Here is a 288,358-nt window from a genome sequence, read left to right on the forward strand (position 1 = left end):
AAGCTATATTATAACGGTGCCTTATACCACACAGTAGGTCCCCAATAAAGATGTGGCAAATGCCGTCGGTGCTCCACATCCTCTGCAGCACCCCACTTACTGTGCACCCCAACCCCAACACTTCCAACTGCCAGCACCTGCAGTTCTCACCTAAGGGTTTTTCTGGCAGCCTGAGCCTGAGCTGTCCACACCCGAGCATGCTGGAAATGCCAGGGAGCCAGTGGTCCCATAGTGACCATCAGGCAAGGCATCTGAGAGTTGGTGTGCACTGTCCCAGCCCTGTCCCCAGCAGCTGCAATGACACCTAGGAAGGCTCTACACTGTCTCTGAGCCCCAGGCCTCTGCAGGGTTAATCTGCTTAAGACCTTCTCCCTTTGTGTTTGTGCTTCCCTCCCTCCCCTGTTTCCATCTCCCCTTCCCTATGGGGCTTCTTGGTATCAGCCCCCAAGCTACTTGCACTGAAAAACAACAAAGAAAGGGGGCTAAAATAACCAGTAAGCACACAGAGAGTTTTCATCTTTTCCTTAGCAGTCTGGCATTTGGATGGTCCATAATGGGGCAGGAGCTGTCTCTGGCCTGAGAGGCTCTGGCTGTCTCTGAAGCTGGCTGGTGCTCATACATCGCCCTTGTGTGAACGTGAGTGTGGCATGTGCCCACGTCTGCATGCCATGGCTCTCTCTGGAGAAGTGGGTCTGTCATCCAGTAAAGAGCCCCACACGGCTTTGGCTGAAACCAGCATGCCTTCTTATAACGATGCCCAGAGAGTTATTTTAAACCCACACAAGCGAGCGCTAAGGCCCAGTGCGCCCTCCTCAAGCCCGTTGGCAGGTTAGGTCAGAGGACCCCTGCAGCAGCCACGGGAGCCCCTGCCAGCCTCACCCTGCGCTTTGTACTTTGCTTTTTGCAGTGACTGGAACAGGAGGCGGCTGAGAAATGGGACTTCATCACAGCCCCTCCCTGGGCAACCTCTCTCACCTGCCTTCCCTGGTTCTAGACAGCAGGGAGCGGATATGGCTTCATCAGGGACCCCCACCCTTTGTGAGGGGGCAGGGTGCAGCCCCTAGGCCTCGCCTGACTTCTGGGTGGGTGGTCCTTTGTCCCCCTCCTGCCTGGGTCCTTGGGTACAGCCGGGCATTTCGAGAAGACAAGCCTCAGCTCTGGGCTGCCCACATCTGAGAAGAGTTCAAGGGGACTCTCCTGGGACTCTCACTCCTTATTTTAGACGAACACGCACGTTTCCTGAGAGACAGATATGAAGCTGACCCTGCAGGGTCAGAAGGAGTTAGAATGGGCTGAGGGAACCAAGAGACCACACACGGGATGGCCATGCAGGAAGAAGTCTTTCTCACACTTAGAGTGCAGGGGGTCCCCGGCCACGGGGGACATTGCAGGCCATCAGTTGGTCACTCAAGGACCCGGTGACAGGTGGAGGCGCTGCCTCGTTGGTACGTGGCTTCCGAGCTCCCCTTCCCGTCAGCTAGAGGGGGCAGGGCGGGGCGAGGTGGACAGCCACCTGCCCGTGATGTCCTGAAGCGCCTCGGGCCTGGCCCTGCCCGCCCGCAGGGGGCACTGGAGTGGGCGCAGCCGCGGGCCCAGGGAAGCAGGGCGGCCTTGGGGAGAGCGTCCGGTCTCTGCCACAGACCCCAAAGCTGGGCACGAAGGCCTCAGGGTGCTGGGTCTCCTGTAGTCTCCCTGGCGTCCTGGGCAAAGGGGCTGGGGCGGTGACACCCCTGAGGGCTTCTGGATCAGGTGTGCACCCCTGTGTGAGCCGAGACCCCCCCCCCGAGGGAACGCGGGAAGAGCCTGGCAAGGGGAGGTGTGTGTGGTTAGGAAGGGCCAGGACGCGCACTCGGAAACAGGCCGAGAGGAGGGCGTTAGAACCTGCCCCAGGCAGAGATGTGGAGGTGGGAGGCGACGCCGCTGTCACCCCAGACCCACTGGAAGAGGCAGGAGTGGCTGAGACAGTGGCTCCCGTGACGGGGAAGTGCTGTTACGATGCTTCTGGGCCCTGGAGCTGCCGCTGTCAACCCCGCAGCCCCCGCGGGGAGGGGTGGAAGACAGCTGGAACAGGCTGCCTACAGCCAAGGTGAGCCCCGAGATGTTCCCACCCCACGCCCACTCCCTGGGGTGTCCCTGCCCGAGGTCTCTGCACACGGGGCAGCCCCAGCCCCAGCGAGAAGACGTGGCTCCTCTGCACCCCAGGTGCCCCCCACCTTCCAGGGTGAGAGCAGAAGCCCAGGCTCCCCCAAACGTGGGGCTGACGTCGCTGCTTTAGTGGAGCCCGGGGGACTTCAGCTCTTGTGACACACGCTGGGTGCCTGGCATGGGGGCTCGGTGTGTATTAGCCCGCCCTCCGTGCTGAACCCTGGTCTGCGGGTGGGGTGGGGATGTCATGCCAGAATCCCTGGGGAGCCTCACCGAGTGCACACGCCCTGAGTGTGAGCTCCCACCCCACCCTGGTGAGTGCCCGGCACTCAGGGGACCCCCACCCACCTTTGTGTGCTGACACCCTTTTGAGGGATCAACAAACCATGGGCCTGAGAATTGAAAGGCACTTGCCCAGGATCCCACATCTTTTCCCTGGGGGGACCAGGAGGCAAATGCAGACAAGCCGTGTTCAGAGGAGTACTGGGGGTCTCCAGGGAGGGTGGGGTAGGGGGTTGGGGGGTGGCGCCGGCCTCCACAGAGACCCGCAGCCTGGAGTCGTCCTTGCCCAGCACCTGCCAGGTCAGCACTGGCCACCAGGGGCGCCAGAGCCTGAAAGGAACCCACCCCTCCCCCAGCCTGGGGCCCGCTGATGGCTGGGAGACCCTGACCCTGGGCTGCTGGGGTCCTCCTAGGCTGGGGTGCTCAGCCCCTCCTGTCCCTCCACGGGGTCTCCAAGCCCTGGCTGACGCTTGTGCCTCTCGAAGGCAGGACCCTCCCTTGGAGCCCCGGGCAGCACGGCCTCCCGTGCACACACACGTGGACAAGCTCGCACACTTGCAAGCCCATGTAGGAGCGCGTGCACCTACAGATGCAGTGCCCCAGACTGCTCCCAGCCCCCTTGTCTGTGCGCCACGACCCCCAGGCCTAGCTCAGAAGGTGGACAGATCATGGATGAGAGATCGGGGGTAGGTGCAGGAAACTTCATTTTTCAAACCTGCCCGAGGACTTCTGCCTGGGCCGCACCAGGCAACCTGCACCCAGGTGAGGCGACCTCTGGAGATGCATCTTCAACCCTGCTCTCTCGGTTTCTATTTCCAGAGCCAGCAGGGAGCCAGGCCAGGTGTGCGCAGATGGGAAAGAGAAGGCTGGACATCAGCAGCCCTCTCATCGTGTGCAACGGCTGAAGCTCACCTCACAGGCAAAGCTGAGTCTCTGAATGAGGGTGGGGTCGACAGGGACAGGGGCAGAGCTCGGGGTCAGGGGTCAAGCATAAATGGGGCATCTGCTCATTGCTCAGGGACAGAACCCCAGGGAGGTGGGTGGACCAAAGGCCCAAGGAGGGCGGGCCCCTGTTAGGGACCTGGGCAGCTCCGAGGACTGAGAAGGGGCCTCACTGCCAGAGGCAGATTCAGGAGCCTGGAAGGCTGTGTTCTTAGATGTGAGAAATTCCATTGTTTAATAAGGAAGCTTTCCGGGAACTGCAAAATGTTTAAAACATTTCACAGCAAAGGATCTGTCCTTCCCTTCCTCTGTCAAATGGGGGATTTCCATGGAAACAGCCAAGCAGTCTTGGCTAAGGCTGCTCCCAGCAGGACACAGGTCTGACCAGCCTCAGGCTGTGCAGAGGCAGGTGCTAAGCTGTGGGGGACTGGGCCCTGGGGGGCTGGGCTGAGGGGGGCTGTGAAATGGGGCCCTGGGCCATGGGAGTGGGCCTGGGGTCTGGACTGAGGGGGGCTGGGGCGTGGGGTGCTGGCAGTGGTGGGAGGGTAACCAAGCCTCAGGGCCCCGGAAGCTGGACAGCCTGTGGGACCCAGCTGGCATTGCCTCCTTCAGGCTCCTGCCCTGGGGGCCTCTGGGCTGTGCCCTCCCCGCTCTGTGTCTGATGCCCACAGCCCATGGATTCCCAAGGAGCAAAGAGAGGACCATGGCAGGGGCGGGGGGAGGGTGGGGGCTCCCGGGCAGCTCCCCAGGCCCCTCCCTGGAGAGATGCTGAGTGGCCCTGCTCAGGTCGCTCCTGGCCGCCCCCCAGGGTCACATGACACCAATGGGGCTGCTGCCAGGGCCCAGCAGGGAGAGGGGCGGTGTTAGGAGGGCGTGATGGTGGGCTGTCAGGCGCCCCCAAAGCGACCTTTCACATGGTGGGGAGCCTGATCCCTGTGTCCTCTGTAGGGTACACTTGCCGCCCCACCCCCCTCTCCCCCCCGGGGCTGACCCTCTCATGCCCTCGGGGCACTGGGCCCTGGGTTCCAGCTGGGCTCCCGATGGCTCACCTGCCCAGAGATGACCCCTCCAGCAGACCCCAGCCCTGCCGCCCCCATTGTCCCCCTGGGCCGGAGCTGCCCGGAGGGGGCCCCCCGTCACTTATGTGCGGGAAGTGGGGGTCTGGCTGAGCTGAAACCTCAGGAGCCCTTCTTCAAGTGGGGGGTCCTGTGGGACAAGGTGGTCCCATGGAAAGACCCCCTGAGCTTTGGAGACCAAAAGGCCGCTGTCGTGCTTGAGCCCATGGTCCCGGCCCGTGGACGGCCATGGCCGAGTGGGAGGAGGGGAGTCCCGGTGGCCCTGAGGGTTGGATGAGACTCTGCCCGGTGCCCCCCACTCAGGGCAGCAGCTCAGGAAGCGGCGGCTCCCCTATGAGGGTGGGGGGCAGTGCTGGGCCGGGACCCAGTAGCTCCACTCAGGCTGCAGGGCCTGGGAGGGAACTTGGGACGCAACACCTCCTGTGACAGGTGGGAGCAGAGGAGCAGGTGGTTCCCCATTGGGCTGGGGTGGGGCTCCGTGCTCTGTGTTCTCGAGCTATTTGGGGGGTCCGGTGACATCCAGGGAGAAAAACCGACCAGCCTGTCAGTTCCTGAACCCAAATGTGACCTGGGATCCTCGAGCCCTAGAGACAGGGTGCGTGGTATCTGGGAACCCTGAGCCTTCATCCAGCCTGTCCCTCCTACTACCGTGCCCCCCCACCACTGGGCAGGGCCCCCTGGGAAGCAAATTCTGGCTCTGAGAACCCAGAGCGCTGGGAGGTGCTCCCTGGGCATCAGGAAACCGTGGACAGCAGGGGGGCCCTGGGGGAGGGTGGGGTGGGGAGGGGCCAAGGGCTGCCTCAGGGGTTGGCTGGGGAGCCCCACGGGGCGCACGGCCAGAAGACACGGGGTGGGGGCTGATGGACACCCGCTCCCCACTCCAGGGCCTTCCTGCCTCAGGCACTGGGTGTCCAGGTATCCACTGGGGACTGGGAAGATGGGAGGCCCAAGTGGCCTGAAGATGCCTCCAGGAGAGGGCGCTTGTGGCTCCCGTTTATCTCCCGGTCCAATTTTAAAAACTGATTTCAAAATGTGTTTGCAGAGTCATGGAACAAACAAGACTAGGCTTTCTGCCTTACCAGTTAGCAGATTTGACACCATCGTATTCCGTTTTTACCACTTTTCCATGGTGAAGCCGTTTGTCCCCTTTCTGCAGCCTTGGGTAATTCTATGGAGGTGGTGGGGAGAGTGTTTGGGGAGGGAGGGCGGCGGGGCAGGGCCCCAAGCCCACAGCCCCTTTCCCAGACCCACAGCCTCCTTTGGGGATGAGTAAACCCAGCCGCGTGGCCCTCGGTGGGCCGAGTCCCTCTGCAGGTCCCCCACGCCCAAGGTCAGAGCACCATGTGACTGGGGCACCCCAGGGCATCCCAGGGATCTGGAGGGAATCAGAAGCCTCAGGGCCCTCAGCTCCTGGAGGGAGAGGATGTGTGCAGGAAAGTAGAAACCCCTAACATAGAGTGGGGAGAGGGAGGTGTGAGGGGCTCCACCCAGGGGGAAAGGAGCCTGGGGAAGCTTCTGGAGGGTCAGGGGCTGCTGAACGCCAGCAGGGAGGGGAGCCAGGGGCTGGGGGGGGGGGGGTCTGAAAGAAGGGGAGTGCAGTCCAGACTAGCACCCATGAAATTCTACAACTGTGACCCCCATTCCACGGCTCACCCACCCCAGCTGGGCAGAGCCTAAGCCTGCACTGCCCAGGAATGGAAGTGCCTCAGGGCCCCGTGACACCATTCCCAGGTGAGACAGACATGGGAAGACTCGAAGTGATGAAGAAACACAGCCAAACATCTTCCCTAGCGCTTTTTTTTTTAAGATGGCGTTCGTTTTGGTAAAAACTGATGTCGATTCAGGATGCTTGCAGTTCAAAGCTGTTCCATGGGGGTGAGACTTCGTTTACCCACCCGGCCCTCTTTCTTATCCCAGGTCCCTTGGAGTCGATGCCGCCCTCACCCCAGCTTCCTCCCTGCCCTGCTGTGTGACTGAGAAGCACATTAGGTCACCGCACAGCACAGCCGAGTACTACCTGCCTCCTTCTCAGCACCTGGCAATGAGGAAATCAGGCCGGAACAGAGGTGGCGGGAGGTTAGGAGGCCTGTTTGTGGTGAGAGAGGGAGGGAGGCGGGAAGCCCTGATGCTAATATGCTCCCTGCCCCCCACAGGCCCGCTGGACTGGGGACCCCTAAGCTCACAGGGAACACCCGTTCCTCTGGGCACAGGAAGGGATCCCCGTGAGGGGTGAAACACCAGTCCAGGGGCCTGAACCTTCCTTTCATGGAACGACGGCGCCCCCTGTGGGCCTCCTCTGCAAGTCCTTTTGCCAGGGAGGGGATGGCGTACCCTTTCATTTGCATCATTTGTTTACTTTTAGAAGGCAAATTGGGAAGCCTAAAAACTAGGTAGGAAGGTGTGATTTCTCTCAAGGAAACCTTTCCCCCCACGTGATTTAGCTTGTGCCACTTTCTTGCAGAGAAGAATAGTTGGAGGCCTCTTTGCATGGAAGTGGGGCAGGGAGGCAGGGTGGGGGGCTACTTAGCTGAACTTATCTTGCAGGCTGTCTCCTGTTTCCAGGGCCAGGAGGCGAGAGGACAAGGGCTTCTGTCCCCTGCTGTCCTAAGCTGTCTGGGCTAGAAGCTATTCTCAGGGCGGTGGCCAGGAGGTCCCCAACTGATGGCAGGTAGTGAGGTGGGATGTGCAGGCAGGGGTGTGTGTGTGTGTGTCACGGGGGGGACCCGGAGTGTGCTGTGGTCTGCAGCCTCTCACCGTGAAATTGCATGGGGAACAGGGCCTCTCCTTACAGGCAACCCCCCGAGCCCAGGGCCCCAAGAGCCAGCATAAAGAAGACTGTTAGAAAAATAACCCCAGATTTCACCAGCTAGAAAAAATATTACTAAAATTTAGGCAATTGATAATCACAGAGCCGTGTATATAGGAGAGAGGCGGGCAGGAAGCCCCAGGACGGAGCCTGTGTGGAGCCGTCCCAGCGTGGCCTCCGTGCCTAGGGCAGGAGGGACAGTGAAGGAGACCCTGCGACCACAGGCTGTGTGCTGCTGCTGACCCACAGTGAACACATTCAACCTCACTGGATTTCACAGCAGTGGATGGAACGGAAGTGACATCTTCCCTCCTGTCTGGGCTTTCAGGACTGAACCAGGGTTTCCCACCTGGAAAATCCCCGAGGGATGGGCAAGGGGTTTGCTCTCTGGGGTCTGGGGAGGGCCTGGGGGAGTCAGGCGTCCAGGGCTCTGCCTGGCAGCCTTGTGGGAAGATGCTCGAGGAAGCTTCCCCGGTCCTGCTGGAAGCAGAGCACATGCCAAGTATGGCCAGACCAGTAGGTCAATGGACCAGTCCTGGGGCCCCGGGCACCCCCACACTGATGTCTGTGCTGGGCTCTTCCTCCTGCAGCCTTACCCCTCGGTGACCTTGGGCAGCGCCCAGGGAACTTTCAGTGTGGGTCCCTGGCCCACCAGCAGAAGCAGGACTGGGTGGCCCCCGGCACCAGCAGGGCGAGGAGGGTCCACGGGAACCTGGGGCCCCTCTTCCCGCTTCTGAGGGGCTTCCCTGGGGAGGAGGAAGCTGCCCCGCCTTCTGCTCGCCCATAGCCCAGGGACTCATTGAGCGTCCACCAGGTGCCGGGTGAGGGATCAGCGATGAGGGGGGTGCACGGGGGGGAGCAAAATCCCCCTGGACACGTGTAGGACGGGCGCCCCTGGGAGGATGGAGAAACAGGGCGGGCAGAGTGGGGACAGGATGTGGGGAAAGAGGCCTCTGGCCACCCCTGGCCAGTGCGGTCGCTCAGGGAGGCAAAGTGGCCGTGAAGAACTGAGAATGAGGCCAGTGCTCGCTGGATGTGTGGGTGCAAAACACAGGGTAGAATTCAAAGACCTCATATTGCAACGCTCATTAAAACTTTTTATATTGAATGTGGCTAAATGATACTATCGTGTGTCTAGCGGGTGGAATAAATACACTATTACTTGAATTTCACTTTTTTCTTTTTAATTAGAGAAGTTGTGGATTTACAGAAAATCACGAAGTGTTTTTTTTTTTTTTTTAAATGTAGCTACTGGGAAATTTAAAATGACTTTCCTGGCGCCCATGTGCAGCTCCCACTGCAGCTTCTCTGCAGTGCTCTGGGTGAGAACCTGAGGACCAGGACTGGGCTCTTAGGAAGAGTGGGGATGGGTGGTGACGTGAGCTCCCCCGGTGTCTACCATGTGAAGATGGAAGGGAGAGGTTTTGCAGGGGGTGAGCTCCCTGTCCCTGGCGTGTACAACCAGGGAGCTTGTTGCGCTGGTGACGAGAGGGTATAAATGAGCTCCAAGGATGCCTCCAGTCCAAGCCCCACGGGAGCTCCAGGCTGCCCCGTGCTGCCCGTCAGAGGTCTGGGGCAGGACCCCACACAGGAGGGCCCTTTGTGGGAGGCCGGGAGGTCCCGCCCGCCCTGGGGCGCGGCTCTGGGAGCCCCACCCTTTGGCTGTGCAGGCGCGAGCTGCGCCTCGCCCTCCGCAGGGTGCGCTGCAGCGTCTCCTTGGCTCGCGCGAGGGCGGTGTCTGCGGGGACCTCCACGTGGGGCGCCACGCCCACCCCTTCCCAGGAGCTGCCGTCTGCGGAGCCCACGGAGCGCGCCGAGGGGATGGTGATGTACAGGTGCGTGTCGTCCACGTGGTAGGTCTGTGGCGGCTGGCAGCCCCCGCTGGTCACCTCCCCGATGACCTGCGCCCGGCCCAGCCTCTTCATGATATAGGTAAACTCCTCCGCGGCACCTGCTGTCACACTGCTGGTCAGAATGACCACCGGCTTCTTGGAGCCATAGTGGTCGCCTGGAAGACACAAGGCACTTCAGAGTCGGGCATCGATTCACCACCCCAGGTCCTCCCTGCACATCGCTTCACCTTTCTGAGCCCCAGTTTCTGCATCTTTAAATTGAGGATAAGACCGTGCACCCCAACAACCAAAGCAGTAGGCTGAACCCCCAATCTTGGGGTTTGTTCATATGAAACTTAACCCCACAAAGGACAGGTCAAGCCTACTTAAAATTAGGCCTGGGCGGGCCGCGGTGGCTCAGCGGGCAAAGTGCTTGCCTGCTATGCCGGAGGACCTCGGTTCGATTCCCGGCCCCAGCCCATGTAACAAAAAACGGAAAAACAAAATACAATAAAAACAAGAAAATGTTTAAAAAGATGTTTCCCTTTCTTCCTTCCTTCCTTCCTTCTATCCTTCCTTCCTTCTCTCTGTCTTTCCTTTAAAAAAAAAAAAAATTAGGCCTAAGAGTCACCCCCAAGAGAGCCTCTTTTGTTGCTCAGATGTGGCCTCTCTCTTCAGCCAACACAACAAGCAAACTCTCCACCCTCCCCCTGTCTACATGGGACATGACTCCCAGGGTGCGGACATTCCTGGCAACGTGGGACAGAAATCCTAGAATGAGCTGAGACAGCATCAAGGGATTGAGAAAACCTTCTGGACCAAAAGGGGGAAGAGTAAAATGAGACAAAGTGTCAATGGCTGAGAGATTCCAAACAGAGGAGAGGTTATCCTGGAGGTTATTCTTACACATTAAGTAAGTATCACCTTGTTAGTCAAGATGTAATGGAGAGGCTGGAGGGAACTGCCTGAAAATGTAGAACTGTGTTCCTGTAGCCATGTTTCTTGATGATGATTGAATAATGATATAGCTTTCACAATGTTATTGTGTGATTGTGAAAACCTTGTGTCTGATGCTCCTTTTATCTACTTTGTCAACAGACGAGTAGAACATATGGAATAAAAATAAATAATAGAACAAATGTTAAAATAAATTTAGTTTGAAATGCTAGTGATCAATGAAAGCGAAGGGTAAGGGGTATGGCATGTATAATCTTTTTTTTTTTCTGTTTTCATTTTATTTCTTTTTCTGTTGTCTTTTTATTTTTATTTCTGAATTGAGGCAAATGTTCTAAGGAATGATGAATATGCAACTAGGTGATGATGTGAATTACTGATTATATATGTAGAACGGAATGATCATATGTTAATGTTTTTGTTCATTTGTTGTTAAATTTTTTTTAATTAATAAATAAATTTTTTTAAAAAAGATATAATGGAGGGGCTGGAGGGAAATGCCTGAAAATGTAGAGCTGTGTTCCAGCAGCCATGTTTCTTGAAGATGATTGTATAATGATGCAGCTTTCATAATGTGGTAGTTAGATTCAGTTGTCAACTTGGCCAGCAAGGTACCTAGTTCTGTTGCTGTGGACATGAGCCAATGATACGTGAACCTCATCTGTTGCTTATTACATCTGCAGGTGGCTAAGAGGCGTGCCTGCTGCAATGAATGATGTTTGATTTAATTGGCTGGTGCTTAAATGGGAGAGTTCAAGGTAGCACAGCCCAAGCAGCTCAGCATACCTCATCTCAGCACTCACAGCTCAACCCAGGCCTTTGGAGGTGCAGAAAGAAGTCACCCTGGGGAAAGTTGTTGGAACCCAGAGGTCTGGAGAGAAGGCCAGCAGAGACCATCCTGTGCCTTCCCATGTAAGAAAGAACCTCAGTCGAAAGTTAGCTGCCTTTCCTCTAAAGAACTAATGAAATAAATCCCCTTTTATTAAAAGCCAATCCATCTCTGGTGTGTTGCATTTGGGCAGCTAGCAAACTAGAACACACGATAGTGTGTGTGATTGTGAAAACCTTGTGTCTGATGCTCCTTTTATCTACCTTGTCAACAGACGAGTAGAATATAAGGAATAAAAATAGATAATATGGGGGACAAATGTTAAAATAAATTTAGATTGAAATGCTAATAATCAATGAAAGGGAGAGGTAAGGGGTATGGTATGTATGGTTTTTTTTCTGTTATCTTTTTCTTTTTCTGAATTGATGCAAATGTTCTAAGAAATGATCATGATGATGAATAAGCAACAATGTGATGATATTGTGAATTACTGATTATGTATGTAGAATGGAATGATCTTATTTTAAGAATGTTTGTGTTTGCTTGTTGTTATATCTTTAAAAAATTAAAAAATTAATTTAAAGAAGTCAAAAAACAAAAAAAGTATTTGCAAAGCCCCCTTGGGGGAATGGCCAGAAAGGGGGAGAATTTAACTTCCCCAAGTGAAGAATTCTTGATATTTTCACAAGCAGTGGAGACAACCAAAGCTATAGGCTGAGCCCCCAATCTTGGGATTTGATCATATGAAACTCAATCCCCAAAGGATAGGCTAAGCCTACTTAAAATTAGGCCTAAAAATTCTCACCCCCAAGAGAACCTCTTTTGTTGCTCAGATGTAGCCTCTCTCTCTCAGCCAACCTGACAAGCAAGCTCACTGCCCTCCCCCTCCCTATTTGCGGACATGACTCCCAGGGGAGTGGACTTTCCTGGCAAAATGGGACAGAAATCCTAGAATGAGCATGGACTCAGCACCAAGGGATTGAGAAGACCTTCTCGACCAAAAGAGAAGAGAGAAATGAGACAAAATAAAGTATCAATGGCTGAGTGATTCCAAACAGAGTCGAGAGGTTATCCTGGAGGTTATTCTTATGCATTAAATAGATATCATCTTTATAGTTAAGGTGGAACAGAGAGGCTGGAGGGAACTGCCTGAAATGTAGAGCTGTGTTCTAGTAGCCATGTTTCTTGAAGATGATTGTATAATGATATAGCTTTTACAATGTGACTGTGTGATTGTGAAAACCTTGTGTCTGATGCTCCTTTTATTTACCTTATGGACAGATGAGTAAAACATATGGATTAAAAATAAATAAATAACAGGGTGGACAAATGTTAAAATAAATTTAGTAGATTGAAATGCTAGTGATCAGTGGAAGGGAGGGATAAGGAGTTTGGTATGTATGAATTCTTTTCTGTTTTCTTTTTATTTCTTTTTTGAATTGATGCAAATGTTCTAAGAAATGATCATGATGGAATAAAAAAAATTGTAAATATATTTAAAAAGCCCTGAATTGTATACATTAAAATGATTAATTTCATGCTGTGTGAATTTTTAAAAATATTTTAATTGAGATATTGGCACACACCATACAGTCCATCCAAAGTATACAATCAGTGGCTCACAACCATCACATAGTTGTCTATTCATTACCATGATCATTTTTAGAACTTTTGCATCACTCCAGAAAAGGAAATAAAAAGACAAAAGAAAAAAACATACATCCCATATCCATTACCCCTCCCTCTCATTGACCACTATTATTACTATCTACCCACTTTTTTTACCCCTTACCTCCCACTATTATTCATTTATTTTTTGTCTTTATTTTTTTACTCATCTGTCCATACCCTAGATAAAGGGAGCATAAGCCACAAGGATATCATAATCACATGGTCACGTTTTGAAAGCTATATAGTTATGCAGTCATCTTCAAGTATCAAGGCTGCTGGAACACAGTTCAACAGCTTCAGGTACTTCCTTCTGGCACCCCAATATACTTTAAGCTAAAAAGGGAAATCTATACAATGCATACAAATAACTTCCAGGATAATCTCTCGACTCTGTTTGCAGACTCTCAGGCACTGAAACTTTATTTTGTCTCATTTCCCTCTTTCCCCTTTTGGTGAAGAAGGTTTTCTCAATACCATGTGTTCTAGTTTGCTAGCTGCCAGAATGCAACACACCAGAGATGGATTGGCTTTTAATAAAAGGGTATTTATTTCATTAGTTCTTCAGAGGAAAGGCAGCTAACTTTCAACTGAGGTTCTTTCTTACATGGGAAGGCTCAGGATGGTCTCTGCTGGCCTAGGTGACAACTGAATCTAACTACCACACCATGGTACCATGTCCTGGCTCATTCCTGGGAGTTATGTCCCATGTGGGGAGATGGGGGAAGGTAGTGAGTCCACCTGCTAAGTTGCCTGAGAGAGAGAGAGGCCACATCTGAGCAACAAAAGAGATTTTCTGGGGGTGAGTCTTAGGCACAATTATAAGGTTGCTTGCATGCTATGTGAATTTTATCTCAATAAAAATTTTCAAAACAACAAATGTATTGAGGGTGGACAACGGTGGCTCAGTGGCAGAATTCTCACCTGCCATGCCAGAGACCCAGGTTCAATTCCCGGAGCCTGCTCATGCCAAAAAACAAAATCAAATTTGTCACTTTGGAGTCATTAAAAAAAAAAAGCAAACAAACAAACAAAACCCAAACAAATTGAGATATTACTTCACATCCACTAGGATAGCTTAATAAAAAAGATGGATAACCTAGAGAACATTATGCTGAGTGAGTCTAGCCAAAAACTAAAGGACAAATACTGTATGGTCCCACTGATGTGAACCTACATTTGAGAATAAACTTGGAATATGTCATTGGTAACAGAGTCCAGCAGGAGTTAGAAACAGGGTACGATAATGGGTAATTGGAGCTGAAGGGATACGGACTGTGCAGCAGGACTAGATACAAAAACTCAAAAATGGACAGCACAATAATACCTAATTGTAAAGTAATCATGTTAAAACACTGAATGAAGCTACATCTGAGCTATAGGGTTTTTTTTGTTTTTTATTTTTACTATTATTATTACTTTTATTTTTTTCTCTATATTAACATTCTATATCTTTTTCTGTTGTGTTGCTAGTTCTTCTAAACCGATGCAAATGTACTAAGAAACAATGATCATGCATCTATGTGATGATGTTAAGAATTACTGATTGCATATGTAGAATGGTATGATTTCTAAATGTTGGGTTAATTTCTTTTTTTCCGTTAATTAATAAAAAAAAAAAGATGGATAATCTATGATATGGACAGATGAGTAAAACATGGATTAAAAATAAATAAATAATAGGGGGAACAAATGTTAATAATAGATGAATATATGGGGGAAAATGTACCTATTGCAAACTGGGCTATGATATATAATATTTTAATATTCTTTCATTAACAGTTAACAAATGTACTACACCAATACTATGGGTCAATGGGTGGGTGAGGGGTGAGGGATAAGGAGTATGGGAGGATTTGGCTTTTATTTTTTGTTTTTATTTCCTTTCTAGAGTAATGAAAATGTTTCAAAATTGGTCATGGGGATGTAGGCACAAGTATGTGATGATACTGTGAGCCAGTGCTTATATACTTCAGATGGGTTGTATGGTATGTGAGCATATCTTAATAAAACTATATTTAAAAAGATGGATAATAACAAGAGTTGGTGAAGGGTTGGAAAAAACTGAACAATCATACATTGTTGGTGGAAATGTAAAATGGTAGGAATGTAAAAGTCACCTGGTGACTTGGTGGAATGGCATAGCCATTCCAATTCTAGGTATTTTCCCAGTACAACTCAAAGCATATGACCACACTAAAATATATGTTCACACAAACATTAGCAGCCTTATTCCTAATAGCCAAAAATTAGGAACAATGCAAATGCCCATTGACAGATGAACAAGTAATCAAAACGGTATATTCATGCAACGGAATGTTATTCAGCAATAAAAAGCAATGAAGCATCAATACATGCTATAACAAGGATAAACACTGAAAACATTAGGCTACGTGAAGGAGGCCAATCATTAAAAGCTACATATGGTATGAATCCATTTACATGAAATGTCCGAATAGGTAAATCCAAAGAGAGAGAAAATAGACTAGTGATTGACAGGTGGTAGGGGGAAAGGGAATTGGAAGTGACTGGTAAAGAGCATACAGGATTTAGCTTGGGGATGATGAAAATGTAGTATATTCTATGAATACACTAAAAGCCATTGAACTGTATACTTTAAGCAAGTGAAATTTTATGGTATATGACATATCTCAGGAAAGCTATTGTAAAAAATGGATTATAGTAGATACAACTAAAATCTAGAGGAGAATATAGTATTTGCAAGCTTGGGGGTAGATATACATTTTTTAGGTAGGACATAAAAACAGCTATCACAAAAGAGGTGACAAATTGGACTTCATTAAAATTTAAAACTGCACTTCAATAGACAGCATTAAGAAAATGAAAAAAGATTCTACAGACTGAGAGAAAACATCTGCAGTACAAATATCTGACTAAGGACTTGTATCTAGCATGCATGTAGAACTCTGACATTCAAGATTAAGAGGAAAGCCCAATAAAATATGGATAAAAACGTAACTAGAGAAGATACTCTGTCAATGTACCCATGAAAAGATGTATACTATCTTCTCTCACAGGGAATTGCAAGTTAAAACCATAATCAGATACCACTGCACACCTAGTAGATCAGCTAGAGTAAAAAAGAAGCAAGCTGCGGTATATACATATGGTGGAATATTACACAGCTGTAAGGTGGAATCAAGTCATGATGCATGCAACATCATGAATGAATCTTGGGGACATTATGTTGAGTGAAATAAGCCAGAAACAAAAGGACAAATACTGTGTGGTCTCACTAATATGAGCTAACTATAATGAGCAAACTCTGAGAGTTAATTTGGAGAACACAGGTGATTAGGAGATAGAAAGAGGGCAGAGAATGGGCATTTGATGCTGAAGGAGTACAGTATATTCAATAGGATTGAGTGTAAAGATTCAGAAATGGACAGCACGATGCCATGTGATGGTAGCACAATTTTGTAAGTATAATGAACACAGCTGAGTCTGAGTACGGTTGGCAGTGGAAGGCTAGGGTTATGTACGACACCAGAGGAAAGATTGACGATAAAAACTGGTACTGTATAACTTAGTGAAACCTAGAGTAGACAGTGATGTTGATTATGTTTACAAATATAAGAAAGTATTTACATGAGAGAGAACAAATGAATGTCACCATTGCAAGGTGTTAAAAATAAGATGTTCGGGCAGGCCACGGTGGCTGAGCAGATAGAACTCTCACCTGCCATGCTGGAGACCCTGGTTCAATTACCAGTGCCTGCCCATGCAAAAAACAAACAAACAAACAAATAAGATGGTTGATTTCCAGCCCATGTGCCGCTCCACCCCCATAAAAAGGGGATGGTATATGGAAAAATACAATGAATGCAAACTAGAGTCTATAGTTAACAATAACATTGTAATATTCTTTCGTTACTTCTAACAAAGACAATATACCAAAGCTAAATGCCTATAAGAGAGAGAGATATAAAGGAGGGGTATGAAATTCTTGTTGTTATTGTTTCTTTTTGTTCCTCTTCTTTTTTCCTTGTGGAAGAAATGGAAATGTTCTCATGTAGATTGTGGTGGTGAATGCATAACTCTGTGGTTATACTGGGACCCATTCATAGTACCCTTAGGATGGATTGTATGATGTGTGAATAAAACTGTTTAAAAAATAAGCAGAAAGACACAAGTGCTGGAAGAGATGTGGATAGAGAGCTGTACCTATTCACTCTTGGTAGGGAAGTAGAACGGTGCAGACCATCAGGAGGGCAGTGTGGTGGTTCCACAGGAGGCTAAGTACAGGGTTACCATATGACCCTGCATCCCCATTATTAGGTGTACACTTGGAAGAACTGAAAGCAGGGATGCAAATGGTTATTTGCATACAGGTGTTTATGTTGGCATTATTCATGATTTGCAATTGATTAAAGTGGCTTACAAGTACATTGACGGATGAATGGAAGGGTTAACTGCGGTGTATACATACGATAGAATATTAAGTGGCTGCAGGAAGGAATGAAGTCGTAAGACATGCAACTAGGTGAGTGAAGTTTGAGGACATTATGTTGAGGAAAGAATCCAGAAACAAAAGGACAAACATTGCAAGGCCTCGTTAATATGTCTAACGATAATAAGCAAATTCTGAGAATTGAATTTGGGAGAGTAGGCTATCAGGGCACAGAAAGTGGGCAGAGATTGGGCAATTGATAATTAAGGAGTACAGATGTTCAATAAGGTTCATTGTAATTATTTCTAGACTGTAAGCCCTTACAGCAGTCACATCTTTTCCTGAGGTTATTTTTCTTTCTTTTTCTTCTCCCTCTCTCTCTCTCCCCCCTCTCTCTCCCTCTCCCTCTCTCTCCCTCTCTCTCCCTTCCCCCCTCCTTGTTTATCTTTTTAGGTGCATGATCTGGGAATCAAATCCAGGTCTCCAGCATGGAAGTTGACCATTCTACCACTGAACCACCCATGCACCATATTCCTGAGTTAGATTGTTATTTCTAAATTCAGAGATGTTGAGCTCTTTGTGTATATCTTGGTAGTTCCTTGGAACTTTAGGTATTTGTGTGACACCTGAGACTCAGACCTAGAGTTCTGCAACTCTGAAAGTCAGCATTACTCCATACAGCAACTGTTAAAGAAGCTGAAAAAGAGATCCATCTTCAATTAGAGATATGCATGAAATGGACCTCGTTAGGACTAAGGTAAATCAGAATACAGGGTAAATGATGATATTGTCTGTATTTCAAAATCTCAATTTCTGTGTGAGACCAAAGGAGGAGATGTTTATTTGGTCCAAAATTTAAATCTTCTGTAGCATACTATCTAATTTAACCTGTCTGGTCAGTTTATTTAAAAAACATAATTACATAGGACCTAGAATAGGAAATGACATCTTGTTATTCTGTTCAGGTTAATGTAATACCCCAATACATTCTGATGTATTTTGTTTAGAAAATAAAAAGTATTTCCAAAGTCCCCTTGTGGGACTGGTGAAAAATGTGAAACTATTAAACTTTCCCACCAGGGAATTCTTGATATTTTCTCAAACATTAGAGACTCCTAATTTAATAAGCCAAGCCCTCGATCTTGAGGGTTGCCTTTATAAAACTTATTTCTGCAATGACAAAGCTAGGCCTATTTATAATTATGCCAAAGAGTCACCCCCAGACAACCTCTTTTGTGGCTCAGAAATGGCATCTCTCTCTAAGTCAAATCTGTAAATAAATTCACTGCCTAAGTCTCTATGTGGGACATGACTCCCTGGGGTGTAAATCTTCATGGCAATGTGGGACATTGTTCTAGTTTGCAAGCTGCCAGAATGTGATATACCAGAACTGGAACTGCTTTTAAAAAGGAGTATTTAAGAAATTACAAGTTTATACTTCTAAGCCTATATATATGTTTAAACGAAGTCATCCTGGGAAAGATACCTTAATTCAAGGAGGGTCAATGAGTCAGGGACACCTCTGTCAGCTTGGTAGTCACGTGGCTGGAATCTGCTGGTCCCTTGCTCCTGAGCTTCATTGCTTTCAATTTCTGTTCCTGGGGGCGGGGGAGGGGGGGCTCACTTTGCATCTCTGGGGCTGGCTTTTACCTCTTGATTTCCCTTGGCTCTCTCCAAGTTCTGGCTTGCTTAACATCTCATGGCGACTTCTGCTGGGCTCAAAGCATCTGCGTCAGCTCTCTCTGTTGGCTCTGAGGCTTCTGTCATTTCTGGCTCTCTCCAAAATGTTTCCTCTTTTACAGCATTCCAGCAAACTAATCAAGACCCACCCTGAATGGGCAGAGTTACATCTCTAAGATGAGATGGGCGCGTCTCATCTTCATGGAGATAATTTAATCAAGGTTTCTGCCCCAGTGTTGAATTAGGATTAAAAAAAAAATGAGCGCTCCCACAAGCGTGGATCAGGATTAAAACATGGCTTTTCTCAGGTACACAGTACTTTCAAATCAGCACAGACATGTCTCCCAGGGATGATCCAGGTGCTGACATCATGGGATTAAGAATGCCTTCGTGACCAAAAAGGGAAAGAGAATTGAATTAGAATAAACTTTCAGTGGCTAAGAGATTTCACATAGAGTCAAGAGGTCGTTCTGGAGGTTCCTCTTACGCAAACTTCAGCCAGACATTACAAATTACCACAGTATGCCACACCCGAATCAACCGTATTCCTGAAAACCCTAAAGAACACCCAGGTCTCTATCTAAGACTCTATAAAAGTTTTTCTTAGTAAGTTTATTTTTTCAGAAACTTAAGGCCTCCAGATGATTCCTATGCCAGATAAGCCCTGAAACCCAGAGGTAGCAGTGCCTCCAAGAACCTCAACCAGTTTCATTCCTCCAGTCTGTAAGCTTGACACCCTTTCCAGTAGGAAGAAGTTAAAATGGTCATCACCCAGATATCCCTGAAGATTGAGAGAATGATCAAATGAGAGGGAGGATCTGCAACCGAGAAGTTGGGATTTAAAAACTGATTATGATTACTGACTTATCATGTAGATATTTCTTTTTAGTTTCTAGCATTCTAGAATAGCCAGAAGGAAATATCTGAAATTGTTTAACTGCAATCCAGTAGCCTTGATCTTAGATAATGATTGTATAGCTATACAACTTTTATCGTGTGACTGTGTGATTGTAAAAACCTTGTGTCCGATGCTCCTTTTATCTAGGGTATGGACAGGTTAAAACAAATTAGGTAGATGGAAATACCAGTGGTCAATGAGAGGGAGTGGTAAGGAGTATGGCATGTAGGAGTTTTTTCTTTGTTCTTTTTATTTCTTTTTCTGGAGTGATGCAAATGTTCTAAAAAAATGATCATGGTGATGAATATACAACTATGTGACAATATTGTGAGCCATTGATTGTACACCATGGATGGATTGTTTATATATTAAGATTCATCAATAAAAATATTTTTTTAAACCTTCTGACTGATACTTCCTTTATCTAGTGTAAGGGTAGATGAATAATAAAATAAATACAATAATAGTAATAATGAGGGCATAAGGGGTATGGAATGTTTTGGGTTTTCTTTTTTCTTTTTATTTCTTTTGTAGAGTAATGAAAATGTTTTAAATTTGATTGTGTAACGAATGCACAACTTTATGATGATACTATGAGCTACAGATTATATACTTTGGATGGATTATATGGTGTGTGAATATATCTCAATAAAATTGCATTAAAAAGAAAGCGGCAATACCTACTGTCTGTGATGATGCAGACAAACCAGAACTCTCATACATGTTTAGTAGAAATGTAAAATGCTAAAAAAAATTAGGAAAACAATTTGACAGTTTTTTAACGAACTTAAACATATACTTACAATAAGGCCCAGCAATTGCTCTTCCAAGAGAAAAAATATATCTCTACGCAAAACCTTGTATGTGACTATTCATAACAGCCCAAACTGGAAATCATGTAAATATCCATCCACAGATAATTGTTTATCCATACAATGGCATACTATGCAGCAATTTAAAGAAAGAGAATGAACTACTGATAAACCAAAGAAATGACTGAATCTCAGAAACATTATGCTGAGTGAAAGAAGCCAGACAGAAAAGAATACATATTGTATATTCCATTTATATGAAACTATACAGATCTAATCTATAGAGAAGGAAGAGATGTGTTTTCCTGGGGCTGAGACTAGTGGCTGGATGGCCTGGGAGCAGACAGAAAGGCCCTTCAAGGTTATGAGAACTCTAAACCTTCATTGTGATGCTGGTTACATGTGTATAAACATTTCTCAAAACTCGTCGAAGCAGTATAAATTGTCCTCAAACACGGAAAAAAAAATGTTCCACTTCTCTCATCATAAAAGAAATGCAAATATAAACCATGCAGACCACATTTCTCACCTATCAGATGGGCAACAATTCAAAAGGCTGACAACACACTCTCTGAGGCTGTGGGGAAACAGGGATGCCTGCACACAGCTGGGCTAGGTGCAAAATGTCACTTCCCCATAGAAGCCAATTTGGCAATATCCACCAAATTAACAAATGCACATACACTTTGACCCAGCAATCTCACTTCTGAGGATGAGTCTGACAGATATTCCTGCCTATGGACAAAATGATATTGTATAAGCATATGTGCTACATGACTGATTTTTTTTTTACATGGGCAGGTACCAGGAATCGAATCCGGATCCTCCAGCATGGCAGGCACGCGTTCTTGCCGCTGAGCCACCGTGGCCCACCCAACTGATTTGTTTTTAATAGCAAAATCTCCCAAGTGATTCTGCCTGCCTATGGGTGTCTAGTTAAATAAACCAGGATACCTCTCCATGGTGGATGCAGATTTAAAAAAAAAAAAGAGTAAGAAATCCCTGTATACAGTGATATGGAAATTTCTTTAGAAAACACTGTTAAATGAAAAGACAAGACACAGAATACTGTAAATAACATGCTGTTTTTGTACGAAAAGGTGAAATAAAAATATATATTTACTTCTATTTTCCTGTTTTGCATAAATGAACACTGGAAGGATTCCTAAACACTGGAAGGTTTCTCTACAGAGAAAAAGGTACATATTTATAAGTCTTTTCTATTGCTTTGATATTTGAACCAGGTGAACATATTACTTATTTGAAAAAATAAATAAATAAATAATCCAACAATAATGGAAACATCCAACCTGGTGAGGATGCAATAAAATGGTTTTATATACATGCACACCTGTGTGTGCACACACACCCACACAGACCCTGTCTCCATCCAAACAAGCATCGTTCATACCATTCACTGCCAGCATCAATTCTTCAGTAGATTTTTTCTTTAAGTCTTTCGGCACTCTGAAGAACAGGGTGATGTAACCTCTGAACAAGGGCTAGCACAGTAACACAGGAGGCTGGGCTAAATTTAGTTGAGGATGGATGGCAATGGAGCTTTGACATTTCTTTCAAGGCTGCAAGTATGTGAACCTACGAGTCTTGGTGGGAGGCAGATAAACTACCATGTTCCACTGTGGAATCCAGAAATGGCAGACACTCATTTTTCCAGATTCCCTTGCAGCTATGACACAGGCACGTAGCCCACAGGCTCAGCCAGCCAGCTGCGTCCACCCCAGAATATGAATTGGGTTGATGTTGCAAAGAATCCTTTCCAGAGGCAGCAGCAAGAGCATCCAGAATCCAGGAGCAGTGGAGATGACCTGGATCCAGTGTTAGTAGCAAGTCTACGGCTGACAGCGAGCCCAGAGGTGACTTCCACTGTCCAGTGTTGACAGACCAAGTAGATGCAACAGTGTCATCTTCACATAGATCATTTTATAGGATAATTTTTCCTTTAGTATTGGCTGCATGGTTCCCTGGGAACTGCCTAATTTCAAGGACCGAGTCTCCAAATCACCTTATCCTCATTCCATAAATGCTATGTCACTGGGATCGGTCCATTTCTTGCTGTTGCTTGCAACTAATAACCCTGATTCATGCAAATGGATAGATTTCCACCTAGAAATCAGAGCAGATAAGGGAACCCACAATCTAACTGTGATCTTAAGGCCTGTATTGCTGGGTGGAAAACGAAGAGAGCAGAGGATATAGAATTCCCACCAATCTTGCAATAGAGCATGAATGTGTGTGTATGTGTGTGAGTATGTCACAGGGCAGAGGGGCTTTGAGTTAGGCAGGAGAACACAAGATGACTTTTTTTTTTTTTTTTACATGGGCAGGCACCCGGAATCGAACCCCGGTCCTCTGGCATGTCAGGCAAGCATTTTGCTTGCTGAGCCACCATGGCCTGCCCAGACTTCTTGAGAAAAGGTCTGCTTTTGGAGAAAAAGGACCTAGCTTCTGGATCCATATAATATGTATATAACATGTATAAGCAAGGGATGGTTAAGCCGACTAGTGATTGGTGGTAAAAACTTATGCACGTTTCATAATGTGACTGTGTGATTGTGAAAACCTTGTGTCTGATGCTCCTTGTATATACCTTATCAACAGACAAGTAAAACATATGGAATAAAAATAAATAATAGGGGGAACAAATGTTAAAATAAACTTAGATTGAAATGCTAGTGATCAATGAAAGGGAGGGGTAAGGGCTATGATATATATGAATTTTTTTCTGTTGTCTTTTTCTTTTTCTGAATTGATGCAAATGTTCTAAGAAATGATTATGATGATGAATATGCCACTATGTGATGATATTGTGAATTACTGATTATATGTGTAGAACAGAATGATCATATGTTAAGGAAGTTTGTGTTTCTTTCTTGTCATATTTTTTTAAAAATTTAAAAATTAATAAAAAATTTTTAAAAAACTTATGCATGTAAATAGGACAGAGAAATTGAGAATATGTAAACATGTACTTTCTTTCACATAGTTACAATTTGAAAGCGTTTAGTCCTTTATAATGATCTTGAATTCATATACTGTTTTGGAAATTTAAATGAAATTTAAAAGACAAATGGGAAAAAAGCCTTGAGGAGTGATATGTGTGATTGCTTTTCTGTACCTATCCCAAAAGACTTCCATTGGGCCTGACTCATTCATTCATTTAATACATAATTACTGAGCAGATAAATATGTGAATTAAATATGTGCATCTAATTTCCCGCCCTCCAGAAACCTCAGGAAAACTACACTAAAGGGATTTATAATTATTTTTTAAAGCATAAACTCACAACGCTAGGGATGCACCCCCAAGCCTGTCTGACTCTGAGCTTCCCATTCCGTGTCCTAGCCTTTGGAGGCCCAGGCATATTTGGCTTTGCAAAGCAGAATATATCCCCAACATTGGAAGACCCACCTAGAGAGACAGCTTTTGGGGTAGACCCAGCCTTTGGGGTTGGGTACCACTACATCTAGTTTTCAGGATTTGCCTAATTGCATCTTCTCCTTTCAAACATAGAAAACACACCCTGCATATCTTTTACTCAGACAAGCACAGGGGACGAGAAAAATTCTGGAGCACACCCGCCTGATCAGTGCCAGGAGTGCCGCAAGAGAGACAGGCTAGGTGCCATTTGGCTCGGTCCTGAACTCAGCATCCATGTGTCTCAAAGCTTCTGGGGGATTCCTTTGTACAGTGATGTGGGGAACATCAAAACAAAAGGTCCCTTCCTGGGCAGCTCCTCCCAAACACAGCACCGAGTGCCGGGTCTGTAAGGAACCAGCTCTGGGTGCAAAACGGCTGAGGCCAGGGCCAGGACTCAGCCCGGGGAGTGAGGGGGAGGTAGGATTTGGGGGATGGGGTGGCCCCTGGATGGGCCTCCCGGAAAGCCCCTACTGAGGTGGGCCTATCACCTCGGCCTATGAACAAGCCCCTCAGCCCTTCTCGGGGGTGCACGAGACCCGGTTGTGGAGAGAGGTGTTGCTTACTTCTGATGCTATTTTCCTCTTTACAACCACCCCATCCCCAGCTCCTGCAGATGTCCACTCTGGTTGCCCCCCCCCCCCCCAGCTTTCACAGGTGCCCACTCTGGTAGACCCCCAGCTTCCCAAGATGTCCACTCTGGCTCTCAGCTGGAGCTGGGCCACGGTGTGGGACTCAGAGGGTCCAAGGCCTGACATCCAAGCCCCTGGGTTCCAGCCTCTCTAGGGGCTCTGACCAGAGACAGGGGCTGAAAATTCAGAAGGGAGTGAAATGCAGCTCAGCTTTCTTCCAGGAGGCTGAAGACCAACTGTGCAGGAAGCTCCAGGCCGGAGATTCTTTCTCCAAGGGAAATGTCGTGACCCTGCAGCCAGTCTACCTAGTAGTCCTGGAACCAGGACGCTGCAGGGAGGGGCTGGACCCTGCAGGGGAGAGGGCTGAGGCTCCAAGTTTACTTTTCAAGCAGTCCTGGCATTTCGGGGGATTTGAAAAGCTTCTTAGGTTTGGCTCCGGGTTATGTAAAATCAAATAATTTTTTGTTGTGAGTCCCTAGAGGAATAAAGGTTGTTCTAATGTGGGGTTTTGGGTTGGGTGCAGTCCAGGCTGCTGCTGAATGTGGGGGGTGCCGAGGGCCAGGGCCATCAGGCTGCACAGAGGAGAGGACGTTGAAGAGTGGGGATGGGGCAATGGGGAGTGGGGAGAGGGCTGGAGAGGGGAGGAAAGGGCTCTGGAGAGGGGTGGAGGGGTCCGACCCTGGAGGTAGGGTCCTAGGAGGTCCCAGGATCCTTCTTTAGGAGCTTTAGGGAAATGATCCCAAAGAAGGACCATTTTTGATGTATACAAATGCCCATTGCATGAGAAGCTACACTGGAGGTCACTCTTACGCAAAGCTTCAATTAGACATTGCTACCCATCATAAATTGCCAAACTTCAACCAAAACCATTCCAGCCAACCTTAAAGAACACCTAGGGCAATATATGAGTCTACAAAGGTTCCATACACTAGGATAACTCTCCAGAAACCTACAACCTCAGATGGGTCCCTGAACCAGATAAGTCCTGAAACCTAGAGGGCCCACAGTCTCTCCAGTACAGCAGCTAATTCCATCTTCTTTCCCCATATTATTGACAGCCCCTCCCAACACGAAAAAATTAGAATGGCCATATCCCAAATACCCCTAAAGAGTGGGATAGAAAGATCAAGGGTGATGATGGAGTGTCATGGTCAGGTTCACGTGTCCACTTGGCCAGGTGATGGCACCTGCTTGTCTGGTCAGGCAAGCACTGGGCTGTCTGTTGCTATGAGGACATTTCATGGACTTAAATCCTGAGCACGTTGGCTGGAGCCACAGCTGGTTGCATTTGTAATCAGCTAAGGGGAGTGTCTTCTGCAATGAGTGATGCTTAATATAATCACTGGCCGGCTTTAAGGAGGGTTCGGAAGAGACAGGCTCTCTTCCTGCTTCAGCCAGCAAGTCTCTCCTGAGAGTCCATTGAGGACCTTCTTTGGACCTGCCAGCTTGTGACCTGCCCTACAGACCTTGGACCCTATATCCTCCAGGTTACATGAGACACTTTTATGAATTTTATATTTATGGATCTCTCCTACTGATTCTGGTTTTCTAGAAAACCCTAGCGAGTACATGAAATTATACAGAGAAGCTAGGGTTTAACAAATGAGTTGATTGCTGAATCATTGTATTGGTATTTCCTTTAGTCTTCAGTATCTTAGAGCAGCTAGGAGCAAAAACCTAAAATTGTGGAATTGTAACCCATCCAAACTCTGAAATCTGTTCTGTGCTTTGAAATTTATTGTTTTTTTTTAAGTATATATGCTATTTTTCACAAAAAAGAAAATAAAGTGATGATAAAAAATATATGTATTCTAGGCAGTACAAGGGTAGTTCATTGGTAGAATTTTCGCCTGCGATGCGGGAGACCCAGGTTAAATTTCCAGAACCTGCATATGCCATATACATATATATATATATGTATTCCTTTTAGCCTCCAATGTTCCAGAGCAGCTAAAGGAAAAATCTGAGATGATGGAATGGTGGCTCATGACAAACTCTCGATCTGTCCTGTAACTCCTTGTTGAAGAGTGCTTTGAAAACTATTGCTTTTTTCTTTCTTTGCTTTGTATATAAGTTATATTATACAATTTAAAAAGTTTTTAAAAAGCGCCCATGACAATGAACCTTGAGGACATCATGTTGAATGAAATAAGTCAAGCCACAAAAGGACAGATATTGTATGAATGCACTTATAGGAAATAACGAGAATATGCAAATTCATAGAGACAAAAACTAGAATACAGTTGGGGGCAGGGAGGAAAAATGGGTGCAGGGTCTCTGTTTGGGGGTTATGGAAAGGTTTTTGTGAGGCATGGTGCTGATGGCTGTGATTATTCCCACTGAATGGTGTGCTTGGGTATGGTTCAGATGGGAAATGCCATGTCGTATACACTTGCCACAATTTTGAAAAAACAGAAGCTAACAAGATAATAACAATTAAATGCAATACATGATCCTGGGTTAGATCTAAGAATGAAAGAGAAAATGTCCAAAGAATATTATCGGGACATATGAAAAAAATTGGTCTATAATAGATTTCATGCTTTATATCAGTGTAAAATTTCTCAAACTTGGCAACCGAACTTAACATGATTGCATTAGTGAATATCCTTGTTTTACCAAAAATACATGTAAGTATTAAGTGTTCAAATAACATGATGTATCCAACCTCTCTCAAATGTTTAGAAAATAGGTAGTCAGGTGATAGATAAATAGATATGGGTTGGATAGATAGATGGTGTTCTAGTTTGCTAGCTGCCAGAATGCAATATACCCGAAACAAATGGTTTTTAAAAAGGAGAATTTAATAAGTTGCTAGTTTACAGTTCTAAGGCTGAGAAAATGTCCCAATTAAAGCAAGTCTAAAGAAATGTCCAATCAAAGGCATCCGGGGAAAGATACCTTGGTTCAAGAAGGCTGATGAAGTTCAGGGTTTCTCTCTCATGTGAGAAGGTACATGGAACACAGTCAGGGCTTCTCTCTTGGCTGGAAGGGCACGTGGTGAATATGGCATCACCTGCTAGCTTTCTCTCCTGGCTTCCTGCTTCATGAAGCTCCCTGGGAGGCATTTTCCTTCTTCATCTCCAGAGGGCACTGGCTGGTGAACTCTGCTTCTCGTGACTATGTCGTTCTTCTCTGCTCTCTCTGAATCTCTTATTCTCCAAAATGTTTCCTCTTTTATAGGACTCCAATAAACCAATCAAGACCCATCCAAATGGGTGGAGACATGTCATCACCTAATCCCATTTAACAACCACTTGACTAAATCACATCATCCAGGGAGACGATCCAATCACAGTTTCAAACACACAGTATTAAACAGGGATTATTCTACCTTTATGAAATGGGATTTATATTAAAACATGGCTTTTCTTAGGGGGCACACTTCCTTTCAAACCAGCACAGATGGACAGGTAGGTAGACAGAATGACAATACAAATGTGGCAAAATGTTTAACGGTTGTAAATTTGAGTGTCTAGGTAAGGGGTATATTGGAGTTCTCTGTGTTGTTTTTGTATTATATTTGCAACTGTCCTGTAAGTTTAAAATTATTTCAAAATGAAATTTTTTTCAAAAAAATGACAGCATTTAAAAATTTTTTTTTATTGTGAAAAATAACATATATTCAAAAAAGCAATCCATTTCAAAGCACACCACAACAATTAGTTATAGAACAAATTTCAGTGTTTGGTATGGGTTACAGTTCCACAATTTTAGGTTTTTCCTTCTGGCTGCTCCAAGACACTGGAGACTAAAAGAAATATCAATATAATTATTCAGGAGTCATATTCACTTGTTAAATCTTATCTTCTCTTTTATAACTCCACCTTTTCCTTTGATCTTTTTTAAAATTATTTTTTATCGATTTATATCATATAGTCACATACTGTGTAATCATCCGAAGTGTGCAATCAATGGTTCAGAATATCATCACATAGCTTCACATTTATCATCACAATTAACTTTTTTTCTTTTTTGTGAAAAATAACATATATACAAAAAAGCAATAAACTTCAAAGCACAGTACAACACTTGGTTGTAGAACAGATTTCAGAATTTGGTATGGGTTGCAATTCCACAGTTTTAGGTTTTTACTTCTAGTTGTTCTAAGATACTGAAAACTAAAAGAAATATCAATTTAATGATTCAGCAGTCATATTCATTTGTCAAACCCTACGTTCTCCATATAACTCCACCATCACCTTTGATCTTTCTATCCCTCTCTTTAGGGTTATTTGGGCTATGCCTATTCTAGCTTTTTTATGTTGGAAAGGACTGTCGATAATAAAGGGAAGAGGGATGGAACTAGTTGATGTTCTGGAGAGGCTGGGCCATCTAAATTTCAGAACTTAGATAAGTTCCAGACACTCATTTGAGATTGTACATTTCTGAAAAGTTACCCTAGTGCATGGAACCTTTGTAGAATCTTATATATTGCCCTAGGTGTTCTTTAGGATTGTCAGAAATGATTTTGGTTGGGGTTTGGCAAGTGATGATAGGTAGCAATGTCTAACTGAAACTTGAGTAAGAGTGACCTCCAGAGTAGCCTCTCGACTCTATTTGAACTCTCTCAGCCACTGATGCCTTATTTGTTACACTTTTGTCCCTTTTGGTCAGGGTGGCATTGTTGATCCCACTGTGCCAGGGCCAGGCTTATCACTGGGAGCATGACGGCATTTTTGTAACAGTAAAACAAAACTAGAATAGCAAAATGTAGAACAATGGGGGAATGCCTGGTCATATATAAATCACAGGCATTGATTTATATCCAATAAACCAATCAAGACCCATCCAAATAGGTGGAGACATGTCATCACCTAATCCCATTTAACAACCACTTGACTAAATCACATCATCCAGGGAGACGATCCAATCACAGTTTCAAACACACAGTATTAAACAGGGATTATTCTACCTTTATGAAATGGGATTTATATTAAAACATGGTTTTTCTTAGGGGGCACACTTCCTTTGCGTGTGCCCCCTATATTCTTTGACAGGGGTTTCAAAGAATATTCTACAGTGATTAAAGAATAACAATTATGTAGTCTTTGTTGAAATACTGAAAAACAGTTAGGTGAAAAAAGTGGTCTCTAGCTCTATAATAATATGAATTTCCATTATCAAAGACCAGAAAACACACTTTAAGAAAAAAATTGCTGGGTTAGGGTATGGGATTATAGGTGATTTTCATTTTTAAGAACTTTGCTCATAGGGCAGGCCACAGTGGTTCAGCAGGCAGAGTTCCTGCCCATCATGCCAGAGACCCGGGTTTGATTCCTGGTGCCTGCCCATGCAAACAAAAAAATTAATAAATAAGAGAATATTGCTCATGTCCTTATGTCCTATTTACAAGAAAGAAAAGGGGAGGACAAAGTCAAAGTAGACACTTCATTGAAGTTGGATGATGAGTGATGGCCCAATGTCAGTTTCCTTATCGTCAGCAACATGTCTTACCGTGATTTTTTTTTTAACTTTTTATTTTGAAATAATTTCTGACATGCTCACCATTGATTTTTGCAATTTATTCTGAACACTCTGCTGGAGCTTTTTGCCTGATTACATCCACAGATGGCTTTCAAGAAGCGGGGGATAAAAAAACGTGGTGTCCAAATTCTAGGAGGCTGTTTAGACCTGTCGAATCTGGATGGAAACCTTCACTTAGGGTTGTGCAATAGTTGGTTGGATGAGAATATTCAGAATCCCCATTTCTTGTGGGTTAAACAACCACTAGATGCTGCTGTGCGCTGTGATGTACCTTCCAAACAGACTGTTTGCCACTCCCCCAGCCTGTGAGGAAAGGACTCATTTATTTGAATGGGACACAAGTCTCTGCATTTTTATGCAAAATAAAGCTCAGTGAATGGGTAGCACCACTTTTTCTATGTCATTTATTCCAACTAAAATCTACCAAATATGATGAATATACAACTATGTGATGATATTGTGAGTCATTGATTATATACCAAGAATGGAATGTTCATATGTTAAGAATGTTCGTGTTTGAAATGTTAAAATAAATTTAGTAGATTGAAATGCTAGTGATCAATGAAAGGGAGAGGTAAGGGGTATGGTATGCATGAATTTTTTTCTGTTTTCTTTTTATTTCTTTTTCTGAATTGGTGCAAATGTTCCAAGAAATGATCATGATGATGAATATACAACGATGTTGTGAGCTATTGGTTATATATCAAGAATGGAATGATCATATGGTAAGAATGTTTGTGTTTTCATACTACTATGTTGAATTAAAAAAGGATGTTCGTGTTTGTATGTTGTTATATTTGGTCAACAAAAATAAATCTACCAAATATCTTCTCTGTTTTTGCTTGTTTTCATTAGATCTCAGCGCTGGCTGTTTTCTATTTGCCATTCTGGCTCAGTCCTGCCCTCCCAGAGGCTGAGCCGAAGACGCTGAATCGCGAGCTCCATCCTCTCCTCTGGCTTCCTTGGGGTTTGGCCAAAGGGGACTGCCAGCAGGAGGGGCAGCCGGGAGGAGAAGCAGCTGAGGTTCCCTCTGCAGCGCCTCCCTTGGCTGGCCTGGCCAGCCACCAAACGTCCCTCGTCCCAGAAGATGGGCCCTTACAGTCTCTCTGTCTCCAGGCTGTGGGCAAACATTCCCTTCCCAGGCCCCTTCAGGCCCAGTGGAGGTGAGAGCCCTGTGGTTTCCAGCTCCTAGTCCCAGAGTACAGCACTGTCCCTTAACTGTTACTCTACACTTGTAACCACCCCAGTGTAAATCTTCTCTCTATTCAATTCTTCTCAACTTACCCAGTCGAGTGTGTCATCTGTTCGCTGCCAGAACCCAGGCTGCCAGAATCCCTAAACAGATAGGGAGTAACCTGTCCAGGTTGAAGAGTTAGTAGGTGGCATAACCGGGCTGGGAAACAGGTCTGTCTGCATTCAAAGCTTATGCTCCTTCTGCCAGGACAGACCGCCCCCACCCAGGAGGCGCAGCCTGAGGAGGGTTGGGCCCCTGGGACATGCTCCGGCTCTGGACCTCGGAAATGGACTTTTCCTCTGCTCCATACTTAGACCGCTGACACCCAGGGTCCTTCCCCACTTGACCCTTTTCTAAAGTTGCTGTGCATCCTCGTCGTTGTTCAGCTGTCATTGCATTTGGCCAGGAGGCCTTGGCTTGCATGAGCCAGGAGTGGCCTCTTTAGTGGCTTCTATGTCAGTTTTAAAACATGTCCTTTGAAGTTCTTTGAGATGCTTCCCATCAGGAGTGGAGTCTAATTTCCCTTGAACATGGGCTGCCCTTATAAATTAACTTCTTGGGTGCAGTGGTAGAATGCTCACCTTCCATGTGGGAGACCTGGGCTCAATTCCTGGATCATGCACCCTCCCAACCCCAAAAGAAAGAAAGAAAGAAAGAAATTAGCTTCTAACAAATATAATCCAGAGGAAACATAATTTCCAAGGCTGGGTCATAAAAGTAGATTCGTTTCTTCCTGGCTCTCTCAAGACAATCATTCATGGAACCCGCTGCCATGCTATATGGTTACCTGAACCTCATGAGGAGACCACATACAGGGACAGGAGCCAATGGGACAACTGCTGCCCAGCCATATATTATTTGCCTATAATTTTGTCCCAGAAAGAACAGCCTAGAGCCCAGTTAACTACAAGAGCTGGAAGAAATAATAATAATGAAATCATTATCATAGTTCTAAGTCACTACATTTGAGATGATTTCTTATATAGAAATAGGAAACTGGTAAAGCCCTTTCTTCCTAGGAGTGGTGGAGCTACCCTAGTGATTGTTTTTGAAATGTCCAACATGTTCTGGAAGGCTGCTCTTCTCTAATTCTCTTAAGAGATCTCCAAATTGATAGTTTGGCATGGACCCACCATGACCTTGCCTGGATTTTACTCTTGGACGGTTGAATTAGATTTACTTGAATTTGTTTAAATGTTCCAGAATTTGTTTGTCTGTGTCATGCAATATATTGTTCCCACCACCCAAGTGAGTAAATATAGACAGATTGTTTTTTTAAACCAGCTTCGTAATGTGGAGCTTCAGTTTTTAAGTGTTTTCTCACTTAAAATGAACATGCCACCAGATAACATCCATCTCTGCTACTGGAGAATTTGTTAATTCAATTCTTTATACATTCAGTCTCTCACTTGCTCATTCAAAAAACCATGAACTGTTTGCTATGTGCCTACCAGTGATTTCTGAGAATATAAAACACTTTTTAGAACTGGAGCCCTGGAGACTGTATTTAACCAAGTTAAATAAGAGTTGGTTTTAAATTTTGCAACCAAGTACCCTGAATTGGACAAAATTTGTCTGAGGTGTGACACTTGGGGAAATGGAGAGAATCTGAGGCTCATTGCCTTCCCTAGATAGGGTGGAACATAAGGCAGCATAATTCCTGAGGCTCCTTGACTCTTGTGTAATCAGGACCTTGCTTCCAACAAGCAGAATATGGCAAAGATGATTTTTGTCAAGCTCTGTTATCATCTAGGCTTTCATGCTTAACTGAAGCAATATGACTTTTGGACAGTTTCATGTGACAAGACACTAAGGGTGGTCTCTGACCAACAGCTCATAAGAGGTGGAGTCTTGTCAACAAACACTGAGCTTGAGCATAGTTCCTTCCTCAGTCAAGCCTTTGGATGAGACTGCAGCCTCAACTGATATCCTGAGTGCAACACTGGAAGATACCCTGAAGCAGAGGACTCAGATAAACTGTGCCCAAATTCCTGACCCACAGAAACCATGAGATAAGTGTGTTGTTTTAAGTTGCTAAGTTTTGGGGTAACATGGCAATTGTTTAGGATGGGTCCTTGCAAGTTATGGCACGTGGTGACAAAACAAGTACTTTAACTATTACTTAGGATTATCCGTAATGAAGTTTCCATTGAAGTTCCAGGGAAAACAGTGGCTGCCACCAAGAAGAGCATAAAAAAGGAATGAAAAATTGGGATGATGGATATTGCTAATAGTAGCTTAACATTGTGGATATAATTAATGCTATTGAATTTTACACTTGAAAGTGGCTTCAAATGGGAAATTTTGAATTGTATACATATTACATTACTGCAGTAAAAATTTTAAAAATAATACAAAAAACTAAGTTATGTGATACAAATAAAAGAACAGCATAAAGGATATGAATTCAAGGACTATGGGTGGCTCTGTTGCTTTGAACTCTACTGGACAATTTAAGGAAAGAGATTGACAAGCACAGGGTCATTAGTTCTTGTTATTCTTCTATTTCCTTTAACTCTTACCCTCCTCATCTCTTCCTTCCTTTCATTTCCCTTCTTTTCCTGAAAAATTCCAACACCAAAGGCATTAGGTGGGATAAAGCATGGAAGGCATTTGTGCCTGAAGGAAGAGAACCATGGAGTGTGGGGTGTGGGAATCTGAGCGGGCTAAGGAGGGTGCTTGTGTTGGAGGGTTGCCTGGCTTGGACAGCCAGCACCTGACACTCAAAGGGGTACTCAGTTGGGGTGTCAGAGCTTAAGTTCAGTCATAAAAGTGTATAGGTTGTCTATTGCCGTGAAAGAAATTACCCTCAAACTTAGCGGATCAAAACAACAACAATCATTTACTATCTTACAATATCTGTGGATCAAGAGTGCAGACAGGACACACTAGAAATGACTTGCTTCTGCCCCATGAAGTCTGGGGCCTCAGCTGGCAGACTCAGAGGTTGCAGGGGGGTGGGTGTCTGACATCTTCTGAAGTCTTGACTGGGGCTGGAGATTCTGCTTCCAAGGTGGCTTAGAAATTGGTTTCTTTCCATGTGGGCCTCTTCACATTTGGCCTCTTCCACAAGACAGTTTGAGTGTTCTCACAACATGATAGATAACTGGCTTCCCCTAGAATGAGTGATGAGAACCAAGAAGCAGTCATCTTTTTTATGACCTAGCCTAGAAAGTCATATAGCATTGTTTCCATCATATTTCATTCATTAGAATTAGTCAGTAGGTCCTGTCTCCATTCAAGGGATAGACAGTGATGGTTAAATTCATATGTTACTTTGTCTAGGTGATGATGTCCAGTTGTTTAGTCAAGCAATCAATGGCCTGATTGTTATATTTACCAGATGGATTTGTATCCATAATCAGTCAATGGCATCTACAGCTGACTGCATCTACAATTAACAATGGAGCTTGCCCTTAGCAAGGAGAGATGTCTCATACACTCAGTTGAAGGCCTTAAAGAGAAAGTGATTATTTCAGAAGTCAGAAAGAATTTCAATCTCTTATCCAGCCAGCCATCTTCTGGGAAATTCACTGAAGTCTTCATTGGAAATCTCAATTTGTGGACTGCCCTACAGAATTCAGACTTGCCAATCCCCACGGCCGCATGAGTCAATTCCTATAATTCTCTTAAAATTTACGCACACACACCAGAATGGCCATTACATCATCTCATACCCACCAGAATGGCCATTATCAATAAAACAGAAAACGACAAGTGCTGGAGAGGATGTGGAGAAAGAGGCACAATTATCCATTGTTGGTGGGAATGTCAAATGGTACAACCACTGTGGAAGGGAGTTTGGCGGTTCCTTAGAAAACTAAATATAAAATCGCCATAAGACCCAGCAATACCATTGTTAGGTATCTACTCGGAGGACATGAGGGCAAGGACACAAGTGAACATTTGCACACCAGTGTTTATAGCAGCATTATTTACAATTGCAAAGAGATGGAAACAGCCAAAATGTCCATCAACAGACGAGTGGCTAAACAAACTGTGGTATATACATACGATGGAATATTATGCAGTGTAAGACAGAATAAAGTTATGAAGTATACAACAACATGGGTGGACCTTAAGGACATTATGCTGAGTGAGATTAGCCAGAAACAGAAGGACAAATACTGTATGGCCTCACTGATATGAACTGACATTAGTGAATAAACTTGGAGAACTTCATGGGCAACAGAGACCATCAGGAGACAGAAATAGGATAAGATATCGGGTAATTGGAGCTGAAGGGATACAGATTGTACAACAGGACTGATTGTAAAAACTCAGAAATGGACAGCACAATACTACCTAACTGTAATACAGTTATGTTAAAACACTGAATGAAGCTGAATGTGAGAATGATAGAGGGAGGAGGCCTGGGGGCACAATGAAATCAGAAATAAAGATAGACGATAAAGACTGAGATGGTATAATCTAGGAATGCCTAGAGTGTATTATGATAGTGACTAAATGTACAAATTTAAAAAAAGTTTTTGCATGAGGAAGAACAAAGGAATGTCATTACTGCATGGTGCTGAAAACATATGGTAATTAATATTTTAAAATTTTACCTTATGTGTGAGACTAAAGCAAAAAATGTTTATTTGGTACAAAATTTATATTTTGACTAGTGCATCTCCTGATATAACTTATGTAGACAGCTTAATTGAACACCATAAGTACATGGAACCTTGAGTAGGGCATGAGATTTTTGGTTTGTCCAGAGTGATGCCCTGATAAATCCCAGAGTGATTTGAACAGTGAATAAAAAAGTATTTGCAAAGCCCCCTTAAAGGAATGGTGAGAATGGGGGAAAATTCAACTTCCCCAAGTTGAATTCTTGGTATTCTCACAAGCAGTGTGGACAACCAAAGTGATAGGCCGAGCCTCCAGTCTTGGGGTTTGTTCATATGAAACTTAACTCCACGAAGGATAGGTCAAGTCTACTTAAAATTAGGCCTAAGAGTCACCCCCATGAGAACCTCTTTTGTTACTCAGATGTGGCCTCTCTCTCCAGCCAACACAATAAGCAAACTCACCACCTTCCCCCTGTCTATGTGGGACAGGACTCCCAGGGGTGTGGACCTTCCTGGCAACATGGGACAGAAATCCTGGAATGAGCTGAGACTCAGCATCAAGGGATTGAGAAAAACCCTAGAATGAGCTGAGACTCAGCATCAAGGGATTGAGAAAACCTTCTTGACCAAAGGGGGAAGAGTGAAATGAGACAAAGTGTCAATGGTTGAGAGATTCCAAACAGAGTTGAGAGGTTATCCTGTAGGTTATTCTTACGCATTAAATAGATATTACCTTGTTAGTCAAGATGTAATGGAGAGGCTGGAGGGAACTGCCTGAAAATGTAGAGCTGTGTTCCAGCAGCCATGTTTCTTGAAGATGATTGTATAATGATACAGCTTTCACAATGTGACTGTGCGATTGTGAAAACCTTGTGACTAATGCTTCTTTTATCTACCTTGTCAACAGACAATAGAATATATGGAATAAAAATAAATAATAGGGAGAACGAATGTTAAAATAAATTTAGTTTGAAATGCTAGTGACCAATGAAAGGGAGGGGTAAGGGGTATGAGGTGGCCAAAAATCAGACCTAAAGTTTGAACAATTGTTTGATAGTTACAGTATAATTTGAATTCATAACCTCACCAAGTTTCTTAGGTGAAAGTTAAGGCAATGATGAGAAAAGAGTAGGATCTTCAAAAATGCAAGAAGAGTTATAGTACCCCTAATCCAACTGACCCTGCATGTCTGTTGAGTCACCTTGCTTGAAGGCTTGGAGTTACCTGCAAAAAGCCAATTCTTCACATCTTCATCCAGCACTGGATCCAGATCTACTCCTAGGTCTGATTTAATTTAATCTGAGTCTCAGTAGCTGCCAAAGAAACTCTAATGTGCACCCAGGTGAGAACTACTAGACTAGAGTGAAGATCCAGCACGCTTGAAGGTCAGATTGCAAAGTCAAACCCAGGGGAAGCCTTACAGACAAAAAGAATCACAAAATTCAGCTGCATGAGCAACAATCTGGAATGCATGAGGGAAGAGATCCTGAGGGTGCCATTAGACCGAGGGGAGAAGAACATAGCTTCTACATTTAGCTGAATTTGCAACCAATCTCAGTGCCCTTACATAACAGATCAGTATGGCTCTCAGAATGGTCATGAGTTGCCCCAGAAGCAAAAGAGATGGATGTATGGGCATGCAACTAAGTGAATTAACCTTAAGGACATGATATGTCAGAAACAAAAAGACAAATATTATCATGTCTCATGAACTAACTATAATATACAATATTGGAGAATTGAAGTGGAAATTAAGGGTTATCAGATTGGGGCCTATTGTAAAGACTCCTAGATTGTAAGCTCTTACAATGCATATAGGGAATTGTAATTGCTATTTCTAAATTCTGAGATACTGAGCTATTTTTGTACAACCTGGTTGTTCCCTGAAACTTTGGGTATTTATGTGACACCTGAGACTCAGAGTTAGGGCACTGAAACTATGAAAGTCAGCATTACCTTACATAGCAACTGTTTAAAAAATTGAAAAAGTGATGAGGCTTCCAGTGGTAGAATTCTTGTCAGTCATGCGGGAGACCTGGGTTCAATTCCTGGTCCACTCACTTCCCAAACAAATGGCAAGCAAAGAAACAAAAACCAAACAAACAAAAAGTCAACAAATGGTGCTGCAATAAGGGGGTACTCATATGGAAAAAGAATGAAATGTGATCCCCACCATACAGCATACAAAAAAATAAATAAGTAAGTGATCAGACTGACTAGAGATATGAATGAAACTGATCTGGATAAGGTAAATAAGAATACAGGGTAAAGGACAATGTGGTCCATATTTTAAAACTTCAACTTCTGTGTGAGGCTAAAGGGAGAGAGATGTTGGTGCAAATTTATATTTTGGGTAGCACATTATCTAATTCAACTTGTATGGTCAGTTTATTTGAACACCATAATTACATGGAATCTTGAATAAGGCATGAGATCTTCTTGGTTTGTACAGGTTAGTGTGATGTGCCCCATTACATCCCAGAGTAATTTTGGGAGAAAATAAAAAAAATATTTGCAAAATCCCCTTGGAGCCTGGGGAGAAAGGAGGAGATATTAAACTTCCCCATCTGGGGAATTTCTGATATTCTTGTAAGCAATGGGGGAGATTAATTCAATTGGCTGAGCCCTCGATGTTGGGGTTTGCCCCTATGAAACGTATTCCTGCAAAGGATAGCCTAAGCCTACTTATAATTATGCCTAAGAGTCTCCCCCAGAGAACCTCTTTTGTTGCTCCAATGTGGCCTCTCCAAGCCAACTCAGCAGGTGAACTCACTGCCCTCCCTCCTATGTGGGACATGACTCCCAGGGGTGAAAATCTCCTTGGTAATGTGGGACAGAACTCCCAGGAGGAACTGGGACCCAGCATCATGGGATTGAGAAAGTCTTCTTGACCAAAAGGGGGAAGAGAAAAATGAGACAAAATAAAATTTCAACAGCTGAGAGATTTCACAGTCAAGAGGTAATCCTGGAGGTTATTCTTATGCATTGTATAGCTATCCCTTTTTAGGTTATGGTGTATTGGAGTGGCTAGAGGGAAGTACCTGAAACTGTTGAACTGTGTTCCAGTAGCCTTGATACTTGAAGACAAGTGTATAACTATATAGCTTTTACAATGTGATCATGTGATTGTGAAAACCTTGTGTCTATTGCTCCTTTTATCTAGGGTATGGACAGGTGAGTAAAAAAAAAAATTAGGATAAAAAAGAAATAAATAATAAGTGGGAGTAAGGGGTAAAAAAAATTGGGTAGATTGCAGTATTAGTAGTCAATGAGAGGGAGCGGTAAGGGGTGTGGGAAGTATGAGTGTTTTTTTTGTTGTTGTTTTTCTTTTATGGAGTGATACAAATGTTCTAAAAATGATTATGGTGTGATATTGTGAGTCACTGATTGTACTCTATGGATGGACTGTGTGTGAAGATTTTTCAATAAAAATATTTTTTTAAAAAAAGAGAGAGAGAGAGCGAGATGGCCTGCCAAGGACCTACGTGATCAGATTTTGCAGAAAAACTACGCCTGGTAAATGGAGGCTTGGCTCGAACCAGCATAATAGAGAGAAACCCCTCTTTTCCTGATTCCTAGACCAAATCAATTTTCAGGTCCAGAGGCCCTCAAATGGATACAACCTTGGGGAAGGAACTTACAATAACTTGCAGGTTATAAGTACACAGGGTACACAGTATGCAAAGTACACACGGTAGCTCTTTTTCAGATTGACAGTGCCATGTAGAAAGAAAATAATCTTTTCTGGGTTTATTGGACGTTGGCTCTGAGCCAACTCTATTCCCTGGAGACCCAGGAAATACCTCTAGATCCACTGGTAGGAAGCGGGTTTATAGTGTTCATGTGACATATGGTGTGCTGGCCTGAACCTGCCCCACTGAAGTCTCCATTGACATTAGGCCTGCAGAGGGGGTGGCCCAGATATCAGGGACCAGAAAGGCCAATACTGATACACTATTACTTTCCTGTAGAAAGAACACACATCCATTTTGAGAACATTCACAGTTTTGACAGCTGATCAAATGGTATCTAAGTTAATGTTTAATACTTAAAATTTAAGAACTTTGCTATCTGAATATGTAGATATTTTCCTTGTTGCCTTAATTTTAAATTGGTGTATGAAACTTACTGAGCAAATGCAGATTTTACAATAATTATATGGATACTTTATATTTAAATATGCCTATTGTTAAACTAACTAAGATATCCATTTTTGGTAGCCCTAAGCATATTGTTTGTTTTCTTAAATAAAAATATTCATTAAAAAAAAGAAAAGAAAAAGAAAGAACACACATTCCTCCTTTGTAGATGGCAGACCTACTTTACTTTGGCCAATGAAATTGTGAATATATGCCACATAAGTCACTTCTGAGCCAGTGTGTGCCTGACCATGTCTTTTTCCTCTGCCATCTGCCAACATCCTAGGTGGTGAATGCTGTCAGCCTAGGTACTTAAGAAAAACGACTTGGAGCAGAGTTAGGTTAACCCATGACAGACATATTAAGAGGAGAAAGAAAGAAGCTTTTAGTGTTGTAAGCCTCTGAGGCTTGGAGTTATTTGTTACTTCAATATAACTTAGTCTGAACTGACTGATACATTCTCTAAACCCATCCTGAGGTTATTTACCCAGTTCCTGAAGAGACATATTTAGCCAGTAGGAGAAAGAATCTCCACAACAGCTCCTTGACCCATGGAGTAAAGATTTCCAAGTGGAGACCCCTGGATCTTGCCCTCTGTAGCGGATTGAACTGTGTACCCAGTTTAAACAGGTTTTTGATCTTTGTCTGCATCTGGTGGATGTGGGTCCATTGCAAATAGGATCTCTTCAAGATGAGGCTTCAGTCAAGGTGTGACCCAACTGAGTCAGATTAAATTTTAATCTGTATTACTGAAGTCCTTTATAAAAACAAAATGAAATTCACACACCAAGAGAGAAACTATGGGGGCGGGGAGGGGCAGCCGGAAGCCAGTAGCCAGTGGAACCCAGAAGAGAAAAGAAGCCAGCACCGTGGCATTAATTGCTATATGATGGAAAAACCACACAAACTCTATGGATGTCATTTTGGTTTTAGGCTTTAAGTACCCCTCCCCACACACCTTGGTACCCACACACCCTCCAACTTCACTTGTCTGGTGCAGAGAGACCTCCAAGTGGGAACAATCTATAGGATGTCAGCAGAACCCACAATTTGGGAAGCCCAAAAGTAGTTCCAGCCTATTGCTGGTCCTGGGCGGAGGAATCCTGCGTGTTTTCAGAAGCCCAAGGATTGATTCTGTGTGCCTTCCAGGGCCCTGGGGACCTCTGAACCATCTTTGGTGGCATCGCCATTCACCTTAGCAGTGAAGTCATCAAAGGAAGGCTTGGGCATTGCCGGATCAGGAAGGCAATCTGCTCAGTACTGAGAATCTGCTGGACTAATGGGGAGAAGGGAAGGTAGAGGAGAGAAAGGCCTTGCCCCAGGAGTGTGTTACTCACAGGGACTGAGACAAATCCAATGAAGACAAAGGCTAGGAGGCAGTTGGACCCAAGTCAGAAGGTTCACCAAGTTGCTTCCTCAAGTCTAGAGGCGATGACCTTTGGCCACAGTGAAGGGAGAGAACTTCAAGGAGTGGTATTCCTGGAGACCAGCCCACAGCTAGCAAAAACCTTGAAACTGAACAGCTCAAATCCCTGCAGGGGAATAGTAAGGAAGCCGGTGTGTCCCGGGACTGCTCTGGAATTTTGGGAAGGCTCTGGAATGTGATTCTTTAAACCTGGACCTGGACAAACTTCATGGTCTGGGGGTCTGCAAAATCGTTAGGGCACGTGCATTTTTCAGGGTATGGAACGTTAACAGAGCATGTGCCTTTCTCGAAGGGTGGGAAGGGCTACTTTGGAGGCTTAGCAAAGTCAGGAAGCCCTCTGCGGCTTCTGGGCAGAAGGAGATACTTTACAGCTTATCAACGGCTTTCCCCGGCCTGAAGAGGCAGGGGCCCTTGACTCACTTAAGTCTCCTAAAACCCATGCGCGGTAGGGGACTGGCATGACTGTCCCCGTGGTACCGAACCTCACACCTCACTCCGTTTCCCCGGCCTCCCGGAGGCATCTTCGTGCTTCTGAAGGAGGTGGAATGCAACTGGGGTTGGGCACAGAAGTCCCGGCATTCACAATTCATTCAACCCGCATTTCTTGGAGGAGACCCGAGGTCCTGTCCCGTGGGAAGCCAAGGCTAGGGAAGCCAAGGGCGCGCACAGATAGTTATAAACGCCATTAAAGCTTTGTACTTGAACGCTACAGCGGGTCTTGAGAGGCGAGGGGTCGGAGGAGAGGCTGCCGGAACCCGCGCCTCGGGTTTTCTACGTGGAAGCAGGTTCGGTGGCACCGAGGTAGCGCGATTCGGGTGCGAACGCTGAAGAGGCTACCGCGGCGAGGCCGAGAGACCACTAGGTCCAAGTCCCCGCGGGGCTGGGTGGCACTGCAGCTCCGCGACGCGCGCCCTCCGGACGGCGGGCTCGTGCCCACACTTCCTTCCTCGGGCTCCCGGGTGGGGCTCCGGGCCGCGGCCCCCGCGCAGCTGCACAGGCCGTCCCCCGATGGGACGCGCGGGCGGGAGCTCAGGGAGGGGCCTCCAGGGAGCCGCCGAGCACCGTGCGCGCTGGCGCGGTGCCTGTCGCTGCTAAGCCCTTTTGGACTCAGCCTTAGAGGAGATCAAAGTTCGGATGGGGACGGGCGGGTTAATCCCACTGCCAACCGGCCAGTCCTCGGGCCCCGACGACTCCCGAGCACCGCCCGGGATCCGGGCGGAACCCAGAGCCCGGGCGCACTGCAGCCTGTGCAGACCTTTCGCGCCCGGGCCAGCCTCCGAAGGCGGGTTAAACCGCCCGGCAGTCCGTCTGCCAGGAAGTGCCCGCGAAAAAAGTCGTCAGCATAATAAAGGCGACCCGGGGCGGCGCCTACGGTTTTGCAAATGCGCGGGTCGGCTCCCCATCCCACCCCCGGGGGCAGTGGAGCCCCGGGGAGAAGCGGTTCCTGGCACCCCGCGGGCATCCAGCCGACGCCTGCAACTCCGAGGTGCGTTTGTTAGAAATGTTAATGTTTTCATGCTTAGCCCCAGGCCCAGAGCGGTCTCTTGGAAAGCGGGCAGCAGCCTCTGTGGATTAATAAACAAACCGGCCCTAGCTCGGGCGGAACCGGGTAAACATTTGTTCGTCTAAAGGAAAAAGGCGGGTGTAGACGAAAGCGAGTCAATTATTACACAGCCCCGGCCAGTCGTTTTAAAAAGACTCCTTTGGACACGGATTCCAGGGGTTGACTGTTTTCCCGACAAACCGACCCCTGTCTGCAGCGGATGGCCGGGGCCGCAGAGGCCACCTGGCGGCGGGCCTGGGCCGAGGACCCAAGGAAGGGAGGTCACGGGCGGAGGGCAGGGCTGGGTGCGCCTTTGGCAGGGCCGGGCCCGGGTGGAGCCAAGCTGCACGCCCCGCCCAGGTGGGTGGGGGAGGGGACCCGACCTAGTGAGACTGAGCCCGGCCCGCGACTCCATCCCCGAGGGTTCCCCAGGACTCCGGATGACCTCGGGTGGCCCTGACAGCCCGGGAGGGGGGAGCCACGGTGGGGTTGATTTCCCTTTCCGGGAGGTATGAGCCTGACTCGCGGGTCACCGCGCTCGTGGGGGGCACGCAGGAGTGTCGCAGAGGATACTTTTAAAGTCATGGCACGAGTTTCCCTGTCCATGTTCGCTAGTTTGTAGGGTTATTGCCAAACTGTTATCAAGTCGGAGTCCTTGCCCGGGCCCAGCTGTTGGCGATGATAACAGCACCCGCGAACACTTTGGGAGCACTGACTCCCAGCCGGGCGCTGTTTGAAGCCTTTCTTGGGGATTAACTCAATGATGAGGTGAAACAAGTCACTGTCTCCTTTCCTTCTAAAACAGGCTGTCATCTGCTCTCCACTTGCCTCGTGGGGTGAGAGTAAATAGCAGTACATGTCCTCCCCTACCCCCCACCATGGATGTGGGTCCCAACTGAGCAGGTATGACTGCCAGGGGCTGGGGATTCCTGCGTGCTGGGGAGGGTCTAGGAGAGGATCCACTGGGAACTACAGTAGACCTGGAAAGTTGACAACGTCAGGTAATTGCCTTCCCCACTCTAATATTCTCTCAGCCACTAAAATCCTCCAAACAGGGATTGCCTGCGCTTCCAAAAGCTTTTGCCTCAAGCTGGGAAAACCCAACAGAAGAATGATCGTTTTTCACCCAGAGGAACCAACACCCCATACATAATGAAATAAATCACACAAAGGAGAGATTTCTCCTCTCCTGGGAGAGGCCCCTCAACCCAGGGAAGGGTCAAGGCTGTCTAAACTGCCCACATGATGGGCCAGGCAGGGCGTGTGCCGAGAGGTGGCAGCATGCTAAGATGTTCTCCTACCCAACCAAAAGCTGGGGCTCATCTCACAAAGAACCCCCAGCCCAGGCTGTTCATAAGCATTTCTCAGAAATCCCAGCTTCTCCCTTCTCTCTGCCCCAAAGGCCAGACCCAATGAGGGAAGCTAGGAAGGAAGGGAAAACAGCTTATGGTGGAGGAGACCCCTCTCAGTTTCATCATAGCATCTGGATGCTGTCTTGTGGGCAGGGTAGGAAGGCACTGTACACCGCTGGGTTAAGACAAGGTGCTGTGGCCTGGATAAACTGACCTCAGAGACTTCTGTCTGTCTGCCAGCAAGAGGATGGAGTTCCTCCACCTTGCTTGGTATTTAAGGCTCAAGATAGCACATGCTTCATGTCTGTGAACTTTGGATAGAGACAAGACCTACTTTAAAATCCTGTATTTTTTTTTTTTGTATGCTGTATGGTGGGGGTCATATTTCATTCTTTTTCCATGTAACTTATCCTCTTATTGCAGTACCATTTGTTGAATTTTTTTTTGCATGGGGCCAGGAATTGAACCAGGTCTCCTGCATGGCATATGAGAATTCTACCACTGAACTACCCTTGCACCCCCAAAATCCTGTATTCCTTAAGTTTGTATTCAGTCAAGTGGTCGGGTAATATAATGTCCCTGAAAAGGAGGTGTGTAGTAAAAAGTCAATGAACAGAAACCTGCATGTTAGTAGGCAAAGAGTAGGGTCAATAAATGGTAGTCCTCTTCTCCCTTGGGGAAAACAACTCAGCCCTGGGCGGCAGGCTTACCTCTGTTCTCTCCAGCTCTCCTGAGTGTGATGGCAGAGAGGGGAATGTTCCATCCCTGCTGCCCATCCCACCTCCAAAGTCGTCCACCCTGGAAGTGAAATACCTGAAATTGCATTGCCCCAGCAGAGGTGAGCAGCAGCAGGAGATTGGCTTTCCTAGCAGGTGACACCCAGAGGCCCCTCAACAAATATTTACTGAGCTTCTATATCGGTGCTGTCTGATAGAAATGGAATGCAAGCCACAAAGGTAATTTTGATTTTTCTTGTGGTCATGGTGAAAAAGGTAAAAGGCAACAGGTGAAATTAACTGTAATAACATTTTCTCCCCCCTCAATAGACCCCAAATATTATCATTTCAGTATTTAATCAGTATAAAAATTATTAATGAGGTATTTGACATTCTTTGTTCGGTACTGAGTTTTCAAAACCCAGTGTGTGTTTTACATTTACAACACAGCTCAGTTTGAGGAGCCACACTTCTAGTGTTCAGTGGACACAAGTACCTTTTAGCTATCATGCTGGGGAGCCCGATACTGTGCTGAAAACGGAGGATACAGCAGTGTACAGAACAGACAAGGTCTCTGACCTCCCATAGCTGACATTCTCGTGTGGGAGAGATATTAAAGAAGTAAACAATTTCAGAGAGTGATGTCCTGTTAAGCAAATAGCACATGGCATTCTGGGAGAGACTGGGAAGCTGCCTTTGATGGTTTGGGTAGGCTGAGATCCAAATGAGGTATCAACCATGGGAAAACCACTACTTGTCTCAGTTGTCTATTGCCGCAATAATGCTGCAGAACACAACACCCTCAAATTCAGAGCCTTCACATAAATATATTATGGCTTATGAGTCTACAGGTCAGCTGGGCAGTTCTGGCCTCAGCCTGGCTCACTTCAGCATCTGTGGGCAGCTGCAGGTTAGGCTCGGTGATTCTGGCTAGGCTCTCACATGTTTGGGGGCTGCTGCCTGTTGACTACTTTAGGATGACCTCAGCTGTCTTCATGCAGCTTCTAAGGCTCTCTCAGGCTTGCTCTAATGGCAAACTTAGGGATCTGAGGGAATGTGGAAGAGTTCAATGTTTCTTGAGGCTGAGGCTCAGAACTACAGTATTTGTGCCACAATCTTTTGGCCAAAGCAAGTTTCAAGGCCAGTCCAGATTCAAAAAGTGGGGGAAATAAGAGTCTCCCTCCTGATGGGAGGAGCTGCAAAGTCACATTGTGAAAGGTATGGGTACAGGGAGGGTTCGGAAATCGAGGCTTTTTTGGGCAATCAATCTCTCATATTCCTTTCCATTAGGAAGCTCTAAAATAAAACAGCCTCAATATAAAAGCAAAAATGAAACTACAGGGATTAGTTGATAAAATTACCCTTTCAGTGGGAGGTGCCAATGTACCCCTTGCAATAGGTCAAGCAGACCAAAAAAAATTGGTAAAGATACAGAAAAGCAGAGCACAATTTACCAGCTTGACTTAATGCCAGTATCCAGTGAACACATATTTTTTTTGTGTGTGTGTGACACATACAGGTAGGCTGGACATACAGCAGTGAACACAAATTAGCAATCCCTCTCCTCATGGGTTGATATTCTGATGGAAGGAAACAAATAAACAATTTAATGTGTAAAATGAACATGATGACTACTACGGGGGAAACAGCAGGGAAAGGGGATAGGAGTGCTGGGGTGGCAGGGGTTGTGTTTTGACTAAAATAGCAACAGCAGGGAAGGTACCTCAGGGAAGGAGACATCTGAGCCAAGGCCTGAAAGAGGTGAGGGAGTGAGCCATCAGTCTATCTTGAGGACTTGGGGGTGGGTGTAGGTGCAGCAAGTAGAACGGCCCAGAGGCAGGAGCTGGCTTGGCAGGTTCTGGTAGCAGAGAGAAGACAGGCGTGGCAAGGTGGGAGGAGACCAGATCAGCGAAGCAGTCTGGCCAGGTCATGATAAGCAGGCCATGATAAGGACTGTGAATTTTAGTCTTGGTGATGGGAGCCCCTGGAGGGTTTTTTTTTTTTTTTTTTTTTTTTTTTACATGGGCAGGCACCGCAGAGAACCCGGGTCCTCTGGCATGGCAGGCAAGCGTCCTTGCCTGCTGAGCCACCGTGGCCCCCTGCAGGGTTTTTGATGAGGGGAGTGACACAAGCAAGCGTTAGGGGTGAGGACTCTGGGAAGAAGAGGGCTGTTTCCAGAGTATAATAGATAAGACTTGGCAAGACAGGGGTCAGGGAGCCAGATGTCTTAGAGGTTGCTGGGTACCTGCCCCCAAGGAAATGTTTTCCTTGCTCTCTTTCAACTACCCAGGCAGCAGTTTATTCCCCAAAGGAGTCACCATCTCTGGAGAACCTATTCCAATTATCCTGGAAAACAAAGTAATTGGGATTATAATAATATTCATCTTCTTAATTCTCAGAATGAAAGTCTATTCAAGGCAAGCGAAAAAGGTGACCCCAGAAAGCATGCCCCTCTCCATTGGGAAAACTCAGTTAACAATCATTGATAGAACCACTAGGTTATGTGAAACTATTGCTAGTGACTTTCAAGTCACTTTCCTTTCAGTACATAATCTTACACAAGAGAAGGAAATAAAGGAGTGGTGGTGGTACATTTATTCAACAAATATTTATTGAGTATTTACTATGTGCCAGGCACTGTTTTAGGAGCTGGGGGTAAAATGATAAACAAGACAAAGGTCTCTGTTCATAGAGAAGATAAACACATAAAATAAATATCCATAATGTGTTAGATCGGGAGATAAATGCCCTGGAATAGTGAGCATTTGGGTGGGGGATGTTGCAATTTAGAATAGGCTTGTCAGAGATTTGAAAAGTCCTATTTGAGTAAAAACTTAAAGTACGTGAGGAATGAAGCATGTGGATATCTGAGGGCATAGTGTTATAGGCAGAGGGGGTAGCAAATGCAAAGACCCTAAGGTAGGAACATGTCTGACATTTTTGAGGAAGCCAATGTGGACAGAGCAGAAAGAAGAAAGGCAGTTGGAGTTGGAGGTGGGTCAGAGAGGTGACAACAGGACTTGGCACACATCTTGTAGGGCCTTGTAACACAGACACTACATTGCCCAGTTGTACCATTTACAATTTTATCCCACATCCTATGACAGGGACAAAATATACTGTAGCCAATATGGTAATCTCTGACTTCTGGTTCCCTGAACTTTGCTGCAAGTTGTGATACATTTTACTATACGTTATCAGAAAGAGACTAAAAAATATCTTAAGGACTCCAGTTCTGAGAGTTCCTAGGCCTGGGTTAGAATTAGGAGCATGGCAATGGCAGAACAGACTCTTCCTATAGTTTTCCTTACAGGATTTTTTTAAAACACTCGGCTAAAGAAACGTATGAACTCACCTAAGCAGATGCAAGAATATCCACACGCATTAATGGGTAACTTTATGTTTAAGAAAATGGATCTGATGCCCTCATTAGTTGCAACCTCTCCATTTCCTCACCTGTAAGATAGGAATGACTAGCTGGGGTACAAAGGAGGTCCCTAAAGAATCTAGCCAGCATCATACCTGACCAGTCATAGGTTCTTAATGTTGGCCTGTTTTCCTCCCCCAGCCTAAAATATTCCATTACTCTCAAATGCCACTTTTGGGTATTCTTTATGCTTGCATGTTTGTTTGTCAAGATTTACAATACTTTTGGGCATACTTTAAATCGGTACTTAACCTTTACAAGGGAACCACTTGGAGAGAGGCCCTGCCAAAGTACAGACTGTAATTCAGTGGTGCTGCATTTCCAACCAGCTCTCAGGCTGGGCTGATGCCACCCACCACAATGTAACACTTTTTTTTGTGTGTGTGTGGTTTAGTGGTGCTTTTTTTTTTTTTTAACTTTTTTTATTAATAAAAAAATTAACAAACAAAACATTTAGATATCATTCCATTCTACATATGCAGTCAGTAATTCTTAATATCATCACATAGTTGCATAGTCATCATCAGAATGTAACACTTTAATAGAATTTAAGTTCTATTATTTAAGACAACCACCACACAAAAAGCTTTGATGGAGACCTGACTTGGTTTATAGGATAATCCTCAAGAGGGCTCCCCAGATGGCCTATTTCTTTAAAAAACGAACTCTTCCTCTTTAGTTTGAAGCAGACTCACAAACCCAGCCAAGGGCTCAGCCCCAGCGGTGAGGGCAGGATGATGTATCCTTTGGTCTCAGAGGGTTCACAGCATTCTCTTAAAGGAATACTTTCCAATTGTCTCTCTGGCCACTTTTGGCTTTTTGATCTTAGCTTTTGCCTCTGATGATAATTACCCCTTAATTAGCACCCACAACCATGTCATCTAAGTAATTATAGTAAGTGCAGCCTGCACCTCTGCCGGCAATCTTCACCTAACTGATAAAACAAGATCCTACGCATTTTTTTTAAAGACAAAACTGACCCAGATAAAAGTCATGCAGGTATCACCCACAGGGGACTGCCCAGGCCTATGGTAACTCCATTCACATAAGCTACAGCAGCATTGATTTACTCTGAAACAATTAGAAAATATTGATAGGGCATTTGGAAATATAAATGCCAGAATATAAACTTTGCGAGCAGTCACACCACCAAAGTCAAACAATTCGACCACCCTAAAAATCTACCTTAAATTTCTAGGGGAAAGGACTGCAGGATTTTCATTTTTTCTTTATTTGGATTTTCCTCTAATAGACTGGAGGGAGCCTGGTAACTTCTGGGCGCATCCAAAGCAAATTATCCATTGGCAGAAGGGGCGGGGCTTTTCACTAGAAGCAATTAGTAGCTTCCTAATTTCCCAGGTGGGTCTCTACTAACCGCCCTCCAAACATCAGGGCCGTGAGTCCAATGAATCATGCACCTCTATTAGGAGAAGCCCGTATGTGCTATTCTTTGGAACTCTGTTTTCCCACCGCAGCCTTAAAAACACACACACACACACACACACAACAAAACAAAACAAAAATACTTTCCAATATTCTAAATGGGTAAACACATCGACATGGGAAAAACCTCAGACAGCTCCAAAGGGTGTACAGAGGAAGATGTATCTTCCTTCCTGCCATCACCACCCCGATAGCTCCCCAGAGGCTGTGGTTCATTTCTTTAAGCTCTTTATTATGGAAAATTTCAGATACACAAGTAGAGAGACCGGTATGAGCCCAGGCGCAGGCATCACGCAGCATCAACAGTGAATGACATCCCGCCTCTTGTTTTATTTCCCCTCTTTCACGTTTCTGTAAGAGTACTTTAAAGTTATACCACAATCAAGATCATCTTCTCCCATCAAAGCTTTAGTATAATTCGAAGGGAGAGCAAGGACCGAGCGGTTGGAGGGGGCGCACTAGCCACGGCCGCCGGGTGCCCAGCGGCCCAGGCCTTCCCGTCCCTCGCCGCGCCGTCAATACCCGTGGGGGCCCGCACCAGCCAGGCCGGGTCGAGGGCAGCTCCGAGTCGCAAGCTCCCCGCCTCCCCGCTTCCCGGCCGCGGCCCCAGCAGGCCCCATGCAGCTGCACACCCACCGTCCCCAGACACCGGCGGGTCCCTGGAGGGGAAACGATTGACACAGCTGCCTGCACTGCGCCCCCGGCCTTCTCCCTGAGGCACCTGTCTCCCAGCGGGGCGGGGAGCTGGAAAAAGGTCCCGAGCCCGGGCCGCCCAAGCCTGCGGCGACCACCACGTCCGCCGCTCGCTCCCGCTCCCCGCGCTCGATACCGAGACCTCGCGGACCGGGACTACAAGTCCCGTCGGGCCCCGCGGGCGGGCCAATGGCGGGTCCCGGAGCATGCGGGGCGCGGCGCCTGCGCGGCGGTTTGAGTAAGGGGCCGCGCGATTGGCTGCAGGGTCAGGCGGTCGCGCGGGGCCTGTGGGAAGCGGAGTGACGGAGCGAGCGGCTGTTGGAGGAAGGAGGTGGGGGCCGGAGCGCAAATGGCGTTGAGATGGTTCAGGGCCCTGTTCAAACTCCAGCGCTGACCATTCACCGGCGGAAGCGGCGGCGCAGGAGGCGGCGGCGGCCCAGCGGGGACACGGAGCGGGCTCCGGTACTGGCTGCGGAGGCCTGGGAGGCCTAGGCCCGGCCCGGCCGGCGGCGGTCAAGGCGGGGAGGGAAGTTGCGGGGCCGCCGCTCCTCCCCCCTCCCGGTTTCCTATTTACCGAAAGCGGAGTCTCGGGTTTGGACGGTGGCGGAGGCCCCCCCACCCTTTCTCTCTTCGCGCTCCAGCCGGCCTCGTTGTCCCGCGCGGGGCTCCCGCGCCCGCCCGTGGGCCGTTGGGAGCGGGAGAGGCGGAGGCGGCCCGAGGCCAGAGCACCCGCCAGGCGCCGAGGGTAAGTGAGGTCTCCGGCGGCTGTCTAGGCCCGGGGTGAGCCAGCGACGGTGGGTGAGGCAGGGGGTGGGCAGAGGGGGGCTGTAAGTCTCGCCATCGCACCTTATCCTGTCTCTGAAGAAGTTGGGCAGGGGGACGACCCGGAGAACTCTTTTTTTCCTTTTTTATTTTCCTTTTTCGGAGTTCTCCCTGGGCGGCTGCTGATTTAACTTCCCTCCCAAAACCCGGTCAAGTAAGTGTGTTGATTTCACCCTCGGAAAATCTTCCTGCCTCCTTCTCTGCCTGTGGCTGCGACTGAGGCCTTACGCTGTCTTGGGGATTCGGTGGCAGAGGCTTCCGGGGCGTCGGAAGCGACATCCCTTTCCTGGGCGGTGGGGGTGGGGAGCCGAAAAGTTGCTTGAGCGACCAGCCGGAGGGGTGCCCCCTCCCACGCCCTTCTTCCTCCGGGTTTGCCCTCAGGTGAAGTTTTCTGGGTGGCTAGGTCTGCTCCTTCCGGCTTTCCTTCCTTCGTGGAAGTCCCAGAGCCCCTGGGGGCCGGGAAGAGCCTATTTTTGTACGGATTTTTAAGTGTGGGGACATTTTATATGTCAGCGCACTTCCCTGAAAAATTCGACCTGGCTTTAGGCAGAGCAAAGGCCCAACAACCGAGTCGACTGAGTTGTGAATATTTCTTTTCTTTTTTTTGTTAGGGTAGGCTTTGGAGTTTGAAGCCTGAACAAGATAGCTGTGTGTGACCTGAGGCCCCGTGTAAATTATAATGTCAAATATGCCTGCACGCTTCTTTTAAATTTATATGTCCTTTACTCTCTAAGATAATGCTGTAGCATTATCTAATGTCTAGCAACGTTTTTGTTTTTAAACATTTTATTGTGACATACCATCAAGGAAATCAAAAGTAAGGGAGTATTATATTAATAAACTCCCATCTACTCATCGCTCAGATTTCAGCCGTTATTAACTGTTAACCAAATTTGCCACATCTGCACAACTTCCCGTTCCACATCCCTTAATTTTAGGATAAAAACCTTCAACATTATTTCATCACCAAAGATATTTAAGTATATATTTGTAAAAGACGTCGACTCTTCAAAAACATAACCACCATATTGTCACACTTAAAGTAACAGTTCCTTAAGATCGAATATGCAGCTACATCTACAGAGTCTACAACTAGACTTTAAACCTTTAATAGTGAATGCACCGTGGTTCTGGGACCATTTGTACAATGAATTTTTCTGCTTTGGGCTTAAAGGAGATCAAGTCTAGGTTTTTGGTTTGGCCTTCAGTAAGCATTTTTTGATGGTTACAGGGTTAAATGCATCCAAACCCTTCCAGCTTTGTTGGTGTATGTGTAAATGTAGCTCTGCAGATCAAAGCTTTACAATTCTTGATTAGATGAAGAGAAATGCCTGTGTATTTGTCTGTGCTAGGTGCGTGGTGATCTTTTGTTTAGGCTGTATTTAGCAAGAAAGACAACAAGATTCTTCAGTGTAAACTAAATCCACAGTACGAGGAGAAATAGGTCTCCTTCAGGAAAAAGTTTGTGACGTTTTAAAAAGGTCTTCAGAGAACTTAAAATTTTCTCAACGCAGATGTGATTGATGACTAAGTTAACCATTATTTTGTTAAAATTGGCTTCTAACCAATCTTTGAGAGGAAGAAGGTCCTTGACTGAAAACGTGTAAAATATGTTGGACAGTGATTCACTATAAATTGGAAGAATTTGGTAATGAAGGAAAACCTTTGAAGCATAGATCAAAACATATGTAAAGTTAGGTCAAATATCATTGCAGTTGTATTATAAATTTCAAAGTAATGGAGATTTTCAAGCTCCTAGGTAATTGCTTAAAAACTTTTATTTATATTTAATATATTGGTATTTGAATTTCAGAAGGCCGAAGTGTAAGAAATATTGATAGTAAAAAGTGCTTAGAAGGTACCATAACTTGCTTTAGAAAATGTTTGACTTGGCTTAATGGCCAATTTTTTCAATTTTTTCTTTTGCCCTAGTACCTGTTATTATGTAGATAAATCAGATAAATGTATTTATCCTTTATAAAGCTAAGAGGAAAATAAAGGTTACATGTTTCTATTGGTTTGTTTAATAATCTGTGGAACTGTGTAGCATGCTGGAGTTCACTTGCTCCAAAAATGTAAATCAGCAAATGAGTACAGCACTATGGGGAAAAGGAGGATAGAATAAGGATGGTTTCTTGAGCTTAGGGAGATGACCATCTAAGGAATACTTTCCAAGTTACAGTCCAAATTACATTAAGACCCAGAATCAGACCCTTCAAGGTTGAGTTGAAAGGTCCAGATTACAGTACATGACAAAATAACACCATTTTTCCTACCTTCTTTCTTCGTATGAATAAGTGCTCCAAAAAAAAGAAAAGAACGTTTTGTGTTTTTCAGGATTTTATGTAACCCTATTCAGATTACTTTTTTAAGGTAAAAGTGATGTTCCTGAGAATAGTGAATTAATGAATTTGAAACTTTAAAAAGTAGATAGTTCACTATAAGTGATTTTTGTGGATGCTTTATTATAATATCGTTGGTCATTATGCTTTTTTATTAATTAAAAAAATTAACAACAAATGAATAAAGCATTAACATGATCATTCCGTTCTACATATATAATCAGTAATTCACAATATCATCACTTAGTTGCATATTCATCATTTCTTAGAACATTTGCATCAAATAAGAAAAAAAAGACAACAGAAAAAGAAATAAAACGAAAATAGAAAAAAAAATGATTATATATACCATATTCCTTAACCCTTGCTTTCATTGATCACTAGCATTTCAAACTAAATTTATTTTAACATTTGTTCCCCCATTATTTATTTTTATTCCGTATGTTCTACTTGTCTGTTGACAAGGTAGATAAAAGGAGCATCAGGCACAAGGGTTTCACAATCACACAGTCACATTGTGACAGCTATAGCATTATACAATCATCCTCAAGAAGCATGGCTACTGGAACACAGCTCTACATTTTCAGGCAGTTCCCTCCAGCCTCTCCACTACATCTTGAATCTCCTTAATGCGTAAGAGTAACCTCCAGGACAACCTCTCCGCTTTGTTTGGAATCTCTCAGCCATTGACACTTTGTCTCATTTCACTCTTCCCCCTTTTGGTCAAGAAGATTTTCTGGATCCCTTGATGCTGAGTCTCTGCTCATTCTAGGGTTTTTCTCAATCCCTTGATGCTGAGTCTCAGCTCATTCTAAGATTTCTGTCCCACGTTGCTAGGAAGGTCCACACCCCTGGGAGTCATGTCCCACATAGACAGGGGAAAGGTTCGTTATGCTTTTTTTACCTTGTGACTACTATATGAATATATGTACTCATTTTTTTAAAAATGGGCATAGAAGTATATAGAATAAAAAAATTAGTGCCTCTCTTTACACCCTCTTCATTTATTTATTTAATCATTTTAATGGTTTGTGTCTTGAATGTTTAAAAGTCAAATAGGGAGAATCTCCAGGTTCTTATTTTCATATGCAGAATTTAGCACTTGTTAAATACTTGGTGATTATATATTTTCTTAATTTTTTTTCTGCAGAGAATATGAAACAAGTATCAAAATGACATCCAGATTTGGAAAAACATACAGTAGGAAAGGAGGAAATGGCAGTTCGAAATTTGATGAAGTCTTTTCCAACAAACGGACCACCCTGAGTACAAAATGGGGAGAGACCACATTTATGGCTAAATTAGGGCAGAAGAGGCCCAATTTTAAACCAGATATCCAAGAAATTCCAAAGAAACCTAAGGTGGAAGAAGAAAATACTGGAGATCCTTTTGGATTTGATAGTGATGATGAATCTCTACCGGTTTCTTCAAAGAATTTAGCCCAGGGTAAGGGTTCTTCTTATTCAGAATCTAGTGAAGCTGCTCAGCTGGAAGATGTCACTTCTGTACTTGAAGCCAATAACAAAATTACTTATCCAGTGGGTGAAGACAGTGTTGTGTCTGATAAATGCTTACCTTTGGAGGATGCACTGGTTGGAAAAGAAAAGAGCACAAACCGTATCTTAGAAGATGATGCAAGCAGAAGTAGCTGTTCTAAATTAATGACTTCAGGTAAGTTTTGCTTTTCTATATCCTGATCCAAGAGAGCTTCATGCAAGCCATTTAATTAAGGGATTTAAATTCTAAAGTATACTTCTTGGGTTTTCTCCCTGTATTTATGATTAATGGGGACTATTGATGCTTTCATAAAGGAAATTTAATTAAGAAACCAGTAGTTCAGATTTTATTTAAACAACTTGGGTATTAATGTTTCTAGAGTATTACTCGAGATACGTTTTGGGAACAGTCTTTTATAAATCTCTAATGCAATGCCAATAAGAAACATCTCTGTTTTTGTTGGGTTAAGATTACACAGTATCTTTTTTCTTTTATTGTGGAGGATTTAGGTGATTACTCATAATGAAAATGAGATGCGCATTTACAGTGAGGATTAGGTTGAGGAGTTAGACTTGCCTCCAAAAAAGGTTCAGAAAAATTAAGGAGGTACTGAGTGGAAACACGGAAGAATCTAACTTTATTGCAAATTGAAATTGGTTTGGCGTTTGTTCGGGGCTAGTAGCAACTTGTATTAATAAGTTGTAATCCACAAAACTACAGTTGTGTTTTTAAAATATTAATTTGTAAATCTGAAATCTAGTACTCCCATAAAACAATAAATTTTATCAGTTATACCCCCACTCACAGGGTTTGAGACGGAAAAGTAAATGATAAAGATACAATTAACTGAAAGACTGAAGTGCTAAGAAAGGAGGTGGCAGGGAGGAGAGAGCCATATCAGCATTAGAAGGACAAGGACAGCCACTGTAGTTGAAAGTAAACCTTAGTTTTCGACTTCTTGGCAGCCAAAGTAAAGTGATAAGAAAGGTTACATAGATCTTGTATTTTGGAAGGAAGTAAAGACATTGAAACTTTCCTAGTACTGAATTCTTAAGAATTTGACCTTTGTAGGCTTAATATAAGGTATATCAAACAGTCTGATGGACTATGCCTTGCATAATTTTGCTAAAAATGTTGAACATATTTCTCTCCTTTTTTTTTTAATGTTTCACCCTTGGATGAGGATGAGCCAGCTGTTACTGTCATTCCCTTTATCCTCCCAGTTAATTCTGATTTGGCTGTGCTCACTGTTTTGCCCATATTTCTTCTTAAGCAATTGTTTATAAATTAGGATAGGTTAAATCTCCAGTTTTTAAAAAACAGAGAGCATAGAAACTGTTTCCAAGTCAGCTCCTAAAAATGTAATCATAGAATATAGAAAACTAAATTTTAACTCTGTTCTCCTCATTTTATGGATGAGGGTCAAAGATGTTAAGTGACTTGTCCAATTCTGCTGGTGACTGAATTGGAAATAGATTTAAATTTATTGATTGATTTACAACATATTGAGAACTGTGTGTCACCTGCTCTGCCAGGTTCTAGGACTGTTGTTCCACTTCAGTTAACCAGTCTTCTTCTTTTTTAAAAAAATATTTTTATTAATAAAACAATATACAAACACCCAAACTTTTTTAACATACAAACATGCCATACATGGTATACAGTCAGTGGCTCACAATATCATCCCATAGTTGTGTATTCATCGCTGTGATCATTTTTTTTTTTTACTTTTTTTAAATTAATTTTTTAATTTTTTTCTTAAAATACCAAAAAACACAAACATTCGTAGTTTTTAATAATTCCGTTCTACATAAATAATGTGATCTTTTTTTTGAAAAATTTGCATCACTCTGGGAAAATAAATAGAAAAGAAAAAATAAAAAATTCATACATCCCATACCCCTCACTCCTCCTCCTCATTGACCGATAGTATTTCCATCTACCCAATTTATTTTAATCTTTGTTCCCCCTATTATTTATTTTTTATCCATATTTTTTACTGATCTGCCCATATCCTAGTTAAAAGGAGCATCAGACACAGGTTTTCACAATTACATTGTAAATGCTATATCATTATACAGTTATCTTCAAGAAACAAGGCTATTGGGACACAGCTGTACAGTTAGGTATTTCCCTTCAGCCACTACAGTGCACTATAAACTAAAAAGAGGATAGCTGTTAATGCATAAGAATAACCTCCAGGATAACCTGTCAACTCTGTTGGGAATCTTAGCCACTGACACTTTGATTTTTTTTTAAATGTGTTTTTATTTCATATCATTTTAGGTTTACAGAAAAGTGGCAAATATTTTACAGACACTTTGTTTGTCTCATTTCTCTCTTCCCCCATTTGGTCAAGAAGGTTTTCTCAATCCCTTGATGCTGGGTCCCGTCTCATCCTGGGATAATAAGTCTTCTTAACTGCTGGATCTTGCTTTTCCCCAGTACTTAACGTGGGGCAGGTAGGCTGGAGGAAGGAAGGAAGGTGATACTGGGGAAGGGGTGAGATGGTCAGGAAAGCAAAACACAGGCTTCCTATGTGTTGGCTTTAGAGAATAGGGTATTATTGGCAGGAAGGGAGCTCTGGTAACAGGGTATCAGTGGTGATGAATTCTTAGATAAAGAGGAAACAGAAACTTGGTAGTTAAATATTTATTATAGGCAGCAATTGCTTATATAGTTTTGTTTGTTGATGGGTTTTATCTATCTGTCTATCTGTATATATATGTCCAAAGTGGCAATTGAAGTTTTCTGCTGGGAACTGAAAACATAGTTTTCTGTAGAAATGAGAGTCCCAGTCCATTGTAGCTAAATTATAGCTCCGATGGAGGACACAGTGGATTGACTGGAAATCCACAGTCCGTTAATGGGTCTGTGAGGAGAAAATGTATACTAAAATACAGATAGTTGTTTAAAGAACATTATGTCCCTCTTCCTTCCTCCTACAGAGGCACCCTTAAAGAGAAGGCATTGCTGTGTAGCTCTATGCTTCTTTTTCTTTTCTTTTCTTTAGCCATGCAGAGCAGCAGCCATCCTGGCAGCCCCCTCGAAGCTCTTTGTAGAATAAGAAGGGAGCTTTAAGGGAGTGCTTTTAATTCTCAGAGGGCTCTTTTCCTGGCCTGTGCAAGTTAGCAGTTCTAATAAACCATTGACAAGTTCATATGTTTATAAGTTGTTTATAGTTCTGGGAACGTTTACATGCTTTTTGACCTTTTTTTTTTTGCCTCTCCCTGCTAAAATTTGGACATTTCCTTTGTGTCTGAATTCTTCTTGGATTATGTTTGTCAGATTGTTGTTGCTTTATTCTCACTCAAAGCCTTTTAATTTTAGTTGAAGTTTAGAAATCCAAACCTAAATTTGAATAAGGGGTTTCTATAAATCTAAAGTGGTTCCTAACCTTTACTGAATTAGAACCCTTTTGAAAATGATGGAAGTTTTGGATCTTTTTTGTAGACAGAAGTGTTTGTGTACCTACTTAGATCCCAGAAATCTTAGAAATCCTGTACATATCATATGCAGATATTTTATTCAAGAACCTGTGATGATAAATTTTATCAACGAGGTTGTTCAAAGTGTGCAGTTTAAATTCCATAGTATCCTTCCAGTGGAGTGTCCCTGTTCATTCAGACCATTTTTCGTAGTAGAGTTATATATATCACAGCAGTGAAAAAGACTTATCCAAACTCAAACTTCTTATATCATCTCTCCAGGCATTTAGTTTTTACGTACATATCTTTCTCTGAAAGAGAGTATGTGGATAAGTTTGGACACTGTTAAAGTTCCTTATTTAAATATTTCACACTTAAAAAAAAAATTGTGGCCAATTTGAAGAGGGGCCTGTGGATGAGGTCATGATAATGGTTACCATTTTCCAGACAGTTTGATGGGTAAGAGAACTGAGAAACAGTTTAAAGCAACTGAATGAGAACTGCAGGGAAAGACTATATTGCTAAAATGTCCTAATCCTTCATTTTTAAAAACTTCCATTATGAAAATTTCTAACACAAAAATAGAGTAGTAAAAGAACTTCCATGTGCTCAGTTATCCTGCTGCAACAGTTGTCACTGTATGGCAAATCTTGTTTCACCTATTCCACATACTACTCTCCTCCACCTCCCATTCTCGAAACCCCGTTGGATTATTATTGTTACTGTTCTGAAATTTCCATCTTGATCTTTTTTTTTTAAACTGTATGTTACAACATGTACAAACCAAAGAAAGAAATAAGCAATAGTTTTCAAAGCACTCTCCAACAAGTAGTTACATGACAGATCCCAGAGTTTGTCATGGGTTGCCATACCATCATCTCAGATTTTTTCTTTTAACTGCTCCAGAATAGAAACAAGAGAGGTTTATTTAATTATTTTTTTGGAATTATTGCATCAGGGAATAGAATCGGGGTCTCCTGCCTGGTAGGCGAGAATTCTACCACTTGAGCTACCCTTGCACACACACACACAAACACACACACACACATACCTGGATTATGTTAAAGCAGATTCAGGATTTCTTATTTCATCTGCAGATCCTTTAATATTTTAAAAACATTTAAAAATTCTGATTGCGGTCATTGTTAGAGTCAGTAGGAGTTCTCATCCAGGTGTGCAATTTAAAAAGACTATTAGCAGATGTTAAAGATTAGCCCTTTTAAGAGATCTTGGGGTGTTCTTTAAAGTTTGGAATCCAGGGCTGTGTGATTAGGATTAAAAGAAGGCTTCTTTTGCCTTTTATGTGAGGCTACTTAATTTGCTTTCCATTTTTCATCTTTGTGCTATCTGCCACAGACAGGTTTTTAATCTGGATTCTAGAATAAAGTGTGCAGAGACTTGTATTTCTACTTGGCACACTTTCCTTGCCAGCCAGCTGGGATTCAGTCTACACAGCCTGCCAAATACTGTGAGATAACTAAAGCATAGGCTCTTAATTTGCATGACTGGTTTTGTAGCTAGTAAATTTTTTCCTTTTGCTTAAAGCTTCACAGAGTATTTGTATAAGTAAAAGGGATGGTATTGTCAAGAGATTATGAACTTTGATTTTGCACAGAAGGTGAGTTTTAGAAAGGGAAACTAGTTATTTATATTCCTGAAACTTTAAAGTAGGCCAGGAGCTTGTGATCTGATGTGAAGTTGTTAACTGTTTATTGGTTAAAGTACAGGTGATTACTGGGGATTATTAAAGAATACTGAAAGTATAGTATCAACAGCAGTTACTAGCCTTTATTTAGAAATTGAATGTATTTGTTGTATAGAATATAGTTGTCATACCTAAAATCAACTTCCTTTAAGAGAGAAGAATGAAACATTTATTATGTTCCTGCTTGTGCTGAGCCCTTTACATACTAATTTCTCCAAAATCACAACTGTGTAAGAAAGGTTTTATTCCCATTTTTTATAAGGGAAAGCACAGTTGGGAGAGGTTTAATACCTTAAACTGTTAAGTGGTGGACCTAAGAAACATTCAAAATATAAATTTTTTTCCTATAATGCTTCTGTCTTGATGTGAATGAATTTAATATTGTCATTTAAAGCCACATATTTAAAATAACAGTTTTGTTTTGACGAGAAGCAAATCATGGCTTCCTTCTCGCCTCTGTTTAAGAATTTTCTTTTTCTTTATTTATTTTTTGTGTTTTTAAAAAATTAAAAAATTTTTTTTAAATACCAAAAAACACTTAACAAATGCAAAATCCCTATTTTGATCATTCCGTTCTACGTATATAATCTGTAATTCACAATATCATCACATAGTTGCATATTCATCATCATGATCATTTTTTGGAACATTTGCATCTATTCAGAAAAAAAATTAACCAAAAACAGAAAAAATATATATATATACATACCATACCATTTACCCCTCCCTTTCATTGATCACTAGCATTTCAAACTAAATTTATTTTAACATTTGTTCCCCCTATAATTTATTTATTTATTTATTTTCCCCCCTGTTTATTTTTATTCCATATGATCTACTCGTCTGTTGACAAGGTAGATAAAAGGAGTGTCAGACACAAGGTTTTCACAATCACACAGTCACATTGTAAAAGCTATAGCATTATACAGTCATCATCAAGAAACATGGCTACTGGAACACAGCTCTACATTTTCAGGTGGTTCCCTCCTGCCTCTCCATTACATCTTGAATAGCAAGGTGATACCTACTTAATGGGTAAGAATAACCTCCAGGATAACCCCCCCACACACACACTCTGTTTGGAATCTCTCAGATATTGACGCTTTGTCTCGTTTCACTCTTCCCGGTTTTGGTCCAGAAGGTTTTCTCAATCCCTTGATGCTAAATCTCAGCTCATACTAGGGTTTTTCTCAGTCCCTTGATTCTGAGTCTCAGCTCATTCTAAGATTTGTGTCCCATGTTGTTAAGAAGGTCCACACTCCTGGGAGTCATGTCCCACATAGACGGGAAGGGTGGTGAATTTGCTTGTTGTATTGGCTGGAGAGAGAGGCCACATCTGAGCAACAAAAGAGGTTCTCTTGTGGGGGTGACTCTTAGGCCTATTTTTAAGTAGGCTTGACCTATCTTTTGTGGGGTTAAGTTTCATATGAACAACCCCCAAGACTGGGGGCTCAGCCTATAGCTTTGGTTGTCCACACTGCTTGTGAGAATATCAAGAATTCAACTTGGGGAGGTTGAATTTCCCCCCATTTTCACCATTCCCTGAAGGGGACTTTGCAAATACTTCTCCACTCATGGATCAAATCACTTTGGGATTCATTGGGGCATCACCCTGGACAGACCAACACAATCTCATGTCCTACCCAAGGTTCCATGTACTTATGGTGTTCAACCAAGCTATCTACATAAGTTATATTAGGAAATGCACTAGTTGAAATATAAATTTTGTACCAAATAAACATTTTTTGCTTTAGTCTCACACATAAGTTAAAATTTTAATGTATTAATTATCTATTTTCAACACCCTACAGTAATGACATTCTTTTGTTCTTCCTCATGCAAAAACATTTTTAAAATTTGTACATTTAGTCGCTATCATTATACGCTCTAGGCATTCCTAGGTTATACCATCTCCATCTTTGTTGTCTGTCTGTCTTTCTGATTTCTTTTGTGCCCCCAGGTTTCCTCCCTCTATCATTCTCACATTCAGCTTCATTCAGTGTTTTAACGTAATTTGTTATTACAGTTAGGTAATATTGCTCTATCCATTTCTGAGTTTTTACAATCAGACCTGTTGCACAGTCTGTATCCGTTCAGCTCCAGTTACCCAGTATCTTATCCTATTTCTGTCTCCTGATGGTCTCTGTTACCCATGAAGTTCTCCAAGTTTATTCACTAATGTCACTTCATATCAGTGAGACCATACAGTATTTGTCCTTTTGTTTCTGGCTAATCTCACTCACCATAATGTCCTTCAGGTCCATCCATGTTGTTACATACTTCATAACTTCATTCTGTCTTACAGCTGCATAATATTCCATCATATGTATATATCAGTTTGTTTAGCCACTCATCTGTCGATGGGCATTTTGGCTGTTTCCATCTCTTGGCAATTGTAAGTAATGCTGCTATAAACATTGGGTGCAAATGTCCATTTGTGTCCTTGCCCTCATGTCCTCTGAGTAGATAGATACCAACAGTGGTATTGCCGGGTCATATGGCAATTCTATATTTAGCTTCCTGAGGACCCGCCAAACTGCCTTCCACAGCGGTTGTACCATTTGACATTCCCACCAACAGTGAATAAGTGTGCCTTTCTCCACATCCTGTCCAGCACTTGTCGTTTTCTGTTTTAGGGTAATGGCCATTCTGGTGGGTGTGAGATGATATCTCATTGTGGTTTTAATTTGCATTTCCCTAATAGCCAGGGAAGTTGAACATCTTTTCATGTACCTTTTGGCCATTTGTAGTTCCTCTTCTGAGAAGTGTCTGTTCAAGTCTTTTGATTTTTGTAATTGGGTTGTCTTTTTGTTGTTGAGTTGTACAATCTCTTTATATATTCTGGATACTTAGACTTTTATCTGATATATCGTTTCCAAATATTGTCTCCCATTGTGTAGGCTGTCTTTTTACTTTCTTGATGAAGTTCTTTGATGCACAAAAGTGCTTAATTTTGAGGAGTTCCCATTTATTTATTTCCTTCTTCAGTGCTTGTGCTTTGGGTGTAAGGTTTAGGAAACCACCTCCTATTAATAATATTTATAAGATGTTTCCCTACAATTTCTTCTAACAGTTTTATGATCTTAGATCTAATGTTTAGTTCTTTGATCCATTTTGAGTTAATTTTTGTATAGCATGTGTGATATGGATCCTCTTTCATTCTTTGCATATGGATATCCAGTTCTCTAGGCACCATTTATTGAAGAGACTGTTCTGTCCCAGGTGAGTTTGCTCGACTACCTTATCGAAGATCAGTTGCCCATAGATGAGAGGGTCTATATCTGAACACTCTGTTCTATTCCATTGGTCAGTTTAAATTTAAATTTAAATTTTAAAATTTAAAGTAGAATTTTAATTTCTTGTAAAAGATTTTCTGAAATAAAAGGAGACTCATTCTCAAGATTTAACTGATGATGAAAATGCAGATGACCACTAACAAAATCACCTTAATTCAGGTGTTATCTGCCTTGGCATAGTACATGAAAATAGTAAACTTAGTCTCTACCCTTGAGGAATTGAGCTATAACCTTTCTGCAGGCCATACTGCTTTTAAAGTAATACACATTTGTATAATATTTTTTTAGAGCATTTTCCTCATACAGTCCATACTCTTAGAACATAGAGCAAGATGATTCTTCATGAGTATTTCTGGTCCAACCCCTGATCCTTTAGGAAGTGGGCCTTAAATTTTTCCAGATCCTCTTTATTAGAAGAGGATGAATTTGTCGAGTGATCTGGGGAAGGCTATCCTTCTGTCGCCCAGCTATTTAGTTATTTAGTGTTGCCTATAATATGCTGAGTGTTATGTTTGTATCTGTGAACAAATAAGACTCTGTTCTTGCATTTTTAAGTTTAGTAGAGAAGACATATTTAATCAAGGAAACGAATGTGCTGAAAATTAAAGAAAAATATATAGTGCTGTGGGAAGGCATAATAAATAGGCTTATTTCCTTGGTCTAGGTAGGGATTGGGGGCAAGGCTGACATTTAATCTGAGACCTGTTGGGTGCAGTGATAACAGATGAGTGTTAGACATGGTCATTATAGAAGGAGACATGACATCAAGAATAATTCTTGAGCAGCTGAGTAGATGATGGTGTCATTTCACTGAGGTAAGGGACATTTTGAGGGAAAGTTCAGGAGTTCAATTTTGACTGTATTCATTATGAGATGTGTTCAAGAGGCAGTTGGATCTGTTGGTATGGAGTTTAGAGATGATGAGTTTGAGATTCAGCTTGTAAACATGACTTTTATGTATAGGATTAGATGATGTCATTAAGGGTAGTGTGAGAAGAAAAAAGTATTAGGACTGTGCTTTGAAGAATCTCTAATATTGAGTGGATGGAGAGAAGTGGAAGAAAAAGTAGGAAAGAAAATTAAGTAGCAGCTGGAGCGGTTGAAGAAACATCAAGCCAGCAGAAGAATGTTTCATGAAAGAATCAGAATGCTGCTAGAGTCAACTAAAACGAGGGCTGGAAGGCAGGCATCAGACTTTTTTTTTTTTTTAACTTTTTTTTATTGTATAGTATAACATATATACAAAGCAAAGAAATAAAAAAGCAGTAGTTTTCAAAGCACTCTTCAGGTAGTTACAAGACAGATCCCCGAGTTTGTCATGGGCTACCATACGATCCTCTCATGTTTTTCCTTGCTGCTCCAGAATATAGGAGGCTGGAGAGTGTAAATATTTTTTTATCATCACAATCGACTTTCCTTTCCTTCTTTTTTTGTGAACAATAACATATATACAAAAAAAGCTATAAATTTCAAAGCACAGCACCACAATTAGTTGTAGAACATATTTCAGACTTTGACATGGGTTACAATTTCACAATTTTAGGTTTTGACTTCTAGCTGCTCTAAGATACTGGAGACTAAAAGAGATATCAATTTAATGATTCAGCATTCATGTTCATTTGTTAAGTCCTATCTTCTATGAATAATTCTACCATCACCTTTGATCTTTGCATGCTTCTCTTTGGGGTTGTTTGGGTTATGGCAGTTCTAAATTTTTGCTATTGAAAGGGTCTGTCCCTAATATGGGGCAGGGAGATGGAACTGTGATAGAGGCTGGGCTAGGTTTTAGGACTTACCTGGACCAGGGACTCATCTGGAGGTCGTAGGTTTCTGGAAAGTTACTCTAGTGCCTGGAACCCTTGTTGAATCATATATCTTGCCCTGGGTGTTCTTTGGGATTGCCTGGAATAGTCCTGGTTGTGGATTGGGAGGTTATGATAGGGAGCAAGGTCTAACTGAAGTTGCATAAGAATAACCTCGAGAGTAGCCTCTCGACTCTATTTGAACTCTCTCTGTCATTGATACTTTATTAGTTATGCTTCTTTTCCCCCTTTTGGTCAGGATGGAATTGTTGATTCCACAGTGCCAGGTCTGGATTCATCCCTGGGAGTCATCTCCCACGTCTCCAGGGAGACTTTCACCCCTGGATGTCATGTCCCAAAGAGGGGAGAGGGCAATGATTTCACTTGCAGAGCTGGGCTTAGAGAGCCTGAGGCCACATCTGAGCCACAACAGAGGTCCTCCAGAAGTAACTCTTATGCATACCTATAAGTAGTCTAAGCTTCTCCACTACCTACATAAACATCACAAGAGTAAGCCTCCTGATGGAGGGCAGGACCTAGTGATTTGGGTGTCCCTAAAGTTTGACACAATATCAGGATTACCTGATAGTAAAGTTTATAGTTCCATATTCTTTCTCCCATCCCTCAGGGGATTTAGGCATTAGATTTTATAGCTTGGATTGGAGTGGTCTGAGGAGTGAATGCGTTGGTGAGGAAATAAGAGTAGTGAGTGTACATAACGTTTTTAAAGATGTTCAAAGAGGAGAAGGAAAAGGGCAGCTAGAGGAGATAAGGGGCTTTGGTGGATTTAATACATGGGAAACCCTTAAAGCATGGGATTCAAAGTGCAGAGGGAGAGATTGGTCTTGGAAGAAGGGATACTACATCTCCTGGACAGAAGGGAAGCTGGATGAAATATGAGTTTAATGGGAGGATAGAAGATAAGGTCTATGGCTGAAGGATTCATTTTATAAGGTGACAGAAGAGATTATCTCTGAAAGGGTAAAAGAATGGCTAAATAATATGGGGCTCGAGGGAACAGGCAAGGGTCCGAACATATGTTGCAAAAAGTGGAGGAGCTAGCTGTCTAGAAAGAAAATAGAAATGCTAGATATTATTCAGGGTTGAAATTGGTATCACTAAAAACTCATGGCCACTAATTTACCCATTGTGTGCATGGGTGTATTTACCCCCTCCTTTAGTAGGCCCCATTAGCTAGAACCTGTACAGATTGCAGAATTAGAATTATCCTGGATTGGATTTGCATTTTGTCAGACAACATGTTGAATGATGAGGTAGAGAAGCAGTATCATTTAGAATAATGGCACAAGAGTGATTGAAATGATGGACTTTGGGCTTTGAATTGTTCAGGAACTAGATGGAAATGGTGGGTAGGAGAATAGAGGGAAGCAGAGGCTCAGTATGCTGGTGATTAATTAAAGTCGAGAATAGGAGTACTTGAAGAAGCAAGTTGGATGGTGGGTTGTGATGAAAAAATATGGGCTATCTGATTTTAACATATAAGAGGTAAAGCATTTTGGCATGATGACAGTTGCCTGAGTAAAGCTATGAGAACTGTTGCCTGAGATGGAATGTGAAAAAGACCATTGATGATGGGAGAAGGTTAAAGAGCTAGGAGGTCTGGGGTTGGGAATTTGAGGGACTTTATTCTTACAGGATTGTGCACAATCCTGAGAGATGATGGAGTATAATTATAAATCCGGTGCACAATCCTGTAAGAATAAAGAGATCGTTAGACGATAGATATTAGGAGGATTAGAGTGTAACTAGCCAGATCGCATAAGCTTCCAGAGAACAAGCTCTTTATAAGATGTTAGAAGAGTGATAGTTTTATAAAAGATGCTCTGGAGGGTCAGCATTTGTCCAACCTCAAACTGTCCTTCTCTGAAATACTCAAGAGGGCTGCTGGAAAAGCGGCATCCTAAGGTTTCAGCTAGGGCAAGGACGCAGTAGTTGAAAAGAACCCAGCTGCACGAGACTGTGCTGATTCCTGAGGCCCCAGTACCTGGATTAAAGGGAGTCTGTGGTGGTGGTGGATTAAATGAGGAGATTGGAAGTACAGATACATTATGAGTACTAGAGTACAGGAAGAGATACGTGGCAAGACATGCTTACATTTTGTATCATGACCCAGAGAAATGAATGAGAGGCATGGTGGCTTTAGCAGCACATTTTTTAGAGGACTGATTATCAAACTTTTTGTTTGCACATTGCCTAAAAGGTTTTGAGAAACTCTGTCCCCATTTCGTATATTTGCGCCCCTCCACCCCAGTCAAGGTCACAGCAGTATACGAATGGCATGCCCAAATTAGAGTACTGTAGAGAGGGTTTATTTCTAAAGGGGTTGTTTACAAAGGTGTGGGAAGAGTGTAGGGAAACCACAAGAGATGGTGCCCTATGTTTGGTTAGTTGTGCAAAGTGACAAGGTCTTGGTTACCTGAACTATGTGGAGGAGGCCACCTTGAGAGGAGCAGTGCCCTTCTGTTGAGGGGCCTCGAGGAGAGCACTGGAAAATATTTGAACCTACTCTCTTCCTTTCCTCCTTTGTCCTGCTGGGACTCCTCATTGGTAAACCCAGTGGAAGTCCGAGGGTAAGGAAGCCTCTTGATACTGGTGAGCTTATTGGGCTGGCATCAGAGTAGGGAGTGGATCTTGAAGAACAAATGAAAGATACCTGGCACAATATCTAAAAAAAATTGTCACGCATATTGAGTTCGTACAATTTATCCATAATGAAAAAATCTTTTAAGGTATAAAATTTTATTGGTATTGATAGTATATACAATTAATAACCAACCACCATACCACATCAAGGTACAGAATATTTCCATTACTTCAAAAACTTCCCCCATGCTCCTTTTTGGTCAGTGCCTTCTTTTTTTTTTTTTCTTTAAACAACATTTGGAAACCATTTATTTTGATGTGAACTGATTGATAGTTAACAAGTGTAAAATGTGCATGAAGTTTGAAATCTGATCAGTTTCTTCTTGACCTTCATCACCTGGCAATCACTGATTTAAGGCTTTTCTGAGAAGATTTAAGGCTTCTTTGAGTGAAGTGAATTCTCAGAAGTATTAAAAAAAAGATGCAAAAAAGTCCATACATAGTGAACAATCAGTGGCTCACAGTATCATCACATAGTTGTGTATTCATCACCATGATCGTTTTTGAACATTTGCATCACTCCAGATAAAGAAAATAGAAAAGGGCAGGCCACGGTGGCTCAGCAGGTAAGAGTGCTTGCCTGCCATGCCCGAGGACCCGGGTTCGATTCCCGGTGCCTACCCATGTTAAAAAAAAGAAAATAGAAAAAACTCATACATCCCATGCCCCTTACCCCTCCCTCTCATTGACCACTAGTATTTCAGTTTACCCAGTTTCTTTATTTTTTATTTATTTTTTGGCATGGGCAGGCTCAGGGAATCAAACCTGGGTCTCTGTCTTGGCAGGTGAGAATTCTACCTGCTGAGCCTCCGTTGCACCACCCCCAATATATTTTACCCCTTATCCCCCCTATTATTTGTTTCTTTTTGATCCTTTTTTTTTTTTATGAAACCTATCCACATACAAACACAAACATTCTTACCTTATGATCATTCCATTCTTGTTATATAATCAATAGGATCTTGTTATATAATCAAAAGGGAGGGATAAGGGGTATGGTATGTATGAAATTTTTTGTTTTCTTTTTCTGAATTGATGCAAATATTCTAAGAAATGATTATGATAATGAATATATAACTGTGATGATATTGTAAGTTATTAATACATATGTTTTTACTCATCTGTCCATACCCCTGGATAAAAGGAGGATCAAACATAAGGTTTTCACAATTACACTGTCCCATTGTACAAGTTATGTCATTACACAATTGTCTTCAATATCAAGGCTACTGGAACGCATATATGCTTCCTTTTAGTGGTCATCCTTTTCACAGTTCTGTGTTAAAAATATATGTGTATATGTGTGTAATGTGTAATCAGGCTAGTATGTACTTATACAGAGGTATGTATCTCTATGTATCTAGCTTCAGTAAACATCGCTTGTAGTCAGTCTTGTTTCATTTTTATCTCTACCTCTAGTTCCTGTCTGTGATGGATTATTTTGAAGCAAGTTCCAGATTTTTATTTCATACACACACACACACACAATTAAATTAAAAAAAATATTTGTGCCTGTAATGCTTTAAATATTCAAAAATTCTGGCTTAAGTTATGACCACAGTTATTCAAATTGATTAAAAAAATGAGTTTTATACTTTTAAAGGTAAAATTTACTGGAAATGTACCTCTTAAAGAGATGGTTGGGGATTTTTTTCAATTAGTTCATGTATATGTGAGCAAAAATTACTGCTAGAACAAGAAGAGGTTTGGGGATTAATTCTATTCCTATTTGTTAAATACATGTAAATAAATATTAAGAAACGTTTTGCCAAAAATTTTATAGGAATGGAAAGAGTTTAGTTATGGCAGCTTCTTTTAATTGTATTTTTCTGGTTATAGGCCACAAATCATGAGGTAACCATCAAAAATAATTTTAGCGATGAATCATTTTAATTAGATATTCAAATTTTGTTGTAAGCAATAATTGGAAATTACCTGACATAGAAAGGGTTTGTTACCCAGACATTTTACTCAGTTATTAAACACAGAAGTTAATAATCTACCACATTATTTCTCCATGGGTCATGCCAGAATTGAAACAACGTACGATAGTAAGTTTAGGGATAAGTGAGAGAGAAGCCATTTTTCATAATGTGGGAGAAGAGTGATTGATCCCTGATGAGTTTCTTTTCTTACTGAAAATTAATTTTTTCATTAAAAAATCTTTTTTAACATAGCATAAAAACGTGAACATTCTTACCATATGATCATTCCATTCTTGGTATATAAACAGTAACTCACAATATCATCACATAGTTGTATGTTCATCACCATGATCACTTTGCAGAATATTTGCATCAATCCAGAAATAGAAATACAAAGAAAAAAATTCTTACATACCATACCCTCACCTCTCCCTCTTACCAATCATCAGCATGTCAGTCTAGTAAATTTATTTTAACATTTGTTCCCCCTATTATTTATTTATTTTTTTATTTATTTTTATTTTATTTATTAAACATAAAACACAAACATTCTTACCGTATGATCATTCCATTCTACATATATAATTAGTAACTCACGATATCACATAGTTGTATATTCATCATCTTGATCATTTCTTAGGACATTGGCATCAATTCAGAAAAAGAAAACAAGAGAAAATTCTTATGTAACATACCCCTTGCCCCTCCCACTCATTGATCACTAGCATTTCAATCTACTAAATTTATTTTAACATTTGTTCCCCCTATTATTCATTTTTAATCCATATGTTTTACTCGTCTGTTGATAAGGTAGATAAAAGCATCAGACACAAGGTTTTCACAATCACACAGTTACATTGTAAAAGCTATGTCATTATACCGTCATCTTCAAGAAACATGGCTACTGGAGCACAGCTCTACATTTTCGGGCAGTTCCCTCCAGCCTCTCCATTACTTAACTAAAAAGGTGATATCTATATAATGCGTAAGAATAACCTCCAGGATAACCTCTCAATTCTGTTTGGAATCTCTCAGCCATTGGCACTTTATTTTGTCTCATTTCTCTCTTTCCCCTTTTGTTCTAGAAGGTTTTCTCAATCCCTTGATGCTGAGTCCCAGCTCATTCTGGGATTTCTGTACCACGTTGCTGTACCCCTGGGAATCATGTCCCACATAGAGAAGGGGAGGGCAGTGAGTTTGCTTGTCATGTTGGCTGAGAGAGAGAAGCCACATCTGAGCAACAAAAGTGGTTTTCTGGGGGTGACTCTTAGGCCTAATTTTAAGTAGACTTGACCTATCCTTTGTGGGGTTAAATTTCATATGAACGAACCCCAAGAGTGGGGGCTCAGCCTATTGCTTTGATTGCCCACACTGCTTGTGAGAATATCAGGAATTCTCCACATGGGGAAGTTGAGTTTCCCCCTTTCTCGCCATTCCCCCAAGGGGATTTTGCAAATACTTTTTTATTCACTGTTGAAATCACTCTGAAATTCATCGGGCCATCACTCTGGGCAAACCTACAAAATCTCATGCCCTACTCAAGGTTCCATGTAGTTGTGGTATTCAGTTAAGCAGTCCACATAAGTTATATTAGGAAATGCACTAGTCAAAATACAAATTTTGTACCAAATAAACATTTTTTGCTTTAGTCTTACACATACTTTTTATTGAAATTTTAAGAGTTCTTTTATATTCTGGATATAAGTCCTTATCAGATATACCTATTGCAGATATTTTCTCTGACCCTGTGACTAGTCTTTGCGTTAACTTGTGTCTTTTGCAGAACAGAAGTTATTAATTTTTCTATTATGGCAGGGAGCATAGCTTTTTTTGGTGGGTGGGTGTATGTTGTATGGTAGGGTCACATTTCACTATTTTTCCATGTGAGTATCTCGTTACTGCAGCACCATTTGTTGAATTTTTCTTTCTTGTTTGTTTTTTGGGAAGTGCATGGACAGGGAGTCTAACCCTGGTCTTCTATGTGGCAGGTGAGAGTTCTACCACTGAACTACCCTTGCACCCCCTTGTAATTGACCTTTAATGCTCTTCCTCATTAATCCTTATGATTTCAGTGAATTGAATGATTTCTATAGCCATCTCCCTCAGTTAAAACTTTCTAGTTACCTCATTTCTGTTGAATGGGTTATGATCCCCAAAGCCTTTTGTCTCCATCATTATATAGTCTCTTTAGAAGTCAAAAGTTTTGTTTAAATGTAACCCTCAGCATATTGATATACTTTTGCCATTTGACCAGCACATTAGATTTTTAACCTCTTCATCTGGATGCTATACTCTTGTAATGTGAGTTAAGATATGTTTATCTACATTTTTAGCAGCCCCATTAGAAGTAGTGTAATATAATAGAACTTGATAGTAGTCTTTTTTTTGTAGGTCTTTTTAGGCCAGTGGTTCAGTTGGCATCTGTTTCTGTAATTAGCTTCTTTGGGCCTCTGTCCTTATCCATGTAACGATGGATTTTGTGAGAAGTAAAAGGCAGTATTTTTACCTTTGCATAAGAAGGTTAAGGAAGTGTGTGTGTGTGTGTGTGTGTGTGTGTGTGTAATATGACTAATATGTACTTATACGGGTGTACCTAGGTTCAGTAAACATCACTTGTAGTCAGTCTTGTTTCATTTTTATCCCTACCTCTAATTCCTTTTCCATGATGGATTATTTTGAAGCAGGATCCAGAAATTGTATTCCATCCATGAATAATTACTTAACAGATATGGATTCTACAAAAGATGACTACAATACCATTGTTACATTTTAATGTACCTTTGCCATTAAAAAAAAATTTTTAGTATATGTAGGTAATATACTAAGAATAAAATTCAAGGGGCACAAAAGAAAGGCTGTTCTCCCCGTCCCTCAGCCATTTCCACCCCTAAGGGTGACCATATCTATATATAAGTAGAATTGACTCATTCTTTTTAACAGTTGCATAGTATTTAGCTATATGACTGTACAATAAGTTAATTCTTTTGTGGTTGGTATTAGATTGTAAAATTAAAAACAGCAAGTAATGGTGTGAGTTTTCTTGTTATGATATTTCATACTCATGGAAAGTTATTTGTAAATACTTTGACAGTGAACCTGCTTGGCTTTAAGAGTAAGTCCATTTCTTTGATATGTTTTTTACATTTTTAATTTTAAAAGATGTTACCAAATTGCTCTTTATAGAGGCTGTACTAAGATATGCTACCACAGAAACGTAATTTAATTTTTATTGCTCTGAGTATTTCTTTCTAAGAACAGACTACAATATATGTATTGGTTATACTGTTAATGATATTTAAGTTTCAGTTTTTTTGGAATGATGTTGCTTTGAGCATGCTTCTGTGTCAAACCATATGTATATGAATTGCTGATATTTGATCATTTAAAAAATGGAAGCATCATATGGTTCAGATTAATACATGGTTTTTGGTGCACATATGCTTGCATTTCTGTTAGGTAAGCACTTTTAAGTGGAATTTCTAGGTCATCGAATAAGTATTATGTTTAGCTTTTGTGTGTAACATCAAGTGTTCCATTTTCCACTTCCACCACTGAAAGTGTTTTATCTTCACAATATTTTGCATTGTGCGTTGTGGAGAGGTATCTCATGGCTTTAATTTGCATCCTCCTAATGACTAATAAATGTGAGCATCTTTTTCTATATTAATATGTTTATTGACTGCTTTTCTGTTGGGTAGTCTTTATTATTAAGTTTCAGGCCTTCTTTATATATTCTCAGGGACCCCCCCCCCCCCCCCACTCTAGATTGTCTTGTTCTCCTTCATGGTAATTTTTTATGGACAAAAATCTTAATTTTAATGAAGTTACATTTCTTTGTTATCATTAATGCTTTTTTGTATCCTCTGTCTTGAAGCCATGAAAATATTCTTTTTCTTTCTTTCTTTCTTTTTTTTTTGGCATGGGCAGGCGCTGGCAATCAAACCCAGATCTCTGGCATGGCAGGTGAGAACTCTGCCACTGAGCCACCATTGCCTGCCCACATTATATACTTTTAAAACTTTCTCTCTCTTTTTTTAATAATACATATTTAATTTCAGTTACCATGTTTAAGTAGACTAATCTAAATATGTTTTCATATTTGAGTTATAGAACCAACTTTATTTTTCACCAGATGTTCCAATACCCTTTATTGAATAATCTGTCTTTCCTATCGAGATTTGAAATTCCACCATCACCATACACTGAATTCCCACATATTATTTCCTCCTTCTCTTGTCCTTCAAACTATATATATATATATTTTAATTTTTTTAAGAGTGTTTGAAAACTTGGAAAAACTCTAATAACCCTGAAAAATATGTGCACAAACATTTTTTCATTCAGATTCTCCAGATTTTCAGAACCTGTGAAACCCATCCATAGATTCTCATCAAACCTCCTTTTCCACTTTTTAAATACTTCTGATAATTCACTTTACCCAGGGAAGCCTTAAATCTGTGCACCTGTTTATTTTATTTATTTATTTATTTATTTGTATGCTGTATAGTCTCGTTTCATTCTTTTTCCATGTGACTGTCCTGTTATCACAGCACCGTTTGTTGAATTTTTTGGAACCAAACCTGGGTTTCCTGAATGGCAGGCAAGAATTCTACCACTGAACTACCCTTGTACCCCCTACCTGTTTATTTTTACAGTCTGTTCCTTTATAAAACTATGAACTATTAAACTATTGCAAATACTGATATTGTTTGTATATTTGTTTTTAAAAGAATGTTCTATTTCCTTTTAAAATCAAGACTCCTTAAGGGAATGGTGGGCGTTTAATTAATCTTTTATGTGAGGTTACTTTGTTTTTCATTTGAGTAAAATCAGACTTTTTTTTTCCTTCAAATTTTTTATTGTAAAAAATAACATATACAAAAAGGCAATAAATTTCAACGCAAACCACAACAATTATTTGTAGAACAAGATTTCAAAATTTGTTATTGGTTACAGTTCACAGTTTTGGTTTTTCCTTCTAGCTGCTCCAAGGCACTGGAAACTAAAAGAAATACCAATATAATGATTCAGTAGTTATACTCATTTGTTGAATCCTATCTTTTCTTTTATAACTCTGTCTTCTCCTTTGATCTTTTTCCCAGTCCTTAGGGGTATTTGAGCTCCCCCAGTCCTTAGGGGTATTTGGATTATGCCCATTCTAACTTTTTCATGATGGAAAGGACTGTCGGTGATATGGGATGGGAGGATGAACCTAGTTAATTCTCTGGAGAGGCTTACCTCTCTGGGTTTCAGGACTCATCTGGCCTAAAACCCATCTGGAGGTTTTAGGTTTCTGGAAAGTAATCATAGTGCGTGGAACCTTTGTAGAATCCTAGAGCCCCAGGTGTTCTTCAGGGTTGGTAGGAATGGTCTTGGTTGGCGTTTGGCAAACCATGGTAAATAGCAGTATCTAGCTGAAGCTTGTGTAAGACTAGCCTCCAGAATAGCTTCTCAACTCTGTTTGAACTCTCTAAGCCACTGATACCTCATTTTGCCCTCTTTTCCCCCTTTTGGTCAAGAAGTCATTATTGATCCCATCGTGCCAGGGCCAGCCCCGAGAGTCATAACCCACGCTGCCAGGGAGCCTTTTACCTATGGATGTCATGTTCCATGTTGTGGGGAGGGTATTAATTTTACTTGCAGAGGTGGGCTGAGAGAGAGAGGGACCACATCTCAGCAACAAAAGAGGTCCTCTGAAGTAACTGTTAGTCATAACTATAGGTAGGCTTAGCTTCTCCACTACATAAATATGCTTCACAAGAGCAAGCCTCAAGATCAAGGGCTTATCCTATTGAGTTGAGAGTCCCTTGTGTTTGGGATAGTATCAGAGGTTTCCCCAGTGGTAGAGTTTTTAACAATTCCATATTTTTTCTTCTAACCCTTAAAGGATTTTGCCATAACTTTTTTTTGGGTGGTATCTGTATGGTGGGGGTCACATTTCATTCTTTTTCCATGTGAGTATCCCACTATTGCAGCACCATTTGTTGAATTCTTTTTTCTTTGGTGGGGGTAGGAATAGGGAGTACATGAGCCAGAAATTGAACCAGTATCTCCTGCATGGCAGGCAAGAATTCTACCAATGAACTTGCACCTCCATTTGCCATTACTTTTTGATTATATGCTCAATGTACTGTGGAAAAAATCAGGCTTTTGAGAGGTTATATGGCTTGCCAAATTTTCACACATTTTTTGTTTTCCTGAATTTGTTTTCTTAAGTATTACCTAATATACAAAAGATTGAGTACCAATATAGTGAGGCTAGAAACTAAAATGAGAAGGCTTATTAAGTGTCTGATGGCAGTGGTGTTGGGCTAAGTTTCTATGGAGAGTCTTCTACAGATCCAGTTTTCACCCTCTAGCTTGAGGAGGGACATAAGACTTTAGAATGGTTTTGGGTTCTTTGTATGAATTACACCTTGTATGCATGGGACATAAGGAGATTTTGATGAACTGATTGGATATTAAAAATATGTCTCATTGTGATGAGATTGTAATAACTTTGATAATTTGCATGTGTGTGATCTTTAACATGCAAAGTATCTTTAAATATGTTATCTTCTTTTATCTGTTCAGCTTGCTCTTTTTAAAATTTTTTTATTAAGCATAGCAACATATAAACACAAACATTCTTACCATATGATCATTCCATTCTACATGTAAAATCAGTAACTCACAATATCATCACATGGTTATATATTCATCATGATCATTTCTTAGAACATTTGCATCAATTCAGAAAAAGAAATGAAAACAGAAAAAAATTCATACATACCATACCCCTTACCCCTCCCTTTCATTGATCACTAGCATTTCAATCTACTAAATTTATTTTAACATTTGTTCCCCGTTTATAAATTTTTATTAATAAAACCAAACAACATACAATATGAACATTCTTTTTTATCACATAGTTGTATATTCATCATCATGATCATTTCTTAGAACATTTGTATCAATTTAGAAAAAGAAGTAAAAAGAAAACAGAAAAAAAATTCATACACACCATACCCCACACCCCTTACCTTTTATTGATCACTAGCATTTCAGTCTACTAAATTTATTTTAATATTTGTTCCCCCTGTTATTTATTTATTTTTAATCCATGTGTTTTACTCATAAGGTAGATAAAAGAAGCATCAGACACAAGGTTTTCACAATCACACAGTCACATTGTGAAAGCTATATCATACAGTCATCTTCAAGAAACATGGCTACTGGAACACAGCTCTACATTTTCAGGCAGTTCCCTCCAGCCTCTCTGTTATGCCTTAACTGAAAAGGTGCTATCTGTTTAATGTGTAAGAATAACCTCCAGGATAACCTCTCGACTCTGGAATCTCTCAGCCACTGATACTTTATTTTGTCTCATTTCTCTTTCCCCTTTCGGTCGAAGGTTTTCTGAATCCCTTGTTGCTGAGTCCCAACTCATTCTAGGATTTCTGTTCCACGTTGCCAGGAAGGTTTACACCCCTGGGAGTCATGTCCCATGTAGAGAGGGGAAATGGCAGTGAGTTTTGCTTGTCCTGTTGGCAAAGAGAGAGAGGCCACATCTGAGCAACAAAAGAGGTTTTCTTGGGGGTGACTCTTAGGCCTAATTTTAAGTAGGCGTAAACTGTCCTTTGTTGGGTTAAGTTTCATATGAACACACCCAAAGATTGGGTGCTCAGCCTATTGCTTTGGTTGTCCCCACTACTTGGAGAATATCAAGAATTCTCCACTTGGGGAGGTTGAATTTTCCTTCTTTCTCACTGTTCCCCCCAGGGGACTTTGCAAATACTTTTTTATTCACTGTTCAAATCATTCTGGGATTTATCGAGGCATCACTCTGGACAAACTTACAAAATCTCATGCCCTACTCAAGGTTCCGTGTAGTTATGGTGTTCAGTTAAGCTATCTACATGTTATATTTCTCCTAAATAATTTTTAATTTAAGCATCTTTATTTGAAAAAACCCAGTCCCCGAGGAGGTTTGGCATAGTCATTTACATGTCATTTTGAATTGATTCAGTTGATTTATTTACTTAACACTGCTGAACTTGCATCTGAGAAAATTGGGGCAAAAATTTTAAGGGAGAAAGATCACTAGGAGACCTGAGAGCAATATGCTGAAAAATTAAAGGGGGAAATGTCAGATTTCTTCACAGTTCAAAATTATGGGAGTTATTTCTAGGAGAACTGATTTTATACTATTAATTAGCCAAATAAATATTTCTGTAATTTGCCAACTTATATTGATTTCATTTATGTTTTAATCCTTTGACTTAAATACTTTTCATTTTTATAGATAAAGTGGAGAACTTTAATGAAGAACATGAAAAGAATAGTCATCATATTTATAAAAATGCCGATGACAGTAGTAAGAAACCCAATGCAGAAACTACAGTGGCTTCTGGATACAAGGCTGATGAAATCAAGGAAATATATGATTCTTGGAACTCCCAAGTTGGAAAAAGGTCAGAATCTCCATCAGAAATATCTCCAATTAAGGGATCTGTAAGAACTGGTTTGTATGAATGGGATAATGATTTTGAAGATATCAGATCAGAAGATTGTATATTAAGTTTGGAAAATGATCCTCTTTTGGAGATGAAGGATGAAGATTTTAAAAAGCAGTTGGAAAATCTAAATGAAGCTATCGAGGAAGACATTGTACAAAGTGTTCTTAGGCCAAGCAACTGTAGGACGTACTGTAGGGCCAATAAAGCGAAATCCTCACAAGGAGCATCTAATTTTGATAAGCTAATGGATGGCACCAGTCAGGCCTTAGCCAAAGCAAACAGTGAATCAAATAAAGATGGCCTGAATCAGGCAAAGAAAGGCAGTGTAAGTTGTGGGACCAGTTTTAGAGGGACGGTTGGACGGACTAGAGATTATACTGTTTTGCATCCATCTTGCTTGTCAGTTTGCAATGTTACCATACAGGATACTATGGAACGCAGTATGGATGAGTTCACTGCATCAACTCCTGCAGATTTGGGAGAAGCTGGCCGTCTAAGAAAAAAGGCAGATATTGCAACTTCTAAGACCACTACTAGATTTCGACCTAGTAATACTAAATCAAAAAAGGATGTTAAACTTGAATTTTTTGGTTTTGAAGATCATGATGAGACAGGAGGTGATGAAGGAAGTTCTGGAAGTTCTAATTATAAAATAAAATATTTTGGCTTTGATGATCTCAGTGAAAGTGAAGATGATGAGGATGAAGACTGTCAAGTGGAAAGAAAGACAAGCAAAAAAAGAACTAAAACGGCTCCATCACCCTCCTTTCAACCTCCCCCAGAAAGCAATGATAATTCCCAGGACAGTCAGTCTAGTACAAATAATGCAGGTATGGTTTTTTTATTTGTGTGTGTGTGTGTGTGTTTAACTATAGTAAGTAAATGTATTTTTCAGGCTTAAATCAACAGCCACCTACTTTCTTCTTAGAAACTCAATTATTCATTTTAATAGAATTAGCAATTTAAAACCACTAATTATCCAAAGCTATGGAATTTAAAATGTTAATGATTAGGTCCTGAGTTACATGGAACCAATTAGTAGATTGAGGAGTGTTTTCATATTTGTGTTTTAATTCTCCCATTAGCCAATAAGAATTTTAACGTGTGTATGGGTGCAGGGATATCACACATCTTGTTTCAACCTTGAAAATCCATATGCAATGGAGATGTAGTTTAGGTTTGATACATTTAGAACTATACTGATAATAGGTTGTTATAAATAAGGGAAATATTAGAAGATTAAAATGAATAAAAATCCTTTGTAGTTGGTTCAGAACTAATCAACTGGTAAACATTAAAAACATTCTCAAACTGTCTTAAATTGATTTAAAAGGCATGAAAAGTGGTAGTTAAGTATCTATGCACTCGGAACAGTGTCAATTTGATTTCTCTCTTAAGGTACTAGGACCAGTAATGATTAGAAGTCCTCAAAGAATTCATAGTCTCTACCTTGAGAGACAAAGGAAATAGGTTAGCTCTGCTGTAATTAAGTCATTACCTGGTGAGGGCTTTGTGAAATAGATTGTTGAGTGAACAATAATATGTGAAAGTCTCTGGGGTACAGGTTTTCTTAACCAACTCTAGTTTATCAGTTTACTTGTTAAATAAAGTTTTCTGTTCTGTTAGGATTGTAGAAGAAATGTCATCATGATGAATTACAATTATAATAATCTTAAATATAGATTCTCAATCTTATATTGGAGTATAGCTGCCATTTTGCTTTATTTGGCTTAAAAATAGTTGTCCTAGATTGGAATCATTTATTCTTACTTTCAAAAATAGAATTACACAGGAGTATCCCCTGAGCCTTCCTCCCTCTACCACCCCTTCCCTCATAACACACACCCACAAATCCCTTTTGGGGAACTGATTTATAGCATTGTTGCTAGTCCCCTGAGATCGATTTGGGCAGAACCACTTCACAATTTCTTAGGAAGATGAGAGGTAATGACCAGTACCTGAGCTCCTGTCCTGCTACAGTTTACCTAGTAGCTTTTAGGCTTATCTCGATAGCATATTAATTCTAATCTGCAATTGAAAATCTATGGATAAAATGTACATTTGGTGGTAGTACACCTTTTTAGGCTTTAAACTGTGAAATCCTTAGGCCCCCTTTCAAAAACTTGATGCTGATACCAAGTAACATTGGAAAATTAGAGGTCATTTAGTTGATATACCGAAATTGGAATTTGAGTCTTCATGTAACATGTGAATTTGCAAGCATTTCAGTAAGGGTTGGGATAGAGAAATAGCTTCACTTTTTTCTTAAGATTAGAAAGAAAACAAACCTTTATAACCATTTGGGGTGTAATCTAATCCTTTGGTTAGATTTTGGGTAAAGACCCACAAATTTACTGAACTGCATTATACTTGTTAATTTTATAACTTTTTGTCAAGGAAAGCCGTCCTCTTTTTTGTTTTTTTAAATGTATCCAGTTATTGGTCTTTTTAGATGCAAGCAGGTGTTCTTTGAAGGCTAATATAATTTGGTGAACGTGAATTCTAGAAAAATGTTAAAAGTGACTATCATTTGATGTTTTCAATCAGTGTGTGTTTCTGTTCAAATTGAACCAACCAGTGCCAGTGTCCACACATATCCAGCAGTTATATGAGCTATGAACAGAAATTATTTTGGAAAAGACTTGATTTTGCCATTTACACAAAATAAAGCTAGAACACATAATAACAGCCAGGTTTATGATTTTCGTTTAGAGGGAACAAACCAGAGGTGAGAGTGGGAGAATGAAGCTTAATGTCATTGGAAATATTTGATCAGCTATGTTTATTTTATTTCCTTTATCTTTTCTTTCCACAATAGTCCAAAAAAAAAAAAAAAAGCCTTCATAGGCTGTCTGGTAGATAATTTGAAATATGAGAAAGTTAGCTAGTTTTGATTACTTGGATTTCAGAAAACTTGGATTTTACAGAGGACTTGCCCGGTGTGCCTGAAAGTGTGAAGAAGCCTACGAATAAACAAGGAGATAAATCAAAGGAAAATACCAGAAAGATTTTCAGTGGTCCCAAACGAGTAAGTAAAGCACTATCTGTCATTTTTTATACTTATTATTGTAGAGTACAGCCTTTGCTAATTTTTTTAAATTTGAAAATTACTACCAAACATTGCAATTAAATGTCTGAAAAGATAACATGTTTCACTCATTATAATGTGGCCCAGCATAGATAATTCAGACTAATTTGCTTGAGTTTACCTTTTGGTAAAAAATTAATTCTTTACTTAAAATTGCTTGGAACAGTGTTAAATTTGTTTTTGAAAAATTGAAGTTGGAGGTAGGCAACCTCTTTTGTTCTTATAGGTTGAACTACTTCTATGCTGCTAGAGAATGAGTGTACCCACTGTTTTTGTGGCTGTATTTTTGCTTTTGCACTATGAGTTGTACCCCCCACCCCCCCAAGAGAAAACTTGCTGGATGTTGACAGAATAACAGAGCCTTAACTGCTCTGGGACAGGTTAGCGTGGTATAGGCTTCTGGTTTATATATAAAAGTTTCTGTCATATGTTGATTTCCAGAGCAGCACTTCTCAAAGTGTTCCAACTCAGGAATGCTTTACATTTACACTCTTAAACATTTATTGGTATTCCCATATAACTTTTGTTTATGTGGGATATATCAATACATAGCAGATTAGAAATTAAAGCATATTTTTAAGATATTAATAATTCACTACAAATAATGAACCCAATTCATGTTAATAATATTTTTATGAAAAATTATTTTCTAAAACATTTTGAGTGAGAAGAGTAACGTTGTTTTACATTTTTTGTAAATCTGTTTAATGCTAGGCTAAATAATACATAGCTGGAATCTCATATCTGCTTCTGCATTCAATATGCTTTATTATGTTTTTGTTGAAATATGTGAGGAAAATCCAGCCTCATACAGATGTGTAATTGTATACTAAATATCCTTTTCAGGAAATTGTGGATATTCTTCTTTGATGCTATACCAAAACTTAAATGGAAATTTCTTAAAGATTTACTGCAACTTGGATTTTTGAAACCATGCCAATGGATCGTTCATACTGTTCTGTTAAAATCTGTTGGTCTGTCTTATATTTTGAATGGATAATTTACCCATATATGTTTGGAAAATATTGGCTCATGAGTTGTGCAGATCTTTCACATGGTGACTCATTTCATTATACAGTATTAAAAAAATTACATTAATAACATCACCAAACTCATCAGGAAAGTCTTTAACTATTGATTCAGGGTGCTAGATACAAATTTTTAACTAGTGTCTGGCAGTGAAGAATAATTCTAGTTCTGTTTGGGATCCCTACCTTGATTTGTGCTAAGATGTCAGCAGTTTTGTCCACCATTGCTTTTGCACAATCCCTACTAACTAATCAACACAGTGACAAAGGCAAATAACCTCCTGTTGTTATTATGATGATGAAAATGCTTTTGATTTTGTAGAAACCCTGAAAGAATCTCCTGAGGATTCCCTTGAGCTTACTTTGAGAACTGCTCTTTTAACTCTCCTTTCCTTTCTTCCCTCCCAATTTATGAAAAGATTGAAATGAATGCAGTGAATACCTGTATCCCTCTACCTAGATTTATTGGTTAACACTTTGGTATAATTGCCAAAATTACACACTCTGTCAGTCTTTGTTCTCTCTTTCCATGTGTGTGTATGTTGATTTATGCTGTTTGGTTTGAAAGTAAGTTTTTTTTTTTAATAGCCTGTTTCTCTTATGAAAAATGACAATATTCTACCTGGTTATGTGATCCTATTAAGCATATTAGTAGTGATCCCTTGATGTAATAATGTCCAATTTATTTGTTTTTTTAAAGAGTGCACGGTATTTGTATTATAGAATGTTTCACATTTAGAATTTATCTGGTTGTTTCCTCAGTGTCAATTAACTTGTTACTCCAGCATATTAAAATAGTATTGTGTCATAGGACACTGGAAATTAAGTCTAGAAGCTTGATAAGGTTCAGGTTAACTATTTCGGTGGCAGGAATACTTCAAAGGTGTTATTGCATACTTCATGTTCTTCACATCAGAGCTATGTACCAGCTGGTTATTTCAGTAGTAATGTTGATTGACCACCTAGTTAAGATTATGATCATCAGGTCTTTTCAAAATAAGGATGTATTTTCCCCTCTCTAGTTGAATTAATAAATAAGTTCTCAGGTGCAACTTTGGCACGATGTGCATATCATGCTCCCCATTATTGTTTTACATCATTTCAGCATCCATTGTTGAGCTTTGCCTGTATCAGTTTATTAAACTGAGAGCTGTAGAACGGTGAATTTTCTAATTATGTTATTTTTTCCACATTTAATACGTGAAATTCTGTAAAGAGGCGTTTTCTTCTTCCCACCTCCCTCTTTTGCATGTTACTATAGACTCAGAACTTTTGTTTATTAAATGTATTACAATATTTTGGTCTTCTTAAAAATTATTTGTCTAAGTTATCTTAGATATAGCCATTGTGAACCATTTCGCACTGTTTTTTTCTTTTTTTTTGGCATAACCCTGTCATCTTTGACTACTTCCCCTTGCTTTTTTTTTAAATGCAATTTTATTGAGATATATTTACAAATCGTCCAAAGTGTACAATCAGTGGTTCATAGTATCATCATATAGTTGTCCATTCATCACCATAATGAATTTTTGAACATTTTCATTACTATCATCCACAGTACCAAAGATTTAAGATGTCAAATATTTGAATATGACAGTTCCAAATAGCCGAGGCATCTCTGGATAACCTTAAAATCGATGAAATTTGGTGGTGCTTTCATCTCTTTTCTCATTGTGGTAGTTTAGGGAGATGGGCTTTTGTAGCACTTCTCCTGGCTTCACTGGTGCGAGTCTCCCCTTGCTTTTCAAACAGTATGATGCCCCAGGCTCATCTTGTACTTTCCGTTTTGGATGTGGATGCATCCATTTCTCCAAGGAACCTTGTTTCTTTTTGTGCAAATTAGTACTAAGAAACCAAGATCTGAGTGCTGGGTATGTTCATTGCTACTCTAGGGTATCACTACTTCTAGGCCTTTTCAAATTGGACAGAGCTAGGAAATATGTACAAATGTAAACCATGATTTCAAATTGTTAGTTTCATTTCAGATTTATTATTACAAAATGTATTTTTTTTTACAAAATGTATTTTTTAATATATATATGTATATTTTATTGGAGAAGTTGTAGGTGTACAGAAAAAATCATGCAGAAAATATAGAGCCCATATACTCCGCCATTAATCACACTTTGAATTATTGTGGTACCTTTGTTAAAAATGATGAAAGAATATTATTATAATTTTACTGTAAACTATAGTCCATAGTTTACATTAAGGTTCACTATTTGTGTTGTATATTCCGATGGTTCTTTTTTTTGTAAGGTTTCTTTCACTCAGCACAATGTTTTTTTGTATTTTTTTTTATTAGAGAAGTTGTGGGTTTATAGAATAATCATGCATAAAATAATTTGCATATACCACCCTATTAACACTATATAGTGGATGTGGTATATTTGTTACAATTGGTTAACACATTTTTATAATTGTACTTTTAACTACAATCCTACGATCCATGGTTTAACTTAGAGCTAATTGTTTGTATTATACAGTTCTGTTTTTTTTTTAAATTTTTATTCTACTAATATATACAACCTAGAATTTCCCCTTTTAACCACATTCGAATATATAATGCAAAAAAATATTTTTATATTTATATAATCCAGTAGAGTTAATTACACTATTATGCTGCTGTCATCACCATTCCCTGACTGCAGTCCAGCCCTGGTAATCTGTATTCTAGTTTCTGTCTATGAATTTGCTTACTCTAACTTTTTTCGTAACAATGAGATCATGCTATATTTTTTCTTAGTGTTTGGTTTGTTTCACTCAACAAGCTGTCTTCAGGTTTCATCCATATAGTATCATGCATCAGAATTTCATTCCTTTTTTTTAAATGTTTTTAACTGCATAATATAACATATATACAAAGCAAAGAAAGAAAAAAGTAATGATTTCCAAGCACACTTCACCAAGTAATTAAAGAATAGATCCCAGAATTTGTCATGGGCTACCATTCCATCATCTCAGATTTTTCCTTCTAGCTTCTCCAAAACACTGGAAGCTAGAAGAAATATTAATATAGTGATTCAGCAGTGATACTTCTTTGTTAAATCTCATTTTCTTACATACTCTTCCTTTAATCCTTCTCTCAATCTATAGGGATCTTCAGACAGTACCTGTTCTGACTTTTTCATGTTGAGAAGAAGTGTTCACACTAAAGAATAAGGGGATGTAATTAATTGATAATCCTGGAGAGGCTCCTCCTTCTGAGTTTCAGGGTTTATCTGATCAAGGAACTTTTTGAGCTGTTTTATGACTGAGTAGTATTCCATTGTATAGATATACCACATTTGTTTATCGATTCAACTGTTGATGAACACAGATTCCTTCCACTTTTTGTTGCTTGTGAATAATGCCGCTGTGGACATTGGTGTACAAATATGTGTTTGAGTTCCTGCTTTCAGTTCTTTTGGGTATATACCCAGAAGTGGGAATTCCAGGTCATGGGGTTGGTAATTCCATAGTTAACTTTCTGAGGATCACTCAAGCTGTTTTGCACAGTGGCTGCACCATTTTACCTTCCCACCCATGATGAACTGGTGTTCTCTTTAACCACATTGACTCCAGCATACTTAGTTTTCCTTTTTTATTTTTTTAATTGTAGCCTTTCTAGTGAATGTGTAATGGTATTCATTGTGGTTTAAATTTGCATTTTCCTGGTAGCTAATGATTTTCAGCATCTTTTTGTGTGCTTTCTGGTCATGTGGATATCTTCTTTAGAGAGATGTCTGTTTTAGCCTTTTGGCTATTTTGTAATTGAATTGTTGGTGTCATTAAGTCGAAGGGTTTCTTTGTATATTCTCCTTATTAAACCTTTATGGGGTATGTGATTTCCAAATATTGTAGTTTTCAGTTATTTCTGTAGTGGCTAATGATGTTGAACATCTTCGCATGTCTTCTTTGGCTATTTGTGTATCTTCTTTGAGAAATGTATATTCAGGTTTTTTGCCCATTTTAAAATCTTTTTGTTCTTGAGTTGTAGGATTTCTTTTTCTTTCTTTCTTTTTTTTTTGGTAGCATTTCTTTATATATTCTGGATATTAAAACCTTGTCAAACATGTGGTTTCCAAATATTTTCTCCCATTCTTTAAGATGTTGTTCTACTTTCATGATAAAGTCCTTTGATGTACAAAAGTTTTAAATTTTGATGAGAGACCTATTTATCTAATTTTTCTTTTGTTGCTTGTGCTTTTGGCATACAGTCTAAGAAATCATTGCCTGATGCAAGGTCCTAAAGATGCTTCCCTGTGTCTTCTAAGAAATATATAATTTGGTGTCTTATATTTAGGCCTTCAATCCATTTTGAAGTAAGTTTTTTATATAAGGCAGGAGTCCACCTTTCTTCATTGCATATGGATATGCAATTTTCTAGCACCATTTGTTGAAGAGACTATTCTTTCCCAGTTGAGTGAATTTGGCACCCTTGTCAAAATCAGTTGACCATAGTTGTAAGTGTTTATTTCTGAACCCTCATTTTGATTCCGTGGTCTGCATATTTGTTCTTGTGCTAGTACCCTGCTGCTGTGATTACTGTAGCTTTGTAATGAGTTAATAAATTAGGAAGTTTGAGTCCCCCATATTTATTCTTCTTTTACAGGATGATTTTTACTATCCAGAACCTCTTACCCATTTAAGAGATTTTGTACTTTTATCTTTTATTTGTATTTTTTCACTGAAAATCTTGATGTTCCTAATAGTATATTGGCTTATTTGCTTTATCCTACTGTTGACATTAAGTAATTTTTAAGTTATAAAATCAATATTACCACGAACAATAAAAATACTGACTGAAGGTTAAGATTTCTTTGCAGTTCTTTTTCTCCTTACGTTATATCTCACTAAGAATGAGTAGTTATAATTGTGTTCAAAGGTTTCTTGAAGTAGTAATTGATTTATTATTAATTCAGTACTCATTTGAGTTCATTTGTATGTATTTGCATTGTTTTTAAATTCAGTTTTAAAGTTAACATTGGAGTCATTTTTTTCCCCAGCTATTAACATAGCTTAGAAGGCAGCAAAACACGTGTACTTGACCTGATTATGAAGGAATCTCTCTGGCCTACAGTAAATTAGGTCGTAGCAGACTGGTAGGCCTCAGACCTATTTATTGCTGATGGATGTAGCAGGATGATGCCATTAGTATTACGAGAGGAAAGTTTAGGGAACTTTTTCCAGTTTATAAAGTCGAAAGAAATATGAGATCAAACTCATGTGAAAGATGTGCTAGATAAAGCCCTGACTTAAAGTAGTAAGTAGTCTTAACATTTATTAACCTGAAGAGACTAAATCAGTAAATCTTTTAGTTTCCCTTTTTACCTCATTTCGCTCATTGTTTCAAATATTTTATTTGCCAAAACCTTTATTATAAGTGGGGTTGTGTCAGAAGTTCTTCACTTAGGTACTACTATTTAGTGGATTGGTAAGCTTCAAAAGTGAAAGTTTTTTTTTAGCTGAAAAATGCCTTTATTTCTCTCTCATTTTTAAATTTTCCCAGGATATTACATTCTGAATTTACAGCATTTGCTCTTTGAACATTTAAAAAAACGCCATCACTATTTTCTGTGACCTCTTGTGTCCAAAGACAGGTTGGTCTTCATCCGTTATCATTTTCCCTCTGTAGGGAAGATGTCTTTTTGCTCCGGTGGCTCTCATAATTTTCTTTTCCCTAACAGGGGAGATCATGAAAAAGTGAAACTCCTAAGTGTTATACTACTTTAATGCTTTTGATTCCTAACTCTTATGTGAAACAGACTCTGCGTTTTCCTTTAGAATACTAAAAGACTAAGAGTTGCTTGATAGATTTTGCATCCATAGAAAGGAGATTATTGGAAAGCAGATAGGCAAAGTTTTACCTGTTTTGATGAGCATAAAGGAATAGAGGAAACAAATAAATGGTATCAGCATTGTTGTCTGTTCAGTTTGGTATCAAATTGTGCTTTTGGCGTACAGTCTAAGAAATCGTTGTTTATCAGAGGAACAGAATCTTAAGAATAAGTTCTCTGAAATGCCTATCTGGGTTTTCTAGGATTAGTTCTGTATTCTGATAAGATTTAAATATTACTAATGACCCTGTTTCCACGTAGTATAGAAGGCACCAGTAGTCCATGACTTACTGTGGCAGAAGAGTTTCCCTCCCTCCCTGTCAGGGTTTCTCAACCTCACTACCATAGACAGTTTGAACGAAGTAATTCTTTGTTGTGGGAAGGTGTCTGTGTACATTGCAGATTGTTGAGCAGCATTTCTGGTTTCTGCCCACTGCATGCCAGTAGCACAGCCCTTTCCCTCCTACCCTCCTACCTTTAGTTGCAACAACCAAAGTTTCTCCAGACATTGCCAAATGACTGTTGGAGAGGAAACCCCTCCCCATATTCATGGTATGTCTGTATAACTGTGTGTACACACATGTACATACACACTCTGCTTGGAAGTAAGTTGTAGACCTGATGATCATTATCCCTAAAATTTGTATTTTCTGAAAACAAGAGAACCCATCTTTAGCCATCATAGCCTGCTCGTCACAATCAGGAAATTAACATTGATATGATAAAATCATAATGCACAGATCCCATTCAAATTTCATTAGTTGACTCAGTAATGTCTGTTACAGCAAAACAAATAACTCCCTGTTCTAATCTGCTAGATGCTGGAATGCGATATACCAGAAACAGAATGGCTTTTAAAAAGGGAAATTTAATAAGTTGCTAGTTTACAGTTCTAAGTTGGATAAAATGTCCCAATTAAAACAAGGCTAAAGAAATGTCTGATCTAAGGCATCCAGGGAAAGAAACCTTGGTTCAAGAAGGCCAGTGAAGTTCAGGGTTTCTCTCTCAAGTGAGAAGGCACTTGGCGAACATGGCCAGGGTTTCTCTCTCATCTGGAAAGGGTTTCTCTCTCATCTGCTAGCTTTCTCTCCTGGCTTCCTGTTTCATGCAGCTTCCCGGGAGGCATTTTCCTTCTTCATCTCCAAAGGTCGCGCTGCTGGTGAACTCTGCTTCTCATGGCTATGTCATCCTGCTCTCTCAGAATCTCTCTTTTATAGGATTCCAGTGAAGTAATCAAGACTCACCTAGAAATGTGTCCATCTAATCCACCCTAACAACTGCTTTTGATTGAGTCACATCTCCAGGGAGATGATCTAATTAAAGTTTCAAAGATATAATGCTCAATAGGGATACAGTACTGAATAGGGATTAGAAGAAACAGTTGCCTTTACAAAATGGGATTAGGATTAAAACATGGCTTTTCTGGGGGTAGATACATCCTTTCAAACTGGCACACCCCCCTTCTCCCACATCTCCCAGGCAGAAAGCCCTTGATACAGTCCAGAAATCACGTGTTGCATTTAGTCGTCTCAGGTTTCTCCCCTCCTTCAATCTGGAAGAATATCCTTGTCTTTCCTAGTTTTTCCATGGCTTTGATATTTTTGAAGAATTTGGGCCTGTTATTTTGTATATTATCCCTCAGTTTGTCTTCTCTGATGCTGCTTCTTCATGATTATGTTTAGATCACATATTTTTGGTAGAAATCCCACAGAAGTGATGCTGTGTTCTCACTATATCATATTTGATGGCACACAATATTTATTTGTACCACTGTCATTGCTGATGTTAACTTGGATCTTGGTAAAGATGGTATATGCCAGGTTCCTCAACCATAAAGCCAATTGATAACATTTGATGGGAAGATCGTTTGTGAGTATGTGAATATACTCTCCTTATCTATTGGTGATTGGTGCCCGAAACAATTTTTATTAAAATGATTGCTGACTATGATTTCTGATTACATCATTTCTTCTACAGTTATTAGTTGGCCTTCTGTGAGGTAGAACTTTCCCTTTCTCCACGTATATAAGAGTATATATTTATCTCTATCAATATGAGTATGTATTCCAGTCATTTATTACTGTTACTTATTTAAATGATATTACCATCATTTATTTTTATAGTTTGATTTGGCCAGCTTATGGATGTTTTTTTCTAGCTGCTTCCTTGACTTGTCCCCACAATTTTCTGAGCATTTCTTTGCTTTCTGACATACTAAGATATTCCAGGCTCATGATATATTACCCAGTCCTAGAATCAGCCATTTGTCCGAGGAGCCCTGTGTTTTGTTGTTGTTGTTTTTAGTGAAGAATGGTATTTAGAAATAAAGTTCTGGTTACTTTAGGTATGGTCATTACTTTTGGAATGTGATTGCTACTAGGCCCTCTCAGCAACCAAAGCTGGGAAATATGTACATGTATGTAGATACTAACCCTCTCAGATATATGCAGATCTACTCCAGGGCTTCTCTGACTTGACAGCTAGTTAACATGTAAATGTATGTATGCACACACACCCTATTTCTTGATCTACCTATGTGTATTCGGAATTCACACCGATAACTCCAGTTTCTATCCAGCACCACACGTTTATTCCAGCCTTCCAACTTCCCAGTTTTACTTCCCTTTGCCAACAGTGAGAATATCTGGTTCCCATTAACCTCAACATTATTTACTTATTTTCTCATTCCTCATGTTTGTAACTAATTTTCTGATCTCCCTTCTTCACTAGATTAGAAAGCATGACTTTAAAGCATGCCATCTGTGAGAATTTTCTGAGTCCCTCACCAGGGATATGGTGAAAGGTTGTTTATACCAGGATTGAAGGCTGGCTGGGAAACAAGATGAGGAGGGTGAAGGAAAAATGTGGTAAAAACATAGTTGAAATGATTACTCAGAAAGTTGTCTTTGCTAGGAGAAAAAAATGAAGATAGGGTTTGAGGAATTGTGTTGGAAAATCTGGGTTAAAGGTAATCCTTTTGTTTTTAAGTTGCCACTCTAGTTCTGATCGCAAGTTATAGTTTCTCTGCATCCCATTATTTGCAGTTGACATATATGGATTTTTTTCTACCTGTCCTGCTCATAATTTGCTCTGTAGCTCTTCTTTCACCTGCTGCCCCTCTGCCCTACTTGTAGGGCATTTTCTTCTTTGTAAGGCATTTTCTCCTTTATTCAACCTGAACCTAGGACACTGGCCATGTTGTTTTGCCAGTTAATATTGATCACTAATCATTGGTGAAACTAACCATAATATCAAGCTCAGCTTCAACTCTCAGATATTTAGACTTTCACTTTTATCATGTCCCTGTGGTTTAGGTTGGTCCATCTGGCACTAGCTTTTGTCTCATTCTCTAAGGAACATTTTGGACTTTATTTTTTTCTTCCCTTCTGTCACTCAATATGACACTGGATAGTGGGTTTTCAGGCAATTGAATTAAAATTTCATAAGTCATGGTTATATTTTTAATTGTATTAGAAAGTTATAAATGCCTGAAATAGCAGTTTAAAAATTGTTGTAGTTTTATAAACTCATTTTTTTCTCCATAAAATAAGTTTATATAGGTTGTCAATGTAAAACGAATCCTGCAATTGAAGAGACTTGAGAAAGAACAAGTAGTCCCACGTCCTACCTAAGAACAGATGTTCCTTCCACAGTATCCTGCTTTAGTAGTTAGAACTCACTCTCAAAAGGCAATTTATTTTTTGTCAAATGGTTTTACCTGTTATTACTCCTTTCTGTGTCTCAAAATTCACTGTCGATCTGGGATCAAGTCATCAAGATGGTAGTGTGAGATCTACTATATTCCCAATAAATGAATCCAAAGCCTGTAAGAAGAGAGCGTCTGGCCAAGTGTTCTGGTGATGAGGGGTACTGGAAGAAGTATAGTAAAGGTAGTAAAAGCCTCTACCGCCCCTTCACAGCTCATCAGTTGGAGATCTGGAGAGTTGTTGAAGCTGAGCAGTTTCAGTCTGAGCCTAGGTGTATAGGTCAGTTTGTGTTGAATTTTCTTCTTCATTGTTTTTAATTGGCACATACTGCATGCCTTTCACAGTGCGGGGTACTGCGGATGCAGAAAAAAGTGAGATGAGTGTCTTAAACAGGCATTATTTCTGTTTTGTGAGGCAGAATGCTTTTCCCTCGTTGATCTGTATTAACATAAAGACTTAGGGAAATGTAAATTATTTTCTGTGATCTAATTTGTGTGTGTTTTTTTCTTTAGTATTTTATTTGGGGAGGATTTTTATAAGGAATAAAAGTACTGTTAGTCTTTTTCTTTGTCCAGATCCTTTAAAAATAGAAAATATTTCCCTGTAACTTATTCTCAGAAAGCTGTGGTTTGAGATGAGAAAATGTGATTGGTTAATCTAGAGCCTGACAAATTTGATATACATTGGACACAGTCAGAGTGTGTATATATATGTGTGTGTGTTATAGGACATATTATAGTTTGGAATTTCATTTGTTTTTGCAATTGGTAATAAATTTTGAGTTCATCTAAGACTCAGACATTCAGAAAATCTTTGCTAGGTTTTTCTTAGTACTCTGATGACTTCATGCTAATGACCACAAGTTAATACAAGAAGTATATATAATATTGCATATTTTTTGAGAGTAGTACCACGATTTTTTTATTAATTAAAAAAATTAACAACAAACAAAACAATAAGATATCATTCCATTCTACATATATAATCAGTAATTCTTAATATCATCACATAGTTGCATATTCATCGTTTCTTAGAATGTTTGCATCGATTTAGAAAAAGAAAAAGACAACAGAAAAAGAAATAAAACGATAATAGAGAAAAAAAAGTTATACATACCATACCCCTTACCCCTTGCTTTCATTTACCACTAGCATTTCAAACTAAATTTACTTTAACATTTGTTCCCCCTATTATTTATTTTTATTCCATATGTTCTACTGTTTTGTTGATATGGTAGATAAAAGGAGCATCGGACACAAGGTTTTAACATTCACAGAGTCACATTGTGAAGGCTATGTCATTGTTCAGTCATCATCAGGAACCATGGCTACTGGGACACAGCTCTACATTTTCAGGCAGTTCCTTCCAGCCTCTCCACTACATCTTGAACAACAAGAGTACCACAATTTTTTTACTGTTTAAATTTCCATTTATGGAAATACATAATCTTTTACAATATTTGTGTGATTGTGAAGACCTTGTGTCTGATGCTCCTTTTATGTAGGGTATGAACAGATGAGTAAAAAATATGGATAAAAAATAAACAAATAATAAAGGGGACAAAAGTAAATTGGGTAGAGGAGGAGGCCAAGATGGTGGCTTAGTGAGGTGTGGATTTAGTTCGTCCTCCAGAGGAACAGTACAGAACATCTGCTGGGGCCATGTCAGTGACTGGATACACAGCATACCCCAGTCTGGACCAGCTGGACTGGCTGTGAGCCCCCCCCCCCAGAACCGTGAGTTCCCCAAGCCACAGTGGCTGGCACCCCTCCCCCATAGGCTGCTTCCCAGAGGGGAAAGGAGAGGGACTTTTACCAGCAGTCAGGGCTTAGCACAACCAAGCTCCAAATGTGGAATTAACAAATTCTGACTACTAAAAATAGGTCCTGCTCTGAAAAGGATTTTTTTTTTCTATTTTTGTGGCTGTGTTTCTATGGCTTGACTGCTTCTTGAATACAGCTGCAGGGCTTCTCAGGCTCCAGCTGCCCCAGGCATGGGCAGAATTAAGCTTGTTGGAAAGGTTGTCTTCCCCAGGAGAGGGGTGTGGTCCAGCTCAGGTGGAATCTCTTCCTCAAGGAATTCAGACACCAGGGTCTGGAAAAGTGAAGTGATTTAAGCCAGCCTACAACCTCTCCTCTGTCTCAACCATGCCCCCAGCAGGGAGAGTCTGCTGAAGTTAAAGGTACCACATCAGCTTTTGCCTGTGGGACCCACAGATCGAAAAGTGCCACATACCGGTCAAGATAGGAAAAACACGGAGTCCAGAGGCTTCATAGCAAAGTCTTTAAACCTGCTGGGTCTCACCCTCAGGGAAAACTGATGCAAGTGACTCTTCTCTCTTGAGAGGAAGCCAGTTTGGTCTGGGAAAATCTGACTGGGGTCTGTAATACCTAAGTAGACCCTCCTAATGGGGGGAAAAAGGTACCATACAGGCAGGGCAAGAAACAAGAAAACAAGAACTGAATTCTGACCTGTTAAACAAAACCTAAGCTAGAGGTCTAGAGTAGGGTGAACTGAATGTCAGAAAACAGAGAGACAACAAAGTCATCCAGCAAGAAAATCCTAGGTAAAAAATTGAAGACAATCTCCAGAATAAACTAATTAAGGAAATTGAATGCCTAGACGCCAGCAAAAAAATAAATCATGCTAGGAAAATTGAAGATATGGCCCAGTCAAAGGAACAAAGCAATTAATTCAAGTGAGATACAGGAGTTGAAACAATTGATTCAGAATGTTTGAACAGACATGGAAACTTGAGGGAGGATATAAAGAAGTCAAGGAACAAACAAAAAGAAGAAATTGAAAGTCTGAAAAAATAAATCACAGAACACATGGGAATGAAAGGCAAAGTAGAAGAGATGAAAAAAACAATGGAAACCTACAGTGTTAGATTTCAAGAGGCAGAAGATAGGATTAGTGAGCTGGAGGACAGGACATTTGAAATCCGACAAGCAGAAGAAAATAAAGGGAAAAGAATGGAAAAATATGAGCAGGGAATTGAATGACAACATGAAGCGCACGAATATATATGTTGTGGGTGTCCCAGTAGAAGAGAAGGGAAAAGAAGAAAAACTAATGGAGGAAATTATCACTGACAATGGCCCACCGCTTATGAAAGACTTAAAATTACAGATCCAAGAAGTGCAGTGTACCCCAAACAGAATAGATCCAAATAGATGTACTCCAAGACACTTACTAATCAGAATATCAGATGTCAAAGAAAAAGAGTCTTGAAAGCAGCAAGAGAAAAGCAATCCATCACAAACAAGGGAAGCCCAATAAGGCTATGTGTAGATTTCTCAGCAGAAACCATGGAGGCGAGAAAAGAGTGCTATGATGTATTTTAAGTTACTAAAAGAGAAAAACTGCTAACCAAGAATTCTGTATCCAGCAAAATTGTCCTTCAGAAATGAGAGAGTAATTAAAACATTTTCAGACCAAAAAAATAACTGAGAGAATTTGTGACCAAGAGATTGGCTCTGCAAGAAATACTAAAGGGAACATTAGAGACAGTTAGGAAAAGACAGGAGAGAGAGGTGTGGAGAAAAGTGTAGAAATGAAGACTATCAGTAAAGGTAAAAAGAAGAAAAATTAGATATGACATATAAAATCCAAAAAGCAAAATGGTAGATGAAAGTACTTCCTTGCAATAATAACGCTAAATGTTAGTGGATTAAACTCCTCAATCAAAAGACTGGCAGAATGGATTAAAAAATAAGACCCATCTATATGCTATCTACAGGGGGTGCATCTTAGACGCAAAGATAAACACAGGTTGAAAGTGAAAGGTTGGGAAAGATATTTTGTGCAAACGAGAATCAGAAAAGAGCAGGAGTAGTCATACTAATATCCAACAAATTAGGCTTCAAATGTAAAACAGTTAAAAGAGACAAAAAAGGACACTATGCATTAATAAGGTAGATTGGGTTGATAGAAATATTAGTTAGTGCTCAATGAGAGTGAGTGGTAAAGGTATGGTATGTATGAGTGTTTTCCTTTTTATTTCTTTTTCTGGAGTGATGCACATGTTCAAAAAAAATGATCATGGTGATGAATACTGAACTATGTGATGGTATTGTGAGCCATTTGACTATATACCGTGTATGAAATGTTTATATCTTAAGAATGTTTGTATGTTAAGTTTTTTTCCCCTATTATTTATTTATTTTTAAACCATATGTATTACTTGTCCATCAATAAGGTAGAGAAGAGGAGCATCAGACACAGGGCTCTCACAACCACACAGTCACACTGCGACAGCCATATCATCATGCAATTATCTTCAAGAAACATGGCCACTGGAGCACAGCTCCACATTTTCAGGCAGTTCCCTCCAGCCTCTCCATTACAGCTTAACTAAACAGGTGATATCTATTTAATATGTAAGAATAACCTCCAAGACAACCTCTGGACTCTGGAATCTTTCAGCCACTGATACTTTATTTTGTCTCATTTCGCTCTTCCCCCTTTCAGTTAAAAAGACTTTCTCAATCCCTTTTTGCTGAGTCTCAGCTCATTCTAGGATTTCTGTCCCACGTTGCCAGAAAGGTCCATACCCCTGGCAGTTATGTCTCACATAGACGGGGAGGGCAGTGAGTTTGCTTGCTGTGTTGACCGAGAGAGAGGCCACATCTGAGCAACAGAAGAGGTTCTCTTGGGGGTGACTCTTAGGCCTAGTTTTAAGTAGACTTAGCCTATCCTTTGTGGGATTAAGTTTCATATGAACAAACCCCAAGATTGGAAACTCGGCCTGTTGCTTTGGCTGTCCCCACTGCCTCTGAGAATATCAAGAATTCTCCACTTGGAGAAGTTGAATTTCCCCCCCTTTCTCACCATTCCCGCTAGGGGACTCTGCAAATACTTTCCTATTCACTGTTCAAATTGCTCTGGGATTTATCTGGGCATCACTCCGGACAAAGCTACAAAATCTTATGCCCTAAGCAAGATTCCAAGTACTGTGGTGTTCAGTTAAGCTGTCTCCATAAGTTATATTAGGAAATTCACTTGTCAAAGTATAAATTTTGTACCAAATACACATTTTTTGTTTGTCTCTCACATACATTAAGGTTTTAAAATATTAATTACCAACTATTTTCAACACCCTGCATTATTGACATTCCTTTGTTCTTCCTCATGCAGAAATGTTTTTATATTTGTACGTTTAATCACTATCATTATACACTCTAGGCATTCCTAGATTATACCATCTCAGTCTTTATTGTCTATCTTTCCTTCTGGTTTTATTTGAAAGTGATAGTTTTTAAAGCCCTCTTCAACAAGTAGTTACAAGAGAGATCCCAGAGTTTGTCATGGGCTGCCATGCAATCCTCTCATATTTTTCCTTCTAGCTGCTCCAGAATATAGGAAACTAGAGAGCTTAAATACTTTTTTATCATCACAATTGATTTTTTTCCTTCTTTTTTATTTTTGTGAAAAATAACATATATACAAAAAAAGCTATAGATTTCAAAGTACAGCCCCACAATTAGTTGTAGAACATATTTCAGACTTTGACGTGGGTTATGGTTTCATAATTTTAGGTTTTTACTTCTAGCTGCTCCAAGATACTGGAGACTAAGAGAGATAACATTTTAATGATTCAGCATTCATATTCATTTGTTAAATCCTGTCTTCTATGTATAATTCCACCATCACCGTTGATCTTTCCATACTTCTCTTTGGGGTTGTTTGGGCTATGGCAGTTCTAAATTTTTGCTTTTGGAAGGGTCTGTCACTAATATGGGGTAGGGAGATGGAACTATCTGATGTTCCGAAGAGGCTGGGCTAGGTTTCAGGATTTAGCTGGACCAGGGACCCTTCTGGAGGTTGTAGGTTTCTGGACATTAATAGTTACATTAGTGCCTGGAACCCTTGTGGAATCTTATATATTGCCCTTGATGTTCTTTAGGATTGGCTGGAATGGTCCTGGTTGGGGGTTGGCAGGTTGTGATAGGTAGCAATGTCTACCTGAAGCTTGTGTAAGAGCAACCTCCAGAGTAGCCTCTTGATCTCTATTTAAACTCTCTTTGCCACTGATACTTTGTTAATTACGCTTCTTTTCCCCCTTTTGGTCAGGATGTTGATCCCGCAGGACCAGGTCTGGATTCATCCCTGGGAGTCCTCTCCCACAGTGCTGGGGAGATTTTCACCCCTGGGTGTCATGTCCCACGTAGAGGAGAGGGCAGTGATTTCACTTGCAGAGTTGGGCTTAGAGAGCCTGAGGCCACATCTGAGCCAGAGCAGAGGTTCTCCAGAAGTAACTCTTAGGCATGCCATAGGTAGTCTAAGCCTCTCCACTACCTACAGAAGCTTCACAAGAGTAAGCCTCCTGATCAAGGACAGGGCCTATTGATTTGGGTGTCCCTAAAATTTGACACAGTATCTAGGAAATTCCCTCATGGTAAGGTTTAATAGTTCCATAGTCTTTCTCCCCTCCTTCAGGAAACTTTGCCAATACTTTTTGATTATCTGCTTAACATACTCTAGGATGTTTCCAGGTGTTACAATAATCTATGCAGGATTAAAGGATTTCTTTCTTATTCTGTGCTTCCTGTGTTTTAAACAAGAATAAAATTAATGAATTGAAGACAATTCTGGTGGTGCAATCAGAATGACCCAGGTAAAACGTAGGTCAGTTGCTAAATGGTTTAATAGTAAGTAATAAAATGTAATAAGTAATAAAATGTTTTTATTTTTCATGTAACATTGATTGTTAACGTGGTACTTTTACAGTACTGTACACATTCACTTTCACTGAGTGGAACTAGTAATATGTGTCATAGTAGTGTGTGGTTTCCATGTACAATGCATTTACGTGCATATGGAATTGTTGTACCATTTTGAAACGATTTAAGAAGCTCATTGTCAGTGTCTGCTGTCTCTCCTACCTTCCACCCCCCCTCTCCCATGTGTGTGTGTGTGTAACCATGTCCACGTGCTTTTTGTTTTTGTTTTTAATTTTTAGATAATAGGATGTATTTTCATGTCCTCTCTCCCCCTATGTAATCAATCCTATTAACCTTCTAAGGCTTTGAAACAGTAGTCAAGGAAAGTTCTTAATGGATCAACTTTTATTTGAAAATTCAAAGATAGAAAATTCTTTTCTAGAGTATATTAGTATAAATGAGTTTGGTAATATTGTAGACTATAACCACTAGTTTAGTGGTTTTGCCTCTAAGTGGAATATTTCACTTCATTTTAGTGCATGAGTGAGCATTTTAACATCCATCATTAAGAGCTATGTATGATTCATTTTTGTTTTTTCTCTTATTAAAAAATGTTTTCCATTTTACTAATTAGCATTAGGTTGTATAAAACATGAAAAATTTTAAGTAATTGTGTTACTAAATGCCATTCTTCAACTGTCAGTGAAGAATTGATTGTGATCTTTTAATAGACCTTATTCATTTATTCTGTATACTGTTATGTTTCAAGGGCTTCAAGGGTTTTGAATTGTGTGGCCACAGTTTATGTTTTGTAATAATATTTGTTGCATTGTTTTCATGTCAGTTATCCCATTTGTCATAGTCCGTCTTTTTAGTGGGCAGACCATGTATATATTGTAGTTTTATAAAGATGCTGAACTCAGTGTGGTAGATCGTCACATAACAATTATAGTAGTATCACTTAATACTTGTAGAGCACATATTGTTTCAGGCATTTATTTAATCCTTCAAACAGCCATTAGCTGTAGGTATTATTGTTAACCCATTTTACAGATGAGAAAATAGAAGCACAGAAAAAGGTTGAGTAGCAATCTAAATTTTAACCCAGACCATGTGGCATCTGAGTCTAGTTTCTTAACTGTTCTGTGTATTATCACTTACAGTGAGAAGGAAGAATATTTAAATTTGGAGTCAAGCTGCCCCCATATCCAAAAGATTGTTCATTATGTGAAGTTAGTGGAGGTTTTTTGCAAAGAAATTTAGTACTTGAGCTTTAAGACACCTACTCTTTGCAAAATACTGTTATCTTATTGGGTTTGTGACTAAGCTTTGGGTTCTAGAGGTTGCTCAAATCAGGGATCTGATAACTAGCAAGGATGCAGGTTATATTGCTGATGTTTAAGGGCAACAGTAAAAAATAGAGAGCTGGAATTTGAAATGTCTTGTTTTCAGATTGCTAATGCATCATCATTGTATGCTAATACGTAAGAACAATGAATTTGTATACACAGTACAAATTCTGTTTAATGAAAGTTTCACAATATCATTCCTTTTAACATTAAGATTTTCTAATGCATTTACTCTGTGAATCAATTTATGCTGTGTCTTTTAGTAAGCCAGTTCTTTTTGTGGCACTTATACCATTGACTTGAGGTTATAGCATGGTTGTTTTAAAGAGAATAGTTGTATTATAAGCTAAGTATTAGTATGTTGCTTATTTGTAACTACTATGGGTTAATTGTTTTAAATTTTTTTATTGTATAATATAACATATATACAAAGCATAGAAAGGAAAAAGCAGTTGTTTTCAAAGAGCCGTTACAGGAGAAATCCCAGGTTTTTTCCTGGGCTATTATACCACCATCTCAAATTTTTCCTTTTAGCTGCTCCAGAATATGGGAGGGTAGAAGAATAACTATTTTTTGTCATCACAATCGACTTTCTTTTTTGCTTAAAAAATAACATATAGATAAAGCAATAAATTTCAAAGAATAACACAATTAGTTGTAGAACAGATTTCAGAGTTTGGTATGGGTTACAATTCCAGCTATTTACTTCTAGTGGCTCTAAGATACTGGAATGGAAACTAGAAGAAGTATCAGTTTAATGATTCAGCTGTCATATGTGTTTGTTAAACTAGACATTCTCTGTATAACTACACCATCACCTTTGGTCTTTCTTGTCCCATTCTTTAGAGGTATTTGAGCTATGTCCATTGTGACTTTTTCATGTTGGAAGAGGCTGTTGATAATATAGGACAGGGGGATGGAACTAGTGGATGTTCTGGAGAGGCTGGCGTCTGCATTTCAGGACTTATCTGGTACAAGGATCCATCTGGATGATGTAGGTTTCTGGAAAGTTACCCTGTGTTCTACTTTGCTAGCTGCCGGAATGCAATATACCAGAAACAGGATGGCTTTTAAAAAGGGGAATTTAATAAGTTGCTAGTTTACAGTTCTAAGGCCCAGAAAATGTCCCAATTAAAATAAGCCTATAGAAATGTCCAATATAAGGCATCCAGGTAAAGATACCTTGGTTCAAGAAGACCGATGAAGTTCAGGGTTTCTTTCTCAAGTGGAAAGGCACACAGTGAACACAGCGTCATCTGCAGCTTTCTCTCCTGGCTTCCCTTCACAAAGCTCCCCAGGAGGCATTTTCCTTCTTCATTCCAAAGGTCGCGGGGTGATGGACTCTACTTCTCGTGGCTATGTTGTTCTGCTCTCAGAATCTATTGTTTTCTCCAAAATGTTTCCTCCTTTATAGTATTCCAGTAGACTAATTAAGACCCACCCAAATGGGCGGACATACCTCAACCTAACTCTGTTTAACAGCCACTCTTGATCAAATCACATTTCCTGGAAGATGTTCTGGGTACAGTTTCAAGCTTGCAATACTGAATAGGGATTAGAAAAACAGCTGCCTTTTCAAAATGGGATTAGGATTAAAACATGGCTTTTTAAAAAAATTTATTAATTAAAAAATAAAGAAACAAAATACAACAATATACATAATCAGTAATTCACAATATCATCACTTAGTTGCATATTCGTCATTTCTTAGAACATTTGCATTAATTCAGAAAAAGAAAAAGACAATAGAAAAAGAAATAAAATGAACACAGGAAAGAAAAAAAAAAAAGATTATACCTACCATACCCCTTACCCCTCGCTTTCATTGATCAGTAGCATTTCAAACTAAATTTATTTTAGCATTTGTCCCCCCTATTATTTATTTTTATTCCATATGTTCTACTCCTTTGTTGACAAGGTAGATAAAAGGGGCATCAGACACAAAAGGTTTTCACAATCACACAGTCACATTGTGACACCTGTACCATTATTCAGTCATTCTCAAGCAACATGGCTACTGGAACACAGCTCTACATTTTCAGGCAGTTCCCTCCAGCCTCTCCATTACATCTTGACTAACGGGATGATATCTACTTGATGCTTAAGAGTAACCTCCAGGATAACCTCTCAACTCTGTTTGGAATCTCTCAGTCATTGACACTTTGTCTCATTTCACTCTTCCCCCTTTTGGTCGAGAAGGTTTTCTCAATCCCTTGATGCTAAGTTTCAGCTCATTCTAGGGTTTTTCTCAATCCCTTGATTCTGAGTCTCCGCTCATTCCAAGATCTCTGTACCACGTTGCCAGGAAGGTCCACACCCCTGGGAGTCATGTCCCATGTAGAGAGGGGTAGGCTGGTGAGACTACTCGTTGTGTTGACTGGAGAGAGAGGCCACATCTGAGCAACAAAAGAGACTCTCTTGGGGGTGACTCTTAGACCTAAATTTTAAGTAGACTTGACCTATCCTTTGCGGGGTTAAGTTTCATATGAACAAACCCCAAGACTGTGGGATCAGCCTATAGCTTTGGTTGTCCACACTGCTTGTGGGAATATCAAGAATTCAACTTGGGGAAGTTGAATTTCTCCCCATTCTTATCACTCCCCGAAGGGGGGCTTTGCAGATACTTTTCCACTCACTGATCAAATCACTCTGGGATTCATCTTGGCGTCACTCTGGACAAACCAGCAAAATCTCATATCCTACCTGAGATTCCAAGTACTTATGGCGTTCAATCAAACTGTCTACATAAGTTATATTAGGAAATGCACTAGTCAAAATATAAATTTTGTAACAAACTTTTTTTTGCTTTAGTCTCACACAGAAGGTGACATTTTAAAATATTAATTACCATCTATTTTCAGCACCCTGCAATAATGACATTCCTTTGCTCTCCTCATGTAAAAACATTTTTAAAATTGTACCTTGTACATTTCACTATTATTATACCCTCTAAGCATTCCTTGATTATACCGTCTCAATCTTTAACATCTTTCTTTTTGATTTCATTTATGTCCCCAGCCCTCCTCTCTCTATCATTCTCACATGCAGCTTCATTCAGTGTTTTAACATAATTGTATTACAGTTAGGTAGTATTGTGCTGTCCATTTCTGAGTTTTTGTATCCAGTCCTGTTGCACAGGCTGTATCCCTTCAGCTCCAATTACCCAATATCTTACCCTATTTCTATCTCCTAATGGTCTCTGCTATCAACGAAATATTCCAAGTTTATTCACTAATGTCAGTTCATATCAATGAGACCATACAGTATTTCTCCTTTAGTTTTTGGCTAGTCTCACTCAGCATAATGTTCTCAAGGTCCATCCATGTTGTTACATACTTCTTAAGTTTATTCTGTCTTAAGCTGCATAATATTCCATCGTATGTATATACCACAGTTTGTTTAGCCACTCGTCTGTTGATGGAGATTTTGGCTGTTTCCATCTCTTTGCGATTGTAAATAACGCTGCTATAAACATTGGTGTGCAAATGTCCGTTTGTGTCTTTGCCCTTAAGTCCTTTGAGTAGATACCTAGCAATGGTATTCCTGGGTCGTATGTAAATATTTATGCATTCTGCTTTAGGAGTCATGTGTTTTATTACATGGTACTATACTAGAACCTATAAAAATGTAGTATATATGTAGTAAATCTCCCTATATTATAAAGCTTGAAAATTTTTGAATGATGGCACACATCTGATCATAACAGTTTGGTTAAACAAATGTAGAAAATGGTAACTGTCATAAGCTACCTGAATCCCATTGCTGGAAGATTGTGGGTCGTGAGTCATAAGTATGAGGAACAAAGTTTTACCAAAGAACATGTTGAATTAAATATATTAATTACTAAACTAGAATAAGCCTGGCCAATAGGTTTAATTTCAGTGCCATCTTCTCTTGGTTGGCAATAGTTGCACAGAGCACTACACACCAGTGCTGTGGCTGCATAACCCTGTGACTCCATGTGTCTGCCAGAGGCGTGGGAACATGGTGAAATGCATCCCAGGTAGCATCACCTGCTGTCCAGAACATATGTTTGTATATTTCAGTTATCTTTATAATTTTACTTTATTAAAGGAAGCACTTTTGTAAAGAGGGCAAAGTTAAGAGGGAAGCAATTGATCTTTTCTTCATTTCTCTAGTCTCCTACAAAAGCTGTGTATAATGCCAGACATTGGAACCATCCAGACTCAGAAGAACTACCTGGGCCTCCAGTAGTAAAATCTCAGAGTGTCACCGTAAGTAAATGTCTTTCTTAGTTTCTGACCATTTATTTTGACCTTCACTGAAATATAATGACTTCAGTTTAGTTCACTGGAATAATAAGAACTGTGGACAGGAAAACAGAACTTTTAGTGATACCAGCTTATAAGTGAGAGCCTTAAAATATTTAGATTGCTTTTACACCTAAGCCGCATTTTATGGAATTTAGGTTCTTTAGTGTTTAAGAGAGTAATTTTTTTATTTGATGTTTCTGTAACATCATACATACATGAGAAAGTGGCTTTGAGTGGATAATTTATTTTGCAGAGGAGAACCTCTTCCTGCATGCCAGTAATGTTTCCCTTCAAAACACATTTGAATGAGATATGCTTATCAAATTATTTTCTTCAGAACGACTATTAATGTCACACACAGTATTTCCAGATTTATGGTAAAGTGTCCAACATTTGGAGTTTTCAGGTCAGGTGTTTATAATAACAGTAACAAAATAATTGGGGGAGAGCAACTTTCTAAAATAATATTCTCTGTTTTCTTAAACTGATTAATTAAACACATTTTAAGCACCGTTCGATAACACAGAATCATCATTGTGCGCATTAGAAGTTATGAACCATGTGAGTGTATGCCAAGCTCCCGTTATGTGGCTGTTTATTTCCTTTCTGAATACTTCAGATTCCTGTGCTTTTTAGACTCTTTTGCCTGTCTGTTATAGTTTATGTCTCACTCCTTGCTCTTTCTCAGGGCTGTTTATATGTACAACTGTGATTCTTTATTCTCTCTAATGTTCCTGGAGACATAATAAATTGTGTTAAATGCAAGGTTAAAAAAGACTAGAATGAATCCTAAGTGGGTTTTTTGGCTTTGTTTTATGTTTTCAGTAAAACATGTAAGTTCTACCTGGTAGTTCATGGAATTTGAAATATCCTCTGTGACCTTTCAGAGGTCTTCCCTTTTTTTCAGCTTTATTTACTCTTTTTCTGGAGCTAAATTTGTCAGATAGATAAGATGTTACTATTTTTTTTTTTTTCAAAACAGCACAAGATTTTTTTTTGATTTTTAAAATTCATTACCACATGGGTTTGTGGTTCAAATTCATGCTGACTATGTGATGAGACACACACACAGTCATGTCAAGTATACCATTATTTTAAAGTTAGTCCACAGTTCACAAGATGCCAAAGCAAATGGAAGAAATCAACAGAAATCCCCTCTGGAGTAATATCATCAACCCCAGCCTCACAGATAAAGTTTTTTTATTCATTTAAATACCAAAAAACACCAAACAACTGCAAACATTTGTAACTTTTGATCATTCCGTTCTACATATATACTGAGTAATCTAAAGTTTTTTTTATTTCTTTTAAGATTTTTTTTTAAATACCAAAACACACCAAACAAATGCAAACATTTGTAACTTTTGATCATTCTGTTCTACATATATAATCAGTAATCACAATATCATCACATAGTTGCATATTCATCATCATGATCATTTCTTGGAACATTTACATCTATTCAGAAAAAGAAATAAAAAGAAAACAGAAAAAAAACATATCCCTTTATATCTTTTTTTTTACCTCACATGCAGCTTCATTCAATGTTTTAACATAACATAATTGCATTACAATTAGGTAGTATTGTGCTGTCCATTTCTGAGTTTTTATATTCAGTCCTCTTGCACAGTCTGTATCCCTTCAGCTCCAATTACCCCTTCTCTTTTTTTTTTTTTTAATTAACGGAAAAAATGAAATTAACCCAACATTTAGAAATCATACCATTCTACATATGCAATCAGTAATTCTTAACATCATAACATAGATGCATGATCATCGTTTCTTAGTACATTTGGATCGGTTTAGAAGAACTAGCAATACAATCGAAAATGATACAGAATGTTAATATAGAGAAAAAAATTAAAAGTAATAATAGTAAGAACAAAACAAAACAAAACAAAAACCTATAGCTCGGATGCAGCTTCATTCAGTGTTTTAACATGATTACTTTACAATTAGGTATTATTGTGCTGTCCATTTTTGAGTTTTTGTATCTAGTCCTGTTGCACAGTCTGTATCCCATCAGCTCCAATTACCCATTATCTTACCCTGTTTCTAACTCCTGCTGAACTCTGTTACCAATGACATATTCCAAGTTTATTCTCGAGTGTCGATTCACATCATTGGGATCATACAGTATTTGTCTTTTAGTTTTTGGCTAGACTCACTCAGCATAATGTTCTCTACGTCCATCCATGTTATTACATGCTTCATAAGTTTATCCTGCCTTAAAGATGCATAATGTTCCATCGTATGTACATACCACAGTTTGTTTAGCCACTCGTCTGTTGATGGACATTTTAGCTGTTTCCATCTCTTTGCAATTGTAAATAACGCTGCTATAAACATTGGTGTGCAAATGTCCGTTTGAGTTTTTGCCCTTAATTCCTTTGAGTAGATTCCCAGCAATGGTATTGCTGGGTCGTATGGCAATTCTATGTTCAGCTTTTTGAGGAACTGCCAAACTGCCTTCCACAGTGGTTGCACCATTTGACATTCCCACCAACAGTGGATAAGTGTGCCTCTTTCACCGCATCCTCTCCAGCACTTGTCATTTTCTGTTTTGTTGATAATGGCCATTCTGGTGGGTGTGAGATGATATCTCATTGTGGTTTTGATTTGCATTTCTCTAATGGCCAGGGACATTGAGCATCTCTTCATGTGCCTTTTGGCCATTTGTATTTCCTCCTCTGAGAGGTGTCTATTCAAGTCTTTTTCCCATTTTGTAATTGGGTTGGCTGTCTTTTTGTTGTTGAGTTGAACAATCTCATTATAAATTCTGGATACTAGACCTTTATCTGATATGTCATTTCCAAATATTGATTCCCATTGTGTAGGCTGTCTTTCTACTTTCTTGATGAAGTTCTTTGATGCGCAAAAGTGTTTAATTTTGAGGAGTTCCCATATATTTATTTCCTTCTTCAGTGCTCTTGCTTTAGGTTTAAGGTCCATAAAACTGCCTCCAATTATAAGATTCATAAGATATCTCCCTACATTTTCCTCTAACTGTTTTATAGTCTTAGACCTAATGTTTAGATCTTTGATCCATTTTGAGTTAACTTTTGTGTAGGGTGTGAGATATGGGTCTTCTTTCATTCTTTTGCATATGGATATCCAGTTCTCTAGGCACCATTTATTGAAGAGACTGTTCTGTCCCAGGTGAGTTGGCTTGACTGCCTTATCAAAGATAAAATGTCCATAAATGAGAGGGTCTATATCTGAGCACTCTATTCGATTCCATTGGTCGATATATCTATCTTTATGCCAATACCATGCTGTTTTGACCACTGTGGCTTCATAATATGCCTTAAAGTCAGGCAGCGTGAGACCTCCAGCTTCGTTTTTTTTCCTCAAGATGTTTTTAGCAATTCGGGGCACCCTGCCCTTCCAGATAAATTTGCTTATTGGTTTTTTTAATAGGTGAAGCTGTCTTCAAAGGAACCAAATCAAAAAGATGATGGAGTTTTTAAGGCTCCCGCACCACCACCCAAAGTGATAAAAACTGTGACAATACCTACTCAGCCCTACCAAGATATAGTTACTGCACTGAAATGCAGAAAAGAAGACAAAGAAGTAAGCAGCTATATACGTTTTTACTGCAAGTAGATGGATTTTTTTATGTAACATTTAGTCTTTTAATGTCTTGAGCAATACAGTACACTGACATTCACAGTTTTAGACCAAGAACTAAAATTTATCTTGTTCTACAACTACTAATGTTTTTAAAATATTTTTGTTGTTGTCATCTACTGAACTATTTTATGTGCTTAAATGAAAGGGAGCAAGCCCATGAATTTAAATATCCTAGTTCATAGTTACGAAAGAGATGGACATTTTTTCTCTTGGCAGTTATATACTGTTGTTCAACACGTGAAGCACTTCAATGATGTGGTGGAATTTGGTGAAAATCAAGAGTTCACTGATGACATTGAGTACTTGTTGAGTGGCTTAAAGAGCACTCAGCCTCTAAACACACGTTGCCTTAGGTAAGATCTTATTTTTTATTTAATAATTATATGCATGCCGTATGTCATTGAATTTTTCCAACTGGGTAGAATATTGTTATGTTAAACATTTGTGATTTTGTTGTCATGGGTGTAATTTATAGCCAACAGTAGAAGAAAGAAAGATGGGGGATCATAGCCCTTTAACAAAATGTAGGCTTCATTGTCAAGATGCTTAAAAGAATAAAGTTTATGCTAAGGTATCTTTTAAGTTCTTTTTCAGCTCATAATTTTAAACAAGAAGTAGATTAAGCATGTTTTGATCTCCATCATATTTGCATTCTATAATGAATTGAATATGTTGATTTTGATCAAATTAACAGTTTGCCATGATAGTACCATTTGTCTGGTTTTTAATATGAATGTTTTAAAGAGTAGTTTTGTATCAGTCACATCAGGAAAAATTGGTAAAGTAAGTGATAATAGTTTTATAATAAAGGTGTTTTTTCATTTCCAATGTAATTTTTTATCTTCTTTTTCTTTTCTTTAACAAAGTAGTGGTATCTGCTCTGGGACTTACAACACTGGTTTGGGAGACATGATATAATTAAGTAATAACCTTGATGAAAATACTAAAAGTGCATTCAAGTGCCGTCACACCCTGGGCTTTTCCCTTTGGAGCTAGAATCTAGCATTCCCTAATTTTAACTTACTTAGTTGCCATCTAGAATTTGAGTTTTAGAAACAATCTAAAAATGGGCTTTACTGATTTTGTGAAGGTTTTTGCTTTAGTCAGTTAGCTGAGTAATATTTTGGCACAATGAAAATTAAGAATGGTAAATTATAAATTATTAAATAAAATATCCTTCATGGTTCTAATGTTTTATTCATCTATGTTCAGTAATTATATCAGAAACATTATGAAAGGTAGTTCACACCTCATGCTTAAAATTGTAGTAGTAATATAAGGAATGTGCCAAAGATGAGCAGGTGATTTATTGTTATTTTTAATTATAGTTGACATAGTCACATACTAAGCATCAGTAAAATTTGATTAGCCTGTGTGTTTTTTTTTTTTTTCATTTTCTTTTGCCCATGTTTTTTAATACCACCTTGCCCCTGCTTGTTTTGGTATTACACAAAGTGAAGCCAATGTAGTAGATATTTCCCAGTCCTCCTAATCTAGTCTGTTTTCTTCTAGTGTTATTAGCTTGGCTACTAAATGTGCCATGCCCAGTTTTCGAATGCACCTGAGAGCGCATGGCATGGTAGCAATGGTCTTTAAAACGTTGGACGACTCGCAGCACCATCAGGTATTTTTAAGTTTCTGAGATTTAGGAGCCTTATTTAAAATGCTGGTCTATTAGGCTGTCAAAATACCTTCATTTGATATTCGTATGATTGCATATATAAATTTTTCCTAATTATGGATCAAGTCTCTTTTGTTTGCTAATTATATAGAGCTAGGACTGGAATATTTTTGCTTGATAAGTCACTTAAGATGATTTTCTCAATGCGTTCTATTTTTTCTTGTCAATTTATAATATTAAAAGTTTAATCAGTCACCATAGCTGGCATACCACACCGTGCTTGACTTTAAGTATTGATTTCCTCTAATCAGAAAGTGCGAAGATTAAGAGTCTTTTAGTATTATTTGACTCAGATAGTGTGAAAAAAAATTATTTTGAAACGTCCTAATTTTTTTTGCATGGGCAGGTTTTGGGACTCGAACCCGGGTCTCTGGCATCGCAGGCAAGAATTCTGACACTGAGTCACCATTGCCCACCCTGTCCTAATTTTTTTTTTAATACATCAATATTTTGTCAGTATGTAGCTTTGTGGAAACAATTTCTATATAAGAACCAAAAATCATAATGGTGGTGATAAGATATCATGGCAGCCACAAAGATCCAGGTAACACTTTAGACTGCTGTCTTTGGAGCTGGATAGAATAATGTAAATTTAAATTTATTTAGTCATTACTGATCAAAGATCAGTCATAATTGAATGATCTTTTTCACTGAATTTTGTTTTTACTTTTCTTTTTGAAAATCTTGAGCATAATGACTATTTTTGATTCTGCAATTCTTAGTGCTTCTGAATTATTTTTCTACCTATCAGTTTACAGCGTGCATATTTCTTTAACGTTGAATGGGGATGTGGATGATCCTCTATATTGAATATATATATAATCTTGGGCATCACTTCGTTGTGAAAAGAAATGGAATTCTCATTTTTATTATTACTTTGCTTTCTCTTAAAAATAAAGCATGCATAATAACATTCAGATTTAAATCCAAGTAAATTTTTAACATTGCTACATTTAAAAGAATGTAATCATCATTGCTAATCATTATCATAGTGGTATTTTAAGATGACTGTATTGTATTTTTCTTTAAGAAGATTATGTTCCAAATACGGATAAGATGTTAAAAAATTAATCTGATAGGTCTTCTGAACCTGAAAGCAGTGTACTTAAACCTGGATTATAATTCTATTACCATATTGTGGCAGATGAAAGAATATTTAATGAGGAGGAATACATGAGAACTGACTATTAACTTGCTTCACTCTGTAATTAGTAGAGAATCAAAATGTTAGTGTGTATTCTTGGGGATAGTGGATCTCCAATAGTCTGTACTGTGGCATCCCAATTGCTAGTTTAACTTGCTATGTAAACATTTAATCAGTCACCCAGTCTGAAATTTCTCTACTCTTGGGGTTCAAAGTTTAAATCTTTAGATTGTTACTAATGTTTCTGTGCATTGAGATATAAATGCAGAATATCCCACAATTGGAGTATCTCAAATGTAGGAGCTTTTTGTTATATTAATGCTTATCTAAAATATATCATCTTCAATACTTAAAGGTTTTTATATCTGTTGTATAGAGTGTGCTAATAACTACCTCACCTAAGTAGTTTTGAGAGCACATTAAATTAATAGTTAAAATAAAAAGTTACTTGGTTCAGCCGGAATTGATTGCTTGATTTTAAAGAAATGAACCAAATAGGTTCATTTCAACATCCTGGGTTTATATACTTATGGAAATACAGCTGTGTTTACGTTTCAGCAAAAAAATGCTAAATTTCTAATGTGGATTTCAAAACACATTTTCAGTATTGAAAAAGTATTCTATGAACTGTTCATTTAGCACAGAATGCCCAAAGAAACATTTAATTCAGCTAATATTCTTCCAGCTTTGGGACATTCATGTAAGGAAGGACTGTAGAAAAGAAAGTTTTAAGCAACAGTGCTTTATTCATTTATTTTATAAATACATTCCCTGGAATACTTTAGAGGGAAACATTGAAGAAAATTTTTTGAAGATTTCCAGTGTGGTCAGCAATATGAGTTTTAGACATGTTTTTTACCATTAAAATAGTAACTGAACAAATCTCAAAGCAGTTATTTTTCCTGAAATTGTCACCAACTGCTTTCATGAACTTTTGTTTTGTTTTGTGTGTTTGGTCTGTTGAAGAATCTGTCCCTTTGCACAGCTGCCCTCATGTACATCCTGAGTAGGGACCGATTGAACATGGATCTCGATAGAGCCAGCTTAGATCTAATGATTCGACTTCTGGAACTGGAACAAGATGCTTCGTCAGCTAAGCTACTGAATGAAAAAGATATGAACAAAATTAAAGAAAAAATTCGAAGACTATGTGAAACTGTACACAACAAGCATCTAGATCTAGAAAATATAACGGTAGGTCCCTCCCTCCTCCCTTCCTTCCATTGTAAAATAAAAACTACTTTCATAAAGTCTTTGATTTGTGACAGTTCTGCTAGCAAACATGTGACTTTGGACAAATCATTTAACCTCTTTAGTCTCAGTTGACAAATTGAGAAATTTTTCTGAGGTTTAGCCTAGAGCGTAATTCTGTTCTCTGCCTGAAATTTCTAACTTAGCTCATCTATATTTGGGTCTCTGTTCAGTAAGTGGCCGTAAATGTCTATTGAATTTTTTTTTCGATGTAGAAATTGCATTTAGGCTATTAGTAATTTCAATTCGTATTATCTGAATTTTATGAAAAAAAAAAAAATGTTCAAAGCACTTGTGAGGGCCATTTCTTTTCAGTGACTCAGTGGCTTATTCCATGCTGTTTTAGGTTGTTGACTTCTTCAAGAGATTGCAAGAACCCAAAAGACTGAGAGAACAGATTCCTAGCTACCTGCCCTCCCTGGGGCAGTGCCCTTCCTAATTAGGGCCAGGGCCAGTAGCCACCCTGTGCTCACTCAACTCCCCATCTTTAAAATGCCCATGTAGCTTTTGCTTCGTTCCAGTCATACTTTCATCTCTTTATTTTTTTTCCATCTGTCTTTTTTACTTGTAGAATCAGTAATTCCTCAATGGTTGCTAGTCCAATACTAGATAATTGGCCTGTACTTTTGAAAATAATCTTATTTTATTATTATTATTTATATCTTATTTATAATTATTATTGTATAATGCCTGGTTTTCAGATATTTCTAACGTCTCCCTTATAAAAACATTGTTTTTCTCTGGTGCCACATTGTTCTGCATTGGAGCTTGGCTATATACTTTAAGAAAGAAAAAACAATAGTTAAAGGCAACTAAAGAGAAAGGGAACTTTAATCAGTTTTTTATCCTTCCTCTTAATCTTCTGTGCTCCCTCTAGCGGTGATCCTGTAGCATTATTTATGTGTAATAATTTTGTCATGGTGCCACATGATGAGCATCCATGCTGCTAGCTCTACAGTATAAAGTTTAAGATGTGAGAGTCTGGAACACTAAAACAAAGGATTTGTATTCAAAATAGTTAAGAAAATCTACAAAACAATAAGAAATAGACAAGCAACCTTGAAGGAAAAAACTCATGGTAGGCAAAATGCATATAACTAAAAAATATGTGCTAAAATTCATTGTATAAACCAAAGCAGTAAGATACCACTTTCCATCTTCAGATAGGCATAAATTTAAAGTGATAACTTGTAAGTTCGAGGGTTCAGGGTAATTGACACCCCCACAATTTGCTTCTGAGAGTTACTTCTAACAGCCTTTGTGGAAAATTAGTCCAGTGTATTAATTTGTATTTAGAATATGTATATACTTTGATTCAGCCCATTCTTGAGCATTTGTATTATAGAAATAATAGTATCAGTATTTATTATATTGAATTGACAAGTGATAAATTAATAATGGGTTTTCTCTGAAAACTGGTCATGTGATTTAAAACATGTTTTCAATACATTGTTGTGATAAAATTAAAAATTAGTTAATTTTTTCTTAATGAAAGCATTTACTGTACTATACAGAGATCCTTCTAGCAGGCAGTGAAGTTTTTGTAAAGAAGGTCAGTTTTTAGAAATGTTGCCTCCAAATTATTGGTGAGCATCAGTGTTCATTAATGATGCTTTTGAATTTTAGACTGGGCATTTAGCTATGGAGACATTACTGTCCCTCACTTCTAAACGAGCAGGAGATTGGTTTAAAGAAGAACTACGACTTTTGGGAGGTCTGGATCACATTGTAGATAAAGGTACATTATGCACATGTATTATTTTTTTATGTATTATTTAAAACTTGAGGAAGATGTTTCATTTAAATGCAAAAAATAATTGTATCTGTTTGAAAAGTTCTGTTCTTTTACTAGTGTCCTGCAAATCTCTTCATTTTTAGAGAGCAGGCCATCAATACTTTGCTATTGGGGCTACCAAAAAACGTAAATTATAAAAGTAGGGTCTCATAGTTCAGTATCTCATAGTATAAAACCTAGAATAATGTTCAGTGAAATGTCAGATTATTGATAGCATGTGTACAGAGGGCTTTTGCCTTTTTAAGAATTGTATTTTTTTGCAGATATTATTGAGAAGTAGTTATTTATCATATATTACATCCAAATTATACAGTCAGTATCTCACAGTATCACCACTTAGTTGTGCAGTCATCATCACACTCACTTTTAGACCATTTTCGTTACTCTAAGAAGAAAGTTATCAGATAGACACACAAAAAAGAAAACCTAAAAGACCCCATGTACCTTATCTCCCCTTGTATTGACCTCTGGTATTGGTGTGTTACAGCAGTTACTGTTGATGAAAGAACTTTTTTTTAAATTTTATTTATTAAACATACCAACATACAAACACAAGCATTCTTACCATATGATCATTCCATTCTACATGTATAATCAGTAACTCACAACATCATCACATTGTTGTATATTCATCATCATGATCATTTCTTAGAATATTTACATCAATTCATAAAAAGAAATAAAAAGAAAACAGGAAAAAAATTCATACATACCATACCCCTTACCTCTCCCTTTTCATTGATCACTAGTGTTTCAGTCTATTAAATTTATTTTAACTGGGCGGGCCGCGGTGGCTCAGCGGGCAAAGTGCTTGCCTGCTATGCCGGAGGACCTCGGTTCGATTCCCGGCCCCAGCCCATGTAACAAAAACGGAGAAACAGAATACAATAAAAAAAACAAGAAAATGTTTAAAGATGTTTCCCTTTCTTCCTTCCTTCCTTCCTTCTATCCTTCCTTCCTTCTCTCTGTCTAAAAAAAAAAAAAAAAATTTATTTTAACATTTGTTCCCCGTATTATTTATTTATTTTTAATCCATAGGTTTTACTCATCTGTTGATAAGGTAGATAAAAGGAGCACCAGACACAAGGTTTTCACAACCACACAGTCACATTGCGAAAGCTATATCATTATACAATTGATGAAAGAATTTTAAGATATTACTGTTAACTACAGTCCATAGCTTGCAATAGGTATTTCTTCCCATATATATATACCACTCTGTTACTAACTCTTTGTGCATGTATCGTATATTTGTACCAGTTTACTTATTTAAATTTGTTGTGTTAATTGGTGACATACTGATATACATGACTCTAAACAACCCATTTCAAACTGAATGACCTATAGTACAGCACTCTTCCTTATATTCCCACTCATGAGTTACCCTCACCCCATTTCTATTAAAATTCAACCAACAGAGGGTTTTTAATGTTAGCTGATGGGGTAAGTATTGAGGTAACGAGACATACTTACATCCAGTTCTTTTCTCCTAGTAAAAGAATGTGTGGATCATTTAAGTAGAGATGAAGATGAAGAGAAACTAGTAGCTTCATTATGGGGAGCAGAGAGGTGTCTACGAGTTTTAGAAAGTGTGAGTATGGACAACTGTTTGGGAAAAATTGTTTAATCTTTTATGATTGTGTGTGTGTGTGAAAGTGAGACTGCTACATATTTTTATATAACCCCAGAGTTTGTCTTTTGTCAATCCATATTGAAATTTTTAATGCATTGTTAGAGCAGTCAGTTGTTAATGAACAAGTTAAATGAACAATTTTGGATTTTAAGAATACATGTATTTTAGTTATGTTACTGCCCCAAATTACATCCTGCCTGTCTGTTTGTATATGCCAAACTTTATTACTATTTTTTTTTAATGTGGAATTCTGCTTAAGCACATTAACTTGTTTGAGAAAAACAACTGTTAAATACAGTCAGGTTTTTATTTTAGTTTTCAAATTAATAATCACTTTCTTGATTTAGCTATTGAGTCAAATTGTATGTAAGCACAACTTATATTTGGTTTTAAAGAATGATATTATTGAACTGCAGTTGTTTGTAGCAAGTATAGATTAGAATTTATGCTGCCAAATGAATTTCAGGATGCACAGGTTGTATTGAACAGATTGGATTAGTTAGATTTTTTAAAAAATCATCTGTGGGGAAATAATCTTGTTAAGAGATCCTGACTTAGATAAAATTGGAATTGTTTTTCTAAAATGCTTCAGGCTTGTTAAAGAAATAGATAAATTTCTTTTGTAAAAATATATTTTAAATTAATTCATGTTTGATCTTTAAAGTATTTGTTTATTCAAAATTGAAGATCGCTCTTTTCTGATGTTCAGAATCCTCGGTAATTCATTACAGTGAATAATATAGTTCAGACTATATTAATTATGAATGAGTGGGTATAGCAGTGGTGCTTTTAATTTTGTTATAAAGTAGTAGCTATATTATTTTACATCTGGAATATCTGGGCTGTGAAGTTATTCCCTTAGATGACAAGGACTGTGTTTCTTCTTCGTCTTTGTATCTTTTATTGTACCACACATATAAATGTGTGTTGTATGTGAATGAATGGAAATTACAGAATGCCACAATCATACAAGAGAGGTAGTGTTTATTATTTTCACATTTTTCCCTTTTAGGTAACTGTGCATAATCCAGAAAATCAAAGCTACTTGATAGCATATAAAGATTCACAGCTCATTGTTTCATCAGCTAAGTAAGTTTTTCTAAAATCTCACATATTATTTATTTAAAGGGTTTGGATTGATCATAAAGTAGAATTGTTTCACATTCTTTCCTGAGGTGTTTGGTCTTATGTTCTTTGAATCAAGCACTACAGTAGAGTCCCATAGTTAGAGGTGCAGATTCTGGAGCTGGAATGACTGCTGTGCTTCCTAGTTTCATAACTTTGTATCTTGATCTGTGTAACTTTGGGCAGATCATTTACTTGCTACTAGTTTTTCAGATGTGAATGAGTTAGGGGGAGTGATGATTGTATTTACTCCTTTGGGTTGTTATAACAACTAAATGAGTTAATATTTATACGTATTCTTTTATATGTATATCTGTAAAGCCTAGAACAGTGCTTGATGTAATATTAAATGCCTAAGTATTGGTTCTTATTTTTATTAGAAATGAGCTCTTCTAGCTCTCTTCATTTGCCCTTTGAGCTAGTTTGCCAAGAATCTATGTGGCTTTCTCTGTTCCCTGCTAACCAACTTTCACGGCAAATAGACTAATGCTGTTATCTCAGTACACTTAAAATTTCCCAATATGACTCCAGTTTTGGTTCTGTCTCAGTATTATTGCAGCCCCTTCCTGATATCTCTCTCCTAGTTCCTAAGATCTCTGCTCTAGTTTTCTTTTTTTATATTAACTTTTAATTTTTTTTAATTACCAAAAAAACACCAAACACATTCATAATTTTTGATCATTCCGTTCTATATATAATCAATAATTCACAGTATCATCGCATAGTTGCATATTCATCATCATCATCATCATTTCTTGCAACATTTCTGCTCTGGTTTTCTGACCTTTTGCCTATCTAGCACAGTACCAGAGGAAGTTAACTTTCCCCAAATCTCTACTTTGAAAAAATAATCCCAACGGCAAATCTCTTAATCCTTGTTGCCTTTGGATATCGTATTTTCCAGGTTCCTTGATTAAGTGTAAGAGGCCCACCACAGTCTTATCTGCAGTTTTTTTTTTTTTTCTTTTTCTTTTACCTCTCTCTTTTTGGAGAATTTTAAATCTGAACAAAGTATACAAAATTGTATGAAAATCCCCCATCCACACATCTCTCAGCGTGAACAGTTAACATTCATGGTTAGTCTTGTTTCCATCTATAACCCCATCTATCTCTCCTACCCCTGAATTATTTTGAAACAAATGCCAGATGTTTATGGATAAAGCATTAACTTCATCCATAAATGCTTTAGTAAGTAATCTGGAAAACTGAAGGACTCTTTCTAAAAATAAAACCACAATACTAGTTCATACCTTATAAGTTAATAATTGCTTTATATTATCAAATGTCCAGTCAGTATTTAAATTCCCAGTAGTCTCAGTAGTCTCCAGTAGACTTTTTTTATTCTGTCAGTTTTCCCTCTGTCTTTTTTTTCTTCCTGTATCTGTAAATTTTATATCACATTTGGTACCTTTCACATATATATTCTAGTTGTTTGTTACAATGTTTTACCCTTCCTTCACAAAGAATATTCTTCTTGCAAATTAAATCTGTTTTTTTTTTAAATGTCTTGTATGTTTGCCATAACCTCAAGTACTTTGTAAAAGGAGATATTTGATGGGACAGGTTTGGGCTCTTTTAATTATAATTGGGAAATCTAGTCCAGTTGGCTTGGAAGTGGCAGTAGAGGTCAGAATTGGATGCTTGTGAATAAGCACTCATCTGTCTTTCTGAGTGTTTTAATAGAACCCTGATAAATACAGGAGTAGCATATTGAAAGATTAAATCCTCCCCCATCCCCCGGAATACACATAATTCAGCTGAGTATTGCTTAAGGCAGTTGAGTTAAGCAGTGACGACGACATGATGATTCTGAGATCCCTAAACATCAAAAGAAAGGATTTTTTAGGTTAGTCATAAAAAATGTCTTCCTGATCAGAGGATTGTGAAACACTAAGGAGCCTTGTAGGCTTTCCTCAGTATGTTTTAAGGATTGGCACAGAGTGGATTAAACATGTTGCAGTTTTCTTTAAGAATTTCGTATAACAAATAATACATGCAGATTCAGCTGACAGAGTCCGCTTCCTTGATTTGTTGTAAGTAAGAGATGTTTTAAAAATATATTGATGGGTGAACCACAGTAGCTCAGCAGGCAGAGTTCCTCGCCTGCCATGCTGGAGACCCAGACTCGTTTCCCGGTGCTTGCCCACGCCAAAAAAAAAAAAGAAAAATATATTGATGGACTTGGCAATTTGAAGAGTCTTCAAAGATATTAGACCCATTTAAGTTTCCTTGCTATTTTGGGTAGAAACTTGAGAATTATTGGATATAGTTGATAGATACTTTGTTTGGCTGCCAGGAGACATGTAAATGAAAATACCTCAAATTAAAGTATATAATTTGCTCTGATGCATATGAAGTATTTGATTCCTGTCTACCCGAAGTTATTATGCACTATTAATCTAAACATTATCTGCCTGTTAAGAGCTTACATTCTAAATGAAAATTCTGTAAATAAGATGCAGAGGTGTCCAGTGCTAGCTTTTAAAAAGGTTTTGCTCTGTTTGGGGAGGGGTTGTGCTAGGTCTGTTGTATTGGAATGAGTGGTGATATGGGGGTAGCTCCTGGGAAATAATAGAGCTGGCTAGTGGTAGATGCCGGATGTAAAAGAAACTTCTACCATGAATTTATCATTAAAAACTAGAGAAATTTTTAAAATTAGCTTCCAAAATAAAAGAAACTTAGCATGTAGTGTGATATCAGACATACTTGGTACATGATTGAATATTTAATGACTTATAATTTCTAGAGTAGGAAAAATAAATGAATCTGACTGTATTTTTGACAGCTTTTGAACCATTAGGTTCTAGGTAAATAGAAATTATTATTACTTTAGCCTAATGATCTATGTTTTATTTTCTCTTAAGAGCATTACAACATTGTGAAGAATTCATTCAGCAGTATAACCGTGCTGAAAACAGCATATGCTTACCTGACAGTAAGCCTCTGCCTCATCAGAATGTAGCTAATCATGTAGGCAAAGCAGTGGAAGACTGCATGAGGGCCATCATCGGGGTGCTTCTCAATTTGACTAATGACAATGGTAGGTCATATTTTCTATATATTTTCTATTAATAGATTATTACATAAGAAACAAGTTATCCTCTTTGTTTCTTCTCTTTTGAATATAATGATTTTTTTAAATTGCCATAATGTAATTTACTTACATATGTGTAATTTAACTGCTTTTAGGTATTGATGTCTTTATAAACGGCCTAGGAACTTGGCTCAGGAAATACTACAAGGTCAACAATTTATATCAGTAAAAGAATAGCTATACACTTCTATCTTTTAATGCCATTTTAATAAATACTAGTTGTTAGTATCATAGGGAGGAAACAGTATAAACACTGCTTCTTCCAATCTTGCTCTTCAGAATGGGGCAGCACCAAAACAGGAGAACAGGATGGTTTGATTGGCACAGCGATGAACTGTGTGCTTCAGGTTCCAAAGTACCTACCTCAGGAGCAGAGATTTGATATTCGAGTGCTGGTGAGTCACAGCCCTATTTCACACATGAGTATTTTATCTAATGGGATGGTGGAAACTTCATCATAGTTTTGGATTTAAGGACCAATGATTTCATATACTGTAGGTTGTTGTAACGAATTCCTCATGAACATATCTCTGTTGTATAAAAGGGAACAGTGAAGCACCCTATGTAAAAGTGCAAGGATGAGAACTAAAGGTGGTTATGAAAAACTAGAGTTTGAGTAATGGATGGTGGTAACGGTAGTACAATATTGTGAATGTAATTAATACCACTGAATTGTCCACATGAAAGTGGTTAAAATGGGAAATTTTGTGTTTTGTATCTTGTTACAAACATTAAAAAATGGGAAGGCCATTTTTTATTTATACATTTTTATACAAATATTGTATATTGTTTTTTTAACCGTTAAGTTTCTGTCAATAAAAATTTAGGTTTATTACATTCGTTTTTAATTCTCTTCTGTGAAATATGCATCTTTTCATTTTTGTAGGGATTGGGTCTACTGATCAATCTAGTGGAGTACAGTGCTCGCAATCGGCACTGCCTCGTCAACATGGAAACTTCGTGTTCTTTTGATTCTTCCTTCTGTAGTGGAGAAGGTGATGATAGTTTAAGGATAGCTGGACAAGTTCATGCTGTTCAGGCTTTAGTGCAGGTAAGCAGCATCTTAAAAATAAAAACACCTGCAGTTTGTCAGATTTGTCCCATTCCTTTATCAGTTGGACCTTTCTCCTGCAACTCTCCTCCCCCCTCCACACACACCTTTCTCTTTATAGACCAGTGAGAGAGATACACTGATTTAGAATTGACCCTTTACTCTGCTGGCTGTTTGCAAACTGCTGAGATCCGTCCTTACACATAATAGCCTACTTGCCCTGGTTGTTCAGTCAACTGACTATGTATCATTGTTGCAAAAAGCAGAGAGAAGACATTTTTGTTTTGTGAATCAAAAGTACATTATTGATAACAAACTTGGACCAGCCTTAGCCCCACTCTCACCCCACTCTTCCACCTCAAATCCTCCAGGATTTATTTACCGGTCTACTCTGTATCCAGAACATTGTTAGACCCTATGGACCATAGAAGAATTGGAAGCCTTTTGTTACCTTCTGGTCTGAACAGTGGCAAAATGACTGAGTATAAGAGATCCTGGAAAAAGACAAGTTCTTTGACTCTGTATTAGTTAAGGTTCTCTAAAGAAACAGAATCAACAGGGAACACTTGCAAATATAAAATTTATGAAAGTGTCTCATGTGAACGCAGGAGTGCAGAGTCCAAAATCCGCAGGGCAGGCAGTGAAGCCGACCACTCCGATGGAGGGTCTGGATGAACTCCACAGGAGAGGCTCATCAGCTGAAGCAGGAATGGAACTGTCTCCTCTGAATTCTCCTTAAAAGGCTTCCCGTGATTAGATTAAGCATCACTCATTGTAGAAGACACTCCCCTTTGGCTGATTACAAATGGAATCAGCTGTGGATGCAGCTGACACGATCATGATCTAATTCTATAAAATGTCCTCATTGCAACAGACAGACCAGCACTTGCCCAACCAAATAAACAGGTACCACAACTTGGCCAAGTTGACACATGTTCCTAACCATGACAGACTCATTTAAAGTCATTTTCCAGTTTTATTCTTCTTCGTGTGTATAATTGATAGTTAACTATAGGTAGGAAGTGTTCCCCAGATTTTTTCTCTAGAATTCATAGTACTCAGTCTTGAAAAACTGTAAGTTTAGTTTTTAGTTCTTTAAAATATAAAATTATACATGAGGGTGGTGCAGTGGTGGCTCAGTGGCAAGAATTCTCGCCTCCTGAGCTGGACACCCAGGTTTGATTCTTGGAGCCTGCCCATGCCAAAAAAAAAAACAAAAAACATATATACATATATATGTACACACACACACATATATATATGTATATATGTATGTGAAGCCAGTGAGGAAATGATGTTAATAATAATAGTAATGGGGTGCACAGGTTGTTCAGTGGTAGAATACTTGTCTTCCATGTGGGAGACCCGGGTTTGACTCCTGGACCATGCATTCCCCCCCTCCCCCAAATCATAATGGTAAACAGTATTATTAGTAATAATAATTGGGAATAGTAAACAATTTTTGGTCTTCAGCTGTCATTTAGGGATACTTTTGTTTGTTTGTTTATAAGCTAGGGATACATTTAACACTAAAAACATTTTGTAAATGTTTGGTCTCCACCTCTTATTTATAATTTTTTAGGCCCCATTGACACATTTATTTTTCTGCTTAGAAGAGGCATTCCTTTCCTGTGTAATGTTCTTTTTAAACTTTTAATTTTGGAATGATTAGGGACTCGCTGTAAGTTAGAAAAATGATAGACTCCCATGTACCCTTCATGCAACTTCCCCTAATGGTGATACCTTATATATCTGCAGAACAATGTCAAAAGCAGGAATTTTGTGTTTGTTTCCATTAATGCGACTACAGACCTAATTCAGTTTCACCATTGTTTACCCTGCATTTGTCTATGTGTGTATGTCTGTTTATGCAGCTTTATTCCATATGGACACTCACATGCACACCACCACAATTAAAACTGTCACTGGGAAAGCACTCCTTCATGTTATCCTCTCCCCACTCTACCTGCTTTTTGTCTCCTGAAAATCACTCATCTGTTCTTCCTGTCTATAATGTGTCATTTTGAGAATATTATATAAATGAAATTTGATAGTATGTAACCTTCTGTGATTAACTTTTTTCACTAAGCATCTGCCCTTGAGTCCTATAAAGGCTATTGCACATATCAGTAGAGTTTGTTTGGTTCATTGCTTCATGGTATTCCATTGTATGAATGTACTAGAGTTTGTTCAGCTATTCTGGTCCCTGCTTTTTAATACTGACCCTTTGTTCAAATGTAATCTAAAATGAATAAAATCATAACTGGCCTCAGAAGTTGTTTTTGAAGAAGTAGGTGGTCTGTTTTATCCGCATAGTAGGGGTTAATTTGCAGAAGCCAGCGTACTCCCCCATGCACCCCCATTTGTGGGTTGTTTCAGGGAGTCTCAAATTTTCCTACGTTGTCTGCCCTGGTTGTATATGGTAACACCCAGCTTCGTGTTGCAGTAGAGATGCCTGTTCTTCAGGGATTCGTCCGTCAACATGTCTCAGTTTTCTTTACTTGCTATTATTTATCATGTTTAGTTAGCCCAAAGCTCTTGTTTTTAGGCTATAACTAATACCTTTTGGATAGTGGTTTGGATGCTTTTGCTTTATAAAATTGGACTTTATACTCCCCTCAGTTATTTTAAGTATTTCAGAAGGGCTCTTAATATCCTTTTCCTTTTCCAGGCATTTTCAAATTAGATAGTTCTAATTCCTAACGTGAGTTTTCTTTTATTAGCCTCCTTAGTTGCCCTCCGTTTCTTATTTTCTTTTTTAAAGAGAAATTTAAAGAAATCAGTTTATTTTAAAAATCAGCATGATGTCTCCCCATTGTTATAAAGGAAAACACATTTAGAAAGCTTAAAATGCCTAAGTCCATTTCTTAAAAAGTAATTACTTATAATTATTTTTTGTGTACCTGTCCTGATAAATGGCTGTTTATACATATTAACATATGAACAATAGTTCTACATAAATGGAATCTTAATATACATATTATGACTGGTGTATTTTTTTTTTCCTTTGTCTTATGAATCAGAGGATTCATCCTAAAATGTATCTTGCTTTGGGAACAATTTTTAGAACTGCTATAACAAAGCTTAATTTTTATCTTCTTAAAGGTATATTATCTTACACATGCCTATTTAAAGTTTATTTACCCTTTTCAATACTCAGAAAATCTTTTGAGACCTAACTTGGTATTTAGTGTTCAAGTAGTTGTCCTTAGTAACTTGAAGCTTTTCTTACATCATGTCAGTGAGTTAGATGCTTCCTGTATGTTCAGTACTGTTCCAGTATAGGTTAAATAAAGTAAGTGGAGGTGAGGCATTTAGTGTTTGCCCCTTAGTGTTTCCATTGTTAAATGTGTCAATACAATTGAGATCTGTTTTTGGGCCTTTCAGAAAGACCTTTTGCTTTTTACTTTTTTTGACAGTTCTTTAAATTTCTTTTAAGGAAGCTCATGTTGCCTTTCCTCCAGTGTTGTATAGTTTAAGTGTCCTTCCTTCCAGGTAATTCCTCCAGCCTACTCAAGTTTTTTTGTTCTTTTAAAGTCAAGTTTGTATTTTTGGCTTTAATATCTTATCAGCATTAATCAAAATAGAGGAGATTATGAGACTTTCATCATGGAAACAATATTTACATCACTGGTGGATAACACAGTTAATTAGCATTTTTTAACTTTTGTTTTGGGCTTGGTGGAATGCAGAGCAAGGGCTTTTACTGATACTGACCATTTTTACCAGGCAACAGGGCTTCTGGGGTTAGTGATATTTAAAAGTGAGCAGAACCTTATCTTTGAGTACATGTATAGTTTTATGTTGGTTGGTGATCTCTTTTTAATGATGTTAAAAATCAATTTTCATCAGCTGTTTCTTGAGCGAGAGCGAGCAGCCCAGTTGGCAGAAAGTAAAACAGATGAATTGATCAAAGATGCTCCCACCACTCAGCATGATAAGAGTGGAGAGTGGCAAGAAACAAGTGGAGAAATACAGTGGGTGTCAACTGAGAAGACGGATGGTACAGAAGAGAAACAAAAGAAGGAGGAGGACGATGAAGAACTTGACCTCAATAAAGGTATTATTTTTTGTATACGAGTGGTGTATACAAATTAAGAATAAAGTTCAGTTTTTTTCCTTCAAAACATAATGTAATTTGCGTATTGTTGAAATTTTACTTTTTTGTGGCCTCTCCAGTTCATAACCTCAATTCATGTGGTGCAGAGACAGTTGTGCTGCTGTAAAGAAAAGTGAGACTGGCCAAGCCATTTACTCTTTCTGGGCCCTCCTTCTTTTACTTTTCTGTAAGAGAAATGGTTGAGCAGCATGACCCGTAAAGACTATTCCAGTTTTGAAATTTTTAGATTCTTTTATCAGCCACACTCTCAAAAGCCTAGATGTACTGTTGGAAGTTACTGTAATGATTTTCAAATGGTGAATAGTAGGTGACAAACACAGGAATGTACTGGAGGTAATATCTTTACTAACTGAACACTAATTACTGTAGTTAGGAACTGTATTACTTGGTTTGGCATTTATACAAGCTCTGCAAGATAGCCATTTGTAAATTTATTTCACTATAAAGGCCAGATATTAAATATGTAATCCTCAGCAGTATCTAATTCTGAGAGCCTGTGCTCTTTGTTGTGCCCAGCTGCACTCCAATTCTAGTTGTGATGTTTTAAGTAATTAAGTAATTTTTGTTCTATCTTCAGTTACTGAGTTTTTTTTATTAATTAAAAAAAATTAACTAACACAACATTTAGAAATCATTCCATTCTACATATGCAATCAGTAATTCTTAATATCATCACATAGATGTATGATCATCATTTCTTAGTACATTTGCATCGATTTAGAAAAAGAAATAGCAAGACAACAGAAAAAGAAATAAAATTATAATATAGAGAAAAAATAAAAATAAAAATAAAAAAATATATATAAAAAACAAACAAACAAAAAAAACTATAGCTCAGATGCAGCTTCATTCAGTGTTTTAACAATTACATTACAATTAGGTAGTATTGTGCTGTCCATTTTTGAGTTTTTGTATCTAGTCCTGTTGCACAGTTACTGAGTTTTGATGTTTTGTTTGACATGATGGTATTTTTGGTTGTCTGTTTTTTTTATATATAACAGCTTTATTGAGATATAATTCACATACTGTTAAAGTCTTTTTTTAAAATGCTATGATTTAAAAAAAAAAAAAAGAGTGGGCCACTGTGGCTCAACAGACAGAGTTCTCGAAGCCTGCCATGCTGGAGACCTGGGTTCGATTCCTGGTGCCTGCCCATGTGAAATAAGAAAATGCTGTGATTCAGTTTGTTCACAAGTTTGTGCAGTCTTCACCACTGTGTAATTCCAGAACTTTTTTCTCAACCTCTGAAGAATCCTTATATGCATTAGCAGTTACTCCCCACTCCCATTCCCTCCTCCCCTCAGCCCCGATAGCTGCAGTATAGTTTCTGTCTTTTTGAATTTGCCTGTTCTTTACATTTCATATAAATGGAATCATATTATATGTGGTCTTTTATGACTGATGCCTTTTTCATACCTTTTTTTCTGTGTTATATACAGCATAACATTTCCCAATGTAACTATTTTCAAATATACGATTCATTGGTGCTCATTAAATTCAGTGTTGTGCTACCATTAACACTGTCCATTGCCAAAACTTTGTCATTGCCTCGAACTTCGTTCTTTTTTTCAGTTTAGTAATATTCTATTTTATGTATATACCAAATTTTGTTTATCCAGTGATGGACATTTGAATTGTTTCTACTTTGGGGCTTTTTTGAATAATGCAGCTTGAACATTCATATACAAGTTTTTGTGCAGACGTGTTCTCATTTTTCTTGAATATATAACTAGGTATGGAATTTCTGGGCTATGTAATAATTTTTTGAGTTTAACATTTTGAGGAACTGCTGAACTCTTTTACAAAGTAGCTGTACCATTTGAAATTCCACCAGCAATGTATGAGAGTTCCAATTTTTCTGCATCCTTCCCAACACTTACTATTTGTCTTTTTTTTTCATTGTTGCCATTTTGGTGGGAATAAAGAAGAATCTTGTGGTTTGGTTTGCATTTTCCTAATGACTGATGATGCTGAGCATCTTTCATGTGCTTATTGGTCCACGTGTATTTTCTTTGGAAAAATATTTCTTCAAATCCTTTCCCCATTTTTAAATTGAAATGTCTTGTAAGATTTCTTTGTATATATTTGATTTGCAAATATATTCTCCCCTTCTGTGGGTTTTCTTCGTACTTCCTGATGGTGTCTTTTTTTTTTTTTTGACATGGGCAGGCATCGGGAAATGAACCCAGGTCTCTGGCATGGTAGGCAAGAAATCTGCCTGCTGAGCCACTGTGGCCTGCCCTGATGGTGTCTTTTGAAGCATTAAAGTTTAATTTTGAAGGAGTCTGTTTATCTTTTTTTCTCTTTTTGTCACTTGTGCTTTTGTATTTAAGAAACAATTGCCTTTTACTTCTTGGCCTTTTGGCTGTGCTGTGATCAAGTTTAAGAAATTATTGCCTTTCCCAAAGTCATAAAAATAATGTATTCTCATGTTTTCTTCTAAGAATTTTATGGTTTTAGTTAATAAGTTTAGGTCTAAGGTTCATTTTTAACTAATTTGTGAGGAAGAGGTCCAACTTTATTCTTTTACGTGTACATATCCAATTGTCTTAACACCATTTTTTTTTTGATGTTTAGGAGTTTTGAAGAAAAAGTAACCAACAAAATTGTTGATACTATGGGTTTTTATTTTTTGAGGACTGTTATAAATTTTTGTTTAAATATTTTCAGCTCTTCAGCATGCTGGCAAACACATGGAAGATTGCATTGTGGCCTCGTACACAGCACTGCTTCTTGGTTGTCTTTGCCAGGAGAGTCCAGTAAGTGAACCATTCTGTGATATTTTATGTCTTCAAAAGACTTTCATATTACAGCTTCATCCTATCCTTGATTAACTTATTGTATTTGTCCAATTATATCCACTGCATTCCTAAATAGCTTTTGAGTGGTAATACACCTATTATATCAAAATAGTTTTATTTCACTGTGGGAGAAAAATGGTGGGAAAATGTTTTAACATTTCCAGTAACTTCTTTAAATTACTTTTCTTTCTTTACATTCTAGATAGGTTTATTGTCCTTCTACTGTAGGTTTTATTGAATAAGATTTGGAAGGAAATGAATTAATTCTCATGTGATGAAAGTGAATGGTTAATCTTTGTTTTTATTGGAATTGATAGGACTTTTCAGACTTAGGCTGTTTCACATAGACAGCTGCTGGTGTGAAAAATAAATTGGTTAGAGAATCTGTTATCGTATGGGGAAGGTAGAATTTACATACACAAGGTTAAATAAACTAAGATAGCATATAATGTTAAAAAGTTTCAAATATTTGTTGTACTTGTTAAGGTGCATTCCAAGGTAAAAGAACATTGGGGCTAATAAAAAAGCTCTTGATTGATGGATGAATCAATTCAGATACTGTTGGTTGGAATAAAACCTCAGCTCCACTAATTAAACAAGGTGAAAAGTCTAGTCTGGTTTAATTCAGTGCCTTAATGATGTTATCACGGACTCAGATAATTTCTCTTCTTTAATCTCTACTACCTTATGCTGGTGTCTTGTGCTTTGCTAGCTATTCTCATGGTCCAAAGCTGTAGCTAAGTTAAGAAGTATCCAGTAGAAGAAGGTATTTCTTCCTGTGTGTCCTTTTAAGAGGAAGGGAAGCACTTAGAGCCCTCATCCCACCCCAGTCATGTCTACTTCCCCTCATATTGGCCAGCAGTGGGTCACATGCTTTTGTTTGAAGTAAGCACTGGTTCATAGTGAGTGGTTTAAGATTATGATTTCCCCACAATAAATGAGAGTATGCAGACAGGCTGAGTCAGCACAAAAATGGAAAGTTATGGCTATTGGGACAGTTTGTTTCCATGTGAAAAGTATATTAAATAATGGGAGGGTTAGCTTTAGTTGGGACAAAGGTCCATCTCTTTTTTGAAGCTGGAGGATTGGAAGGAAAATGTGTGAAGATAACATGAAGGGCTTAACTAGAGGAAGAGATATTCATGCTAGCGCCTTTCGAGCAGGTCCACCCATTCACCTACATGGCCTCAGTTTTTGCCGTTGAGTTTTTTATTGCCTTTTTTTTCCATTTTCTGTATCCATTCAAGTCCTGTGACTTTTCCTAAATTTTTCTTGTCTCTTTCATATTTACATTGTAGTTAGTCTCTGATCTGTGTGTATACCAGCCCTTTCCTGGCCCCACTGCTTTCTGTATCAAGAGCAAAATTCTTATCATGGCTCTGGAGATCCTATAAAGCCTCTGTCTCCCTTTCTCATCACCTCTTCAGCTTATCCTTTTTTTCCTTATGATTGACTATGGCAAACTTATAAGGGCAGGTGAGAAACATATCAAGCAAAAGAAAAGTTGAAGAGGCCCTCATATAAGCAACAATGGGTATCATAAAGATTTTTTAATATTCTGTTTTACACGCACCCTAGTTGCAATCATTATTCAGTCATGTTCTTTCTTATAGCATGGTTCCTGAAATTAACTTGTGTTATTACCAGTCTTCTCTCTAAAAGTTAATAAGATCTTAAGTTGAGGGCGGCGTTGTGAATTCGTAGAGCCACAGATGTCTTTTTGCCTGAGGTCATTGGAATTAACCTTAAAAGCTAGTCTGTGTCATCAGATGTAAGGGCAGTGAGTTTGCCCAGTGGCAAGCAGCGGCTTGTAGATAGTAAATGCTACCTTATGGTTAAAGGTTTCCCATTGACCACCATTAGTTCTTACTACCTTTCTGACTCCTCCCTAGTCTTCCTCCCTTCCTTTTCTTTTGACTCTCTCCTTTCCTGGAATTTTGAATGCTGCCACCAGAGTTAACTTCCTTAAAAGCAGTTCTCATAACGTCACTTTCCTCTTCCTGTCCATTTGGATTGGGTTTTGGAATGACGGCTCTTTTTCTTTCCTGCTCGCTACAAGACCCCAAACGGAAGTCTGCTTCTCCAGTTTCCAGATCGTCCATACCCTTCAGATGCTTTCTAAATTTTCCGAACAGGCCCTGCTCTTCCACACTTTTATTTTTGTCCCTGCTGCCCTCTGTTTTAAATGAGTGCTATGGCTTTTAGAGCCACAACAGAGCCACAAGGACTGCAGAGTCCTCCAGTCAGCACTTTGGAGATGGAGAAGGAGAACACCCCCCCAGGGAGCTTCATGAAGCAGAAGGCTTGGAGAGAAAGCTAGCAGAGGTCGCCATGTACACCAAGTGCCTTTCCAGTTGAGAGAGGAATCCAGAACTTCATTGGCTTTTCTTTTTTTTTAATTTTTGTTAATAAAACAAGTCAACATACAATATGAACATTCTTTTTTTCATAATTGTATTCTTTTTTTATACATAGTTGTATAGTCATCATCATGATCATTTCTTAGAACATTTGCATCAATTCAGGAAAAGAAGACAGAAAAAAATTCTTAGACATCATACTCCTTACCCCTCCCTTTCATTGATCACTAGCATTTCAATCTACTAAATTTATTTTAACATTTGTTCCCCCCTATTATTTATTTTCAATCCATATGTTCATTCATCTGTCCATAAGGGAGATAAAAGAAGCATCATACACAAGGTTTTCACAATCACACAGTCACATTGCGAAAGCTTCATTGGCCTTTCTTGAGTGAAGAAATTGATGAAAAGAGGCTGCTGAATCCAGAGTTGAAGGTTTGTAAAGGCCTCTGGGATTATACTCTGAAGAACCAGCAGGTGGAATGCCTGAGTGAAACTTGTTTTCCTGCTCATCGTGCCATTGTGGCAGCTAGTGTCCATTTTTAAAAACACTGCTTTCTGGGTGCTTGAGTAGTTCAGTGGTTAGAATGCTCACCTTTCATGCGGGGGACCCGGGTTCAATTCCTGGACCATGCACCCCCTTCCCCCCCAAAAAAGCACTGCTTTTTTCCTCACATGAGTATGGAGCAGAGATGTAATAATAATGGACATCAATACTGCTGGTATAGATATGCCCATGTTTTCTGCTTTGTTACACACCTTTGTACAGGAGAGTTTGGAATGGAGGACTCAGATTTCAAAATGTCGATATCCTCATTCAGCTTAGTGAAAACTTTGGAACACCAAATTCCCTCAATGCAGATATGCACGGACTCTTTGTTTACATTTTTTATGATATTGTCCTTAGTTTTTCTTCAGACTCTGAACTGGTTGAAGCTTTTGGTGGAAATACAGAACTGCTTAGATGAAGAGCTCAAAGCTCACAAGGCTATTATTTCAGCATGATCCCCATTTTTTTCTAAATTTATTACAGTACAAAGGAGGATACGAACTGGTGAAGAAGTCACAGAAAGAACTTTGAGGACTCCCATAAGAATTTTATGAGATGAGTCCATTATACCAGAAAATATGCAAAAGTTATACGGTATCTATACCGATGTGGTAGACCTCTCAAGTTTGCACTGTAACCTCTCTGTAGGGAGTCTCAGTGAAGTTCAGGCTCTCATCGCAGGCAAGCCAAACATGACCAGGGTAGAAGAAGCCATGCAACTTTGCCATATAGCACCGTTTTTGGAATTTAACATGCTTGCACAAGGTTAGCATTTATTGAACACCATTGTTTTGCAAGATGCTACACCAAGGAGAAGAGCATTTAAGCTGTTTTTATCTGAATGCCACTATGTACCTAACTCTGGGATAGACATTTCAAATACGTTGTTTCATTTCATCCTCACCACAACTCTGCGAAGCATGGAGAATGGGTTTTCCCTTTGCATAAGAAGTGCAGAGATAATGCCCCAATTTAACGATATTTTAAAAATATGAACTTTGAACTTAGATCTCTGTTCCACCTCTGGCTCTGCCACATATTAACCATATAAATTCTGGCAGGGCATCTCAACTTGGGCTTGTTTTCTCCTCTTCCTATGTGTGCAGGCAACAAGCTCTGTGCTTGGCTCACTGTTGGGAGGCCCTTAAGAAATATTTTAAAAACTCAATTGTGTTAACTTTTTAGTAGAAAATTTCTAAAGGTAAGACTCCAGCTAGTTCCCTTACATGTCATTTGACAGCTGTGTTCCAAGTTTCTAAAGTCTAAAATAATTATCAGATTCGGATTTTTTAAATCAGTGATAAATATTCACATTCAGCCCCAGGATCTCTGTGATTACCATTTCAGGGAACAAGTCAACATTAGATGGCAAGATGGGGTCATAAAAAATGGTTTATAGATTGAGCTTTTCCATGTTGGGCTATTTGATGTAACTGCCACTCCGTTGTACTTTGATTCAATTATTATAGTCCCTTTTTCTCTTAGAAGCACAAAGAGAAAGGGCCTAATTATGTTTTTTTCTGAAGTCCCAACTTATTTTTATTTTTGTAATGCAGCCACAATCAAGTTTTGATGACAACTCTTGCACCATCCACCGTCAAGTACAAAAATTAATACATTCAAGGATTCAGGTTGTTTGGTATGAGGAAATTAGATTAGGGAATGGCATTAGTGATTGAGGAGAGAAAATGACCAAACAAAGGAAGAACCTCTGCATTGTACAAGCATCTTGGCTTTTCACGTGCATTACTTTTAAGACGAAGTTTCTGTCTTAAAACCATAATTGCTCTGATTTTCTAAAATATTCAGATAGAAACACTTTGACCAGACACAAGCATTCTAGCTACTTCTCATTTTGAAAGTAGCTGAAAGGAAACGAGTGCCAGAATAAAATAGATTAGTAATGATATTGTTTAGCTATTACCGTGTGCAAAACACTGGACTAACCTCTTTTTATAGGATACCCCACTTAATCCTTACATAGGCTATGCAGTAGCCATTATTGTTCTTCCCATTTTAGGTGCTATGTTTTTGTTTGTTTGTTTATTCTAGTAACATATATTCAAATTAGGATCTCCCTTTTTGGCCACGTTCACATGTGTAGTTCAGTGGCATTAATTATTGTGTTCACAATGTTGTGCTACCAGTACCACCATCCATTGCCAGAGCTTTGCAGTCGGCCCATATAGAAACTGTATGATTGGAGCATTGACTGTTCATTTCCTACTCCCACCCAGTCACCTGGTAACCTGCATTCTAGATTCTGACTCAGCGTTTGCTAATATCTCGTGCCAGTGAGGCCATACAATGTTTGTCCTTTTGTGTCTGTTTTATTTCTTCAACGTTCACCCATGTACCAGAACTTCATTCCTTTTTGTGGCTGAATAATATTCCACTCTGTGTATATACCATATTTTATTTATCCTTTCATCAGTTGATGGACACTTTGGGTTGCTTCAAAAAAAAAAAAAAAACAAAAGAATGCTATGACCATCCTGCCCATTGTCCCAGCCACAATACATTTGGGCATTTGATAGTGTGTTGGTAGAAAAGGATTTGATTCGAATTAATGATCTAAAACATAAACTCTATTACAGGCTGTGCACTTTTCTTCTAGTTAGTTCTCCATGACTCCATAACCACTACTCTGTCCATGGCTTTGATATACTGCCTCTTTCCTATGAATTGGTTAAAGACATTCTTAGATCTGCTTTCCATAATTCTCCTTATCATTGCCTTTGCCCTTATAACATAAATGTTTTAAGGGCAAGATTTGTTAATTCAGTAGAAGTAAATTTGCACTCCAGCTCTCAGCTGGGACCTGTGGTGATATTTGCTGAATTGAAATGTGAGTGATTGACATTGTACATTTTAGCAACATTTTGATGAGATTCTTTTTTTAAGCTGCAGTGATGCTGTTATTTTGCTTCTTTATCATTTTAAAAGTATCCTAATGGAGGATTTTTTAAAAAGGGGAGTGAGTGTGGCAGGGCTCATGCTGGTGGCAAATTCTTGAAGAAATAATATGCATTCTTTGCTCCCCTACCCTAATCATTGAGAATCAAATCAGAAGCTTTTATTTTCCTTAAACTTAACCTTGTGCCCCAAACTCAGGACAAATTATTTTCTTTTGTGCTTTTTTGTTACAGGTAAATCTTCATAGAAGAGTTTTCCTTTTATTCTTTCTGAATCTTTAAAACATTTTTGTTAACATGAAGAAGTAGAACAGTTTTTCAAGGACATCGGTAGTATTTTCCTTATATCATATTGGTTTATATACAGTTTGGCTGCTTTTTACTGACAGCAAAGGGAAACACTTTAATTTCCTCTCTTGGAATTGTATAAGAAAATGCTCACCTGTTTTTTTATATGATTTGACCATATTGTAAAGGATACTAAATTGCCTTTGGAAAGATCTTGTTAATTCCTAGTCAACATATGTCAGATTAATTCACTTGTAAAACAGGAATTTTCTTTGATCCCTTATTTTTCTATAAGCAGCTATATAGGTACGTTCTCAAGTGTAACATTTTTAGTCTATACCTCGTCCACCTGTCTGAACACCCCTCCACGTTCCCCCCCATTCAACAGTGCAGTTTATTTCAGTCATTTTTCTTCCTTTGCAAAAGTAAATTTGCCTACAAACATTTCTTTGTAACCTGTGCCGGCTTTCTCTTTTTCCTTCTTTTCTGAATATGGAGTGGGGTACACTGATAAGCATATGAGTGTACAGATGGGAATTGTATGTTCACCAAGGAGTTCAGGGAGCTTGTAACAGTGCAGTGTCAGGTACAAGGTCAGGTGCCCTCCGGGCTGATCACCAACTATCCAATCTCTTCCTCAGATCAATGTGACCACCGTCCGAGAGTATTTGCCTGAAGGGGACTTCTCAATCATGACAGAGATGCTCAAGAAATTCCTCAGCTTCATGAATCTTACTGTAAGTGCTTTCATTGCAGTACATGTGGTTTTAAACTTAATGATACATTAATGACAGTAGAGAAAACTACTTTGGCCATAGTGAGTGGAGCAGAAAGGTATTTTCTCGCAGTTTTAATCCTTGTCTTCCATTTGTTCAAGGTCATTATTAAATTATATCATGGCAAAATATATTGATTCTTTATTATGAAAGCCACAATTTAATCTTAGTATTTTTAATTTTTTTATTAATTAAAAAAATTACAGTAAAGAAACAAACATTCTTAATATATGATCATTCCATTGTTTAGTACTCTTTTGTTTGTAGTGTTCAGTTTAGTAATCTAAAGAAGTTAAACTTTGACTTAATAATTTCTTTAATTGGTTAAATATTAATTCTTACCCCCCTGCACCTTCCCTTTCAGTGTGCTGTTGGAACCACAGGCCAGAAGTCGATCTCTAGAGTGATTGAATATTTGGAACATTGCTAGCTGCTTTACCTTTGCTTCAGGTGCTTGGTAATGCTGGAGCTACCCTTAAACAAAGAAAAGTCATGAAAGAGGTCCTTGAAGATATACCAAGAACATTCATCAGTATCTTTCGTGTTTGGATTTTTAAGGCCACCTGATTTCTTCGTCATGCATTCTGCATTTGCTAAAAGACAGTTACTACATCAATCTGCAACTATCAAAAATGAGGGAAAAGGTTCAGGCTGTTAACAGTTTCATGCAGTATTTAAATACACTTACTTTGGCAGAGTTTATACTCTCCCCTTGCTTTCTTGCTTTATCCTGGGCAAGTTTTGAGGGGAAAATTTGTGCTGCTGTTAGTGCCACTGCTGTGTGTGTTGAGCCACTGTTGTCATGCCAGCCAGGTGCAGAGGCAGCTTAGCTACTGAGGTGTCGAATGTTCTGCGGACATTCTAGGCAACAGCTTAGTTCCTTTTTCAGGCTCATTGGCTTTTGCTTTTTTTGTTGAATGGTTCCAATCGTAAATAAAGCTTTTAATAATTTTGTGAATTTTTTTTGTTGTTGTTCCCTGAACTACTACTGTCTATATTTAAAATTAGATGGAATCCAAAGACACAAGGGATTAATAGTATATTTTTTTATTCCTGATTAGGTTTGGGTTGTCGGACTATTTTTCACTTTTGAGACCATGACCGTATTCGATTTCATACCATAATGTGTCATAGCTACAGACACAAGAAAACAAATAACAGTTTGAGGGAATATTATATAAGATGTTGTGCCCTGTTAAAGGAGGAAGCAAAATAAATCAACCCAGGGTAGTTTACATGTAATGCTAGGTGAGGCCCTTGAAACATTAATAGGTTTTGAGGAATGGCTCTCTAGATATATTTTCTAATGTTCAGTACAATAAATATAAGGAAGCTAAAACACCAATGTGGAATTCATGTTTCCAGATAGCATGTATATTCTTCTATAGAGTTGACAGGATCAATTGCATAAGCGCAAAGCCTTAAATTTGCTGGTTTGAAGAAGATCTTTTTTCATTGAGATTCTTATTTCATAGAACAGTGTGTTGTTTGGAAAACAGTCATGGAACACATAAAACACATTTTATATATTTAATTTCTCAACCTTGCAGATTTTCCTTGTATTATTGTTCAGACCATTGGTTATGCTTTTTAATTTTTTCCTTTTTTAATTGATTGGGCCTGAATATAGGCTTTCCAGAGACCTTTTTCATTAATACTTTTAAACACCTTTTAGGTTGTGCAAGATCATGTTTCTTCATTGGATTTGTAAAACTTGAAGCCATAAAAATATTAGTTTGGTGTGTATTGGGGAAAATAGCTAAAAGTCTAACTTTACCCTTTTAGACTTTGTTATTTCCTTGTATAAAGTGACAAATCGGGGCTCTTGTATCAGTGCCAGCTGTAATTTTTTTAATGCAGTGGCTGCCTTCTATTGTCTTCCTATTTTTGATAATGCAGATTGTTGGGAAATCTATAAGGAAGTAACTGATTCCAGACAAATTCTTTTCTTCTTCCTCCTACCCACCTGGTCCCCCAGCCATCACCTTTTGAAATCATAGTGTGCCAGTGTAACTTGGGAAAGACCCTGAGACTGTATTTGCCCTGAGTAAAAAGCTAGCTTAGCAGACTATTTTAAAAGCATCTTGATAAATGATATTCATAAAATTAAATTAGCTAGATATATTTTGTTAATGATTTAAAAATACATGATATTTATTAATCATTGGAATTTCGGAAAGGAGCAGAGTTTTGGTAAGACTGCCTTTTGTGGCAGGTGGTAAGGAATATTATAAAAACATTTTGGTGAGAACAATCAGGGCCAACTACATTTTTTGTTACACTGGTAATCATTTGAGAATTGATTTACCTCAGTGTTTAACAGTTTTTGTTTGTTTTGTTTTTTAAATAATAACTAATTGTCAAGCACTGATAGAAATGCAGATTTTGGTATGGGGGATGGGGGAGAAACCACCTCACAAACTGCAGTGCATTTGTGTGTTTTTAACCCTCAGAGAACTCTGCATTTTAGGGTACTTGAGGCTGACTTGCAAATTAACTAAAGTTTTAAAGTAACCTTTTTTTCCATTGTAAATATTTCTGTAAATACTACCAATTGAAAATTAGAACAGTAGAATACTTTTCTGAATCCAATCCTATTTTTATTTTATACAGTATTTCTCAGCTGTGATCTTTGGAGCAAAAGCCAACGGCAGGAAAAAATAGTTTGTACCAGTTTCATGAAGTATGTCTTTGGGTTTTGTAAATAATTTTAACTCAAATAAAATTGCTACTTTCAATACACATGTTGTCTTTAACATAAGTCTATTGAACTATTTTGGAGGAAGAAGTTCCACTCATGACTTGGTATAGCTGGCTCATGGGAAATAAAAGTGAATTAAACCCTTTAAATGTGCACAGAAAGTTTTAACCAGTTTTTGTTAATTCTTTCATTAGTTACTTCTCCATGTTTTTAATAATGGTTGTCTGAATATAATATAAATTCTCAGTGACTCAGGCTCATTAGGAATGTTGGTTTTCCTATTGGGTAGTTATGCCCCTGGCATATTTATTAAGTTTTGGTTGTTTTTTTGTTTTTGTTTTTGTTCTGCTCCTTCTAATATGACCCTCAACTTCAACTTCTTTGCTTTGCAGTTTTTACAGCTTCTTAGGGGGGTTTTTCCATTTTCTTCTTTGTTTTCAGCTTTTAATCTCCCTGAATTTACCATGAGCAGTTTTCTTAACCTCTCATCACTGCTTTTGGCCTCAAAAATAGGTGGAAGGATCCCTCCTGGAAGTTCCTATCTCCCTTCCCAATTACACACACAGAGTGTATGAGTGGTTTAAGGGTGCAGCTAGGGCTAGAGAAAGATCTAAGTCACAGGAAATGTTAATCCTAGCTCTGATACTTGACTGTCTTTGAGCAAAATCCTGAACTAATTCTTTTATCCTGTTACCTCATACTGGAAAATGGGGATAATATTAGTATAGACCTCGGGGTTGTAAAAATTAAAGAAGATAGAGCATGGTGAAGTAGTAGGTGTTTCAAACTGAGTGAGGTCTTGGTAAATGATAGCTTGTACCAAACAGTTTTGTTTTCGATCTGTCAAAGTTAATGTTCTAAACAATTGAGTGGAATACCGGGTCTACTGAGGTCATATCGCTGAGGTTGTTGGGTTCCTTTAACAGCAGATCTCTGAAAGTCTAAAACTGCCACTTCCAAAATTGGTCTTGTTTAATATCTTGGCAGCAGAGAAACACATAGCAGATTTCAGAGACTCCTAAAATGTTTCAAATGTGTCCTTCACTTTTTTGTCCTTGTTATTACAAGGGAGGACTGAAAGACATTTCACAATTGACTGTCAGGTAGTAGTCTCCGGATATTTGATGTATAGATAATGACTTCATGTAGAAATAGACTTAAAAATGAGCCAAAAAATTGAATAAACACTTTTCATTGTTTTCCTCAAACCTCTCTATTTCCCTAACTTTTGTGTGTGTATGCATAATTTCAGTATTCCAAGTGTTATGTGCTGACAACAAGCAAAAATATAAAGCTACATCTATATACTACCTAGTTTTTAATTACCTAAAAGAATCTGCCATACAGAATTGTGTTGCAGAGGGCGTGGGTCAATAAAACAATACTGATTTAAAGGAGTATAGAACTAAGTAAATTGTGATAAGTTAGAAATGCCTATTATCCCTAGCTCAAACTGCTAGAGGAATCAGAATAGGTTACTAAAAATATTTGATAACCTGAAAGAAGGCAGGGAAGGAGAAGCAGATGTGGAAAATAGAAAGCAAATAGCAAGTAAAAGTAGATATAGGTAAAAGGCAAAACCTTTCCCCCTCAGATAAGCCAAGGATGGCCACTAAATCTAATGATATAATAATTATAATAAATGTAAATGGGCTAAACAGAAAATAGGCATTTTCAAGCCGAATAACAGACTGAGACGCGTGCTAGATACAAAAACAATTTGAAAGTAAAATGGGAAAATATGTGTCATGCAAACACTGTTGAATATTGGAGTGGCTTATATTAATACAAACAGACTTCAGTATTAGATCAAAGCATTTCATAATAATTGAGGGAAGATGTAAAAATTATAAATATCTGTGCATTTTTTTTTAATCTTTTATTTTTTTACATGGGCAGGCACCGGGAAACGAACCCAGGTCTTCCGGCATGGCAGGCAAGCATTCTTGCCTCCTGAGCCACCGTGGCCCTATCTGTGCATTTAATAGAGCTTCAAAATACATGCAGCAAAAGAGAAGATCTGAATGACAGCATCAGCTACTTTAACCTAATTAACATTAGTATAACACTACCCTCAACAGATTTTTCAAATGTGCATGAAACTTCACTAACATAAACCCTATGGTGAGTCATAAAACAAGTTTCTGTGAATTTCAGAGGATGTAAGGAATTCAATCAGAAGTAAAAAACAATGCAATATTTAGTGTTACTTGAAAATTAATACACTTCTAAGTAACCTATGGGCCAAAGAAAGTCACAAGGGAAATTCGAAAATACTTGAATGACGGAAAATGCAAGCTAGCAAAATTGTGGGATGTAGCTAATGCAGTACTTAAAGGGAAATGTATAGATTTCAATGTTTATAATAGAAAAGAAGGGCTTAAAAACCAGTGATCTTAATTTCTATCTTAAGAAGCTAGAGAGAGCATTTAAACCTGAAGTAATTTAAAGGATAATAAAATCAAGAATCAGTGAAAGAAGAATAAAGAAGACATTCAAGAAAACTTTACCAAAGCCAAAGATTAGTTCTTTGAAAATATTAATAAAATTGACAGCCCTTAGCAAGTATAATGAAGGGAAAAAAAAGTTACCAATGTCAGGAGTGAAATAGGGAATATCCCTACTGCTTCTATAGACATTAAAAGCCTAATATTTTAACAACTTGCACCAATAAATTTTCTGACTTGGATCAAAGGAACAAATTCCTTGAAAAGCCCAAACTTAAAACTAATTTAAGAGGAAATAGGAAAACTGAGGAGCCCTATATCTTTAAAAAGCATTTTAATTTGTATTTTAAAAAGCTTCCTACAAATAAAAGTCCTGTCTCAGAAAATGTCACTGGCACATTATTTAAAACATTTAAGGAACAATTCATATCAGTCTTACATAAGACTTCAGAGAGCAGAAGAGAGGGGAATACTTCCATATTCATTCGAGGTTTACCTAACCCAATACAAAAGACAGACAATAAATATCACGAGACCACTACAGACCAACACTTCTGAAAATAGATGCAAAATCTTTAACAAAATACTAGAAAAGCACATCCATTAGCAAGAAAATGATCAAGATTGGTTTAACATTTGCAAATCAATTTAACCAACTAATCAAAATAAAAGGACTAAAACCATTTGATCATCACTTTAGATACAGAAAAAGTGAAAATGCAACACCTATTTATGATTTTAAAAAAATCTCAGCAAACTAGAAATAGATGGAACTACTTCAATGAACTTCTTCAGATAATGAGCTTACTCTAGCGAAAATTATACTAATACCATAATCTATGGTGACTCACTGAATACTAAGAGTAAGAACAAGGCAAGGATGCTCACTCTTAGCATTTTCTTTTTTAAAAAAACAGAATTGAGAAGCTCTTTCTAAATTCTAAAATACACTTGGGAATACAAAGGACCTAAAAGAGTCGAACTTCAGGTTTTACCATTAATCTATACTGTAAATGAAGACCATGTGGTATTGGGAAAAGGACAAATAGATTAATGCAACAGAAGACAGAACTAGAAAACAAACCACAATTGATTTTTGGCAGAGGCACCAGAGCAATTTGCAAAATTTTTAAAATGAATGATTCTGACATAACTGGATGTCAGTATGAAAAAAATGAATCTTGACCTCTACCTCACACCACACACAAAAATTAATTACAAAAGAAATTGCCCTCAACTACTCAATGAAGTCCATGTAACATTGATAACAGAATAAGACAAGGACAATAGGAGAAAGGAAAATTACAGTTATCCCACTCAAAACCATAAATACAAAAATCCTTTGCAATATGTTAGCAAATTGAGCACAGCAGTTCATAACAAGATAACACAACCTGTGCAAGTTAGATTTATCACAGAAATGCAACAGTAAATTATCATTTGAAAATCAATAAATGTAACTCACTGCATTAATAGATAAAGGGAGAAAATGCATGGGATCTTCTCAATGGAGGCACAAAAAGCATTAAGTTCAAATAATATTCAAAGATAAACATATGCAATAAAATAAATTGAAAGACTGGCAAAAAAGCTTTTACTGAAAGATTTAATACAAATGAAACATTCAAGGATAGTCAAGGAAAATATCTTGGCAAACTGGGAATAGAAGGATATTTCGTTGAGTTGATTGTAAGTCTATTAAAAACTGACAGAAAATTTCATTCTTTCCAGTGAAATAATATAGACATTTGCTTTAAAATCAGGAATGTTTCCAATATACTTCTATTCAATATTATACCAGAGGTGCTTACAGTTGTCATAAGACAAATAATAGACACAAAAATTTGAAAGGAAGAAATGAAACCTTAAACTACTTGCAGACCATATAGTTATCTGCTTAGAAAATCCAAATAAATCCACAGGGAATTTATTAGAAATTCCAAAGATAGTTTGGCAATTTGGCTAGATATAAACTCAACAAATATGTAAGCAAATGAACCAACAACCAAGCAGTTCCATTCCTGTCACAGGTTATGGTTAGCTAGGTAATTCAGTCCAACCATCCTGCTTTCAAAGACAGTTAAAATATTGGAAGAAATATTTTTCTATCTTTTTAAAATATATTAATGAGTGAATAGGATAATGAGACATTGCTGGTTCTAAATATAAAACTAGGTGAGAAAGAAGAAATCAACACTCACTGCCCACTTTTGCCCTGAGGGATTTGCAGGTCTGGAGGAAATCACAGAAATAAAAGTGAGACTTTAAGGCAAAAAAACATTACTATAATCATGAAGATAGTCATTTCCTACTGAAAAAACTGTCAATTCACCAGAAAAACATAAGAATTTAAATTATTTCACCTAATAGTAGGGTCTCAAAATATATAAAGCAATGATTTCCAGAATTCAAATATTGAATAGACTGATAACCTGGACCTCATCAAAATTAAGAACTTCTACTATTAGCAAGACACTGCTCAGATAATGAAAACACAAACCACAAACCGGGGGAAAAATATTTGTACATCTATTAGATAAAGGATTTTTGTATCTAGAATCTATAAAGATCTATCAAAACTCAATAACAAGAAAACAAACAACTCAATAAAAATTGGGTAAAAGATTTCAACAAACACTTCACCAAAAGTAAAAGGGAAATCAATAAGCACATGAAAAATGCTTAACATATCATTAGTTTTTAGGGAAATACAAATTAAAGCCACACTCATATATCACTAATATCTATTAGAATATTTCAAATAAAAACAACTGACCGTACCAAATAAGTTGGTGGAGCAATTGGAACTCTCATATACTGCTAATGGGAATGTAAAATGGTACAACCACTTCAAAGAGCTGTTTTCCAAATTCTACAGTGAGACCCAGACCTTTCGTTGCTGGGTATTTACCCAAGACACACGAAAGCATACTTCTACACAAATGTTCAAAGCAGTTTTATTGCCATAGCAGCTTTATTGTAATTGCCAAAGAATGGGAAACAACACAAATACCCATCAATTGGTGAATGGATGCATTATAGTGCATCTGTACAATGGAATACTACCCAGCAACAGAAAGGAACGAACTATAGATACATAAAACAACACAAATGATTCTCGCAATAATTACACTGTGTGAAAGAAGACATTAAAAAGCCATACAGTTGTATTCCATTGTTAGAAAGTTCTAGAAAATGCAAACTGGTCTATAAGGACAGTACACAGATCAGCAATTGTCTGGCTTGGCTGGGGATTGTGAGCCACAGGAAAGAGACAATTCTCTGGAAAGAGAGCTTCCTGGAAAATCACACTTTTAATGCACATACTGAAAACTTAGCTAAAACAATCCTGATAGCTTGGCGGAAACTTGACCTCTGTGGTGACAAATTTTTGTCAGAGGTAAGCAGTGAGTAGAATTGTGATTATTTGAAACGGAGAGTTCCTGAGTGGTTGACGGGTGATGTCTATTTCAACAAGCATATTATGGATAGATGAGCCCACTCCTTTCTTCAGGAATCCACGAAAAATACAGGAATAGGTATTAGAAGTTTTCACTTGATTCTCTCGAATTATCCTGGTGAAGAGGGGATACTATTCAACACAGTTGATTTCCAAAGTAGCTTAAGGTATTTAAAGTGTTTAAAAACATCAGGATAAGTGAGGACACTTTGTCCAAGGACATGATGGCACCTTAACCCCTACTCGCTGATGCATGGCCAATACTTCGGCAGTAGAAGTGGGGATGTGAGCGGCTCATGCTCAGACCTCCAGGGACTGGCCTTGTTGAAGAAGGTGCCACTGAGCCTTCCATCTGTAAGAGCTATCCCTCTGGCACTCAGTTAATGCTGAATGATGACATGATTGAAATCTCATACCTAGAATATGAAACCTAAGAGGGTTTTTAAACTTCTGACTTCTGAAATAATTTTAAACTTAGAGAAAATTACAGGAACCACACAAAGTTGCTGTGAAATTTATTGCTTTTTTGTATATATGTTATTTTTCACAATAATAATAAAAAAGAATCATACAAAGAACTTTTGTTTACCCATCACTAATATTCCCCAAATGTTTGGCATCTCTGAGGCTCTATATCCCCCTCCCTCTAATCTTTTTGTTTTCTGAACTACTTCAGAGAAGGTTGCAAAATGGATACTCCATCATCCCTAAGGGTATTCATGTGTTTGTCCCCAAAATAAATAACATTCTCCTACATAAAAACAATTTGGGCATTGCCCTAGTTTGCTAGCTGCTGGAATGCAAAATACTGGAAATGGAATGGCTTTTAAAAAGGGGAATTTAATAAGTTGCTAGTTCACAGTTCTATGGCCGTGAAAAAGTCCGTATTAAAGCAAGTCTATAACAATGTCCAAATTTAGGCACCAATAAAGAGGTTACCTTCACTCAAGAAAGGCCGATGAAGTTCAGGGTTTCTCTCTCAACTGGAAAGGCACATGGAGAACATGGCGACGTCTGCTAGCTTCCTCTCCAGGCTTCTTGTTTCATGAAGCTCCCTCACGGCGTTCTCCTTCTTCATCTCCAAAGGTCACTGGCCGGTGAACTCTGGCTCTCATCATTTTCTTGAGACTCTCTTGTGACTCTCATTGCTCTCTCCGAAGTGTTTTCTCTTTTAAAGGATTCCAGTAAAGTAATCAAGACCCACCTGGAGTGGGTGGAGTCCCATCTCTCTGTATTCAAAAGTCAATACCCACAATTGTGTGCCTCCATGAGATGTGATCAGAATTAAAACATGGCTTTTCTAGGGCACATAATCCTTTCAAACAAGCACAGGCATCAAAACTAAAAAATGAACTGGATAGTTCTTTTGCATCAAATCTGCGATTCCTTTTGAGTCTTGCCAGTTGTTCCCAGTTCTGTCCTTAACAACAGACGAACCTTGTTCACCATGGCACGTTGTGTTGTTGTCATGTCTCTTTAGACCCCTTCACCCTGGAGCAGTTCCTCATTCCTTCCTTGGCATTGAGGACTTGGCACTCATGAAGAATATGCTTCAGTGAGAGCTGTCTTGTATTTCCTTATATTTAGATGTAGGAATGCACGTTTAGCAGGAATACCGTGGAAGGGACACGCTGGTCTTCCCTGTGTGTCATATTGGAGGCCACATAGTGTGGATTTTTCCTACTGCTGCAGGTGCTACCTTGGTTCCCTTGGTTAAGGTGGAGTCAGCCAGCTTTCTTCACCATAAAGGCATCTTTCCCACTTTATGGGGGATAAGCATTAGGCAGAGACAGACATTGTCTGTCTATGCAAATCCCCTACTCCTCAAATTTCACCCACTAGTTTCCAAATGTATTGGGGTTTGGATTACATCCGCCATAAAACAAACACCTATTTGAGTCCTAACTCCCGTCAAGTAGGTTTGAACCCATGTGTAAACAGGATTGTCAAGGTTGTGCTCAGTCGAGGTGAGGCCAAACTGAATCAGGGTGGGCCTTAATCCAATAGGGTTCCAGTCCTTATAAGTGGAGGAAATTTTGGATGTAGTTAACCAGTGGAAACCAGGGGAGGAGACAGAGACTGAGTCCTACCAAAACGCAACAGACTTCAGTGGAAGTATGAGTTCTTGTTGTTTAAGGCAACCATTCCGTGGTGTTTGTCATAGCCGCCCGCCCTGGCAAAGTCACACAGGATCCACTGTGCATTCTTGTCTGAAACTATTATTATGATAATGAATGATAGCAAACTATGATTTTTCTAACTCAATCACCGCTTCTATATTGGGTGATGCTCTACCGTAAAAAAGCTTTGCCTTCTTTCCCATTTATTTTGTCATTTATTTATGTCAGTATATACTCAAAGGTTCCTATTTTATTATAATCATTAGTTATTTTAATGGTTCAAATTCTTCCCGGTTTGGTCAGTAGGAGTGCCTTTTGACTGCTTGTGTATCCTTTTGATGTGTCACCAACTCTGAGAACTCCCATACTTTCTGGCACAGTGAGATATTCCAGGAACATCATATTTTTTTTTACCAGGAGGGTTTTTCTCACGACTGCTGCAAGGAATTTCTGATACGTAAAACTTGAAGATTGCGTTCTGAAATGGGCGTAGGTGAATTCAGATGACGTGAAATGAAGTTATGACCTTCCAGTAAACTTGAACTTTTCACTTCCTCAGCTACAAAACTGCAGAAGTGCTAGAATTTTTATGGTGATCTTTGGGAGGACAGTTGCAATAGGACACTAACCTTGGCACAAATCCTGAGGACTGTGACTCTTTGGATTTTATTTGGATTTTTTTTCCTTTATGCAGCTGTTGAGGTTGGAGAGGGCACAAATATTTCAAGTTTCTTACATGGTGTTGGCTGCTTCCACCTGCCTCTCCTCTGATGTAATCTCTGCAACATCCGTGAAGAACGGGAAGAATTTGTATTTCCAAGTGAAATAAATTGAGGCTCTATAACCCGAGCCCATGCAGGGCAGAGTCAGGATTCAAACGCAGGCCAGATCTGCCTGGCTCCAGAGGCTGGGGAGGCCCCACCTCACACTGTCCTCTCCGGACCCCCTCTCGTAGGCCCTGGTTCTCGGCCCTGCATCCCTACGTGTCCACACATCATCCTCTTGCATGGGTTTCCCCATCCAGACCGAGATTCCAGAGAGCACAAATCGTGTCTCATTCATGTTTGAATCCTGAGCAAGCTTAAAATATCTTTTTTATTTTGATCAATTTCTAAAATAAATTCAGCTTTCTTATAGTTATAAGAAAGCCTTTAAAGTCCTAAGGGAGGGAATAATGGGGAGCAGGGGATGCCTGGAGGGACATAGCTAAGAAAAAATTCAAGGGGATAGGATTGTTGATTGATTTTCATCTCAGTTGGCAATTTGGAATGAATTACTGGTGGGTACTTAGGGAACTAAGCAAATGATTAATTTAAGAGTTGTGACAATGAGTTTTATGTGTTGCCTTGGCTAGGCTGTGGTGTCCAGGCTGCCTGCCTACCCTACAAATCTGGAGCCTACCAACCCCCACAATTATGTGAGTCAATTCCTTAAAATAAATCTCTTTCTTTACCTATCTATCTGTCTATATAGATATTTAGAAATCTCAATTTAAGCATATTGTTTAGAAATATGCAGATACCTGGCAGAAGAAAAAGCCAAAAGAACTGGAATTAGTTGCTTCTGGGGACCAGGAATCAAGGGTGAATTGGAGAAACTAGGGGACTATTTGTTTTTATGGAAAGCCTTTGCACTGTAAAAGTTTTGACTTTTCTTTTTTTTTTTTTTTTTTTTTGGTTGCATGGTCCGGGAATCAAACCCGGGTCTCCCGCATGGAAGGCAAGCATTCTACCACTGAACCACCCGTGCACCTAAAGTTTTGACTTTTAAGGTACATACACCTTAAATAGAGATAATACCTAAGTTATAAAAGTAAAGCATGCAGGGCAGTGCGATGGTGGCTCAGTGGCAAAGTTCATGCCTGACATGCTGGAGACCTGGGTTCGATTCCCGGTGCTTGCCCATACCGAAAAAAAAAAGTAAAACATGCATTCACAGGTAGAAGAGGAGATGGGTTTGCACATGGCTGGGGAGAAAAGGGCAGTTGGGCTTTTCCATTCTAATCCTCACCCACCACATACATATTTAGGAGGGAAATTGCACGTTAAAAAATTAAAAAAAAAAATTATATAAAAAAAGTGAAGCCCGCGGCAGCTGGGATTTACTTCAGAGCAAAAACCACATCCTGAGTTTAGCCTTTAGACCATGAAAGAGTTTCTGAAGCGCTGAAGCGTGAATTCTTCCATGATTTGCCATGTGAAGCATCAAATAATTTTTTTGGTGACTAAACTGAAATAAAAGTAAACTTTCAGAGTTTCAGTTGTTAGCACCGTAGCGGCAGAGTATATCAAGGAAAATAAAACAGACCAAATATTACTCAGGAGTAGATTGCTATTCCCACCTTCTCTGATTTATGTTGACGTCACCCACGCTGAAAATTGAAGCACAGTTTTCATAAAAATAGCTAATACTGAACATTCGCTATAAATATGCCTGACCCTGTAGAAACCACATCCTGCATTTATCCTGAATTGCTGAACAGTTTCTGAGACGGTAAGCATGCACCGCTGCCCAGTCTACCATGTCCAGCCAGAAATAGTTTAAATGCACTAATATTAAGTATAATGCTTCATTTTAGGGTTTTAAGCCACTATTTAAGTGACGGTTGATGACTGAATCATGTCACAAAAGGCATATGCAGGCCCCAACCCTGGTCCTGCAGGTGTGACCTCATTTACCCATTTGTAAATAAGACTTTTGTAGATGTTATGAGTTGAGGTGGCCCAAACTGAATGAAGGAGGCCTGTTCTAGTTTGCTAGCTGCCAGAATGGTATACCAGAAACGGAATGGCTTTTATTTTTTTATTAACGGAAAGAAAGAAAAAAAAGAAAAAAAAAGAAATTAACACAACATTTAGAAATCATACCGTTCTACATATGCACTCAGTAATTCTTAACATCATCACATAGATGCATGATCATCGTTTCTTAGTACATTTGCATCGGTTTAGAGGAACTAGCAACACAACAGAAAAAGATATAAAATGTTAATATAGAGAAAAGAAATAAAAGTAGTAATAATAGTAAAAAACAAAACAAAACAAAAAAAACCCTATAGCTCATATGCAGCTTCATTCAGTGTTTTAACATGATTACTTTACAATTAGGTATTATTGTGCTGTCCATTTTTGAGTTTTTGTATCTAGTCCTGTTGCACAGTCTGTATCCCTTCCGCTCTAATTACCCATTATCTTACCCTGTTTCTAACTCCTGCTGGACTCTGTTACCAATGACATATTTCAAGTTTATTCTCGAATGTCCGTTCACATCAGTGGGACCATACAGTATTTGTCCTTTAGTTTTTGGCTGGACTCACTCAGCATAATATTCTCTAGGTCCATCCATGTTATTACATGCTTCATAAGTTTATCTTGTCTTAAAGCTGCATAATATTCCATCGTATGTATATACCACAGTTTGTTTAGCCACTCTTCTGTTGATGGAGATTTTGGCTGTTTCCATCTCTTTGCAATTGTAAATAACGCTGCTATAAACATTGGTGTGCAAATGTCCGTTTGTGTCTTTGCCCTTAAGTCCTTTGAGTAGATACCTAGCAATAGTATTGCTGGGTCGTATGGCAATTCTATATTCAGCTTTTTGAGGAACCGCCAAACTGCCTTCCACAGTGGTTGCACCATTTGACATTCCCACCAACAGTGGATAAGTGTGCCTCTTTCTCCGCGGAATGGCTTTTAAAAAGGGGAATTTAATAAGTTGCTAGTTTACAGTTCTAAGGCCAAGAAAATGTCCCAGTTAAAGCAAGTCTATAGCAATGTCCAATCTAAGGCATCCAAGGAAAGATACCTTGATTCAAGAAGGCCAATGAAGTTCAGAGTTTCTCTCTCATCTGGAAAAGCACATGGAGAACACGAGCAGGGTTCCTCTCTCATCTGTAAGGGCACATGGTGAACACGGCGTCATCTGCTAGCTTTCTCTCCTGGCTTCCTGTTTCATGAAGCTCCCTGGGAGGTGTTTTCCTTCTTCATTTCCAAAGGTCATTGGCTGCTGGTCTCTGCTTCACATGGCTATATCGTTCTGCTCTGCTCTCTCTCAGATCTCTCATTCTCCAAAATGTTTCCCTCTTTTATAGGACTTCAGAAACTAATCAAGACCCACCCAAATGGGTGGAGACGTGTTGTCACCTAATTCAGCTTAACAACCACTCTTGATTGGGTTATATCTCCAGGGAGATGATCTAATTACAGATTCAAACATACAGTATTGAATAGGGATTATCCTGCTTTTACAAAATGGGATTTAGATTAAAACTTTTCTAGGGGACATATGTCCTTTCAAACCAGCACAAGGCCTCAATCCAACATGCCTGAATCTTTGTAAGCAAAGGAAATTGGACGTGGAGAGAGAAGCCAGAAGCCTGGATCTACGGAACCCAGAAGAGAAAGGAGAAGATGCTGCCATGTGCATTGCCACGTGATGGAAAAGCCAACGAACAGGGATTGCTGGGAGCCAGCCCCAGAATGCCAGGGTCTTCGGGAAGAAAGCATCTTGCAATGCCCTGATTTTGCACTTCTCCTAGCCTCTGAAACCCTGAGCCAATACATTTCTGTTGTTAAGCCAAACTTATCGTATGGTATTTGCTTTGGTAGCTAGGAAACTAAAACAGTTACATAGTGAAATTGCATACAAGAGAAAATAAAATGGAGTACCTTCCTTAAGCACCTTTTACTGTTTCAACTAGTATCTGACTTTAGCCTCTCCAACCTAGAATGACATTTAAAAAAGATTTTTTTTTTTATCATTACAATCAACTTTTTTGTGTGTGTGAAAAAATAACATATATACAAAAAAGCAATACATTTCAACGCACAGCACAATAATTAGTTGTAAAACAGATTTCAGAGTTTGGTATAGGTTACAATTCCACCATTTTGGGTTTTTACTTCTAGTTGATCTAAGATACTAGAGATTAAAAGAAATATCAATATAATGATTCAGCAATCTTATTCATTTGTTAAACCATACCTTCTCTGTATAACTCCACCATCACCTTTAATTTTTCTCCCACTCTTTAGGGGTATTTGGGCTATGTGCATTCTAGCTTTTTCACATTGGAAGGGGCTGTCAATAATATGGGAGAAGGAGATGGAACTAGCTGATGTTCTGGAGAGGCTGGGCCCTCTAGGTTTCAGGACTTATCTGGTCCAGGGACCCATCTGGAGGTTGTAGGTTTCTGGAAAGTTACCCTAGTGCATGGAACCTTTGTAGAATCCTATATAATGCCCTAGGTGTTCTTTAGGATTCGCAGGAATGGTTTTGGTGGGGGGTTGGCTAGTTATGCTAGGTAGCAATGTCTGACTCAGGCTTGTGTAAGAGTGACCTCCAGCATAGCCTCTCGACAATATCTGAACTCTCTCAGCCACTGATACCTTATTTGCTACACTTCTTTCCCCCCTATAGGTCACGATGGAATTACTGATCCCACGGTGCCAGGGCCAGGCTCATCCCTGGGAGTCATCTCCCACGCTGCCAGGGAGACTTTCACCCCTGGATGTCATGTCCCACGTAGGGGATAGAATGCATTTTGAAGGATGTTTTAATATTATTTGCTAATATTTATTGAAAAGAGCCTTCAATTTTTAGATACTTCCAGAAGAGCTTACAGTTCAGTTCTGGGGTTCCAGATCTATGCTTTTAGAGTTCATAAAGTGTGAACAAGCTCTTTTCTAACTTTCAACGCAGTGTGAAGTTAAAAAACAAAGGAACAGAGGTTTACTTGGGTCTTGCTCGGAGGTTAATTTTTCAAGATGCAGTATGTAGGTCTTTGATATTCATCAAATTAATACAGTAACATTTTAATCAAATCATCTACCTTGCAAAATAATTGTGTGTGTGGACAACCCTGTTTGGTATAAAAACAAACCACCCCCTTTGTAAGGGGCAGGGCCGAGCGGACACAGCACGCCAGGGCCTGGTTCCCTGTGGGCTGATGACCAGTGAATGAGGCCAGTTTTCTGCAGAGCTGGGCTGCTTCAGTTATCCAACCATCCCGATCAAACCGCGGTGCCGTCTGCCTCTCTGGAAGCTGACAGCCTGAAGAGCCCAGAAATTTCCTATCTGAGCACGGTGGGTGTTTCCTGAAATAATCTGTGGATTATTATACATCAGTTCAGCTGATGTATCTTATCCATACAGACTTTGACATTTCTTCCTGTTTTGCTCCTCCTGAATTTGGACCGATGCTTTGGAACATCTCACGTAGAATGAGAAATCCAGAAATCCAGGAAGAAGTTGGGTGCAGCGGGGTACAGTGGCCAGAGAACAGTCTGTTTTATTTGCCTAAATCTGCGACTTACTTAAGATGAGGTTTGCTTTCTCTTAATTTAAAAGAAAGTAAGCAAGATTTTTAGACCAGCTTTAGTCTCCCTATCATGGAAGGGGAAAGCATCGCTGTGTATTTCCTTAGGGATGGTTTCTTAGAAACACAGGCGGCACCTGATGCTGGGGCAAAATCCAGTGCCCTGGATTAGCATGTGTTTATATTTGTTTTAGAGATTGTGGCAGCTATTATCTGAAAGTTTTATAAGTTTCAATGGGAAAGGAGATGATGAACGAATGTAATTCGTAACGTGTTGGCATTGTTCAGAAGAAGGAAAGGGGTGGGTGGCTGTATCACTTTTGCCTGAGAAACGTGGTATGATTAGTTAGAAGACTGCCATCTCAAGACCCAGACATGGAGTGAGGCTTCTTGAATCCTTCAGTCGTAGCCGAGCCCCCCTGCCCAGATGACACCATGTGGAAAAGGATAAGCTGTGCCCTCTGAGCTCTGCCTCCATTTCTGACTTACAGAATCACGAACTACAAAACGGCTGGTTTTACCCTACTAAACTTGGGGGGTACTTTGTTATGCAGCAATAGCTAACTCAGACAGACGCTTATTCGGAAAAGCCCTAGCTGAGAAGATCCAGCTAACCTCGTGAGACAGAAAAAAAAAAGGTATTCAGAGGAGAGGATGAGAAGGTGAAAAGTGAGGCAGAGACAGAGGGGAACTGAGTCACTATGAATGGAAGATCAAGCCAATTCGGCTGCTCAGGGGTCAGTAAGACGACCTGATCTTTACAGGAAAACTGCACGATATTGGCATATGGCAAAAGTTCAAAAAAAAAATTTGTTGATTAAACAAATGGATTTGTTAAGCAGTCAGCTTTCCTGTCTATTTATCTCCATTCCATTAGCAAAATACCTTCCTCTCCAGTGTGTCAGCTGGTTTCCTGTTTATCTTCTGGGTTATTTCATGCCCCTAATTATGCTCAATCTCTTTGCTGTGTTTATTCATTGTCATACAAGTGGCTTCCCTCTGGCACAATGTCAAGAGTTCTAGAATTTTTATACAGGGCATGCTGGGGGTGGGTGGGAACAGGTTGGAAGTGAGGGCTAAAGAATTTTTTAGTTAAAAAAAATTATTTTTAGGTATAAGCTATATATAGCAGAATATGCAAATCTTAAGTGTACTGCTCAAAATTTTATGTAGGTAGATACTGCAACTACCACTCAGATCAAGAGCCGGAATATTTCCATGACCACAGAGGGTCTCTCACGCTCCTTCCCAGCACCAAGAGGTAACCACTCTTCTGCCTTCTACTTCCATAGATTAATTCGCTTGTTACTGGATTGTTATACACAACATACAGTATGCCTGCACCTGACTTCTTTTGCTAAACATTATGTTGGAGATTTACCCATGTTGTGTGTGCATCAGTAGTTTATTCTTTTTTATTGTGTGACTATACCACAATTTATACATCCTACTGATGAACATCGAAGGTCTTTCCAGTTTGTCCTTGTACGTGTTTTTGGTAGACATATGCCTTCATTTCTCTTGGGAAAACATCTTGGAATTTGTTGGTTCACAGGGTTGGGTACCTATTTAACTTTAGTAGATAGTGCCCAATAGTTTTCTCAAGTGACTAAATCAATTCCTATCCCTCCAGCCATTAATAAAAAGTTCCAGGCGCACTACGTCCTTGTCAGCACTTAATATTGTCAGTGTTAACATTTTAGCTGTCCTATCTGGTATGTCATGATATTTCACTGTGATTTGAATTTGCATTTCCCTGAGGAGTAATGCACACAATGGCCATTCAGAAATCCTCTTTATGAATGCTTTTTAAGTCTTTTGCCTGATTGGGTTTATTCTAGTTTTCTAGCTGCTGGAATGTAACACACCAAAGACGGATTGGCTTTTAATAAAAGAGGATTTATTTCATTTGTTCTTCAGAGGAAAGGCAGCTAACTTTCAACTGAGGTTCTTTCTTATGTGGGAAGGCACAGGATGGTCTCTGTTGGCCTTCTCTCCAGGCCTCTGGGTTCCAACAACTTTCTCCAAAGGCCTGGGCTGAGCTGCGAGTGCTGAGATGAGGTATGCTGAGCTATTTAGGCTGTGCTACGTTGAGCTCTCTCATTTAAGTACCAGCCGATTAAATCAAACATCATTCACTGCAGCGGGCACGCCTCTTAGCCGACTGCAGATGTAATCAGCAACAGATGAGGTTCACGTACCATTGGCTCATGTCCACAGCAACAGAACTAGGTACCTTCACCTGGCCAGGTTGACGACTGAATCTAACTACCACAGGGTTATTGTCATTTTCTTATGGATCCATAGATGTTCTTTGTGAGATATATTCATATTAGTAGCACTGTTTTTAATTTTTAAAAATATTTTTATTGAGAAATCTTCACGCACACGCAGTCCATCCAAAGTTTACAATCAGTGGCTCACAATATCATCACATAGTTGTGTTTTCATCGCCATGACCATTTTCAGATCACTTGCATCACTCCAGAAAAAGAAATAAAAAGAAAAAAGAAAAAAAACTCAAACATCCCATACCCCTTACCTCTCCCTCTCGTATTGCAATCTACCCATTTCCCCCCTTATCCCCCCTATTATTTATTTATTTATTGACCTTATTTTTTCACTCATCTGTCCATACTCTTGATAAAGGGAGTATCAGACACAAGGTTTTCACAATCACACAGTCGCATTGTAGAAGTTATATAGTTGTACAATCATCTTCCAGAATCAGGGCTACTGGAACACAGCTCTACAGTTTCAGGTACTTCCCTCCAGCCACTCCAATGCGTCGTAAACTAAAAAAGAGTATGTATATAATGCATAGGAATAACCTCCAGGATAACGTCTCAACTCTGTTTGAAATTTCTCAGCCACTGAAACTTTATTTTGTCTCATTTCTCTCTTCCCCCTTTTGGTCAAGAAGGCTTTCTCAATCCTATGGTGCCGGGTCCCGGCTCATCCCCGGAGTCCTGTCCCACGTTGCCTGGGAGATTTATACCCCTGGGAGTCAGTAGCACTGTTTTTAAAAGCACAAGAAAGTTAAACACAAAATTTAAGAGTCATGGTAGTGGTTACCTGTGAGGAGGGTGTGGGGAAGGGGTGATGGGCCTAGGAAGGTCACACTGCTGCAAAACGGGGGTCTGTTCTAAATCTGAAGCCTGGGGTGGGTTTGCGGATGTTTATTTTATTGTATAATTACATATACATTACTTATATACATGTTATATAGTTTTAAAAGGTAAGTCCTGGCCCACTAAAATTAAGTATTTAAGATTGACTGGAAGACATCATTAAGTGAAAAGGCAAGCCACAGATTGGGGGAACATATTCACAACACATACCCAAAAGATTCATAGCCCATGCCCTAAACCCCGGAACCTGTGAATAAATTACGTTTATAACAGAAGGGACTTTGCAGATGTGATTAAGCTAAGGGTCCTGGGATGAGGAGATTATCCTGGATTATCTGGTGGGCCCCTTGTAATTATACATTGACTCTATAAACGAATTAGGGAAAAATTGACGTCTTTCAATATTGAGTTTTCCTATCAAGGTACATAGGGTATCCCTGCATGTATATGAATTTTTTAGTATTACAGTAGAGTATAAATTTTTACCATACTGGTGTTGCACATCTTTTGTAAGATTTTTTTCATAGATACTTTATGTTTTTGTTTCCAACAGAAACGGTATTATTTTTCAAATGATGTCTTCTGACTGCTATTGGTGTAAAGAAATCCAGTTGGTTTTTGTATAATCTCTTATTATTTCAGTACTTTGTCTGCAGATTTCTTTTGGTTTTCTATTAGACAATATCATCTTCATTATGACAGTTTTATTTCTCTTTCCATTATTTATGCATCTAATTTATTTTTCTTCCTTACTGCACTGGCAGGGACTGCGAGGATAATATTGAATAAAATGGGGTAGTGGGACTACCTTATATCTTCCTGGCTTTAAAAGAGTTTTAATATTTTCTTATTGTGAATAATGTCTGATGTAGATACATTTTATTTTTTATTAATTCAAATTTTTTTTAAATACCAAAAAAACCCCACAGCAAACAAATGTAAACATTCTTAACTTTTGATCATTCCATTCTACATATATAATCAGTAATTCACAATGTTATCACATAGTTGCATACGTAGATAGATTTTAAAAAAGCATAGCCTGATACTGAATTTCATCAAATGCTCTCACTCAGGATTTCAATTCAGTAAAATGCATGTCTTTTCTTTTTCTTTTTTTTTTACGTGGCAGGCACCAGGAATTGAACCCAGGTCCTCTGGCATGGCAGGCAAGTATTCTTGCCTGTTGAGCCACAGTGGCCCACCCAATGCATGTCTTTTCTAGTAAGATTGTCCCAGCTGTTGTCTTTGGTTGCTTCTCTTTAACATCTATTGGATGTATCTGTCAGTTTACATGCCATGCTCAATTTTTGCCCTAATCTGCCTTGCCTATAGCTTGGGAAGAGGCAGTCCTGGGTGATCTTACCCAAGATTGGACCCCAAACTGCTTTCAGATGGGGTGGAGCATGCAAGCTCCAGGCAATAGGGGATGAGGGGTCAGAGTTGACACCCCAACCCAGGGCCACTTCAGGATGAAGTCACAGGGAGCAGCAACCTGGAGCCACAGAGCACAGGATGAAGAGATATCTGGGCCCCAGACATGTGGAGAGAGGAAATGCCTCACATCCTGATGGTTCCCAGGCTCCAGTCCTGCTCTGTCCAGGCCTGGCTCTGCTTCATTTCTATGCTGATCATAAACATACCTTCCCACAGTAGCCTCAGTGGGTTTCTCCTCTTGATTATCCAAGCCTGACCTATACCCCCTGTATTAGTTAGGGTTCCCTAGAGAAACAGAATCAACAGGGAACACTCGCAAATATACAATTTATAAAAGTGTCTTACGTGACCGCGGGAATGCAGAGTCCAAAATCCATAGGGCAGGCTGTGAAGCTGACGATTCCGATGGAGGGTCTGGATGAACTCCAGAGGAGAAGCTCGTCAGCTGAAGCAGGAAGAGCTTGTCTCTTCTGAATCCTCCTTAAAAGGCGTCCAGTGATTAGATTAAGCATCTCATTGCAGAAGACACTCCCCTTTGGCTGATTACAAATGGAATCAGCTGTGGATGCAGCTGACATGGTCATGATTTAATTCCAAGAAATGTCCTCATTGCAACAGACAGGCCAGCATTTGCCCAACCAGACAAACAGGTACCACCACTTGGCCAAGCTGACACATGAACCTGACCATGACACCCCCAAATCCCTCACATCAGCCCCTATAACACTGGCTGCCACTGCATCTGTCACACAGACCCCTGTTTTTGCATTCCCACCACCTCCTCTGGGGTCTCCTTATGTCACAGAGGGCTCTGGTCGAACTGCCAAATCATCATCATCCTGGCATTCTAGATACCACCATGAGCTGCTCTCACTGCCCCTCTGACTTTCCGTCTTCTCTGCCACAAGTGACCCAAATTGCAACCAGGCTGCACTGGCCTTGGGCTCCCCTGTGCTTCAGCTTCACACTATCCTACCTAGGAGACTTTGCTTCTGCTGCCCCACCCCCACCCCCTCACACACAGAAAGTGCTTCCCCTCCCCAGGGCAGTCTCCGAGATCATTTGGAGTGTCCTCCAGCCTTGGTGCAAAGAAATCAAGGCTGATTTTTCGCTACTTTTCAACATAAATTATATCATATTTGATGTAATGACAATCCCCACCATCACATGTATTATTATCGGTTTTTTGAAATATCATTTTGAATAGAAAGACATGTAGGTCAAATTCAAAAAGTACCAGGGAATAAACCATGAAGTCCACTGCACTTTGGCTCCAGGGTCATCTTTGATTCTTTTTCCATCCACAAAGACACTCACACCCATTACCCTAATTAACTTGGCATCAGGCACTTGCCACCAGCTGGCACGCTGTAAGTAGAGGCGTCAGTGTCTGCGGTGGAAGGAGAGGTCTGGAAGTTGGCCTTGGCGGGTTGGGGCAATGCTGGGAGCTGAGAGGAAAGGGGTGGGGGAGGGAAGGGGAGAGGGAGGGGTGGGGGGGAAGGGGGAGGGGAAGGGGTGGGGGATGAGGGAAAGGATCTGGCGTCAGAAAGACTGCAGGCAGGGGTGAGGTCCTGCCTGCCCATTTTCTAGGGCGCTTGGCTTCCAGGGCCACTCATTGGCTCTGCCTTTCCACCTGCCCACCCCGCGTGGCACCTCACTTTTCTGAGGCGCAGAGCCGGGCTGACTCACCCACCAGACCTGGCGCGGAAGCAGGAGGAGGTGGGGCCTGCCCTAAGTGAACTCCAGTTCCAGCGCCGGCCCCTGGACGCCTGTCTACACGGGCTGGCCCGACCCCAGAAGGCGCCAGGCCTGCCCTCTCCGCCCAGCTCCCATTACCCGGCTAGGGCCCGCGGGCCTTGGGCCCCCGCGTTTGTCCTTGGTCCTTTTCTACCTGCACCCTGGGGCGCGCAGCTCCAAGCCAGGGCTCGTGGGGTGTCACCTGCTTGGGTAGATGGGTGGACGCGGTGCCGCATCGGGCTGGAGCACAGCTCCCCGGGCGCTTTCTCTGGCGCTGCAGCTTGACGCCCCGCAGAAGGTCGCGGCTCCGGAGGCCCCCAGTCCCGCCTTAGTTTCTCTGTCCGCGAAGTGGGTCCGCAGAGAAGGAAGCGGGTTGGAGTCACCTCTCCCCCTGCCTCCCTCCTCGCGACCCCCCGGAGGAACCTGCCTAAACCGACCCCCTCGGTTTCTGCGCCACCGGCCCTGGGCGCTTCGGGGACGCGGAGACTGGGGCCGGCGGAGCGCCTGGGCGACATCCTCCCCGCGCGCTCCTCCCCGGGCCGGGTGGGCCCTCGGGAGTCCACGGATCTGCCGTCCTCCCTCCCAGCCTGGAGAGTGCGGGGTCGGGGTGGGAGATGGCGAGGGTGACCCATTCCAGCGCCAACAGCCCCGGGGACCTGGAGCCAGCCCGGGAGCTCCCCAATCCCAGTGGCGGGGGAACGTCCGGAAGACCCCGACCCGAAGCCTGGGGGACCGGAATAGGTGGATCAACCGAGTCGCCGGGACGCGGAGACTGGAAGCGGCCGGTCTGGGAGGGGTGTGCCGGGGGGGCCCAGTCGGCTCCCGACGCGCGCGGTTCCCCTGGGCGGCTGCATCCAATTCCGAGGTCCCTGCTGACCGCCAGCTCTTCGCCTACTGCGCACCGGGGCGCAGCCAGCAGGGACGCTCGCCCGGGGCGGGCCTGTGGGTGCCGGGCCGTTCTTCCTTCCTGCTACTTCATCACTCTCCGGCTCTGCGTTGCACGGAGAAGGGTCTCTGCGCGTCCCTGGGGCCAGGTGTCGGAACTGCACCTCCTAGATCCCAGCGTGCCCGCAGCGCCCTCGGCAGGGAGTCCCTTGCAGGCAGCCCGGGACACCCTTCGACAGCAGCTCGGACCAGGAGTCGCGCGCTTAGAGCCGCTCGGTGCCCTCCTTTCTCCTGCCTCGCAGCCCCCGCTGCTGCCACACGCCCTGGAGTTAGCTCCTGGTTTGACTCAACCCTCCAATAGTCAGAAGCCCACGCAAAACAAACGTGCCCCTTAGTGAATTTGGACCAGACAATCGCCCTTGTAACCATCACCGAGGCTGAGACAGAGAACCTTCCAGCCGCCGGGAATCCGCGCAGTCTCTACAGCCGGCCCCCAGACCAAAATAGGCGCTGCCGGGGCTTACGTAGTAGTTACTTGCTGCAGTATCGTCACAGTTTTTGCCACCCAAGTGTTCTCTCTGGACGTTATAATTTAGTTTTGCTTATTTTGTTGACGTCTTTTATATCTTCAGACACACACAATCCATATCAGGTGTACAATCAATGGCTCAGAGTATCATTACATAGTTGTGTATGCGGGGATAGCTACAGCCGGTTGCGCAGCCGGGCGGTTTCGGCTCCAGACTTCGGGTGGTTCGGGGGGCGAGCTCGCTGGGATATAACCTGTGGTAAGCCGGGCCTGCTCGCCTAGTGCGGCGAGGGGTCTAAAGGACTTGAGCCAGAGGCCAATTAATCAGTACAAAGCGTCTTTATTGTTACATGGGACAAGCTTAGGTACCGAAGCGGCTCAAGTGCGCTAAAGACCCCGAGGCTACAGGGAGCTTAGGTTATATACAGTTGCACAAGGGGAGGAGTAGGGGAGAGGGTAGGGGGTTCGGAGAGCCAATTACACAAGCTAAAAGGTAGTTGCTAGGCAAGGGCGGCAGAAGATAGCTAGAGGCAAGGACAGAATAACAAGAAGGCTTGTAGTTTTGAGATAAGCTACTGAGACGGGAGGTTTCTGACGAGGGGGGGAAGGGAGAACAGTGAGTTAGGCTACAGACATGAGAGACAGGGAGAGAAGGTAGAAATGATTGACAATTTTTAAGTATGACTAGGCTCCAATCCCTGAGAAATATGCCACATGTGTATGCATCACCATGATCATCTCGTGGAACATTTGCATCACTCCCGAAAAAGAAATAAGAAAAAAGAAAAACTCGTACATCTCATACCCCGTACCTCTCCCTCTCACTGACCACTAGTATTTCAGTCTACCCCCCCCCCCAATTTTTATCCCTTATTTCCCCTATTATTTATTTTTTATCCATATTTTTTTTTACTCATCTGTCCATACCCTGGATGAAAGAAGTATCAGACACAGGGTTTTCACAATCACACAGTCACACTGTAAAAGCTGTACAGTCACATAATAGTCTTCAAGAATCGAGGCTGCTAGAGCATAGCTCAACAGTTTCAGGTACTTCCCTCCAGTATTGGCCTCTTTTAAGTCTCATGTTCTGCAGATTCCTTCTCCATCTTGAAACCTCTGTGCATTAACCCACTTCTCCACGGAGACTGGCTTGCAGAAGTTTCCATTTCCTTTGTTTAAGCTCTCACCTCCTCATGTTTATTCAGATGAAATTCGCTTCATCCCAAGAGAAGTTATGGTTTCCCCTACCTGGGCAGCACTTGCTAAAGCCGGTTCTGGCCAGCTCTAGCCACTAGAGCACATGCAGTTGGGAAAAGCCCCGACCTAACATCATGTTTGACAAATTTTGATAGTAAAAATCGTACCTACGGATCATGCTAACCCACCATGTTAGAACATGCGATGCGTGAAGTAGCGTGATTTGGGACTGTGCATATTCCACTTTAGTCCACCCCTTAACCCTTAATCCCGCCTTGTCCTTAGCCACCCCTTAAGACCACTGTCCAGTAAATCTTCCTCTTTTCTTGCTGAGCTGCTCACAATAAATGCTTATCTCGAAATTCTGGTGTCATGACATTGACTTCTGTGCACATAGGGCAACAAGCCAGCTTTGGGCAGTGACAATCTTTTTATTCCTTACAATGGAAAGAACTTGAGCCTCTTTCCTTGTAGAGTTTCCCACAGTCTGGGTTTTGCTGGTTGCATTTTAATGGTGCCGTTCACACGGCTTCTGCATTTCCTACAAATTGACAACTGGATCTCGCTCGGGGCTGGATCTGACCCAGGCTCAGGATTTTCTGGGAGTCCTCAGGCCGAGGGGTGACTTTTACATCAGGAGGAATCGAATGTCACCTGCTTTCCTTTTTGAGATGTTAGCAGGGGTGTTACTCGGGGGTGACATTCATTAATTCACTGGCAGATGCAAAATGGTGACATTCCAATGCTGTCATTTCTTTTCTGTTTATTAGGTGGATTAACTTTTTTTTAGCAGGTATCAGCACTTCCTTTTTATTGTCAAGTGGTATTCCATCATATGGCTGTATCACAGTTTGTTTATCCATTCGCCAGTTGATGGATTCTCATTTAATTTTTTTCTTATATAGATATTATTACATATATTTTAACCCTTTAAATATATACCATACAACATATATACAAAGCAAAGAGAGGAAAAAGCAATAGTTTTGAAAGCACTCTTCAACAAGAAGTTATAGGACAGATCCCAGAGTTTGTCACAGGCTACCATTCCATCATAGGCGGATTAACTGTATAAAGAGATACTTCCTCTCATCTTCTATTTGGCCTTGCAGGGGGACAGTTCATAAAGGAAAGGCAGGATAAATGCCTGTTTGTTTCCTTTATTTAACCATTTTCAAGATAATGAATTGCAACCTGTCGTTATGAGTTCAACTGTGTCCCCTCAAAAGTCATGTTGAAGTTCTGACCTGTGAAGGGGAACTTTTCGAGAAATAGGCTCTTTGTAGATGTAGCCAAGTTAAAATGAGATTATTCTGAGTTAGGGGGGGCCCTAACCCTATACGATTGGGGTCATTATAAGAAGTGGAGAAGAGACGGACCCAGAGGAAAGATGGCCACGTGGAGACAGGGACATAGCTTGGACTTATTTTGCCGCTAACCAAGGAAACACCAAGGTTTTCCGGTAACTTCCAGAAGCTAGGAAGAGGCAAGGAAGGATGCTCTCCTAGAGCCTTCTGAGTGAGCACTGCCCTGCTCACACCTTGATTTCAGACTTCCAACCCCTAGGACGGTGAGAGACTAGTTTCTGTTTTTTTACACCACCCAGTTTGTGGTCATTTGTTCTATCAGCCCCAGGAAACTAATAAGCCTGCATCCCTCCAAAGACAATGAATTCTTTTTTAAATAATACTAGTTTGCAGCTGAGGATTTAAGCATATTAGATTGTCCCATCTTTAGGAATTTGGAACCTTTTCAACTTCATCCTTGAGTAGTTTTCCTGATATGACCTCTGCAGTCTTTGGTCATTTTCTTGCTGTCAGGTATGACAAGATGTTCAGAATAACACTAAAGTGACAACTAGTTATAACTATACAAAACAGTTAAAATAGTCTTTGCATACACCATGTCCAGCCTTCCTCCTGTTTTTTTTTTTTTTTGCATGGGCAGGTTCTGGAAATCGAGCTCGGGTCTCCGGCATGGCAGGTAAGAACTCTACCTCTGTGCCACCATTGCCCACCTCCTCCCATTTTTTAATTTGTACCATATATACATTCTCAGAACATAAAGCCCTTAAATACCATAATCCCTCCCTTTTATAACTCATTAAGTTTTAATTCTACAACTTAATTATGTATTTGCTGCTAACCACCAATCCTATGGCTGTGTCTCTCTATCTTTTTCTTTTAAATTTCTGAAGTCGGTTCTTTGTCGATTCTTTGAGAGGCCCATGGAACACTCTTTTGATAAAGCTATAATAAAAGGGAGATCTGTATGGCAGAATTTTCCTTTTGTTCCTATTCCAGCATGGCTCAGCTAGACACTGTTACTGATCCTTTATTTAAAAGTTTGATATTTTGTTCATCACGAGCTTTTATTTTTGCACTAATTTTAATTTTTAAAAAGATATCACGCTAAAAACCCAAAGGAAAAAAAAAAAGCAAAGACTAAAAAGATATCACGTCAAGTGCTTGTTTCCGCAACATGTATACTGAAAACGGGATTATACAGAGAAGATGGGCATGGCCCCTGTGCAAGGATGACATGCAAATTCGTGAAGCGTCACAAGTTTTGAAACATATCTGTAAGGTGGAAAAAGAAGCTATCACATTGAAATCTTATTTTTCTTGACTACTGAGTCCTTTGGTGCCTGTTTTGGATTGAATCCTATCCCCACAAAAACATGTTCAAGCCTGAAGTGTGGACTCATTTGTAATCAGGATCTTTGAAAATCCTACTAGTTATGGGGAAGTCAAATGGAATTGAATGGGCCTTCATCCAATATGGCTGCAGTCCAGACAAGAGGAAATGTGGACAGTGCCGCAGGAGGCAGAAGGGAAGAGAGACAGCCATGTGACAGAGTCTGAGATGGAGCCATGTGTTATCGTCAAGCCACCACCAGATGGCTATAGGTGTAAGAGAAAGCAGGATCCTGCCAATGCCTTTGGACTTCTAGCCTCACAGCAGTGAGATAGCAAATCCATGTTGTTTCAGTCAGCCATCTGTGGTGTTTGTTGTAGCAGCCTTGGCAAACTGATACAGCGCTCCTTTGAATTTTGTGCTCAAGGCCAGTGCCTCCCTTGCCTTTCCTTTCTCTAGTCCCTGATGTGGAACTTCTCTCTCTCTTTGTCTTCATTATTTTTATCCTGTTCAAGTTTGGTTCCACTCCCAGAAGTTTCTGTCCATTTTGCAGCCCTGTGCATGGAGGGAGCCCTGGAGAGTCAGTCAGTGTGGAGATTTCACGGGCTCTCAGGGCTGACTGTGGACCGCTCCCTCCCTGGCTAGAGAAGGTCCTAGAATTCAATGACATCATTTAGCTGTTGAAGGGTTCATTTTTTTAAAAATGCCTTCTGTACATAAAAAAACAATAATAATTCTGGCTTTCCATTGTTTTCTTTTAAAGTATACTTTTTTTAAAAAATTAAATTTAGGAATTCTGGGAAGACAGCAGTGGTGGCAGAGGCAGAGCTGGTCCTCGCTGAGCCCCTGTACCAGGCATGCTGTGGCTCTCAGCTGCTTCCGTGGCTTCCTCCTGTGGGGATAGTAATACCGTGAGGTCTCACGGCTGTTGTCCCCCCACTTGTATTGTGGGTGACAGGGGATATACCTTGTGACCTCATTTGGCTGCAAACGTCTGTGGGTTTTGGTTTTAATATCTTGTTGTTTGGTCTGCATAGATGGGGGTTCTGGAAAACAGACAACCATGCCTCCGCCATCAGAATTCCTAAATCTCATTTATTGCTAGAAGTATACCTTAAAAGAAAACAACGGAAAGCCAGAATTATTATTATTATTTATGTACAGAAGGCATTTAACAAATGCACCCCTCAACAACTAAATGAAGTCATTGAATTCTAGCCAGAGATGTGTCCGCTGCCGGGGGTTGCTGTCATTGCTAGCAAGGGACAGTGGCAAGTGTTAGCGATGGACACATCCTGGTTTAGGCGAGAGGGCGGACCAGGACAACCTGCTTACCCTCCTGCTCCAAACACCAAGACCTGCCTGCGAGGGTCTGCCTAAATCCAGAGGCGAGAGAGGGAAAGGCCAGTGGGTGACAGAGCGTGAGCTGGCGGACTGATGCTCGGGCTTCCAGGGTGGGTCCTGCTTGACCCGGGGAGCCCGGGTCTCAGGGCTTCGGGGCTGTGCTGTGAGGGGGCAGCCAGGGTCAGGGACAGCGGCATCTTCCACCTTCTGTTGCCCGCACACGTAGAGCCTGATCCCTGGTGGATTGTATCCCTAACTGCAAGGTGAACTCGAAAGTACTCTCCCCGCCGAGGGAGCTTTATTGTTTGGGCTCTGGTTGAGGATAAAGTAGAGTCTCATGGGGAAGAAAAACCCTGGACCTGTGATTCAAGAGGGTTTGGGATCGGCAAGGACTAAGAGATTTGCCCCTCTCAGTTTCTCACTGTATATATGGATGTATGAAAAAATATATTTAAGAAGGAAGGTAATTAAATGCCGAGGAAGGGGTGGAATAAAGGGAACAAGGCAGGCAAGAATGGATAAAAGCATAGTGACTGTATGAAACAACAATAGGATTGGTAATGAAAATAACAATGGCTAATTTAGAAGGAGTGAAAATGAATGGAACTGGGTGCACAGGTAGTTTAGTGGTTAGAGTGCCCGCCTTCCGTGTGGGAGACCCAGGTTCGAGTCCCGGACCATGCACCAAAAGAAAAAATGAATGGAACCGCGGCATTTAGACTCAGTTGTCAACTTGGCCAGGTGAAGACGCCTAGTTCTGTTGCTGTGGCCATGAGCCAATGGTACGTGAACCTCATCTGTTGCTGATTACATCTGCAGTCATCTAGGAGGCGTGCCTGCTACAATGAATGATGTTTGACTTAATTGGCTGGTGCTTAAATGAGAGAATGCAACGTAGCACAGCCCAGGCAGCTCAGCATACCTCATCTCAGCACTCGCAGCTCAGCCCAGGCCTTTGACGATGCAGAAAGGAATCATCCCAGGGAAAGTTGTTGGAATCCAGAGGCCTGAAGAGAAGGCCAGCGAGATCACCCTGAGCCTTCCCATGTAAGAAAGAACCTCAGATGAAAGTTAGCCACCTTTCCTCTGAAGAACTAATGAAATAAATCCCCTTCTATTAAAAGCAAATCCATCTCTGGTGTGTTGCATTCCGGCAGCTAGCAAACTAGAACAGGAACTAAAAATGCCAGACAACATCTAAGATGGGCGAGTGGTAATTGAAGTTAAAGCTTTCTGAAGTCTGTATTGTGTGGGAGTAAAATAGAAATTATGATTCATTTTAGACTTTGCTAAGTGTGCATAGCAAAGATTTCAGGATGAGAACTGCTACCACCCACCAAAAAAGACAAACAATTCAATTTAAAAATGGTCAAAGGACTCGACTAGACATTTCTCCAAAGAAGATAAACAAATGGCCAATAGGCACATGAAAAGATGCTCAACATCATTAGCCATTAGGGAAATGCACATCGAAACCACAATGAGAAACCAGTGCACATCCACTAAGATGGCTATTCCTAAAAATCTGAAAATATGTGTCAGTGAGCATGGTACATTGTTGGTGGAATTGTAAAATGGTGCAGCCACTGTAGAAAACGGTTTGGTGGTTGCTCAAAAAGTTAAACGTGCAATCACCATATGACTCAGCAGATCCACACAAAGGAACGCAAAGAAATGTTTGTACACCAATATGCATTGCAGCATTATTCACAGTAGCCAAAAGGTGGAAACAAACCTAGCGTCCATCAACAGATAGATGAATACGTAAATGAAATTTGGTTTACATATACAATGAGACATGCTACAAACATGGATGAAGCTCGAAAACCTCACGGTGAGTGAAAGGATAAATATCGCACGATTTCACTTACCTGAAATACCTAGAAATAGGCAAATTCATAGAGAGAGAAAGTATATTAGCGGTTACCAGGGGTCAGGGGAGGGCAGAATGGGGTGCTTTGCTTAACACATGTACAGTTTCTGTTTGAGGTGATGGAAAATGTTGGAAATGGGTTGTGGTGATGGTGGCACAACATTGCGAATGCAATAAACAGCACCAAAATGAACACTTAAAATGGTTAAAATGGGACATTTTATGTTTTATTTGTGTTCCCACAGTAAAAATTTTAAGGATGATTATTATAAAATAGAAATATAATGTGTAAATCATAGGAATCACTTATAAAATGCATGTAGTAGGTGACCAAGCACTTCTTAACAAATCCCACAGAATTGATATCATAAAGATAATGTAACACTATTAAAAACCAAAAGTAGTAAAAATTCCCATACATTTAGAAATTAAAAGCCTATTTCTAGATAATCTAGGGATCAAAAAGAAATCATAATGGATATTATAAAACATTTCAAGCTGAACTACAGTAAAAAACATCACATATCAAAATTTGTGCCATGCTGCTAAAGCAGTGGGTTTGGGGAAATTTCCAGATGAATTGAAGACGTAAATATGAAAAGTAAAATTGTAAACTTTTTATAAGAAAATTTCAGAAACTACTTTATGGCATCTGAGGTAGGGAAGAATGAGATTCAAAAAGCAAAAACCATAAAATAAAAGAATGACACACTTGTCTATTTTAAATTTTAATTTTTTATTAAAAAGTTTAAAAACCAAGAATAAAATGGAGAGAAAGGACAATACTGAGGCTAGGAGAAGGTATTTCCAATGCAGAATCAATATATGGGCTTATAATAAATTTGTACAAAATAATTAGAAAAATATTACAAAAACAATTAAAAGTGTGTAAAATATGTGAGTAGGCAACTTGTAAAAGAGAAATATGCTCCTGGCCATGAAACTCAATCTCTTTAATAACAGAGAAATGAAAAATTTTAAAAGTGAGATATATACCTTTACCGTTTCATAAGATTTGCAAAAATTGAAAAATCTGACGATAAGCCTTATTGGTGAGACTGTGGCCGAAATAGGAAATTCGTGTATACTCTCTGCATTGTAATGTGAACTGGCCCAAACACTTGGAGAGCAATTTGGCAATCCTCCTTAGATATCTGCATTCCCTGCAATGGAGATACAACTTTCTCCTCGCTCCAAGGAGCAGCCCTTCCACACCGTCATAAGGATACATGCACCAAGATACTCACTGTGTCTCTGCTGATCGTTCTAGAAAAGTGTACCCAACTCTTTTTCAACCTGCGGAGGTGCTATGTCATGGAATACTGCAAAGCAGCAAAACCAGTGTAAGAACTACATCTGTCAACATGTTGAAATCTCTAAAGCATGATGCAAGAAAAAAGCAAGTTGCAACACGATACGCACAACAGTGTAGTAATTCATACTGAGTTAAAAACACACCCTGGGTGGTGCAATGATGGCTAAGGGGCAGAATTCTGGCCTGCCATGCTGGAGACCCAGGTTTGATTCCTAGGAGCCTGCCCATGTTAAAAACACACACACACACACACACACCCTGAAACCATACTATACATCATTAATGGAAATATACGTATATAAAAATAAATTAATTCGAGCAAACAGCAGACCTCTCAACAGCAATGACTGATACTGCATACCAAGGCTCTAGGGAGGAGGACAAGGAGATGGGTGGGTCCTAGCTGGATCCACAATGAATTTTTCTTTCTTTCTTTCTTTCTCTCTCTCTCTCTCTCTCTCTCTTTCTTTCTTTCTTTCTTTCTTCTGTTTTTTTCTTACATGGGCAGGCACTGGAAATCGAACCCTGGTCCTCTGGCATCGCAGGCAAGCATTCCTGCCTGCTGAGCCACCGTGGCCTGCCCTCTTTCTTTTCTTTTCTTTTTTTTTTTTTTCTAACTTTTTAGTTGTATAACATACATACAAACCAAAGAAAGAACAAAGCAGTAGTTTTCAAAGCACTGTTCAACAAAGAGTTACAGGACAGGACAGATTGCAGAGTTTGTCATGGGTTACTATACAATTCTCTCAGATTTTTCCTTCTAGCTGCTCCAGAATACAGGAGGCCAGGAGGAATAAACATTTTTTTATCATCACAATTGACATTTTTTTGTTTTTCTGTGAGAGAGAATATATAGACAAAAAAAGCAATAAATTTCGAAGCACAGCACCACAATTAGCTGTTGAACAAATTTCAGAGTTTGGCATGGGTTACAGTTCCACAATTTTAGGGTTTTACTTCTAGCTGCTCTAAGGTACTGGAGACTAAAAGAAACATCAATCTAATGATTCAGAATTCATACTCATTTGTTAAATTCTATCTTCTATGTATAACTCAACCACCACCTTTGATCTTTCTATCCCTCTCTTTAGGGGTGTTTGGGTTATGGCCATCCTGATTTTTCATGTTGGAAGGGTCTGTCAATAATATGGGGTAGGGAGATGGAACTAGCTGATGCTCTGGAGAGGCTGGGCACTCTAGGTTTCAGGACTTATCTGGTCCAGGGACCCATCTGGAGGTTGTAGGTTTCTGGAAAGTTACTCTAGTGCATGAAACCCTTGTAGAATCTTATATATTGCCCTAGGTGTTCTTTAGGATTGGCTGGAATGGTTCTGGTTGGGGGTTGACAATTTATGATAGGTAGCAATGTGTAACTGAAGCTTGTGTAAGAGCAACCTCCACATAATAAGTTATTTCTATTAGGTGTCAGTTGGGGTTCTCTAAAGAAAAATAACCAACAGGACGTGTGTATATGCATTCATATATATATGATTTATTTGAAGGAATTGGCTCATTCCATCAAATAAATGGTAGGAACAAACAAGCCTGCAATCTGCAGGAACAGGCCAGCAGCCTGGAAATTCCAGCCAGAGTTTATATTGCAGTCTTCAGTCCAAAATCCGTGGGGAGGCTGGAAGCCCAGAAGCTCAGACCAGAATAGATGCTATAGTCTTGGAAGCAGAATTTCTCTTTCTTCCGGAAACGTCAGGTATTTTGTTTGTAAGGACTTACCTGACTGGATGAGGCCAGCCCACCTTATCAGGGGCAATCTCTTTTACCTACAGTCAGCTGATTGTAGATGTGAATCCCATTAACCAAATGCCTTCACAGCAGCATCTAAACTAATATTTAACTAAACACCTGGGCACCCTAGGCTAGCCAAACTGACAGGTAATATCTATAATATATATAATATAATCATTTATTATATAAAGAAAGAGCTCCACAGGAAAAGCTACTGTGAGTTATTTATTAAATTGTGAAATATAACAGATATACAGAAAAGTGACACATTTCAAAGTTCAGTTTAACAAATAGTTATAGAGTAAATTTCAAAGTATAGGATGGGTCACACTCCCACAATTTCAGGCATTTCCCTCTGGCGGTTCCAATATACTAGAAACCAAAAAGAAACATCTGTACAATGATTCAGCTGTGACAATCACTTGCTCAATCCTGATCTCTCTCTCACAGTTCCTCCTGCTCTTCTGATCATTCTCTCAGTTTTCAGGGATATTTGGTCAACGCCATTCTAATTTCTTCATGTTGAAAAGGGGTTCGCCATTATGCGGTAGGAGAATGCAACTGGTTGATGTTCTGGGAGAGAATGGTAACTCTAAATTTCAGGGCTTATCTGGTATAGGAACGATCAGGAGGTTTTAAGTTTCTGAAACATAGACTTAATAAGTAAAAATTTTATGGAATCTTAACTAGAACCCTGGGTTTTCTTTAGGGTTTTCAGGAGTACTGTTGATTGGTGCTTGGCATACCACAGCAATTTGTAATATCTGTGAAGCTTGCATGAGAGTAACTTCCAGAAGGACCTCTTGACTCTCAGCCACTGCTTGGCTTATTTTTGAATGATAAGTATGGGAGTATCTGTTATATCTTTATTATTATACATGACATTTTGTCTCTGCATTGATACATTTTTTTTTTCTGGGTAGTAATCAGATGAATTGCAAAATTAAGAAGTTAATATCTTTATCATTCTGTGTGTGATGGTTAAGTTCATATGTTAGCTTGGCCAGGTGATGGTGTCCAGTAGTTTTGCCAAGCAAGCACTTGCCTGATTGTTACTGTCATTTTGTAGATGGAGTAGCATCTATAGACAATTGATTGCGTCTACAGTGGACTGTATTTACAACTAACAAAGAAGAGTGCTTTCAGGAATGAGGGGACTCCTCACTTAATCAATGAGAGATCTTAAAGCAGAATTGAAGATTTCAGCAGTCAGAAAGAAGAATTTCTCTTTCTTTCTTCAGTCAGCCAGCTACTTCTGGGGTTTAAAACTTCATCTCCCTCGGACTTTCTGGCTTGTGGACCCCCAAACGGAGTTCAGACTGGCTGGATTTCAGAATCACCTTTTTGGAAGCCTCCAGCTTATGGCCTGCCCTATGGAATTCAGACTTGTCAATCCCTGTGGTTGAGTAAGCCAAATCTTAAAATAAATCCTCCCACTCAATACATACATACATATATGTATGTATCTCCTGTTGCTTCTGATTCTCGCGAGATCCCTGACTGTGGTTCAGTGTTCTTTAAAGTTTGCATTCCTATCCAAAAGTCGGCTAGGGTTTGGACACCCTGAGAGAGGCATGGGAACATCTGACCGTGCCCAGTGGGTGTTCTCCCTGTGCTCCTCTGGACCCTGGCCTCATCTTCCATGCTCCAACTTTCCCCAAATCCAGGCCTACGCTGTCCCTGTCCTCACACCTTGGACGGCCTCCCCAGCCCTGCCCCTGGCCTCTGTCTGTGAATCCTTTGCACACTTTGCTACATATCCCAAGCAGGCCCAGAAATGCGAGCAAAATACAGTGACAAAGTAAATGCTTTTTTCTCCCCCCCCCATTTGTTTAAAAAATATTTTTATTGAGAAATCTTTGCACACATACAGTCCATACATGGTGCACAATCAATGGCTCACAATATCATCACATAGTTGTGTATTCATCACCATGATCATTTTTTAGAACATTTTGCATTGCTCTAGAAAAAGAAATAGAAAGAAAAAAGAAAAAACTCACACATCTCAAACTCCCTTACCCTTCCCTCTCATTGACCATCAGTATTTCAATCTACCCATTTTTTTACCCTTTATCTTCCCCTATTATTTATTTATTTTTATCCTTAACTTTTTTTTTTACTCATCTGTCCATACCTTGGGTAAAAGGAGCATCAAACACAAGGTTTTCACAATCACACAGTCACACTGCAAAAGTTATATCATTATATCATCTTCAAGAATCAAGGCTACTGTTACACAGCTCAACAGTTTCAGGTACTTCCCTCTATCCACTCCAATACACCATAAACTAAAAAGGACATCTATATAATGCATAAGAATAATCTCCAGGATAACCTCTCAACTCTTGGAAATCTCTCAGCCACTGAAGCTTTATTTTGTCTAATTTCTCTCTTCCCCTTTTTGGTCAAGAAGGCTTTCTCAATCCCATGATACTGGGTCCTGGCTCTATCCCCAGGAGTTCTGTCCCATGTTGCAGGAGGGCAATGAGTTCACCTGCTGAGTTGGCTTTGAGAGAGAGGCCACATATGAGCAACAAAAGAGATTCTCTGGGGGAGACTCTTAGTCATAATGATAAGTAGACTTAGCTTCTTCTTTCCAGAAATAAGTTTCATAGGGGCAAATACTTCTTTATTCACTTTGCAAATACTTCTTTATTCACTGCCCAAATTACTCTGAGATTTATCAGGGCATCACATTAACCTGGAAAAACCAAAAAGATCTCATGCCCTATTCAAGATTCCATGTACTTACCCCTTTGGGGAATGGTGAGAAAGAGGGAAAACTCAACTTCCCCAAGTTGAATTCTTGATATTCTCACAAGCAGTGGGGACAACCAAAGCAATAGGCTGAGCCGCCAATCTTGGGGTTTGTTCATATGAAACTTAACCCCACAAAGGATAGGTCAAGCCTACTTAAAATTAAGCCTAAGAGTCACGCCCAAGAGAACCTCTTTTGTTGCTCAGATATGGCCTCTCTCTCCAGCCAACACAAGCAAACTCACCACCCTCCCCCGTCTACGTGGTACATGACTCCCAGGGGTGTGGACCTTCCTGGCAACGTGGGACAGAAATCCTAGAATGAACTGAGACTCAGCATCAAGGGATTGAGAAAACCTTCTTGACCAAAAGGGGGAAGAGCGAAATGGGACAAAATAAAGGGTCAATGACTGAGAGATTCCAAACAGAGTCGAGAGGTTATCCTGGAGGTTATTCTTACGCATTATATAGATATCACCTTGTTAGTCAAGAGGTAATGGAGAGGTTGGAGGGAACTGCCTAAAAATGTAGTTCCAGTAGCCATGTTTCTTGAAGATGATTGTATAATGATATAGCTTTCACAATATGACTGTGTGATTGTGAAAATTTTGTGTCTGATGTTCCTTTTAGCTACCTTATCAACAGACGAGTAAAACATATGGAATAAAAATAAATAATAGGGAGAACAAATGTTAAAATAAATTTAGATTGAAATGCTAGTAATCAATGAAAGGGAGGGGTAAGGGGTATGGTATGTGTGAATATTCTTCTGTTGTCTTTTTATTTCTTTTTCTGAATTAATGCAAATGTTCTAAGAAATGATCATGATGATGAATATGCAACTATGTGATGATATTGTGAGTTACTGATTATATATGTAGGACAGAATGATCATAAGTTAAGAATGTTTGTGTTTGTTGTTATATTTTAAAAAAATTAGAAAAAACAGGTTATAGGACAGTATGTACAGTATGAGCCTAATATTATATATTATACACACAAATAAAAGAGGAAACATAAATAAAATATTAATAAAGCTTACCTCTGTGGATAAAAAAAAAATTCCATGTACTTATAGTGTTCAACTAAACTGACCATACAAGTTAAATGAGGAACTGCACTGCCCAAAATATAAATTTTGCAGCAAATAAACATCTCCCCCTTTAAGTCTGACAGATAGTTGAAGTTTTAAAATAAGGACATTATCATCCTTTACCCTGCGTTCTGACATACCTTAGTCCCGTCCAGATCAGCTGCATTCCTATCTCTACTTGAAGTCTGATCACTTTTTCCACTTTTTAAACATGCCCGTATGGAATAGTGCTGAAAGTGAATGCTTGTAAAAGGCTAGCACCACCCCAGCAGACCCGCTTCTCCCAGGCTGTGTCGACACGGGCTGCCCGGGCATTGAGACGCAGTGTGCTTGGCCAACATTCTCCTGCAGGGTCAGCCGGCTGTGCAGTGCCGGGGTGGGGGTGTGGGTGTGGGGGTGTGGGTAGGGGATAGGGGGACCCCGTCCAAGGGATGGGGCAGACCTTACATTTGCTCTGGAAGTTTCTTTCTTTCTTTCTTTTTATTGACCAATCTTCACACAGATACAGTCCACACACACACTTCGGCGCTTCTGCGCTGGAAGTACTTGCTGCTTTCACCCATTCTACTCCGCGCTCTTCCCCGGAAACCCCAGGATGATTTTAAAGCATCCTTCACTTCGTTTGGCTCGTGCCTTCATCCCAGCCCAACCTGAGTCCGGGTGGGGCAGCTTTGGGCGAGGGGAGCAATGGGGCTGATTTCCCAGGGCTCCACTGCGGTGTGCTCAGGTTTAGGGGAGACAGAGAGGAGGAGGGGCACCTAAGCCCTTTTGGGAGTGTGTGAGAGATTTCCAGGAGTTGGGGCCTGGCTGGGCTGGAGCTGTGCGGAGGTGGAGCTGGCCAGATAAGAGGGGAGAGGTGGGCTCCATCCCGGGGGCGGCAGGCTTCCCTCTTGCCCCCCACCCTACCCCGTGCAGCCTCTCGGCTTGCCCCATCCCACCCGCCTCTCTTCCCTGGCGCCCTCCACTCCGGGAAAGACAAATGAAAGTCGAGTTTGCAGACGAAGACATTTTATTTGGGACACCAAAGTCCTGCTGCTGCAAAGGCAGCCTGAACGGAGGCAGCTCCCAGGCTCTAGGGATGGCAAAGGACTTTTATAGACATAGAAAGCAAATGTGCCTGATTCCTATTGACTGGACCAGGGTTTGTCCATCTTCTAGGGACAGATTTAGGGTAAGTGGGATTTACTTCCTTTTTGGGTCTAAGGTGATGAACTAGGGGCTTAATTGCTCTCTGGGTCAGCTGCCTTGGGGCTTCAAGTTTCAAAAGACAAAGAGGAAAGTCCAGAGGGTGTGTTTCCATTGATGTTTATTTTTTTGGCTCAGAGCAGGGGGGCCAGAGCTTCCTCTATGCAAGCTGCTCAGCTCGTCCCCATTCTTCTCTGAGCATCTCCGCTGCTGCATGACCAGACTCAGGCGTGGGCTGGCCCCGGACTCTGCCTCCTCTTCTGTCTCCCTCTCCTCCACCAGCAGGCATCCCCTTGGGAGAAGGAGTCTGTCCTTCTCCCTCCTCATAGCTGCTGTTGGAGCATTTTATCCTTCCCGCCCTCCCCCTAAGCCCCAACCCTGGCCCTTTCTGCTTTCATCCAGTTACGCCACTTTGGGGCACCCCATCCACCCCGCTGCTCGCTCCCCTTGCCTGGCCCCTCTCTCCTCCTCCCGCCATTCTGTAGGGGCTCAGCAGTGTGCCCCTCTTCCCTCGGCCCTCAGGGACTCATATGTGAATAGGCGTTTCGAAGGTCTTGTAACCATGAGGCCAAACAGAATGAGGGCATGCCTTATCCAACATGAGAGGGACACTTAGAAGCAAAAGAAGTTTGGACACAGAAGCTTCAGGAGGAGACAGAAAAGGACAGACAGCCAGGTGCCAGAGGCAGAGGCTGGAGCCCCCTCCAGGAGGCTACAGACTTTGGAGAAAGGATGGCCAATCTGGTATTTGTCACAGCAGAGGGAGACATCTGTCGCTTCTCTTTATCCCTGTGTGCTCCTAAGAGGACCTGTGCCCTCACTTTGTCCTTCTCACTCCCTGCCTCCCATTCTCTCTTGGTGCCCCCACTGTCTGGTCACCACCCACCTCTGTGTCTCAGTCCTTGACTTCCTCAGCTGGCCATTCGACCTTTTTTAAAAGACTCTCTTTGTCCCTGTGTGTCACCACGTTCCTTGGTTTGCTTGAATCTCTGGGCCTTATGTCCTCAGTCTCCTGGCCGATTCCCCCTCCCCAGTCTGGTCTCCAAAATCGCACCCCTGCCCTGCTGCTCAGTTCTTTATTTTTAGGAATAGGTAGTAAATTTATTAAAAGAAGTCTGCACCGTTGCAGTGCAACGGTGGCTCAGTGGCAGAATTCCTGCCTTCTACGCAGGAGACCCGGGTTTGATCCTCAACCAAAAAAAAGAAGTTGACAAAGAGAGACCATGTTAAAGAGATTAACACAAATGTGCCCAAAGGAGAAACACGCCCTGCGTGGAGTGGGCCAGTTTGTTTTACAGGAAAGTTTTGTTGGTAGCAGGTTTCCTTGGTAACCTTTGAAGACTAGGTGTCTTTGTTCTAGCGAGGAGAGTTCATGGCTCGGTGTTACATACCTAACATTTGTCTTTGGGCAAATGGTTAACAATCTTTATGACCCTGTGTTTCCCATTATTAACTCAGAGTTTGCTTTGCCCCAGAATTTTACAAGCTTTTATGGTGTGGGGAGGTTTGGGGACTTTAGGGAAATTTTTGTTCCAGGAAGTTTCTCTGCTCAGTTTTTGCCCTTCTTTTCTCTCCACCTGACCTTCCTAGGCCAGAGGTTCTCCCCCCAAGCTGCACACCAGAATTGCCCGGGAAGCTTCGTAAAATGCTGACGCCCAGGCCCTTTAGGTCAGAACCCCCAGGAGAGGGGCCAGGGTCATTGGTAGCTGTTTAATTTTTTTTCCCAGGTGCATAGCCCGGGAATCGAACCTGGCTCTCCTGCATGTAAGGCGAGCGTCCTACCACTGAACCACCCGTGCACCCATTGGTAGCTTCTCAAAGCCCCCCCAGGCGGTCCTGGTGCCCAGTGAGGGCTAACAAGCTCTACCCAGGGGGGTGTCACTTCTCACCAAGATGCCCACATTCCTGTCCCAGCCTGACCCCTCTGCCACCCTCCAGCTGGCAGTGTGACAGCTCCCCTCCCTGGGAAGAGAAAAAAAATGCACCTTAAAAATCAGTTCAGCCTCTTAAGGAATCTACAGTTGGTGTAAGAGCTGGCCCACGGGACTCACTGTCCCCTCAGGCTCTAGATCCTCCTGAATCACAATGGCAAGCCCTTGCAACAGGCCTGGTGCCACCACAAATGCATTAGCGCTAACCCTCCCCACAATCGTGATGGAGATATTTATCCCCATTCTAAAGTCCAGGAAACTGAGGCAGAGAAATCTGCCCAAGGGCTTGCAGGTAGTAGGAGGGGGCGCTGGGATGGCACACCCAGGCAGTCTGGCTGGACAACTCAATTCCCGAGCCTCCGTGCCGCTGCGGTGCTGTCTGCTGCCTTCACGGAGGGGACAGCTGGCGGGGTCCTGCGTTTTTGGCTGATACAGGATGGCTCGGGGACAGGCAGGTGGGGGGCAGACTGCGGTGGCAAGCTGCAGTCGTCAGTCTCATTGGCTGCTCTGTTTATATTCTGTCCTTATATACTCTTCCCGGGACCCTGGCTGGCTCTAACACTTATCCAACCCCAACCTCTGCTCTCAGGAGTTACCCCAGCATTCTTACTCATTTGGAGGAAGATCTTCTATTAGCAACTTTTCTGGAAATCTCCTATTTAAGCAGTTTCTCCCTGGGACTTTATTACAAAACTGGATCAGATGTGGTAGATTATGCATACATATGTCATACACTCATCCAAAGTTTTTGCCAAATTTTTGTAAGTCCTGCATTTGTAGGACTAATAAAACAGTTTAGCAAAAGACTAATAAATAAATAAATAGCAGGATCAGATTTCATAGCAAAAGACTAATAAATAAATAAACAAACAGGATCAGATTTGATCAAAAGATTGATCTGCTGCCAGCTGACTTCTGGCTGTCTCACCCCAGGTCCTTTTCAGGTGAACAGAGGCTTGGTCTACCTTCTCAATCGTGGGGGGCTGCCGTGGTCCCCTTTCCTTCCTCACCCCCATACAATCTTGTTCCATCTTCACTTCCCGTCTAGTCTATCTCCAAAGTAGTGCGATCACTTCTCTACCTTTCCTGCACCCCTCAACTCCAGGCCTCCCCCAGTCCCCGACTCAGCCCCCTTGCTCCAACCTCTCACGCCCTCCCCCTAAGAGGAGGATGTTTAAAAGGCGAATCTGATCCTGATAATCTGTTAACCGGCAACACGCGTTATTTGCGGTACTTAGGGAAAAACTCCCAACTCCTCGGCTCAGGCGTCGAGCTCTTCCTCCTCCGGGCAGCCCTCCGAGCCCGCTGCCCGCAGTGCAGTCTTCTGTCTGCTCTTCCCAGAACCGCCCCCTCCCGGCCCCTCCCTAGACTTCCAAAGCCAGGCCTGACTCCTTCTAGCTCTTTGCCCCGATATACTACATCCTGTAGGTTTTAGTGCCAGTGTCACTCTCTGCGCTCCAGCCCACGTCATTTGTAACCTCGTCATTTTTCCACGTCAGAGTCCTTCTGGTTTGTGTTCTTATGCTGATTGTGAATCTCTTTAAATGAATGGCAACCTTCCCCTGTGGCCCCGGGCGCGGTCACGTCTGGCGGCCGGGGAAAGCGGGCTCTGTCGCCTCCCGGTGGCAGCGGCGGTCTGGGCTGCCCTGGTCCCTCTACCGGGCTGGCAGTTCCATGTGGCTTTAAGTGAAAGAATCCAAAAGCACCGAGCCGGGAGACCCGGAGCCGGGGATGGGGGCGGGGCTCGGGGCGGGGCTCCCCGCCACTGACCACGCCCCCGCCCCGCCCCGCCTGGCCTCTTTGCGGGTTGGTTTTTCCTGGACAGGTGGTCAGACACCTGGGGTCCAGTCCCCACCCTTGCCGCTTTCCTGTGCCATCTGTGCAAGTCACCTTTAATTCTTTTAATAAATGTCCACTGATCCCCCCTTCTGAATGCCCAGCAATATTGCACGAATAAAATCGACAAAGGCCCTGCCCTCTTGGGGCTTACGTTCCAGGCTGATAATAAACAAAATAAATAGATTTCAAAAATGTGGAATGTTAGAGAGTGATATATCCTTAGTATAAAAATAAATCAGAGAAGGGGGATGGGGGACTGTGTGAAAGAGCAATTTTAAACTGGACAGTCTGGGAGGGCTTCCCGGAGGAGGTGATGTGTAAGTATATGCTTGAAGATGCAACTATTTGGAGGGAAGAGCACCCCAGGTAGAGCAAACAGCAAGTGTGAAGATGGGAACACGGATGTGTGGGTGGCGTGTGGGTGGTGTGTCGAAGGCAGTGGGAAATAGGGCTGGAGAGGAAACCTTGCAAGGATGTTGCTTTTTCCTGTGAGGGTTTTCAGCAGAGGAGTGAGAGGATATGACTGATTCAGAAGAGGAGCCCTGGAGACCAGTTAGCAGCTATTGCTGTAAACCGGGCAAGAAACCAAGGTAGGAGTGGTGGAGGAGTGAGAGGGGATTGGCTTCCCGATGTTTTGAAGCCAGGGCAGATAGGATTTGCTGTCAAATTGGGTGTAGGATTTGAGAGCAAGAGAAAAGTCATGGATAACTTGCAGGATTTTGGCCTGAGCATCTGGAAGGACAGAGTGACCACTTATGAGACGGGGAAGGCTGCAGGGGAAGCAGGTTTAAGGACTGAGGAGCTAGAAGAGCTCTTTTGGACCTGCCGAGTTAGAGAAGAATATCAGACATTTAGATGGCAATGCAGATTGGCTAAAGGAGACAGGAGTTCATGGGAGGGCTGGTTTGGAAATAAAGATTTGGGAGCCATGAATTTATGGGTGGTACTTGAAAGCTGGGAACTGGATGAGATCACCCAGAGGGTAGATGTAGGAATATAAAAGAAAATGTGGGGGTGTGGGGGGGTGGGAAGGAGAGAAAAGGTGTAAGAGACTGAGAAGCAGCAGCCAGCGAGAGGTAAGAGAAACCAGGAGAGTCGGGGAATGCGCAGCTGTACCAAGTGCTGCTGATGAGGTAACAGGACTATCAGGTTTAGGAAAATGGAGGTGGTTAGGGACCCTGCCACCAATTTCAGTGAGCGTGGGTAGTGAAGCTTGACTGGAGTGGTTCAAGAGAAAGTGGGAGGAGAGGAATTGCAGACAAGCTTTCAGAAGGTTTTGCTTTAAAGGCAAGGGGAGAAGTGCGGCAGTATCTGGGATACTGTTCAAATAGCCTGTTTCTTTCCTGAATTTTGACTTTCAACTGCTTTTTCTGTCACTTCCTGGAAGAGACTTGTGCTAAATTCTCCCACTATGATTTTAGATTTGTCTATTTTTTCCTCGAAACTCTACAATTTTGTGCTTTATTAATTTTGAGATTGTTATTAGGTGCAAACAAATGTAAAATTGTTATATCTTCCTGGTAAATTGAATCTTATAGCATCATGTAATAACCTGTTTTATATCTAACAATATTTTTTGCTTTAAAATCTATTTTTTTCTGATATTGTCATAGCCATGTCAGCTCTTTTTTGTAGTGTATACACAGCATATTTCTTTTCTTCCTTTTACTCTCAATATTTCTGTATATATGTTTTAGATATGACTTTTGTAGGTGACGTATAGTTAGATTTTTAAAAATTCCGTTTATTGCCTTTTTTTTTTTTTTTTTGCATGGGCAGGCACCAAGAAACGAACCGGGGTCTCCAGCATGACAGGCTCTGCCTGCTGAGCCACCGTGGCCCGCCATTTGTCTTTTAATTAAAACATTTAGTTCTCTTACATTTGATTAGTTACTAATGTAATTGTGCCTTACCATGTCATTTTGTTTTTTGGGCTTTCTATTTATTTTGTATTTGTTATTTTCTTCCCCTTACTTTTTGAGTTTGATTATATTTTATCATTCCATTTTCCCCCTTTACTAGTTTGGAAGTTATCTTTTCTGTCTATTATGTATATGTGTGTTTTCCCTCAAATTACAATCTGCATACTTACTTAACGAAGTCTACATTTAATCAATACCTTTATCATATTCCTGGGCAACATATGTATTGCCTTGCATTTTAATTCTGTGAGCACTTGTTTTACTCTATTGATGTTACTATTCTAGGCAGCAGTTGGTGTTAATTTAGATTTAACCACATATTCAAATGTTTTTGCTTTTCATTCTGTCTTACGTTGCAATCCTGGTCACTTTCCTTCTGCCTGAAGCAACTCCTTTATCTGCTGCTATGTGAACTGTCTGAATTTTTGTTTGCCTGAAAATGTTTTTATTTCACCCTTGTTCTTGAAAGATATATTTTGCTCGGTCTGGAATTCAGCTCATTGAAGCTATCATTTCATTATCTTCTGCCCTTTTTGTGTGTGCTGCTGAGAAGTCAGCTGTCAGTATGAGGAATCTGCTTTTTCCTCTGGCTGCTTTTAAGCTTTTTCTTGGTGTTTCTGGCTTTCACTGTTTCCATATATGTCCAGGTGTAGATTTCCTGCTGGCTGGGAGTCCTAGAGGGTATAGGGGCCCATCACATGTAGGATTGGGGGCTGGCGGGTAACAAAGGCTTCCTGGTTGGTGGAGCTTGGGCTTTATCCAAAATGCTTTAATGGACCCCTCAGCAGAGAAGGGCGGTGCAAAAGCTGGAGGGTTTGCATTGGCTAGTGCCATGGAATTATCCTGCAAGAGCACTGGATGGCCCTTAGAGGGTCTCTGTTTTAAGTAGCAGTCTTTTGGTTGGAACACATGGCAGAAACTCACCCCGCATCTGCAGAATGAGCATGGGGGCAGCCATCTGCTGCTCTCCTCTCTGCTGCTTTCCTGCAGGTGGCGTCCTCCACCCAGCAGGAAGTGGGTCTGCCCACCTTGCCAGAGTTCACACCTTACATTCCCATCACCCAAGGGGGACTGATTCCCTGTCTTAGTTTTAGTTTAAAATGTCCTGGGGAAGGGCACTGAGGAGCCTGTTTCGGGTTAGGTGGCTGTCCCCAGACCAGTCAGATGAGCCCCAGGGTGGAGTCTTATAAGAACTTGATCACCCCATAGCCTCAGATGTTGGGGAAGGTGGCATTGCTGGGTTCCCAACCCTGAAGATGTTTCCTTTAGCATGATCGCCAAGGAGTTTCACCTTCATTTTGCACGCTGAAGGGGTCATTAAAGGGTTTCAAGCAGGAGCGTCATAATCTGACCTCTGCTTTGCAGAGGGGTGAGCCAAAACTTTTGCTGTAGGAGGGCCAGAGCTGCCGGCTGCCGGGAGGACCCGCACACAGAAGGCCACATCCTGTAGGGGCTTTCTGCTCAGGATCTTGGGGGGCCAGGGGGGCAGATACGTGGCCTAGGACAAGGGCTACTTGGAGCACTGCCCTGGATTCTGCCTCGTCTTTTAAAGCTCCTAAGGAAGGCTCAGGGAAGGCCCACTCACGCGTCTGGGAAATGCATGTGGTTGTCCAAGTAGAGAATGGTGTAAATCCAGGCCAGAGGACACCTGCCCACTCCTCAGAAGCAGGGGCCAGCCTTGGGGATCGGCTCTTGGAATCTGCAGGACGTGCCACTGTCTTGGGTAGGTAAAAGTGGATCCCCGCACTCCCTTTTATGGCCGTTACGAGTTTGACCTGCAGATGGTTCAAAGATCCAGCACTGTAGATCCCGATGGCCTGGTCCAAATACTCCTCTCTCATTGTCTAGTTTGCTAGCTGTCGGAATGCAATATACCAGAAACAGAATGGCTTTCAAACAGGGGAATTTAATAAGTTGTTACAGTTCTAAGGCCGAGAAAATGTTCAATTAAAACAAGTCTATAGAAATGTCCAATCTAAGGCATCCAGGGAAAGATACCTTGGTTCAAAAAGGCCAGCGAAGTTCAGGGTTTCTCTCTCGTTCTGGAAAGGCACATGGTGAACATGGTCAGAGTTTCTCTCTCATCTGGAAGGGCACATGGCGAACACAGCGTCATCTGCTAGCTTTCTCTCCTGGCTTCCTGTTTCATGAAGCTCCCTGGGAGGCATTTTCCTTCTTCATCTCCAAAGGTCACTGGCTGGTGGACTCTGCTTCTCGTGGCTATGCCATTCTGCTCTGCTCCCTCTGAATCTCTCATTCTCCAAAATGTTTCCTCTTTTATAGGATTCCAGTAAACCAGTCAAGACCCACTCAAATGGGTGGAGACACATCTCCCCTAATCCATCTTAACAACCACTCTTGATTGGTTACATCTCCAGGGAGATGATCTAATTATACATTCAAACATATGTACTGAATAGGGATTATTCTGCCTTTACGAAATGGGATTTTGATTAAAACATGGCTTTTCTAGGGTCCATACATCCTTTCAAACCAGCACAGCCACTTACCAGCAGGGCAAGTTACAAAACCCTGCACCTCAGTTTCCTCTTCTGTAAAATGGGAAATCATAAGATTACCTCTCTTACTAAGGATTGGGTGTAGATTAATTTGTTGATAACGTATGTCAAACTTCGGGAGAGTGCATTTACCGCCTTGCAGTAAATGCCAGGCAAATGTTGGCTGTTATGGTTGCTATCGTTATTTCCACCAAGACCAGGTCATGATCGCTTTCTGACCTCCTGGCTTCTCGCGCCTCTCCCCGCCCAGCTCCAGGCGCCTGAACCCCTGAGTTGGTCGGAGGCCAGAATCCCTCTGTATTCGGGGCTATGGGCAGCTGCAGCCGGGCCTGTTCCCCCGCTCGCCAGCAGGGGGCAGCGTCGCACCGCGGCTGCCGCTCGCCGCGCAGTGGGTGGAGTCCCGGAAGCCGCGCGTCGCCCTGTCCCGCCGCGGTGGAGCAGCTTCGCATGGGTGCCGGCCCCACAGGGTGAGAGCGTGAGCTGGGAGACCCCGTCTCTGCTCGGTTCGGGGCTCCTTTCAGAGCCTGGCCCCCTGAAAAGGGCACGGCTCCTTCGTGCCCTTCACCCCGTGCACAATCTCGTCACTTGTGCAACGGAGACACACTCGCGCGGGGTCCCAGGCCGGGCACGGAGTGAGGGCCGGGAGATGTTTTAAGCATCCCGGAGAAGGGCTGGCCCTGGGACTCAGCTCCTGAGCTGGCCCGAGGAGGATGGTGGCCGAGAGATGCCCGCGTGGCTTTCCACCGGAATCCATGGCCACTTATGGTCCTGAAGCCTAGGCCTGAGCGCATCCCATTGTCGAATCTGCTTGATTTTTCCTGCTGTAAGCGCCTTTGCTTGGGCCGGGCCTGCTGGCTGGAATGTCTGCCCCCTGTCCTCTTTCAAACCCATTTGGGCCTTTACGCCGAGCTTGGGTCCTGTGTCTGTTCACAAGTCCTTGACAGCCTTCTAGGTCTGTTGGGGTCGGGCCTGGCTTTTCTCGGACACCAGTGGTGGTCCTGTCTGCCTCGGGGTCTCATGCTCGGAGGTGTGTCTGTCCCACCTGGGCCCTCAGCAGGGAGGAAGGGCAGCCCCTGGTGCCCCGGGCCACCGAAGTTCCCAGTTTCCTGGGGAGGAAGTTGTCGGCTCGGCGGGTCCAGCCCAGTACTTCATTGGCTCCCAGGTTGAGCTAGAGACACCCCCTCTGGCCCCCCAATTCCTGAAGGGACAGAAATACCCGCAGAGGAAGCCTCCCCTCAGTTTCTGCGCCACACATGAGCAGCAGATGGTGGCAGATGCAGGTCACCTCCCCCTTGGGAGCCTGAGGCAGGAGGAAGACTTGTCAAAGATTCACAGGCTGGCTAAAGATGCCCACTGCCACTAGTGATCCTGGAAATGCACCTCAAACAGTTTTGGGATGCAGTTTTTCACTTATCGAAATGGAAAAAACCTAGAAATTAATAATGTGCAATTTATAATGTTGGAAAAAACACACTCATGAATTGCAGATGGGAGTGTAAATTGGTTTTTTTAAAAAAAAGAGCTCGGAGGGCATATGTATATGTGAAAACTTGCAATAAGAGACATAAACTATGCACAACATTTGAACCAGCCGTTCCACTTCCAGGCATTTAACCTAAAAAAATAATTGCATGACATGCATAGGTATTTTTATAGTGGCATTGTTTATAATGGTGAAAACTGGGGTGGGGTTGGGGTTCTAACAGCAAGGGACTGGTTAAATAAAGTCTCATGGAGTCAGGGGAGAGAAGGGTAATCAGCCATTAGAAACTGTGTTTTCAGCAAACGACATGGCAGGGGAAAGTGCTCATATTAAAATGTTCACTTGCTCACTGATTAGTTAATAAATTAATTAATTCAACCCATATCTATTGAACATCTACTAGATATGCCATGCATTATCCTAGGTACTAAGGATTAAATTATAAACAAAATAGATACTATCCCTGTTCTCAGTAAGCTTACCTTCTAGAGGGGAGACAGGCAATGAACAAGTGAGGAATAAATGAATTTCAGTTAGTGATGCCTCTGCGTGCTTCTGTTTAAAAATTATATGTGAGTAGGTAAAAGACAGGAAGAAACACATGCCAGTGTTGACAGTGGTTACATCTGGTTGGTGGTGCCAGTAAGGATTTGCGTTCAGGTACAAATGACTGCAAGTGTGACTGCAGCCATTTGAATTGATGAGGGTTTCATTGCCTCCGGTGTCCAGGATGGAGAAGTAGCTGGCTGAGGTCTCTAGCAGGATCCACGCCCCTTTGTCTTGTGTCCCTGCTGGTCCTGGGATGTGGGTGTCAGCTTCAGATTTGTTGTCTCAAAGTCACAAGATGGCAGCCTCTCTTCGGGGTCTCCTGTCTATATTCCAGGTAGGAAAAAGAGGGGAAGGCAAAAAGCCAAAGTCCTTCTCCCTCTGAGGCTCTTCCTTTTTATCCAGCAGAACTTCAGCCTGTCGACATCTGAAGGGGCCACCATAGCCAAAGGAAGGTTTGAGAATATGAAGGGAGGGTTGTGGGAAATGGAAAATGTCTTCTCCACCTGTTTTTGGTATTTTCCAAATCAAACCAGACATTAAAACAAATGTGCAGTCACAGAGGAGAACGGTTTGATGGTTCCTCAAAAAGTGAAACAGAATTACCATATGACCCAGAGACCCTGCTTCCATTATATAACCCAAAGAATTGAAAGCAGGGACTCAGACTGTTTTTTGCACACCAAGGTTCTTAGCAGCATTATTCACAATAGTGAGAAGGTGGAAGCAAACCAAGTGTCCATCAGCAGATGAATGCACAAAAAATGGGGTCTATCTATACAATGGAATATTACTCAGCCTTAAAAAGGAATGAGGTCGCGATACGTGCCACTGCATGGATGAGCCTCGAAGACATGTTGAGTGCAGTAAGTCAGACACAAAGGGCAGAGATTATATGATTCTACTAGTATGCAATAGCTAGAATGTGCAAATACATAGAGATGGAAATTAGCAAACAGGTTACCAGAGGCAGGGCATAAGGAGGTTTGGGGAGTTAAGGCAGAATGGGTTTAGGGTCTGTGTTTGGGGTGATGGGAAAGTTCTGGTAATGGAAGGTGGTAAGGGTAATACAACATTCATCGCATGTGAATGCGATGAACCCCTCTGAGAAGTGGGCTCAGGAATGGTTGAGATGGGAAAGTGTATGTTAAATCTTATTCCACAATTAAAGAAAAAGGCAACTAGAAAGACAACGACAATTAAGCACAATCCGTGATGTAGGACTGGATCTAATAATCGAGAAGGAAAGGCCCAAAAAGACATTATCGGGACATATGGAAAAATTGGAATATAAATGGAAAGCTTTATATCAGAGTTAAAGTTCTTGAACTTGAGAACTATACTTCAGGTGGGTTGTATAAATGAAATCCTAGTTCTTAGGAGGTGTAAATGGAAGTATTATGTATTCAAGGAGCATGTTATATATAATCTACACTCAACTCAAATCTTTAGAAAGTTTGTAAATAGATAGAGGGATAGATAGACAGATGGACTGATGAATGGATTGATGGATAGATAGATGGCTGGATTGAATAATGTGACAAATGTGGCAAAACTTTAAGGTTGGTAGATTTGAGTATGGGGGGTATGTTGGAGTTCTCTGTATGGGTTTTGCATTATTTTTGCAACTTTCCTGTAAGTTTGAAATTATTTCAAAATAAAAAGTGTAAGAAAAAAATAGCTTCTGTACTTAAGAAACAAAGGGCTCTTTTTTTTAAAGAAATAAGGTAGGAGCGGATTGCACAGTGAAAGCAGCTGCGTCTGGACTGAGGCATCAGCCACAGATTCCTGCAGGTTCCCCACAGGCTGGTGGCAGCTAATTGCATGCCCATGGCTGCACTGGTGAGAGCTGCCCTGCCTGCTGGCTGTGTGCCGGCCGGCGCTTGCTGGCTTCCTGTTGCAGGTTTGCAGGAGGCATGGGTGTGGCTGGTGACGGTGGGCGTGTGCAGCAGGGACAGATGCAGCCTCTCTTTGGCCGCTATAACAAAAACCTGGTGGCTTAAAACAACCGAAATGTATTCCTTTACAGTTCTGGAAGCTGGCTATCCAAAGTGCAGTGTCTGCAGGCCCCCTCTCACTCTGGAAGCTTTAGGGGAGAATCGGTTCCTTGTTTCTTCCAGCGTCTGATGGCTGCCGGCTTTGCTTGGCTTGTGGCTGCATCATTCCAGTCTTTGCCTTCTCTTTTGTCTGGGAAATCTCTCTGTCCCCCTCTTGTAAGGATACTTGTGATACTCTCCCATCTCAAGATCCTTAACTTAATCACATCTGCAAAGACCAATTTTTTTTTCAAATAAGATCTTCTCTGGTTCTGGGCATTAGGAAGTAGACATCTTTTGGGGTGCTCCTGTCCAGAGACTTCATTGCTCTGAGCCTCAATGGTCACATCTGTAGTGTGGGGACAGCAATCCCCTTCTCACAGGGTTTTGGATAGATAATAGGTGGACAGGGTCTGTAGAGGGTGGTGTCCCGGTACCCGACCGAGCAGAGCAGTAGGTGCCCTCGAGCCTCTGGTGGTTGAGCCTTGCCTCCCCTCTGATCTAGGGACTGATCTCGTCTCATCCCCTTTTCATCCTCCATGCATCCTGATCCTGCAGACAGTTCAAGAGGACGGGGGTGGGGCGCACCCTGAGCACCTCCGATGTGTAGGTCCTTTCCCCCTCTGCATCCCTTTTGCTTTCTGCATTGCTGGCCCCAGTGGGGAGGTGTGCCTGGTGTCCCCCTTACAGGCCTGGCTCTCAGCAAGGGTCTGTCATGGTCAGATGCCTTTCCTCCCTTGAGCCCTCCCCTTGGGGCTTCTGCTCCTTCTTTCTTTCTTTCCAGCTCCGCCACACGAAAACCCGGGGCCCCTCACTCAGTTTTCCAGATAAAGAACCTGAATCCCTGGGAAGTTAAGGACCTGGCCCAAGGATACCTAGCATGTTGGGATGCAGGGGCAGTGCCATCTCCTGGGCCAGCCTCATCCTGAAGGGCCAGGGGCAGCCCTTGCTCCCAGCCAAGCCCCCAGGTGCATCCCTGGGAGGTAAGGCATCTCTCTTAGGTTTATAGGTTACAGGGTGCTAAATGCACTGTGGCACCCAGACAGAGAAAATCAGTCCCAATTTCATTTCATTGCCAGATAATAAAAGCAGTTCAAAGACTAGAAAACCTGCTCTGGGAAACAGGAGTGTCATGGGGCTGCATGATGCAGGACGGCTGCATCTCGGGTAGGTGCCCACCGGCCAGATGAATCAGGGCTCCGGGTGCACACAACTCCCCCACCTCACTCTCCTAAGGGTGGGTGCTGTAGCCTTGAAGGGCTACAGGCCCAGGCTGGTGGGAGCTGTTGAGCTGCACCTGACTTAGGATGGGATGGGGTAGGCTTTGCACTTTCATCTAATGACGTGTTTGAGGTCTCTACTTTGCAGCTCCCAGCTTGGTATGCAGGCTGACGTTTGGGTACCCTGTCACAGAGTTGGAGCAGGACCAGGTCTGGGGTCCCATAAGCTTCTGGGCCTCACCCAATGTGTGGGCATCTAAAGCCCTATTCCTGGGGACTGCAGAGGACATTTAACTGGCATGGAGCATCCTGGGCAGAGACAGGGTAGGACAGTCTCTTAGTGGCCAGAGGGAAAAGGGCCTCTCATCCTTCTGTCCTGGACTTCCTTTTGTGGCTCAGGGGTGCTCTGGTTTCCTCAGGATGTTGGTTGAAGACATAATGGTTGGCACGTCCTCTGGCTGTACCTTGGCCACTCAAGACTCCTGCTTTGTAGAGACGTGTCTGGAAAAGGAGTATGTTTGACCTCAGCATCTACCACCAGGACCATTCTGGCAGCTTCTACCCTGGTGCCTAGGCCATGTTTTGCTGCTTTCCCCTCTGCCTTCCTTTAATGCTCCTACCTTCATACCTTCCTTTTGCTGTTCTCTGTACCCAGAATGCCCACCCTTTCCTTAACTCAGCTCAGGGATAACATCTCTACCTGTGTGGAGCCCTGGGACTCACAACAGCAGAGGGTAGGGCCAGGAAGATCCCTGGGGAGGGCGAGGAGAAACTTGGGGACCTCTGTGGGGCTTTATGTCCTTGTCAGCAAGGCTGTGGAGATGTGGGCACAGCTGTGCGGACAGACAGACAGGCCCGGGTTCAGTTCCCTGCTAGCTGGTCCTGTCAATCACCTGGAGAATCGAGTGCTCCACCAAATGCAAACAGGGTGGGCTGCAGGACCTAGGGGTTGGGGAGAAAGGGAAGGAGTCTCCCCAGCCTTGCGTCTGAGAAGCAGGGACCCCAGCAAGCAACCTGGGAGGGAACAGGGTCAGCCTTTGGGCTTAAGTAGAGGCTCCCTCAGGCCTGTGGCTTTCAAATGTTTGTCAGCAGTGGAACCCTTTCCTCAAACACAGAGAATCCCCGGGCACAAGAATGGTGGGAGCAGTCAGCTGGGGTTCCAGTGCCCCCCAAGGCCTGAGCTTCCTTTGAAGAACCTCCAAGGGCCAGGCTGTGGGGTGCCGCCTTGGGCAATCACTGCTGTGGGAGAAGACTGGGGTACAGGCTGCCCCTAGGAGGTCAGGGATGGAGGTGGCCGCTCGCTGGGGGTCCCTCCCGAGAGCCCTGCCTTACTTACTTTTTGCGTTCCCTTGAATTTGATAAGGTCTTTGGGCAAACTCCAGTCTGACTTATCTGACCCAGGAGGGGCCTAAGGCGTGGGGGGCTTTACTGGGCTCGAGGTGGCCAAGGTTATCAGTGGGAGAGCCCCAGACAGGCCTGAGCTGGTGTTTGGTCCTGACACCCATCCTGCCTGGGGAACCCTGGTCCAAGGACAAGAACTCTGGGGTTCCAGGTTGTTCTTGGGAAGAAACAAGTAATTTTTTTTTTTTTCAAATGGGTCACTTTGCCCCCTTGGTTCTAAGCAATTTGAGCACCTCTTCCCAGGCCTCAGTTTCCTATCTGCATAATGGGGATAAAGACAGACCTCTGGCCTCACTAATGGGGTGCTTTCTGTCTAGGGAAGACACATCGTGTGTGATTTCCTCCCCTGGCCTGATCACCTCTCTGGCCATGGGGGTGGGTTCTGGAAAGCAGACACCTTCCCCCATCTGGCTGCGGCCATGGGGCCTGCAGTGAGCTATTGTCAGAGGAGAGGGAGGGGAACCAGCAAAGGGGGTAGATATGCTGGGGGAGGGGCACATCAGGAGGGGTCTTTCCTTGGCGGCCAGGGCAAGTGCAGCTCACGCTCACTCCTCCATCCTGCCACTCCCCCACCCCACTTCAGGAAAACCAAAGAGTAAACAAATAGAGGGCTTGAATAATGGAACAAACAATGAAAAATATTGCTGGCCTGGGGATTTTAAAGTGAAACCCCATAAGACTACCAAAACAAAACAAAAAAATACAATAATGTAAAAGAAAATAAACACAAGCTGAGAAAACAGTAAAAATAAGATGAAAAAGGATATCAAGAAAGGGCAAGGAAGACAAAGCAGAAGTATGCAATTAACATACAACAGAAGAGCCAGAGACAGTTACAGAGGGGGAGAAAGGTAGACTAAACTCTAAATTAGGGTATTTAACCTGAGACTCAAATTTAGAGCTCTGAAGCTATGAAAGTCAATAGTGTCCCATATAGGAACAGTTTAAAAAGTTGAAAAAATGATCAGACTTCGAGTAGAGATATAAATGAAGCTGATCTGGATAGGACTAAGGTAAATCAGCATACAGAGTAAAGAATGATATCATCAGTATTTAAAACTTCAACTTCTATGTGAGACCAAAGGGAGAGATGTTTATTTGGTGGAAAATTTATATTTTGGATAGTGCATTACCTAATTTAACTTGTATGGTCAGTTAATTACAGTACAGTAATTAATACTGTAATTACATGGAATCTTGAATAGGGTGTGAGATTTTGTTGGTTTGCCCATGGTAGTGTGATGCTCCGATATATCCCAGAATAACTGGGGCAGTGAATAAAGATGTATTTGCAAAGTCCCCTTGGAGGATTGGGGAGAGAGGAGGAAATACTCAATTTCCCCATTTGGAGGATTTTTGATATTCTCACAAGCAGTGGGGTCAACCAAATCAATAGGCCAAACCCTAGATCTTGGGGTTTGCCCCTATGAAATTTATTCCTGCAAAGGATAGGCTAAGCATACTTAAAAATTAGGCCTGAGTCACCCCCAGAAAACCTCTTTCGTTGCTCAGATGTGGCCTCTCTCTCTAAGCCAATGTGGCAAGTGAACTCACTGCCTTTTCCCTATGTGGGACATGACTCCTAGGGGTGAACTCTCCCTGGCAACATGAGACAGAACTCCCAGAAGGAGCCGGGACCCAGCATCAAAGAATTGAGAAAACTTTCTTGACCAAAAGGGGAAAGAGAGAAATGAGACAAAATAAAGTGTCAGTGGCTGAGATTTCAAACAGAGTTGAGAGTTAATCCTGGAGTCTAGTCCTATGCATTATATAGATAGCCGTTTTTTAGTTCATGGTGTTTTGCACGGGCTGGAGGGAAGCACCTGAAACTGTTGAGCTGTGTTCCAGTAGCCTTGATTCTTGAAGACGGCTGTGTAAAGATATAACTTTTGCAATATTACTGTGTGATTGTGAAAACCTTGTGTCTAATGCTTCTTTTATCTAGGGTGTGGACAGATAAGTAAAAAACTATGGATAAAAAATAAATAATAGGGGGGATAAGGGGTAAAATGAATTGGGTAGATGGAAATACTAGTGATCAATGAGAGGGAGGGATGAGGGCTGTGGTATGTATGATTTTTTTCTTTTTATTTCTTTTTCTGGAGTGATGCAAATGTTCTAAAAAAATGATCATGGCGATGAACACACAACTATGTGATGATATTGTTGGAGCCATTGATTGTACACCATGTATGGAATGTATGTGTGAGATGTGTCACTAAAAATATTTAAAAAAAAAGGCTGTTAAAAATGAAAAATCTGGTGGGTAAAGAGAGGAAAGTAGTGATAGAATTTTCTAAGCCCAGATCCTGGCAGGGGATAGGCTTCCTGGAGCCCTTGCATGGTACCCAGCCTGGAACTTCAGCTGCAGATTCCAAGGCTGGCTCCTTGAAAGGCACAGGAGTGAGGGGTGGGTGGGGACTCCTGGCCTTGACTCTAGGTCTTGGATTGGCTGGTCTGGGTTAGAGTCTGCAGAGAATCCCCCAGACTGGGCCTTGTTTTTTCTTGCCAACAGTAACCTTCATACAGGACCCGGGCTGAATCCTCTTAGAAACCCTGGGTGGGTTCTGTGCTGAGATGGGGGGATTCACTACGGGAAGTGTGGTTGAGAAGGAGGCACCTCTGCAAGGGTTGGGCAATGGTGGTTCCATGTTGAGTCCTTGGGCTGTGCCAGGCTGCAGGACTTTTGTCCTGCAAAAAAACAAAAGGGAGGGCCAGGACACCAGCTGAGGTTCTTCCTCAATCCATTTATTAGCTGGGGGAGAGAGAGAGAAGAGGATGGGAAAGGAAAGGTCTGCATTTCTGGAAAGACATCAGCTTTTAGTTGCAGCGATTCTGGCTGCCACGTTGACCACTGTGGCCTCTCTCATCGCGTGGCCATTTTATCTGCAGTTTCAGCAGTAAATGGCTTGCTTCCAGTGGTGCTTCTAAGTTGGGGTTCCTCAGGGCCTAGTTGATCGTTTAGCACCCTCCTTTCAGTTTCCTTTTGTGTAGAAGGGGAATACCATCTTCCAGGGTAAGATGTAAGGCGCTGAGCAGAGTGCCTGGCAAATGTGAAATAAATATAGTTAAGAATCAGAATAATGGAGGATCTCTTTAGAAAAGCAATCACCTGTGTTGGCCGAACTCTGTGCAAGAGGATTTTATCAAATCAGTTTTAATTTCTGCAAAGGCACTTTTGCACTGTGGGGAGAAAACCAAGGACTGAGTCCTTGGTCAGCAAGTAATTCATGTGGGTATGTTAATGCCTTTCTCTGAGCCTCAGTTTTCCCCTCTATGAAATGGACATGCATGGTATGCCAGAGATTCCTAATCTGTCTTTTCCAGCCAAGTTACTGCAGGAGGGGTGAACTTGTTCGTTAGGTGGAGTAGCTTCCCCAGGAGTCTGGTTTGGGGGAGGCAGCTTTGCAGCCCCTAAGGCAACCAGGGCTTAAGCGATTGGGCTGGGCCAGGAGCAATAAGTAATTAAGGGCTTGACAGGCCTGATTGGGCCTCCAGGAACAGCTAGTGCCCCTGGGATCTTGAAATCCCTAGAACCTAGAGGTGAAGAGGATCCAAAATGATTTACTTGGTGGTGTATCTGCATAGGACCCCAGGGTTCTCTGGCCCTTCTTTCCTCCTAGCTCTGGGAGAAAGAGACCTCTGCAGAATGCCCCCTGCATACAAGCAAAGGCTGCCCAGGGCTTCTGGCCTGGCAGGAGGACTGGCCTAGTTGAGAGGCGTGACAAGGAATGAGCATCAGGAGGTTGGCAAAGGCCCCAAACCCTGGAGCTGGAGGGAAAGGGGGTGCCCAGGATAGGAGAGGCTTGTCCAATGCCTCTAGTCCCAGGCCACGCTCCTGTCTTCCCTTATGCATATGGGGCTGAGCCTGCGTCTTTATCAGTCCACAGGTTCCAGCTCACAGCCAACAGCTTCCGGGACCTTCAGCTAGAGTCGTGACTCTCCAGGTCCTAAACTAGAGTGTTCTCATCATCCATCTCATCACCCAAACTAGGAACAGATATAAGTCTTCCCCAAACTGTGAGTGTGTTGAAGGTGTCTCCTGAATAGTCTGGCAGGAGTTTCAGAGGCTTGGGCCACAGCAACCACTCTACTTCTTCCTAGGAAAGTCACCCATTAAGAACAACTTCTAATTACTTCTAATGTAGAAGAACAACTTCTACGTTACTAACACATACAGGGGTCCAAACTACAGCAGACCCTCAGAGTCTCCAGTCCAAGTTTGAACCCCAAGGGTGACCACACCTGCCATTCTTCTAAGCTCTCCATAGGAGCCAAATTGTGTTATAATAAAATCCAACCTTTATTTTCCTATTTCTTTCCAGGGAGTGAAATGGTGGAATTTTGCAGGAATGAGAACAGGAGGCATCTAGGGTTTGGAGAGGCTGGTGATGGTGGTGGTGGTGTTATGTGTGTGGGGGGTGGGGTGGATGCAGGGACAGGGCGTGTTCTAAAATTCTAAGTCTCCTAAGACAGGTCTCTGGAGGAAGGAGGGTGCTAATGTGGGCCTGCCCTTGAGGATTCCCCACATCTGTCCTCCCCAGGTTCTCAGCCACGGTAATGGGGTCTCCCACCTGCCCTCCAAGCCACTGACCCCTCTGCACAGGCCCCTTCACCACCTTTCCAAAGTAAAGTCTGCCAGTGGCTTCTTGGGACTGCTCATAGGGGCACATGCACACACACAGCAAGTTCTTTCTTTTCTTTCTACCTTGGCTCAATAGCCCTCACTGCCTGGTTGCCTTCCCTCCTCTTCCCTTGGTAATCTCCACTCGGCCTTTAAGAACTCAGCTTCGGTTACCTCCTCCAGGAAGCTATCCCTGGTTCTTCCTCCCAGGATAGGTCGGGGCCCGGGACGCGCCTGTGCTTACAGATCTCATTCATGGTCCTTCCTCCCCACGTATTTTAATGATCTGTTTAGGTGTCAGCCTCTCCCACTGCCTTGGGAGTTCCAGGCAAGGAACCTGGCGCGTGGCGGAGGTACGCGGGGACTTGAGCTCGCCGCCCAGGCTCTGGGGTCTGGCGGAGAACAGGGGGGCAGGGGGCGCCGCCGGGCTCGCGGAATCTCTGAGCAGTCCCGCGCTAGGCTCTGCCAAGCGGGCCCAGACCGAGCTTCCGCAGAATCGGCGGCCGGGAGCGCCCAGCTGTCTCCCGGCTCTTGGGTTTGCCACGTGGACCCCAGTCCATCTAGGGCTTGAGTGATGCTGGTGGTGGTGGTGAGCGCGTCCGGCTTGCCACGCTCTCCAAGGCTCCCGGCGCGTCCGGACCCCACGACGTCCTAACCCGGCGTCTGGAAGTGGCCGGCCAGGGACGGGCACCCGGGGCGGAGGGAGCCCCGCTGAGCTCTGGCCGCGAAGAGCGGGCTCTCGGCCCGGGCTCGCGCGTGAAGCCTCGGTGCAGGGTCAGAGTCTGAGCCCGCCGGCCGCTTGGAAGGCTCCTCACGTCCAGGCGCCGCGGTCACGGCTGCGCCGGCTTCCGGCCATGAATTGGGCTTCAGAGTCCGAGCCTCCTGCTCGACTCCCGGCTGAGCGCGCGGCCCGCAGGGCGGGGGATGGGCATCCGCCCGGGTCCGCGCGGCCAGCTAGGATTCGAGCCCGCGGCCCGGGCTCTGCTTCGCGAGGGGCGGATGCCCCCGCCCCCCGCCCCCAGCTCCCCTTTATCTCGGTGCCTGGTTCTGCGCCCCGCTCTGCTCTCTCTCCGAGTCCCCCAGGGTTGGGCACCGCGAGTCACCCTGGGTCCGGCTCCGCGAGGACTCTCTGGCTGGGCCGAGGGTTGGTTGGGTGGGGGGTGACCGGAGACGCTCGGCGGGCGCTGGCCCTCCGGGACCCCCCGAGGGCAGGCACCTGGTGACCATCCCTCCTCCATCCTCCAGCACCTTGGCGAACCGAAGCGCGGGACCCGGGGCTGCCATGTCTCGACGCGCCGCAGCCCTGGCCGGTGCTCACGGCCGTGCGGACCTCTGAGAGTCCCCCGGGCCGGGAGCTCGGAGCTCCCCGCGCCACCTCGGAGTCGCGAGCGGGCGGGCGCCGCGCGGCGAGGCTGAGGCTCCGCAGTCACGTGGTCGGGAGGCGGGCGGAGGGAAGGGAGGCGGGCAGGGAGGGGAGGGGGAGCGGAGCGAGGGGGAGGGGGAGGGGAGGGGGCGTCCTCCGCAGTTCGCTCTTCGCCGGGGCTCAGACACACAGCGAGCCCGGAGCCGCCGCGCCGGCCGGGCCGCCGCCGCCGCCTCTGCCGCCCCCGGAACCGCCCGAGCCTCGGGAAGTGCCGCCGCCGCCGCCGCGGGCCGCCCCCGCCGCGCCGGGCCTGGGCTCGGGCTGCCAGCGCCGCCGCAGCCGCCACCGGAGCGGGAGCGGGAGCCCGAACGCGCTGAGCTGGGCTGGGCTGGGGCGGGCGCAGGGCGCAGGGGCGGGCGCGCCGGGGGAAGGCGCTTGGCGGGCTCGGCTCTCCCGGGGAGCGGCCCGGGACTGCACCGGGACCTGCGCCTCCCCGCTCCGGGCTGCCCTCGGCCTCGCCCCGGGCCCGGGCGGATGAGCCGCGCGCCCGGGGGACATGGAAGCGCTGACGCTGTGGCTTCTCCCCTGGATATGCCAGTGCGTGTCGGTGCGGGCCGACTCCATCATCCACATCGGTGAGCGCGGCGGGCGGCCGGGTCGGGGTTGGGCGGGGGCCTGGCGGCGCCAGGGGGGTGCGCGGCGTCCAAACTTGGCGGCTCGCGAGGCCGAGGGGCCCGGCAGTCGGTGCTCCCCCGAAGGGCCGCGCCGCCCCGCGGAGGGCTGTGCACCCGCCTCGTCGCGCTCTTGCGGGCTCCCGCGGGTGCCTCGCGGCTCCCCGGGGCTCGGATCCCTGCGCGGGGCCCCGCGGCCTCAGCCGCCACGTAGGGCAGCGGCTCCACACCCGGACCGCGGCCGTTGGCGGGCTCGGGCAGACCTTGCGCACAGCTCTGAGCAGCCAGGGCGGGGGGCGGGTACGTCCCGGGGCTCGCCAAGTTGGCTGGGCCGGATCAAAGGGGCCGGACAGGCACCGTGTGTGTGCGGGTGGTGGGTGTTAGCGTGTGTTGTTGCAATGTGTGTGCTCGGTGCTGTGTTGGTGGCACTGCGAAAGGGTGTTGGGGTGTGTGGGGCCGTCTGAGCGTGTGTTGATGCGTGCATGACTGTCCGCCTGTTAGAGTGGACACACTGCTGTTCCCCTCGTGTGTGCCTGTGTGTCTTGTCTGTGTGTTTGTGTGTCTGATTGTGGCGATTGCAGCCCAATCCTGGACAATCCTTGAGTTTTCCATGGTCCAAGTCTTGGTGGTGGTGGTGGGTGGGGGAGCCGAGAGAAGAAGCGTGGGCAGCGGGGGTGGTGGTGGTGGTGGTGATGGGGATGGGGTTCGCTGAGCGGGAAGAGATGGATGGAGAGAGAACCGGGAGAGATGAGAGAGGAAAGGAAGAGGGGGCGCACAGAGAGGGAGTGGGTGGGAGTTGGAACGGGAGGAATCTCGGGAAGTTGGGTTGGGGGGCTGACAGTGGTCACTTAGGGGGAGCCCCTCCGCAGTCGCCTTTCCGGAAGTTGGGAAAGACCAGAGAGCATAGAGAAACTGGGGGGTTGGGAGGTGGGAGAAGACAGGGATGATGGGACAGGCGGGGCGGGAATGGGGTGCATGGTGAGAGGGACGGGGCCCGGGCTCGCTGAGCTCCAGCGTCCCCAGCAAGGGCCCGGGGCCAAACCTGTTTCCCGCCCCAGCGAGGACGCGGGTTTCGCGGTCAGCATTGCGGCTCTGGGTGCAGCATGGAACCGGGGCCTCCCTCCTCCCGCCCAGTCCCCCTGCTCCGGGGATCGTTAGGTCAGCCCAGGAACCGTGGTAGCCTTTGGGGCCTAGAGAGGGTGGGGGTTCCCGAACAGCACAGTCTGCAGGGCCGTGCTCCGGCGAGGCGAATCGGACCGATGTCGTCTGGAAGCGCCGGCGGGCGGTGGCGGTGCTAACCGCGCAGAGCGCCAGCCCCAAGGCGTCCGGGAGGAGCTGTCCGCGGTTCTGGAAGGTCCTTTCGAAAGCAGCGCATAATGGGTCTCGCTACCCTGCCGGGTCAGAACGCTGAGGGGTCTAGAAACTACCCTGCCCCCAGCATACATGCAGGAAGAGGAAGCGGCGGGGGCGGGGGCGGGGGTGGGGGAGGAGCGGAGAGCAGGAGGCCGAGTCCAGGGCACCGGGCCGAGCAGCGTCGCGCGGCTTCTGGGCCCTTTGCCCAGCGTGGGCCGATCAGTAGCGCGGTTGGGGCTGAGCTGTTGGCTATCCAAAGCCCCTGGGTAAAGAAGCTCCCTCGGTCCAGGAAAGCCAGCTGGAAACCTGCCTTGTTTCACTCAGCTCAGCGCGGGACACGCATGGCAGGAGTCATAATTCCACCTTGCAAAAGGGGTGGGGGACACTGTCCTCCCCGGGAACTTTTTGACTCATGGGATGGGGCCCAGGGGGGCTGCGTCGGGACATTTGGGTGCCTCCTCAGACCAACCCAGCTTGGTTCTGTGCACCGTGTGGGGAATGGCTGTGACATGTGGTGCTTTGGTTGTGAGACAGGTATGTGTGACCTGGTGGCAGCTTGTGTGAAGTGCATGTGTAATTCGTATCAGTTGTGTGCACGTGTGTGCATTGTTTGTGGGACACTTATTCCTGCGGGGATTGACCAGAAAGAACCCTGGACTATCCTTCCAAGTTGACCCCCAGCCCCGCCCTCCCTCCCACCCGCAACCAGCGGTCCAATCAGCCCCTTGACCCGAGAGTGGAGGGAGTAGGGGGAAGTCTCCTCTCCAGGCCTGGTCTTGATCCCTGTTCTCCCCCCAGGTGCCATCTTCGAGGAGAACGCCGCCAAGGACGACAGGGTGTTCCAGCTGGCTGTATCCGACCTGAGCCTCAACGATGACATCCTGCAGAGCGAGAAGATCACCTACTCCATCAAGGTCATCGAGGCTAACAACCCGTTCCAGGCCGTGCAGGAAGGTGAGTAGCGGCCGGCCACCTAGGACCGACTGGGTCGCGGCTTGCGCGGTGGCACAGCAGCGGGGATCGGAAGGGGCGCCGCGGGACTGCGAGATGAGACCGGGCTGAGACCCCTGTGCGCCTGGGCGGTCTCAGCGTTCCCCGCGGAAAAGCGGCGCGCGCCCTCCTTGTACACCCTCTCTCCGCCCCCGCCCGCCTCCACCCACCATTTCCCCAAAGGAGAGGCGCCCCGAAGTCTTGCGCATCCGGACCAGAGCAGAATGCTGGTGAGCGCGGCAAGCTGGGATCCTAGCCTGGTGTGTCGCGGGGGTTGCGCTGCCTCCCTCGGGCTTTGTGGGCGCGTGTGTGCGCTCAGCGCCCGCGGCACAGCGGGGAGCAGGTCTGCGCGCGCGGGCGTGGGTGGCTCCGGGGCCGTCTTTGTTTCTCGGGTGTTTGTGGGTGGGCGTGCGCACATACCGGGTACCTGTGTCGGGAGTAGCTCCTCTGTCCTCGGTGGACTCATGTCTTTCTCGCCGCCACCCAAGAAGCGTCTGGTGGCCTGAGCCCTCCCTGCCCTGCCTCTCCGGAGCACAGTCCGGTTGGCGCTGTGATTCTCGCCCAGCACCCTCAGAGCCCGGGCCCGCGCTTCTCCTGCAGATTTGGGAGAACCAGCTTCTCGCTCGCTCGCTTGCCTCGGGAGGAAGCGCCACCGCCTGGGCCGGAGGTGGGCGCTGTTTGCCCAGGAAAGGAACGGAGTTGGGCCAGGCCCAGCTGCGGGGGAATCTTCACCCGTGCTTGGGCTGCGGTTGTCCTCGGCCATTGACTCGGGTGGGTCCCGCTTGCTGGGGCAATAGGTGCGCAGCGGGCACGTTGGCCACAGTGGCCCCTCTCTGCTTTTCCCTCCTTGGCTCACGGCTCTGTAATCCAGTTTCCTTCCCCATGCCACCAGCTTCCTAGTCCAGGCCTAAGGCTCTCTCCCACCCTAATACCTGTAGGCTAGTTCCTTTTCCTTCCCTCTGCCTTCTCCCCAGAACCATCAGTTCAACTTTGAGGTCCTCCATCCCCAGATATTGAAGATGGGGGGTGGATTGCGGGGTGCAGGTGGAGACACTGGGTGCAGGGTTTCCTGGCAAGAGGAACCCACTGGGCAGTGGGTGTAGCAGAGGTGGTGGGCTGGCTGAGGGCCCTGCTGTCTTCTCCTCCCACCTGCAGGAAGACAGGCTGAACCCTCCTGCTGGTGGGTGTTCTGTGTTGGGCCCTGGGCACCTGCAAGATTAGGGTCACTCTGTGATTCACTCTGGTCTGGATTCAGAAGGTCTTTGTGCTGGAGGGAGGTCTTTTTGGAGTCTTGGTGTTCTCGGAGGCAGCAGAGTGGGGAGAGTGGCCGGCTCTGCGGGAAGGAGTGCCCAACTCTGGGGTCTGAAAGTCTGAGGATATCTCTGAGTGGTCGCACAAACCTAGAGTCTCACGTGTGTTTTTTTCTGGGGTGGAGAGGGAGGGCTGGCTTTGCCTGTGGGGGGAACTGCTGTTTCTAGCCTTGGCACCTGCCCTTTGTCTGACATCTCTTGAGGTGTTGGGAGGAGGTCTCCCTGCCCCTCTTTGGTGTCTGGCCACCAAACGTAGTCCCACCAAGATTCCCTGTCCCCAGATGCCTCTGCCCCTGGACTTATTTTTGTTGTGCCCTCATCATAACAACTTGTTGGTGTTTGGGGTGGGCCCTTTAGCAGGGCCCTTTAGCAGGAGTGACCCTGATTGGGGTAGGGATTTGGGGGGCTCAGGCACGTTCATTCAGTGATATGCCTCACTTTTCATGGTGCCTCCTGCTCTCTTGACACTGTCTACACATAATCCATCTCTGGGGAGCTCCATTCTCTGTGCTCAGGAGCTGAGGACTCAGTCTGGGAGCACATGTTTCTTGCACCCAGAAGCTCACGGTGTGGTGGGGACCCCACTTGTGTCCCCAGCTTCATTTCCTCCACCTTCTCTGTTGACATAACCATACTTCTGTAGGCTCACCCTCTGAAGTGTTGAATGTTCCAGGTCCATTCATTTGGTCTCATCAGCAGCTCCCTGGGGGCTGAAGATGCTGCTTGGTTGGGATTACAACTTCAGGCAGGTACCATGCAGGTGGATGAACTGGGCATCAGGGCCCCTTGGGGTCCAGTGGGTAGGGTCTGGAGAGAACATCTTTTTGATAGGAGCAGCTGTCAACAGAATCTGCCAGTTCTGTCGTTTGGGAATGGAGTTCTAGTGTTGCAGATCTGCTGTTTTTTTTTTTTTTTTTTAAAAGAGGAGCCCTCAATCTGGATTTTAATGTGAAATCTCCTGATTTTCAGCTAATCGAACAATTTAAACAACACAGAGCGAGCCGAACAAAATAACTCTGGGCCACTCAGCCTTTAAGCCCCAGTGCAACTTTGCTCTCAAGACATGGGGTTCCCCCCAGGGGCCTCTTCGGGTCTAGACTTTGCTTTCCTGGATCTCAGTTTCTCTATTTGTATAACTGGAAGAATGAATCAAGCTCCAAGATTGGCCAGCAGAGACACTTTCAGAAGGGTGTGAGAGTGTGTGAATGTGTGTGTGTGTGTGGAACTAAGGAGTTACATTCTGATGGTTGACACTGTCCAAGAGGGACCCGGGCTAGGTGCTGTCCCTAGGCTGCATGCTGCCCAGCGTGTGTGCTGGGTACAAGTTGGCATGGGTTTCAACTATGAGCTGTAAAGGAGAAATCCACATTGTTATCCCATGATCTTGCATAACCCTTGGATGCCTGTAAGGGGTGGGACGAGACAGCCCTACTGGGACCTCCAGGAGTGGCATAGTAGAGCTTAGAAGGCTTCCTTGCCCGGGGTCTCGCTGGGCAGGTGCTCAGCTTCCTGGGTTGTGGTCTCTGGGGATGCTTCTCTAGCCCATGGTTTGACTTGATGGACACCACACCTTTCTCCTGGTCCTGGACGTTCACTGCAGCAGGACATGGGACGGAAGACATAGTTGGAAGGGAAAGGAAAGCATGTCTAGTGGGATGAAGTGTGAATGCAGCCTGGGGTTCAGCCTCCATTGCAGGCTGGACAAGCCCCCGGGACTCCCAATGGACCTGCCCTGTTTTTGGTTTGAGTGGCAGCTCCTCGCAGGGACATTGGTCAAGTCCAGAGAGTGTTGGGTCACATCCTGCTGACTCCGTCATTGTGTGCCCTGGAGAATGTCCCACTCCTGCTCTCGGCTTTCGTTCTCACGTCTGTTAGAGAGTGGTCATCACAGTCCCTGCCATGTGCGATTATTGTGAGGAACAAAGGAGATGAGATATGCATAAATTGTGAGCACAAGACTTGCGGTAGTTGCTCAGTAAACACTGATTCCCTCCCTGCTCCCTGACCAAACTGTGAACCCACCTGAGTGTCTCTTGGGCTGTTTGTATTTTCCATTGCAGCATTTCTTTAATGAATTCCTTGAGAGCCGACCCTAACTGACCTTTTCATTTACGGTGTTTTATTGCAAATTTTTCCAGATTATACAAGACGTGTTGTTACAATGAGCCTGTGCTAATTTAAAAATGCAAAAAGAGAAAAAAAAAAGGGCGATGCATGCTCATTATAGGAAACATGGGAGTGCAGGAAAGCACCCAGAGGCTGAACGGAGTTACTCTGAATTCTACCACTGTGATTTCTTTCTAGTCTTTTTCTCCCCCCACTGGATTTTATAAATGCTGAGTTCCCATTCTGCTCTGTTGGGTATTTTGCTGTCTGCTCATTTAACTTATCATTGCCTCTTTCTGAAATCACTATGAGCCATTGGTAAACATATTTTACAATGTTTAATGGCTGCATTTATTTTTCAATGTTTAAAACCACTTATTTATTTATTTTTTTAAATTGGATCACTTAATGCTGAGATATGCAGGATTATTACTCTGAGATGTTGGTTCTAAGATTTATACCTACAATTTTCTCAGGTTGATTTTTACACGCTCCTTAGGAACACTACTCTTTTAAGACAGTTGGTCAATTTATGTAAAAGAAGTGATCATATTTAATCAAATGCATTTGATGAAGATTTAAAGTTAAACAGTAATACAGACATAGTGCTTAAACTTTTAAACTGTTGTGTTTTAGACTTAGTTGGTAATGCCTATATTAACTTTAAGTATGAAAATTTGTCTTTCCGATACCAGAACAGGTGCTAAGTTATTAAATACAAAAATTTTAGGTTGTTTTAAAGGGGCTTTTCACTTGTATAAATGCATAAAAGAACTGGCTGAATGAGAGTCATCTTTCACGGTATTATCTTACTGTGGGTAAAAGATGTGAGCTATTGGTTATGGCATAGGTATCTGTTACAGTGTGGAAAGATAACAGTTTAAAGGAAAGGCAGGAAAAATAGGAATGCATGTGAAGCAGTATTCCTTTTTGTTTCAATAAGCACAGAATTGTTTTAAAAAAAATCACACAAATTTCGCTTGGTTTTCCCTAAACGCAACACTGAAATGAAATGAAAGGGCTGCTGACGTCCTGCTGAGCATCTGTCTGTTTCTACCAATCAGATCCTGGGGCTTCGCACTGACCTTCACTCACCAAGCCAGTCACCCGTGGCTCTGCTAGGCGGCCTCCGGCCCTGAACTCTGAGACCTCTGGTCTCTTCTTCGGTTTCCCCTCAGGACAGTGGGTCCACTTGAACCTGTCCTCCCTCATGATGTCCGCCAAGGAGGCATCGTCAGGGTCTCTCCAAGTGTGACGTTAGTGTCACAGTATAAGCCACTTTTCTATTGCTGCTGCAACAAATGACCACAAATCCAGTTGGTTAAGCAACCCAAATTATTTTCTTGCAATTCTGTAAGTCAGATGTTTGACATGGGTCTCACTGAGCGAAAACCAAGGTGCATTTCCTTCGGGGTGATGGAGGAGAGAGCCTATTTCCTTCGCTTTTCCAGCTTCTAGAGGAGCCGCTGCATTCCTTGTTCCCTGAACCCCTTCCTCCATATTCAGAGCCAGCAATGCTGGGCTGTGTCCTTCTCAGGGCGCATCACTCTGATCTCGCTTCTGTCTTCATGTCTCCTTCTCTCAACTTTCTTGCTCCCTCTTCAATGCTTAAGGACCCTTGTGATCACATCAGGCCCACTTGGACAATCCAGGATAATTTCCCTATTTTAAGGCCAGCTGATTAGCAACCTCAGTTGCCCTTTGTGATGTAACCTAACATAGTCACAGGTTCCGTGGGGGTAGAACGTGCCATCTTTCTCCCTCATTCTGCCTGCCCTGTTGACACGTCCATCTGTATCTGTCATAGCAAACATGTACTATACTCCTTTCTCTTCCCTTCCACCTTGCAGACTTTTCTGCATGGCTCACTGCATGCATGCTTTCCAGGTGGTATCCTTTTATTGAGCTGGACCTGTTAGACCCCCTTGGGAGGCTGGGCCATGTTTCCATTTCTCACCTGCTCACTCTGGGAGATGGTTGCCTAGTCCAGCACAGCATGCTGAGCAGTTGCTGGGTGAAAAGGAAGGGACTGTCGTATCATCAGTCCGAGTGGACCCCAAGGGGCCCAATTCCTGATCTGGGACAGCTGTAGGAGCGAGTCCTGCACCCTGTGTGTCATTTAAGGCAGGTGAGGTGTTTGGTCCCAGCCTCTCCAGGTGTGCCAAGGGCACCTGGAAGGATGTTGGCTTTGATGGGCCTGGCTCACCTGGGGCCTGTTGACTGTCACCACCCAATGTTGCTATCTTGCTGCAGCATTGCCTGCTCTGAGTGCACAGGAGGAAGTAAATGCAGCTGGCCTGGCCCAGGCCACAAAGCCCTGGCTGTAGAGCAGACGTAACTTGCTCTATTTGGTGAGAAGGAATCAGACAGGTCTGTGTTCAAATCTCAACTCTGTGATGAATTAGCTGTGCAGCCTTAGAAAGGCCCTTTTCCCTCTCTGAACCTCAGTCTCCACATCTGTGAAATGGGGCTAGCTCAAGTAGTGACAGTGGATCTGGGGGACAAGGTATGCCTGGCAAGAAGGAGGCTGTTGGCAAGCAGCCGTCCACTAGGGTGCCCGTCAGAGACCTGCTGCCTGCCTTGGGGCACATGTGTGGATTTAAGGGAGTGGGTGCTGGCATGCGGTATCCATTAGTTCTTCCTTGTGCCCCAGCCACCTTTTTTTCTATCCTTCTGGGTCCTTGACCATGTTACGCAACACCCCTTGTTCTCTGGACCCTGTCAAGGTGCAGCCACCTGGATTAGGACAGAGACATGGGCTGTGCAGGCTGGACCGCACCCCTGCAGCTTGTCCATGTTCCTGCCCCTCAGATCCCATTCTCCCAGCAACCTCTGCACCCCTAGTACAGCCTGAGCCTCTGCAAACTTGGCCCCACCTGACTCGGACAGCTGTCTCCTGGGTCTCCCCTGATGGCATTCCTCCTTGCTTAGCACAAAAGCCCAGGACGGGGGCTGAGGGCTTCCTTCTATCTTCTAAGCACTCAGAGGCCTGGTGGGAGAAGGAAAGGCCACCCTCTGAGCTCTGGCCCCCAGGCTCTGAGATCTGAACTGAGCCCCGGGTGGGTCTCCCCAGTGCTCCTCTCAGCTTGTCTCGGGGCCCAGCCATGCAGGGTAGCAGACAGCACAGAGGTTGGGTGTCGACAGCAAGGTGAACCCCACCAAGCCAAGCCTGGGCTGAGGGAGGGTTGGGAAGGGAAGGGCTGAGGGAAAACCCTGGCCTGGGATGGCTCCCGGCTGGTCATGGCACTGCTGAGGGGCCCGGGCAAGCTCACCCCTCTCTGGGTCTCTGTGTTCTCATCTTTCAGTGAGGCATTTGCATCAGATGCGCTGAAGTCCTGCTACCTCTGAGGATCGGTGACTCTCACTTCTGACTTTTTTGTGCTGAGCCAGGACTGTCTCCACCCCGTAGCCCTTTGAGTGTTTGACGATTGTCCTGGAACCCTGGTGATTTCTCACCTGCCCCCTTTTTAAGTGCCACAGAGGCCCTGATGTGCCTTGAAAAGGACTGGCTGACCTCTGCTTTCTTGCCTCTAAGTGGGCGAATGGCACCTTTCTTCACGGGTTGTCTTGAGGACCAAATGAAGTAATGTCTGTAGAGAACTTAGCCTGCACCGAGGAAGTGTTCAATGGAAGGCACACAAGAGCTATCTCGGTGGGGTCCTGTGACCAGTGCAGACAAGGGGGGTAGTCATGGCTTGTCTGGGTGCCCTGCCGACGTTCCTGAAGCCCGGGTGGACTTTGTCTTCTAGCATCACCTTGTCCTGTGGTTCTGGGTGAAACTGCCTGTCCTCTCAAGCTCCGGGACTTTTTCCCAAGAAAAGGGAAATTTTGGGGAAATTTTGTACACTTGTGATTGATTATCTGACTCCAAGTGCAGAGTTCAGTTTGCTCAGAGCTTTGTGAGTCTCACTTCTGCCTTCTAGAGGGCTGTCTCTCCTTCCTGGCCACGAGCCAGCTTGTACACTGGCTCGTGCTGCTTGGAAATGCACAGCGGGCCTGCTGAGCAACAAGTATCAATGAATATGCATACAAGCTGGTACCTGTCAGTAAGCTCACCCGCTGATACCCAGTACCTGTCAGTACGGTCATCCACTGATCCCTGTCACCCATCATGCACCGTCATCTCAGCACAACCAGGTAGCATGGGGAACCACATGATGAGGAGAACGAAGCAGATTTCTCAGGAAACTTGAAAGGCTGATAGCCAAGTCAGTGCTCTCCTTGCTCCCTGCCCCACCTCCACCATGTAGGCAACCCTCATTACCTGACCTCCACCAACTTTTCTTCACCTCCACCCCCACCTCTTGCAGCCATGGCTCCGGCCTGCACCCTGCAGTGGCTTCCTCACTGCTCCTGGCTCTGCTCTTTCTCTCCAGGCTGCTGTCTATGCAGCAGCCAGAATTATGAAAAGTTGTCTAATCACCTCCCGTTCCTACTGAAACCCCCTCAAATACTCCCTATTCAGATCCCAGACTCCATGTGCCCTGACACGGGCTGACCTCACCTGCTTTATTGCTGCTTCAGCCACACTGGCCTTCTTTCTGCTTCTCCAGCAGGCCAGGCACACTCCTACCCCAGGGCCTTTGCACTTGCTTTCCACCCAGAAGGCTCTTTGCGTGGCACCTGCTGGTATGCTCACTTATTGGTGCCCAGTATCTGTCAATGTGCTCACCCATTGATACCCAGTACCTGTCAGTTTGCTTACCCACTGTTACCCAATACCTGTTGGTACATTCAGAGAAGGCTTCTTCTCAGTCTTCAGATGTGCCCTCGATCTTGCCACCTCAGAAGGCCCCCTGGCTCCAAGCAGGACCTATGGTTTATTCTGTCAAAGTGTCCTTGTCCTTTGCATTCGCCCTCACCTGTAATCTTGTTATTCATGTGTTTGTGGGGTGAGTCAGGTCTGTGAGGGCATGAGTGTGTCTGTCTTGTCCAAACATGGGTGGGGCCAGTCCTGGGCACTCAGTAAAAGTCCCCGGATGGACACAGGACCTCTGCTCACTGTGACCTGGCCTGTGGCTGTGTATGGTTCTGTCGTTAGGGTTGGGACCACTCTGGGTCCCTGGAATGTGGTTTATGGGGCCTGGAGACCTACGGTGTGTTTTAATTTCCTGGGGCTGCTATAACAAAGCCCACAGACTAGGTGATGTGAAATAATACTAGTCTGTTGTTTTCCAGTTCTGGAGGCCAGAGGTCTAAAATCAAAGTGTCCGTAGGGGTCTGGTGATGGCTGGAAAACCATGGTATCCTTGGCTTATGGCATAACTCAATCTCTGCCTCCACAGCATGGCCACCTTCTCTCTATCTCTCTTTGTCAAAATTTCTTCTTCTTCTAAAGACCCAGCCATATTAGAGTAAGGGTCCACCCTACTCCTTTATGACTTCATGCCAACTTGCCTGATTCCACCTGTAACAACCCCAATTTCCAAGAAGGTCACATTCGGAGGTACTGGGATTCAGACTTCAATATAACATTATGAGGGACCCAGTTTAACCACGACACAGCACTCTCAACTCATGACAAGCTCCCCTACCACCCGAGTACCCCTTTGTGCTGACTCTTCCTTCCTGGTCAAGCGTTCGGGTTTGAGGATCCTTTTTCTGGCAAGAAAAGATGGAACCCGATGGTATTGCTTCTCCCTGGCCATGACTGCCTGTGTTGGGGCGCTTGCAAATCCTAATGCAGAAGGAATAGCCATCCTGGAAGGGTCTCAGATGCTAACTGGACAGAGTGGAAAATAATTTCGGAAGCCCGTTTAGGGACAGCGCCTCCCTTCCTGAGCTGCTTGTCAGGAGCTCAGGACGCCTGGCCTGGCCATCTCCCTTGTATGTCTGAGGTGCTGCCTCTGCGTGTATGTGGGGACGGGGCAGGGTGCAGGGTTATCCTGAGGAAAGAGAAGCAAGCCCTGGGCTCCAGGTGCTAGCCATTTGGGGGTGTGTGAGCTGCTGGCTCTCGGTATGAGCCGGGACCAGGATCCCTGAGAATCGCTGGGTGGGCTTGGGGAGACAGGGGCAGCTGCGGGTGAGGAGGGGAGCTGGTGACCTGGGGGTTCTGGGTGGGGGAGGGCAGAGACATTGCCTGACGCCCCTACCCTGCCTGCCTCCCTTGGCCCTTCAGGAGCTGGTGGGCAGAGACCATTTGCAGGGATGTCACTGCCCCCTCCCCACAGCCTCAAAGGAAGTTGGAGCCAGCATCCCCCCCACCACCGGGAGCAGGGACTGGAGGGGCTTTGAAGCTCTGTTGTCGTTAATGATCAAAACCTCATCAGAGGGAGCCCGCCTGAGCGCGGCCCGGGGGGTCTGACTGTGTCAAGCCACTTAGCTCCTGCCAGGAAATTAACTTCATTAAAGGGACCACGAGGCCAGAGACGAGTATCAGCCACAGGCAATCAGGAGCAGCAAGCGAGAGGTTGGGGGAAAAGGGGGTCCGGCCGCCTGCCTGGCGCCTGGGTGGTTGGGGCGGCCGGGCGGGGCCCTGTGTCCTGCTCTGCCCGGGCCTCACTGCTGAACGCTCTGCACACGGGGGTCTCGCATGCCAGCCCAGGCCCCTGCCCAGAGAAGGGCCCCTGGGGCCTGTAGGAAGACGCCCATGCCCCTCAGCCTGGGTTCCAGCCCTCATCTCTGCCAACCCCACCATGTGCTCTCTACCCTCATTGTGCCAGAGAGAGGGCTCACTCCCATTGCCTCCTGCCTCAGTTCCGTCATGCTCTTGTGGAAGCCTCCTGGACTGCTCTGCAGCCTGCTGGCCAGGTGGCTTACCTCGTTGCTGCCACACCCTTTCTTTTCTTCCATCTTTCTTATCCACATCCTCCTCCCGCACCACCTGGGAGGTCTGTGCATGCAGGGAGCATGAGCTTTATCTCAGGAACCCCTGCTCCCATTGCAGGGTGTGACACACACAGGGGCTGGATGAGTGTTTGTTGAATGACTGTCTGACATTACCACAGTATATACCTTGTATGCACAGAGGTTGCACACCTTTGAGTCCATGTGAGCTGTTGGGCACATACCTGCAGAAACATTTTGGGCTTGCAAGGCAGTGAGCTGGTTGTGGGTGGGGGGCTGATGAGGGAGCGAGGGGGGTGAAGGCTGGCCTTGCCAGCCCTTAGCATAGCCACGGCTGAGCCCTTTACCCTGGGCCAGCCTCAGTTTCCCCTTCTGCCAGGTGGGGACACTGCCCCCAGCTGCTGCAGACCCCAGGGGGCTCGACCTGGGCAGCAGTAGGAGGGTGGGAAGGGAAGGGGGTGGCCTCGCCAGCCAGTTCTGTTTCCAGCACCTGCCTGGCTTTGAACGACTAATTGACTAGAAATCCTCCTGGCACGGAGATGCAGCACTCGGGCTCTGCCTTCTCTCGTGAAGAAGTCCCCTGGCAGTCTCATTAGGCGGCTGACTGCTCTGAGAGGTTATCTCCGCTTTGGGGTGGCCGGGCTCCCTGAGACTGGACCTGCCCTCCAGATACTGGCCCAGGCAGAGGCGAGGATGTGGCAGCTCCGGCCCCCACCAGTCCTTAGTTAATCGGATACGGTTTGCTAGACTTAATTACTTTAAAATTATTAACTTCAGCTGGAAAAAGTAAGTGGCGGGGGACGGAGAAAGAAATGTGAGCTTCCTTATGGGGTGTGAGGGGAGCTGGGGCTGAGAGTGTGGTTTCCAGCCTGGACAGACGCCACTCTGTGGAATGGGCTGCAGGGAGCATCCAGCAATGAGGGCCTGGGCCTCCTGGGTACTCTCCCTGCGTGCTATGGATGGAACCAGGCGTGGCAGGGACAGACAGTGGGTTAAGGGTGCAACCAATCTGTGCTACAAGAGAATGATGCCAGCCCAGGGGGTCACTGTGGGAGCGCAGAGGTGGTGCTTAACCTAGCCTAGGTCTGGGGGTAAATCACAGAAGGCGTCCTGAAAGAGGCGACTCCTGAGCCAAGTCTTAAGTGTGGAATGGGAGTTTGTCAGGGAAAGATAGGGAGACAGGGCCCTCCAGGTGAGAGCTCGGAGATGTCAGCTGGCAGGACCTGGGGGGACCTGGGCCTGGATGGAGAGGGAGCCAGTGGTGTCTGTAAGCTGATGGGCTCCGCAGGAGTCTCAGGGCTTCCCCTGAGAGGTGTCCGTGCTCTGGACTCCTTAGGGGCTGGGCTGTGGGATTGTCCTTGAGGATCCCAGAGAGGGAGGGGTCCATTCTTGGAGATTTCAAGATTCCTACACGGCTGTGGCCCGGCCCCATTGGCTGCCTGCCATCCCTCCCCACCATACTAATACTCCACAACTCTCCAGTGGAGAAGAGGAGAAGAAGAGCAGGCTGTCAGGCTTGGCCTCTGCCAGAGCCTCCCATTCACCCAAGGACTGGTGTAGGTCTGGTATCTCCAACTTCTCTGTCCTTCCACTCTAGGGGTGGCCTCCTCTGTCCACTGAAGGGAGGACATTCTCTGAGTGGTGCTATTACATGTGCCATTTAGATGGCGATGGCTTACAACAGAGGTCTCTGCATTTCATAGGATGTCGCAGCCTGAGTCCTCCACCATTCGCCTTATAAAACAGAGCCCGAGACGAAGGCTCCCACACGGGCAGCTCATTTTGAGACATAGAAGGTGCATCATCACTGCCAAGGCCGCTAGGGCTCGGTTGCACTGGAGACCCTCTGAGCACTCATCTCCTGGCCCCATTCTCTAGGGACCGAAGCCGTCCTGGGTGCTCACTGTCCCATTGGCTGGCCAGGCAGGCTCCATAGGTGGAAAGCAAGGGGGTCTTGGTGCCAAGGGAGTGGGGTGCTGCCAGTCACATCTGCGGGCAGCTGGTCTCCATGGCAAAGGTCAAATGTGGGCCAAGAGAGTAAGGTAGGTCACCAGAGTTGTCTAGAGACCTCAGAATTTTCCCAGAATCATTTGAGTGACCCAGTGGTGGGATTTTTGGGCATTGGGATGGGCGCCTTTCTAGTGTCTGGAAATCCTGTCCTCCAAGTGCACTCTGCCACCATCAGCAGCCAGTGTGGGAGGGGCTGGTCTTGACCTCCCCCATAGAGCCCGAGGGCCTCAGAGGCAAGCAGCTTCTGGCCCAATACTGGCACATGTAGGTCCCTGGCAGTGGGAAGCCACCGTGCTGGCCGCGATCCTTCCTCGGCCTCTTACTAGCAGTGTTCCCCTATGGTTCCGAGCCTTGGTTTTCTCATCTGTAAAATGGGGATATGCCCATCTACCTTGAAGAACTGTTTTTACAGTCCAAAGGAATAGCATCTGTATATGGCTTGTATGCACTTGGTGCCCATTTATTCCCTGCCCAGATGGTTATTCCATGCCAGGCACTGTTCTAGGGATGTGTGAACTCAACAGACCCTGTGCCCACCTCCAGGGAGCTCAGACAGATACCAGTGTGGGCCTGGGCACTGGTGTCCCTTAAGTGCTTCTTGGGTGATGCCAACGTATAGCCGGGCCCAGCCAATAAATGGGCCATTAGTGAAGAAGTGGTGGCCTCTTCCCCAGGCCTGCAGTAGATACTCACCTGACAGGGGTCCTTTGTCACAGCTCCTGGCACGCTCCTCCAGCCCTGCTGCCCCCCTGAAGAGAAGTCCCTAGATGGCCCATGAACTGCCATTTGGCCCACCCCCTCCCCAAACCTCCTTGGCTCTTCCTTGCAGGTACAGTATTCTTGAGTTGGAGAGAGAGGACACTGGGAGCCGGGCAGCTAACTCACTCATCTGAGATTGAGGTCTCCAGTAGGGACAGTCCCTACTTTGCGAACCACATCCCTTCCTGACCCTGGGCGCCTGGGCCAGACTCGGGAACACTCAGGCACCGGGGCCCAGGGCCTTCCCAGCCTCCAGGCGCCCTGTGCGCCCAGCTGAGCCCCCTCTCTGCACTGAAGATGGGCTCATACTTGCTTTGCAAGGAATATCTCATCTTATCAGTAACTCCGGGGAGCTAAGCAGGTTCTAATTAATAATTCTACAGTAATTGTAAAAACTCAAGATATTGGTTTTTCTTTCAATTGGAAAGATGGTGGCAGGCAGTAAAGCCCACTGTCTTTTTAAAATCGGATTTAAATTGTTTTAATTATACAACCCATATTCTCCCAGTAACATACCATCTCTATGAGTTAATGAGCTTTGAAATCTTCCTTTGTTCCATACACTGTAGATACAGATTTTTTTTTGCTAAATGATTTTTTTTATATATATAGAAATTCAGAAAATTCACTATGAGGTAGCTTAAGATGAGTATTGGGAGGTTCTGTTATATTAGAGGAAGAAGGTGAATAAATGTCTGCAGAGAACCCAGCCCCAATTCCCAGACCAAATCCCAAGAATCTTCCTGTCTTCAGAACAAGGTTTTAGGAGCACAAGTGATGTGTGGTTCTCTCCGCATCACTCTGACTCAAGGCAGAGAGAACATGCATATGATAGGCCACTGACCCTTCAGTGGAAGATAGAAGAAAAATAATTATCTTCATCCATCCACCCATCCAACCAGCCACTTCCCTACCCACCCATCCAACCTCCATCCATTTACCCTCTTATCCATCCACCCATCCATCCACCTACCTATCCATCCACCTACCCATCCATCCATCCATCCATCCATCCATCCATCCATCCATCCATCCACCTACCCATCCATCCACCTACCCATCCATCCACCTACCCATCTATCCATCCATCCATCCATCCATCCATCCATCCATCCATCCATCCATCCATCCATCCACCTACCCATCCATCCACCTACCCATCCATCCACCTACCCATCCATCCACCTACCCATCCATCCATCCATCCATCCATCCATCCACCTACCCACCTGCCCATCCACCCATCCATCCATCCACCTCCCCTACCTCCCAGCCCCCCATCCACCCATCCATCCACCCACCCATTCAGCCCCACTCCTCCATCCATCCATTTCCTGAGCGTCTACTGTGGGCTTGTGCCTAACCTTGGGGAAAGTCATGGTCCTTATCCTTAAAGAGCCTGCGGTTTCCATAGAAACAAATACTTACACCTGCAGCTCTCAGTAAGGTCTTTTAAACAGTCAGTGCTCCCCACACTTGGCCTGCTGGGTGGGGTCACAGTGCACAGGGTCGCCCACTGCTGGAGCCCCCTAAATACTGAGAAGGGTACATAACTCTCTGACTCAGGCTGCTCTTGGGCAAAGCTGAGGTGTGGACTTCCTAGGGCTTCCTGGAGGTGGGGCCTCTGGGGCCCTGACATTGCTCCTGGATGCGGCCAGGCCAAATCTCCTGTTCTCCAGACCCAGGACGCCCCTCAGCTCTGCCCTCCCTACTGTACCTGGGGGCCTAGCCCAGCCTTGTCTCAGCCAACATCTTAAGTGCACAGAGAAGATCCCATTTGGGTCCTGAGGGCCACTGGGTGAGCACCTGGTAGCGTGTGTGTTGGGGAGGTGGGGAGAGAGTCCCATCCTCTTGGTTCCCTGGCCTGTTTCTGAGACATCCCTGGGTTGGGGACTAGGATTTGAGCTGACCGGAAGGGCTGCATGGTCCTGCAAGTGGCTGCCCTCTGGTTCTTGATGCCGGCTGTGGCACTGGGCACAGTGGTCCCTCCATAGCAGGTCTGGGATGTGTGTCCCCGTGCAAGGGTGGTGTGCGACCTGCTTCATCTTGCCATCCTGCTCCTGCAGTGCAGAGGGACCGGGTTTGGAGCCCCAGCAGCAAAGGGTCTACTAACAGTGGCATGGGGGATAGGGCTCAGGAGAAGGCTGGGGTGGGCAAGGCGTGGAAGACCCAGCTGCCCTCACCCAATGCCAGTCCTCCTGTAGAAAGTTCCAGAGCGGCTCTTCCCTTACAAGCCCTCTTGGTATAGAACTGCAAGCCCAGAACCCCTCTCTCTGCTATGATAGAACTTCCGGAATTGGTGCCTTTCAATTTGGACCCCCTTCCGAAGCTCGGAGACCCTGGCATAGACTCTCAGGCTAAGAACCCCATGAGGAAATCCCAGAAGACCTCTAAGTCTGGACTCCCTGGAGTAAGAGAGCACTGGGAACCCTGACTGGTGAGCCACCCAGCCCAAGCCCTCCAGGCCAAGGTCTCTCCTGTTAGATCTCAGCCCAGAGCTCCATCCAACAACTACTTTCTGTGCCCTGTGCGTGGTGGGGCGGGCAGGGGCAGGGGCAGGGGCAGGGAAAAGCAGTGCTGCCATGGGTCATGGCTGCAAGATGGGTCTGCCCCCCACACTCGAGACCCGCTGTCAGTGAGAGCTGACACCCCTGTGTTGGGGCACCAACCCCGCAGACATAACTATTTGGGCCATGGCAAGAGATAGCATGGTGAGACATCTGACTGAGGTTCGTGACATGTGGTGTCTCCTGTAAGAAAGGGGCTGAGGTGTGGGAAGGGCTGCCCATCCTTGACCTAGCTGCCACCTTTTGGTGAAACCTGCTGTCCTGGGCAGGCTCTTTGGGCCCTGTGGAAGGGGTGGGGTGCAGTGTGAGTGCCTGGAGCCCCTTGACTGAAGGAGGGATGCGGCTGAGATTGAGCATCAGCTGCGTCCTCCTTGTTGTCCCTCTGGGTTGTTTAGTTGGGTGAGGTAGGCCTGGCAGCTGTTGGCACATCAGATTTTCTTTCTATCTCTGAAGCACCCCACTCCCTTACTCTTTCATTTTAGGGACTGATGTTGAAAAGATAGACTTGGGGGATCAGGGACAGCTCGTGGGAGAGGTGACATCTTAAGTGAGGCCTGCAGGAGAAGGCAGGCTTTCCCCGGCAAGGAAAAGTGATAGTAGTGTGGTGGGGAACAGCATGTGCAAAGGCTAAGAGGCAAAAGGTGAGTCCCGGGGCGGGGGGGTGGGGGTGGGGAATCAACTCAGGTGCCCTGTGCCTGGAGCAAGGAGTGTGAGGTAGACTTTGGTGAATGGGATGCACCCGAGGGTGAGAAGTCTGTCTCAAGAGCAGTGGGGGCCTCTGAGTGCCTGTAGGGTTAGAATATCTGGACTGGACGTGTCTGCTTCATGGATTGGATGGGAGAGGCCCCGTGTTGAGGAGGGAATAGAGGGGCTGGGTGGGCTCTGGAGAAGCAAAAAGCCCAGGCCTTGCCCTCCCTCCACTGAAATCCTACTATTCCTCAAGGATCGTCTCCTCTAGGCAGCCCTCCTTGCTGCTTTCAGTTCTCCCCTGACTGCCAGTGTCTTCAGTGGGTGGGGAGCTCCTGGGTTTCCCTTTTCCTTCCTCCTTAGCTCCCTCTCTTCCTTGTTTTTTTTTTTCTTTGTATGCTATATGGTGGGAGTCACATTTCATTCTTTTTCCATTTGACAATCTTGTTATTGCAGCACCATTTGTTGGTTTTTTTTTGGGTGGGAGGGGAGGGAAGTGTATGGACTGGGAATGGAACCTGGGTCTCCCGCATTGCAGGTAAGAATTCTCCCACTGAGCTGCTCTTGCACTCCCTTCTTCCTCATTTACATTTGTATCAAAATTATATGTATATTTTGAGGCTCTTAACTTCTACAAGGTCCAGGTCTAGGAAAACAGCAGCCCCTTCTCTGCATTCTTCCTGTTAGTGGATGGATTAGTATTTTCCTCCACAATGCCAAACAGCATGCTTGCATTGCCAGGTTTTGACTTTCCATCACCTCTCTCTGTACTGGCACCTCACATCGGAGGACCCGCCTCCCCACTGTCCCCCACCCCAGGGTGTGCCATGCACACTTCCCGTCCCTCCCCCTCCCAATGTCATTATGCCATGACGTCAGGCCCCATCCGTGTTGCCCCTTGACCTCATTAGGCCCTATGGATGCACAGCTGAGCTGGGGGAGCCAGGGTGACTGCCTTTCCTGTACAACATTTGCTTTTGGCGGAGTAAATGACTGATTTCTTTGATGATTTGGTGCTTTGTTTTCCATGCATCTCTCACTAATTCGTTTCCACGCTCTCTGCCGGTTGTCTATACTCAGCTCCTGATATGTTCATTCACACTGGGAGTGTTTTCCCTTCACCTTCTTGACCTGCCCGACCCCCCCCCCCAACCCAGAGACTTCCGACTGCGTGAGTGCCCCACCCCCCACGCTTCCTGTGTGCCTCCTGACTACCCGCCCTCCAGCCTCTGCTCAAATAAGATCTCAGCGAGGTCTTCCCTGACCCCCTCGTTAAGAATTTCATCCCATTCCACATTCCCACCCCGTCACCACCCCCGATTCCCGATGGTGCTGTATTTTTGTCCTGGTTCTCATCTCCATCTAATAAACCATTCATCTCAATTTGCCTTATTTTTCGTTTGTCTCTGCCCTGTCCTGAGGGGAAGCTTTAGGAAAATAGGCACTGTGCTTCTGGGTCTCCGACGGGCACAGTGCTTGGCACACAGCAGATGTCCAGTGGGGGTTGAATGAAGAAGGCAACACCCGTGAGCTGTCTGTCCCGCTCCCTGCATGGGGTGCTGCCCTCTGAGCCCCGCTAACCGCCTCAGCGCTCCTTGCTGCCTCTTTCCTGAGGCTCCTGCCAGCCTGCCGGCTCCAGCTTTCTTCAGCAGGGAGTGGCCTGGTCTCCTCCCTGCCCCATCAGGGAGCACGGCATGGGTGCTGTTGAGGCCAGCTCCAGGCCCTCCTCCCCAGCCGGAGCTAGAGAGCTGAGTTTTCTCCCCACGTGCGCGGCTCTGCCTCCCAGGCCCAGCCCCGGGACGGACTGCTCCTCTGGGAACAGTGGGTTAATTAGCGCTACGGAGCCAGTGCTGGAGCCACCGCCAACCCACTCCTCTGAGGAGCTTTTATCCGGAGGGCAGGATCCTGGGAAGAGTCCTGAGGGGACGCCCAGGTGCGGTAGTGCAGGGGCCATTTGCTCGCTTCCACCGACATTCACTTGGAGATCCATCTGTACCAGGTGCTGTGTAGCGAGCTGGGGTGGGTGCTGGATGCCGCTGGTACTCGCCAAGATGGAGAGAGGGGGCCAGAGAGAGCACGGGCTCTGGAGTGAGACCGGCTGGGTCTAAATCCCAAATGGGCCACCTAACACCTCTGACCTTGGAAGCCTGATGTACCATACCCGTTGGTGCTCCTTGAATGTGGCCCTGTCTCTTGTTCCCAACGCACATAAAGGCAGCAGGCATGTGCCCAGCACCCCCTGTGTGCTGGGTGCTGTGAGGAAGTGGGGGTGATGCTGACCGGCCTCCACTTCCCAGGAACTCACGGTGTGAGGGAGGGGAGGAGGTGGAAGCAACGTGTGAGTTGGGCTGGACAGAGTAATAGAGTAGGACAGAGGGTTCAGATAGGAGGGACCGTGGGACCAGTGCCAGTGGGGTCTCTCCTTACAGGGAGGCCTGTTGTGCTGGAGTCTGAGATTTGGGTTCAGCTTGCAAAAGGAGAGCAGGAGAGGCTCCCCTGAGGGAGTTTGGAGGGCTGGTGGGGTGGGGGGGTTGGTGCTGTGGGCTCTTGAGATGGGAGAGGTGTTGTAGACCCGAAATAGGAGGAGGCACTGGGGACCCCTGAAGTGGGGGAGTGGACTCTTGAGATGGACGGGGTGTTCTGGACCCCTGAGATAGGAAGGGGCATGCCAAGTTTCTAAATAAATGCCAGTCAGGGCTCCCTCAGTTGTACCTGACAAATATCCAGTTCACCCTAGGCGTTGCAGAAAAGGGATTCAGAACATGCTGGACCCAGAGTATCACTTCGGGATCTGCTGGATATCATCCTTCTTCCAGGTTCCCCGAACTCCTCCATCACTCTTCTGCCCTTGGCAAAAATGAGCAGCAGAAAAGACATGGCTCCCTAGCCATTCCAATGGGGGGCGGTGGGGGAAAAAAAAAAAGTTCCTTAGAGGATTCTGATTGGCCCAGCCTGATCATGTGCCCATCCGTAAACCAATCAGCATTACCAGGAAACAGAGGCATCCTGATTGGCCATCTTGGATCATGTGCCTACCCATGAACCAATCAACATTACCAGGGACTGTATACTGATTGGCCAGTGCGGGGAGCTGGGGAGGTGTCACGAGCTTGACCACGTGGAATGTAAGGAAGGATTCGTGAAGGGAATGAGAGAGTCGTTTGCAGAATAAGGTGAATGAGTAAATGCTGTGGTCAGTAGACCACCAGCAGGAGCCCCGGCAGGTCTGGGCTCCCCGTGCCTGGCCAGTTCCCTTGTTTCAGGGCACAGAGCTCAACATTTCCGCCCGGGGGTGGCTGGATGGGTGGGGTAGGATTGTCGAGGTTGGCTCGCTGCCTCCTCCAGTCAGGGGCTTCCGTGGGAGAATGCTGCCTGCCTCCCTTCTTGGAGGAGTGTCTTTGTGGGGGCCCTGCCCTTGGAGGCCCCAAGACGCTGCTGGCCCCCTCCCACCCCCGCCGAGGGGGGCCTGCTGGACTGTCTGGAGGCCTCTCTTGCTGACACAGTCTGGGTTTCTTGGCTGGGCCTGTCAGTCGGTTTGTCCGTCACTCAGCGGAGAGTGGCCTAGGCAGTCAGCCCAGCTGTGTATGTCAGGGTCTTTCTAGAAATGTGTACAGATGAGTGGGTGACACTCACATGAAATGAAACAACTGTCAGGAACAATTTATAGCCACATTCCCATGGAGCCAGGCCTGGTTATGACTCGGCGTGTTGCCTCCTGGCAAATGAGATTTGTCACCTAATCACTGCACTTCAGTAGCTGTTATGACAGCCAGCCCTGGGGCAGGGTTGAGCAGGTTTCCCCCTGGGGCTGCTGGCACCCAGGCGTGGCTCTGGGAGTCAGTTGTGGTGTGGGGCCAGCGTGGTGGAGTGCGGCCCTAGATGTCACAGTGAAGGAGGCCAGGCTGTGGAAATATTCAGATTTCTTCTTTGGCCCGGTCTGGTTGGGGTCTAGAAGAGCCCGTGAGCAAACAGGGTGTACCCAGTGATTCTGCCTCAGGCACTCTGAGGTTCCTGGAGGCTCCTTCCTGTCCCCAAGACATGGTCGGTCTTTGATTACTTTACTAAATCCTTTCTAATGCGTACGTGTGTGATAGGTGTTGGACTCTTGACTAGGGTTACATAATGGGAGATAACTTTCAGGCTCTGCATTTGCCGTTGAGTGCCCATTAGTGCTTTCTGTGTGCGATGTGTATATTTTATTGTAAACACGATGAAAAAACCTCCTTAGACGCAACCTGGTGAAGTCCAGTGGTCACACTTAAGAGACCAACCTAGAGTTGTCCATAACCAGCGCAGACCTTTGACAGAGCATCAGTTAACCTCTGTGTAGTTACTGCCCCACAAAGCCATTTTCTGGAAACACCGAGGTGCCATATGTAAGTTCCCCCATGGAGAGCCTGGTACCCAGGAGGTGCTCAGTAGCTGTTTTTCTTCTCCACTTGGCATAAGGACAAGGCATTCCTGGATGGCTGCAAATCAGCTCGGTGGACCTGACAGTAGCTAGCACACTCAGCTTTTAATGATTGTGGCAATGAAAGCAAAAGTAAGTTGAATTTAAGAGACGGCAAGGAGTGATTCCCCCATGCTCTGCTAAAATGGACTTCATAAATATTCCAGCAGGGCGTCCTGGGTGCTGGACACATCTGCTAGGGCAAAAACTCTGCAAGCACCATCTCATAGCAAAGGGCCACATTCCCGTTCTCATTAGCAGGATGCTCCAATTGGCAGATTTACTTGCCCCATGGCTGACTGGTGGGTGGTAGTGGATTCCACAGGCCCGTGTTCTAGAAGAGGCCAAGGAGAGAGGGTGGTGGGCCTCAGGCTCAGCTCAGCCTCTCAGCCACAGTACACAGTCAGGGAGCCTCCTCTGGAAATTGGGGTCCATGGTGTCCAACCCTGTGTGTGTCTTGAGATAAGAACTTTTATCTCTCTCGCTGTGTCAACAGCACCCAACAGAGGTGAAAGTCAGAATTGGGTTTTGAAGGATGAATAGGAGTTTCTTATGCACACAGAAAAGAAGGACTTTCTAGGCAGATAATGCTCTATTTCCAAAGGCGGTCTGAAAAATTCTGAAGTGTGACATGAACCATAACTGGGCAGGGCATGTGTGAGTATCAGAAAACCCTTCCCACTTGGGCAGGGCAGGTTTGGGATCTGCTTCCTGTACCAGAAGAGATACCAGGAGGGAGGTATGATGCGTGCAGAGGACAAAGGACCGTCTCTGTCTCATCTCCACTCTGAAGAACTAGTTCACTTCGTCCTGACAGTCAGAAGCAGCAGTAAATGAAGGAGATAGAACGTGTTATTTTAATTATATACTCTCACCACCTAATTATGCTTTTAATTGATATGTGAGCAGGTGCTGTGCTCTTCAAAGCAGTTTAAGACAGGCACAGTCCCTGAAAAAGGAGCACAGGTTGTTCTATTCATTAGACAAGCAGATGGATGGGCTGGAGGGGTTGGGAGAGGGCCAGGGGACAGAGGGAGGGGGAAGCTGCCTTTGCCCTGAATGATGCAGGAGGTGAGGGGCCTGCTCTGGATGGGAAAAGCACAGTATGAGAGAGAGGAGGAGAGGGGTGGAAAGAGGTGGCTGGCATCCAATGTTAGGGTGGATTTATTAATTTATTTATTCAGTTGTACTCTCTCAACAAACATTTACTGAGAGCTTGCTGTGAGGCAGGCTCTGTGCTAAATGTAGTGGATTCTAGAATGACCACAGCACAGCTCCTTCACTCAAATTCTCCCAGTTTGTGTATGTGCATGCGTGTGTGTGTGCATATATAGGTGGGTGGGGGATAGCTGTGGAAACAAATCATTACAGTTCTTGGGATAAATGGGAAGTTAAATGTAGAAGAGGCACGGACTATGGGGAAAGCATTACTTGCTGGTAAAGACAGGGAAGGCTTCCTGCAGGACACTCATGTTTGGGTTTTGAAGTATGAATAGGAGTTGACTAGGCTGCCTAAGGTGAAGGAGGGGAGATGGAGGTGGGGTTGGTTTTCTAGGAGGAGTTAGGGAGCAAGGTGGGTGTGCAGGGAGTGCCTAGTGGTTTACTCCCAGGCTAGAGCGTTGGCACGAGGAAGGATCTGGGAAGAGATGTGAGTGGTGGGTGAGTCTCCTGAGGACTGGAACCTATCCTGACGGCACAGAGGAGCCGGGGAAAGATTTGAAGCTGGGGATGATAAGATTTGTGTTTCTAGACGATCGCCTCGGGGGTCATGTGGGTAATGGTCTGGGGAGGTGGGCCTTTCTCAGTGTGGGGGGGTGGGGGTGAGTTAGGAGGGGCTGTGTGAAGGCTGAGGCAGGAGCGTGGAGTACAATCCTGGGTGCTGGAGTGCGGGAAGGGGAGCCCAGCGTGATGGCCATGTCTGGGCCTGGTCCTCTGAGGGACGGGACATCTCTCCTTGAGATAGGGAGTCAGGGAGGTGCAGGGGAGAATGGTGAAGTCAGATTAGACGACTGAGTTTGGGATGCTGGTGGGACCTGTTGGGCGAGATAACCCAGAAGAGTGGGCTGTGCTGGGGGCAGCAGGCAGAGGGTGGAGGCCCGGCAGGGATGAGGCCTGGATTCCTGGAGTGTTAAGGAGGGATCTTAGGGGGTGCTGGCTCATGGGGTCAGTACCCAGGGCAGGGAAGAGGACTTGGACGGGGGCAGGAGGAGAGGCCCCAGCAGCCCCCACTGGAGCTGGAGCTAAGATGAGATGGCCTCTCAGGGGAATTTGAGTTGGGGAGAGGGGACTGGACCCTTTGTGACCCTGTGTTGATGGCTCAGGGTCCTGGGAGGCTCCTGCTCCAGGAATGGGGTGTGGTGAGAGCACAGCTTTCTCATCAGTCACTGGGGTCAGCAACTCCCTCAGGGTCAGGACGGCAAAGTTCTGTCCAAAGGCAGCGTCCTCGCAGTGGTGGGGATAAGTCCACCCGCAAAGGGGACCTGGGGTGCAGCGTTTAAGGAGACAAGAAGAGGAGACCCTGTCCGGCTTCCCAGCCCCTCCCCACTTGCCTTGTTTCTCCCAGCCTCCGGGCCCCGTCCATCTCCGTTCTCTTCCTGGAATGCCTTCTCTCCCCTCTCTGCAGGTCTGCTCTTACCCATCTGTCAGTGGCCTCATCTCCTCCACCAGGAAGTCATCCTGGATTCCACAGGCGTGGGGGAGGGGGCAAGGAGCCACTCTCGGCTTGGGGGGAGGGAAGGCTAGCTTGTGTCATCCCCTTCCAAGGACATGCCAGGGTGCCGGCAGTGGGCCTGTATCTGATTCCTCTCCACCTGGCTGGTGACAGAGGGCCTAGCCCCTGCCTCTCTGGAGAAGAGGCCTCAGATGTGCTTTTGTTGGGTCTCTGTTTTGTGCCAGGCTGACTGGAGGCATTAGGGCATTTAATTCTCAGGACTCCCAGAGTCTTGGGTCCTGCCCCAGGCAATAAGCCTGGGAGAGAAGTGACAGCTGAGTTGGCAACCCAGGCCCCGTGACCCCAAAGTCTGGGCTCTTTCTGTTTTGCGTGTGCCCCTGCTCCTGGGGTCCCGAGGAAAGGCTGCAGGGAGACTGGACGTCTCTGCCTGTGCCCCCCCACCAGCTCTGGAGGCTGATGCAGATGGCAGTTCCTGCCTGGCGGGGGGGCTTTGAAGGGGGCGCTCAACGCTGTGCTGACCCTGGCCCTGTAGTTTGAAATGTGCCGTTGTCCCTGCCCACCCCACCGGGGCTGTTGCCTGAAGCATCTGAGGGCAGGCACTGCTGCTGAACCCTGCTGGGCCTTCCATGGAGTGGAGCTTCACCAGTGGATGAGCCATGGTCCCAGGGTGCGGGGTGTGTGTGTGTGTGATCCTCTGCAGGGTGGGAGACCTGCCAGGGAGGAGTGCCTCCAGCCCCACCCAGGGTTGCCCAGTATGGGAACCAAAGGCTGGAACGTGGAGGGCATTTAAGGAGGCCCTGGGCCTCCGGGCGGCTGGCAGAGCGGTGGTAGTCGTCAGGGCTGGGGTGGGGTTTGAACACACCCTGCAAGGTTGAGTCCAGCTGGTAGGTCAGCCTTGATGGTGGGCATGGCCCTCCAGAGCCTCGCTGGGGGTGCCGACCCCTGGCCCAGCCCCACACTGAGTGCTGGCAGCACGGCCCTCGCTGCACGTCCCATGCAGGGATGTCCCTGGCAGAGGCCTGGTGCCAGCAGTCTGTCCCCCCCTCCAGACCGTCCCCTGCCCTTCTTCTCCTTTGCCTTGCCCTCTGCACCAGGACTGGCAGGGGTGGGAGGCTGACAGTCCTGTTGTCGAGGCCCTCCCAGAATCTGTCCCCTTTGCTGTGTGACCTTGAACTTGTCCTCCAAGCCTCCGAGGCCCAGTCCCCGACCATGACATGGATGTGGTGACCGCCACCTCCCAGGCTGCTGAGCAGCGTTAGGCTTGCTACCTTTTCTGTGTCTGTTTGCCAGGACGCCTCCTTCCCCCTGCATCAGCCTCATCGGGCCTTTGTCATGAGCCATGCTGGCATCAGTCTCCCCCTTCTCCTTTCCCTGGTCATATGGCCTTGCCCAAGGCACAGAACCTCCCAGGCTCTTCCAGGCTTGGCGGCCAAGCAGGGACCCTCCCGGAGACTCCTTGTTGGGTTGTGGTGAGGACAGATGGGGTGACGTGCGAGGCGCTCACTCAGGGCTGGGAGATGGTGCGCCCGTCGCTGTTCTTGTTGAGTATCCAGGGCTCTGCTTCCGGGGGCCCCTCTCGAGCCCTGGGCTGTTGGTGGGCTCACTGGGATGGGGGCTGGAAGAGGAGAAATGTCTCCAGCTCTGGTGCTACTGCCTGTCCTGCTCCTTTCTCTTTAAGGAGCCTCCTGTGCTTGCTTGGAGAGCTCTGGGAAGGCCAGCGAGGGTGGGTGGAGGCAGGGAAGAGGGCGCCTACAACAGAGAAGTGCAGGCACAAATTCCTAGGTGGGAATGGTTAGGTCTGAGCATTTCTTCAGGGAGAGGAACTCCAAAGAAACAGAGATGAGGTGCTACCGGGGGGAGCCCAGTGGCACCCATGAGAGAGGCTCAGGTGTGTCACTGCTGCTGGGACAGCAGGGGCGGGATTTGCTTCCCTGGGCTGGGGTAAGGGGTCCACAGGGCAGAGGCTGGAGGAAGCTGATGGAGGAAGCTGGACCGTCTTCAGGCAGGGAAGGGAGTGGGTCTGGGAGGCTCTTCAGGGGGCAGGCAGTGGGGGAGGAGGGCAGCGCTTGCTGCACTGCTCAGGGGAAGGGGGATGTGGGGGCAGGGCCTGCAGGGGGGCTGCGGAGGTCAGACACAGCCCTGGGGCCTGCCTCGCGGAGGTTAAACTGAATCCTGAAGGCTGAGAGTTGCTGCCATGGGATGCAGCCTGGTACGCTTGCGTAGGAAAGTCAAGGCCGTGGCTCCTTAGGGCGAAATCCTCAGTTGTTCAGCATGTGGGAAGCAAGGAGCTGGAAGGCTGGGCTGAGCAGAGACCCCAGCAGGGCCCTCTCCCTTGGGCCTTTGCAGCTGGGACCTCTGGGTTCCCCCCAGTTAGCTGGTCACGGGATCAAGGCAGGGGTGGGTACAGAAGGTGGCATGCAGGTGTCAAAGGGTCCTTTGGGCCATTCTCTTCTTTCAGATGGGGGAATTTGTTCCCCTCAATCCCACCTGCCCCCTCTCCCCTCTGACCAAGTGGCAGCCACTCCCTTGTCCAAAGCCCTTGCCAAGGCAGGTGGCCCACAGGCTCTGGGTTCCTGGGCATTAGCTGCCTCCCTTCTTCCTGGTTTTGCAGTGACGTCATGTGGTACTTGCCTTCCAATGATGTGGGCTGCAGACATCTGGCTAGTTAGGGACTGGTGGCCATTTGTAACCACAGTACATCCACTTGCCTTGGAGAACCCAGGAAGAGACAGGGGTCCCTGACATGTTGGGGGGCGGTGCTCAGGGACATGGTAGGGTCTACAGCTGGGGGGCAGAGGCTCTAGAGGCAGCCCACTTTTGGTAGCTACAGGGAACAACTTTGTCCTTTGGGTGAGCACTTGCAGGTGGCTGAGCAGGGCTGGGCAGGTGGGGTGTGGTGGGGCCGGGCCGGCCAGGTGAGCTGGGCAGTGCCAGGTGTGCCGGGCAGCCACCATTATTTTCACTTCACTGGGATAGGAGGTACTCACCCATATTTATCTCGGCCACAGATAGGGACTGCTGGGGGGCTGCGGGGGTTTGCCAAGGGATCCGTAGTCCCTGCTTCCTTTCCTTGGCCAACGGTTTGTCTCTCCTCCTGGGGTTCCTTGTCTTTGCTCACCTGCCTTTGTCCCAGGGCTGCTTAGCTTCATCACATGGGCAGGGACTGCTCAACCCTCACAGCCTCTGGGGTCCCCAGTGCACCCTGCATCCCAGGTCCTCAGCTCTATTCACTTGTCGAGTGCTTGACAGCACAGGGAGGCTCCGGGCCCCGCGGCAGGTGGAGGGCTGGAGGATGAGGCTGGCCTGGGTGACAGATGTAAGAAGTGACAAAGGGCATTGTGCAGCGAGGCCTCCAGTCCGGAGCCCCAGAGCTTGCAGCCACACCCGCAGCTCTGAGGCTCCCTCTTCACTCCCTGAGTTGAATTCATATAAGGAAACCATCCCAATGAGAGGATTGGGGCATTGACTGTCTTTACATAAAAGTGTTTCCTGAGGTTTCCTCATTGTGAAAATAATATGTGGGCATCTCAGAAAAACTGGAATGTGTCGAAAAGCACAAGAGAGTAAATGCTGCCAGCGTTCAAACCACACAGACCACGAGTCTTCACGTCTTCCTGCCTTAACACTGCTGAGCTCACATTGCTTGCTCAGTTTTGTCTTCAATCTTGATGCTCTTATTTCTTTTAAATTTCACGAATGATACACAAATGCACCTCACTACAAAAGATTTAAGAAATAATTAAAATAAAAATCCTGTTTCACTCCTCCGAGTCACCCCTGAAATCAGGTTGCCCTCCGCCCTTCCAGACCTCCGTGCCTGCAACATTTACGCACACCCATAATGGAATGCCGAGTTTTGCTTTGTTTTCCCGTGTTCTGAATACGTGATTAGTGTTGACTGTTTGTATTAGATTGTACCTTGTTTTTTTTTTCCCACTCACCGATGTACCTTGATGAGCTTGACCTATAAATCCACCGCATTTTAAACAGAATTTCCTGCCACATTTCCCTGTTAGCGGTTATTTAACAAATTTCCCCCATTAATGGATGTCGAGGCTGTTTTGAATTTCTCTCAACCATAAACGTTTGTGATGAAAGTTTTTATCCATGCCTGCAAGGAGTATGCGTCTTGGTGGATTCCAAGATGTGGAAATGCTTGACTGAATGGCATGCATGTTTAGATTTCAAATAGCTGCTGCCAAATCTCCCTTCTAAAAGGCTGAAGCAGTCTGTACTCTGCCCCCCACGCCGACAATATAAGAAAAGCAAAAGAGCCCCCCTTCCTCTGTTCTTGCCAACACTTGATATGATCAGCCTTTTTTTCCCCAAAGCATCTTGGGATTTATTGGGGCATCACTCTGGTCAAAATGATCAGCGTTTTCATTTTTTGTCAACCTGATGGCCCATGGGTGGTATCTTTGTTTGCATTTCCCTAAGTACTGTTGAGTCTTTTCATACTACTTACGTAACACACGCCATTCTGGCGTTTCTTAATTGTTACTAAAATACTAGCGTTTAATTTATCCAAATAGGGTATTGCAAACACGATTAACAATGCAACACTCAACGAGCCTAATAATGAAACCTTTGAAAGAACAGTATATAGTTGTCTGTGTCTCAATACTGGTGTTAATTTTCTCTTGGTGCCCACGGATGCCAGGGAGGTTGTCTTATGTGGGTTTGCGGCATCTCTTTTTTTTTAATTTCTTTTTACTGCTTGTGTTTGATCTTTAAGATGCTGTTGTCAAAAGGTGGGGCCTTGGGTGGTGAGCAGAGTAAAGCATGCCATCACGGTGGCACTGGGGTGTAGAAAGCTAGCTATATAGCCATGGTTATGGTGACACCCTGGGAACCCCTGAGCCCTGGGCTTTTATGCTGCCCCCCTCCATGTGGGATCCAAAGGAAAAACAGCCCCACACTGTACAATAAAGGATGCCCAACAGCGGCCTTCATCTTCGCAGGATGACTTGCTTCGATGCTTTTGAAGTCAACATTCAAAACAAAACAAAACAAAACAAAACAAAACGTGTGTCGTTGTTTTGGGACCCCACTCTGCTGCCTGTTATGGGGTGACCCGGTGCACGCGTCACTGTCGTCCCCTGGCATGCCCACTGTGGCGGCCCCTGCATCTGCCAGCCCCAGGGCTGTGTTGGTCCTGGGATTTTAGCTTGCTGGTTACCAGGGCCTGGTACTGCTGTCTTCAGTCCTTCATTATGGCCGGCCGTTCTTCTGTTTCTTTTATAAGCCTTGCTTCTTTGTGGTTCTAGATTTTGATTTTAGTCTCATGGTCTAATTTAACTGCCTGCTAATATTTCATGTATTGTTTTTCTCTGATTTCTCAGAGGATGTTCCTGGGGTTCAGATGTTCTTACCCTTCTTCAAACTTTAACATTTGCTTAAGTAAACAAATGCTATAAAAAAATGCGTGCAATGCTCCAAAATGGCCACTAGCTACTTGTTACCTGCCATTGTTGGCAGTTATAAACAACAAGGTGCCTCTGTCATGGGTTCACTGGATCCTTTGAATATGTTAAAGGCAAAAGCTGTCGTCTTCGTAAACTTGACCACCTCTCGGAATCACAGTGCGTCCCTCCATCCGTTTGGGATCTCGTTAATGCTTTCAGTAAAGTTTCACATTTTCTTCACGTGGGTCTTGCACATTTCTTATTCGGTTTACCCCCAGGGATGTTATAGATTTTATTTCTAATAAGAATGAGCTTTCTTCTGGATTACATTTTTTAATTGGAAGTGCTAGTGTACCCGAAAACTATTGGCTTTTGCATATTGATTTTATAGCCCGGGGTTTTGCTGTTCTCTCGTACAAGTTCTAATAGTTTATTAGTTGGTTTTCTTGGAGTTTATAGGTAGTTGCTCATCTTTTCTCCAAACTGTGACAACAGCATCTCCTGTCTTTAACATTTCTTTTTCAGGTGTTATCGCGTTGGCCAGGACAATGGTGAATATTGATGGTGGTCGAAAGTTCTAAAGCTTCACCAGTTAAGAGTGATGCTCGCAGTAGGTGTCTAGCCAATGTGAGCTTTATCAAGTTAGAATAGTTCCTTGCTATCCCTGGTTTACTCGGAATCACTCTACAAAGGGTTCTATTTTGGTCAAACCCAATGCATTTTGATGTACAGTACTCTAAATTCATTGCTGTGTAGTTTTGCATTTCTGCTTTCATTTTCTTTTCAGCCAGCAGTTGTTAAAAAGAATGTTTTAAAATTTCTAAACAGATTTGGGGGAGTTCCTTTTATTATCAGTTCTAATCTTATTGCATTGTACTCAGTTAATCTGCAATGAAAGGACCGAATCGTTTCTCTTGTAGGATTTTACTGAAATTCCCACTGTGAGAGCTGGGTGTGTGTATGTTGAAAAGGCTGTGCTTTTTCTTTGGGTCCTTTGAGGGTGCAGAAGTGAAGGCTGAGAACAAACTCTGGGCCTGGCAGTGTTACATTGGGCATCAGTTTCATTATTGGTAACATGCACATAAACTAGTCCCTACTTATAGGATTGTTGTAGGAATTCAGTTAGTTAATATGTGCAAAGCGCCTAAAACAGAACTTGAAACATAGTAAGTATTTAATAAAATAAATAGCATTAAACAAGCTTTTAGGTGGGATTTGCAAATTACCCATGATACCTTTTTCCTACTGAATCTGAAAGAAAAATGTTGAAGTCACTTTTATGATTGTTGATTGCTTGGTTTTCTCTTTAATTACTGTCAATTTTTGTTTTGTATTATTGTTATTTTTTTGGGTGCATGGTCTGGGAATCGAACCCGGTCTCCTGCATGGAAGCTGAGCATTCTACCACTGAACCACCCCTGCACCCTGTCTTGTATATTTTGGGATTGTAAAAGTTCATACAATTTCACAACTTTCTTATTTTTGCTGTGAGCTGTACCTTTTATCCATATGAAATATTCTTCTCTTCTCTTGAACGTGTTCCGTCTTGAATTCTACTTTGGCTGATCACCTTATTTTCTGGGCTACCTTTTCCTTGGGGTAGTTTTTCTCATCCTATTATCTTTGACCTTTCTGGGCATTTACTTTTGAATCTTTTGTTAAAAAATTATGTAATTAATAAAAAATACCATCTATTGTAGTTTTTATTAGGGGAACTTAGCCTATTTACATATATTGAGATTACTGATAGACATTTTTCTTGCCCCTTTATTTTGCACTTCTTCCTCATTATGCTTTCTTGTATGGTTTTCCTTTCCTGACTCTTGTTCGATTGATTGAGTTTTCTTCGTCCCAGTTTTTGTTCCTTAAAGCAGTGTCCCCAGCAGGGGCCCTGATGTTATTTTTTTGGGGCAGGATGTTCTTTGTGTGGCCACTGTTTGCTGCATTGCAGGACATTGGCGTGCCTGGGCCTGGCTACAAGTGGATACTTCCCTCAACCCGTCAGTGGGACAACCCAACGTGCCCCCCGCTCCATCACCCCTAGTGGGGGACCACCTGCTAGAGGCTCAAAATAATACATCCAATTCCTGTTTTCTAGCTAGGACTTTTGTTTTGAATATTGATCTAAGCTCCTATCTTTCTCTCACCCCACGATCACTCTATTTCCACAAACACATCAAACCTGAGGATGGCTTCCACCCCCAAATCTTCTTACCACTGAAGCGGAATCCACTACTGTTGTAGTGCCAGATTGTAATACCTGGTCATAGACAATAACTGGTTTTATTAATGAGTTTTAAGTTTTTTCTCACTTCCGTATTCCACGTCTTGTTCTTGGATTCGTTTATTTTATTGAGGAAAAATTCACATGACATAAATTCACCCCTTCAACCATTTAAAAACATTTTTTTATTAATTAAAAAAAAAATTACAGGAAAGAAACACAAACATTCCCAACACATACACTCAGCAATTCACAATATCATCACATAGTTGCATATTCATCATCATGATCATATCCCAGAACATTTGCATCAATTCAGAAAAAGAAATAAAAAGACAACAGAAAAATAAAATAAAAACAGGAAAAAAATTTACATGCCATACCTCTTACCCCTCCCTTTCATTGATCACTAGCATTTCAAAGTAAATTTATTTTAACATTTTTCCCCCTATTATTTATTTTTATTCCGTATGTTCTACTCATCTGTTGACAAGGTAGATAAAAGGAACATCAGACACAAGGTTTTCACAGTCACACAGTCACATTGTGAAAGCTATATCATTATACAATCATCATCAAGAAACATGGTTACTGGAACACAGCTCTGCATTTTCAGGCAGTTCCCTCCAGCCTCTCCATTACATCTTTGTTAACAAGGTGACATCTATTTAATGCGTAAGAATAACCTCCAGGATAACCTCTCGACTCTGGTTGGAATCTCTCAGCCATTGACACTTTGTCTCATTTCACTCTTTCCCCTTTTGGTTGAGAAGTTTTTCTCAATCCCTTGATGCTGGGTCTCAGCTCATTCTAGAGTTTTTGTCAATCCCTTGATGCTGAATCTCAGCTCATTCTGGGATTTCTGTCCCATGTTGCCAGGTAGATCCACACCCCTGGGAGTCCTGTCCCACGTAGACAGGGGAAGGGTGGTGAGTTTCCTTGCTGTGTTGGCTCTACATCTGAGCAACAAAAGAGGTTCTCTCAGGGGTGACTGTTAGGCCTAATTTTAAGTAGGCTTGACCTATCCCCTGTGGGATTAAGTTTCATATGAACAAACCCCAAGACTGGGGGCTCAGCCTATAACTTTGGTTGCCCACACCGCTTGTGAGAATATCAAGAATTCAACTTGGGGAAGTTGAGTTTTCCCCCGTTCTCACCATTCCCCAAGGGGACTTTGCAAATACTTTTCCACTCACTGATCAAATCACTCTGGGATTCATCAGGGCATCACCTGGACAAACCAACAAAATCTCTTGTCCTATACAAAGTTCCATGTACTTTTTAAGGTGTTCAACCAACTATCTACATAAGGTATATTAGGAGATGCACTAGTCAAAGTATAAATTTGTGCCAAATAAACATTTCTTGCTTTAGTCTCACACGTAAGTTGAAATTTTAAAATATTAATTACCATCTATTTTCAGCACACTGCAGTAATGACATTCTTTTGTTCTTCCTCATGCAAAAACATTTTAAAAATTTGTACATTTAGTCACTATCATTATACACTCTAGGCATTCCTAGATTATACCATCTCAATCTTTATTGTCTAACTTTCTTTGTGATTTCATTTACGCCCCAGCTCTCCTCCTTCTATCATTCTCATATGCAGCTTCATTCAGTGTTTTAACATAATTGTATGACAGTTAGGTAATATTGTGCTGTCCATTTCTGAGTTTTTATATTCAGTCCTGTTGCACAATCTGTATCCCTTCAGCTCTAATTACCCAATATCTTACCCTATTTCTATCTCCTGATGGTCTCTATTACCAACGAAATATCCCAAGTTTATTCACTGATGTCAGTTCATATCAGTGAGACCATATAGTATTTGTCCTTTTGTTTCTGGTTAATCACACTCAGCATAAAGTCCTTAAGGTCCATTCATGTTGTTACATACTTCATAACTTTATTCTGTCTTACAGCTGCATAATATTCCATCTTATGTAAATGCCACAGTTTGTTTAGCCAACCGTCTAATGTTGATGGACATTTTGGCTGCTTCCATCTCTTGGTAATTGTAAATAATGCTGCTATAAACATTGGTGTGTAAATGTCCATTTGTTTCCTTGCCTTCATGTCCTTTGAATAGAGACAGCATATAGATGGGTCCTGTTATTTAATCCATTCTGCCAGACTATGTCTTTTGATTGGGGAGTTTAATCCATTAACATTCAGTGTTATTACTGCCTGGGTAGTACTTTCTTCTACTATTTTGCCTTCTGGATTTTATATGTCATATCTAATTTTCCTTCTTTTTACCTTTACTCATAGTCTTCCTTTCTACACTCTTCTCCACACCTCTCTCTTCTGTCTTTGTATCTGTCTCTAGTGCTCCCTTTAGTATTTCTTGCAGAGCTGGTCTCTTGGTCACAAATTCTCTCAGTGATTTTTTTGTCTGAAAATGTTTTCATTTCTCCCTCATTTTTGAAGGACAGTTTTGCTGGATATAGAATTCTTGGTTGGCAATTTTTCTCTTTTAATAATTTAAATATATTATCCCACTGTCTTCTCGCCTCCATGGTTTCTGCTGAGAGATCTGCACATAGTCTTATTGGGCTTCCCTTTTATGTGCTGAATTGCTTTTCTCTTGCTGCTTTCAAGATTCTCTCTTTCTCTTTGACCTCTGACATTCTGATTAGTAAATGTCTTGGAGAATGTCTATTTGGATCTATTCTCTTTGGGGTACGCTGCACTTCTTGGATCTGTAATTTTAAGTCTTTCATAAAAGTTGGGAAATTTTCAGTGATAATTTCCTCCATTCGTTTTTCTCCTCCTTTTCCCTTCTCTTCTCCTTCTGGGACACCCACAACATGTATATTCATGCACTTCATACTGTCTTTGAATTCCCTGAGTCCCTGCTCATATTTTTCCATTTTTTCCCCTATATTTTCTTTTTCTTGCCGGATTTCAGATATTCCGTCCTCTGGGTCACTAATCCTATGCTCTGTCTCTTGAAATCTACCATTGTAGGTTTCCATTGTTTTTTTCATCTCTTCTACCTTGCCTTTCATTCCCATAAGTTCTGTGATTTGTTTTTTCAGACTTTCAATTTCTTCTTTTTGTTCTTTCCTTGCCTTCTTTATATCCTCCCTCAATTCATTGATTTGGTTTTTGATGAGGTTTTGCATGTCTGTTCGTATATTCTGAATTAATTGTTTCAGCTCCTGTATGTCATTTGAATTGTTGGTTTGTTCCATTGACTGGGCCCTATCTTCAATTTTCCTAGTGTAATTTGTTATTTTTTGCTGGTGTCTAGGTATTTAATTACCTTAATTAGTTTGTTCTGGAGATTGCTTTCACTTCTTTTACCTAGGATTTTCTTGCTGGATGAATTTGTTGTCTATCTGTTCTTTGACATTCAATTCAGCTTTATCTGGACCTCTGGCTTAAGTTTTGTTTAACAGAGAAGAATTTTTCAGTTCTTGTTTTCTTGTTTCTTGCCCTGCTTGTATGGTGCCTCCACCCCTCCCCACTTAGGAGGGTCTACTTAGATAATATAGACCCCAGCTGAATTTTCCCAGACCAAACTGGCCTCCTATCAGGAGGAAAGAGTCACCTGCATCAGTTTTCCCTGAGGGTGAGACCCAGCAGGTTGAAATACTTTCCTGTGAAGTCTCTGGACTCTGTTTTTCTTATCCTGCCCAGTATGTGGCACTTGTCTGCCTACAGGTCCCACCAGTGTAAGATGATGCAGTACCTTTAACTTTGGTGGACTCTCCCTACTGGGGGCATGGTGGAGACAGAGGAGAGGTTGTAGGCTTGTTTTTTTTTTTTTTTTAATACATGGGCAGGTACCAGGAATCAAACCCAGGTCCTCTGGCATTCCAGGCAAGCATTCTTGCCTGCTGAGCCACCATGGCTTGCCCTGTAGGCTTGTTTTAATGGCTTCAAATTACCAAGCCCTGATGTCTGAATCCCTTGAGGGAGGGATTCCACCTGAGTTGGGCTTCACCCCTCCCCTGGGGAAGGCATAGGCTCCAGACAAGCCCCCAAAAGAGCTCACTTCTGCCTATGCCTGGGGCAGTTGCAGCCTGAGGAGCCCTGCCGCTATATCCAAAGGCAGTCAAGCCTTTGTAGAAACACAGCCACAAAAACCTGTTTCCTTCTTTTTTTTTTTCGCCCTTTTTCCATCAGCCCTGCCCCCTTGGCGCCAGGGCAAAAATGAGCAACCTCTGCTTTGACCAGGTTCACCTAAGTCAAGCTGGGGGCCTATTTTCAGTAGTCAGAATTTGTTAATTAATTCCACAATTGGTGTTTGATTGTGTTCAGTCCCTGCTACTGGTAAAGTTCCTTTCCTTTCCCCTCTGGGAAGCAGCCTGTGGGGGAGAGGCACTGGCCGCTGCAGCTTTGGGAACTCACGGTTCTGTGGGGGCTCGCAGCTGGTCCAGCTGGTCCAGACGGGGGTACGCTGTGTGTCCAGTCACTGATGTGGCCCCAGGAGCTGTTCTGTACTGTTTCTGGTTATTTACTAGTTGTTCTCCCCTTCAACCATTTTTAAAGTGCACAATTCTGAGGCTTCCAGTAAATTTACGATGTTGTGCAGTCATTGCTGCTATCTAGTTTCAGAATATTTTCATCACCCTAAAATAAAGCCAGCACCCATTTCAGCAGTCACTCCTACTCCCCTCTCTCTCACCTTTATGGTAAATCGGTGTTTAACCCTTTGAGGATCTGCCAGACTGTTTTCCAATGCGGATGCACCATTTACATTTCCACAGCAGAGTGTGAGGGTTCTACTTCCCACATTCTCACCAACCCTTGTTATTACTTGACTTTTTTTTTCTTTTGCTTTAAAAAATGGAACTCATTAAGTTGCAAATTTATAGTTCTAAGGCCTTGAAAATGTCCAAATTAAAGGAAGGCTATAAAAATGTCCAAACTAAGGCATCCAGGAAAAGATACCTTGGTTCAAGAAGGCCAATAACATTTGGGGCTTCTCTCTCAGCTGGAAAGGCACATGCTGATGTCTGCCAGCTTTCTCTCCTGGCTTTTTCAGTGGCTTCCCCTGGGGCATTTTCTTTATACATTGCCAGAGTTCTCTTGTTGTGTGGGCGTTGTTGTTTTTTTAATCATCCTTGGAGAAATGTCATTCAGGTTCTTTGCTCATTTTAAAACTGGACTATTTGTCTTTTTATTGTTGAGTTGTAAGAGTTCTTTATATATTCTGGATATGAGTCTCTTATTGAATATGCTGCAAATTTTTTTCCCATTTTGTGGGTTTGTCTCTTTGCTTTCTTGATGTTGACCTTTGAAATGCAAAAGCTTAAAATTTTGATGAAGCCTAACTTATCAGTTTTTTGTTGCTCATATTTTTGGTGTTATACCGAAGAAACCATTTGCTAAATACAAAGTTATGACCCTTTGCTTTAGTTAGCCTTCCCACCTCTGGGTTTTTGTGCTGCTGCCTGGGAGAACTCCTTATCTTAGTTCGCCAGGTCACCAGTGTGCTCTATTCTTCTATTCAGTGCTTTTTTTATACTTTGATGACCAAATGTTTGATTCTCATATCTAATTTATACATTTTTTTTTAATGGATGTGATAGCCTTTCCCACCTCTCCGATTATTCTTATCCTAAAGTATGATTCTGTTTGTTCTGGCACCTCTATATCCTCAGGTGTTAGTTCTTTTAGTTGACTGGTTTGATGAGTCTGTTTCAATGTATAGGTCTTCTTAAATATAAGTGAGTGATTTGGACTGTGCACTCTGTTTCTGCATTTGAAATTTCCTCTTGGCCTGTCTGTGAGGCTGAACCCATCCCCGGCAAAGACTGGGTAGAATGCCTGGCTGCTTTGTCATTAGTACCATATTCTTGGGTTTGGGGTGTGGGGATTTCCCCTCCCCTGCTGCATGTTGGTGCTGCCTGTAGGGCTGCCTGCTTTTGAGAACCAAACTCCCCTACAGCTGCCTTCTGCCTCTGGGCAGGTGCTTTTGCAGTTCTGGCATAGCGGGGAAGGGACTGAGTCTTCTGCTGCCTCTTTCAGGCCCCTGCCCCTCTCACCAGCCACCATCCATGCCTCATTTCCTCGGCCCCTGGCTTGGGGCTGCCACCTTCACAGCAGCCTTTCCTGGTGTGCTTTGGGCTCTGATGCCATTTTCAATCTGAGCCCACTGTTCGTCTGCCTGCCAGGGATGGATTCCTCCTGAATTCTGCCCTCCTCAGAACTACATTCTTCTTTTAGACATTTTACATATCCTTGATGTCATTTCTAAGGTTTTTTTGTTGGAAAGCTGAGGCTGAACGTGTCGCAGGCTGCCGTTTTGATCCAGTCGCTGTCATTTACATGGACTCCCCTGTTCTAGAAGGGATTCTTGAGGCTGCACGCCCTCCCACATAATTAGCGCCATATGGCAATTGTTTCCTGGTCATTAATGTCTCTTTGTAATCACCGTTCTAATAATTGCATAATATTTTTCTAGCATCTAGACCTAACTGACTGAACCGTTGCCCTTTTCTTCCCAACCTGGGACCATAGTAAAGAATGCTGCACGGAGCATCTTGTGCCTGAATCTTAGTGCACATCTGGAACTATTTTCCTAAAGTAGTGTTCTCAGGGAGCAGCTGTGGGTTCTGAAATGCCTGTTCTATCTCCTTCCTCCTGGACTGCCGTCCCGGAGCCTCCCCTCCCCTCTGGCCCCTGCCATGTCCAGGACTAACCATGATCTTCCCACAAGTGGCCTGGCTGTTTCTCCTCACCCTTGTGCAGAAGGCCTTTTCCTGGAGGCTCTGCCATCTCCCTTCGCTCAGTGATTCATCTCAGAGCCACGACCAAGTGAAATAGAATTTCATTCCCAGCAGGGCTGGCCCGAAAGTTGATGCTCATAAACTCACTTTACAGTCATCTATAAACTGAGTTTTCATGCTCGGCCGGCTCTGTTGGCTCTGCCCCTGCCAGCTGTACCGCCGCGGTGGGCTCTGGGCCCCAGCCTGAGGGGAGGCCTTGCCGTGTGCTGTGGCTGTGGGGTGAGTGGGGCCAAGGCTGTTGGGGTGTGTGTGTGCATTATAAACATATAACTGCATTTTTGTGATTTGGTCAGTGAAGCTGCTGTCGGTGACGGACATGGGGAGCTCCTGTTATAGCTGCTTCTCCTGAAGCTTATGCTGGGAGGGAATTTGGTGGGAAAGGAGGAGGGTGGAGGAGGAAGAGGAGAAGCAAGCAGCACCTGTGACATCCTGGGCACCAGCTCCAGCAAACCCTTCTTAAAGCCATCAACAGCCTCTTTGCCCCCTCTCTGTCCTTGCCAGTGACTCCTGACCCCCATAGCACCACCTAGAACCCTTTGGAGGAGCTGTGAAATAGAGGTTAAGGTCCTTGCCCAAAGTCACGATGTGCATTTTGTCCTTTGGGGCAGCTTTGTTTTGCTTTATCTTTTCCTCTGGAGGCCCCTTGTTCCATGGGGTTTGGGGAGCAGGGCAGAGTGAACAGTAGAAAGAGTGCCATCCCGTCCGTCTTTCTCAGGAACCTCCACCTCACCCTCGCAGGCTCAACCTGGGCGGGTCTGAAAGAGGCAGCTGTGCTCAGCCAGCTCAGGACATCTGCCTGCTTTCTTGCCCAGTACAGTGGCTGCCTTAAATGCTGTGCCAGGCCAGGCCAGCTGGGTGTAGTGGACAGAGTTTTTGAAGGGTCCTGGAGACAAGGTGGAGACCAAGAGTGGATTCTTGGTTCTGCAATTCCTTGCTGAGGGACCTGGGGTCAGCTGCTTAACCTCTCTGAGCCTCCGCCGTTGCCATGGTACCACTCACCAGGTGTGGGGAGGTTTGTGGGGGCAGGTATGGCATTCTAGATCCCCTGCTTCTACTCCCAGCACAGCCTCAGAGTGAGCCTTTCCAACCATAAGTCAAAGCAAGCTACTCCTTTGTTTATAACCTGCCATGGCTCCCTATTTCCCTTGGAGTTGAAGCCCATGGGCCAATAGGATCCCTTCCTGTGGTACCTCTTGGGCCTCACCTCCTCTCTCTATCCCTGTGCTCCCTCTGCTCCAGCCACACTGACCACCCATTGTTTCTCAAGTACCCCAGACATGGTCCTACCTCGGGGCCTTTGCACTGCTTTTTCCCTCTACCTGCAGTGCCCTTTCCCAATGGCTTTCCTTCTTATCTTCCCTGAGTATATGTCAGTTTCCCAAGGAGATCTACACTAATTCCTTATCTTAAATTGAACCCCCCTCCAGTCCCAATTTCCCTTTCTCTGCTCTATTTTTGCCATAGAACTTACTACCTATAATGTACCACATATTGCACTTATTTACTTGTTCATTTTTAATACTTCCTCTTCCATTAGCATGGAAGCTCCAAGATAGGGTTCTAAATCTGTTTGATTCTCACATAAACCCATGTGTGTAGAGTTGTGCCTGGTATACAGTAGGCACTCAGTTGAGTAAAAGAATGAGTGAGCGAGAGTGTCTAATAAGTTGTGGCTAGTGTACGGTCTCAGCAAGGGTAGAGACCTCTGCCAAGCCCCCTTCCTCCACCTGCATCCTCAGGCCCAGCTACTGGCTCACAGGTGCTTCTCCATGGGTGGTAGACAGGTAGGTTGTGTTCTTGTGTCCTTCATCCCCTGGGATATCCCCAGGGCATCTGAGATGGGATTTTCCCAGCAGGTGGAGGAGCTGTCTAAGCTTTTACCCCCAGGCTGTCAGCCTGGGCTGCCCCTGGGGTGTCCTACCATGGCAGGGAGAGGAGCCACTGGGACAAACCGCCCTGCTTGACTGCTGATAGGTGAACCTTTCCTAGCCCTGGCTGTCTTCTGTGTGGCAGTGGAGACTGTGACCATATCTGGGTTAAATGCAATGTGCAGAATTAAAGCTGGGCTGGAGATCTGAGTTCTGGGATGAGCACTGCTCCGTTATCAAGAGGGACTTTGGCGGACGGCAGGGGGGCTGGCTCCATAGCTCCTGGGTGTGCCTTGGGCCCCTTACCCCTGCCTCTCCTGCCCTGAGGGTCCCTGCTGTGCCCTGGCTATGCTGCCTTTTGACGGGAAGTGTGACATCATGGGGACAGCCGGCCCCCAGTCTTTCTCATGAGCAAGGTACCCACTGTAAAGAGGGGTCAGGAGTATACTGAAAGACTGGGCCCCTGATGGTCTAAGGTAGAGGCCTGGGGTCCCTGCTGCAGGGGAGGCTGGGAGGAAGCTGCGACCATGAGGATGGTCTGGGGGTGTCTGTTGGGGGTGCCTCTGCCCAGGGTACCTTGGCCCTTGTGGATTGGGCGCTGGGTCCCGCAGTGACTGGGGCACTCAGCACTGGCATTCGACTTACCGAGCCTCTCTGTATCTGCCTGCTCTGAGGAGGTGCTGTGGTTTTCCTTCCTATTCCTGCTTTTTGCACTTGGGGAGCTGACTCGGCCTTTCTGATGGTATAAACCAAATGGACACCCCGGGGGTCCCTTGACCTCCCTGAATCTAGGTCCAAGCCAGAGAAGGGGACCCAACTTGCCCCTCTGGCCCAGTGGCTGGGATAACTGGGTGAGGATCCCTGCACACGGCCTGCCTGCCTCTCCTCGCCATCCGTGCAGGGTGAGGATGCCAGATGGGTGCTCCCAGGAAAGAGGCAGTGTGGAGAATCCATTTTCAGAAGGTGAAATGTAATTGTGGGTGATTGAAAACACCGCCAAGGTATTCGTCATACTTTTTATGAATGCTTCCTCTCTGGGTCATTCACACCACTCTGGGAAACTCACAGGCCCGCAGAGGCTTCTTTGCTCAGAATGGTGCTGGGGGCTCTTGGGTGGTTCAGGCCAGCGGGCAGGAGCAGCCACGTCTGCAGGTACAGCCTCATGCAGAGAGGGAGGCTGATGGGGGGGAGGGGTCCACTGGGCAGGTCGGACCCACACAGATTTCCTGACCCCCAGCCCCTTCCAGCTCCACTGACTCCAGATGACTTGGGCCGGGGTGGTTCTGGGCATCTGCATTTATCAGGCCTCCCGGGAGATTCTTGAGCACGCTGAGGTGTGAGAAGCACTGGATTGGAATAAGGTGGTTCGAAACCCAGGCTGCCCCTTTCTCAGAGAGAACAGTGTAAGACCAAGACAGGCATCTTATCTGGATGCTGGACAGGTCAGTTTGGGGCTTGTGCGCTTGTGTGCTTGGAAGGATGCTGGCCTGCTTCTCTGGAGTTCTGGGATGCACACGCTCAGGGTCATTCCAGGTGGGCCGCCCCCTTGCCACTGTGGGAGCTGGCTCCATCTCTGCCTTTGGCCAGCCCTTTCTTGGGTCAAACTTTCCTCAGCCTGCGGGCCTCACGCTGTGCTGTTCCAGTTTGACTTGGGGCAGTTATGACAGTCATCAGTGTCGGGGAAGACCCTGTCATTAGGGTTCATCTCTAGGGACAAGACTGTCTAGGAACAGGGTTGTTACAGCTCTGGAGTGACCTTACGAGTGGATTCTCTTGCAAGTCAGGGCTACAAAATTCCTAACATAGAGTTAACAGCTGGCAGCCCTGGCTGTATGAGAGTGTGTAGAGAAGGTGAGCACAGTCGGGTTCCTGCTTAGTGGTTAAATGTGTAGAAGGTGTGGATGGCCTGGGGGGTTAGAGAGGACTTCCAAGAATGCTTGTGTCCAAATGGGTGAGTGGAGGGCCCCGATATGGATAGGAGCAGGCATGGCTGCCATGTGCCGAGCCTGTGGCTAGTGCTGTTTTGGTGACTCATGGTGTATTCTGTGACTCGTTTGCTGGGTGTTTTAAGAGTAGAGAAATAGAGGTTGGCTGGGCATATGGGTGGGTGGATGGATGGTGGATGGGTGGATGTGTACTTGGATGTATGGATGGGTGGCTGAGGTTGATAGGAGTTAGAAAGATGAGTAGATGATGGATGGATGGATGGTGGGTTGAGTTTATTATGGCTGGCTGGGTCAGTGGGAGAATGGGTAGATGGGTGGATGGCTGGGGCTTGGAGTTGAGTAGATTGACAGATTAATATGTTGGAGGATGGTGATGGCTGGCTGGCTGGGTGGATTCCTTCCATGGATGGGAGCAGGTGGATGGGTGGATGATTGGAGGGATGTATATACGTATAGGTATAGATGGATGAAGGAAAAGGTGAATGGATTGTGGGGTAGGAGATCAGGTGGGTAATGATGCTAAATAATAGAAAATTAAGCTGTAACCAGATATATACAAATGCAGATTCCTTGTGTGACTCAGGCTGTCATTATGGTCCTGAGCGGGGGTTGGGAGAAGTAGTCCCTCCCTCTTTTGGGCCATGCAGATCAGGTTTCTGCCCTGAGAGCCACTGTCCTAACCTATGGTGATGCCTCAGCAGTCCTTGTCTGGTGGGTATGGCTGCCTGGAGTCTGGGAGTGCTGGTGGGATGACACTGTGCCAGGACAGAGTGGAGCTGAGAGAGCTTGGACATGGGTGCCTGGATGATGTGGGATGAGGTTTTCCTCATCGAATCCCAAGCAGGCGTGATGTTAAGCACTTTGCTTTCTTTGTTTTATCTCATGCCACCGAAAGGTGGGTATCGGTCCCCACAGTGGAGGAGACTGAAGTTTGGCAAGGACAGTTGGCTAGTCCAAGGCCATGCCATTTAGCAGAAGCAGAGCCTGGAGTTCCAGCAGAGCCTGGGAGCTCTGAGCTAAGGGGTGTGTTCTAGTTTGCTAGCTGCTGAAATGCAACACGCCAGAGATGGATTGGCTTTTAATAGAAGGGGATTTATTTCACTAGTTCTTCAGAGGAAAGGCAGCTAACTTTCACCTGAGGTTCTTTCTTACGTGGGAAGGCACAGGGTGATCTCTGCTGGCCTTCTCTCCAGGCCTCTGGGTTCCAACAACTTTCCCCGGGATGATTCCTTTCTGCATCTCCAAGGCCTGGGCTGAGCTGCGAGTGCTGAGATGAGGTATGCCGAGCTGCTTTGGGCTGTACTATGTTGTGCTCTCCCATTTTAACACCAGCCAATTAAGTCAAACGTCATTCATTGCAGCAGGCACGCCTCCTAGCCGACTGCAGATGTAATCAACAACAGATGAGGTTCACATGCCCTTGGCTTATGTCCACAGCAACAGAACTAGGCACCTTTACCTGGCCACATTGACTCTTGAATCTAACTACCACAGGGCGTTGGGATCAGACTCCTGCAATGGGTCTGGGGCAGGAGGTCCACTCTGGAAAGGACAGATTGGGCAAGGGTCTATGCAGGTCCCAGGGATGAGTGAACATAAGGGATTTGGTGACTCAGAGTTGAGGTCCTGGGTGCCCTCTCTGGGCTCTGTGCCCACGTGGCCTTTCTCAGGCTCCTGTACTAGGTCTTAGGGGACTGGGCAGGGCTCTGGAATGGTAGCCCCACATTCTGGGCTCAGCATGGAGGGTCCAGGACAGCTGGCACACTAGTGGCTACCACTAGTGGGAGGGGCTGGGAAAGGAGGTGTTGTCTCAAGAGCCAGAGCCAGCCTCATAAGAGGTCAAGGAGTCTTCCTTTACTCACTAACCCTTTATTGCTAAGGACCCCATCTTGCTTTCCTAGATCTGCCAAGAATCATTTCTCAGAACTCCTGGGGCTTCTTTGCCCTTGTTTCTGGGCCAGGTCAGGGATTCTTCTGTAGTGTCCCCAGAGAAGATCCTATAGGCATGAAGCTGGCCCCATCCTCAGGGGCTGGGAAGCTGATAGCCCAAAGGATGGGGTGGAAGGGCCCTTGGTCTCAGGGATCTGAGCCTCCTCCATGCCATGCCACCTGGCTGGGACCACCCTTGGGGCCTGCCACATCCATGCTTATGTGGGCCTTATTTGATGGTAGGCTTCAGGCTAGGGGAGTTGCCACCATCATTTCAGGCCTTGGGCACCTGCTGAAGGCAGCCAGCGCTTGCTCTTGGCTGTGGAGCCTGAGGGGCAGGGAGGTGGGAGCTCAGGAATGAAGAGCTGGAAGCACCCCCCATCCTCCCCGTGTTGGAAGGATGGAGAGAGGGAGCTGGACCTGCACTGTCTTTGGGAAGGAAAGGTAAAGCAGGGAAAAACAGAAAAGTAATTTTAGTGCATTAGGCTAGAGAAGGGAGCGTGTTTACGGATCATTTAGTTTACGGATGGTGATAGGTTAGTGGTTAGATTAGCAGGAAGCCAGTCAGCTCGAAAGGAGCGAATTAATTTATGAGATTGTAAAGGGGAAAATTGTTTGCAAGAAATACAGGGGTTTTATTGTAATAGCATGGAATTTAGCAGAAACAACAAGTGCTGGCAGGCCCAGCTGTCTGTCAGGAAACCTTCCAGCAGCGGCACCAGCCTGGGGCTGAGGGCAGGTGGGAGTAGCGAGACGCCCTGGTGGGGGCTAGAGCTCCGCTGCTACCTGGCTGCCCAGGTGAGGAGAAAGCTGGTCCTGTCCCTTGAATTTCCTGGGCTTCGGGATTGAGTTTTCTGCAGCCCAGGACCCTGGACTGGGTTGGGGGAGGGCTTGGCAACAGGGGGGAATGTCCCTGGATGCCACTTAGTCCTGAGACATCCTTGCACCCTGCCTCAGGGTCATGCTGCACACAGCCTCTCGAGGGAAGACCTCCCTGCCTTGGAGACCTCTGGAAGGAGGATTCTAGGTGTTTCTTTGTGCCCCTATGCCACATCGTGGGGTCCCAGGAAAGGAGACCTTGGGTAGGGGAGCCCAGAAGCTTGTAGAGCCCTCCATTCATTACATGAATGTTTCCTGTGCCCATCCATGTGCCCCAGAAGATGGCCAGGTGGGACCCCAAGAGCTCCAGTTCTGGCCCACGACTTACCGGCTGAGTGAGTGAGCCTCTCGGAACCTCTGTCTCCTCCTCTGTAAACATCTTAAGGTTGTGAAGGTTCCCCGAGAAGATTTATGGTGCCTAGCATGTGGCTGGCACTCAGCAAAGGGACCTGTGGTTACGTGGGAACTGCCCACCTTCTTCCCTGGTCCCCTCCAGAGGAGATGCCTTTTGCCTGGGCTCATTCTTCTGGACTCTGACTGGCTGCTCTGTCCAGTCCTCAGCCTCTCCCTCAGCTCGGAGCCCCTGAGTCCTCTGGCCTGGCGTCCAGTCCCACAGGACCCTTTGGTGCCCTATTGTTCCCCCCGCAGTGGTGGCCACCGTGAATGGCCATTCCTGGGATTCATTTACTTGTCTTTTCCTGTGTTCCCAGACTGTAGGGGCACAATTCTGGGGCACTGTTCACTGTAGACTATGGGAATGGCACCTCCAGGGTTGTGCAAGTGGCAGTCCTGCCAGTACTTAAGAGTTTACACAGGGCTCAGTCCCCCTAGCTGTCTTTGTGCTGTGACCAGGCGTGATTTCCAGGTGAGGAAACGGGTCAGAAAGGTGGGGCGTCCTGCCGAAGCCTCAGGGCTACTGGAGTCGGGATTTGGACCTTTCTGCCACTGCCACCCATCCATGCCCCTGGTCCTTTACCATATGCCTTGGGTCTAGGATGACAAGAGTCGCCCAGATGATTCAGCCCAGGATATCTGCCCCATGGGGACCGGAGTGGGGAGCCCCGTTTCTCCCTCAGGGCCGGCCTCCCGTCCCCTGCACTTGGAATTTGTGCCATGTGCCTCTTGGCTGAGCGCCACCACCGTGCAGCCTCTTTCTGCTGACAGCAGCACTTTTGCAAAGTTCAGACTGCCTGGGCCACTGTTCAGTTAAATGTGGGTGAAAACAAACCAAAACTATCTCCAAATGTTTCCGGGTGGCTTAGCTCCTTCAAGCCCAGATGACATGAGGGTCATTTCACTTTCCTAACCAAAATCCCTCCACCCGGGACAAATTGCTTTCCAGCAGCAAGCTGGAGAAACTACCAGAGAAAAATGCCCCTCGTGGTCCTGGGCCCTGCCCTGAACACACTGTCCCTCTCTTGGTGGAGCTAAAGGCAAGGGCCCCCCGCAGCCCCTCCCAAATGGGCACCCTCACCCTGCCTCAGTGAGCAAAGGAGATGGGCTGGCTTTTGTTTCTCTCCAAGCTGCTGCTCCAAAATGGGATTTCTTGCAACCTGCCTCCAGCAATGGGCGTGAAGGTCTGGTCCCTGCCTCCCCAAGGACATAGAAGGAGGGCACAACTGAGCCATCAGGCTCTGCCTGGGGGCAGGCGTTTGGTAAACTGTTAATTGAAATGGATTGTGAGGCTGCCCGTGAATCTTCAACTTAACTCCTGAACCCTGAACTCAGGTGGGAGGGATGGAGGCGCAGGGAGAGAGAGGGGTCACGGTGTATTTCTTCACTCCGGAAGCCCTGGGTTCTCAGGACCTTGGAAGGTCTGTTGGAACCGACGGGTGTGGTCTGTGGTTAGGTATTTGCCCTGCCCGGTTGAGGAAACAGGAACACCCTCCAGCTTTGGCAGAGGGAAGTTTTGTGGGGCCACACCCCACTATGGGAGCAGGAGTGCGTGTGACACCCATCTGCTGAAACGGGGTCCTCAGCTGCCCCTGGTTCCTCCCGCACTGCTGGTGACGTCATGGACAGAGGACAGGCTGTCCCACCTGGCTGTCTGTGTTTGTACTTACTGGCTGTGTGATTTCAAGGACAGTTCTTAAGCTCTCTGAGCCCCGGTTTCCTCATCGGTAAAGAGGGACTAATACCTGCCCAATTGGCTCTTGGGGGACTGAACAAAATGACGACCTGTGGTGTCTTAGTACCGAACCTGGCACAGAGAGGGGTTCAGCTGGTCCCTCCTCCCTCCCTCTCTCTCCCCTTTCTTGGCTGCCATTCCTCATCTTTTTCCCTGCCACCTCCTTCCCTTCCTCTTCCTCTGTCTTGACCCACGAAGCTCTTTCAGGGTAGATCGACTGGAAATCTGTCGTGCTCACCTTCCTATACCCTCTGCTGTCTGGGACAGAGAGATCTGAGCTCGAAGATAAAAGGCTATTCCTGAGCAGGCTGCTGCACCGTGTTAGTGAAGCCAGCCAGGTTGTAAATTCTTCTGGCTTTGGCTTCTTGAAATCTCCAGAGATAAATGAGGGGACATTTCAGGCTCCTGCAGCCGTAGGGTGCACATGGGAGTCTCTGAGATGGGATGACAGCAGGGCAGCAAGCGTGTCTGCTTGGATCAACCTCTCCTAGAATTACCTGACTGCCTAAACCAGGCATCAGGGTGTGGGAAGCCTGGAGGTTGGGACCCTGTGTCGTCCCATCCCTCCCCAAGATTTGGATGCCTGGGTCCTTCCCAAGGGCCCTGGTGGTCTGATGCATCCACCTGTGACTCGAGTCCTGGGGTGGTGTCAGGCCCAGACTGAGAGCAGATGGAGCCCTGTTATCCACCCCTGCCCACCCAGAACAGGAAGGAGATTGTGGGGGCTGCTCCTGAGCTGCTCTGAGTCAAAGGGAGCCACGAGGTCCATGGTTAAGGGCAGGGGCACTGGGTTCTCAGTCAAGTGACAACAGAGATGCTTTCAAAACTGCACAGATGGTGGAGATGAGGTGGCCTTGGGCCAGCCAGCTTGGACATGAGGGGTGCTGGTGGGCTTGGGCAGACCTGGGGAGATAGAGAGGAGTTGGCCAAGTCCTGGGTGCCCGCAGATCACAGGGGGTGGGTGGAAGGGGGCTACAGACGCTGAGCTCAGGAGGCCCCGGCACCGGAAGGTCTTTCCTGGAGACGGGTGTTGCGGGAAGAGGGCTTCGGCACACCTTTTGTGTGTGCAGTTTCTAAAGACACCTTCTGGGGGGTGTGTGTGTGGTCCTGACCCCCTTTAGGTGGCCTCACTGGGTGGGCTTCCTCTTCCAGGATGGTGTAACCAGCAGACATGCTGCAGGCAATCCAAGTTTCTCCCAAGAGTCACCAGGCAAGCGCTGCTCATCCCAGCCAGGGTTCTTTCTAGGTCGTGGTGTTGCAGGTGGAACATGTGAGACCAGTCGGGCCCCTCTGCTCCTTTACCTGACAGGCAGGCACCCCCAGAACCCCCAAATGCGCAGCCTCCGCGGGCCCTGTTCCTTTCTCATCATGGCCCTACCCCCGAAGCCCTCTTTCTTTGCCCATTACTCAATGCCCTCCAAAGTCTACCTCCACTGAGGTAGCTCTTCTGAGACCAAATGCTGCTCATACTTCACTGACTCTGGCTTGGCTAATTAGCATGAGGAGGCGGCGCCTTCATGGGTCCTGTTGGCTTAAGTCTCAGCTGGACCCTCCTCTTCATTTTGTCCCACTGCAACTATGATTAGAACCCACCTCACTCTCGGGGCCTCAAGAAAATCAATGCCCTGCAGCCTGTGACTTTATAAATCCTAAGTACCATGGCAGGTTCCCCTACTTTCACTAATTTACTATATCCTCTTCCTATTAACCTAAAGTGTAGATATTTCCAAACATAAATAACCAAGCAATTATATCTTCAGAAACCCTCTAACCAAATATATTTTAAATTTTATATACTTAACCTGATGTGTTTTCCTTTTCTAGCACAGTAGATTTCTCTTCTGATCAGTATTACCCCCATAGGAGAGCTTATGACTTGGGAACAAGGTCACTTTTGAGGTTGCATATTTTGTGTTCTTATTCTACTAGTACATTTGAGTGGAGATCCTGCCCCCCTTGTTTCCAGCCCTCTCCCCCGGTTCCTTGGGATGTACAAGAACTGGATAGCCACAGATTCTTGGATCAGGGCCTGGCCACGAAGTCTGGTGGGACCCTGTTCTGGTTCTGGGGATGGACGGACCCGTGGAGACCAGAGGAACTGCTTCTGGGGGCAGGGCTGGGCTGGAAAGGTAAGTGTCTAGAGAGAGCTGTCAAGAGAGGAGCAGGTGGCAGGAGGTGAGGGCAAACCTGGCACCTGGAACCTCGGACAGTAGAATTCACACGGAGATGGCAGCCAGGTGTGGGGATAAAGAATAGTGGTCCCCTCCACCTCCACCCCACTCCCCACCCCCACCTTGGGCAAAGCGCTCTGTAGGTAGGGGCAGGTCAGCACCCTAGACAGCTCCGGGGCCGTGCCTTTTTCATAAGCGCTTCTGAGGCAGAACCCCAGTGACTCTAGAGTTCAGGACCACTGGGGTGCCCTGCCCTCTCCTTGATACTTTTGATTGTTAGGGGATCTTAGATCCTTTTATGGAGACTGGTGCTCAAGAACTTTGGATCTGTGTCAGAGGGGAGGCCTTGTTTTCTAGTCTGGGTAATGGACCACTTTCCATCCTGTTTCCCACTTTTCCCTTTCTCTTGACTATTAGCTTCTGGAACTGGTTCATGGCAGGGACAGGAGAGAGAGACTGGAGGGAACTGGGCCCAGATGCAGGAGGTTTTACCATCGTGGAGACCCTTTGGTTTCTGAGCCTCAGACTTGTACTTGGGAGTTTCTGGATAGTTCCTTTATCTCTCCTTGGGATTGAGAAGTCTTGAGTCAGACAAATGGTGCAAAGTGTGATTAGGAGCTATGCTGACTCTGTGAGAGAAATGTGCTCGGAGGATTATCCGAGCAGCGACCCTTATTCAACTGGCCTTGGCTCAGGAGAACCCCAGAGACCTGGGGGCCCCATTAACACTCACAGCTCCTTTGCAGGAGCCAGGCCCAGAGTAGGGGCCAGCTGGGGCCTGGGGCTCTATCATGAGGTCTCCCCCCAACTCCCTCTGAGACAGCTGGGGTGGAGGACTCTAATTCTCTTTCAAGTTTTGGAGAAGAGGCTGGGACTCCAGCGTCTTTGCCTAAAGACAGGCTTAAAGTGTCCAGTTGGGTAACCCTGAAGGCATTTCTTCCACTTTGAGCCCGAAGGTCAGTTGGAGTTATCATTTCTCATGGCTGGGAGTCTTCTGAGGAAGGACTGCTTCTGAATGTAGTCCAGGTAAATGTTGGGGCGCTGGTCACCCCCCAGGTGAGCGAGCATTTTGAAGTTGTCGGCACTGATTTAAAAACGTGACTTACATGATGTTCTGGAATTGGTTCATGGCAGGGACAGGAGAGAGAGACTGGAGGGAACTGGGCCTAGATGCAGGAAGTTTTACCATCGTTTAACGATATTGTTGCAGTGTCTTTAGAAAGAGGGCTTGCGACCTACCTCCTTGAGCCTCAGTTTCCCTAGCTGCAAAATGGGGATGATGTTGTTGGCTTTGTGGAGTTGTTGCGAAGATTAGAGACAAAGTAGAGAGAGTGATCAGTTGGAGTCTCAGCCCGCTCCTTCTTTTCAGGGAGCCAAGACGTCCTGTGATGCCCCTTTCTGAAATCCCTGGGGGGGGGGGCAGGGGAACACATCTCTCAGGCCCTGGGGGAGTACTGTACCAACATTACCAGTCTCTCATCTCTTTGAAAATTGAAACCTTTAGGGCTAATGGGCACCCCCACTCTCTGCCTTCAGAGGCTGAGCAGAGGGGCCTTTCTGGACAGACGTGTCCCCAACTATGGTGGCCCTGCTCTACTCCTTCCCGCACAGCCTCAGCCCCCACCCCGCCCCTGCCAATGCGACTGTTAGAGACTCCCCTGCTTCCGGGAGGGTGAAGGATGGAGAATGGGAGTGGGATCTGAGAATCGTCAACACCTTTTTCTTTTGAGTTTTACACAGTTATAAAGCCGGGATCCACCCTCAGCCATGCCACTTACAGTTGCTTTAAGAGAAATAAAGAGAGATTTATGCAGTGCACCTCATGGCGGGTGCTGGCCCCGCTTTTCTGCTTGCACCCCCACCCTCCTGACCCATGCAGGGGTCTTGCAGGGGAGGGGGCCTTCTCCCGTGAAGGGGCAGAAGGACACGGCACCCTTTGGCTCTAAAATACTCCTCTAGCCCACGTTTGGATCTGCGAGTGCCCCCCGCCCTCCACCTTGACCTTGGAAAGAGTGCAGCTTTGTGGTATGCCATCCTGGGTTCTGATTTTCATCCCCACGTCCTTGGCAGAGGTGAGTTCCCCTGCCCCTCTTTGAACTGTAGTTTTCTCATCTGCAAAGTGAAGATAATAGTCTGTACCTTATGGGAGTGTTGGAGGTTGACTTTGATAGCAGATATGGCAGGACCAGGAACAGTCCTGGAGCCAAGAGTAAGGCGCCCCTAGTTCTCCCTCCTGGCTTTGGGGATCTCCTGCCTGGAGTCCCGGCTGGGGGCAGCGGCAGGGTCAGAGTTCTGCTGGACTTAGCAGGTGGGTAAAGAAGAAAGCCAGAGGCCTGCTGGGTCCGTGACAGGGGTCCAGGAGCAGGTGGGACCCTCTGTGGGACCACAGCAGCAGAGCTGGGGGTGGGCTCAAGGGAGGCAGCATAAGGGTGGACATGTGGAGCGTGAATTCAGTGCAGGATTCTTTTTGCCCGATGCTTTCCTCATCTGAATCAGGTCCCTGGCTCCTGCCCTGCCTTTATCTTGGTCCATGCTGAGCAGGAGATTTCCGAGTTCTCCAGGAGCAGCTGCCTGAAGTAGCAAGGGGCAGTGAGCATTTTGAAGCAGGTTATTGAGCAGACAGGATAGGTTTGAGGCAGAAAAGTGCAGAGAAGGGAACTGGGGCCTGAGCTCTCGGAACCGCTTTCGGTGCTACTGGGAGCGAGGTAGGAGCAGGGAGGGTCACTCTCTGGGCCAGTGGCTTGTCGGGAAGAGTGCTCGAGAACACTTAGCATTGCGCCTTCCCCCAGCAGTCAGTGGGTGCCCCTCGGGAGCATCCAGCAGGAGGGGGAGGAAATGTTGGAACTAGTGTAACGAGAAGCAATGATCTGAGACTAAATAGGGAAAACTTGTTGGGTCTTTCAAAGGTGAGCGGCAATTAGCCTGGTGACAACTTGCAGAGCTTGGCCTTGGAGGGAGTATCTGGAAAGGTGCCAGGGCAGGTAGGGGATGGGGCTCAGGACAAACCCTGCCTTCTCCTGCCAGCACCTGGGGCCCCTGAACCAGATGGGCTGTTGGTGAGTTGGAGAGAACCCAGAGGCTGTCACCAAATTCCCCACCCCAGCCTGTTACAGTTGGGTGACAGGGAACAATGTAGTATCCATTAAGCAGCTCAGTTTTCTCATTGAGAAAATGGGGCTATAAGACCTCCTGCCTCCTTGGGGTGACGTGAACATATTGAGAAAAACATGTAAGTGTCAACGACTCTCGTGCCTAGTAGGTGGTTGGTGCTCAAGAAAGTAGATTCTCCTCTTGTCTACCCCTTCCCTACTCATCACCCACTTACTGGGCCTAATCTCTGTTTGGTGGGGGGATCATCTGAGCTGAGCAGTACTCTGCCTTTAAAAAAAATAGTTTTAAATTTTTATAAGAGAAGTTGTAAGTTTACAGAAAAATAATCAGAAAATACAGAGTATCCCACATACTCCTTCTTCACCCTTTCCCCTCATTTTTCTTACTGTTAACCCTTTGCATTAGTGTGGTAACTTTGTTATGATTGATGAAAGAATATAATTACAATTGTTCTAGTAGCTGTCATCCATAGTTGACATTAGGGTTCACTGTTTGTATTATACAACCTTATGGTTTTTTTTTTAAATTTTTTAATTCTAGTAACATATATATACAACCTAAAATTTCCCCTTTGAATCACATTCAAGTATATGGTTTGGTGGTGTTAATTACATTCGCAATGTTGTGTTACCATGACCACTATCCACGACCCAAACTTCCCCATCGCCCCAAATAGAAGTTTATACCAATTAAGCATTAACGCCCTGCTCCCACCCCCACCCCGCCCCCTGTAACCTATTGTTTGGTTTGTTAAAGCTTCTGGAATGAAATAGTCCAGAAATGGATTGGTTTTTACAATGGGGATTTATTAGTTTGCAAATTTACAGTCCTAAGACCATGAAAACGTCCCAATTAAGGCATCAACAGGATGATACCTTCTCTGAAGAAAAGCCAATGGCATCTGGGGTACCTCTGTCCCATTGAAAGGCACGTGGCCAGGGTCTGCTGGTCCTTCTCTCCCGGTTCTTTCAACTGGCTTTGGTGGCTTTCTCTCTCAGCTCCTATGGGGCCTTTTTTTTGGCATCTGGGGTGTTTTTCTCTAAGCACCCTCTCTCGGTGTTCCTGCCTCTTATCCTCTCATAAAGAACTCCAGTAAAGGATTAATCCTCACCTTGAATGGGCTGGGGCACATCTCAATTGAAATAACGTAACCAGAAGGTCCCACCCACAACAGGTCTGTACCCACAGGAGTGGATTAAAAGAACATGGCCTGTTCTGGGGTATATAACAGCTTCAAACACCACACCTAGATTCTAGGTCCTGACTTGATGATTTTGCTTATTCTAAATATTTCAGTAAGGTCATGTGGTATTTGTCCTTTTATGTCTGGTTTATTTCACTCAGTGTGGTATCTTCAGGGTTCATCCGTGTTGCTGCATGTATATCAGAACTCCCTTTTTTCCCTCCATTTCTTAATAGAAGTTATAGGTTTACAGAACAATTGCATAAAATACGAAGTTCCCATTTACCACCCTATTGTTGACATCTTATATTAGCATACCTTTTTTACAATTCATGAAAGAACATTTTTATAATTGTACTATTGACAGTTGTCCATCATTTATAATAGTGTTCATTGTGTTGTACAGTCCTATTTAAAAATTTTTTTTCTAGTAACATATATACAACCTAAAATTTCCCCTTTCAACCATATTCACATAATATACTTCAGCACTGCTAATTACATTCACAATAGTGTGCTGACATCGCCACCAATTACCAAAACTTTATGGTCAACCTGAAGAGAAACTGTCCAATTCAGGTATTAACTCCACATCCCCTGTCCTCACCGGATCCTCTGGTAACCTGTATTCTTGATTTTGACTCTATGAGTTTGCTTATTCTAATTATTTCATATCATTGAGGCCATACAATATTTGTTCTTTTGTGTTTGGTTTATTTCAGTCTGCATAATGTCTTCAAGGCTGATCCATGTTGTCATATGTATCAGAACGTCCTTCCTTTTTATGATTGAATAATATTCCATTATATGTTTGTACCACATTTTTTTATTCATTCATCCATTGATGAACATGAGTTGCTTCCATCTTTTGGCAATATTGAATAATGCCACTATAAACATTGATGTGCAAATTCCTGTTTGTGACCCTGCTTTTATTTCTTTTGTTTGTAAACCTAGAAGTGGGATTGTTGGATCATATGGTAATTCTATACTTAACTTTCTGAGGATCTGCCAAACTGTTTTCCACAGTGGATGCACCCGTTTACATTCCCACCAACAATGAATCAGTGTTCCTATTTCTCTGTATCTTCTCCAGCACTTGTAATTTCCATTAAAAACATAGTAACCATTCTCATGGGTGTGAAGTAGTCTCTCATTGTGGTTTTGATTTGCATTTCCTTAGTGGCTAGTGATGTTGAGCATCTTTTCATGTGCTTTTTGACCATTTGTATATCTTATTTGGATAAATGTCTGTTGAAATCTTGTCGTTTTTTTTTTGAATGGGCAGGTACTGGGAAATGAACCCAGGTCTGTGGCATGGCAGGCGAGAATTCTGTCACTGAGCCAACATCACACCATCCTCTTGCCTGTTTTTAAATTGAGTTGCTTGTCTTTTTGTGGTCAAGTTGTAGGATTTCTTTATATATTCTGGATGTTAAATCCTTATTGGATATGTGGTTTGCAGATATTTCCTCCCCATTCAGTGTTATATTTTTACTTTCGTTCTTTTGATGCTCAAAAGTTTAAACTTTTAATGAAGACCTAACCATCCATTTTTCTTTTATTGTTTGTGCTTTTAGTGTAAAGTCTAAGAAACCATTTTTCTAACACAAGGTCCTGATTATGCTTCCCCGTGTTTTATAATTTGGGTTGTTATATTTAGGTCTTTGATCCATTTTGAGTTGATTTTTGTATATGGTGTGAGGTAGGGGTCCACCTTTATGCTTTTACCGATGGATATACAGTTTTTCCAGTACCATTTTGAAGAGACTACTCTTTCTTAATTGAATGGATTTGGCATCCTTGTAAAAAATAAACTGGCCATATAGATATGAGGGTTTATTTCTGAATTCTCAATTAAATTCCATTGGTCTATATGTCTGTCCTTGTGCCAGTATTATGCTGTTTTGATTACTGTGGCTTTGTAATAAGTTTAAAATCAGGATGTGTGAGTCCTTCAACTTTGTTCTTTTTCAAGATGGTTTTGGCTATTCTGGGCCCCTTACTCTTACATATACATTTCTTTTTCATTCAAATGACCTTGATTTATTGGACATAACTGGGAATTTGTGGTGGGTACAAATCATTTCCCCTATGACCACACTGTGCCTTCAATTTCTAATTTCTGTTTTCTAGTCTGATGACACAATTTTGTCCTTGGGTTCCTTCTGAAATTTTACTTTCTTTATCTAAAGTTTAAGAGCATCTATTATTTACCTAGGAAGATTTTTTTCCTTGGTAAATATTTCCTTGTTATGTTTTTCTATAGGTTTTGACTTCACATTTTTTTTTATTGAGATGGGGGTGAGGGTTGATAATACATGAGCTTTTCAATGTAAATAAACTATCAAGGCTTTTCTTTTTTACATTAAGGTTGATATGAAAAGATCAGTGGAAAGAAATAATGTCAAGGTTATGACCTTCTATTCTATCATTTTATGGCTTATAGCAAAATAATCATATAATATCCAGAAGGATGACATTATTTATTCTGTCTTTTCTCATAAGAATTTCTTTCGAAAATACTACTCTACTACAGTCTAGTTCTCTGAATCAACTCATTTTAATTTCAGATTCTTCCGTATACATTTGATGATTGCCTTTTGTATTTTGTCAAAGAAAACAATTGGAATTTTGGTTGGAATTATATTGAATCTGTAAATCTCTTTGGGTATAATTGACGTCTTAACACTGTTTAGCCTTCTAATCCATGAACAGTGAATGTTCTTCTATTTATTTAGGTCTTCTTTAATTCCTTTTAAGCCATGTTTTGTAGGTTTTTGTGTATAAGTCCTTTACATCCCTGTTTAAATTTATTTCTAGATATTTGATTCTTTTGGTTTTTATTGCAAATAAATTTTTTTTCTTGAATTCCTCTTCAAACTGTTTCATTATTAGTTATAGAAACACTGTTGATTTTTGGTGTTGATCTTGTCCCATACCACTTTGCTCAATTTATTAGCTCTAAAAGCTTTGTTACGGATTTTTCAAAATTTGTATATATATACATATACAATTAATGTCATCTGAAAAGATGGAAAGTTTTATGTTTTCATTTCCAGTTTGGGTGACTTTTATTTCTTTTTCCTGCCTTAATGCTCTGGCTGGAATTTCCAGTACATTGTTGAATAACAGTGGTTGACAGTGAACATTCTTGTCTTCTTTCCAGTCTTGGAGGGAAAGTTTTCAGTCTTTCATCATTTGAGTATGAAACTAGTGGTGAGTTTTTTAAAATGTCCTTTATTACACTGAGGAAGTTTCCTTTTATTTCTAGTTTACTAAGTGTTTTTATCAAGAAGGGGTGCTGGATTTTGTCCAATGCCTTTTTCTGCAGCAATTGAGATGATTGTGTGCTTTTTCCTTTGTTTTATTAATGTGATACATTACACTAATTGATTTTCTTATGTTGAGCTGCCTTTGCATACCTGGAATAGATCCCTCTTGATCATGGTTTATAACTCTTGTAATGTACGATTGAATTTTGTATGCTAGTAGTTTCTTGAGGACTTTTGCACCATTATTTATAAAGAACATTTGTAATTTTTTTTGTTTGTGGTATCATTATCTGGTTTTAAGGTGATGTTGACTTTATAGGATGAATTATGGGGTGTACCTCCCCTTCAGTTTTTTGGAAGAATTTGAATAGAATTTGTACTAATTCTTTTGAAATGTTTGATAAAGTTCACCAATGAAGCCATCTAGTCCTGGCCTTTTCTTTTTGGGAGTTTTTTGATGACTGATTCAATCTCTTTACTAGTTATTGGTCTATTGAGATCTTCTGTTTCTTCTTGAGTCAGTATAAGTAGTTATTGTGTTTCTAGGAGTTTGTCCATTTCATTTAAATTATCTAACTTGTTTTGTGTACGGTTGTTCATAGTATCTTCTTAATAATCCTTTTTATATCTGTGGGGTTGTAGTAATATCCCCCTTTCATTTCTGATCTTTCTCACTTGCATAATCTTTGTTTTGTTCTATCAGTCTAGTTAAAGGTTTGTTGATCTTACTGATCTTTTCCAAGAACCCACTTTTGGTTTTATTGATTCTATTTTCTTATTTCATTTATCTCCACTCTAATCTTTATTACTGCCTTCCTTCTGCTTGTTTTAGCTTTGGTTTTCTTTTTCTTGACCCTCCAGTTGTCCAGTTAGGTCTCTATTTGAGGTCTTTCTTCTCTTTTACTGTAAAGTATTTAGAAATGTAAATTTCCCTCTCAGCTCTGCCTTTGCTGCATCCCATAAGGTTTTTTAGGTGCAAATTTAATTTTATTAAACCTTATAATGAATATGGTGGCATATCATTTTCCATTGAGTGACAATTCATTGGCTGGCACATGAACACAGTTCTTCTACTCTACTGTTGGATGAAGTATTCTGTATATGTTTATTAGGTCTACTTGGTTTATGGTATCATTCAAGTCTACTCATTTCTTGTTGGTCTTCTGTCTAGATGTCCTATCCATTATGTAATGTGGTATATCATAGTCTCTTACTATTAATGGAGAACCATCCATTTCTTCCTTCAGATATGTCAATATTTGCTTCATATATTGGGCCCTGCCATAAGATGCATATATATATTTATAATTTTCATGTATTCTTGTTGAATTGACCCTGTTATTGGTATGTGGTAAACTGCTTTGTCTCTCATAACTGTTTTGACTTAAAATCTATTTTATCTGATATGAGTAGAGCTACCCCAGCACTCTTTGGTTACTGTTTGCTTGGAATATTGTTTTCCATTCTTTCACTTTCAAAGTACTTCTGCCTTTCAATTTAAGGTAAGCCTCTTGTAAATAGTATATTGTTGGGTCATGCTTTTAAATCCATGCTGCCAATCTCTGCCATTTGACTGGAGAGTTTAATCCATTTACATTTAAAGTTACTACTGATAATGCAGGAGTTTCTTCTTCCATTTTGCTACTTGGTCTTTGTAAGTTTATACCTGTTTTGTCCCTCAATACTTCCATTAGTGCCTACTTTCATATTTATTTAATTTTTCTGTAGTATACAATATTGAATCCTTTCTCATTTCTTTCTGTATACATTTTTCATACATTTTCTTTGTGGTTACTCTGGAGCTTGTATTTAACATCCTAAATCCATAACAATCATATTTGATTTGATACCAGTGTAACTTCAGTAGCATACCTACACATTGTTCCTCTGCCTCCATCTTTTCGTTATGACATAATATATCTATATACATTGTATGCCCCAAATCATAGATTGATTTTTAATTTTTATGTATTTGCATTTTAGAAACTGTAAGAAGAAAAAGGGGAATTACATACCAAAAAATAAAATATGACAGTGTTGGCATTTATAATCACCCATGTGGCTATCTTAACCTGTGCTCTTTATTTCTTTATAACACTTTGCTCTACCATCTTGTATCCTTTCCTTTTAGTCTGAAGAACTCTCTTTAGTATTGCTCAGAAGACAGTTTTAATAGTGATAAATGCCCTCAGCTTTTGTTTATTTGGAATGTCTTAATATCTCCTTCATTTTTTTTTTGTTTAAATAAAATTTTATTCAAATAACAAAGTTAGACTGGTAAATTTTTAAAATGGGTTAGTGCATCCACCATACTGTTTCAAGCATAAATTGGTATTTCAGCCACTGGTTGACCACGTTTGGAAGCAGTGAAGGAGAGAGATGCTGCTGTGACAAACAAGGCTATTAGAAATTGTGTGGTTCTTCCTGGAGTAAGAAGCTCTGAAACATGTATCATTTTATTAAAAAGGGAGGCTGTTGCACAGCTATCAGCAGTAACCTCAGTCTGCTAAAGGAGTGAAATATAATATTTTAAAGTTTTTTTTCTCCTCCTAGGATAACAGAATTCAGGATATTTGGTAAAATCTAAAAGTTTTTTGTGCCAGTAAATAAATATTTTGATATCTGATTGCTTCCTCTCTTACCAGGATGTTTTGGTTTCCTAAGGACTCTGAAGATTAAATAGTCAAATTTCACTGTAGAAGTACTCCAGAGGAAGGCAGTTCACCTTTAAAAAAGTATTTTAAGGTTAATCTCAATTTTAGGGAAAAAGGGAACTTTTAGGACACTTCTGAATTGAATTTTCTTTTGTGTTCTTTTCATCTGGAATATTGAAATTAGTTCGTCTGAACATTAAGAATGACACATTTGTGAAGAAAATTTCTAGGATTTGATTTGAATTGGTGGGTATATTAGAAGGCAGGTTTTGGAGTCTTTGCATGGTTTCTTTTCTTTCCTTTTTTTTTAAAACAGTTTTATTCACATGCCAAGCAATCTATTGTGAGTGTACAATCAATGGCTCCTGGTATAATCACATAATCATGCATTCACCGCCACAGTCTATATGAGAACAATTTCATTTCTTCTGCAAAGAAATAAGAGAGAGACAAAAAGAGGGCAACCACAGCAAGAATTCCATTTCTCTCCCTTATATTCCCCTATTATTGACATTTAGCTTTGCTGTATGCCTTTGCTACAATTAATGAAAGAATATTACAATATTAATGTTAACTATAGATTCTAGTTTGCATAAATTTTATTTTTTCCATATTCCATCCCATATTCTCTTTTAACATTTTATTGAGAAATCTTCACAACATACAGTCCATCTGCAGTACACAATCAATGGCTCATATTGTCACATAATTGTGTATTCATCACCATGATCATCCTTAGAACATTTGCATCACTCCAGAAAAAGAAATAAAGAGAAAAAAAAATGTACATCCCATACACCTTACCCCTCCCTCTCATTGACCACCAGTATTTCCATCTGCCCAATCTTTTTACCCTTTATTCCCTCGTTATTTATTTATCTTTATCTTTATTTTTACAATCAGTGGCTCACAATATCATCACATAGTTGTGTATTTATCACCATGATCATTTTTTTACAATAAAATTTCAATTTTGTTTAAAAAATATATAATTTACATAGGTTCATATACACATGAAAAATAACAAACTATTAGTGGTAGTTAACTTCTACATGGCTGGCATTTGAAGTCAGAGGAGTATTGACAGTTGGATATAGTTATTAAACTTTTTCTGTCTTTTCTAAATCTTCTACAATTAACTTGTATTATCTTTTTTTTTTTTTTGCATGGACAGGCACCGGGAATTGAACCTTGGGTCCCCAGCATGGCAGGTGAGAACTCTGCCACTGAGCCGCTGTGGCCCGCCCTGTATTATCTTTAAAATAGGGAAGAAAGTTATTAAAATAATACACCATATACTCTCATAGGAGACTAAGTCCAAAATGTGTGTGCTTACTCATTTTCATCTTTATCGTCAAAAGAAAGGAGGCTACTGTTTTTTGTTTGCTTTTGTGAGTTCTTTTGAACTAAGTCCTTTTTATTTATCTCATCTTCATTTGTCGTCTTTTTTGAGCTTGCTGTTAAACCTGAATATTTTTCATCTGAGGGACAGTTGGCTGGTTTTCTATATGTGATCCTTCTTTCAGCTTGAGCTGGTTCTTCATCTGCTCTGGTAGCCTTATACTCTGCTTTAATTTTCATGACTGCTTCAGCTGATGGGTCTCCTTTTTTTAAAACCACACTTGAGGCGGTTCATCTTCTCTGTCGCTGTGACCAGCGTCTTCCTCTGAGAGTTGAGGGGGACTCTCTTCATCTCAACAGTGCGGCCTTCCCTCAAGCCAACCCTTTCCTTGAAGCGAGCCAGAAAACCACTATGATCATTTTTTAGAACATTTGCATCACTCCAGAAAAAGAAATTAAAAGGAAAAAGAAAAAAGCGCATACGTACCATGCCCCTTACTCCTCTCTCTGATTGACCACTAGTATTCCCATCTACCCAATGTATTTTACCCTGTGTCCCCCGTTATTTATTTATTTAATCCATATTTCTTACTCCTTTCCATACCCTGGATATAAGGAGCATCAGACACAAGGTTTTCACAATCACACAGTCACACTGTAAAAGTAGTATCTTTTACAGTCGTCTTCAAGAATCAAGGCTACTGGAATACAGCGCAACGGTTTCAGGTGCTTCCCTCCAGCCATTCCAATACACCATAAACTAAAAAGGGCTATCTATATAATGCATAAGAATAACCTCCAGGATAACCTCTTAACTCTGAAATCTCTCAGCCGCTGAAACTTAATTTTGTCTCATTTCTCTCTTCCCCCTTTTGGTCAAGGAAGCTTTCTCAGCCCATAATGCTGGGTCCTGTCTCATCCCGGGAGTCCTGTCCCATGTTGCCAGGGAGATTTACACCCCTGGGAGTCATGTCCCACGCAGCGGGGTTGGTAATGAGTTCACCTGCTGAGTTGCGTTAGTATCTTCCTCATTTTTGAAAGACATTCTAACTGAATATAAAATTCTTGTTTGGCAATTGTTTTAGTATTTGCATTTTAGTATTTGTCTCACTGCCTTTTTGCCTCCATGGTTTCTGATGAGAAATTAATACTTAATCATATTGAAACTCCCTTTTACACAGCATGTTGCTTTTCTCTTGCAGCTTTTAGAACTCTCTTATTGTCCTTTGCCTTCAACAATTTGACTACTTTGTGTATGGGCATGAGTTTATCCTCTTGGGGTTCCTTGGGATTCTTGAATGTACAGATACTAATTTCTTTAATTACATTTTGGAAGTTTTCTGCCATTGTTTCTTTGAATATTCCTTCTGCCCCTTTCTGTCTTTCTTCTGGTACTTCCATAATGTTTTTATTGGTATGCTTGATGGTGTCTTACAGGTCTCTTAGTTTCTGTTCACTTTCTTTCCTTTTTCTTTGTGCTCCTCAGCCTGAATCACTTAATATATCATATTTTTGATTCACTGATTCTTCTGACAGCTTTGCTCTGCTGTTGAAACCCTCTAGAGAATTTTTCATTATAGTTATTGTGATCTTTAACTCCAGTATTTATGTTTGGTTCCTTTTAAAAATGTCTGTTGAGATTCTCATATGGTTCCTTCATTGTTTCCCTGATACCTTCACTTCTTGTACCTTTTTGTTTTCCTTGATCTCCTTAAGCATATTGGAGATCATCTTTGTTCAGTATGTTTAAAATTGGGACCTCCTTGCTGACGGTTTCTGGATTTTTATCTTGTTCTTCTGAATGGACCATTATTTTTTTGTTTCTTTGTCTTGTAATCTTGATTTTTTTTTTTTGCACTCTGTACTTGTTACTATTTAATGTGTTAATTCTTGAATTTAGTCCTTTAGCTGCTTGTTCCTTAAGTTTGCGTCCAGCTAGTATGATATGACAGAAATTTCCTTGAGTTCCAGGAGCTAAGAAAAGAAACAAACCAACTCAAAAAGCATTCAGTCTCTTCAAATTGGCTCTGCATTGGCTGGTGCTCTCTTTCAGAGTTTAGTCCCTTTCTCAAGAAGATCAGCCTGAGGCAGATGTGAAGGGCAGGGTCTCTCTTTCTTTTTGGAGCCTGTTTCTTGCTTTGGGCTGTGCTTGCTCCTGGTCTTAGGAATTCCCCCAGTAACAGGAATTCACATGACCCTTCTACTCCCTGTGAAATAGACATTCTCCCCCTCCTGGGTGTTCCACTGCCTGAGTTAAAGCAGGTGATTCTTTGTCCCAGGTGGCTTAAACTTAATTGTCTCTTATACTACTTTCGCAGTCTGCAAGCTGCTTCTGCCTGCAGGGCAAGTTCTAGGAGCATGAGCCAGAGATGTGCTTTGTGGTTCAGTCTTTCAAGCTGCCACCTGATAGACGGGCATTGACATAAGTCACCCCAGCATTCGCATGGGGTTGACTGTGAGCCCTCGGGTACAGGGGTGCACAGTGGGGGGTGCAGCTCGCTCCACAGGAAGCCACTGTGCCAATGGGGGAAGGGCCCTAGGTCAGCACGAGTGTTTTCTACCATTTTAAAAGCTGCCTTTTTTTTTGATTTGGCCATCATCCAGTTGCTGGTACCCTTTAACTATTTTCCAGAGCTTTGAGGATGCTGGCTTTGAAAGTTCTTGCTATTTGTTAAAAAATTCTTGGGGATTATCTTACACCACCAGCTGTGCTGACTAGATCTCAATATTGTTGCTCCCCTTTTTGTTCAGAAAAACTCTACAGTGAAGCAAAAGATTCTTTCCTTTTCCTTCTAATCTATTTTTTTTTTTTGCGTGGGCAAGCACTGGGAATTGAACCCCGGTCTCCGGCATGGCAGGTGAGAATTCTGCCACTGAGCCACCATTACACCGCCCACCTTTTAATTTTTATTATGATTTTTTTTTATGTATACAGAGAATTTGAGAGAAGGGTATAATGGACACCCACATATCCATCATCTCGATTTAACAGTTGTTAACATTTTGCTATATTTATATCTCATTTATTTTTTTCTGAAACATTTTCAAGTAAGTTACAGACATCGGGATATTCCATTCCAAAATACTTAAATATGCTTCTCTGAAAAAATTGGGGCATTGTTTTTTCTAGCCACAGTACCATTGTTATACTTAACAAAATAATCGTAATTTCTTCATATAATTGAACACTTAGTCTTTATTCAAATTTCCCTGTTTGCCCCCAGGATATCTCTTACAGCCAAATTGTTTCTGTCAGGCTTTAATCAAGGATGACCCATTGCAACCTGTAGTTATTTCTCCTGAGTTTCTTTTTCTCTACACTAGTTAACATCAGACTTCCTAGTTGCATGCAGATCTCCTGGGGATATGGTTAAAATGCAGGTTCTGATTCAGGGAGTCTGGGGATGGTGCCTGAGAGTCTGTGTTTTAGCACAGCTCTTAAATGCTGCTTCTGATTCTACTGGTTGGTTTTTGGTACATACTGACTTCAGCATGGGTCTAGAACTGCACGCCCCTCCTGCCCCTCTTTCTTTCCTGTGACATGGATCTTGTGGACCATGGACCCCTTGTCCTGTAGAATGCTGCAGCACTTGGATCTGGCCGGTTTCTTCCTTGTGGTGTCATTTCACTCGTTCCTCTACTCTTTGTGCTGCCTGTAAGCTGGAGGTTGCGTCTGGAGGTGAGAGGTGATCCAAGTAAGACATTTTTGGCAGCAATACCTTGTTGGGGGTGCTGCGTGCGTCCTGTTGTATCGTATCGTAGCACATAAGGTATTCCTTCAATTAAGGTGCATATTTGGGGATCAAGTGTCCCTGCCCCCTTGGAATTGTAGACTGATGCTGTGTGGATATTAGTAGATATGTTTGAGGGAGGTGAGGAAAGGATTCATTGGTTGCATCAGATTCCCAAAGAAGTGTTAGAGTGGGAAATAACGCTGGAGGGCTTCTCCAGCCCTCGAGGGATGTCACTGTTGTCTTGCTGACTCTTTCCGTCAGTATCTCCTTGCCCACTGAAGCGCCTTCTGCTGGAAAAGGACCATCACCTCTTGCTGCAGTTGTGTTCAGAAGAGGTGATTTTGCCCCTGTGGAGTGACTCCTAGGGAGGAACTTGCGCACAGGCACTGCCCTTTGTGTCCAGAATCTGCCTGCCAGGCTGGGCTGTGTCCTGCTCACCTGCCCAGGAGGGAGGGAAGCTAAAGGGCAAAGACAGAGCAGTGGAGCTGTGCAGATGGAGGTGAGGCTTTCAACAGAAAAGCTGGTGCTGGGCCGGGAGCCAGGAAGAGTGGGGAGTACAGCTCCAAGGCAGTCGGGGTGAGAGACTCAGAATGGAGGTGGCAAACCACGCCCTGCCTATCAACCTCAACTCTTGGGGTGCGAGGAGCTCCTTAAGGCACTGAAGAGCCCAGGTCCCCAGAAAGGTATTTGCTCTGTTGATTCAGAATAGCCGTTACCCTAAGGGTTGTGAGCAGCTACTCTCTTTAATAATCCTGAGCCCTGTCTTCAGAAAGGTAAAGAGGCTGATTGTGGAATGGGACCCTAGACTTATCGGTGACCACTTGCAACCACTGAGAGAGCAGTGCCTGGGGGCCAGGCAAATGCTGTTCAAAAGCAAGGGGCCAGGTGTGGTGACCCTCTCCTCCTGCAGCTTCTTGGCTCCTGGCTGCCCCTTTCGTCTGCAAGAGGTGGAATACAGCTTGGAATGGTGCTCTGGGTCTGAGGGTTCACCTGCTGGGCAGGGACACTCCTCAAGAAATGGATCTGCCTCAGGTTGAGATATGAACCTGCTTTCCTCTTTTAGAAGTCAGCAGAGCTGGAGAGAAGAGCACGTGTGCTCAGGCTCTGGGGAAAGAATGCTGTATAATTTTATATCGTCATGGCTTAGCTACACACCATTAGCACAACAGGAGGGAAAATGAATGGAAATGAAGGGTGTCAGTGCAGAGATGGATAGATGGGGCTGATTGATTTTGGGTTTGTCTTTAGTGCAATCTGAAGCAGAAAGTCCGTGAGGTGTCCTAAGCCAGGGTCTGGTGGGGTCTCCGGAACCTGTCCCTGCAGCAGTGCCAGCCTGGGCTGCATGGTCCTGGTCACAGGCTGGTGTACCTGCAAGGCTGTCTGTCACCTGCAGCGTGGGCCCCATGGTGAGCCGACCCAGCTGCAGCTTTTCTGCTCCTGTGGGGGTGTGTGTCGCTTTCTTTCTTAAACAAGGATTTGTTCCTTTGCCTGACTTGGAGGGCAGGAAGCCCCTCCAGGGCCTGCATTCAGGTGTAGTGTCTAGGAAGTGGACTAGCAAATAGAGGAGTGGGGAGTGTGTTCCCTACTCTCGTGCAGTGGCTCCATTTCAGCCACTTCACCTAGAGCACCCGGTGGCTCTGTGGTGGAGGTGGGGTGGGAACCCGGCACTCCTGCCCCCGGAGCTCCTGGTCTTCCTGCTGCCAGTGATGCTGTGGGTCTGTCTTCTTCTCTAGTTCTTTCCTCCTGCTCCAGCCTCCCGGGGCTAGATAGCCTCTGGACTCTAAGCCGTTCTCCAGGCAAGGGCAGGGGCTGAGGGAGGGGGATTATCAACTTCACTGGGGCATGACCCAGGCAAATGCTTTGCAGTTCCCAGAGCTTCATTTGAAACCATTTGATGGGCTCTGGTGGGACCTTGGGGACGTCAGTTCTATGTGGCCCTAGGGGTGGTGAGGCATCTGGGGAGCTCCATGCAAGGGATGTTTGTCTCCAGCTGGAGCTGGGGCTGGTACCCCTCCTGGCGGCCGAGCTGGGTCAGGGGTGCTGGCATTTCTGTGGCGGTTGTACTCTGGGCTCTCAAGCATAACTGTCCTCTTGGCCGGTGGGGGTGGCCATGCACCCTAGGAGAGCATCGATGGGCGAGAACTATGCTTGTTGACTTTTGACACTGCATGGGCACTGTTGGGCAAGGACAAGTCCTGGAAATGCTGGTTTTCCACTGAGTCTTTGCAGTCCCCATTAGCCAAGTCTTACTGAGTTCTTATTGTTCACGTGGGGAGGCAGTCCCTGCCCTGTAGGAGGCCCTGTGTAACAGACACAGTGAGGAAGGAGGGAAAAGGGCACAGGCTTTGGATCAAACAGATGTGTTCACCTTACTGGCTGTGTGGCTTTGGGTGGGTGGCTTTCCCTCTCTGAGCTTGTTCCCACATTCCGCACATGGAGGTGACGAGAGTGCCCCGTAAAAGAGTCAGCGTAAAGACGCAGTGGACACTGCCCAGCATGGTGCCTCCTTTGGAGCTAAGCCATGAGCTTCTAGAAGGCAGAGCTCTTGTCTCTTCTCCTGTGCACACTTCTCTGTGCCACCCATGTTTGTCATAAAGTTGGAGGGAATGATGAATGAGTGCCTGGATGAACCGTTACTGATCATCAGACCAACCCTGACCTCCAAAGGCAGTGTAGACAGAATCACTGGCCTCAAGGAACCTCCTCACCTCCCCACCCCCGCCTGAGGCTAGAAGCAGGAGGCGGACGTGCTGGCAACTCTGCCTCTGGGAGAGCTGAAGGTGCTGTGCTGTTGGAATTCATACCAGACCCAGGTGAAGAAGCTCCGAGGAGGTCACGGCCTGGCTGGATCCTGAAAGGTGAGTTTTCCAGGGAGGTGGGGAGGGCATCGCAGACATCCCAGGAGAGTTCTGGGGGCCCCCACAGTCCGGAGTCCTGACTGAGAATGGCCAATGACTGTGACCCTTCACCCCTGCGTATGGTATCTGGAGCTCTGGGAGCAAGTGCCAGGTGAGATTGGCCGCCCAATCTGAGAAGTTCTTCTGTTGCTTTTTAACATAATGCACAAAAATATCATTTATTATATTGGAATAGAAGCTAAAAATAATTCTCTCTAAACCCCGTGGTTCTGTTTTCCTTTTTTTTTTTTTTTAAATTTCCTTCTAGTCCTTGTTGTATGGGCTTATTTTTAATCACAGCCCAACTACAGTTTTGGTTACAGCTTTCTTTATAGTACTGTAAACATTTTTTTTACCGTTGCTACAGAGCTATCGTAATTATCGTTTCAGTGGCTGCATAAATTGACTATTAAGGTGATGTTCTTTAATTTATTTAAATGTCCCCTTTTGTTAGAGGTTTAGATCGTTTTCCATTTCTGGATATTATTAATCATGTAATGTCGAACATCTCCTTGAAGTAGGCTTTTCCTTCTAATGAATTCTTTTCTCTGAAGTAGTGGGATTATTGGGTCAAAGCGTAGGAACATTTTCATGGCACTCACAACAGTAGAGCCAAATTGCCTGCAGGGAGGGTTATTTCCGTTGGCTTCACCGTCAGGTGGGTGAGGCGATCGGTTTTGCCGTAACTTGGTGTGCATTTAGCATTGCAGTTTAAATCCTTTGTTTTTCATTTTTTGCTGCCTTAATAGATGTGAAACGACTCCCTGTCTGATTATTAGAGAGACAGATCCTTTCTCCTCCTGGGTGTTTACTACTGACAGCGCTTTGTAGGTGGATTTTTGGTTTATCCCATTTATCTTTGTCATCTTGAAGTTTTTCGTAATGATTTGTATGAAATCTTTATATTGTAGAGTTAGTAACTCCCTGCCTGACACATTGTTATACCTATTAATTTAGAATAGTTCTGTTTTAGTTATCTTGTTCCTTTTCTACAGAGGTTTTCGAAGTTCATATTATGAATTTTGTTCGTCATTTTATTTGTGCTTTCTTTTATCATCACGAAATTTAAAAAGTGATCACTTCCTCCAAAGACCAGATAAATTACTCCCTTTCTTTTCTGGCTAGACCTTTCTTTCATTTGATTTCTCTGGTTGGCTCTTTAATCTCTTTGGGGTTTATATTTGGTGTGTGGTGTAAGGTATGTTTCTGAATTAATTACTATTCCTAAAAATATCAATTATCAGAGCACAATTTATTAATCAAGAAACCTTTTCCTCATTGTTTTGCTACACCTACTTTGTAATTCATTATTTTCTTTTGTGAGATTGGATCTATTTCTGGAGCTGTAAAATGCAGACCTGTACTTCTATTTTTGGAGCAGTTCTACAGTGCTTTAATTATTATTGCCCTATATATAATATGTTTTTATATTGTTTCCCTTACTCCTTTTCTTTTATAGAATTTTATTTAATATTCTCACCTGTTTATTTTTTAAAATGATTTTAGAATGATTTCATTTAATTCCTTAAAACTATCCTTTTGGGATTTTGTTGGGATTCAATTGCATTACTAAATTAACTTTTGGGGAAATTGACATCTTTATAACATGAAGTCTTCCCATCTGGGAATATGTTATTTTCCTCTGTTTATTCTAGCTGCTTTTATAACCCTCAATAAAGTTTGATAGTTTTCTTTATGTAGGTCATTCGTGTCTCTAGTTAAGTTTATTTCTAAGTAGTTATATTTTTTGTTGCTTCTATGAATGAGAGCTCCCTTTTCAACTCATTTTTTGGGGAACCTGTTTTGAGAATACAGCAGTGAAATAAATAATTTGTGAAAATTATGCCTTTCATTTATCTATATCTGATGGTGACAACTGAAGTATTCATAAATAGGAAGAGAAGTGTTTCAGTTTGCTAAAGCTGCTGAAATGCAATATACCAGAAATGAGTTGACCTTTAACAATGGGGATTTATTAACTTACAAGTTAGAATTCTAAGGCCATGGAAATGATCCAAATTAAAGCATCAGTAAGATACCTTCACTGAGAAAAGGTAGTTGGCATCCAGGGTTCCTCTGTCACCTGGGAAGGTGTCTGCTGGGCCTTCGCTTCCAGGAAAGCCCAAGTTCCATTGCTGTTAGGTCCCTGTGGGTCCTTGCTTGCTTCTCATGGGCACCTCTCTGAGCTCTCTGTGTTCTCTGCGTCTTCTCTTAGCATCTCCAGGATGTCTGTCTCTCTCTCTGCGTCCTCCTTCCCTTTGGTTTCACCTCTCTGCTCTCTGTATCTGTCTCTCTGTGTTTTCTGTCCTTAGTCTCTTCGTAGAGGACTCCAGTAAAAGAATTAAGACCCACCTTGAATGGGTGGGGTCACATCTCCATGGAAACAACTTGATAGAAGGTCCCACCCACAGCACGTCTGTACCCACCAGACTAGATTAAAAGAACATGGCCTTTGCTGGGCTATGTAACAATGTCAAACCAGCACAAGGACTAACTCACCATCTCACTACTTTAACAAGCAAATGGTTTTCATTTTTCTATGATTCCTTCTAGACCTGCCTGTGAACACAGGGACACTGTGCCCAGCTGTAACTGCAGTGATGTCTGGCTGTACATCCCGTTTTCCCTTCTTGCTTCACAGTCTTGCTAATGATCCTGTTTAACGATGAACTGTGGGGCCCGAGGAGTGCGTGGTGTATGTGCATCTGTGTGTGTGTGTGTGTGTGTGTGTGTGTGTGTGTGTGTGAGACAGACTGTGGTGTGGGGTGATTAGCATTGGCCTGGAGGAGCAGCCATTCACAGAAGACCCTGCCTGGATCCTAGGAGGCCTTGCCAGGGCTAGGCTGATCCCCATTCCATCAGCCTCTCTGGAAACAGGAGGAGCAGGGAAGCAGAAGCACTGCATGGAGTAGGAAGGTGGGGGTGGGGTGGGGGAGGTGAGGCTCCACCAGTGAATCCCAACCCACCTCCCCCACGCAGTCCTGATTAGCAGGGTACGTTCCCGATCCCTTTGGCTTTGGGGCCAGGTAGGCACATTGTACATGTCCCCGGTGTGTCCTCCTCCTAGTGTTTACTGGCTGCCTGTCGAATGCTCGTGGGAACTGGGGATATAGAAAAACAAGGCTGGCTCCATCACTGGGCAACACCCCAACCTTCCTGACCCGATGGAGACAGGTGAGCATTGCGTGGACCTGTCTCACTCTCAGTTCATGGCACCAACTTCAGGGGGACACTTACTCCCGCCTGGCCATTGTCTTGCCTTGTTCTAGTCCCTTCATTCTCTCTTTTCCTTTAACCTTCCTGCTCTCTTCATACATCTTCAGCATGTTCTCTCGCACCTCCAGCAGAAGACTCCTTCTATATTTCACTGAGAAAAGGAAAGGAGGCAGAAGAGAACTTTCCTGTGCTTCACGGCCACACCTACCCTCCACCAGAGTCTGGCGCCCTCTGCCCATGCTTCCACCCAGGGCACCCCTCCCTAGGACACTGCGTCCCATCCCCTCTCACTCACTCAAGGACACCTCTCCAGCGATTCTCTCCCTTCTCTGCTTCATCATCACGTGTTCATCTCTCCTGGGTCATTTCCATCCTCTTACAAGTAGGCTGAGATATCTCCAGCCTTAAAAATTCCCTGGCTTGGCCCCACTTCTTCTCCCAGTTCCTGCCTTATTTCCCCCTTCCCTTTACAGAAAAGCTCCTCAAAAGAAGGCTCTGCACTCTGCCCAGTGCCTTTCCCTCCATTCATTCTGGATCCTTCTTCAGTCGATCTTTTGCCTTCATGACTCCATTGGAACTGTCCTCACCAGTGTCCCAGTGACTTCCATGCTGCTTGGTCCAGTGGTTCAACCTCTTCCCCGCCCATTTGAAACAGCTGATCCCCTGTCCCCATTCCTTCACTGTGCTTTGGATAGCAGCCTCCTTTCTCCTATGTCTCTGGCCACTTCTTCCTACTTTCCTTCTCATCTTCCTGACCTCTGAACATTGGGGTGTCCCATGGCTCAGACCTTGACTGTCTTCTCTAGTTACATTCACTTTGTTGATGATTCTGACCCCATACCTTTAAATACCATCTGTACTCCATGGTCTCCCCAATATCGCTTTCTAAACCTGTTTGTCCAGCTGCCTTCTCCACGTGACTCACTAACACGTGCCTTCTCTAACAAGCATGTGCTCCAGCTCCACCGTGCTCACCCCACCCATCCCGTCCACCTGCCACACTTCCAGTTGCTGCTCAGACTCCAAACCTTGGAGTCATCCTCACTTCCTCTTTTCTTCATCTCACAGCAGCACAGCCTTCCAGCTCACCCTTCTTCACTGCCTCCATGGCTGCCACCCTGGCCTGAGCTGCCGTTGTCTCCCCACCCCACATGTTATCAGAATGGCCTTCTGATGGATCTCCTCAACTTTGCCCTCATCCCCTTTAATCTTCTCAACCTGGCAGCCAAAAAACCCTCCGGGGGGCTCCCCATCTTGTCCAGTAAAGCCGGGGTCTTGACAGTGGCCCCTCTGATCTCATGTCCTGTGCTTTCCTTGCTCAATTCTTCCAGATCCCACACCCCAACCCCCCAACTCTTTACTGTCCTCAAACTTGTCCAGCTGCCCCTATTTCTGGAACCCTCCACCTGTGCTCTTCCCAGCTCCCAACTGACTCCTGCCCTCACCGCCCCCCACCCCCGCTGGCCTTGGCTCAAGCATCACCTCCCAAGCTCCTTTCAACATTCCCCCCACTCCCTGCTCTCCCTCCTCTTTCCCCAATTTAGTTTTATCCACAATGGTTCTCACCAACTAATATACCCGAATCTACTTAGCTAATTTTTTATTGTCCGTCACCTTGGCTGGAAAGTAAACTCTGAGAGCTTGAAGATGCTTGCTCAGCGATTGTCGGCCAAGAATGAGTGCTGCTGATGTTTGTTGAATGAATGAATGATGACCGCACACCTCCCCATCTGCATTCCAGTGTGGCCCAGGTGCCTCTTCCCTTCCTAAGCCAAATGAATGACAACACCCTTCCAAGGTCAAAGTCTTCACGTGCTATATACACTTGACGTGCATCGCAGGCTCCCACCTGCTTTTCTTCTCTGGAGGCCTGTCACTTTCTGCTTCCTGGCCCCAGGCCTGGGGCTAGAAACTACCATGTGCTTAGTGGAAAATGCAAAAGAGTTTTGCTGTGAGCACTGGTATGGTGGCTGTTGTTTGAAATGGGATATTTAGAATAATGGTGAGAAAAGGGAAAGTCATTAATAGGTAAGTGGCTCTGTTTCAAGTCCAATGCAGTGGCTCTGCTTTTACCACCCCCCCCCCCAAGACCTTTCTAGTCCTGAGAGGTCCCTCTGGGGCTTTGTCAGTGAGCCTGCTGGGTGGCCTCGGGGGACCAGGGCAGCACCAGGCAGGATGCAGGAAGGGAGGCCACTGCCCCTTCTCCCCGCATGGCTCAGGAGAGAAAGAAGGACTGGCCGCATGGCTGTGGGAACAACTGGGCTTCATGGGGCCTTCCCGCAGCCACCACAAAGGCACACGGGATTCGAGGTGCAGTCAGCAATGCCCCGGGGGCGCTGGGGCCAGTCCTGACCAGGCCTGTGCGAGGCACGAGGGATTGGAGCACATCACAGGCCTCGGTCTGGAAAGCAACAGGGACGCTTTGTAGGCCTGAGGCTTTCGTAGAGCCCTCACTCACCGTGTCTGCTTCCTGTTCATTACTGTCCATCCATCCACCTGCCCAGCCACCCCTTAATGCCCACACTCACGCTCACAGAAGCACCATGTCCCTTGGGGAGAGGCAGAAGGGTGCAGGGTGAAGGGGTGGGGCTGGGGGTGCGGCAGAGCTCTTGGTTGGCTCTGCAAGGGGCGGACACCTGGCAGGGCGAGTTTCCCAGCAAGGCAGTGTGCTTTGCTGTTCCCGAGAACTGAGCCTTTCTTCCCAAGACGGGGACGTGTCCCTGGGACTTGTGCTGTAGGCGGCATGGGGTTCCATTTCCCTGCTGCCTGGGCAACCTGACAGACACTGAAGTGGAGCTTGCAGCTGAGCAGACAAATAGCTCCCTGCAATTCGGGGCAGGGTGGAGGCCCCTCAACTGGTAGGGCCACGTGGGAGGCAGGGCATCAGGGAGGGTGCAGTTTCCTCTGAACCTGCGCCTGGGAGGCCGGCGATCTGCTCTCTGGGTCTGGCTCAGGGAGGCGAGTGGGCCTGTCACCAGGCCCCAGGTGACAGTGACAGGGAGCAGCAGGGAGATGGTCAGACTGGGGAGTCAGAGGGCCTGGGTTCGAGTCTTTTCATGCTCTGGCTGGGTTTTCTCTGCAAACTGGTCTCACGTCGAGGGCTGTGTGTTGAACCGCTGCCACCTGCCCTTGCCCCCGAGACCCTGGCCGTGAGGGTCAGTCTGTGCGCCGAGGGACTCGGGGCGTGGTACCAACATTCGTTGCATGCTATTTTGCTCTGGATTTGGGGGTGAGCTGGATGCAGTTCTCGTTCTCATGGAGCTCCCTGCCCGACGGGGTGATGGCTGTGGAAATGGTCTGTGTGATTGGGGTGTCCGCCATTCACCCAGCCTCGGGAGGAGCAGGTGTCAGGAGGGTTTGCTGGAGGAGGAAGGCCTGAGTCGAGGCCTGAGTGGGGTGAGCAGAGCCTCGTCCTGTGATGCTGGACCAAGGGCAGAGGCGGGGACCCTCTTCCCAGAGGGCTGGGGGGCTGCTGGGGGCGGAGCTGGTGGGGGCCAGTCCTGCTGACCCAGTCTGTCCTTCCCCTGCAGGAGTCAGTCCCGCTTTCCCCGGCTTCCCTCCTTCCAGCCAGCCTCTGATGCTGTCTTCTGGGCCCCGGGCTGGGCCGTGTGGTGGGCTGTGGCCCCTGTGCATGCCCCAGGAAAGCTGGGCAGTGGGGCCTGGGTTCCCTTGTGAGCCTGGCACCTTACCCTCCCTCCACTGGCACCTTCTCTGTCACCCCTAGATCTGTCACTGTGCCTCAGGCGCGTGGGGCTTGGAGTGGCCATCTCGGAGCAGACCGGCCATTGCTTCCATCATCCTCACATGCTGTCCTGTTCCTACGAAACTCTCGGACCTGGCGCCTGTGCTGCTGCCCCTTTTGTGCCTTCCTGGGACTGAGAACTGGCCCGATGGGATTTCATTGCCTCCTTGGGAAGTTTTCTCTCTAAGATTCTACTTTCTGGCCTGGGCCTTGGGTGCAGTGTGGCCTGGTCTCTGTTTCCTCTCGACTACCCAAAAAATGAAGTGTGTGTTCAGTAGCATGGTAGAAAACACCCTTACTTCCTGGTTCACTCCCGCCTCATGAGTCTTCAGCTTCCCACAGCTGTCATTTGCTTCACTCTCATGATGCTACTTCCTGGTTTCCCTGAACACACTGTGGCCTTTCCTGCTTGTTCTCCTGGAATGGATTTTAGCAAATGGCTTGGATGCCTCCTCCTCTGGGGAGCTCCTCAACAGTCTTAGGTTCTGTCACTCCCTCTCCAGTACTCCCAGGGCACTTTGCAGTTCTGCTTTATTTCTAGGATAAATACTGGTTTAGCCATCACTGGCTGTGTTTCTGTCTAGAGGCATGGAGAGCTGTGCTAATCAGGACTCTCTGGTTTTAAGTGACAGAAACCCAAGTTAAGTTGGCTTACATGTAAAGAGGAAAGTTTTTAGCTCATGCAACAGAGTGGTCCAAGCTAGCATGGCAGGATCGAAGGATTAAATATTATCCTCAAGTCTCTTACTCTTGCTTTCTCTTTCTTGCTCCCTCTCTGTGTCTCGCCTCTCCTCTCAATTGGCTTCACTCTCAGGAATACCCTCCCCACATGGCAACAAAGATGACTTTCAGCGGCTCCAGCTTATGTGGTCCTTGGGTGTTCACAAGCAAGGGTCTGATATTTAAAAATAGTAAAGACCCTGGGGATATTGTGTTGGTCCAGCTTGGGTTATCAGCCCACCCCTGAACCAGTCAGGGGGATGGGTCAGCATAGGAGTAGGGGAGGAGCCAGCCCCCCAGAAGTGATGGACCAGGAGTAGTGGTGGGGTGGCTCTGCAGAAGACACTTGGGGAAGGGAGGCTGGGCAGCCCATAGCAGTGGATGATCACCACAAGAGTCAGTAGAGCCTGAAAGGAGAGGCTGGTGGCAATTAGGAGAGTGGATTGATTTGGGTGGGCCTTCTAGGGGCAACATCCTGGGACCCCTGACAAATGGGATGGGAGAGGCTGAGGGAGGAGAGCTTGTGGAATCATTTAGAGAAACAAGCAAGCCTGAAGTGGATTATAAGTCATGGATGGCCTGGCTTGTTGAAGTTGTTTTTTAGGGATTCCCGTTAAGGGAGGTGATGCAAGTGATAACACCAGCGGTGGTCTCGTCAGACCCTCCTCGCTCTCTCATACAGTGGCATGCACTGGTGAGTCCTCTGGTCCTTTGATGTTTCTAGGTTCTTGTTGATCTACATCAGACAGTTGGAAAGTTGGGGATATTTTGGGCCTCACCGTTGGGACTTCTCCCAGCCTGCATGATAGAGTCTATTGTCTAGCCATCTTGTTGACCTTGAGTTACGCGAATCTTATGAGCCTACCTCTTGAGTTTGATGGTGACTCAGCGAGAGGAAGGCTGTGGGAGGCAGGCCAGCAGTGTCCAGGAAAATTCTAGTGGACATCAAGCCTGGGCAGACCAGGTGCAGTGAGATGGGGGAATCCTCCTGCTGACCAGGGAAATAGGATGAGTCAGGGGGAGCCTCCTGCAGTCAGTGCCTTAGCTTGTGCCCCAGGTACCTCGGTGCCTGTGGCTCAGACAGGGGCCCTGCTCTGCACGGAATCCTAAGTTATCTGGCAATTTGCTTGCTGCCATGTTGGCTGCAGTGAAGTTTGAGAAGAATCTGAAGACCGAGGGGCCATTTTGACAAAGCGCTGATATAATCAAGAAGCCTTTCTCTCAGAACGCACCAGAAAGGCCAGTATGGATCGTTCAGCCGGACTTCTTGGTCGTCCTTTGGGGGTACTGAGCAACCTTAGGAGGTACTGTACCTACTGGTGTGGATGTTGGAGCTGGAGGAGGTGACCCTGAAAGTTCTGGAGCTCACCCCACATGAGGTATTGATGCAGGAGGAATATCCTGTTGTCCTGTGGGTACATCCTCTATCCATCCCAACTGAAGCCACCCCTCACCTTCCTGGCAACTTGGGCATCTGGGAAACCTTGGAAAATTCCAGGACAGCAGGAGCTCAAGCAGAAAGCATGTGGTTCAGAATTTGGGTTGGCCTTGTGATGGACCGTCCAAACTAGGACACTTTTGAGAGTGAAAGGTGATGCTATTAATAATTCCACTAACAACGGTGTTGCTGGGCAGACCAGGACATGTGGTCACTGTGCTCCGGAGTCTTTCAGAAGGTCCCATGGGTTGTGGCCAGAGCGGGGAATGCAGGGACCTGAGATGCTGCAGGTTGGCCCCAGCTTCTTGTCCTCAGGAGGCCGTGTGCTCTCCTGGCCTCCCCACACCCCTGGAACCAGGGGGGCTGCATCAAGGGCTGTGTAGATGCCCACTTTCATTTCTTTGGTCTGTTGCAAAAGGCACAAGCAGCCGCTCAACCTTTCATGGAGTGGCAGATGACTGCGTGCCGGGCACAGCATTCGGACCGCTCCCTTCATTGTTGTCTTTACCGTGAGGTGGCACATGGGTTTCAGCTGTGCAGGAGTTAGTCCGCGGCTTGACCTGCAGGAGCTTCCAGGTCCCCAGGAATACCTTGCGGAATTTAGTGACCCTCAAAATTCAAGCTCTTGTATGGCCAGTTTATGTGCTGCCTGGCCCTTGTTTCCTCTCTAGTTTCACTGGCAACTTCTACCTCATCTGGCCCCTATCTATCTATCTATCTATCTATATCTATCTATCTGTCTGTCTGTCTATCTATCTATCTTTCTATCTTTCTATCTATCTATCTATCTATCTATCTATCTATCTATCTATCTATCTATCTATCTATCTATATCTATCTGTCTCTCTGTCTATCTACCTATCTATCTATCTATCTATCATCTATCTTTCATTTATCATCAGTCATCTACCTAATCGCTTTCTCTCTCTCTTTAGCCATCTGTCTAATCCATCTCTCTTTCTAGCATTCATTTTTATCATCTGTCCTCATCATTATCTGTCCTCCTCCTCATCATCATTCTGTTGCCCTGTCTCCCATCTGTCTCTCACCTTATCTCTCTATCTCAGAACAGTGCCTGGCTGGCCATGAGGACTCTGTAAGGGTTAGTGATTATTATTGGTTATTAGTGCTGAAGGCCAAATGATGGGCTGGCGGTGCTGGGTCTCTGCAGGTCCTGGGAGCATGCCCACAGTATGCTGCCCCCGTCTCCCCTCGGACCGTGTCACCCCTAGATCTGACCTGCAGATCCCACAGCCTGGGTTTCCCCTTTGGCAGGGGCCCCGGGTCTGGGCTTCTCTGCATCCTGCTTATTAGAAGCGGCTCCTTTTGTTTGTGACAGGCAGTGGCTGAAGTGTCTCTGGCTGCATCCTCTTTGCGAGTCATTAAGAACGTCACATTGAGTTTAGGTGAGCTTCATCCTGAGTGCTGGGCCCGGGGAGCTCCTGAACACGCCAGCCAGGGCTACTGCTGCTGGTGACAGGAGTCGACTTGGGGACAGGGCATGTGGCCCACGGGGTGTAAGCACCGTCCCGCCGTCCCGCCATCAGCCGTGCTCTGGCCGGGGAAGCGGGGCCTCCCCGGGCTGTGGGTGCAGCTGTGGCTGGTGCTGGGGCACAGAGCTGTCTTTGGGAACACCCTGGGTCCCCCTCCATGCTGGGGAGGGGTGGGGGCGAGGGTGCCCAGACACCAGGCAGCCCTTGCTGCTTTTCCTGTCCTGACTTTGCTGCCTAATGAAAGGAGGACTCGTCGGCCGGTGGGCCCTGGAAGCTGACCCAGCGACAGGCAGGGTTCGGAGAAGCCCAGAGTGCCACAGTGACTTCAGCCTGCTAGCAGCTAGCACGGGCTGTGTTTAGGGGCTCCCCAAGAATGCTTTGGGGGTCTGCACTGTGTGCCGGTTCACCAACTTCCTGGCACACTCTCACTCACTAACTTGTACTTCTTTCTGTCTTCCCATTCAGTAATTCATGCAGCTGCCTCTCTCATCCGTCAGCTCATCCAGAGCCTCTCCATGCAGGCCCTGTGCTAGGACTTGGGCAGTAAATGGTGTCAGATGCAGACTCTGTCCTGAAGGTCCTACCGTGCAGTGGGGAGTGGAGGCCCATGGGCTGGGAGGACAAGGGAGGTTTTCCCAGGGTGAGGGATGGGAGATCAGGGTGGGCTTCTAGAAGGGCCGGACCAGGAGCTCAACTGCTTCCACTGAAGAGGTACGAGACGCTCTTGTTTGGCCATTGAGATGTTCGAAGACCGCATGGCACTATAACAAGCTCTCACGTAGGGTTGTGCGGGTTGTCTGCTGCTGCAACTCAGCACAGATTTCTGACGAATCGTATTCTGGCGATGTTCTGGCACCGTGAGGGGAGGACGCTCTTGGGGATCTGTGCCAAGGTGTTGTGTGTGCAGATGGTCACGCTGCTGGACCGGGGCAGGAAGGAGCCCTTTGGGAGGGTCCTGTGCCAAGTTTGCTGCCAAGTGGTCAGAGGGCCTGAGAGCAGTGCTGACCGCAGGCAGCCCCTAGAATCGCGGTCCTGCTCCCGTGGGGTGAGTGATGGCACGTGATCACAGGTGGGAAACACCTGGATGGAGTAGAGGGGACTCTTTAAGGAACCCTTGGGATAACTGGGAGTGGGGTTAGCAGAGACTGGCTTGGGACTAGAAATGGGGCCCAAATAGAGAGGGGAGGGGGTGGTGGTGCCCTTTCTACCTTGGACAAGGTCAAGGTTCTAGGACCATGATGTGTCCTAAAGGGGGTGGCGGGTGAGGTAGAGACCATGGAGGGAGGAGCTGTGGTTGCTTAGAGCAGGGTGGGTCCTTGGTGTCTGTGACATGGAGACCCTGAGCTGGAGGGGCCTTGAGGGAGAGACCAAAGGAGGCCCCTTTCCTCTCTATGCCCGCCTGGGGCCAAGGCGATGGGCCCAAGAAAAGCATGACCCTGCGAGAGTGCCACCTCAATGCCAGGCATGGATGCGACCCTGCTGCACGCTCCAGTGACCCTTCTGTTCCCATCTCTGTTGTACAGGTTATGACGCAGCCTGTCCCCTGTAATGCAGCACCTGCCGCAGCTGCCTTTCCTTCCGTCCAGGCCCAGCGCTCTGCTCCCACTCCAGCCCCTCTCCTCCTGCTCAGCCCTGGGCTGTTGGCACCTGATGGCCAAGCCTGACTTGTGGCATCTGATTTTGCTGTGGGAGCTGGTGTGGCATGCTGTGACATGGCCTGCAGGGGCCGTGTTTATGCTTCTGGGGCCTGTTCTGAATCACTGGCACTGGTCATGAGTGGGGATGGGGGTAGAGTCTCCTTGGCCCTCACCTTGGCACCCCAGGAAGAGGGGTCACTCTGCAGTGGGAAGGGTGGCCCACAGCTCAGTAGTGGGGAGGTGGTTCCATTTATGGACTCCTGAGCTCTGCTGTGTTCAAAGAGGGGCCTTAGTGACCTCCTCGGCTTGGAGACGGAACCCCAGATTTCTACGTGTCTTGGTGAAGCTGAGGCTGATTAGAAAGAAGGTGGCTGAGCTGCTGGAGGAGCCTCCCCCTGTCACAGCACAGTGATCAGACAGGAGCAGGCTGTGTGTGTGTGTGGGGAGTGGGGGGTGGTGAGGGTGCGTGCATGTGCATGTGGGCAGGCAGACAGCCACAGCCCATTCTAGCCATGTGCCTGAGCCCAGCCCTCTTTTCTCTAATCTGCTTCAGCTAAAATCTGTTCAGCTCTGCCAATCCCTCCCCACCAGCCGGGCGGTAGACATGACCCTGAGTGCACTTGCCACGTGCCATGAGCTAAATGGGAACACAGTGAAAACCCTGGCCTTGAAGGGTTCTGAGTCCTGCCTCCCACTTCCCTGAATATAGCACACATGCAAAGATGACATGGAGGGGTCCAGAGGTCTCCTAACCCAACCTGGGGAGGGGTCTTCAGGGAAGGCTTCATGGAGGTGGTGATGTCTAAGCAGAGCCTTGAAGGATGAGCTGAAGGAACTGGCCAGGTGTACAGGAGGAAGGAGGGCATGCCAAGCCAAAGGAGCTGTGGGAGTGGGGTGGGGGTTTTGCTGGTGTTTTACAGGAAGTTCAAGCAATTTAGTGTGGTGTGGGGGATGGGAGGGTGGGCTGGTAGGCAGATGCCTGAACTTGAAGTGCTTTCTGTGTCTCCCTGAGGAACACAGGGTTTTTTGGTGAGCAAAACCAGGGAGCCACTGAATGGATTTAGGCAGAAGTGTGGCAGGATGAGACTTGCTGTTTGGAAAGGTCCCTTTGGCTGGGGGTGGAGATGGATTGGAGGGCAGGGCTTGGGCAAACATCGAGCTGAGACATGTAGCTGATCTGGGGAGTGGAGAGGGCTCAGGGGATCTTGGGATCTCAGGACCCCAAGGCAGGGCTTGAGACCACTGGAAGGAGGGTGGAGGAGGCTGAGATGCCTGCATGGGAGTGGTGCAAGCCTCACAGGGACTGACTGTGGAGGGAGCAGTTTGTTTGGAGACAGAAGGTTAGTGCTGAGTCTCTTTAGGATGAACCCTCTGCGCCCCTATCCCCCACCCCCCGACTCCTGAATGGGCACCGAATCCTTGCTGAGGACATAACTGGCCGCCCCTGGACCCTGTGCCCAACAGAAGGCTCATGCTTCAAAAGCTCTCCCTGACTCTGGTTTCCCTAACAGGAGGAAGAGAAGGAAAGCTTGAGTCCTGCATGTGATTATCTCCATTTTATAGAAGAGGCAGCTGAGGCCCAAGTTTATGCAAGGACTTGCCCAAGTCCCCCAGCGAGAGAAAGGACATCCAGACCCCCTGCTCTTCCTTGGCTGTTGTGGACAGTAAGGACACTGCCCGAACATCTGCTCTGGGCTGGGATCCCTGTGGGTTCTTGCTGCCCATCTTCCCGTTTTGCCCTCCTCAGCACCTTGCAAAGTAAACATTGTCTTCCAGTTTATCTTTTGGTTTACAGATGCGTTCAGTGGTGAAGGCTCTACGCTCAGGGTCCTAAAGGCTCCAAGTGGCTTTAAGCTCAAGACTCAGGCTCAGGGCTCTAAATGGTGAAGCCACTTGTTTCAAGAGCACATTCTGTAGAAGCAGGATGCTAAACCAAGCGACTTGATGCTGGGTCTGTCTGTGCGTTTATTCACTGGGGTATCCTGTCCTCTGTTGAGTCCGTAGGGGCTGGCATTTACGCAGGGGCCTTGCAGACAGGGGCACACTCTTTCCTTGGGTAGTGCCCCACTCCTGTTGCAGAACACCTGTGGCGCTGGCAGTGAGGAGTCCTTCTCAGGCCAAAGTTCTCCACCTGGATGCCCAGTTGAATCATCTGAGGAGTTTTTAAAATCCACTCATGCCTGCACCTAATATCTGATGAATTGAAATTGTATTTCTGGAGGTAGGGCATGGGCATCTTTAATTCTGAGAAAAACCTTCCCAGCGAATTCTGATGCCCAGTGAAGGCTTCGGACCACTGGTCCCAGGCCTCAGGGGGCAGGTGTGTGGGCAGCAAGGAGACCCCAAGTACCTACTTCTGTCCAACAGCTGGACATGGCCCTCCTGAGTCTGGAAAATTTCGTGAAGAACAAAATTGCCTTTGGCTGTAGTTCCCCATGCTGAATTTTCAGATGAGTTCCAAACAGGTCTGATTCAGGGCCAATCAATATAAATGACACAGTTTCCCTCCAGTGCAGCACAGCTCTGGTGAAAAATTCATGCAAAGAGCTGGCCCACCTTGCCGGACGCCATACCTGCAACAGCTTCAGCTCTGCTGTGTACCTCGGTTTCTTCTGCAGTCTCAGCAGCTCAGTGCCTAGCATTAGGTAGAGAGGCTCAATAAATGTCGGCTCCCCATCTCCTGCCCTCATTTCCTGGATCTCTTTATCCAAGCGTCTCATTCTCTTCCTCCTTCCAGAGGAAGCAGCTTTCCCCTCTTTCTTCCTTGAAGGTCTGCTTTGCACCAGACTCTGTTGAACGTGCCTTGGGAATTGTAGAGATGAGCCTGATGCAGCCTCTGTCCTCAGAGTTCCCAGTCAAGGCAGGTATCAGAAAAGAAATATATCCCTTAGGGAAAGTGACACTGACTCTAATTGAGGGACAGAGTGCCCTGGGTGCTCAGAGGAAGGGAAGTCCCCCTGGCTGGTAGAATCAGGGAGGGCTTCCTGGAGAAAGAGGCATCTTCAGCTGAGAGCTTGGGAGGATTTGAATTTGCACAGAAGGCGGGTAACTGAGGCTGGAGAAGATGGAGCCATAAGATGGAGAAGACAAGAGTCTTCTTATGGAACCATAAGATGGAGAAGACAAGAGTAGGGATGAGAGAAAGCACTTGGATATTACATGTACCTACAAGAGGAACCATGGGGGATATCTGGGGAAAGTGAGTAAATTTAGCTGGTGGAGAGGGCCGTGGGAAATAAGTTTAGGAAACTAGGTCGGAGGCTAGATTATGGAGTGCTACACAATCTTGGCTTGATTCCATGGGGAGGGCCATGGTAAGAACTTTTGTAAAGTATATGAAGAAAGGAGCAATGGAAAGCAGGGAGAGATGCTCAGCTGCTATCACATTTAGGCAATCCCTATCTTTTAGGTCTTGCTTTTTCTTCATTCATTGCTATTCTGAGTCTCCGTGTCACACTGAAATGCTTGCTGAGATTGCCAGAGTGACTCACCTCCCGAATTGGAAGAGCAAGAAATCGTTGAAGGAGTAGCAAATAGAGGAGGGAGGAGGAGAAGAGAAAATCATTATGGTGGAACTTTTTTTCCACCATATTTTTTGATGGTATTGTGAATTGTATTTTTTAAAAAAATTCAAGTTGTGATTGCTCATCGCTAGTATGTAGATATACAATTGCTGTTCATATATTGCTTTTATATCCAGTAATGTTGCTAAATTCACTTGTTAGTTTTGGTAGCTTTTTTTTGTACCATTGGATTTTCTATATAGATGATCATGTCATCTGTGATTAGACAGTTTTACTATTTCTACATCTGTGAATAGATCGTTTTACTTCTTTCAAATCAGGATGCCTTTTATTTAATTTTCTTGCTTTATTGCAATGGATAGAATTTCTGGTGAGATGTTAAATAGATGTAATGAGAGTGAACATCCTTGCCTTTTTCCTGGTCTTAGGGGAACATTTGCAGTGTTTCACTAAGTATGATTCTAGCTGCAGGTTTTTTATAGATTCCCTTTATGTTGTGAAGAAATTCCCTTCCCTTCCTAGTTTGCTGAGAGTTTTATCAGGAGGAATGCTGGATTTTGCAGATGGCTTTCTGTGTCTATTGAGATGATCACAGGTTTGTGTTTTTATTTTTAGTTTGTTGATATGTGACATTGATTGATTTTCAAATATTAAATTACTGAGATTAAACCTCATTTAGTCATGCTGTATTATCCTTTTTATATAGTTTGCATTTGATTTGGTATTTTTTTTTGCATTTATATTCATAAGAGATATTTGATGTAGTTTATTTTTCTTGTAATGTTTTGGTATCAGGGTAATTTTGGCCACATAGAATGAGTTGGGAACTATTCATTCCTTTAACATTTTCTGGAAGAGTAGAATTGATATTTTTTCTTCATTAAATATTTGATATTACTCACGAATGAATCTGTTTGGGTATACAGTTTTCAATGTTGGAAATTATATTAGTCAGGGTTCTCTAGGGAAACAGAACCAACAGGAGATATCTGTAAATATGAGATTTTATAAAAGTGTTGTGCACAGCTGTGGGAATATAGGAGTTCAGGTTCCATAGGGCAGGCTGTAAGCTGGTAACTCTGATGAAGTTTTTGGTGAATTCCCAAGGAGAAGCTGGCTAACAGAAGAAGAGATGAAAGTTCTCTCTTCTGACTGCTGAAGTCATCACCTCTCCTTTTAGAACCTTCAACTGATTGGACTAAATATCACTCATTGCTGAAGACACTCTCCTTAGTTGATTGTACATGTAATCAACCATAAATGCTGACGAAATATCCCAGCAGTAACAGGACAGTGCTTGCTTGACCAAACAACTGGCCACCGTTACCTGGCCAAGCTGACACATGAACCTAACCATCACAGAAGGTTTTTAATCTGTAAATTCCATTTCTTGAGTAGATATCAGGTCTATTCAAATGATCTCTTTCTTCTTGACTGAGTTTTGGTCAAGAATTAATTAATTTGAGGATTTCCCAAAGATCCTTCCAGAGTTATTGATTTAAAATTTAACTACATTTGTATTTTTTAAGGTTGGTTCTTTTCATCTACGTTATTGAATTTATTGACAAAAAGTTCATAACATTCTCTTATTGTCCTTTTAATATCTTTAGAATCTGCAGTGATGTCACTGCTCGCATTTCTGACATTGGTAATATGTGTCTTCTGCTTATATCCTGATGGGTGTGGGTTGAGATTTATCAATATATTTGAACTTCTAAAAAAGCCAGCTTTGGTTTAAGTGATTTTTCTCCATTGTTTTTGTGTTTTCTTCTTTATTTTTTTCCTCTGATGTTTTGTCCTTCCTTTCTTCTATTTACTTTGGGTAATTTGCTCTTCTTTTAAAGTTTCGTAAGGTGGAAATCTTTCTCCTTTTCTCATATAGTCATTTAGTGCTATGCATTTCCCCTAAGCACTGCTTTAGTGGCATCTCACAAAATTTGATATGTCGTATTTTCATTTTTGTTCCATTTGAATTACTCTCTAATTTCCATTTTGCTTTCATTTTGATTCATGGGTTATTTATAACTGTGTTGCTTAGTTTTAAAGGATTTGAGGATTTCCCAAAGATCCTTCCAGAGTTATTGATTTAAAATTAACTCCATTTGTGGTCAGAAAACATAATTCACAAGTCAAATCCTTTTGTATTTATTGAAACTTGTTTTGTGGTCCAGAACATGCCCTATCTTGATAAATGCTCCATGTGCATGTAAAAAGGATGTGTGTTCTGCTTTTGATGGATAGAGTATCCTATTAAAGATCCTATGCCAATTAAGTTATTTGTTGTGTTTTTCATATCTTGTATATCTTTACCAATTTTCTGCTTGCTTGTTCTATCACTTATTTAGGGAAGAATTTTTAAATATGATTTTAGTTGTGCATTTTTCAAATTCTTCTTGCAGTTCTATTAGTTTTGCTTCATATATTTTGAAGATCTCTTATTAAATGTATAAATGTTTAGAATTTTTAATGTTCTTTTGATGAATTGACACATTCATCTAACTAAATCACCTTCTTTATGTATGGTTATATACTTTACTCTGATATATACCTTTTGTCTGATATTAATATAGCTACTCCAGCTTTCCTTTGATCATGTCAGCCTGGTATATTTTTTCCCATGCTTTTACTTTATATTTAAATCTTGTTTTATATAGGCAGAATATAGTTGTGCTTCTTTTTTTTAAAAAAAAAATCTAACAATCTGTTTTTAATTGGCAGACTTTAGACTATTTATATTCAATGTGATTGTTGGTATAGTTAGGTTTAAATCTATTATCTTGGTATTTTTTCTATTTGTTCTTTCCTCTTTTTGGATTAACTTTGCCTTTTTTTTAATGTTCTGTTATATCTCTTTTGTTTGTTCATTAGCTCTATCTCTTTGTTATCTTAATGGTTGCTTTAACTTATCACAGTTTAACTTCAAATGATAGTACTCCACTTCCTGGGTTATATAAGGACCTTGCAATAGTATTCTTTCATTTTTCTCCTACCCACCTCTGTGCTAATTTGTTGTACATTTTACTTTTACAAATATTATAAAGCTGCACTACATTGCTATTATTTTTGATTAAACAGTCAGTTATATTTCAAAGAAATTTAAATAATAAGGAAAAAACCTTACACATTTCTTCATCTGGTATAATTTTCCTTCTTCCTCAAGGGTTTCCTTTAACATTTCTTGTAGTTACAAGTTATTTGTTATGAATTCTTTCAGTTTTTGTATGTCTTAAATTTTATTTCACCGTTGTTCTTGAAAGACATTTTTGCTGGGTATAGAATTATAGGTTGACTGTTTTTTTTTTTTTTTTCCTTTCGGTACATTAAAGATATTGTTCCACTGTCTTTGCATTGTTTCTGATAAGAAATTTGATGTCATCCTTATCCTTGTTCCTTGTTCCTCTGTTCATAATGTGTCTTATTTTTCTGGCTGCTTTTAAGATTTCCTCTTTACCCTAGTTTGGGCCATTTTGATTATGATGTGCCTTGATGTAGTTTTCTTTTTCATGTCTCCTGTGCTTGGTGTTTGTTGAGATTCTTGGATCTCTGGCTTATAGTTTTTACAAATTTGTAAATCTTTTTTTTTTTTTTTTTTCGCATGGGCAGGCACCAGGAATTAAACCCTGGTGCTCTGGTTTGCTAGCTGCCGGAATGCAATACACCAGAGATGGATTGGCTTTTAATAAAAGGGGATTTATTTTGTTGGTTCTTCAGAGGAAAGGCAGCTAACTTTCCACTGAGGTTCATTCTTATGTGGAAGGCACAGGATGGTCTCTGCTGGTCTTCTCTCTAGGCCCCTGGGTTCCAATAACTTTCCCTGGGGTGACTTCTTTCTGCATCTCCAAAGGTCTGGGCTGAGCTGCAAGTGCTGAGATGAGGAATGCTGAGCTGCTTAGGCTGTGCTATGTTGCATTCTCTCATTTAAGCACCAGCCAATTAAGTCAAACATCACTCATTGCAGCAGACACGCCTCCTAGCTGACTGCAGATGTAATTAGCAACAAATGAGGTTCACGTACCATTGGCTCATGACCTCAGCAACAAGACTAGGTATGCTCACCTGGCCAAGTTGACAACTGAATCTAACTAACACACCTGGTCTCTGATATGGCAGGTAAGAACTCTGCCTGCTGAGCCACCATGGCCTGCCCCAAATCCATAAAATTTTAATCCATTATTTCTTCAAACTTTTCCTTCCCTTCTCCTCTCCTTCTGGGGCTCCAGTTATACATGTATTTGGCTGCTTGAAGTTGTCTGACAGTTCACTCATGCCCTTTTCTTTTTAAAAATTTTCTTTGCTCTATTTCATTTGAGTATTTTCTTGATTGTGTCTTCAAGTCCATTAATCATCAATCTTTTTTTAGTTATGTCTAATCTGATAATCCAATTACATTTTTTTTCATCTCACACATTATAGTTTTCATCTCTAGATTTGTGATTTGGATTTTTTTTATATCTTCCAAAATATACCTTTAAAACATAACTGTCTTAATTTCCTTGTCTACTGATAATAACATCTATGTCAGTTTGGGTTTGGTTTTGGTTGATTGGTATTTCTCTTCATAGTGGTAGCATTTTCCTAATTCTTTATATGCCTGGTGATTTTTTATTGGATTCCACATATCGTAGTGGATGTTTTTGTACTGCTATAAATATTCTTGAGCTTTGTTCTTGGATGCAAACAAATTATTGGACACAGCTTGATCCTTTTGGGTCTTGCTTTTAAGATTTGTTAGGCAGGATGAGAACATTACTACTGGGACTGAGTCCTTCTGTATTCTCTATCCATGTGAATCATGAAGTTTTCTAGTCACTGGAAACAGGCACTGTTCCTGGCCAGGCACAAGTCCCTCAACTCTATGCATGGTTCTTTCCCTGGCTTGGGTAGTTTCCTCACACTTAGCTGAATACTTGAGGGAACCTTTGAAAATCATAGATTTTTCTGTCTCTGGGTGCCTCTTGCTTCTCCCTGGGACTCTGTCCTATGGACTCTGGCCAAACTTGGTCTCCCTGGACTCTCAGCTTTAAATCCTCAACTCAGGACATCCACTGGGCTCTGCTCTCACCCCTTCCTTATGTTTCCCTGGCAACTCCCCCTAGACCCTCAGCTGAGACCATCACTGGGCTCACTAACCTCATTTGTTTTAGCCTCTCAAAACTCACTGTTCTTTGTTGCCTCATGTCTAGTATCTTGAAAACCATTGTTGCATGTATTTTGCATCCTTTTGGTTGATTCAGGCAGGTGGGCAAATCCAGTTCCTTTTATTCCATCTTGATCCAAAGCACAAGTCCAGAATTGTTTTTAATATTGGCAATTTGAGCTCATTTAGTGGTGGAGGAAATGAAGATGGGAGGGGCAGTGGAGAGGAGATAATTGTTGGAGCGAGGTGGCAAGGGACAGTTTAATCCTCTAATCTGCTCTCTGTTAGTACTCTGTGCCAGGCTCCAGTGGGTATCAAGGGGGATAATTCATGCCCCTTGCCCTCAAAAAGCCCATAGCCTGAAGGCTTGGGGGAAGTGCTTTACAGTTGTTTTAATCAGGAGATACAGCTGCTGGGACAAAACAGATGTTTCATGTTTCCAAACTATAAAGAATTAGATTCATTTAAAAACATTTTCATTGAATGCAATGATAAATTCTGTTCTAGGACGGCCTACAATTCAAGTGTAGATTTATTCAACTGTTAAGGCAAGAGGATGGTTAGTTTTGTGAGGAAGCTGGAGGAAGGAGCATGAGATTTGAGGTCAGAGGACCCACATGTGTGCCCCAGGCCTTTCCCCCTAGGGAGCCTTATTGCCTGTGTGTGCAGTATAACGGAGGCAGCTTGCAGGGTTTTTCTAGTGCGCACATGGAAAACATCCACAGTTCCTACTTGTGCAATATGATGGGTGTGTTTTACAGGGTCTTTGGTGGGCACAGGTAAAGCTGTGTGTGTAGTACAACAGAGGCAGCTCGCAGGGTTTTTATGGTGGGCACATGGAAAGCTCACAAGAGCTTAGAAGGTGGTCATCAAACGTGTTTCCTGTGTCTTTGTGCAGAATGAGTCCTTGACTTGCGTCTTTGCCCATTGTGACTCTCTGCTGGGCATCTCCTCACGGGTCCCAAATCTCCAGTCCTTCCTGAGGCAGAGCTTCCCCAGACAGGAGCAGTGGGGTCTGGGCCTATGCACTGCCACCGCACCCCCGCCCCCCCACCGGCCAGGTGGATGGCTGCATTCTGAGATGCCACTTCTGTCTCTTCTGCACAGACCTCTTGTTTGTTAAGAGTCAGGCCATACTCTGAGGTTCCCCTTAGTCTGACAAGTCTGAGGATTTTGCAGGAAGTACCTCCAAGAACTTACTGTAAACCTGCCTCAAAAGTCTCTACTGCTTGGGTAGTTGAGACTGATGTCCTCTGGTTGGAGTCCAAGGGAGGGCCAGCTGAGACCACAGATGAAGACAGGAAGGACTGATGATGGCGAGAGGCATGAAGACAGGAACAAGAGAACTCCCCTTGAACAAGGGGTCAGTGCCAAGCCTGGGTTGGGGGCCCGTAGGTGCCAGAAATGGAACCTTCAAGAATGCTATTTGCCCATGTGTCTGTGGTGGGAGGCAGGGGCATAAACTCGAACTGTGGGCTGGGTGAGTCAGTGAACCCAGCACCCTAGGAGCCTGGAACCTCGCTGTGCCCTGTGAGGGAGAGGGGTGGCTGCACCTGGTACAGCCTGTCCTAAGGTAGCTGGGTCCAGAGCTTAGGCTCAGGCTGGCTTGTCTTTGCCCAGTCCCCAAGGCCACGTGGAGCCAATGGAGGTGCTCGCAGCCATCAGTGATGGAGGAGTCACCCTGCACCGGGCCCTTCACTCTTTCGTCTTGGGACACCCTGGGGGGTAGTGGTGGTGTCACTGTTTCACAGTAAGGAATCCAAGGCTCCCACAGGTGAAGGGCTTTGTCCAAGGTCATAGATGTGGCTTAGCTTGGATTAGAACCGAGTTCTGTTTGCTGTCCCAACTTGGTTCATACCTTACTGTTTCTATTTCTTTTTCAAATGTAACCACATGGTCACTGCTGTTCTTTGAAAGAATCCCACAGTAGGCCTCCTGAGCAAGGCCAGCAGGTGGGTTCAGGGCACCCCAAAGGGTCCTTGAGCCCTGTGCTGGTCTGGACGGGGTGCGGGGAGCCCTTGTCCTCTCACCCCGTGCATCTGTCATAATAGGCTGTCTAACACACAGTGACACACGGCCTCTAGATCAGTCACTCTCTTGCTCACACTTCATGTTCATTGTGAGTGGGGGAGTCTGGCCCCTGTTGCTATCTCCCTCATCCTAGGAACCACAGGGGCTGGTGACACTGGGAGAGGGACAGTGTGGGGAAGCCAGGAGCAACTCCAAAAGGGTCTCCC

General features: G+C 43.7%; 2 protein-coding genes, 2 long non-coding RNA genes, 1 other non-coding gene and 1 pseudogene across 8 annotated transcripts in view; 5 read left to right on the forward strand and 1 right to left on the reverse strand.

Moving 5' to 3' along the window:
• Nucleotides 1–44,898: 44,898 nt before the first annotated feature.
• LOC143653012 (uncharacterized) lies at nucleotides 44,899–47,257 on the reverse strand. Its single transcript, XR_013161008.1, has 3 exons — nucleotides 47,120–47,257; nucleotides 46,598–46,732; nucleotides 44,899–44,956 (listed from the first exon to the last, which is right to left on the reverse strand). It is a non-coding gene; the product is annotated as an uncharacterized LOC143653012 (long non-coding RNA).
• Nucleotides 47,258–50,712: 3,455 nt separating this feature from the next.
• LOC143653579 (wings apart-like protein homolog) lies at nucleotides 50,713–137,306 on the forward strand. 3 transcript variants are annotated; one of them, XM_077124706.1, is made up of 20 exons: nucleotides 50,713–51,182; nucleotides 54,752–55,272; nucleotides 78,203–79,246; nucleotides 81,326–81,444; nucleotides 104,212–104,307; nucleotides 107,767–107,919; nucleotides 108,196–108,332; nucleotides 109,492–109,603; nucleotides 111,771–111,998; nucleotides 113,682–113,793; nucleotides 115,344–115,441; nucleotides 116,496–116,572; nucleotides 119,473–119,648; nucleotides 119,982–120,097; nucleotides 120,589–120,753; nucleotides 124,606–124,813; nucleotides 127,544–127,632; nucleotides 134,432–134,527; nucleotides 134,931–135,016; nucleotides 137,180–137,306. In XM_077124706.1, the coding sequence occupies exons 2-19, from the start codon at nucleotides 54,774–54,776 to the stop codon at nucleotides 134,994–134,996; spliced, it is 3,591 nt and encodes a 1,196-aa protein (XP_076980821.1). In that variant the 5' UTR covers nucleotides 50,713–51,182; nucleotides 54,752–54,773; the 3' UTR covers nucleotides 134,997–135,016; nucleotides 137,180–137,306. The 3 variants fall into 3 exon arrangements, with proteins under 3 accessions (XP_076980821.1, XP_076980822.1, XP_076980820.1); XM_077124707.1 differs by lacking the exon at nucleotides 137,180–137,306 and having other exon boundaries at nucleotides 81,344–81,444; nucleotides 134,931–135,524; XM_077124705.1 differs by lacking the exon at nucleotides 137,180–137,306 and having other exon boundaries at nucleotides 50,714–51,182; nucleotides 134,931–135,524.
• On the forward strand, nucleotides 127,639–134,424 carry LOC143653581 (BTB/POZ domain-containing protein 7 pseudogene; annotated as a pseudogene).
• Nucleotides 137,307–162,997: 25,691 nt separating the features above from the next.
• On the forward strand, nucleotides 162,998–163,100 carry LOC143654661 (U6 spliceosomal RNA). The gene has a single exon (XR_013161863.1). It is a non-coding gene; the product is annotated as a U6 spliceosomal RNA (small nuclear RNA).
• A 32,819-nt stretch (nucleotides 163,101–195,919) lies between these two features.
• GRID1 (glutamate ionotropic receptor delta type subunit 1) overlaps nucleotides 195,920–288,358 on the forward strand; it is a 729,341-nt gene continuing 636,902 nt past the window's right edge. The window contains exons 1-2 of one of the 2 annotated variants that reach the window (XM_077124708.1): nucleotides 195,920–195,998; nucleotides 198,186–198,341. In XM_077124708.1, coding sequence (XP_076980823.1) covers nucleotides 195,920–195,998; nucleotides 198,186–198,341 — 235 coding nt within the window. Of the gene's footprint in view, nucleotides 195,999–198,185; nucleotides 198,342–217,702; nucleotides 217,776–288,358 lie in introns of those variants that run through there. The other variant, XM_077124709.1, reaches the window with a different exon arrangement.
• Nucleotides 275,737–279,218, forward strand: LOC143653013 (uncharacterized). The gene is made up of 3 exons (XR_013161009.1): nucleotides 275,737–275,847; nucleotides 276,289–276,400; nucleotides 278,972–279,218. It is a non-coding gene; the product is annotated as an uncharacterized LOC143653013 (long non-coding RNA).

Source organism: Tamandua tetradactyla, chromosome 13, assembly GCF_023851605.1.
Source record: "Tamandua tetradactyla isolate mTamTet1 chromosome 13, mTamTet1.pri, whole genome shotgun sequence".
Lineage (NCBI taxonomy): Eukaryota > Metazoa > Chordata > Mammalia > Pilosa > Myrmecophagidae > Tamandua > Tamandua tetradactyla.

Coding starts and splice junctions, on each gene's coding strand:
- LOC143653579 (XM_077124706.1), top strand. CDS start 54,774: ATGACATCCAGATTTGGAAAAACATACAGTAGGAAAGGAGGAAATGGC. Junction 55,273..78,202: donor TTCTAAATTAATGACTTCAG/GTAAGTTTTGCT, acceptor TCATTTTTATAG/ATAAAGTGGAGAACTTTAAT. Junction 111,999..113,681: donor TAGATCTAGAAAATATAACG/GTAGGTCCCTCC, acceptor TTTGAATTTTAG/ACTGGGCATTTAGCTATGGA.